Below are 266,165 nucleotides of genomic sequence, written 5' to 3'. Positions count from 1 at the left end.
TGCCAGCTACTTCTTTACATGCTTCTAGTACATGTGGCCATGAACTAGAAGGAGAGGAAAAAAAATAGTGGGAGGAGACAGATCAAAATAAAATAAAATAAGATCATTTCAGATTCTATAAGTGCGATGGAAAAAAAATGAAGCATGTCACTGGAATAGGAGACCAGGAGTAGGAGAGAAATATTGGGCTATTTTATATGGGTTAGCCAAGTAAGGGTATTTAACTGAGATATGATGGATGACAAAATATCAGATATGTGACAACTCAAGGAAAGAGCATTCCAGGCAAAGAGAATAGCTAGTGCAAGAGCCCTGAGGCAGGAGCATGCTGGGTATGTTTTTTAAACAGGAAAAAGGCCAGGAGGGCTGGGCCAGAACAGAGGTGGGGGTGGGGAGCCAAGAGGTAGGTCAGATCACTCCAGCTATGACTGGGCCTGGTAAGGAATTAAAATTTATACAGAGGGCAGTACAAGGTCATTTGATGAGTATGAAAAGTTCCCAATAAGATGCAAATATACAAAAAATAGTGTGGCGTGGGGGCTGGGGTTGTGGCTCAGTGGTAGAGCACTTGCCTAGCACATGTGAGGCACAAGGTTTCATCCTCGGTATCAACTAAAAATAAATAAATAAAAGTAAAGGTACAGTGTCCATTTACAACTAAACATTTCAGAAAAATAATGTGAAGTGAAGAGTAAATCTAGGGTCACCTTTTTCCTGTCTAGGGATTTGTTTTTGTTTTGTTTTATTTTACGGATGAAGACTCATTGCATTCGGATATTTCTAAAAATAAAGAGTCAAAAGAAGATCATGAATGCGTGCCCCACTTCCTGATGGGTCGATGTCAGCTTCCCTCTGTGACGGTGAAACCACACTACCTTGCTGTCCTGATCTGGTGTGAAGGAAGAGACAGGAGGCGCATGATTGAGATGGATCTGATGGGAAAGACAAGGCGAGAGCAGGAGAACAGGGAGCCAAGTAAGCCCACGTGTTCCTTCCCGTAGAGGGCTCCCCACAAAATGTTTGGCAAAAACCTGGTTTTATTTTTATTTTTCCCTGTAGACATGCGACAAGATGGCTACAATACTCTGCATCTAAAAAGGGGGCTTTTCTCCACTCTGTGCCTTTGAAAGCCAGGAGGGACCCAAGTACACTCCCCCCGGCTTTCCATTGGCCAGGATGATCCCCATGACATACAGTCAGAAGGTCAATAGCAACCTAAGTGTGTCTCAGTGTCTGTGTCATGCACTTCCCTCCCCTGTGGTCAGGACTTGTCTCACTCCATCACCAGAACAAGGATGAGTACAAGACAGTATTGTCGGAGAGAGAGCAGGAGAGCCCATGTTGGCATAACTTTTATTACAGGTATTATCATGTTGTCCTACTTTGTTATTACTTATTGTTGTTGATCTCCTACTGTGCCTAAGTTATAAATGAAAGCTCCATCACAGGTATGTATGTACAGGAAAAAAAAAAAAACAGCATAAAAAAGGGCTTGTGGTCTCAGGCATCCACTGGAGGTCTCAGAATGTACACCTGCAGATAAAGGGAGACGGCTGTCGTTGATTTTGAGTTTCAATCACATATTTGTCCTTTATTTTGTACATATCCGGCAGGAGACTTGGGTACAAACAACAAACACTGACTGGCTTACATCAGCAGGAGGAGAACTCACCGTGAGGCTGTCGGGCCATCCACAGACCTGACACAAGGCCGGGAGGCCAGGCACGGGACGCAGTCCAGGAGCAAAAGAGGCTGGAGGAGAGGAACAATGCCACCAGCCACTCGGTGCCTGTCCCTAGTGCCTTTGCTGTCACCCATCACAGCTGCTGGCCCAGACCCAACCCCATCTCCACTTAACCTTGTGCCACTCTCTCATGGGCTTCTCAAAATCCCAGGAGGGAAAGTACAAGGTCAAGTGCTCTGTGGGGTCAGGAAGAAGGAGAAGCTTTCCTCCTTTAATGGAGATGGGCCCAGGGTGGGGGACGCTCTGCCTGCCATCGTGACTTAAATAGCAGGCAAGTCCCCAGAACTTGAAAGAGTATTTTCTGAGTGGCTGAGACAGCAGTGGACAGTACAATACGGACAGCACCAATGACTCCAATGCTGTCATTTGAGAAAAAGCAAAGAGGCCAACAGGCCTGCAGAGGTCTGGTCACAGACCGGGAGTTAGCCCAGGGCTTTTCATTGCTTGACCACCCAGACTGCGTGGACCGAGAGCCAGGAAAGGGAGAGCAGACCTTGGGGGCTCCAAGGCAGTCAGCCCTCCCTTTCCCATTCCAGGCACTCTGTAGTAGCTTTTCAGCATGTAAATTTGATCAAAATACTTCCTCCCATTTTCCTTAGAATCTTCTATGGCTTCCCATTGCTCTTAAGATAAAGATAGTCCTTAATGGCACCTATGAGGTTTTGCCTGGTCCAACCTCTATCCACCTCTCCTACCTCCATCCTCCTTCCTGTTCCTTTTTTGGCTCCTTGAAAGCTTTGTGCCCTCCAACACTGGGCCTTTTCCCAAGCTGTTCCCCTTCCCCAAATGCCCTTCCCTCTCCTCTGTGCCTGGTTTTGCTCAGGGTTGTTTCTCTAGCACCTCACTCAATGTTTGCACCAAAGCACAGTCTCTGGAATATTTGGGAGCCTCTATCCATGCCACTAGGTAGTTCATCTTCTAGAGAAGGAGACAGGAAAAATAATAATAACAAATACAAATAGATGCCCAAAAAATCACATGGTAGGGTATGTGCAATAAAGATGTTTAGCCATATATCAGGCTAAAATTAAAGACACAAACAGATTGGCTTATTTCACTTAACACAATAGTCTCCAGATTCATCCATTTACTGGCAAAGGTTATAAAGTCTTTCTTTTTATGGCTGAGTAATATTCCATTGTGTATATATACCGCATTTTCTTTATCTGTTCATGTGTCAAAAAGCCAATCCCTACAAACCAAAAGCTGAATGTTCTCTCTGATATGTGGATGCTAGCACACAATAAGAGAGGTGTTGGGAGAATAGAAGTTCATTGGATTAGACAAAAGAGAATGAAGGGAATGGACACCACATCATGTACAACCACAAGAATGGGAATAAGTTATACTCCATTCATCTTCTAGAGAAGGAGATAGGCATGTATGTATAATATGTCCAAATATACTCTACTGTCATGTATATCTAAAAAGAACAAATAAAAAAATTTAAGAAAAAAAAAAACACAAGTAGAGATACACTTGCATAGGAATGGTGACATTTAGACTGAGATCTGAGGATGGAAGGAACCAGACCGATGGTTCTTAAAATGTCCTGGCTTTGTGTCGCAGTCAGACACGGGCACCTCAGGTTGCCAGGTCTCAAGGCTCAAAAGCAAGGCCCAGGTAGAACCTTGAGAGCACAGAGATGTGCTGAGCCAGTTTCCTGGGATTTGAGAGTAGAGGGCCGATCAGGAATTGTGGGCTGGTGTCCCACCGACAGGCATCTGCAGGGATCCCATTTTTACTCCACACAACCAACGTATCGACTGTGTTTTCTGCAGGCCGATCGATGCCTGGTTTTTATGATGTTGGCCAATTTCAACTGGAGGGAGTGGGATGGAGACTCTGAACTGGCCGTCGACTGCTCTGCAAATCATCCTTTTTCCTCACCCCTCAACATGGCCAGCCCTCACGATCTGATGTTATCACGTTTTTTAAGTTGAAATGAATCCTTCCAGAGTGACAACCCAGTGGCATTTGTCATGTTCTCAATGTTGTGCAGCCGTCACCCTCTGTTCAGTTACTTCAAAAACACTTCCTTACCCAGGAGGAGACCTGGCCACTGTCCAGCAGTCCGGCCTCTTGCGTCGCCCAGCAGCCACCAACCTGCTTTCCGTCTCTATGGGATTATCGATTCTGGCTGTTTGTATAAACGGAGGCGTTGTTGCATTTTAAATTGGGAGGGGAGGGTGTTCTGTAACGTTTTGATGTGATCAGGGCTTGCATGTTGCCTTGTCCTATGAACTTCCTGGCTTATTAGGTCCAACTGGCATCTGGAATAAGAGGGCTTGTTTACCATCTCCGGCTATTGACAATGTGATTGTGATGGGGAGGAACTAGGGAAAGATTTGCCACAGGCAAGTTGATATCCTTGTTGCCAGGCACCTCGAAAGCAGCACAGAGAAGGTTTACTGCACCTGCAAAATAAATAACATCGTGTCCTCTTCTTGGAAGAAAACTGTGTAGAGAAGATCCTTCCTTCAGGGAACTGAGAGCATTTTGCTTGGGTGTCTGATGTTCAGGCTGTGATAGACTTGGATTAGCCTGTGCCAAGTGGATGAGTCGGCCCTCGTGACTCCGGGGAGATCAAGCTAGAACCCAAACCATGAGCAAGAAGTGATGTGTATTATTTTGTTGTTTGTTTGTTTGCTAACTGGAGATGAAACCCAGGGTTGCTTTCTTCTGAGCTACATCCCCAGCCCTTCTTGTTTTTCATTTTGAGACAGGGTCGTGCTAAATTGCTGAGGCTAATCTTGAACTTTCAATTCTCTTGCCTCAACCTGCCAAGTAACTGAGGTTACAAGGAGTACACTACCACACCCAACTGCCCCCAAATATTTTTGCTTATATTTTAAAATTTAGACTCATCTTTAATTGATACATAAAACATAAAAATTGAACATATGCATGTAAGGAGAAACCATGTGATGTTTTAATACATGTATACATTGTGTAATGTTTAAATCGGGGTAAGTAAACCTATCTCTTCAGACATTTGCCATTTCTTTATGGTGAAAACATTCATAATTCTTTCCTCTAGCTTTCATTTACATGTTTTTTTTTACACATTATTCTTGAAGATTTAAAACATGGTTGAATGATCTTTAATGATTTAAAAACATGCAGAAAGACTCTTCAATGTTATATATCCACTTACAAATTTAGCATTCAGACACACATAGTCCTTTTGCTTAAATTTAATTTTAGATCTAATATTTTAAATAATGAAATCCTATCCAATCTTAGGGAAAACCAGAGCAAGGATTTCACTGCATGTGTAGGAAACCTTTATTACAATAGACTGTCATTTTATAAGTTCAATTTTTAAAAGTGGGATTTTAGCAACTACATATTTGTGGGGAAATAAACAGAAACTTGATGTTGAAATTCTAAAGTGCACATTTCTCCTGAAAAAAAAAATCCCCTGAAAAAAAAAATCCTTTTTTTCTTTCAAAGAAATTTCTCTCTCCCAGATTATTTTTCATGGACTACTTTAAATGAAACCAAATGAGCTGTATTCTCATATTTCACGATTGCTTTACAAACATATTTGAAAACCAAATCAACATATTCTACCATGCTAAGGAGATTTTTTTTTTTCTCTAACAACTAACTACAAGACCCTTAGCATCCAAGTTTTGGGCAATACATGAAAATCAGTCAAACCTTTATGCTAGAATCTCAAAGCGTTGGCTGACACAGCCAGAATGTCAATATTGCGTCTAAGCTGCTAATCAGCCTATCAAACGACTTCGTTGCCATGACTAACCAAACAATACCCTCTAATGGTTAAGATTAAATTGCTTGGAAAAGAGGGAGGGAACCGGAAGATGAGACAGAGACACTTCATCATTAGCTAAAGCAAATGGAATTGGGACTTTATTTGTGTTTGGAACCCAAAATCAAAAGGATTTCTAGAGGAACTGATTTCCAAATTCAGGCAGACCCTGTGAGGAGCGGGAATCTGCCAAGGTGCAGAGAGATAATGAAGACATCATTGTCTAACGTTAACTGCTTCAACAGACGTCAAAAAAAAAAATCTTATTAAATTACTACAGTGTTTCCTATCTTAAAGATCTTAGAATATGATTTCAGACACAGTGTCTTGGGCTGGAACCTTCCTAGACTGAAGCTGCCTTCAGAATCCCCATTTCTTAGAGACTCAATGCCCACCCTCTCCAGCCTCACCTCACTCCAGTTTCTGAGCAGCAGTTAGAACCAACTGGCTGCTTCTGATCCCACTATGAGTCAGACTTCTCCCCTCCATCGAAATTCCATTTCCTAAATGTGAACCCTGGTGAAGACTCACATGATGCCTAAAATAGAGCAGGGCAGAAACAGAAGATGGAAGACCTCAGAGCCAGACAGACCTGGGGTCAATCCCCAGCCCTGCCATTTGTAGCAGAATAATCTAAAGCCCCTAAATTCTTTAAATCTCTGGTATGGACATAACCCATGCCACAGACAGAACACAGTTGCAAGAATCCACCACTTATTAGCAAGTTACCCAGTCACTATGTGGCTGGTTCCTTATTTGTATAAAAGAGAAAATAACGGCACCTGTATCCTAAGGTTACTATAAGAATAAAATGGTGGGGTAGCCCACGCCTGTAATTCCAGGAGCTCAGGAGGCTGAGATGGGAGGATCACGAATTCAAAGCCAGCCTCAGCAAAAGTGAGATGCTAAGCAACTGAGTGAGACCCTGTGACTAAATAAAATACAAAATAGGGCTGGGGATGTGGCTCAGTGGTCAAGTGCCCCTGAGTTCAATCCCCAGTACCCACCTCCCCTAAAAAAAAAAAAAAAAAAAAAAAAATGGGTTAGTTTATGCAAATCACTTAGCACACGGTAAGCACTAAGTGAGAGTTGGATTTCAGTAGTAGACCTAGGGCAGTTATATCATTGCCATTATTACTTAATAGCTTTGTATGGGAATTATGTGCCTGACCAACCCTGAGCACCCGGTCATTGGTAATTATGGTTTATGTATGACTTCAAAAAATACAAAACACAAAAAGATTGCTTATGACTTCAAACAATACTTCCTCTCATTCATTTAACAATAATGTTCCCAGTAAGTCCTTATAAAATGCTGGATACTGGGCCAGGTGCTGACCATGGGAGTTGCAGACAGGAGACCAACCCCCAACAAACCCTCTGGCTGGCAGGGAAACAAGCATGCAATAAAGTGTTCTAGGTGCCGTCACACTCATAGCATAGGATTCAGCAGAGACCCATGGGAGGGGTTGGCAGCAATGCTGGGGAGAAGATCGTGGGTGGCTTCCTAAAGGAGGTGACCCTAGCGAGATCTTTAAATATGAACGGTGCCAGTCAGATGGAAAAAACAGGGTGGCATTCCAGGAGCAGAGGCGGCCATGCCCTGCGCTCATGCCAAGTCCTCATTCTATCTCAACATATCTGATCAGATCACTCAACTTTACGCCTGACCCTGGCTCCCCACTGTCAAGAAGATAAAGGCCGATCTCTCCAGCTGGTTTCAAAGTCCTTTCACAATTTGCCCCTACCTCCTTTTGCAGCCCCAGCTCCAGACACTCCTCCACGTGGGCACGTGTTTTAAGCCAAGGGTTTCCATCACATCTTTGCTCATATGCCTTCCTCCGCCTCCTCCACCCAGGACCTCCATACCCAACCTTGGATCAATGCCCATCAAAGGTCCCTTTCTTGGCAAGTCTCCTATGTTCCCAGGAAGAATTATTGCCTCCTCCCTCCCTACCTCAGGCTCATTCCTTCCCACTTTGTGTCATTATGTCTTGTTCCTCTCCTGTCTCCCCATCCTTGCAACTAAAATACCAACTCACCAAGAACAGGGTTTTATTTGACATTGCATATCCAGAACCCCAAACGCATGGGAAGCTCTCCATAAAGGTGAGCTATTATTTTTCTGATAGATGCCCAGAAAATGTTCATTTGAGTCATGGAGTAGGACTTGTTTGAAGAAAGAATCAATAAACTAGATCAGAGATTGTGCAAAGCAATTTTGTGCAGGGTAAAAGCAATTTTGTTCAGCATTTCCTAACTTCCTCTCTCCTTAGTCTCCAAAGCACTTGCTTTTGAAATGTATAGCCAATAAGGAAAAAAAATAATTGGAACAAATTATACCTTCGGAGTCCCACATGCCTGTGAAATGCACTGTCCTGGCATTGGGGCAGTCTTGCCATCCAGTGAGTACTCATAGGTCATGAGACACCATGACCCAGATCTCTCTGCACAATAAATTAGAAGTAATTCCTATCTATTGGCACAGAATGAAATTCTTACCATCCATAGCCTGCCAGAGAGGTGCAGAAGATCAACTTCAGCTCTTCCATTAAAAGTAGAGACTTGGCCCTCAGCTCCTCATGGTAAATTGTGCTGAGTGCTTCATTGCATTAATGTCACTGGAAATAAACAGCATGTGCCAGGAGAAGGCCTATGGCAGCAAAGGTAGAGTAAACTCAGGCAGGGTCTCCACATTACACAGCTCCAGGGGACACGATTCATATTGCAATGCATACAAACAGCACCCCTGGAGCATCTGGAGGGTGATGGGAAGGCATCCCTTGGAGCCATCCAATACAGCATCACTATATTGTACCTAGGACCTTTTAATAAGTATCAGAATTAAGTGAGGTCCTTATTAAAAGTACAGAATTCTGGGATTTATCCTCAGAAATTCAGATTCAGTAAGTCTGCCTTGGGCCCAGAAATTTGCCTCTTAAATTAGCACACACACATCCATCCTTCACCCTGTGATGCAGATACTGACCTCTTTGGAAGCACATCGCTGTGGGAACTGTGTGACAGTTCCTGATAGTTTCTCCTCCTCCACCTTCCCAGTCTAACATTGTTACGCATTTAAAATCAGCAAGCATTTTCCCTCTCTCACGGTCGCATCACTAACCCTGGGCTGCTGGAGTGATTTCATAATGTGGTTATGCTCATAAAAAAATCAGCTGGGCATTATCAACCCCATGCCATGTGTAAAAGCATCCATATATGACTTTTTCTGCAAGTAGGTAACCCTCCTCCTAAACCTTAGACTCTATCTCCTGCTACGAAAAAGGACATTTGCCACTTTCCTTTCCCATAGGGAATTTCAGTTTTTACTTCATCTCTGGCTGTAAGAATGGGAATATCCTCTCAGTTATAGACATAAATTCCTTTTGATTCCTATCCTCACTGCTCTTTGTAGCAGTGAGTTCTCATTTCCCCAGGTTTTGGGCCACCTACTGTCTTTCCCCGGTCCACCTACTACTATCATGAGTATTCACTGGGTAACCCTCTGGGACCAACAACCTCTGGGTTTCTTAAGATGGTGGGACAAGCAAAGCCACCACTGTTTGTAATACTATTGGGAATTGTTACTCCCTGCTGAAATCATTCTAATGGATATTCTAAGTAATGATGTGGACTGTTCTAGATCTGCCTGCCTGGTATTTTTTCATATTTTCCCTTCTTCTTGTCACGAGAACCCAGCTTTCCTTTGGCTAACTGTTCACCTCCCACTTTTCAATGTGGTTCTGATGGGATTTTGAGCCAAGATGGTGCACCAAGCTGAAGGATTTTCTCGGATCCCAAGAAGCCAATCCACTTCTCTACCAAGCATGTGAATCTTGAGCAGAGTAACACAAAGATGGGAAATCCTTGGAGCCAAGTTATCCTGATGTCAATGCCCCAGAGGGCTTGTTCCTGGTCTTTCCAGAGCTTTCCTTGTTAGTTCTTTCCTGTGCGATTTCCTTTCCAATATATCCCACTTTTCCTAAACTGATCTATGACTGAGAAAATGTGACCGATACAGTAACTAATGAATATATTAATTAGTGAATCCTTTAGAAACCAACCTAGAAATACAAACTAAAACATCCAGTTCTTTAATGGTGGTCATGATTACAAAGCGCCTTTTCATGCAGTTTGACTTTTTAAAGTGGTAGTCCCCAAAATGGAATAATCCCTGGCTAATGAAAACCAAATTGGAATCTCTGGAAAAGTTCTTTTAAAGTAGTCAGCTTCTATTTTAGCTGTTCCCATAGATCAAGGAAAAAAACATAGGCTGAAAGGAAATCTTTTGAGTTTTGTTCCATTTTTTTTTTTCATTTAGGAAAACAAAATGTGGTTAAAATAAACTCGATCTTCACACCTTAGGGTGTGCATTATTTCTGCCACTTGTCACACATCAGAGATCTTCAGGTTGGAGGGACGGATCCTTTCCACTAACCTAAGGAACTTGTGGATCCAGTATTCTTAGGCTTCCTCCCCAACACCATTCATAGCCCTTCCCAAGGGAGAAAATGGGTTCTAACCCATATGACTTGAATGAGTGCCTTTGGCCAGTCTTAATTTAATCTGCTGAGATTTATCCTGTAGAAAAAGTCACTTCACTGCTAGTGGATGACAAGCTACTAATATAGGAAGTCCCAGAAATGCTCCCTGGCAGGCTTCTTGACCTGCAATTGTATCCTGGAAGACTGTCCCAAACCTCGACCCACAGCTCTAGGTAGGTCTTTTCTAAAACAACTTCTTTATTCCTTGACAGGAGAAAATAGTGATGGCAATTCACCAGGATCCACGTCCAAAGTACAGATGATTTGTGAGAGAAGAACACTCTGTTAGCTTGAAAATAAATCTATTTAACTTTAACTACTTTGTCATTATGTATCTAAGAACATCAGGAATTCCTTCTGGGCTTCCCATGCAAACCTATAAACACCAGTGTTTAAATGGTTTCATTCTGACATTCTTATTGCCTTATTCTTCTGATAAATTATATTATTTTCCATATTTGCCAATAGTTGCCAAGGAAACTTTTCTTCCATGTGGAATGTGTGTGTGTGCATGTGGTGCACACGTGCACATGACAGAATTTTATTGTATCTTTTTTTCTTTTTAAATCTCCGTGGGGAAAATTATACATTGAATTTGTCATTTTTTATTAGACAAGAGAAAGGAAAATATAGCATCCAATTCTTGATGAAGAAAAGTTGTGTCTAAACAGAAAAATCATACATCTTAAAACATGTTTTGCCATAGGAACTGAAATAGTGATTCCAAAAGCTAGTTCACAGATTAACTTACAGAACTGTTACAGTTTGGATCTTAAATGTCCAAAGGTCTATATGCTAAAGACTCAGTCACCAATCTGTGGTTGAGGAGGTATTAGAACCTTTAAGAGGTGGGGCCTAGTGGAAGGAAGTTAGATCATTGGGGGCGTGTCCTTGAAGGGGATATTGAGACCATGCCCATTCCTGTCTCTCTCTTTTGGTTTCCCAGCTGCCATGTGGTAAGTAGTTTCCTTTGCCACGAGTTTCCACCATTATGTACTGTTTTGCTGGGTGCTCAAAAGCAATAGGGCTATGCAACCGTGGTGGGAAAACTCTGAAACCATGAGCCAAAATAAACATTTCCTCCTGTCAGTTGATTTCTCCGGTTTCTTGTTGCTGGGACAGAAATTTGACTAACACAATCACAAACAATGCAGGGGTGGGGGTGGGGGATCTTTAAAAAGCACAAATTCCTGAACTTTACCTAATCCACTAAATTAGAATCCCCTGAATGAAAAACATGCATCCTTTTGAAAGAATAAAGAGGAGCTATGTGTGCTATGTGAAAAGGGGCCTGGTTTAGAAAAGCAAGTTCTATATACAGAATAATCATACTTGCATATTCGAATATGATGTGTTACGTAACAAAGGTTTTGGAAGGCAACACACATAATATATTAACAATGGGGTTATTTTAGAAAGTGCACAGAGAAGAAGGGATTCACTTTGTATCTTTCATCCCTTTGCACTATTAAAATTATTTTAACCAAAAGCATGTGCTACTTTTATAATTGAAACTAATTAATCAACAGTGAAAAACATGTTAAATGCTTCCCAAGGGATTCTGATCATCAGCCAGTTTCAGGGACCATTGCACCAGGCAAATGAGATAAAAGCCCATTAGTTTAATTTCTCAGTTAAAGGAAGTGAGCCTTCTCTCAAAATGCAAGTTCTTGCAATTATTCTGTAAGTATGAGGCCTCAGGCAATGTTGACACCTGCTAGCACTCATCTACACAACAAGTAATAAAGGTAATAAGAGATAATGGGGGGAAAAACTCATATTACGCTTTGGAGGTAGAAACATTATAGTCCAGTGTGGGGAAAAGAAAGCGTTAGAATCATTTTTATAGGGACAGCAGACTGGAAAGAGACATTCCTACCCACATCTATGTTTCCAGTACACAAAGTACTTTCACTTCCTTGCATTAAAAGATCCATAAGCCAAGCTAAAATTTTACAGTTTTGTTCCCTACCAGAAAGTTTAAATTTTGATTGTCAAGTGGCCAATATATTAAGTATTATTATTGAGAAGTGTATCATTTATCGTTTTGATGTTACTCTTCATGGAATAGGCCAGATCAAACCCCAAAAGGAAGATTCCTCAATATTCCTCAGCAGCAAAATTTTGCTGACACTATCCAAAGAAACAAGAATTTTCTACTCTTTAGATTATGCTTTGAGATACCAGCTTTTTCACATTTTGGCTTCTTATCTTGCTCCATGCTGGACTCTTTGCCCAAAATCCTTCTAGAGGTCAAAGAAACTCTACCATATAGAGAAATCTCAGGTTAGAAATTCCTTCAGAAATTGTGGTTGGGACCAGGCCATAAAAGATATACAAACCTGTAATAATGCAAAGATATCAGGTGATCAATAAGCAAAAGAGAATATTTTTGCCAAAAATACATTATTATTCAAAAGAGGATGGAAATTACGCTGGTTGTAAAAGTTTGCTAGGCATCTTATTTTTCTAAAGAAAAGTTTTATTTTAGCAAATTGAGCTTTCAGGACAAATTTTTTCAAGGGCAAATAGTAAGTCTATTTTGGAACAAGGAGAGTTATTTATAGAAAGAAAGAGTGAGAAAGTATTTGTAAAAGAAAGGAAATGTTTTCATGCTCAGCACTCTGTTCCGAATGTCTCGTTATTTTTCCCCAATCTTAAATCTTAAGTTAATACAAAGCTAGATTCCAAATCATTCTTGCAAGCTAGAACTCAAAAATGGTGCAAATTATTTCTTTATCATACCCTGTTTTTGTATGTACCATATACCCCTGGGACGGTAATCACATTGAATGCAAAGGTGCTCTTAGCTTTAAGTCCCCACCGTGCTAAACACATTGCCTCCTCACACTTGGAGGGGTTGGAAAACTTTAGAATTAAATTACACATGGATCAGTTTATGTGAAAACACATTAAAAGCAGAGAAATTGGTACAGAAATAAAACTACGTAATTGCCATCAGAAAAATGTAGAAATAGAACCTAATGAAATGTTTTTACCATACGCTCATGTATTCCCTTTAACATGTTGTGCAAATCAAACCTAGAAGCTACAGGTGTCCACTAGCAGAAATGTGAATCAAAGAACTCTACTGTGCAAAAGATCACTCTCCCTGAGCAGCAAAAAGCATATTGTCTTTTGTCAAAATAAAGGAACAAACATATTTTTAAAAACCCACTAGCTTTATTAAATGCACATCATTTACCAGCCATACTTTTCCTATCATAAAATAGTTGATCTGTTCTGTCCCCGAATTGATTAATTAATTAATTAATTTTAAAAAACATTATTTTAGGGTTATAATTGACAATTTCTATACTGTCTCAGATGCCAATATAAAACACACTTGGATGTAGAAAGATGTCATACAAATTTGCTTAAGGTATCCCCTGGATTTGCCACAACAATCCCAATATCAAATACTCTATACATTGTGTGTGTACCTTTCCTTGGACCAGTCAAACCAAACATCTATGTAATAGGGATTTTTTTTTTCTACTCAACATCTCTTACTTTTCAAGAACTAATCCCACCCCAACTCTGGATGGCTTTATTGGTGGCTTCCAATTAGATTTCCAGGGGTAGGCCCAGGACCCTTAAAAACACCCATGAATCAGGGAGCAATAGCACATGCCTATAATCCCAGAGACTCAGAAGGCTAAACCAAGAGAATTGTAAGTTTGAGGCCAGCCTCAGCAATTTAGCGAGACCCTAACCAACTTAGATAGACCCCGTCTCAAAATAAGAACTAAAAAAGGACTGCGGATGTAGATCAGCAGTAAAGCATCCTGAGTTCAATCCCCAGTACCAAAAAAATTTTTTAAATCCTTGATTGCTACTTTCCTCTTGATTATTTGGCCTCTTTAGTATTGTGAAATAAACTTTGAATTCTTTGTGTATTTTTTTAGTTGTAGGTGAACACAATATCTTTATTTTATTTTTATGTGGTGCTGAGGATCAAACCCAGTGCCTCACGCTTAACAGGTGAGCACTCTACCACTGAGCCACAGCCTCAGCCTGTAACTTTGACCCCTTTTATCCCTGAATAATATTCTTTGCCCAGAAATCTATCTGGAAGATTAATCATAACAATAAATTTATTGCACATCAGATCTTACCTGAATTAATTATTCCAGGATTTTGATGGAGAATAATTACAAATAACAAATTTTAGATTTTTTTCTTTCATGTCCTAAAACTGGGGTCAATATCAAAAGGCATTTTCATAAGAAATGGCCATGAATATTTTCACTGGCTCTCTTTTCATCCATTGAGCTGTGAAAGGTTTAAATTTTTCAGATGATCAGGAATTTTCAGGGCCTGACCATATATGGGCAGTTAAGTATTTTAAAGACTTTTCTGGATCTAGGCTACATTTTAATGATGAATTGGATTCTGCCTCTCAAAATCTTTAAGAATCCCTTTACCTTTTTTAAAGTTATGGCAAAATACACATGCAACATAAAATTTATCATCTTAGTTTCTTAGCGTTCTGTAGTGTTAAGTCATGCATCCAAACTCCAGAAATTTTTCATCTTGCAGAACTCCACACCCACTACAAAACAATTTCCCTTTCCCCTTCCTACAGCTCCTGGCTACCACCATCCTACTTTCTGCCTCTGTGGATCTGCATTCTCTATACTTTAGCTCTCATATTATCTTATTAATATCAAAGCATAGTATTACTTTTTTGCCTATAGTTCAGACAACTTGGAAATGTACAAGATAGAACATAAACTTCTTCCCATTTCCAGTCCCACAACCCACACACGTAAGAAGTATTAAGTTTTGTGTATATGCATTATGCATTTTTTCTACACATTTGGGTGGGTGCAAAGTATGAATGGCATCCTTTCTAATAGGTTCTCTGGATCTCTATGCCTCTAAATTTAATGGACTTCACACTCTCAGTCACTCACTGTGGTTCCATGTTCATTTTGAGTTTTCACAGACCATAATTCAAGAACTCTACTATCCATGACCCCACCATGGGTAATTGCCACATGCTATGGTTTGGGTGTCCACCAAAGGCTTGGTGCCCAGCTTGGGCTCCTGGGAAGTGGTGTAACTTTTGGGAGGTGGAGCCTAATGGAAGGAAGTTAGGTTATTAGGGCGTGCCCTTGAAGGGGATAATGAGAGGCTGGCTCTTCCTGTCTCTCTTTGCTTCCTACCTGGCTGCCATGGCGAAAGTCCTCCTCCACCACACATTCCCACCATGATATAATGTGCTGCATCAGACTCAAAGCAACCGGGTCAACAACCATGGACTGAAAGTCCCAAAATTATGAGCCAAAATAAAGATTTCTTCCTTATAAGTTGATTATCTCATGTATTTTGTCACAGTAAGAGAAAACTAATACCCCTTACAGGGATCAGGAAGTTCATGTTAATGAGAAGTTTCAGTATGGGACCTCATCATTTACTTCCCCTCTTAACACGAACTCAGAAAAATACAGTAGGCTTTACTAAGAAAAGTATAAAATATTTAAAATAGCTGATAATAAATAAGATAGTTTATATAAAATAAATTGGCTACTAAATACTATTTTTCCCACAAACCAAAGAAAAAGCAAGCCATGTCAGTCCTTCGCAGGGGCTCCCCTAGGGACTCTTCTGTCCCCAGTCTTGCTCCTTTGGCCTTGAGTTCCCTATTATTTCGTTTTTATTTTTTTATTTATTTCAGTTAAAAATAATTTTTTTTTAATTTATTTCAGTTCCCCTGCATTTTCTAGATGCCATTGAGAGCTGATCTCCCACCTCTGGAAATCACGCCCCACATTGGAAGGATTGTTCTCACCCATCTTCCCTCACTCAACAGCCCATGCTCTGAGCTAAGTTATTCAGTCTAAATAACACTCCAGGGACTCCAGCAGGTTCATTTCCTGGGACTTTCCATTCCATGTTTCCCTGCCTCTAAGGGACACAAATATATTTCAGTATCCTTCCTGGTCCCCAGCTGGGTCAGATCAACCCAAATGAGCACGTGTTCATCTCCCATGCTTCCAATCTGAGCAGCTTTATGGATGAAGTTTAATGAAGATGGTCTTGGTTGGTCATTCAAGGGCCAGATCCCTTCCATTTGTGACCCTGCCTTCCTTCTCGGTCCTCAAAATCCCCTACAGACAAATCGCAGGCATTTCCTACCTTCAACAGATGCAGACAAAAAAGTATGAAGGATCATGCAGGAGTTTTGATGGGCCAGATCAGGAAGGAGCGTCCGTCTCTCTTGCCCATGTTCCAGGGGCCAGAACTCAGTCACAAAGCCCAACAATCATCAAGGAAGAGCAGAAAATTTAGTATCACTGGGTCCCAGGACATAAACTAAGTGGATTTTGTGTAGTCTCTCCTACAACCACCATGTTTCAGTATGAAGCACTTTGCCCTCTCTCTGATGACCACCTCCTACGTTTCCAACTCATCCTTTTTATTTATTTATTTATTTTTTATACTGGGGATTGAAACCAAAGATGCTTAACCACTGAGCCTCATCCCCAGCCCTTATTTATATTTTATTTATAGACAGGGTCTTGCTGAGTTGCTTAGGGCCTCACTAAGCTGTTGAGGCAGGCCTTGAACTCCTGATCCTCCTGCCTTAGCCTCCCACGCTGCTGGGATTACAGGCCTTTGCCACTGTGCCCAGCTCTAGTTTAGCAATGTTTTGTCTCCCTCAGCAGCTCCAGTGCACTGACTCATCATCCCTCCTCTTCTCCTGACCCACTTCCCACGTCATCAAGTATCTCTCTACCTGGCCTGAAGGCCAAGGTCCACCTTTATAATCACCCACTCTTAACTCTTCTGTTTCTCTCTGTCCTAAAAGTCTGTTGGTTGCTGAAGATCATCTCAGTGAAGGGGCTGAGGTATATAATATTTGTAAATCCCCTTCCATAGCATGCACAAGATGCTAGGTTTAATTCCCAGCAACACACACACACACACACACACACAAGCACACAGCTTCATTTAATTGAAGCTTGAGCCCATGTAACTAGAGATTTCTACACATACCAGAAGCAACTAGCTTAGAACTGAAAGGCCAAGGTTCGTCGTCAGAGATTAAAATGCACACACACAGACAGCAGTGACAAAGATGAAGCACTTTACTGCAAGCTGGTTCTAGCTTATATAGAAAGTGAGAGTCAGTTATCTTAAACCAGGAAGCTCCCTGGGCCAATCATAGTAAAGGTCAGGTCATCACCCACGGTGCACGCACGTCCGCCCTGCATAAGATTCATGGGGGGCACGAACTGTCCACGTGTAGGGAAGATGGGAGGGCCAATTAGAAGGTTTTCAAAACAACTTATTATCCACCCACTGGCAACTTGCCCGTTGCCATGTTGCATTAGGGGCTCCTTATCTGAAAGGCCTGGGGAGTTCTAGCTGCCCAATGGCAATTTGCCCACCGCCGTGTTTGAAAGGCCCAAGGAGTTCTCAGGGAGACTCCCAACAAGAACCTTCTACCTCAATACTTAGTTCAAGTTCTCATGCTCTGCTTGCTGGTATCATGACCCGAAGAATCCACATGTGTGGATATATGACCTTTCTTTCCTGATTCTCAGACTTGCCAACTTGTAACTGTGAACTTTTGGTTTGGCACCAGTTGGTGTTGTTTGCTTGCTCCTCTAAACCTAGCATATCTCTGAATTCCTCGTCATCAATGACACCTAAAATCTCCTTCACCAAAATTTTTTCACTTTGACCAACCTGTCCCCATATGGACCTTTACAGCTCCTAGCTACAGAGCTCTACCTAAGTTATGGCCACCATCCAAGATCACAATGGAATTTACACAAGAAAAAAGTAGAGAGAGGCTTTCAAACATGAGAACAGACTCAAAAGCCAGGCGATGGATAATCAAGTGAGTGGGTGAGGCCCTGTGGTGGGGACAAGTGCCCAAGATTACAGAGGTAGGTCACTGGAAACAATTTCTGGGAAATATTACAACACATTAAAGCTACCATAATTTTTATGAGGTAGGATATGAGAATATGGAAGTATGAGATTATATGACTAGTGACAGAGTAATCATAAGAAGTTGGCTGTTAGTAGGAGAAACAAGAGATAGGCAACCCATGCAAGATTCCCTGTTACCTCAGCAACAGAATAACCATTAGCTCCCCTAGTGGAAAAACCTTTGGTGTAGCCAGGCCCACAGGGACCTTAGTGACATCTTACCAGGTCATTATTATTCTTGATAGAAGTGCTATCCCAGTTATATGGCAGCCACGAGCCTATATGTACCCTGAGGTTGGGCTGTGGAGCCACGCTTTGATGAATAAGAAACCCCAGGTGGCTGTCCCTGCAGGTGTGGGGTGGCTCTCCTCAGGAACTCCAGGCCGCAGTGGCACAGGGCGGTGAGGTAGGCGAGCTCTCCTTCTGAAACCCAATTTTTGCAAATTTTTGTGATTCACAAACAATTTGAAAATGTAAGGTTATTTTTAAAAAAGGAATTGAGATATGTATTTAGGTGCATTTGTGTAGGTATTTGCATTCGAATGCATAAAATATCAGGAGGGAGGAATATATGATCAACCAAAAGCATTGACAGACTCTGGGAAGGGGAACTGGGTGGCTAGAGAAATAACAGAGGGTATTTCTTATGTACCCTTTGGTTCTCTATAAATTTAAAATATTGTTTTAAGAAGACAATTTTCAAAGACGGCTCTGATCAGTGAAGGTGCATGATGAAATTGAAGGCAAAGAAGCAGAAATCATAATGAACATTAGGTTTTAACCTGGATTTCTCAGAACGTGATCACAGCAGTGAGAACCCTCAGACTTCAGAAAGAAAATGCCTGCTTTCTCCGCTAGTAGCTTTGATTTCCTCTATAACAATTTAATAAAATGGAGTACCTCCAACAAGAACAAATGTTTGTTTTGTTTGCAGTGCTGGAGACGAAAACCAGGGCCTTGTGCATGCTAGGCAAGCACGCTACCAGTGAACTACATCCCCAGCCCAGGAAATGATGAGAAAGAAATTTGCAATCATCAACAAGATCAAAATTAAATATTCCTCCTTTCCAGGGATACTGATCATTTTAATTTTTTTTTCTTTAGATTTTATCACACTAGTCCAGGAAAAGCATTATGATGATTTTGAAATTGTTTTCCAGTGTTTTTTAAATGTAAGTGATTCTGATTCGACCTCTTAGTTTGTTTCAAAAGCAATAAACCCACAGTGTTGAAAGACAGCAAACACTTGTGAAATTGGCTGAGTAATCCCAAGAATGGGGGTAAGGAGAAGATATTTTTTTTAATTAAAAATTATCATGAGGGCAAATTTTTCCATTTTTTCTGGATGAACTTAGAGCATTAGATTTTATTGTATGCTTTAAAAGTGTTTCATAACTTATTTAGAGTAAGTGATTCTGGAATAATTCCCAGTAGTAAGTCTATAAATTGAGGCTAATTCATTTGAACCATGGAAAGCAGCATACACTAATGGCTGTTTTCTAAAGAAAATCCAAAGAAAACTGCTGGCTCTAGAGAACATTTCATTTAACAATAAGTAACAATTTCTCAATCCTAGAAATGCTACAGCAGAGTAGATTTTTATTTATTTATTTTGTAGTGTAGATAGATGCCTTTATTTTATTTGTTTATTTTTATTTTATTTTATTATTATTTTTTTAGTTGTAGTTGGACACAATACCTTTATTTATTTTTATGTGGTGCTGAGGATTGAACCTAGCTCCTCACACATGCTAGGTGAGCATACTACTGCTGAGCCACAACCCCAGTCCTTATTTGTTTATTTTTATGTGGTGCTGAGGATCTAACCCAGTGCCTCATGCATGCAAGGCAAGTGCTCTATCGCTGAGCCACAACCCCAGCCCCAAATTAATCTTTGTTAACTAATGATCAAGCCAAGTGTCCAAGCCCACCAACAAGGAAGGATTCATTTGATTTACACCAATTTCAAAGAGCTTTGGGTAGTTTTGTGAAATGCTGCACTCATCCTTTTCAATCTCCAGTCTTCCAACATCCAGAACCACCCACCTTCTATGACTGACACCAGTTGCATAGAACATGATCATGGAAGTAATTTTAGCATCTCTTATCTCCACCCTCCCTGGCCAATCAACCACAATTCCCTTCAGCGGAACTTTGGTATCTCTATTTGATATTCTTACTTCCTCCTGCCTCCTTCTTTATTCAGCTCAGTTGATTCAGCTATTATCTCCACTAGGTCTTCATTATCAAGGTCATTATGGAGATGTAGATTCTCTACATCTAGCCAAAGCCAGTGGTCCTTCTGCCATTTCTCTCAACCTCTCAGCAACATTTGCAGCAGTTGACTGTTGCCCTTTCTTTCTTTCGTTTTTTTTTTTTTTATTGAGAGAGAATTTTTAATATTTATTTTTTAGTTTTCAGCGGACACAACATCTTTATTTGTATGTGGTGCTGAGGATCGAACCCAGCACCGCGAGCATGACAGGCGAGCGCGCTATCACTTGAACCACATCCCCAGCCCCCGTTCCCCTTTCTTGAGTCTTCTCTGAGCCTCTGTAAGTTCAGAGTTACCTGGATTTTCTTCTAACTCAGAGGTCATTTGAGTCTCTTTATTTTACTTCTCCTCCCTATCAGACCTCTGACTTTTAGATCACCCAAACTTCTGTCTCTAGCCCTCTCTCTACATTCTCTCCAATCCCTTGACTTCAAATACCATCTCAATGCTTATGATTCTCAATTCCACTCCTCCCAATTCCAGAATCCAATATCATTTTAGAAGCCCAGTAGGCATTCCAATTTTATAGATCCAAAACAAAACTATTGACTCTTCCTTCCCCTGACCATCCCATACCTGCTTCCTCGTTCTGTCTTCTCCCTTTCAGTAAATTGCACCATCTCACCCTCAATTGCTCAGACCCAAAACCTAGAGTTTGCTCTGATTTCTCCCTCCCGGGAGTGGATGTTACCAACTCCCCTCCAAATACAACCACAACCTTTGTTCCATCTGCACCTGTACCACCAACGTCAAAGCCAGGTCTCCCGACCAGCCTCCCAACTTGTTTCCCTGCCTCCAACCTCACCCCCCACACAGCTGTCCTCCCACAGCAGCCAGATGAAAGGTCAGACTTCTTCCCAGAAACTCCCAATGGTTCACCGTCACCTTTAGTTCAAAAACTGCATCCTGACCATGACGTACAGGGCTGCAAGCTCTGAGCACTTTCCCCTCGGTCCTCGCTCTCTGATCTCACAACCGCTATTCCACTGTCTCTATAATTTGCATATTCTAGGTACCTTATGTAACATTTGTCCTTTCGTGTTTGGCTTCTTCCACTCTTAGCATAATGTTTTCAAGATTCATTCTTGTCATAGCATATATTAGAATTTCATTTCTTTTTAAGGTTGAATAAAGTTCCATCATGTGTACATATCACATCTTGCTTACCCATTCATCCATTAATATATTTGGGTTGTTTCCACCTTTGGGATATTATAAATAATTCTGCTATGAACACGAATACACAAATACCTGTTTTAACTCCTTGTTTTTAACTATTTTTCAAGTAGAACTGCTGATACATATAGTAATTTAATTTACTTTTTTGAAGAGCTTCCATACTGTCTTCCCACAGTGGCTACAGAAATATTACATTCCCACCAGCAATGCACAACGGTTCTAATTTCTCTATATCCTTGCCAACACCTGTTCTTTTCTGGGTTTTTAAAACAATATCCACCCTAGCAGGTGTGATGTGCTATTTTACTGTGGTTTTGATTTGCATTTTCCTAATGATTAATAATGTTGAATTTTTCCTTATGTGCTTACTGACTACAGGGTTTCTTCGTTGGAGAAATGTCTATTCAAGTCCTTCAATTAAGTTAATTAATAATATCCATTGGATTTATTCAAATACATTTTTTAAATTGAGTTGTTGGTTTTTGTTGTTGAGTTGTAGGATTCATTATACATTCTGGGTATTAATCCATCACAGATATGTGATTGGCAAATACTATATTTTTTCCCATTCAATGAGTTCTGTTGACTCTAGAGATTATATAAGTTTTTAGTTTTGATGAATACAATTTACCTATTTCTTCTTTTGCTGCCCAGGTTTTGGTGTCATACACACACACACACACACACACACACACAAATCATTACTCAATTCAATATCGTGAAGATTCCCCCCCTATGTTTTCTTCTAGGAATATTTTACTTTGGGATCCTTTAATATATTTTGAGTTAATTTTTGAATATGATATAAGGTAAGGGTCTATCTTCATTCTTTTGCACATGGATATCCGGTTTTCTTAGCACTGTTGTTTGTCTGTCCCTTCACCATGAAACAGTCTTGGTACCTTTTCATCCATCAGCATTTGACCAAATATACAAGAGGTTTTGCCTGGGCTTCCTGTTCTACGTCACTCTCCATATGCTAGTATATTACTGGTGATTGGTGTCACTTTACACTAAGTTTTGAAATTAAGAAATATGAGCCCTCGGATTTGTTTTTTCTTAAGATTGTTTTGTTTATTTGAGGTCCCTTGAGATTCCATATGAATCTTAGGTTGGGTTCTGAAAAAAATATATAACTGGGATTTTGATAGGAATGATATTATGTCTACAGATGTCTCTGGGTGGTAACAGCATCTTAACAATATCTGGAGTCTTCCAATCCCTAAACACAGAGTTTCTATTTATTTAAGAGTTCTTTTTTAATTTCTTTCAGCAATGTTTTATAGTTGCATAGAGATCTTTCTCCTTTTTGATTATGTTTATTGTTAAATATTTTATTCCTTTCAATGCTACTGTAAATAGGACTTTTTCTTAATTTTATTTTAATGTAAAAAACACAACTCATTTTGTATTTTGACTTTGTATCCTGTAACTTGCTGAATTTGCTTATTAGCTCAAACGGTTTGGGTTTCGTTATGTAACCTTTAGGGTTTTCTGCATGTAAGATCATGTCATCCGTGAACAGAGATAATTTTACTCCCCACTCTCTGATTAGTACTATTTTTATCCTCTCCTTGTAAATTAGAAAGTAAGCCTATCAGATAATCATGCATTCCACTGTAAATAACAAAATTGACTGGGACTTGACAAATGAATTGTTTGTTTTTTCTCACTGAACCTGGTCCAAAGTCCAGAGCTGGTACAGACGCTGCCCAATATAATTAAACAATTACCAGGCTCTTCCTGTTTTTCCACTCCTCCCTTCTTGGCATGTAGACTTTCCTTTCCAAGCCAAAGGATGGTTGCTGTACCTCCTGGATCCTGTCAGCATCCAGACGGGAAGATTGAGGAGGGGTTTCCAGCCACCAAGCATCTGCCTGAGACTTGGGATGGATTCTGCTCCTATCTCACCTCAGCCTGTTGTCAATCCACCTCTAGCTAACCCCTGACCAAAAAGAATGAAATTTCTGTGACTATTTTTAACCAATCATGAGTCATAGCCTAGGGCTGGAATAGGATGAAAGGCCACTTGAGGTCAAGGGATGTCACACCAATATCAAAACTGATCCATGCTCTGTTAACAGGAAGGAGAGATGGCTTCTGGCAGACAATGTTTATCAGTGGCAGGGAGGGAGACACAGAACGGTAAAGTGACAGCTGCGACTACAATCCAGGCAGTTTAACTCTAAAGCCTGCTCCCCTACCCTAAGTAGAGATAAACAGAGGAATGGGCGTCGGGCACCCAGGGAGCCAGAGTTCATGCTGATACAGACCTTGTTATCTCAGGGTACAAAGGAGAATGGGAATACAGAGAGGTGGAGATGTCAGGGTCCCCTCCCGGATGTTTTCTGAACCATGTCCTGTCTCCCAAAGTCCTATCATGATGCCCAGGTCCACACCAAGCCCATGGACAGTCCTGCTGCGATCACATGTGTTTACAGCCACTATTACTAATGGCTTTGTTGAGGAAGGACTCTTTACCATAGAACCACCATGATAAAGAATATGAAAACCCTCCAAGAATTCAACTTTAGGTCTTTGGGTTGATTTCAAAAGACTGCTTCTGTTTTTTCACTTTATATTCCAATAAAATTTCTTTTAAAATTATGAGTTCCTGTTGAATTGAGTGGGAAAGAAATTCTTCTTTCCTGAGCCTTGGGCCTTAGGAAGATCTTTGGGCCACCACCTCAAAGCCCTTTTTTGGGAACAAGACTAAGAACACAAAATACATATCAATGTAGATGTTTCTGTATTTGAGGTTGATAAGTTGAGATCTATTTCATGTAATTCAGTTCAATAAACATTTACTAAGTGCCACATATAAAATATTATACCAGGAACAAAGGAGTAGTTCTACAAGAAAACTTTAGGGAAGCCTATAAATCTCTAAATCTGCTTGAAAAATTGTAGGATATTTACTTAAGTTATATATATATATATATATATATATCTGTAAAGAGGTTCTCTTAACTTTCACCAGATCCTCAAGTGTGTCCACGTGTTTCTATGACATACAGAAGGTTGCTTACCAATCAGAGTGGACCACCGGCACAGGTGAGGTGTGGCCACAGTGGTCCACCATCACAAGGTGGGCAGTGGTATTTTCTTTCCAGGACAAACTTCACCAGGGATGAAGGGAAACGTCAGTCTGGGGACAGAGATGAAAACATGGTTCAGCCCCCGGAGAGAGAAGGTTGAGTTCCAGCCACACAAATAGTGACTTTTTGTTCTGCTGGCCAGGCCAGACACACTGTGGGTGGGAGTGGGAGGCTGGAGTGGTGGCTCCACTGGTATCCAGGGAGTCACTCAGGCTCAATAAATACCCATCTTGGGGACCAACCCGAAGTCCAGTCCCTACTTGCCGTACAAATCTGGTAGTTTGTGCTCTCAGGCAGAGTGAATACCAACCTGGGAGCTGAGCCTGGGTTAGAAAGCAGGTGGAGTGGACCCTTGGCGTTTGTGGATTTTTTTTTTTCTTTTCTTTTCTTTTTTAATGGTGGTTGGCTTGGAGGAAGGGGAGATGCACAGAAAATCCAGTGACTCACTAGCAGATAAGGACCCCCTCTTCTCGACAAGAGTAGAGACAGGGTACGTGTGCCAAGAAGTTCCGGGTGGAAGGGTAGGAACTGATTAACTTAGCTCTGTGAGTGAAGTGAGACTTCCTGCAAGCTCTGAGTCACGCTAGTTTATAAAATGACTCAATTATCAGACAGCAATGAAGGAAAGAGAGGGGAGAGCAAGCACAACAGGGACCCAGCGCCGCAGGGCCTCGGGAGCAAGACTGCAGGCCTTCAAATCCTCACCCTGCCCCCTACTGGCCGTTGGGCCTTAGGCAATTTATTTAAGGACTGCCCCACTTTCTGGTAGTCCCGGGGCTTTTCCTACACACAGCATCCTCTCCCCTTGGCCCCATCTCTAAGACACCTGAGGATCAGGCATGTGGTAGGTGGTTTGAGTGTTGGCCTGCCATCCACTCACCGCTGACATTCATTTTTTTCAAGTCAGCTTTATCACTTGTAAAGTGGGACTCGTAGCCTGGGCCTGGTAGGGTTTTCAGGATTGAATCAGATAAAGTGTGAAGCGCTTGCTGCCTGCAGTGTCAGGGATGGGAAGGCCTTTTCACCCTGGAGCCGGGCTGATACTCACAGCCGGGCTGCTTTTCTCCTCTGGGACACCGTCTGTGCCCATTTTCTGCAACACAAGCAAGGTAATTGTAAACAACAGAGGTTTATGTGGCTCCTGCTTCCAGAGGCTGGGAAGTCCAAGGGCAAGGGCCCATATCTGGTGAGGGCCTGCATCCTAGGACCACAGAGGGTGAGCAAACACAGGAAAGGAAGTGGAGTGAACTCTTCCCTTTTATCAAGACCCCCTCCTGAAAATTAACCCACTCCCGAGATAATGGCTTGAATCCATTCATAAGGGCAGACTCCCGGGACCTGGTCATTTCTTGAACATCCCACTTCTTAATACTGTTGCATTAACGATGAAATTTCAACAGGAGCTTTAGAGGTGACATTCAAAGTACAGCAGACAAAAGCAATCACTGAGGCCATTAGGCAAGGTCATTCTGAGAGCATGATAAGGTGACAAAACAAGGTCTCTGGGCAGCCTATGAAACACCAAGGCTAACATGAATGGCTGCTACTTCTTTCCCACTTATTATTTTATCCCCCTCTCATCTGCCCTCCGCAGAGGTAAGATTTAGTGGGTCACTCCATTGAAGAATGGCCCTATGCCTCTGAGAGCACTCGGTCTAGGCTGGGCTCCTGTTCCATTGGACCCTCCCCAAATTATTTCAGCCAACACTCCCATACTCTAGCAGGTTCTCTCAGACACAAGATGCCCCATGGTTCTCTCTGGGGCCTGTGCTCTCCTGCTGAAGTAAGCAATCAGTTCAGCTTGCTCAACCACAGGGTGCTCCCGGTGGTCTTTGGCTGAAGAGCATGGCTGGACTCCATTCACAATAGTTATTTATCTTGGGAGTTAGTTTCCCATCCTCTTTGGAGGCTGGCATGTGTTCAGAAGTGTAAACATATTTACCATTGGCATGAAATCAGACGATCCAAGACAAAACTAGCTGTATGTTTCTGAAAGTCTGCGATTCTAATTGTGCTACTCCCACAGGTGAGCGAATTGCGTCTGTTTATGCTATATGATTTCATTACAAGTCCATAGGGAGCGAACACTTCACTGCCCAGGTATAGGTCTTAGATTTTGCAGCAGTAAAATAAATTCCAGAAGAACAGCCAAAGCCATATGTTCTGACTTAAACAGATGACATTGACATTCATGGAGGGGAAAAAAAATAACAAGGTGGTATTTTTAATCTCTTCTGGGATCACTGAGTCCTGGCTAAAAAGGTATCTCAAGGTATTACAGAATACTTTTTTCCTTATCTAGAATTCCCTGTACAGCAAGTGCTAGGTTATTACTTGGTTTATAATCACTTGGCCCTTGTTAGTTCAGCATGTCCCAGATTTAAAATGGTACAATGTTTTAGCCTTGTTTTTGTAAAGGCCCGTTCCTGATCCAAGAACAATGAAAACCACACAGGCCTGCAGGAACATGTTGGTCCTGAGAAGGGACAAGGGAGGTAATGACCTTGGCATTATGAAAGGGCATCTGAAACTACCGTTCATGGTCCAGTACAACCCCACCACCTTTCATTTTTTTCTCTCCTGGTATCCACTAAAAGGCTGTTAAGGTTCCTTCCTATTCTAAAATTCCAGGGGCCTATAACTGTATTTTAAGACCCTTACTCTAATAGGCTGCTTCTGTTTGTTTGGTTTGGTTTGGTTTGGTTTCATTTTTTGCCCACCAGTCCAGTGGTAAAAAAAAACAAAGACAATGGCACAGAGGCCCCATGGAATCTGAGAAGTCAGAGACATGCTCCAGATAATACCTTGTTTTTCAATGAAGATACCCAGTAACCCTCTGTTTTGTTTTAAAGTCTTAGACAATTTTTCCATGCAAACCTCTTTGGGACACTAAGATTACCCTAATCAAATCCTACCAAAAAAGAAAGGCAATGAGGAAGCTCCCAGGGAGGAACTCTCTCTCTATAGGGAAGAGGGCTGGACCTGGGACGCCCCCACAGCAGTCCCTCTGTTCCTAAGCCCTTGGCCTGGGGGACTGTTGCAGGGACAGTGACAGATGTGAGCATGACCCAGGACATGGAATGTTGAGGCCAAACAAAGACCTGAGCTGGTGTCTTGGGTGACTGGCCCCTTGAATAACAACCCCATGACTGCACCACATGGGTTTTGGCTGTGGGATTTACCATAGTAGCTGAAAATTGGATTCTTAGAAGGCTGATTGGATTTCCGGTTCTTCAGATTTGGAAGTGGTCCCCTGGTGTTATACTTTTGGTATGAGGTACCCCCCCAAAAGCTCACATGGAAGACAATGCAAGAAGATTCAGAGAAGAAATGATTGGGTTGTGAGAGTCTTAGCCCAACTGGTGAATTAATCCCCTGATAGGGATTAACTGAGTGTTAACCAGAGGCTGGTAGGGTGTGGCTGGAGGAGGTGGGAATTGGGGGATGGCTGTGGGGTATATATTTGTATCTGGAGACCCCTCTCTCTGCTTCCTAATCATCACGTGAGCTGCTTCCCTCCACTACACTCTTCCACCATGATGTTGAATGTTCTGCCTCATCTCAAGCCCCAAGGAACAGAGCCTGCTATCTGTGGATTGAGACCACTGAAACTGTGAGTCCCCAAATAAGCTTTCCTCCCCTTCAATTGTTCTGGTCAGTCCTTTTAGTTGCAGCAGTGAAAAAATCTGACTAAAACATAAATTGATGGGAAGTGGGGTTATTGCTATGACTAACCTGACCATGTGGTTCAAAAGCTCTGTGAGCTTTTTAGAATTGGTGGGAGGAATTTTGAGGTGCTTAGCAGTGCAAGCTGGAAATGCTTTAGATTGTTTAAGTGGAATTTAGTGGCTGATTCTGGTGGGAGCTCAGAAGACCAAAATGCCAAGGACTGTGGACAGTGAAGACAGGGCTCAAGAGGGTTCAGAGGAAAAGGAGGACACTATTGGTATTTGGACTAGTGGCTTTTCTATTATGTCCTGGCTGATAAGTTGCCCATGTCCTGAAACTTTCTGTGAAGCTGATTTTAAAAGCAGCAGACTTCTTAATCTGGCAAAAGAAATTTCTAGACAGCATAGCATACAGATGGTGGCATGGATGATGCTGAAGGCTTTTAGCCAAGTTTATTGTGATATTCAGGCAGAAAGATTTGAAAAACTTGAACTTCAGAATAAAACTGAGACTAATGATGTTTTGGTTGCTAAATAATTATTGACACTAAAGAAATGCTAAAGACTTTGTCCAGAGACAATAGGAAAAGTGACTTGAGAGCATCTCAGGAATTGGCAAGATCATATCCATCTCAGACTCAAGGAAGTAAAAGTAAAAATTCTCTTGAGAAGAGACCAGTGGGGCATCCTTCTTGCACAAGGCAAGCCTGGGAAGTTTTTTCAATGTGCTTAGCCATCCAGACACTCAGAGGTTGCTGCAGCCAGGGTCCCTGGAGGCTTGGCTACTGCTCAAGATGGCAGCAGTCCTTGGCGTCAACCACGTGGTGCTGGTTCTGCAGGAATGCAGGATGCTGGAGTTAGGGGATTATAGAGGCTTCCACAAGATCTCCAAGGAAGGCCTGGGAGGCCAGGCAAAGTGCTAAAGGGTCAGAGTCCCTGTGAGGACCTCCTGAGAGGGCAAAGCATGGAGATGTGCGAAGGAAGCCAACACTGCAGTAGAGACCCCGGAGATTAAGAAACGCCAGTAGTGTGGGACATCATCCTAGGAAAACTGCAGAAATTGAGCAGAGACAAGCCCACAGAGAGGCCACTTGGGCTGCAACCAACAAGGCCACAGGGGCAGAGCTACACAAGCCCTCTGGAGAGGACATCGTGCCATGCGCTCCAGATGCCAAACACAGAACTAGGGGACCTGTTTGCCCGGCTGGATTTTGGTCTTGCTTTGGTCCCATCCCTTCTTTCCATGTCCCTATTTTTTGTAAATGGAAATGTTTACTCAGAACCTTTGTGTATTGGATACTTGTAAATTGCTTATGGTTTTATAGGAGATCACAATAAGAGGTTCCCTGGAGGCTCAGAGAAGACTTTGGACTTGAACTTTGAGCAATCTCAGAATAGTGGAGAATAGGGGAACTCTTGGAAATGGACTAGATGTATTTTGCATTGTCAGAAGAGTGTGAGCTTTGGGGGGCAGGGCAGACTGTTATGATTTGATGTGAGGTGTCCCCCCAAAGCTCACATATGAGACAACGCAAGAAGGTCCAGAGAAGAAATGATTGGGTTGTGAGAGACTTAACCCAAGCAGTGAATTAATCCCCCGATAGGGATTAACTAATTGACAACTGGAGGTGGTAGGGTGTGGCTGGAGGAGGTTGACATGGGGGGCATGGCTTTGGGGTATATATTTTGTATCTGGAGAGTGGAGACCCCCCCATGCTTCCTAATCCCCGTGTGAGCTGCTTCCCTCCACTATACTTTTCCGCCATAATGCTCTGCCTCACCTGAAGCACTGAGGAGTGGAGCCTGCTGTCTGTTCTTAGAACTCTACAACCCTGAGCCCTCAGGAAGCTTCTCCTCCCCTACAATTGTTCTGGTCAGTCCTTTTAGTCATAGCTGGGAAAGGGCTGACTAAAACACCTAGAGTCTGAGAAACATCAACATTTAAAGAGCAGGCGATTTCTAAAACTCAAAGGCTGGCAATTTCTTAAACCAAAGTTTCCAGAGAGAGGTGGTTGTGGAAGGCAGACTGTAAATGGTCAAGGAAGGAGGGGGAGGTTAAAAATGATGAGCATGAGTGGGCATAATAATGACATCCACAACAATAGAGCCTGTGTCATTTTCCATCTACTTAAAGCCATTAGGACTGGTTATTGTTTGGTTCCTTGAAAATAAGGAGCTAGAGCATAAAATCATAAAAATTTTATAAATAGCCTTAGGCATTATTTAAATTTAAAACATAACTGCACGTACAGTCACCAGTCACTTGATATTCTACAAATAGTCTTGTGTGAGTATAGGTTTGTGATTAGATTTTTGTATCATATTTCTTGAATAAACAAACTATACTCATAAACCATTTTGTGGACAGAATCCTTCTAGAACTTTCACCATTTCCCTTCATCTTTTGCCCTAGTTTTGTTACTATCTCATTTCATAGCAATTCGCTTTAGCAAATCACTTTTATCCGGTCTTTACAAAACATTCGCAGATGTCCCCCAATCTATAGGTTCTACCGAAAAAAGAAAAAAAAAATCCCTTTTTCACAAATCCCTTTTTCCCTTATAGGTCATTGGTTTAGTACCATCTAATTATGTGATTACAATAACATGCAGGGGAGGAATACAAAAGTCAGGAGCCAGGTGCAGCTCTAGAGTAGGAGCAGAAGTGCCCAGCTACTCAGCATGTCTTAGGTGTCTATATTCTGTCATATTCTGTTCCTATAACGAAGTACCTGAGATTGGGTACCTATAAAGAAATGAATTTTATTTAGTTCAAGATTTTGGAGGCTGACAGTCATCTCTCTGGTGAAGGAGCCCCTGACTGCATGACGTTATGGTGGACAGCTTCACAAAAATGGAACAAGACAGAGAGAGAGAGAGAGAGAGAGAGAGAGAGAGAGAGAGAGAGAGGAAAGGAGGGAAGGAGGGAGGGAGGAAGAACGTTACAAGACAGGAAGCCAAAGAGAGGCTAGAGCACTGCCAGGCTTATTCTTTTATAACAACCCTCTGGTGAGAACTGACCAAGGGGTCCCGTGTGTTGATCCCTTCCGAGGGCACACCTCCATAGCCCAAGGACCTCTCACTCAGCCCCACTTGTTAAAGGCCCCACGGCTTTCCAACACAACTACACCGAGGACAAACTTCTGATGCATGAACCCCTGGGGACACACTCAAACCAGATCCAACGATAGAAGTATCTGTGTGTTTTAAGAGGGTCTCATTGGAGGGATTGGTTAGGTCAAAAGTAGTTAAGAGAGTTATTACGCCACCGAGAATGAGAATCATGTTCTTACCAGGTCTAAGCACCAAGCCGTGCTTCAGCCTGACCTCATTTACTCTCCTCAGCAGCCACGGAAGTGAGTGCTATGATCATCTGCATTTCAAAAAATAAGAAAATTAAAGGGGAAAGAGGTCATTCTTTCAGGCACCCACCAAATGAATACGTAGTAGTGATGGAATTCAAACACAGAATGTTTTGTTCCGAAGCTCGTGTTTCAAACTCCTGTACAGAATGCCTTTGAGAACCTTTTTTTTTTTTTTTTTAAGGAGAAAAAATTTATTTGGGGGCTCATGGCTTCAGAGGTCTCAGTCTATAGATGGCTGAGCCACTCCATTCCTCGGGGCCTGGGGGAGGCAGAAGATCATGGTGGAAGGAAGCAGAGGGAGCTCCTTCTGAGAGGAAACAGGAAGAGGTATGAGAGGGGGGCCTGCAGGGTGTGAGATACAGCAGTTATTTGGCCTCTTGGGGAATAGCCCTGATGGTTCTTTGGGATGATGACTCCCCCCTGCTCTCAGTTATATATGTCAAAAAGCCTCCACCAGCTCAGCCCAGCTCTAGGAGGGAGCATATGGCCCAGAAGTGCTCCCTCCCTATAATGACAGTGACTGGCTGAGAGATGGGCACACAACTCAAGCCAGGCCAAGAAGGATAAGCCCTGGGACTGTTTCTGGAAAGAAGAGTATTTTGGGGTTTTGTTTGTTTGTTTGTTTGTTTTGCTTTTGATTTTGTCTTTATCCCTTCTTCCTCTACTCTTGGCATCATTGGCCTAGAAGCAAGAAATCCTACCTGAACACAAAATCAACAAAGGAAAGAAGAACCTAGAGGTAGAAGGAAGACCACTAATTAATCAGTTTGTTAGCTTCTGGATCCATCCATGCCTGAACTCTGACCAGACCCCTTCTTAATGGTGCACAAAACTGAACTCAAAACCCAGTTTCTATCCTCAAGGAGTTGGTGGCTAGACTCAGATCTCTTGAATATATTAAACTCAATCAACCAAAAAAAAAAAAAAAAGGTTTAAATGTATTTTCTACTCAAATGTATCTTGTCTGCATCTGTCTTTAGTTGTGCTATTTTTCCCCCTTGTGACTCACTACTGATAGCTAATTAAAAATTTTCCCCAAGAAAATACATTTCCTGTCTAAACCTACAGGAATACATGTAGGCACAAAAGCAAATGCTCTTTAGCCATGGAATCTCTTTTCAAATAAAATCTTGTCTGGAATTCCAGGACATAAAATTGTAGCTATTGGGGTTGAAGGTGGTGTGGGGCCTGAGGAGCAGAGACTGACAGCTCTTGCTAGGACAGCTGTTTTATCTGGAATGTTCTCAGGTTTATAGCATAGGATAGTGGGTCTTGACAAAGTACAGCATAGAATTTTGACAAGCCCAGAGATTTTTTTTTTTTTTAAATCCTTGGTCAAATCTTGTCATCCATTAGGAGGAGCATCCAATGACAATTAGCCCACTCGGCCAACATGATTAATTCTTAAAACCATCACAAAATCCATTACTTTGAGTGAAAGGGTATGTAGGAAAGTAAGTCTGGCATGCTCTCACCCAACAAATTATATAGCTAATAAAGAGAGAACTCAGGTTTGAACCAACACTGTAATTTAACTGGGGCAACAGTTTCAAAATGACCTTACAGAAAATAGAAAGGGGAGCATATTTGGAGAGCTCAGGTCTGTATTTCAAGTACCAATAGCAGCAGCAGCAACAACAAAAAAAAAAAAAAGAAAAAAAAAGAAAAAGAAAAAGAAAACTGAACAGCTGGGATGTTCAAGACTAGACAGTTTTAAGCAGTAAGTCAAAATCCTCACCGTCACCATCATCCAATCTGTTTTGCTTGCTGGGTCCAGGTTGGGCCCTGGGCTAAGCCTGTTGGTGTATCCTCCTGTTTTACCCTGGATGCAACCTGTGCAGAAGAGACTGACAGGGTCTCTGAAAGGTCGACTTGCCCAAGGTCACACGACTGGTAAGCAGTACAGCTGGGCCCAGACCTCAGATGGATCTGTCCCCAGAATTCCTCATGCAACTGCAGCTTGTGAGTAGACTTTGGGGGCCTCAGGCATCCCAGCTCAAGAGGGTCCCAACTATCTCAGCACAGATCCTGTGGCTTCTGCACTCCCTGGATTTGGTCTCTGACCTTGATCATGAGTGTGAATTTGGGAGTCTGAGATTCATGACATCTTATGGAATTGTTTAGTTCAAAGACCCTAGAGGAGAGATTCTCACCTTTATTTTCTCCATGGTTCTGTAATGAAGCACCCTGTTTGTACTTCTTCCCAACTTTGTTCCTAGGAATGGGAAACCTTAAAAACAGAATCAAAATCGCTTATGATAACGCTGATCATATCCTTCCTAGATCAAAGCACCAAGTGTTGCTTCAACCTTATCTCAAGTAATTTTCTCAGCAGCCAGTCAAATAAATGCTGTTACCTTTTTGATAGTATGTTATTAATATAATTATCTTTATTGATCTTTTACTATGTTGATCTTTTTGTATATATTACATCATTCCTACCCCACAGAAACTCCGCAGTAGTTACTTCTGTTTTCCCCCATGTTAAAAAAGAAGAAACAGAAGTTCAGAGTGGGTAAAAAACTTGCTGAAGATAGCAAAGCTAGCTGAAAGCAGAGCCAGGACTTGAATGGTCAGTCCTGCTTCTAATTCATGCTCTTCACCTGGCACAAATCAGCCGCATCCAAGGTACAAAAATATTGTGTTCCGATTCGTTTGATTAGAACTGGGGCATGTTTTCTCGTAGAAACAATTTTTAAATGGTAGGACTCCCAGATCAACACCCAGAGGCCTATTTATGTCTTGATGTTGCTCAAATTGCACCCGATTTCAGGAACAAGATGTTTCAGTGTTGGTAGTGAAAGTAAATTTAGAAGTAAATACCAGGAACAAGGAACATTCTACAAAGCTTCCACACCTACCTGCGTTGAAGAATTCCAAAATCCCTAGAAGAGATAAAGAAGGTAATGATTCTAAAAATTTCTCCTGACAAATTTCCAGCACTTTAGAGATTATCATGGCTGGCTGTTGGCTATGAATTTCCTCTTCCTAGACCCGACGACCGTGCTAATCATAGGCTCTTTATTTACTCTTGCACTCAATAAGAGAGACGTGTGATATAAAAGAAAATGTATTGAACTTTGGAATCTGACAGACAGGAATTAATAATCAAAGGCTCTGATAAATACAGAGGCAATTAGGAAATCTCAGTCTACATCAGCAGGGATTAAATGAGTGTCACTGGAGAGTTTATAATTTGGGAGTTTGGGGTCATTTCTCTCAACAAGACAGGGTGTAAGTCCCTGAGGTGATAGTTTGTGGAATTGCGAGTGACTAAGCAAGAAGGCTAATATAAAGGTTAACGCATGAGAAACAAAAATAAATAAATCCAAGTTGGGAGAAATTGGCAGGTGAAAAAGGCTGAATTCTAGCTCTAGGCTTCTAAGGAATCACCCGGTGGACAAAACTGTAAGAAGACTAATGAGTGCCCAGAGATCCTCTCAGTGCCTTCCGTAGATGGCCCTCGCTGCCACCAAGCCACAGGAGGTCAGGGCAGGAGGACACTAAAAAGTGAACCTGTTACATTTGCGGGCTCTGAGACTGCTCTTGCATCAAACCCGACAGTAAAATCTTCTTGGCCCTTCATTTGAAGATACCCAGAAGCTACTGCAGACCCTGTGTCAAGAACAATTGGTAGCAAAGGACATTCTTTTGAAAACTCAGCCGTCATCCATTTTTATGGACTATTTTGCCTTCCTTTCGTCTGTATTCCTGCCAAGTGGGTCTTCAGTGATGTCAGGTGGAAGGGGGGTGGGCTTTGAGATCCAAAGCAAGTTCTCCGTCATGACATTCAGGAATCGCCCAATGCATCTATTTTTCGGTCCCCTTTAAAAATACAAAACAAAATGGTTTTAAATGCAACAGGCTTTTTACTCAGCATGACGACAATATCTTTTAGTAAAATCTAAAAGCCTGTAAAATGTTAATGTCTTTTGTATGAAAGGCAATTTTTATAGGATAGATTTTGTTTTCCATTTGAACAAGAAGCACACAGGTAAATCGACAGCTTAGACTTGATTCCTTTGAGAAGTTTTGCAAAAAAATGAAGATTTTTCTCTCTGAATAACATTTTTCTTTCCATAAAACAGCTATCTTCCCAGAAGAGGTTTCATTATTTTAGCAACACCCTGATCCGTGCCCACAGGCCGAGAGAAGTCCTGCAGGCTTCTAGGGATAAAGGATTCCTTGGAAACTTGCCACCCTCCCCATTCCTCCTCTCCACTGTCAGGGGAGGAGAATTACGCTCCTACCCTTTGACAGGCTCAAATTGGACCTGGCTTATAGGATTGAACCACAGGCTAAGGGCAGAGCCAGGAAGCCCTCTACCAGGAGACTAAAGTTCTCCAGGGTTATTTTTTCAAAAGTTGCTTAAAACTCTGGTAATATAATCCGGATCCTGTTTATAGTGTGTGTGCTCAATATTGGGATGTATCCTGACATATAAATGGGCCATTCCTCTCCCAGTGTGGCTGGTTAGCAAGAGCACTCCCAGATCCAAGTGAGCCTTATTAAAGCCACATTCAATAAGACCTTAGTTTACCTGGTCTTGCTACCCCAAGAACTGTGTGTGTGTGTGTGTGTGTGTGTGTGTGTGTGTGTGTGTGTGTGTGTGCATGCGTGCCATGGGCAGGACTTTCAGGGACAATCACTTAAGCTTCCAGGAAAAAACTGCAGTCCCTTGGGCTGGGGTTGTGGCTCAGTGGTAGAGCGCTTGCCTAGCATGTGTGAGGCACTGGGTTCCATCCTCAGCATCACATAAAAATAAATTTCAAAAAAGTTATTGTGTTCATCTACAATAAAAAAAAAAGTTTAAAAAAAACTGTAGCCCCTTGAATGACTGTCAAACTGCCTCTAAAGTTGGTTTTTATTCAAATAAAATCCCCAGTGTAACTTAAAGGGAGCAGCAAAAACTGCCCCACCAGGCTGCCCCACCCCTTTAAGGTGGCCCAGGGTAAACTTTGCTCATTAGAATACTAAGCCCTCCACCTCCCGTCTGCAGGCTGGAGGGTGTGCCTCTCTCCGTGGGCTGGATGCTTTGCTGGGGAGTCGCTTCCGGAGCGAGTCCTGGTGCTCCCCATTGGCTGCACGTGATGAACCCCGCTTCCCTGTCTCATCTCCTGCTGGGCTGCTTGTCCTTGTGCCTGCATAAGGATGAAGCCACCACGCTCCCTTACACCTGCTGTGTGCCATGGTCCTTTAGCAAGCCTTCCCAGAGTGGATGCCCAGGGCAGTCTCATAAGACTGGCATTAATTCTCCAGCTTAAATACCCAGGCTGACTAAGGTCAATATTTTGTCAAAGAGCACCTGTGTAGGGACCCACCAATCAGGGTGCCCCAGCTAATGGAGCTCCCAGTGGGAGCATCTGGGGCTCAGAGGCTCTTTCTGGAAACATATCAGGCTACTTCTATGGTCTGGATGTTGTCTGCCCACCAAGGGCTCCAGTATTGGAAGACGGATTCCCAGGGTGGCCATGTTGGGAGGCCCTGGACTTTTCAGAGGAGGGGCCTAGTGGGAGTCACTTAGGTGACTGAATGTGCTGTCCTCGCAGGGGATGAAGTCGTCCTCATGTGCTCCCACAATTGTGGTACCATTCATCTGGAGGGCCTGACCAGAGCCATGATGTTTCCAGCATCATATCTTTGAGCTTCCAGAACAGTGAGCTGAATAAACCTCTTTTCTTTATACACTACTTAGTCTCAGGTATTTTGTTCTAACGCTGGAAAAACGACTAATGTGGCTACCTTAACTGGCATGTTCTCACCCAGGCCAGGAGCCCTAGGAAATTGCCACAACCTCTCAGCACTCCAATCACCACCCACCCCACCTACCTCAAGCCTCTTGCTACTTGGATGGGAGTATTCTGAGATGCATATTTTATACCATTTCCCAAAATTTCCCAATGGGATTAAATTTTAATTGCCCACTCAGTGGCTGGCTTAATAATGAACTTTGACTGCCTTCCTCCTCTGTATCAGTCCCCTGCATTCCCAAACAAACAATTTACACTCAAATCCTTGTTTCAGGATCTGGTTTGGGAAGAACCCAAACAAAGATAGTCGTATGACCCAGTTCAGATATTTAGACATTAACTGCGGCTTTCTGGGGACATCCTTTCAGGTTTTTCAAAGGCCAAAAAATAAAGAGTGTGACTGAACACAACAGGAAGCAGAACACCATACATTTAGTTTTTCTTTCTAGAGTGCAGCTCCGTCACAGTCTGGCAGGTGGTGGGGTGTGACTATGGCTTCCCATCTCCACCTCATGGAGGAAGTGCAGACCTAAGGAAAGACCCCTGGGACGAAGGTGGCCAGGGCCACCCTTTCTCTTCTGGTCTGTGGGCTGGAATCGTCTTCCTGCTGACACTGGGGCCGGCCTTCTGGCGTGGAGGGTGGACTTCTGCCTGGAGCGTCTTGTCCTGATCTCTTATGGCCTTTTCCAGCATTAACAAGTTCAGTTTTCTCATCACACTTTGTTTATTAGAGTAGTTTTAGGTTCACAATGAAACTAGTGGGAAGTTCAAGGAGCTCCCACCCCCTCTGCCTCCATGGGCATCCAGCCTCCCACAGGATGGACATCAACCCCACCCACAATGGCTCATTTGCTACAATTGTAGTCACCCAAAGTCCAGAGTCTACATTACAGTTCTTCCTCCGTGTGGGTTTTATGGGTTTTGATCAATGTTTACATTAGGACCCTAGGAACAGCAGAGAGGTGACCATGGGTTGGGCCAGGAGGGAGGGGCCTGGAAGTGGAGGCCAGAAGTCTCACCAAACAAGTGTTCAATGCAATGAAGGGCCCGCGACCCTCTGAGAGCTCACACGGATGATGGCTTCGACTCTCAAGACAGCCACGGGCACTTTTATTATCACCCCCACCTTACAGAGAGTTCAAAGAACTTGCCGGAAGTCACAGAGGAGCCTGGGCAGCAGCTGAGCTGGGAACTGAACCCAGCAGGTCTACTCCAGCCCCAGTGCTCCTCCACACCACGTCCCCTGGCTGCTGAGACTCACCCGAGTCTGTCAATGTGGCCCCCTCATTCCCAAAAACACCCTGTGTGCACTAGCGACCTCGTGGTGGGGATGAGGGAGCTCCCTATGGCTGTGCTCACTCGCTTTAGTTATTTGTTGGTTAATTGGCTCCCCCCCCCCCTTTGGTACCAGGGATTGAACCCAGGGGCGCTTAACCACTGAGCCACATCTCATTCCCTTTTTATATTTTATTTAGAGACAGGGTCTCGATGAGTTGCTTAGCACCTTGCTGTTGCTGAGGCTGCCTGAGGCTCGCTAAATCTCCATCCTCCTGCCTCAACCTCCCCAGTCACTGGGATTACAGGAGTCACTACTGTGGCTAGCTTCACTGGCTTTTTATTGATGCCAACTGTATGCTCAGCTCTGAGCGTACAGTCTTTCCCCTTGCGGTGCTGGGGATGGAACCCTGGACCTTGCTCATGACAGGCAAGTGCTCTGTCCCTGAGCCGTACCCCCATCTGTGTTCCGCCCTGAATGGGGACAGGTTGGCAAGATCCCTCGACTCTCACGGGAAGCCCATCTGTTGGGTTCAGAATTGGCAATAAACATAGACATGCAGACTGACAGTTATGGCACCAGGAGTATAATAAGCCAGAGCCTGAGGTGCGGTGACAGTGACAGCTGGGCTGAGGCCTAGGAGCCAGGAACAGCCTCCCGGAGAAGGTCTGGGTAAGACAGCCCCAAGCGGAAGAAGTAGGGGCCAGCTGGCTGAGTTTGGAAAGGGACCAAAGGGTGGTATTTTTGCCACCCAGGCCAGGCACAGGGCTTGGGATTTACAGTGACCGCCATGGGGGGCGTTGGGGGGCGTTAGAGGGCGTCGGCAGGGAAATAGGATGATCTAGATCACATTTTGAAAGGTTCCCATTCTCCAATTCCAGGGGTCACTAACTGGCTGACACAGACCTCCCCAGGGTCAGTGTTCGCCCAGCAGGTCTTCCAGTGGGTACCTACGGCCCACCGTGCTCCTCTCCCAGCGGGGGAGAGGCCCCAACCTGTTACCTGCTCTGGGGCCCCAGAGAGCCTGTGAATGGGCTGCAAAATCGTCGGCCAGCCGTAGGCCGCGCCCACATTCTGTCTGGCCTGTGCGGACATCAGTGTTTGGAGAGGGTCCTCGGGGTCCACCAGGCTCCCGGACCACCCTAAGCCATGGGAACCAGGCAGCCAGGCAAATCCATTCCCAAGATACAACCACAGTTCCAGATTAACACCCAGGCAGCGTTGCGTCTGTATGAGCAGAGACTTGGGAAAGGAGGGTTAGGTGCTCAACAAGTACTTGCCAAACAGAGGAGGGAGAAGTCACCTGCTTCCTCACCCCCCACCTTCCATGGTTGAGCACAGCAAGTCATAAGAGGGTTGCATGTTTTGCCCAAAGTCACACATTCAGAATGTGCCATCCTGAGCTTCCAAGATCCTTCAGCTCCAGTAACTGGACTCTCCACTTCAGTGCACATTATATTAACGAATATTTTAAAAGAAGCAGTTCAGCATGAATGTCTCGTTGGGGCGTCGGAATGCAATGATAACGGCCACAATTTACTCTGAAGTCATTATGTGCTAGGCGATCATTCATTCCGCTCAACCACCTCACCAGACAGTTCCTCTCATTCATTTTCTTTTTCTTTTTTTTTTTTAATATTTATTTTTTAGTTTTCAGTGGACACAACATCTTTATTTTTATGTGGTACTGAGGATCGAACCCAGTGCCTCGGCGAGCGCGCTACCACTTGAGCCACATCCCGAGCCCCCTCTCACTCATTTTCAATGAGATCCCAGAGGCAAAAGAATGGTTAAGTAACAGACCCAAAGTCACACGGCTAGAAAGCAGCAGGGGCAGCATTTAAGCCCTGGATCTGCATGTTTGATGCTACACAGGCCCTCATTCTAGCTGAGTTTGTCACCTCTCAGCATCTTGTACCAGAAATCTACACCTGGCTCAGGTAACCAAAGAGCCTACCCAGGAGGCCGACAGGTTCTTTGGAAGTCAAAACCAGAAGCTTCCAGGACATGAACATCCAAAAAAAAATGAAAGCAAATCTCTGCCTTATGAAATGAGAGCCCTTCCTACAAACATACAATCACAGAAGGAAAATTAAAAGTAAAAAGACAGAGGAAAAAAAAAAACATTCAGCCATTCCAAAACTACTGAGCAACAAGAATTTTTACAAGTTAACGATGACATTTATTGCCTGTGAAACTCTTAAGGCATTTCCTTGCAATTACAAGTGAAATTATTTCAAAATGAGCCACTCAGGTTTATTAGCATAAAAAAAATCCTCTCTAAGGCGGAAAACTGGGACCCCATGACTTTTGCATAATTTAATTTCGCTCTTATTTCCCTGCGGAGAGTAGCACGTTTTGTACAGGGTCTTTGTCTCTTTGTCTTGGATGAGCTCTGGGTTTCTCAAGGGCTGGGGTGTATCTCCAGAAAGGGGAACCCACGGACCCCAGGTGCTTCGATTGGCTAGCCAGGTTTCTCTCTTCTTCCCTCGATACAAATGAACTGGAGTTACTGTGTGTTCCTTTAGAAAGCAGCGTCTTCCAATTATTTTTAATCCGTTTGATGGCTTCTACATTCATAGTTATGGTCTTGCAACTTTGCTATCTGTGCTACTTAAATTGCTGGCTAACTGCAGGAGGAGAGCCCAATTGAGTCATTAGCCACAGTCAAAAGAAGATGCTATTTTTATTTGGAGAGAAATTGTTTCATATTTATCTTGATTTCCCAGTGCCTAGATTGATTGCGTGGGTATCAATGCCAAGTATGATACTAGGTCTTGTTATCCTTGATCAAAAGGGATAAAGTGAGGTTTTTAGGACCCAAACTTAATGTTCTCTGAGTGCAATAATGTCATGGAGGGTTTATGTGGCAGAAACTGTTGTCACTATTCATTTCTCCTTTCCTCCTTTGCAATGAACGCTGGTTTCGGGCTGGAGATGTGGCAATGTAGAATAAAGATCAATTTCCCCTCCCTCCTGTTCAGTTCGGCATAGCCATGTGACTCAGTTTAAGCCACTGAGATATAAATAAAAGTGTCACGTGGCAGCTTCAGAAATCCTCCATAAAGGAGCTGGAAAACACCATTTACTATTTCTTCTTCACCCCTTTTACTTTTGACTCCCTGGAATATAGATTCAATGGCTGGAACTCTGCAGTCCTCTTGGGCCAGTCCTCTTAGGTTCAGCCTAGATATGGTTGAACCTAGATCCCTAAGGACGTCATGGAGAAAAGCTATCATGTAAATCCTAGACTTCCAATTCTGGACTTTTACGTGAGCAGGGAACCGTATGTCATTTAAGCCACAGTTACAAGTCTGTTATAGCTGAACCACATCCTGGTACTGTATTGAATTTTTCTGCTTCCCAGTGACAGTGTTTTGTAATATACAGAAAAAAAAAAAAAAAAAAAAAAAAACCTTCCTTCAAAGGCTTAGATGAGTCATACCTGGAAACTGTAAACTACAAAATTAACTGTATTACGATCTGTATTACTATAGATCTCCCTCCCTTCTCCCACTTCTGCAAGGAGACACTCAGACTTCTATCCTGTTGGCATAAACTAGTGGCTTTTGTTATTAAAAGCTTACTGTATACTATACTTCCTGTGCATTTTATTTAATCCTTATTTTCTTTAGCACTATTACCTGCACATTACTATGCCCAGTACATAGCTCATAAGTGATCAAAGCCATCCCAAGGTGGGGCTGACTCCCTCCAGGCCCTGCCTAACCACAGCTGGACTCTCGACAACCAGAGGGGCTGAGGAGAGACCCTTCCTCTGCCCCCCACAGACCCTTCCTTGCAAATCCGTTAAGCACCAGGGCGGCAAGTGCCAGGCCCGCAGGGAGTGGAATTCTGCCGACAGCAAGGTGACATGGGAACCCCCAGGGAGGGAAGGGACAGGAGAAGGAATCGTCTGCTGATCTCTCCATATGGAGAGAGCCAGAGGCTAGGGAAACCTGTGTTCGTGGGTTACTCTGGGGCAGGCTGGTGTGGAGGGAAAGGGGCCCAGGGCAGCAGAGTCGGGGAGCTCTGCCCACCACCAGAAATGGCTTCCGCCTTGGAACTGGACTCGGAGATAATGACACAGCAACCTAGAAACCACAGGGCTGGTTTCAGATTGGAGGGTCGAACACCCAGAATTCATCTTTAATAAGACGGGCCTTTGAGGGGAAATGGCTCATGTGTTCTACGCTGGCCTTAAGGACAACCCCCCGATAGTACTGAAAAAGTAATTAGTTTTCATTAACTGTCTATGGTATACACACTCGCTCAAGAACTGAGAGCCTACTGTGTGCGTGGGCTGTGGTAGGAAGGGACTGGAGCACACGGTGGATGAGGGGCGACCTTCCTGCACAGAGATCCTCACAGTTCAAGGTGCCAGGAGCCACATGGAGAGGGCCTGGTGGAGCTTCGGTGAGAAGCATCCCACTCTGGGGTCAGGGAAGAACTGCAAGATGACGGGCCCAGGATTTGAGGGATACTTTTGACATCCCTGAGAACACAGAGAGAGAGAGAAAACAAAGTAACTCATGCCAGTCCTTGTAAAAGGCAGAAGAAGCTCCTACAGACAGCCCTCCGGAGCTCCTGGGCAACACTCATGTCAGAGAGTCACAACACCTGCTTAGAGAAAGGGCCCTGCACATCAAGCGTAGAACCAGTTATGTCTGTCACTCTTTAATAAGACGAAGAAGAACAAGGCACTTCTCCTCCAAGATTTTCTGACCATCCTCAAAAACAGCCTGAGTAACAAATCGGCAACTCAATGATAGGGCGAAACACCCTGTTCCTAAAAAATGCTACAGCAGAGGAGCCTTCCCACAGAAACGTCCTCCTTCACCACGCATTTGTATTGTTCCCTAGCCCAGGAGGATTGAATGTGTCTTTTAATATCAAACATTAATTCAATTATGTAGTAGCCTAGGAAGCAGGATCCAGGCAGAGAGCCACATGCTTGGCACACTGTGGCAATGCAGGGTCAGGGACGCATGCCCGAGAGTCAGAAAAATCTAGACCCAAGGTCCACAGACTAGCTGTGTGCATCTCTGGTTCCCGATACACACAACCAACAGTGACGAGGTATCTTGTGCAGTTGTTGATCTCAATTACATAAAATAGAAAGCATCCAACACAACGTCTCAAATATACCAGTTCTTCATCTACAGTTGCTATCTCACCATCAATAGTGTGGTTATCATCCTATCCCAGGTCAAGTGTTCCAAAATGCAGAGTTTCCCAGGCAAAGTTGCTATAACACAATTTTCAAGCAGAGATAGAGAATCCCATCAGCCTCACTTGTAACTACTAGTGTTGCAACGAAGAGCTGAGTCCTCCATCCTGGGTCAAAATCATGACCTACCTGTACTTTATGCAGGAACAAGAGTTTCTGAAAACCCAGTTGTGGGTTGGGAATGAGATCCAGTGCCCCAATCCCATTTCCAACCTGTCAGAGTTCATTGCAATCATTTTAATAAACGAAGTTCAGCGAGTGCTGAGGCGGTGGGTATGGTCAGCTCTGTTCCTAACATGCCCTGCAGGACCCCAATTTTCAACAGTGGGATCTTGGGGGATCCCCATCATTAAGCTGTGCCTAGCACTTATCAGAAGTGGATAAAAATTAATTATGATGTTTCCACGAGTTCTTTACCTAAAAATTTCCACAGCTTCATTCTCTAGATCATCAGTTGCTTCTGAAGTGACTTGAACCAGACTTTGCATGAGTATTTCTTATTTTTGCCATGTGTAAGCTTGAAAAATGGTGTCCCAGCTGGGAGAAGAGGAGCAAAAGCCATCTGTGTGAGTGAGGCCCTTGTAGTCTATTAAGGAGGCCCCTGCACCCTGCTTCCCTAGCGAGGATCACCTTGGACTTATAAGAGGGCAGGGCGATGGGGTGAGAGATGAGGCCAAGGAAGGTGGGGATGGAAACTGGGCCTCTGTCACCAAGAGTCCGAGCATGCAGGGATTCTGGTCTTCTCTCTAGTGAGCCTGAGCCGAGCTCTGGAGCCAACTGCACCTCCACTGAGACACGTCGCCTTGATGACCAGATAGGTGGAAAGAGTCACCAATCTGTCAGAGAATCAGTTAAGTGAGGGGAGGGGACTGGAAACAGCAGTCCACAGTGAGTGACCTTCTTGATCCTAGGGAGGAGGAACTCTGGGAGCGTGTGGTGGGAAGTTCCCTGCAGGCCTGGAGGCTAACAGGCTGATTTCACGTTCTTTGTTCATCTCTGGGGTAGTTGGGGATGGGGAAGCAACTCTGGCAAAATTAAGCACCATCTCTTGGTACCTGAGAATGGAGCAGAGAAAGAGAATCCTGAGCAGAAGGTGGAAGCAGAGAAAGTCTTGAAATATGTATGGCAGGATTTGGGTTTCCTCATGGGAGCACGGTGACAAGGACAGGAAGTGAGATGGGATTTTCTGGGAGGAAGTCATGGAAGGAAGGACCCTGGCTGTCTCACTCACCAGTGTGTTCCCAGCTCCTAATACAGGTCATGGCATGCAGTAGGCACTCAATAAATATCTGCTGAAGGAGGGAAGGACTGGCACGGCAGGATCCACCTCTATGGTGGACACTCAGTAAGGATTTGTAAAGACTCCGTGGATAAGTGCCCACTGTATACTAGCCATTGCTTTGCTGTGCCATGCTACTTATGAGTGTTGTATTGTGCAAGCCCCTGTCACTCACTGGACACAAAGAACTCAAAAGAGAAAAGAGACAGTTCCTGGCCCCGAAGACATCATGGTCCTGGGGAGACAGACACAGAGCCAACTGCCGTACAGGACTTAATGACCACAGGCTTTGTCACAGCACAGGGAGTCACGGGGGGACAGCATCACAGTCTTTCTGGGAGAGCCAAGGTGACCTTCAAACAGCAGGACTATGTGAGGGGAATGGAGGGAGCTTATCCTCACGGGAGCAAAAACTTCTGTGGACAAAGAAGAGGGCGAATGAGTGGAGGCTTAGGCCTGATGGTCAGAGACCTGGAATCTCATCGGAAGCAGCTTCATGGAACTGGTTCTATAGGAAAGAGGAAGTGGGACCAGCTTTGTCTTTGAACCTGTGCTTTATAAAGGAAGTCCAGTGAGAGAGTGGAACGTGGCCATGAGCCCAGGAGGGGGTCCATGCATGCAGGTCCACATGCAGCAACAGCTTCGTTGGCATTTAGGTTTCATGATTCCCATGAGCACAGAATTCCAGTGGACTTAATATGTGTGGGAGTTTAGCAAGACCCAAAGCAAACACAAGTAAGTGTGACATAAAAGCTGCCACCTCCTGTTGGGTCTCCGTAGAACGTGCAGGTATCAAGAAGAAGACAAAACAGTGGGGTTGGCTCTGTGCAGCCTTTCTAGCATCCTGGTAAGAAATACAATGGCTACAAAATGCAAATTTCTTGACTTCACTGCATGCACCAGTTCGACGCTCGTCTATTTTCATTTACAACTGGCATCTTGATAGAAAGATGAATGGCGAAGTCCATGCAAATAATTTACAATTTGAATCTTTTTAGTTTTAACTTAGAACAACATCAAATAGTAAATTCAAACACCATGGCAAGTTGAGAGACTATAAAAAGAAAAAAAAAAAAACAACATAGGAAAACTTTATAGTTTAGAACACTGAATGCACCCTTGCTTCCTGAACGTTTGGCTCTGGGTCCCACAAATTATGTAGCCGGAGTTAATGGGGAGCCATTAAAAAATGCTGAGCAAAGAAGAAACATGACAGGTCTATTGTTCTTGAAACAATAACTCTCATGTGGAAGTTAGAGGCAGTTGCCCCAAGGAGCAAGAGAACCAGTCACTGTGGGCAGCACAGGCACAGGTGGAGAGGTGGCTCCTGGAGCAGGGACAGAGGAGATGGACAGAGAGGGATAGATGTACCAGAAGCCAGTGGGCAGAGGACTAGGGCTTGCTGATTCACTGCAAGTGGGAGATAGGCAAGAGGGGGCACAGAGCTTGACTCCTAGATTCTGACCTCCACCCTGGGCATTGCCTTCCATGGAGGAAAGGTGTGGGGTACGCGAGGGAGGACAGACGTGTTCACTAGGACTGAGACGTGGGATTGACCCATCTTGCGTTGGTTTAGGTGGTTCCTGTCCTCATCCTCCCTCTTCTGGTAACAGAGACCACCTCCTCTGGCCTCACAGTGCAGCTCTGACATGGGCAGGGCCCTTACTGGTACCTGGCGCTGTGCACATCCATGCACACAGCCACAGCTAGTGATCCAAGGAGTGTCTAAAGACAGGACAATCAGAGCCCTTTTCTAGGACTTTTAATATTTTCTATCAACACCTCCAGCCCCACCCCCAGATGAGGTCTCAAAATGGAGGCTCAAGCGATCCTCCTGCCTCAGCCTCTGGAACTCCCGCCTCAGCCTCTGGAGCATCTGGTACTATAGGCACAGGATGCGCACCCAGTACGTATTTTTCAATTTTTCTCTCTTGTCTCGGAAGTGAGTCAGCAGCCCCTGGGTGACGTGGTTCTAGCCACTCTAAGATTTGCATCTGGGAGAATGAGGCCAACCTTCAGGGAAATGTTTGGATGAGAGGTAGAAAAGGAGCCCTAGGGCTTCGGGTCTCTAGTTCCAGGCCATTCCCAGCTTCCTTTGTGCTCTGCCTCCTCATGCAATCCAAGAAATCCAACTCCCTCCTTCTAGATCTTTTGTATTTTCCTTAATCCAGTAGGAGCTGGGTTTAGCAGAACCAGGGATTGAACCCAGGAGTGCTTTACCCCTGAACTACATCCTTAACCCATTTCAGGTTTTGAGACAGAGTCTCACCAAGGTGTCCGGGCTGGCCTCGAACTTATGAATTTAGGATTCTCCTGCTCCAGCCTCTCTTTTCTCTTTGGCAACTGAAAAAGCCTGATTAATACCGACACACAGCTGCCTATGGAAATAGGATATGGTAGGAATTGGCATATTCATACCTCAGAGAAGTGAACTGAGGTTCAGAAAAGATACATAACTTGCCCAAAATCTTATGGCTAGCAACCTGCAATGCCGGGGCTCAAATCAGGTCTGTCGGGCTCCAGAGTCAATGGCCTTCCTACAATGCTGCACTTTCCTCTTCGCCGTTTATCATTATCAGCACTCTATTCCGCACACTCAGGCTTTCAAATTTAGGGATATTTGTGCTGCAACTCTAAGGTTCTTGCTTGATAACCAAAACTTATTGGGACCAGCCCGTGGAGTGCTTCCCAGGCTTCGACTCTTCCCACTTTAAAAGGCACTGGTAGCAGAGGGCTGAGTTGCTAATTTTGCAGAAGTTCAAATCCAGTGACCTTTGACTGAAACATTATTTTCCTAAACTTTGTCATGTTTTATGAGTTCAAATGGAAAATCAAGTTTTAATTCCCAGCATGAGTCCCAGGGAGGTGATAAAAAACAGAGCCCAAGCTTCTAGAACTTGAGAACAACTCTCGCTGACCTTTACTCAGGCCTGCCTGCTTCTTTATTTATCATTTGACTATTATTTTTATCATTTATCCTCTTCCTTTTCCCCCTTCTATTCCATTAACACAAAAGTATTCTGAAAAGATTCTTTTCTGATTAATTCATTCTAGGGGTCTTTAACAGAGACCATTATCCCCAAATTGTTTTTTTTTCTCCTCTTTTTTTTTTTTTTTCCAATAGTAGAGCCCCAATCTTTTCCACTAATTTATTATTGTTTTCTTGAACTGTAATTCACATGCCATAACATTCATCACTTTATTTTATCTTATTTGCAGTGCTGGGGAAGTCACCATTTTAAAGTGTTCAAGTCCATGGTTTTTAGCAGATTCAGGGATTGTACAACCGTCACTGATATTTGATTTTGGAACATTTTATCACTGCACCCCCCAAAAAGAAATCACTCCCCATTCCATCCCCCCTCCAGCTAGCTCCTGACAAAGGTTAATTTACTTTCTGTCTTTATGTACTTGCCCACCCTGGACATTTCAAAGAGTTGGAGTCTTATGTGGACTTTCTTGACTGGATTCTTTGATTTATCATGTTCAAATTCACATGTTCAATTTCATCCACTGGAGCCTGCGTAAGTACTTCATTCCTATTAATGTCAAAAGTATTCCACCGTCTGGAAATGCCATATCTCATCTTGCTTATCTATCGGTTGATGGGCATTCAGGGTACTATGAATAATGCTGCTATAAGCATTCACATTCAAGTTTTTGTGTGGACAGATGTTTTTAGTTCTGTTGGGTCTATACTGGAATGGATTTGTGGAGTCATATAATAACTTTATGTTTGACTTTTTGAGGCATTTCCAAGCTATTTTCCACAGTAGCTATACCATATTACATCCCCTTCAGCAAGGTATGAGAACCCTTGAATCTTAGCTGGGCATCCTGAGTCTGGAAAAAGGCCAACTTTCCAGCTTCCCTGGTATCTGTGTGTGGGCATATGACTAAGTTCTAGCGTATGGGATGGGATGTAAGTAGGAGTGGAGTGTGCCGTTTCTGGTGGAAACATGTCAATCTCTTGCTTTCTTCAAACTGCTGGTTGGAATGCTGACTTAATGACTAGAAGGGGAGGGAGAGGGAAAATACCAGGGAATGATACTGGTCAAATTGTATTGTCATATTGTGTGCATGTATGAATACATAACAACAAATCCCACCATTATGTACAAATATAAGGCACTGCTAAGAAATACAAAAAGTTAAAAAAAAAAAAATGACTGGAAGACCAGCCGTCATCTTGGCATGGAGCAACTTTGATAAGGGAAGCCAGAGCTCAGTATAGAAGGATTCTTGACTGACACTGTGGAGGGAGGGCTATCTAGCCCTGGACTGATGTGGGTTTTTGTTGTTGTTTGGTTTCGGTACTGTGGATTGAACCCAGGGGCGATTCACCACTGAGCCACATCCCCAGCCCCTTTTTTATTTTTTATTTTGAGACAGGGTCTCGCTAAGTTGTTTAGGGCCTTGCTAAATTGCTGAGGCTGACTTTGAACTCTTGATCCTCCTGCCTCAGCCTCCCAAGCTGCTGGGATTATAGGCATAAACTACCACACCCAGCACCTCTGAGTTTCTTGAAAATAAAAGAAAAACAAACTTCTAACATGTTTTAGACATATGTTTTTCTTATTAGTGGTATATCCAAATCAAATCCTAACTAATACCTTAATATAACACCTCTACTCACTGAGAAATCTTTTTTTTCTGAATGACAATTAAAAGCCAGGTTCAAAGGTGTGGCACTAAGAAAATGAAGGTACATGACATAAAGACCTAATTATAATTTATGGGCTCCCACATGGGTCAAGAGAGATAGACCCATAAATAAATAAGACAGGGCATAAGTGCCAATAAAAAACATGTAAGTCCTATAGGTGGATAGAGGAAAGACAGATGAAGTTGACCTAAAGCAACTTAGAGAAGCTCTTATTTATCCTACCCGTCCCCACTAATCTTTGGGATTTGAGAACAAGAAATCAGAATTTCTGAAAAGTCTTAGGAATTCAGCTATTCTTAATATATCTCCAATATCATATTTTTATTTGTTATCAATATGTAAAAATTGCTTAATAAATAATAAGTAGAAAGTTTAGCAGTTTTTATGAAGAACTGCTTCCTGCAGGGAGCAGCTGAACCTGGGAAATGTCAGTGAATGTCACTGAGACCCCGTTGCCTTGGCATAAATAAAGGCGCGCACTACACAGAGTCTGGTTGAAATCGCCACTGTCGGATGCATTTTTCTAGGAACACTTGTAACTTCTTGGAACATTGCTCAAAAGATTTATATAGAGTATGCTAAATATATAACACTACTGAGATGAGTATTTTATTTCTTTTTGCAATGACTCATCATTAGCAGCAGACAGGGCCACAAATGCACGTGGCGACAGCTCAGAGCAAGGCTGCCCATTCGGTGGTGGTGGCTGCCTTCCTTCCCGCTCTTTTGTCCCCGTCAGCCTGCAAGTCCTCCAGTGTGCGCTCCCGGCATGCGCATCCCCTCGACTTGCTGCCCTTGCTGGGTTGGAAGCTCCTTGGAAGAGAGGGAGCCCCAGTCTCTGTCACATTATGGAACCTGTAGTGGCTGGCTCAGTGCTTGCGACCAAGTGCATGCTTCATTATGTGCATTGGGTTGGATTCCATTGACCACAGAAGTGCCACTTGAGCAGTTTTAGAAGATGTGCTGTTAAGGGGCTCCCGGGGAGTGAGGATTTGAGTCTGAGGGAAAGGATCTCTACAAAAACACAGGCTAGGGGACAGCATATTTTCAAGAACTACAGGGAACAAATAGAGATTTTGTTACTGACATGAATTGGTATATTTACACATGCCTATCTGTGTCCATTTTCATATGGCAACCTAGGTATTGTAATGATAATTTAGCAAACATTTATTGAACACTCTTTACATCAGTCATCACTCTGTGGGCTGTTGATGGCACACAGTTCTTGACTCAAAGCAGGAGTACAGCGGGGCATAGCAGGAGACAGCAAAGCATGGTAGCCAGGCGCTAGATCGCGCAGGGGCTTGCGTGCCCTGTGGAAGAGCACAGATGTCATACTATGAGCAACAGGGGCCTCCAGGGGGAATCCTCTGAAGGGGTGGGGGTGGGTAAGAACACACACCCCAGGACAGACCTCCTGGTGGGAACCCATCTCTGAAGTGGCTAACTGCGGACAAGTTCTCTAAGCTTCCTTGGGTCTCAGTTGCCTTGTTTCTGAAACAATCATTACCACAGCAAATAACTCCTGAGGTTTGGGATATGATTGCAGGAAGTCTTAGTCTGTTCCAGCTTCTATAACAAAATGGGAGATTTATAGATAAAAGACATTTATTTCTCACAGTTCTTGTGGCTGCAAAGTTCAAGACCAAGGCACCAGCAGATTTTGTGTCTCTGCTTCAAGGATGGTTCCTTCTCTGTGTCCCCACATAGCAGACAGGAAAAGGGGACAAACAGACTCCCTCCTTTCCAAGCCCCTTCATGAGGGTTCTGCCCTCACTTCCTTGAGGAGTGGTCCTAATGACCCTCCTAAAGGACTCACGTCTGAACACTACTGCCTCCGGGACTAAGTTTCAACGTGTGAATTTCAGAGCAATGCACACTTTCAAATCATAGCATTAACACAGGTAAAATAAGAATGCACAAAGTAACAGCTCAATAAATATCTGTTTGTAATTATTGCTAATGTTATCACCAAAGGGTGTTAAGTAGCAGAGTGACAATCCCCATCATAAGATGAACACTCAGGAACTGAGAAGGTCTCTCCCCCCTTGTCCCCGCCTTCACTGATTGCCATGGTGGCCTCTCAGAGCTCAAGGATGCCGCTCATCCCTGGAGGGCTTCCATTTCCCCTCTCAGTTTCCACAACTGGCTGCAGAGTTGCACATGGAAAGAAAGTTGGCAAACACACAGCCTAAGTCGCAGGAGTCCTGGGTAGGGGAAGAGGCCCAATCATTCAACCATTTTAGAAGCATCTGTTGTGGATCAGATACTACGGAGACAGCTGGGAGGTAAGGGGAGAGGGGCTCTAGGTCTAGGGCCTCGGGCTTCTAATGGGGGAGCCTTCCCTCTTCTCTGGGGTGCTCGGACAGTCCTGGCCTTGGGGTTCTTGGCTCTATCATAGCATTTATTTGAGCCTCAGCTGCAGCGTCTGTACCATGGGGACACCAGTTCTGCTGCCTACCTGCCTGTGCCCCATGACTACTGCACGCCCTCTCCTCGCCTCTCAGACCTCCAACACATCTGACCATCATTCTTTTGAGTGGTGGCCTTGCTTCCTATCTTACTGAGAAAAAGAGCCCCAGCAAAGAACTTCTTCATCCTCCCTCATTTAATCTACCCACTCTGTCACTTGTATCACACAGAATGCACTGTCCCTGCTTCTGCCTGAGGCCATCCCCCTCACTTGCCATTTGGGTTTCATTCCTTTTTGTGACTCAGGGACTTTGGCCTTGCAGTTGCCACTTTCTTGTCTTTATTGCCTAATCTCCCCCACTCTAGGGGCTTGTTCTCATCAATATTCAAATAATCTAAGAAATAGTCTATCCACCCTCAGGGTCTCCCTGCCTTTTCTTTTCCTTAAAAACCTAAGAGGTGGTGAAAAAGTCCTGATTGACAGGGGACAGCTAGCTAAGTGCCAATGGAAACAGCGTGTAACTGGTGTCTTTATTCCCATCTCAGAGAGAGTAGAGCAAGACTCGGAAAGGCCAGGCATGGTGAGGCACATCTGGAATCCTAGGTACTCAGGAGGTGGAGACAGGAGGCAGGAGGACTGAAAGTTTGAGGCCATCCTGGGAAATTTAGGGAGACCTTGTCTCAAGGAAAAAAATAAAAATGATTGTGAATGTAGATCAGTGATGGAGTGCCCCGTGCTTAATCCCCCAAACAAAACAACTTGTCCAAAGTCTGCAGCATCCCTTTGCTGAAAACAAGCAAACAAAGGAAAAACTTCCCCTTTGCTCATCGTCCCTGCAGTTAATTCCCCTCCAATCACCCCCTTATTGAAAAATCTCTTGAAGTAAGTTTTGTCTTCCCTTGATTGCTCCTGAACACATACCATCTGGCTTTCAAATGAAACTGTTCTTGTCAAAGTTTCTTACTAGGTTCACCAACCACCAAAGACCAACAGCAAATCCCAAGGTCCATCCTCAATCCTCCTCTTGAGCTGACGTTTTTTGCTGCCCTTGACATTGTGGGTCAATTCTTTTTTGAACACTTCCTTGACTGTCTTTAGGATGGTGTTTCCTTTGTATACAGCTTCTAGGATGGGATATGAGTTTCCTAATCCTCCTCCTACCTCATTAGCTGCTGGGTCTTATACGTATTCAGTCTTCTGATCTCTGCTCTTTCCTATCTGCATTCAATTCTTAAGAAATTCCATCCACTCTGGTGGATTAAATGTCATCCACATGTTGCCTCGGTCTCCCCCTGGACTCCACAGTGGTGCACCCAAGTACCACAGACACCTGTACTTGGAGGTTTAAAAGGCATCTCGAGTGCTCTGGCCCAAACAGAATGGTTGATGCCACCACCAACCTGCTCCTCCCCAACATTTCCTATCTCAGTAAATCCCAGGGCCTTTCACCCAATTGCTCTATTTCCCCCACTCCTAGGCCAGTGTAGCTTGTCAGGTGTGCTTTTAAGACACATCTAGTTTTCACCGCCTCTCACCATTTCTACCACTAACCCAGACCTTGACTCAGACCTCATAATCTCTTGCTTGAATCATTGCAATAGCCCCCTTAGAACCCAGAGAAATTCTTTAAAAGTGTAAATCAGACCTCGCCACTCAGCAGCTTATATTTAATAAGCAGTTTTCTACAATACCCAGAACACCATCCAAAGTCCTTCCGGTGGACACAGGGTCCTCTGTGACCTGGAGACTGGCATCTCTTCCCCCTGTACCCTCCCACTCTTCCCTGCTCACTCTACTCCAGGGCTGCTGGCCTTCCTGCTCATCCTCACGCTGAGACGCCTCTGGGTCTTTGCACTTGCTCTTCCCTCTGGGCTTGGTTTATTCACTTGCTTTATTCAATTCTCAGCCCAAATGTCGGTCTCCTCAAAGAATTCTTCCTGCTTACCCCATTTCCCACAATCCTTTATCCTGTTACTAAACATTATCATATACTTATCAATTTGTTTTTGTTTTTTATTCTCTCCCCTATTTAAATATAAGCTTCATTAGGGCAGGGACTTCTATGAGCTTCCGGCTACATTCAGAGCTTCCGGAGGAGAGCCCAGTGCATAGGAGGTGCTAAACAGCAAGTTTGTGACAGGAAAACTCCCAGCATCGTGGTATCAAATGGAAAGAAATTCACGAAAACACTTTTCAAACTGCGTGCGGAGTACTAACCATGTGTTAGTTATAATGACATCTGTGGTACATTAATAAGCATTTCTCAAGCAACTGCTTATGTGTTGGAGAAGGCACAAGGCACTGTGAGTATAGAAATAAACACTCTAGCTGGAAAGTTGGGGTGGGAACAAATAGAGGAGTTATTCTAGAATTATGTAGTCAAGTGTGACTAAAGCATAGAAAGAATGAATGAAAGTATATGTCTCTCTCTGTCTCTCTTACACTTACACACACACACGGTCATCCTAAGCTGGGATTTGCAGGCTGTAATTGGGCTTGTCTGAAATGAAGCAAGAGAATGGTCACTGCAGGCAGAAGAAAGAAGATCTGAGCACATGGCCTACTGACTGAGCTATCTGCTCAAAACAGGTGTCTTTGCTCTCACTCATTCTTGAAGCACCTCTCTGACTTGGGCCTCCTGGATACCTCTTTGCGCCTTACTATTCCATTTTCCTGATGGTCCACAGCGTTCATCCTCTCTTCCCACAGGTCACGGTGGCTCCAGACAGTACTTTCATCTTTGTACTTCCTGTATCCAACCTTCCATCTGTCCAGGGATTTCAGATTCAGTTGGGGGTGGGGGACAGACACCTTTTGTAAAACCTTTAAAATTATAGGGACAGATACTTTTTATGAAACATTTAAAATTTTTCATGTTTACTTAAAGATTCCTCTTACATAATTCGTAATAAAGACAGCAAAGTGAGTGCAAGTGGTGGCACTGAACATTTTCATCTATTATACAAATGACTGGATGAAATAATTAATGAAAAGAATTTATAAATGTGTTATAGTCCCAGAATTTGTTTTATAATTTAGTCACTTTGAATTTGGGATACATTTTCCCAGAGAAGCAATGTTATAATGGGTACTTAAGTACCAAGAAATCCCACAAAGGCTGTTTAGCTCATAATGTAGCAATAAAACGTAGAAAAGTAAAAAGGATTGGAATTTTGTAAGAATACAATCTAAGTAACTTTGAATATTGATGTTCAAGGAAAGATGATTTTAATTAGAAGATGAGATGGTTCATGAAAACTATGGCAACCCCCAAGGGAACATCTGAGCCCTTTCAAAGCTTCTCAACAGCACTGTCTCCTTTTAATGTCTATTTTCCAATGAAAAGGATATAATATAATTGGCATAATCATATCCTCACACTGTTCTTACAATCAGAAGGGAGGAAGAACTTGAATCTGGCCTTGAGGATGAGGATTTTGGTCATGAGAGAATCTGGAAGATTATATGAGGTAAAATTAATTGAATGGTACTCTGTAGAAACAGAGGAAAAGGAAGAAACTGTGCGGTCGTGATTCCACCCACAGGGAAGAAAGAATATGATGGGGGAAAAGATGGTCAACGGAGGCCATAAAGTAGCGCAGGACAGGCTTGGCCATTACCAAGGGAGTGACAGCAGCAAGCCACTGACCTTCAGAGGTGTTGGCAATGCAGATTCTCTCAACATACCAAGGTGGCTTCTGCAGAATACAGAATTTGTATGGCATCATAATCTTCCTGTTGATTTTGGTGATGTTTTCTACTGGATAAGTCTTACTGATTCCTAAAGAAGGAACTTCAGACACCCTTGCCTTTGACAAAAAGAGAGGGTAAGATCCCTTTGCCAACCTTCCCCACCCCATCTGGCTTCCTTATCTTCTTTGGCAAGCTTCACTCTAATGATCCTAACCGAATCATTTAATTCTCTGGAATCTGTTTCCTCATCTCTAAATGACAACTCTGAACTAGATTATTCCTTCCAATTCTAAAAATTCGTTGATAAAATTCTCCAAAAAGACATAACAAACCAGCAGAAAAAAAGCTGTTTTCCAAGACTAGTTATCTCTATCACAGATGAGTCATAGTGATCCAGCTTTTCCTAAACTTAGCTGACCTCTCTGCTCTCAGAACTGTTTCAGGGCAATGAGATTTATCTAGCAAAATTGGTGTGAGAACTGTAGGGTTGTCCTTCGGTTTAAAAAAAGGGATGAGGCCGGGAGTACTAGCGCATGCCTGTAATCCCAGCCTCCTGGGAGGCTGAGGGAGGAGGATAACAAGTTCAAAGACTAGTCTCAGCAATTTAGAGAGACCCTGTCTCAAAATAAAAAATAAAAGAGGAGGTGGATGAGGCTCGGTGGTTTAAAAAAAAAAAAAAAAAAAAAACGCTCTTGGATTCAATCCCCAGTACCAAAAAAAAAAAAAAAAGGTGGTGGGGAATTGGTGGTGGGGAGAGTAATTGCAGCAAAATCTGTTAGCTACTATCTCCTTCGACGCAAGAGGGTTTCTGAGTAGCCACAAGTAGATAAAACCTCCTCTCCCCACACTCGGGTTCCTTTTCTGGGTTTTGTAGCATCAACTGGCACGCGCACGGGGCACAGGCGGCCATGACTGCGGAACACTAACCCATTAAGCGCTGGACGAGCCGCAGGGTCCCGAGGGTCGCGGCTCCCCGCGGTCGGAAGCGCGGCAGCCACACTTCCGGCGGCCGGCCGGACGCTCGCCACACTTCCTGTTGATCGGCTCCACTGGGGGCCGTGCCGGGCCGGGCCGGGCTGGGCTGGGAGGTGGGCGGGCTGGCAGGCGGCGGCAGTCACTGGCCAGGCGTGGGCGCGCGCGGGGCTGCCGCGGGCACTGAGAGTCGGCTGAGTAGCCTGAGCCCGGAGCACCTCGGCTGCCTGCCCTGCGTCCTTCCATCCGCCCTCGCCCAACCATGCCCGCGGTGGACAAGCTCCTGCTGGAGGAGGCGTTGCAGGACAGCCCCCAGGTACCTCCTCCGATGGGTCCCGTGCGCCCGCAGGGGCGAGGCCGCGGAGGGGCGCCTCCTGAGGAGGGGGCGGGCCGGGGACCCCGGGAGCCTCGGTGTCGTGACCTCTCCCGGGACTAACTCTGGCTCCTTGGCTTCTTAGCACGGTGCCCGGGGCAGACGGTTCGCCTTTTGATGCCTTCCTTCTGCCCTCTGTCAAATAGAGAATGAGTGTACCTGTCTCCTGGGTAGTTAGGAAAATTAAATGAGAAGGTGCCTGAAAAGTTTTTGTTTTTTAAACCAGACAGTTCGCGGTTCAGAGTAAAGAAATTCATCTTGTCATTCGGAGTACTCCTGCTGATGTGACCAGAACCGGGGGGTTTAGGGTCCTGAAGGGGAAGCAGGGAGGCTGGATCCCTCTCCCAGCCTCTCTGGCACTGTTTTCCATTGTGAAGAGAAAAAGAAGAACACCTGCCCCATTTGTCGGGCGAGGGAACCTCATTAGCACGCTTGAGATGCGAGTCCTTTGAGCTTGGGGGTGAAAACTGGTGTGTAAATATAGTAAATGAGTGCAAATGACACTAGTTCATTAGCTCCTAATTCATAGTCTTTCTCTGGGGAGCTTTTGTTCTTCATTTGACACCCTCCCACCTGGCCTACCCTTGCTTCCTATCTCCTTTCCTGGCTCTGCATCCCTGGGTTATTTAAGTTTCTTTATTTTCTAGTGCCAAGATTAAGCTGTTCTTCTCCCTGTTTCCCCTCTTTGGGGGTTCCTTCCTTTCTCTCCTGAATGAATTGTACCACCCAGGATGACTCTTTGAGAGACTTATCTAGTGCTCTCTGCATCTCCACCCCTGAGAATAAGTAAACAGGGCTGTGTGCACCTGTGTTTTGTGCACATTTCTTTGTGATCCTTCCTATGCAGGCAAGTCGGGCACTGTAAGCAAGCTGTGGTTTTTCTTTTATTTTTTGCAAGTTGGCATCCACTGACTGATTTTTCAAAGATCTCTTTTATACAACTCTACACTTCTGGTGTTTTTAATTGAATTGGACCCCATGATAGGAGGCATTTCGGCCAACTTCACACCAATTGAATGGGAATGGAACCTAATGTGAAATTTACAGTGATCATTGCAAGCCGAGTTCTCCACTTTGTAGTTGGGGACGCTGAGATGCAAAGATACATTGCTTTCCTAACCAGACATGGCTGTGGGCAGGCCAGTCTAAAGAAGCTGTACTCATTCCCTGTGCTTTCCTCACTGACAAATCACATTCTGAATTTTTGGCTGTCACGTAAATGAATACACACTGAGTGGCTTGAAGAACTTGCAGCACTATGAGGGAATAGTAGGAAGACTGGCAAATGAGTCAGGAGACCTGCGTTGCAGTTCTGGCTCCAACACTGAGCTTACCATGTGATTTGGGCAGTCACTTAATCCCCTTCCTGTGGCTGGCTAGTTTTTCTCATCTGCAGAGCCTCTACAGAGTGAGGGACACGGAGGAGATGATCTTCAAGGCACTCTAGAGGCTTTAAACTCTGTCTTATCTAAGGGTTTATAATTTTGAGCTTATGTGTGGAAAAAATAAGTTTAGAGGCATTATGATTCCTATTTACTGTTCCTTTTAATATAGGGAGTTTATTATTAAGGGTTTTTGATGTGGTTGCTGTACAGAATGGAAGCTACCTTAAAGTAGGTCTTTAATAATCATCAGAGCATATTTTGTGTATTTTATATGCAGCTTGTGCCTGGTACAGCTGTACTCCCAAGGAGGTTCATAGACTTGGAAGTGGAAGGAGTAATCCAGCTCTTTCATTTTATGTGGAAAGAATAAAAAGAATAGCAAAAGCTTAGATCATGTGTGTTATGTGTGGACACTGTTCTAAATGCCTTACCCCTCTTAACTCAGTCCTCCCAACAGTCTTTTAATCTAGGTTTCTCTTAAAATGATTGAGGAGCAGAGAAGTTATATAACTTTCCCAAGATTGTACTCTCTAAAGTGACAGAGCCAGGATTGGAACCTAGGCAGCATGCATATTAAAGGGATATTGCTGAAGTTAGTCCAATTACCTAGCACCTGGCTTTTCTGTTATTGGTGACCTGACGTTTGTTTCACTAAAAGGAAAAAAATCCTAAGAAACCATGTACTGTTTGTTGCCTCTGGTTATGTAGGAGAGCTGTGAGGTTGCTTAAGTAACCTGGTTGCACAAAAGCTTTTGTGTTTGAACTGAGTGACCCAAGAAATGCTGAATAGAAGTCGTCTGACCTTAGACACATGTATTAATTTCCTCCTTTTTAGTTGGCAGTGCTGCCTGATGTATTTAGAACTATTCTGTGTGTGTAGTATATTATCCCTGCTATATGAGAGGCAGCGTATCTCCAGGATGAGAGATTGGACTCCATGGTCATTTGTCCAACCACCACTTGCTGCTAGGAATGTGATGTAAATGAAATTCGTGTGACTGCCCTCGACCAGCTCACAGTATGTTCCAGGGCCAGATAAGTGTACAGCAGTTCCAGGACAGTGTGAATGTAGCTGTGAAAGATAGGGACATGGATGCTTGTACTTTGTCAAGGGGCCATTTCCTTATCCTATAAGTCATACATTTCCAAGACAGAAGAACTATTGCCTGCTTTTTTGGGGGGGAGGGGGTTTGTGCTTTTTTTAAAAAATATATATTTTTTAGTTGTAGTTGGACACAATACCTTTATTTATTTATTTTTATGTGGTGCTGAGGATCGAACCCAGAGCCTCCCATGGGCTAGACAAGCACTCTATGGCTGAGCCACCATCCCAACCCACTGTTTGCTGTATTATTTTGCAATTGGAATCACTGAAACAGAAATTAAAGACTTAGTTCTGAGATTTTGCTGTGAGTGGCCCAGCTGGGAACAGCCCTCTCCAACCAAATCAGGTCTTTCTTTTTATGCCAATGAGATGCTTCCAAACATAACCTGGGTGGCCTTGTATGGCTTCATTGTGGAGGGGTTTTTTCCTGGGGCTCTTTTTATTTTTATTTATTTATTTTTTACATTTTTTAGTTGTCAATGGGCCTTTATTTTATTTATTGCTATATGGTGCTGAGGATCGAACCTTGTGCCTCACCCATGGTAGGCAAGTGCTCTACCACTGAGCCCCAGCCCCAGACCCTGAGGCTCTTTTTATTTATAACACCATTTTACTTAGACTTATGATTCTATTATTTAATATCTTTCTTTCCACCAAAAGATGGGAATAGAACTTTGTTTTTAACCTTAAAAATTTTTTTAAAAATATTCTGACATTAAAATTGAACCATTCCACAATAACATGCTATTGAGAAGGTCTAGGATGGCTGAATTAGGTCACAAGCTATTTCTTTACTAAGGTAAGGAAATAACACAGAGCTGAGGCTATATCCTTAGGGTGCTTGCTTTTTTCCCCTCCTCTGGCTGTGGATGCTCCTGAGAGCATAGGGGTAGTACAGAAAGGATGGAATTCAAATCCTGAGTTTTCCACTGTTCCCTCTGGCAAGTTATTTACCCTGTCTGAGCTTGTGTTTGCACATGTACAACGGGAGAATAGAAATAAGCTACTTTTCAGGTTGTTAGGGATTTATGTGCCTGCATGCCATAGTACCTTCATGAGTGCTGCTGCTGTTGTCTTTGTGACACGCCAGTGCCTGACAGTTTTTTGAAAGTTCATCATCTTCATAATCAACATCCTCTGCCATCACTGTGTATTCGTTTGGCCCTGATGAACACTTCACATACATTAGTTATCTTGTTAACTCTGCAAATTAGTGCCAGAGCCTGGATGTGGACCCAGGAGTGATGGACCCCAAGTGAGTCACAGCTCCTCTGAGGGGCCCCAGCTGACTCGGAGCCCCCGTAGAGTGGGGGGTCATTGCTCCTCAACCTTGAATCTCAGTTCCCAGCACAGATGCTGGCTGAAGGCAGGAGGCAGGCACAGGCCACTGAATAGTGACAGACTCCCAGTGTGTGTTCTGAAAATGTCCTTTGACAATATTTGTTTTTCAAATAAAAATTATAACCTAAAGAAATGTAATACGGAATTCCAAATCCATGTTTTTTCCTACAGGTTGTCAGGAAGTCCAGTGGGTCACAACCATGATTTTTGTTCACAAATGAAATAGGAAAAAAAGAGTGTATGCATTCTGTGGATAAATATTGTGTGGCGAAACCTTTGCTCAGGCCTTAGTGTGAAATGTATTTCGTATCACGGAGATTGATTTTTAAGTTTGAAGAATTCTTCTGAGCTAGGCCGAATGAGTTCCCTGGTGAAGTTTGCTCTCCACCAGAGCTCTTTACACACTCCTTTACAGTCTCTGCGTGACGGCACTGTGATGCTTCCATTGATAAGCATCGGTACCAAAGAGAGTATGTAGGTCACAGAGCAGGGAATTTTTTAAAAATTTTTTTATCCTGGAAGACCTCAGTGAATTGCTGTGAGATGCCCCAGAGTCTGTAGAGCAAAAGGAGGTTCCACTTTTGTTTATGGAGGGACCTTTGGGCCCAGGGATGTCTGGGCCCAGCTGCCTTCAGGCTAGAGGGTGGCAGGCAGCCCACAGCCCCAGGCCCCTGGGGTAGTGCAGCACTGTGGTGGCTCAGGCCCTAGTAGATGGGTGCATGGCAGCGGGGAGGTCCTAGGATTGATAGGACATAGTGGCAACCCAGGCCACTTTTCTAACCTCTCAACTGATAGGTTAGAAAAAGAAGGAATTGAAATTTATTTGCAGGGAAGTAATGAATCTTAATAAATTGTTTCTTGTAAAGCACTTTGGTATCACCTGTAAAGATATTTCTGTAACTTACATTTTATTCTTTGCCTAATGAGTTATTTTCTGAAGTGGAAATCCCATTATTGCTTAGTGTAGTATTTCAGATCCTCCTGAGCTGGGCACATTCACAAGAGTCCCATGAGTAGATATATCTCTTAAGTGATGCCTTAACACCTGTTCATGCACCATTTTATATGTAAATATTTCATAAACAATATTGCAGTGCTTAGTGTGTGCCAGGCACTACCATGAAAATGCTCAGAAACACCCTCCAGCGAGTGGCATAGCTCAGTGTTTCTCAGAGCTCCTGGGAGCGAGACTTCTGGAAGCAGTGAGCTGGCCTTCTTGTTGCTGTTTGAGTTTTGTGCCCAGAGCTACTGCCAATGGGCCCAGGCAGCATGAAATTCCTAACCACGAATTTGAGAGTTGGCTGAATAAACTATGATGAAAAACAGGGACCTTGCAGCAGTATCTTAGGAGGGACGGACGACATACTCTGCAAGGCTGCCAGAACCCAGACCCAAGCAGCTGGCTGTGGGGGGGTCAGGCTCCAGTGGTGCCTGCAGCCACATCTGGCACACAGAGGGGCGCTAGCCTTATGGACTTGAAAGGAGAGTGTGTCCGTCCTAACCCCTCTTTGTTGGACGGACTTGACTGGCATGTCGCAGGGGTTGAAGTCACGACAGATAATAGCCCTTGGTTCTGAATTCTTGGCCATGCTGCGGTGGACCCCAGGGCCTCGAGCTCGCCAGGCGAGGACTCTAGCCCCGAGCCAGGCCCCCGGCCCCAGTCACAGTCTTTCTAAAAACAGGTTTTCCTTCTGTGACCCTGACAGGAGGCACTGTTGCCCTGCCCTGCGGTGGGAAGGGTAGAGAGCCGGCTCCTGCTGGCTCTACTGATGAAGGTGAAGCCGGGCCCAGGCCCTGCCCACCCATTTCCACTTGTGCATGCGCTGCCTCCTGGTGACTATGACACTGAGAAATCAACTCGGCCCCCTCTCTTGCAGACTCGCTCTTTACTAAGTGTGTTTGAAGAAGATGCCGGCACCCTCACCGACTACACCAACCAGCTGCTGCAGGCCATGCAGCGCGTCTTCGGAGCCCAGGTAGGCTGCCCCTTTCCCTTGGGTCAGGAGAAATTTGAGTTGGAAAAGCTTCATTTAAAAATTTGAAATAAGATCAGAATTGCTTTTCTCACTTCTGTTCACCTCCCAAAACTAAGGCATTCTCTTTTCATTATTTGAGAAAGAGTAGTTTTCCGGTAACAAGAGCCCGTAGACAGAGACCACGGAACTGCTTTTCATTTTTAAAAATTCAACCCCAAAGGGAAACATTGGAGTCTCCTCTTCCCACTGGTGAATAAGCGGGTTCAGTGTTTTGAGATGTGCTCTTTGTCTCTCTCATAAATGGACAGTCTTGGATGTCAGTGTGGGAGGGAGCCATGTTTTTTCAGAGCTTCCTCTGAAAAGACTTGAGTCACAGTTCTGGAACTATGGGGTGGCTTCTTTGTTTTGAGGAACAAATATCTCTGGCTTGCAGACCCATGGAAAATAAATTGCTGAGTAGCCAAAGTGAAGCTTTTTAAGATCAAGAAGTGCCATGTGAATCACTTTCTAAGGGAAGATTTATGAGTCACTTAAAAATAAAATTGTTACACATCAAAATATGGCAATAGATAATTTTCATTATTAATTCCTTGCCAACTTAAATCTGAATTGTTAATGTTTCTTTTTCTCATGGATGATTTCTAAAGACTTAAATACCACATTCAGTATTGTATAACTCTTAATAACCATATGGAATCATTATTACATAGCTCTTAAAACTCATGACTCATTGTCTTATTAGTCATTTATACATGGAAAAAGCCTCAGTCCTTGACTTTAGGGAGCTTACAGTTGGGTTGAGAGACAGATACATACGTCACCAGCAAGTGCTATGAGTACTAGGGAGGAAGGTTGCCTCATCCAGAGGAGTTGTGTTAGTCTGCATTCCGTACCTGTGACAAGATACCTGAGAATATCAACTTAAAAGGAGGAAAGGTTTATTTTGGCTCACAGCTTCAGAGGATTTAGTCCACAGTTGCTTGACCTTGTTCCTTTGAGCCTGTGGCCAGTTCATGTAACAAAGGGACCCCATGGTGAGGAAGTTGAGGAAGCTGTCGGCTCATGGCAGTCAGGAAGCAAAGAGAGGGAGAGGAAGGAGCCAGGGTCCCAATATCCCCTCCAAGGGCACTCCCAAGTCACTTAGCTTCCTTCACTAGGCCCTACCTCTTCAGAGTTCCACCGCCTCCCAGGAATATCACAGGCTGGTGACCCAGCCTTTAGCATTCAGCCTTTGGGGGCCAAACTAGGCACCCAAAAGGAGGTGATTGTATTGTTGAGATTTATTGAGTACTTAACAGCTGGAAGGCAGTTTCAGGAGCTTTTACATTGATGATCTCATCTACATTCCCCAGCAGCCCTGCAAGGCTGGTGTTGTGATTATCCTCCTTTTGTAGGTCAGGGGACTGAGGATTTTGATGACAAGTAACTCGCCCAGTCCACCCAGTTAAGTCTAGCAGAGTCTTTAGTCTCAAACTTCACTACTACATGGGACGGGAGGGTGGAGGCCTGGGCTGGGGAAGTGCAGTAGAAACAGAAGGAGGTGGCTGGACTTCAGAAGTGTCAGGAGGTGAGAGGTGACTGGGTGAGAAGGGGTCTGATGGTGAAAGAGGAGCCAGGAACGTGGGAGAGGATGGTTAACAGCACAGGGTACAGTCAGGTAGGAGAAAGCACTTCTGATGTTCTGTAGCACAGCAGAGTGACTTGTTAACAATTAATGGAATATTTTAAAATAGCTAATAGAGAAGATTTTGAATATTCCCAGCAAAAAGAAATGATAACCGTCTAAGGTGTAGACATGCCAGTTACCCTGATCTTATCAGTACACATTGTGTACATGTGCTGCAGTGCCACATTGTTCCCCATAAATATGCAAATTACTGTGTGTTGATTAATATATATATATATATATATATTTTTTTTTAAAGGTGGGTAGGGAAAGCAGGGCACATGTATGTGTACCCAGGTATACACATGCAGGGGGGTAGAGCTGGGACGGGGAATGGCCAGGGGGCTACACAGTTCTCTCTTAAGACATCACAGTGAGGAAAGAGGTCTTGTTGGAAGTTCAGATCCAGAGTCAGAGCTGGAGACACACATATGACAGGTAAACTTTGCAGTATTTTATGAGTGTCACTTTTTATCTACAACAAAGAATCAAGTCCTCATTTGTGACTTTGCTTGCCTACTTGTTTTGGTAAAGACATTCAGAATTTGGGAGCTTTGTTGATTTTTAGTTGAATTTGAAGTCCTGGCTATTTATGTTGGCATTTTAAAATATTTTCCCTAAATACTAGAAATATAAGAAAAGAGACTTTTTTTTTTTAACTGGACTTACACTGAACTTGCTTGCATTCAATAATTGAATATTGTTATTAATGATTTCCCTCCTGTTTGAGGCTGAAAGCCACTCCCAGGAGTCTGTGTAGCTTTTCCACGTCTGTCCGAATCATTTGCCTGGAGAAGTGAAACAATCTCTTATGCATCTTTTCTTTTGAGCCAGAAAATCTGTTTTGCCAAAATTAAGTAGGTCTTGCATTCCAAGAGGCTGGAATCCAGCTTTTAATTCACAGCACATGATCATCACGTGGGTCCTCTGGCCAGAAACCCTTCCTCCCTCCTGGTTCTGCAGCAGAGGCTGGTGTCAGTGTCGGGTCAGTGCTGCAGGATGAGCAAGTGGCGCTGATCAGATGTGCTCAGGTCAGCTGGGGCATGGATAGTTGGTTTGTCAGGCTTATGTGAAAGCTTAGGTGTTGTATTGCCTTTTAAATTTGAGAAACAAAACTTTTCTGAATCTTCTTTGGTCACTTTGCTTTGATATATGTCTATGTATGTGTGTCTTTATAGGTATTTAAATGTTATAAATATTTCATATCTACATCTTATTAGGGGGCACTGTGTACTGAACTTGGGGGTACTTCACCACTGAGCTACATTTCAACCTTTTTTATTTTTTGAGATAGGGTCCCACTAAGTTTCTGAGGCTGGTCTCCAACTTGTAGTCCTCTGGCTCAGCCTCCTAAGTCAGAGGAATTACAAGCTTGCACCACCACACATAGCTGATAGATGTGTATTTCTAAGACAGTAATATTTCTCATTGTCTTCATTTATGTTTGTTTTCCCTGAGTTATATTTTCTTGGTTTTATATTATTCCTTAAATATTTTTTACTAAGACATATTGAATTAGGTTAATAGAGTTTTATAATTTTATTCTTAAAAACAAGTACTTAGACATAATTTTTCATTATTATATTTTATTTTTTTTTCTTTCTTATTTATTTATTTTTTCAGCACTAAGTATTGCACCCTGGGGTGCTGTACCACTGAGCTTCATCCCCAATTCTTTTTTAATTTCCTGTTTTGAGTCAGGATCTCGCTAAGTTGCTGAGACTGAGACTCAAACTTGAGATCCTCCTGCCTCAGCTTCCTGAGTCACTGGTATTACAGGTGTGCACCATGATGCTCATTTAATTAGTATATTAGTAAGTTCAGTATAAGTCCATTTTTTAAAAAAAAAGTCACTGGTATTACAGGTGTGCACCATGATGCTCATCTCATTAATATATTTTAAAAACTGTATATAAATGCTGCTGATGGATGATGAATGTCCTTCAGCCCTTAATTTTAGAAAGAGTAAGAGAAAAAGTATAGAAAGTTCTGTGAGCAGTTTTACTCATTGTGACTAGTTGAGGGACTTTTTATATTTCATTTGGCATAAGCTCTGAAATGCAGCTGTAGGCCAGAAGTGGTTCTCAGCCTCGTACAGCAGCAGTCCCTTGAGCCACATCCGGTCTCTCTGCTGTCATGTGCCTTTGCATGTGGTGGGGCTGAGTCCTGCCTGTGGGTCACTGGAATGAACGAAGCCGCGGGCATTTCAGGGCACTGACAGATCAGAACTGGTTACGTGGAACACGACTGTTTTGAAAACACTGAGTTTAAAAGCTTTAGTAGTATCTGAACAGATGCATAACTACAACTATACTTAAACTTTGCATTAAACCCACATAAATTTTGCATTCAGTATATTTGTTATGATACTCGTTCTGATTCTGGTAACCTGCCATAATTTTGTTCCTAAAGGGTTTAACATTTTTTAATTTTTCAAAATGGACTTCTTAGGGCTTTACAGTGATATTTACACAGATCATCTCCTTGCAGCTGTTGTCCTGAGGAATCGGGGCCAGGCGCAGTGGCAGTTCTAGCTGTGGGCACTAAGGCTGTTCTTGCCGTTCTCATGACCCGTCTTCCTCCCCCGACAGACGTTGAGCCTCTGTGGGGAGTGCTTTCAGGTTGTTCTGTTGTTGTTTTTGTTTTTTTGCTTTTTAAAAAATAAATCTTGGATGGAATTTTTTTGAGAACTATGGTTAAAGCGCTCACTTTCCTTCCTACAGGCAGGACAATCCACCCAGCTCCATCTCTCCACCCCTTCTTTTTTTAAAAAAATTTTTTTAGTGTTAATGGGCCTTTATTTTATTCATTTATGTATATTCAATGCTGAGAATTGAACCTAGTGCCTCACACATGTGAGGCAAGCGCTCTACCACTGAGCCACAACCCCGTCTCCACCCTTTCTTAACTAAAGCTTTTAGAGTATAGAACTACTGAACCTAAAACAGACCCTAAAAGCTCAGATCTAAGGTGGAAACAGTGTCCTCTCAAATTGGGGTGAGGACAGTGGGAGAGAACAGAAGTAAAATAATTGGAAGGGGAGATATGCATAAAGTTGGTGTAGTAACGAACACAGGCTTCTTCTTTCGGTGGTGCTACATACAGATGTGAGCTAAGCAAGTTCCTGTACCTGCTGGTAAACAGCATGAGGGCAGGGGGCAGCCAGGGCATGAGCCTGTGATAGGAGAGGGAGGGGCCGACGGGTCACAGTTAAAACAGGAGCTCCATTTATTAGACACCCCGACGTGCCACACACTGGGTTCGGCATCTGCTGTGCAGTAGCTCATTTAGCTTTCATAACAAGGGTGTGGGGTTATTATGGTATGCATTTACAGAGGAGGAAACTCAGGTTATGTAGCTTGCCTAAGGTCACGCAGCTGACGAATGGCTCCAAGCCTGTACGCATGCTTCAGCACAATACTTTGCTTCTCTGACACATTGGTCTCCTCAAATGGCAGCAGAGGTTAGGGAAATTTGAGGTTTCAAAGGTGGTACTTGTCATTATAGAAGAACAAGCCCTGTTTGACAGCTGTATGGTATGTTAGAGGTGGGATCCAGTTTCTCTTTGTATCCCAGAACAGTGTACTTTGTTTAGTAGTGTTTTTTGTTTGTTTGTGTACTGGGCATTGAACCCAGGGGCACTTGACCACTGAACCACATCCCCAGCCCTATTTTGTATTTTATTTAGAGATAGGGTCTCACTCAGTTGCTTAGCACCTTGATTTTGCTGAGGCTGGCTTTGAACTCGCAATCCTCCCACCTCAGCCTCCTGAGCTGCTGGTATTAATTATTGTTTATTAGTTTTTGTCAAGATAGTTTTTGTAAGTGCATTTTAGCAGCCCTGAAAAACCCGTCAAATTGAAGCTTATATGCCAGAGACTGAGAAGAAATATATAGTTTTAAGATCTGAGGGCATAGGGGGCCCAAGTGGTTTCTGAGACAACTTCATAGATCTGGGTCCCCACGCTTGGCTTGCATGTGAAATCTGTCCTCACGCTGGCAGGGAAGGCCTTCATAATGGCATGAAAGAGTGTTCTGGGCTCGGCTTCCTCTCTTAGGTATGGAGGCTCAGTATGACCTTAGGTTCAACAGATCTGAATTCTGGTCTTGATTTGGCCACTTGGGCATGACCCGTATGGCAAGCCACTCCATTGGCAGGCGTCCTTGTCAGCTTGACATAGGCCACACACTCCCCACCTCACAGGGTTGATGTGAGGGTTAATTCTATAATCAATATCTGCAAAGTGCTAAGATCAGTCCCTGGCACGAAGCGTGCCCTTGGTGTGAATAGCACCTCCTTCTAAGTCGAGTGGCAGTGGCAGCTGGTCCCCGCCCCACCTGCCTAATGCCTGGTGCTCAGTACTCCCAGCCCTATTTTGTATTTTATTTAGGGCCAGGGTCTCACTGAGTTGCTTAGTGCCTCGCCTTTCCTGAGACTGGCTTTGAACTCGCGATCCTCCTGCCTCAGCCTCCCGAGCCCCTGGGATCACAGGTGTGCATCACCAGCACTGAACTCTGACTCTTTATTCCAAACAACTGTTACCTGTTGTCACTGTGTAGACGTCTAGGTTCCCTGGGATGTTGCAGTGCTTGCCCTCAAGAAAGCGCCTTCCCCCTTCAGCTCCCCGTACCCTGCAGCTCGGTGCATCCCATCGGAACTCCTTGCTTCCGCCCAGCTTGGCTGCCTCTGTGGCCGAGGCACAAAAGTGAACCCTAGGAAGGCCCACTAGCTCTCGGGACCTGGGGTCTGCCTGCTCTGCTAGTCTTGTCTCTGGCTATGTCAGAGTGGGCCAGGCCTCCATGCCCCTTCCACCGTCTACGCCAGGAGGCCCCAGCCACCCCTGCCCTGGCACGTGTCCTTCCTGGCCTTGGAGACTGACCTCAGGCCTGAGAAAGCATCGACACCCTCCTTGCCCCTACACTTCCTGGCCAAAGTGCCCTTCACTTGTGTGCCCATTTGCCCTGTGCCCTTGATAGCCGGACCACTGATGGTGCACTGAGTGGGCCTCCTGGGCCCTTGTGGACTCAGCTCCCAGGGAGCAGGTTGCCATGTCCCCGTGCCCAGCTCTTCTGTGTTTGAGGACTGGCTGTGGGGCCTCTCCTCCTGGCGGTCTGCACATCCTGATGGACACGGAAGTGTCCTTCCCAGCCCCGTGCCCTCTCAGTTCCTTGGCTGGGCTCTGTCATTGTGTGGACCCTTCCTGGAAACCCAGCTGCGCTTGACTCCTGCGTCCTGTTTGAGTGCCTGGGTTCCTCTCCGGGGCTTCCTGACGCGGCCTCTTTGTATTTATGTCCCACTCAGCTTCTCAGAATGGTCTCCTGATGGGTCACCCTTGTCTGTGCCCTCCCCCTCCAGTGCTTCTTCCCGCTACAGCCACTCGGCAGTTTTCTTCCACCAGTATCCGATCTGGTCACCCTGCAGCCCGCGGTCCTCAGGGCTTCCCATTCTCCACCAGGGCAGAATCGAGGTCCTCAGCAGGTACCCCTCAGCCTTTGCTCTTGCCACACTGCCCTCTGCTCCCCATGCAGCGCACCTGGAGGGGCACCCGTGTGTCCCAGCCTGTGGCAAACATAGAATGAATGTGGCTCTCAGCCCCTGGACATGTGTTAGGTTCAGACCTGAGTATGTGTCTGTGTCCACCCCACACCCAGCCTCTCCATGGCTGCCAAGGACGATGGTGCCCACAGAGGCCTCTGGATGGTTTTAGGTGACAGTTGCGGAAGATAAACATTCCCTTGCCAGGAGCTTAGGTTTCCTGTCGGGCTTGTTAGCCACTTGTCTTTCTGCCTCGGCCACAGCTGCGGGGGTGCTCGCCAACACGGGAGGCACTGTCCACAGCCCTGTGCCAGCTTGCCTTGTGTGTGTGTGTGTGTGGTGCTGGGGGTGGAACCCAGGGCTCTGTGTGTGCTGAGTGGGTTCTGAGCCCCAGACCCAGCTTGTCTTTTTGGATTCTTATGTAGCAGTAAAGAGTGTCAAGGGTGGCCAGGGAGCTGCTCCAGGGCAGAGAACGTGGCTCAGTGGAAGAGCCCTTGCCTAGCATGGGGGAGGCCCTGTGTTCAACCCCAATGCTGCCAAACAAAACCGAGCATATTATTCATGGGACTCTTATGTAGAATGTGTTTGGCCACCTCTTCTGCTGGGCTTCAGTTAGAAGAACGTGAGCGCTGTGTTCCTGTCTGCAGACCCTCCAGACCTCCCACCCACATGCTCACTAGATAGAGGTTGAGCTCCGGAGGGGAACAGCACTGTGTGAAGCACCTGGACTTGAGGTTCAGAGGCCCACAGACCTGGGCTGAGTATTTTACCTTGCCAGTTATTAATCATGTGGTGTTTTTTTTTTTTTTTAACTAACTTGCAGATTTACCCTCTTTAAGCCCTAGCATCCTCCTTTGTAAAATGGAAATAAGAAAGACACATACTCGTGGGTGCACTTGAGGAGTAAATGTGCTCATGTGTGAAAAACTCTTAGCGGCAATGTCGGGTGCTCAGAAAACACCCCGAGTGCCAGCAGCCATCCCTGGCGCCGTCGTGCACATCCCCACTCCGCCTGCGCCCCAGTTTTGCGAGCAGAGTTGGATGCCTGTGCCGGGAGGGGCCGTCCTCCTGGGGCGTGGGCTCGTGGGCTGGTGTTGGTGGAGCGTCTCCTAAAGCCTCATGCACCTTGGGTCAGGTACTGGTGAGGCTCAAGAGGACCCAGGTCAGGAGACTTCACGTGCTGAGTCTTGCTCTGAGCAGGTGACGGGCCACTGTAGGTGTGCTTGGTTCCAGTGAAGTCACTCAAGCCAAGCCCAGCCTCTCCATGGCCTGAAATAGCAGCCCTGTGGGAGCACAGCGTCTTCCCAGGGTGTTAGGAGGGACGTGGCAGAGACCAGTCGCCACAGCCACCACGTGTGTTGTGTGTGTTGTGCCCCTTCTTCCCCCAGCCATGGCAAGTTGTGTCAGTGACACATGCATGCCCTCCCCTCTGGCCCTTCACAGACCAAGGCTGGGTAGAGCTCGGGCTTTCTCCTTTCTTAATCTTGGTCGGGCTCAGAATCTTAGAGAGTCGTGTCCGGGAGTGGGGAGTTTAGAATCAGACTGGGTTCACATCCTAGCCCGGCCACTGCTAGCTGTGTGACCTTGTGCAGGTGGCATGACCTTTCTGTGCCTTGGTTTCTTCATCTGTAAGATTAGGTTAATAGTTAGATCCTGCTCTACAGGATTGTCAGAATTAACTGAGGAAACACCTGGTGTAAATCAAGCGCTCTGCGGTGTCAGCTGCTGTTGGGAGGACTCTGGCTGAGCACATCGAATCCCACAGGGTGCTGTCCTCCACCACGTGCCAGGGTAGCTAGAGCAATTCCCCTTAGCAGTCCTCCTCGCTGTTCTCTAGTGAGGAGGCAGAGGAAGGGGCTTCTGCTGGACGAGCATGAGCCCAGTGAGTCGCATTGTCCCCTGTCCATGTGCTCTGCTGGCGAGGCCTCATTGTGCCGTCCCCCGGCTTGGGTTTCCTTGCCCCGTTGACAGCTTAGGTTAGACACCAGGAGTCCAGGTAGTGCTTTAAACTTGGAATTTAGATGAGTTTTCTGTTGTCAAACATCTGTCTGCACCCGCTGTGCGCTAAGGAGTGTTGTGTGTTCCTGTCTAAGTGAAGGAGGGGGCACCCGGGCTCGTTCACTTGCTGCCAGTTCCGGTCAGTTTTGAGGGGCAGCGTGCCAGTAGGGTGCCAAAGCTGGGGCTCCATTCGACCTCGTTCTGGGGGACGGGGAGAGCCACTTTTCCTGGCATGTCCATGCCTCCCCTTAGGGCAGCGGAGCACCGCAGAGCGGAGTTGGGCCAGTTGTCTGCAGCGAGGGCACCCCCAAAAGTGGGATTGGCTCTGATGGGCCCACAGAAAATAAAACAGGCTCCTACAGACTCAGGACTTGACCCTTAGAAGAACAGCAACCCTGGAGAAAGAGAGTAACGAGGCCAAGGCCAGGAAGGCCGGCCACTGCCTCCCTTCTCCACGCCAGGTCAGACCCAGGGCTCTGGCCTGCAGGAGTGAGCCCCGAGTTAGGAGCAGCATTAGTGGGAGCTCGCAGGTGGTAGGAAACCGCTTTGTGGCCGAGAGGGAGGAAGGAACCTGAGCAGAGGGAAATGGATGGTATGGGCGGGGCAGGGGCCACCACGGCCTCCCAGGGCGTCACAACTCGTAAAGAGCAGCGCCTTCCCCAGGTTTTTTGAGACTCTTGGGTTTAGCAGTGTTTTTGTCACATCCGTGGTGACTGCCCCAGTGCTGCTTCGTTCCCGTCACAGTTCCAGGAAGGCCCACTTGGCCCAGGCCCTGCAGGCCCACTCGGCCGTGTTGCAGCTCGCCCGCCCTGTCCCAGCCCTGCTCTGCTGGGCGTCTCCATGTCCATTTCTTCTGGAAGCTCACTCTTGGGCAAGGCTCTGCTTAGGACATGTCTTCCTAGAGACCATCTGGGTCCTCCTGTCCCTGCCTCCCATGCGCCAGCCTCTTTCCTTTGCTCTTCTCATTATGCAAGGGGCCATATTTTTGGAGTCTGCTTCCCCAGTCAGTCCACAGGACAGGGACCACATCTTTGCTGAATGCTTGGCAGATTGTACATTTATTTTGGTACCAGGGATTGAACTCATGGGCGCTTAACCACTGAGCCACATCCCCATCCCCAGCCCTCTTTTGTATTTCATTTAGAGACAGGGTCTCAATGATTTGCTTAGCACCTCTCTAAGTTGCTGAGGCTGGCTTTGAACTCACGATCCTCCTGCCTCAGCCTCCCGAATCACAGGCGTGCACTACTGTGCCTGGCTGGATTGTAATTTTTTGCTTCAGTTGTTTACTGATGGAAAAACCAGAAGGAACAGCAATTTGCAAAGGATGCAGTGGGGGAAAAGGTAAGCATTAACCTTTGGATTTGTCTTGGTTTTGTTTTCTAAATAATGCCTGAAAAAAGTATTTATCATTCCACAGGCGCACACACAGCGCTTTTTAAAGGATGCTCTGAGAGGCCTTTTTTATGGACCCTAAAGCGTGGGCAGATTTCACTACCTTCTCTTTTCTCCACAGAATGAAATGTGCTTGGCCACCCAACAGCTTTCCAAGCAGCTGCTGGCGTATGAAAAGCAGGTAACCCAGGCTCCGCGCCGCCTGGCGCTGTGGCAGGCCTCTGCTCAGCGCTGCTTTAGAGCAATTCTCCAGAGGCGTCCTTAAAGATCTGTGCTGCTTTTCCTTCCTCTCCTCTCCTTTTCTTCCCTCTGTCTTTCCTTTTCTCTCTTCCTTCTCCCTTCCTTATTTTCCCCCAGCGTTTCTTTTGGGGGGGCCTTTCTTTTTTTTCCCACTGATAAATACTAACTAGTGATCATCCCAAAGTCCTTCTGAGGTGCTCTGAGGGGCCTTCAGAAGAAGTCAGCTGGCTGCCCTTGAGAGCCCACAGCTTCTGGGGCTATAGGGAACTCACGCTAACAACCCCAGGAAGTAAGCTCCCTGAGACATGTTTACGTTCAGAAGGAGGTGACCGAAGAGGGGATGGCCAGAGAGGGCTGTTGGGCGAACCCAGGGGCCGCGAGGAGCAGGGAGCTCCAGCTGTGTTCATTTGGACACTTCTGCAGGGTGCTCTCAGGAGGAGGGGCGTGGGGTGGCGTTTGGAGGGTGATGCTCATTTAGCTGACACCTGGCGCTCTCATTCTTTGGTCTTAGAATTTCGCTCTTGGCAAAGGTGATGAAGAAGTAATTTCTACGCTCCACTATTTTTCTGAAGTGGTGGATAAGGTAAGATAGCAACATGGGATGTTTTTATGTGATTCTTCTTGAATTTTCTTTTTCCTTATTTTGTCCTGGTCTCCATTTTTAAATATCTATTAAATATCTGAGAAGGTAATTCAACTTGCTGATCTTCCAAGCTTCATTCCATGACAGAGGTTGTGCACTATTATGTCTGTTCATAGTTTGAGGGGAAAGAAGGCTTTCTGAGTTCCGTTTCCTCGGGAGGGTATATCAGTTCACAGCAACACGTTTTCTCCCGCAGCCCTGAAGGCCAGACAGCTAGACCACGGCATCTGCAGGCCACACTCCCCCACAGTCCCTGGGCTTCCCCCCTGCCTCTTCAGCTTTTATAGCTCTTGGTGGGCCTTGGCTGTGGCTCTCTGACTCTGACTCTGCATGGCCTCACTGCCCCTGTGTTTGCCCCTGGATTTGGGGCCACCTAGAAAATTAGGGATGATCACTTCCATACCCTCCATTATCTCTGCAAAGACACTGTTTCCCAGTATTCCCAGGCACTGCCTTATTAGAATAAAAGGCAGTCCTGTCACCCAGCGGTCCTAAGGTATGATGCCGGGGATAGTCATAAGACCAATATGTGTCCCCACTGCTCAGGAAGTTATAAGGGTTTTAGGAATTCTGTGCTAGGAGCTAGGAACAGAGACTAAATTTGTACTTTTCATTATATCACAATGTCAAGGCTCTTTAAAATGTGTATTGAGATGGGTGAAAGGTAAGTAGAAAGTGTGGTTACAGAGAAGTAAAATGTGATTTGGGGAGGTGGGGAGGAGACTTTTTCTTCATTAACAGGGAACAGGTATCTGGGGGGAAGCCGTAGACTGAACCCTGAAGTCGCCTGTGTTCTGCCCAGAGGCGCGTTCCTGGTGGCTGGTGGCCTGAACCCCGACTAAGGTTTCCAGCTTAAAATGCTCGCTCGTGGCCATCTTCCCTGGGCAGTGCCGATTCTGTTGGTGGACTAGAACCTCCCAGGGTGGTGGATTCTCTGGGCGGTAGCACGGCAGCCGGAGGTTGGTACCGTCGGAGGCTCCACACAAGCTGCGTTTTCTCCCGAGACCCAGAAGGAGGCTTGGGTACCAGCGGGCCCAGACCTGGGAAGAGGAGGGTGGGTTTGGGGTGTTTCTTCAGCCTGGGTCTCAACCAGGTGGAAAAATCTTCAAGACAAGTAATTTGACCATGAAATCAAAAAAACAAGCCAGTGACGTGGAAGGTCTGCGTGATTGATAGAGTCCATCAAATGTGTAGGATGTGCTCTTCCCTGTTAGTCCCGTGGGGATCCCGGGCTTGGTGGTCTCCCCTAAAGCAAGGCTTCTGATCACTTCCTGGGGTGGCGCCCAAGACAGGAGGTCATTGTCATCACAGCTTCCAGTGGTCAAGCAAGTGCCAGGATGTGCGTGTCGGGCTCCGGGCGGTCCCTCTGTGTACTGTCCCGTCCTCACAGCACCCACACACAGAAGCAGGTCTTCTTGCCATTTTCATTTTCTGTGACAATCCTTAAGCACCAAGATGAGATGTGGGCCATCTCTTCCACTCTTCCCAGCAAACGCACAGTGGCTAGAGGCGACAACCCCTTACATCTCAAAAGCCACACAGCAGAAGTTTGATGGCTCAAAACTCTGGGTCCTTAGAAATGACCATGGATGATGTGCCCTTAGCCACCCAGCAGGAGTCCCGGAACATCCCTCAGCATGCCCACAAGTCTGCACCTGAGGGATAGTCGCCCATTGTTTGTTGCTCCAGGCCTCACCAGACCCCCCCAGACCCGCCCAGACCTCCCCAGACCCTTGAAGCTTTGGCAGCACTGTGAGTGTAAAGGACCAAGCTCCACGTCCCAGGCTGTGTAGTGGGACGAGCATGTGTTCTAGATCCCAGCAGCCTGTGGTTACAGCCCTGGCGGTGCCATTTATTTGCTTTCCGAACTTACAGGGTTGTCTGCCTGCCTGTAAAATAGGAATAATAAATTCCTAATGCACAGAGTGGGCAAGGACTGAACCGCCTAGAGTCTGTAAAGCGGGCACACAAAAAGTGCCCCCAGTGCTGGCCCTGCGGAGAGCGATTTTATTTCTCCTAGGCTGTTTACGAAGACAGGATTTTAATAAGCCCTCAAGGCAGAGGGGAGAGGATACCTAGAGCTGTTGAAAGTGTCTGGTGAGGAGGGTCACCCTGGAACATAGCTGGCTTGCTCCGAGCTGAGGCCTGCAGCCTGTTGCCGGCTTCAGCAGGGACCAGGGACCGAGCTTTCTCCCGCTCAATCTGTGGGGCTCACAGCTGCTGGCCCTGGGCTGGGGGCTGGTTGTTTCCAGCCAGACTGTTTTTCTGGTTTAACTGGAGCTTTCTCTGAGAGTGAGAACTGTGGCCTTGGGAGGTGGCTAACTGTGCTGACCTCTGGCTGCAAGCCACGCTACTGCAAGCAAATACAGCATTCCCATTCTCCAGGGGGTGTGACCCAGGAACACGGAACCGGAGGGAGTTTGCACAGTGAACCAAGAATAACTGGGCCCACCTTTAGCAAGCTTCACTGATGGCCCAGTTAGTTGGAACCCTGTGTTACCTTTTTAGTGCCTCTAGGCCTCTCCTTTACAGCTTTATGGGGGTATTTATTTGCTAAAGAAGTCCAGCCGAGCTGTTTAACCACATGGAAGTGTTCAACAGAGTCCCCTGGTGAGTTGAGACCCAGTAATAATGGATATAGTTTTCTGAGGAATTCCTTTTCTTTCAGCTTAATGTCCTCCATACAGAGCTGGCCAAACAGCTGGCAGATGCCATGGTCCTACCTATTGTACAATTTCGAGAAAAGGATCTCACAGGTATTGTAACTCAGTTCACTGCATTTACCTTCAAAATACTATTTAACTCAAAACAGTAATTCTTACTGCATTAGTGTCGTTAAAAATGTGTGGATCATTGAGAAATGCCTTTCTTTTTGAGTAGGTCAGTTTAGCAAACCTTCATCAACCACCCTATCCCCCCCCCCCCCCCCCCCCCCCGCACACCCCCACACCCCATGTTCCTGGCTCACCTTAAAGAGGCCACAGGCAAATAAGACAAGGGTGGAGAAACAGATTGCTGTAAGGTCAGGAGGTGAGGAGGCAGAGCCCTATGGGAAAGGAGCGCAGGGGCAGGATGGCTTCCGGAATGGGTGCTAGGGAAAGGCTCCTGGAGGAGGCCATCTCTGACCTGGGTGTCGAATGGTGTATAATATTTAGCAAGCACACAGTGTGACTGAGGTGAGTGTCACAGGTTAGGGACTCTGCAAAGGCATGTTCCTGGGGAACCTGAATGCTCTAGAGTGTGACATGGGAGCCTGTGGAGGGGAGGACGGGTGGGAACTCATGCTTTCTCTCTGCAGGACTCCAGGGCAAAGCTGTGGCTGGGCAGGCGGGTCCCTGCTCTCTCGTGGAGTGCCTAGTTGTGAGGGAGGACATCTGTGACTGGTTCAGAGAGCCTATGTGGCTTTTTGGACTTAAGAATAATTTTATTGGGCTGGGGTTGTAGCTCAGTGGTAGAGCACTTGCCTTGCATGCGTGAGGCCCTGGGTTCGGACCCCAGCACCACATAAAAAAAAAAAAAACAAAAATAAAGATATTGTGTCCATCTACAACTAAAAAATATATAGAAAAAAAAATAATTTTATCTCTCTTAGAAATTAAAGCAGTCAAAAATGAATAAAAATGAATAGTCTTAGCTAGGCGCAGTAGCACACACCTATAATCCCAGTGGCTTGGGAGCCTGAGGTAGGAAGATCGAGAGTTCAAAGCCAGCCTCAGCAGCTTAGTGAGGCACTTAGCAACTGAGGGAGACCCTGTCTGTAATAAAATATAGAAAAGGCCTGGGGATGTGGCCCAGTGGTTAAGCACCACTGGATTCAATCCTTGGTACCAAAAAAGAAAGAAAAGAATAGTACTGAAAAACCCAGGTGATGTTTAAAAAAAAGGAATGCAAATCTTCTAGTCCCATTGTTCCTTCTTATTTCATTGTGTTTGAAGAACATTCCTATAAAAGAAAATTTCTGATCGAAGAAGCCCAAACCTGATGCTGGCAGGTCTCAGTATCCTGCTCCTCGGAAATACAGAGTCTTTGTTTGTTTGTTTGTTTGTTTGTTTGTTTGTTTACCGAGCATAAAAGATGCAGGGAATCTGAGGGCAGATACTGAAGATGAAAGTTTCCCCTCACTTTGAGATTGGTCCCCTGTTGTCGTATCACCTGGGGCTGGGGATGATGGTACATGAACTGGCACACACTCTCTCAAGGCCAGTTTGGCAGGCCTTGAAATTTTGTAGGTAAAAAATAGTAATACACCACGTGTCAAGAGGAACCCTCGCTGAGCAGGATCTCGGGCTTTTCATTGGCTCATCTCTAGTCGAACATGAAGCCAGACGGCTAAATCCAGTGGTGCTGGTTTCTAGTCCCAACTGAAAGCCTCGTTGAATGCTTTTAAAACAGATTTACCCTAAATAAAACCACCAGGCAATGTCATTTTAAAAGCAGACCCCAAGTTGTTAGAAAATAATGACCCCTCACCCTGAGTTGTCAGATTGCTCTTTTTCAGGTTTGCTTGTGGGAGGAACCTTGGCTTGAGGGGAACGGTGGCCCTGCTTGATTGAGTGTGACCCAGCATGTGGACTTGGTAGCTTCTGCACAGAATGGTGTTTCTTTTGAAAAGTAGATTTTCACTGGTCGGTAGTAGTCAGAAGAGAAGTTTCTTAATTCTCTGAAGAGAGTTCAATTCTCCTTTTTTTGGTGACACAAAAATAGAATTGAAGCGTTTGGCCCAGTTTTCCTGAGTCCACACTGGACCCACATGGGCATCTGGCACCCTGTGCGTGAGACGCGGTGCTGTGTTTTATTGCCTTTGCTTCCTGTGTCCCCCACACAAGTATGTGATCAGAATGAAGAGAACACAGGAGGGTTAATGAAGCTATTTAAAATTGATAAGTTAAGAAAAATATCTACACGAAAACTCTGCTCCATCAGGAAGTAAAGGTGGGAGAGAAAGAAGAGAAAAATGCAAGTGGGAGAGGACGGTGGCAGCCCTGCGCTGTGGAGTGAGAACAGTGTCCAGAGAAGGAAGCGCTGGGGAGACGAGAAAGAGCACAGCCAGGGAAAGCCCAGCCGCGTTTGACAAAGTCAGATGCAGTTGTTAGAATTGTAGAAAGGTTTGCTTCCTTTAGGGACCTGATTTTGTTTAACCCTGGACCTTCACTGCTCAGAGTCCTCTGTGGCTTTGTCTTGGACCTGTTCAGCTGTCCCAGGAGTGGCAGGTAGCCCAGTGGGTGGTGCGGATTGGTGCTGGCTTGCTGCAGGTACCAGATGGCATCGTAGTTTTCATTAACACAGGCACTGCAGTATTTCTTTGTTCAGTGGTGACACTAATAAGTCAGAAGTTAAAATGGCAACAAGAAGGAACTTCTGGGTGTCATCCTGCAACATTCTGAGAAAAGATGCATTGGACACTTCACTTAGGGGCTGAGAATCAGAACTTAAGTGTATACTCCAGGTCTGTGTGACAGGTCCTGGCCATCCACTGTCTCTGTGTTTCCCGAGAGCTGCGTTCTTCCCGAGGCAGGCAAGACCCCCAGATGTGGAGTGTAGGCTGCACGCACAGGCTCCAGGGAGACCAGGATGCAGCCATTGGCCTAAGCCAGGGGAGCAGAGGACCTGAGGGCAGGCCGGGCACACACTCTGCCTTCTCAGGAAAGCAGAGCCCTGGGTTGGCATGCTTTATTTTTCTTGCTCTAAGACTTTTTTTTCCTCTTGTACAGAAGTAAGCACTTTAAAGGAACTTTTCGGACTCGCCAGCAGTGGTAGGCATCTTCCATTCCTGGTTGGTGGGTTTGGTAGCGTGTGTGGGTTTAGTGTGTGTGTGGGAGAAGATGCTGAATGAATGCTTTTGCCTTTGGACCTTTCTGGATGCTCAGATGTCTTTTTATTTTTAGAGCATGACCTCTCAATGGCAAAATACAGCAGGCTCCCTAAAAAAAAGGAGAATGAAAAGGTAAGTTTACCTTACCTGTTATTTTTCCCTTCATTTACTTAAGCTGCTTCTGTACCTCATATTCTGAGTTTGTGGCAGTCGGGTGTCTTGAGACGTTACTTTCTTTTTCCTGTACATGGACTTTTGAAATTATTCTGAATCTCATAAGTGGGCTTCCACTTCTCTAGACTGACTTTTCAGTCTGATATTAAACACCAGCTTAGAACCACTGTAGATTACAATCACACAGTAGCTTTATCTCCCACCTGGACCTTCGTGGGACTGGCTGACTCCTGTGCTAGGCGAGTGGGTTGAGCTCCCTGCCTGCTGTTGACTCTGGCCCCTGCTTTTGAGGTGTTTTGCTTTTTACTTCTGCTAGATGATTTCCTTGGGCTAAATTATTTCTTTGGAACAGGATCTTATGAGTGAACCAAAACGTCTGTGGCTTCTGATGCCTATCGTCAGTGGCTTTCCTGCAGGGTTGCAGTGTGGGTGCTGCTACCTGCAGGGTGCCAGCTTTGCCTCCTGCAGCCCCACGAGCACTGAGATGCTCTTACCTGTGTATTTTTTTTTCTTTTTTATTGTAGATGGACACAGTATCTTTGTTTGTTTATATGTTTATTTATTTATTTTTATGTGGTGCTGAGGATCGAACCCAGTGCCTTACCCAAGCAAGGCAAGCGCTTTGCCACTGAGCCCCCGCCGCAGCCCTTACCTGGGTATTTTTAATTGGGATATTTTAAATTGAGGTGAAATTTACCTAAGTGTTACTGTATTTGGCACAAAAATGGATAAGCAAACGTTCTTAAGTTGCATGCTCTTACAGAACGGTCACATCTGGAAGTTTTCCCTTCACCTTTCAACCAGGTAAAGACTGAAGTTGTGAAGGAGGTGGCAGCTGCACGGCGGAAGCAGCACCTGGCGTCCCTCCAGTACTACTCCGCCCTCAATGCGCTGCAGTACCGGAAGCGGATGGCCATGATGGAGCCCATGATAGGCTTCGCCCATGGACAGGTAGGGGAGCCCTCTCACCTGGGGGAGAAAACAAGAGTTGCCAGGGCTTTATGGAGTATTCTGTAGGGAATATATTTGGCTTCTTCCCTCTTATTGACTGATCTACTGAATATTATTTGTCTTAAGGGAGGCTCCACTTAAGGAGGGAGCCCTAATTGTTATGGCATAAAACAGGAGTGGCAGGGACCAGCAGGAGTGTGTCAGACTGGTGTCCTCCCCACCCTATTTAACCCCATAGTGTTGACTCTGAAATTTCCCTTTGGCACGTGAGACATGCACCCAGGAATCTTCTCTCATCAGACAATCTAAGGAGCAGGAAGGGTGTGAGGAAGCCAGGAATTGCTTCAAATAAAGTCACTGACTTGAAGAAAAAGTGAACACACGAGCATCTTTTACTGTTATGTAGCACATTTGAAAAATTCACGCATTTGAAAAGAAACAGAATTAGCTTCATTCAGGGAAAAGGGAAAGAGGGGAGAACCTAAGCTTCGGAGCCCGGCTGCCAGGCTCACTGTGCTGGTTATGAGTCGGGAGTGCCCTGAGGTCAGCTTCTGTCATCAGAGGTGATGTTTAAGTAGATCAGTGTAACCTCTCTGTGTCATCTGCATAAAGCTGAATAAAACCCCAAATAAGCACTGTCCAGCGGGGGGCTCCAGCCCCTGGCAACCCCTTGGGAGCTTGGCAGCTTCCATGGCATTTGAGATGGGCACTCTGCTGCCCTCCTTCCTCCTTTGATTAGGTGTTGCACCCCATGAGTGGACTCGGCTGGCAGGGGCTGCACCATTCTCCAAGCTGGGCCTTTTAAGCAAGTGCTGCTGCTCACAGGGAGAGGGGACCAGGGCACCTTCACACAGATGCAGCCCGAGGCCCAGGAGGACAGAGCAGCCAGAGCTCTCCATCACTGCTGGGTGGCAGGGGCATCATTTTGAGGACTGAGGATAGTGCGTCTAGTTTTTCATGTGAGGAGTATCTAGATTTCAAGACACTAGACCAAGTCAGTCCCTTCCGCTATTGACTTTTAAAATCCTAATGCAAACTCTAGTCCCTCCCTTTGTTTGTCGCCCAGCACACGAGTCTTTCTGATGATTCAGAAGCACTTCTCCTTCTGCGCTATCAGCCTTCAGAAGCCTGTTGATGGAGCCCCACCCTTGTTGGTCATGGCTGGTGGCTGTGACCATTGCCGGCCCATCCGGGGGAGATCCAAATCAGCCTTCTTGGCACCACTTACTTTTGTGTAGGTGCCTTGACTCCATTTCTGCCTTCTCTGGTCCTTGTTAAACAGGTTTGTTTAATATTCATGATTCAGCCCTGGTGCAAACTGAGGCTTTGTAGTGTGTGAACAGGTTTTTGAGCACATAAAGATGCATGCTAGTGTAGAATCGCCAGGGAAAATGCTGGGTAATGCCGCTGGAGAAGGCAGTGTCTTTCCTTCCATTCGTCTGATTTTTGTAGGGCTTATGTGAGCCCCTGCCCTGGGGCGCCTACAGAGCAGAAGAGCTGAGCCTTGGACTCAGTAAAAACTCCAGAGGGAGGTCAGGCAGGGGAGGGAGGAGGAGCTCCCAAGATGTTGTGCCCTTTAAGGATGCCGAATGCTCATTTGCCAGATATATGATATTAACTGACGAGTATCGTTTCGGTATTTGACATTACAGTGATTGAAGCAGCATTACAATGTTGATCTCTGTTTGATTCAAAGATCACGGTGCCAGAACATCCCCTGTAGGTATCATTTGGCATTAGGGTAATTGTGGTCATCATCTGATTTTACCCTGTGGTAACTAAGAAATGGGTATGAGCTTTCCCAGAACAGGAGAGAATATCAAAACCCTGCTGATAGCCCATCACCCAGGGCAAGGTGGGATTCCAGATCAGATAGATAAGCAGGGAGACACACGAGAGTGTGTCCAGGCTGCATGTTTCTTTTTTTCTTTTTTTTTTTTTTTTTGTTGTCACACAGGCTTGCAGCAGTTACATCCCAGCACGTAGAGTGGAGCAGCTTATCCATAAAGTCCTGAGTTTTTAAAGCCATGGTCATAAGAATGGAAAGTTGAGCCTTTCAGGATGGGGGGTTGCAGATGTCAGTAACACCCAGGGGTGTTCTTCTCCCTCTCTTCCTGTATCCTGCCCTGGAGGCATCTCAGGGCACCCAGACCTCCTGGGAAGGCAGTATTTTACAAGAGTCGCAGGAATCTTTTTAGGAAGGAAGAACTCCTCCATTGGTTCCAAAAGCCAACAACTGCAGTTTCACATCCTGCACTGACTACAGGTCTCCTAGAGGCCACTGTCCCCTGGGCAGGGAAAGCGTCCACTACAGAGCCCAAGGGACCTCTGCTGAGCAGCTGCACTATGCCAGGACCCCCAACATCCTTTATGTGTATAATCCCCTCTAAGTTCCTGTCACGGTTGGAAGAGGCTTTTAAAGCCTTCCACCCAGTTTTCCCTCTGCAGTGTCTCAACCAAGCTGTCATCCATCTGCCCCTCTGTCTGGCCTGTGTTCACAGCTGCACAGGGCTCAGTGACCAGGCTCTGTCACACTGTGGCCTTCAAGGCCAGGCGAACATCTCATGCTGTGCAAGAGCAAGAAGTGCTTTTCAGGTTCTTGCTGGGCTGATAGCATCTGTCACATGTCATACACCCATTTGGGGCTAGAGATGGTGAATGAGACCTCAGGAAACTCACTGCTTAGGATTCATATTTAAAAACCACTGGTGGTGATTTCAAACTTATCAGTCATGATTATTGAGATACGTGGTACATACCAGGCATTATCTTACGTCATTCCTGATGTTTAACAGCCTTTCAGCAAAGATGACTAGGTTCCACTTTTCCCCCATTTTACAAAGCCCTTGGGACTTTGGGAGTCACATCAGGCTGAGGCTCCGTTGAGACGCTGTAAGAACTGCAGTGAGGGAGGGCGCGGCCCAGGTCTTCTGTCCCCATGCCGCTGGTCATTACATTAAGGGCACTCACCCATCCCCTTCGCTAGGTGATTCTCAACATGTCATAATTGTATCTTTCAGATTAACTTTTTTAAGAAGGGAGCAGAGATGTTTTCCAAAAGCATGGACAGCTTTCTATCCTCTGTTGCAGACATGGTTCAGAGGTAATGCCGCTCACTGGTTTGGATCTTGGTGTGTTTCACTGTCCCCGCTGAATAGGAGTCTGGGGGTGAGCTCTGACCGTGAGCGCCTGTGCAGGCGACACGCGTGGCAGAATAGGACGGAGTTGGTTTCTGCCCTTGTGTCCTTGTGTGACCTTCCTCACAGACCCTGCTGCCTCCTGTTGGGGTCCCTGTGTTAATACCAAGTTTCATCTGTTATAAACCCAAATCTAGTTTAAAGTGTTTTTTTTTTCCCCCTCTGAGCTAATGGGATTAGCAGCCAGAAGTGCTGGAATTTTGGGGGAATCTCTGACCATTACATTAATTTATGATAGGCAAGCTGTTAAGCTTCTTTTGAGTTACTTTAAAGAAAAGGTAGCTCAGCCATGCAAACACTTATTATTTTTTTCTAATTACTCTATTCAGGAGGTCAGCCCACACTTCCTGATGGCCCAGCTGCTATCCCTCCTGCCCCTCCCTCAGCCTCTTGACATCCTGGAGCTCTGGGGCAGCCCACGGGCCCTGGCACATCAGGCTTGTTTCACCCTGAGCAGCAAGGACCTGTCATGACTTCTGAGGTCTAGAAATACACCTGTGGGCTCACACGTGCGCGTGTGTGTGTGGTTGAAAAATACATAAAATAGAAATAATATGGAATTTTATTTTATGTGGAAAAGGATAAAGTTGCTCATTTTCGGAAGATATTACATTTCAAAATAGCTCGTGAGGGCCAAGCAGTGGAACGTTTTTAGGCAGAAGTCTACTTCAAAGGCTCTAAGAATAAAGCATGCACCAGAAGGGCCAGGCCCAAGCCCTGGAGCTAGGGGAGGTGGTGTGCCTCTGCTGCTCCTCAGTTCCTGTGCTGGGTGCCCCAGAGCTGGTCACAGTGAGCAAAGAGGCTGTATTTATAATTATGTGAGAAAGCAATCTGAGCTCTGATTTCAGTCTCTCACCCTTGAATTTGATGGTTAGCCTGGGAACATGAGGGGAGAGAGGGAGCCTGCTGAACGTCGCGTCCCCACAGACTGCCCCCTTAGCCTCGGTCTCTCCCCCGGCCTTAACTCTCATAGCCCTGTGGCTTTCTATGTCTCTGGAGAACCACCCACATTTCAAACACTGCTTAGGCCCTGAGTCATTTTTGCTGACGGATGGAAGGCTGTTCATGCCCGTTCATCAAGACGCCGTGGTGTCTGTCCTCTCTGCAGATCCCAGAGCCTGTCTTCCCCTCTTGTCTGCCTTTCCATGAACCGTTATGAGAGCACTGATGTGTGGGCCTCCTTCCCAGTTGGACTGTGAACTGGGCATTAGCACAGAGCACCACTGACTACATGGCCTGGTCCCTGCATGCCATCCCTCTGCTGCCTGATAAGGTGTGCTTCACTACAGGCTAAAGGCAGCCCACACATTGGATCCTCCTGGTTCAACTAGCTAAAGCCTTTGGTCCAGAGAATTCTAATTGTCCTCTCAGTTAAGTTTAGAGACAATGCATCCACTTCTCTCCAGATCACAAGGAAGCAGTGGCCTTGCCATCGTGTCACCATGATGAGCAGCCAGCCCAGCTGAGGGGCCTCAGGGCGGTGTCTAGTGGTGCCACTAACAATTTACAGTCTTCAGGAGAGATAGCTTCCCCTGTGTTCTCCTGTTCTTAGAGCCCAACTGGAACCCAGAGAGGGCAGCATCGTTTCCAGCCACCCAACAGTCCGGGGGCTTTTTGAAGCCCTGAATCCCACAGTGATATTTTATTACCTTTTTTCTTGGATCCTTTATGTGTGTGTAGAAACATACTTTTCTAAAAAAAAAAAAAATCTTTGAAGAGGACAAAAGCAGTTATTTTTCCACTCTGTTCCTTTGGATCATTTGGGCTTGGATTTGATCAGCGTTTTTGAGCCTAAGTCTGTCTGAGTAGAGGAAGATAGGGAAGGACAGTTACTAAGAATTTCCTATACCTGTGTGCAAGATATCACATTAGGAGGCTGGGGTTGTGGCTCAGTGGTAGAGAGCTTGCCTAGCACACATGAGGCACTGGGTTCAATCCTCAGCACCACATAAAAATAAATAAACAAAAAGGTATTGTGTCCAACTACAACTAAAAATATTTTTTTAAAAAAGATCACATTAGTGCACATTAGTGAGTATATTTCTGGGGAGATGAACCTTATCTTTCATCAGATCCCTCAAGAGGTTTCTCACCTACTAAAGCTGAAGAACAAGCCAGGTGCTGTGGCGCACACCTATAGGCCCAGGTACTTGGAGGCTGAGGCAGGAGGAGTGCAAGTTTGAGGCCAACCTTGGGAACTTTGCAAGAGCCTATTTCAAAAATTTAAGTGTTGGAGATGTGGCTCAGTGGTAGAATGCTTGCCTAGCGTGTGTGGGCTGTGGGTTCAATCCCCAGGAAAACAAAATAACAATAATAAAGCTGAAGACCGTCAGCAGGTCTGTCTACTCTTGGATGCCTCCTTCTGTGTCCTGTCCTGCTCTATTTTTCTGTATCATTCCATTTTTCTCAGCCTTGGCAGTGACTGGCAATTTAAGCCAGCAAGGTTTGTTCTCCAGTGACCTAAGGTCTCCACTGGTGAAGTTCCTAGTCATCCCATTCAAATGTCAAATGGATTGTTTGCATCAAGCTGTGTTAAACAGAAGATGGAGTGTACAAGCCTAGAGTTACCTATGGAAGAGAGAAAATCTTGAGGTGCTCATTTTGAGAAACACTGGATTCCCTAGGTCCCTTGTTCCTTCTGATTTTAACATTTATAATTCTGTCCTTTCTTCACCCTGGTGGAATGGTGGAACACCCTCTTTGGCATTTGCTTTCTCAAATAATACCATGTTGGGCAGATGGTGTCCAGTCATCCTTTGTGGGTGGAAGGGCAGCTGCTGTTTCAAGCCAAAGCTTCTAGGTTTTCCACACCAGCCCCTCCCATATACGGAAGCTGGGGCTGTTACATCAGAGCCCAGGCATGGTCCTGCTTATTGCTCTCTGGGCAGCCCTTGGCTAGCTCACCGTGCAATCTCAGGGCAGTTGGTGGATGTCATAAAAGGAAAAGTGTTGTTCTGGGCTTTGTTGTCCCTGGGACACTCCCTGGTCATTTTCTTGTGACCTATCTTCACCACCCCTGCCTCACACCAAGCCCAGGGGAGGGTGACTGCTCCCATTCTTTGCTCCGTGGGACTTTCACAGGCTGCCTGCATGTGCAGCCCAGGAGGATAGGCTTGCCAAAGCTCCCCCAGAATCTGACCACCAGTTCTGAGAATGGTGCTCTTCGCCAGCAATAAAACTGTTGATCTGGGTTCAAGCATAGTTTGGTGGTGTTCCTTGTGGTGGAGTGGTGTTTTGGTAAAGGGTGTTGTGTGTTTGGGGGGATTTTTTTTTTCCTATGGTGCTGGGGATAGAACCAGGGCCTCTCTCATGCCAGGCAGGTGCTCTACCACTGAAACCTCCCCGTCCCTTCTCGTGCGGTTCTGAGATGGTGTCTGAACACTCTGATCTGTAGCTCAGGGGCCTAAGTTGGAGGGTGGAGTGCTGTGGCTTCAAGGCAGGCTGGTGACTTCATGTGTAGATAGGAAGCTTTTGGGTGGGTGAGGGCCCTGCTACCTGCTTCTTATACTGCTGAGTTGGCGAGCAGCTTCTGACCGACCTTCCACCTTCTGTCTTAAGCATTCAGGTGGAACTGGAAGCTGAAGCAGAAAAGATGCGGATATCTCAGCAAGAATTGCTTTCTGTTGATGAATCTGTCTACACGCCAGACTTCGATGTGGCTGCACCCCAGGTCAACAGGAACCTCCTCCAGAAGGCCGGTTACCTTAACCTTAGAAAGTAAGAACGCCAGTTGCTGCCTCTTTCTGAACTCTTCTCCCTAGGAAGTGGCTGTAAAGCAGTCTGTGGTGCCCACTGAGGCCTGAGGGTGGGGTGGGTGCACGGGAAGAGCTCGCACACAGCCCTGCTCCTACTGGAGCGCAGGACACTCTGGGGCCCAGGTCCCAAACTGCATGCAGAAATGGGGCTGGAAGCAGCCTGTATGAGTGAGAACTCAGTGCCATGGACGCAGAAAGAGGCAGGCCACCCTCGTCTCTGGGCACTGTGGCCATTTGTAACTGCTCTATACTCATCATTCTGGATCATTGAGAGTTAGTGTCTCTCCCCTCCCCCCCCCACCCCAGCCCTCCGCCACCCAGCAGGTGAGCATTGTGTTAGAGACCCATGTGGAGGTGAAGCTTTGGATAAATCACACTCATTCAGATTAGGTCATACATTTGCCACTTAGGTCCTTAAATTTACCATTCTGAATGAAAGGGATGATCAAGGTTAGCTGCTTCCAAGAGCAGAGAGAGGATGATGTCAGGGTATGTGAGGATCGGACACTGGCATCGGACACCCCAGCCAGAAGGAGCCATGATCCCTCCCTGACGATGGCACCTACTTTACACAGTTGTTGCAAGGATTGCGCAAGGTCATTCCTAGCAGGTAGGAGCCCTCAGTTATTAGCTGTGTCTTGCACATAGTGGCAGCTCAGTAAATCTAGCAAATTACTCAGCATTCTGCAAGTGGGGGTGTCTACAGAGGAAATGCCACCTCTTCAGGTACAGCCCCTCTATGAAGATCACAAGCTATGTCCCCATTCAGTCTGTAGGGATGAAAGTCGTGATGTTATTTGCCAAGAAAGCATTTTCCTGTTGTAAGCATCTCACAAAATAATCTCTAGTTAGAGCAAAACCCAAGCTGGGAAGAGCCCCACCCCCATCGTGGGCTGTGGGCTGAGACCCTAGTGATTCTAACTAGGTTCAGAGCTGCATGTCCTAGAGGAAAGATCCCCCAGATTTCAGGTTCTTAATTAGGAGACTGCTTCTAGTTGTAGGCAGCAGCTTTGGAAGCTGTGGCCGTGCTGGGGGAGCGGGGTGCACATCCTGCCGAGGATCTGGAGTTGGCACTGGAGTTGGCTTGGGCTTCCCAGTGCTAATGGCTTTTCAATACCACCCATACAGCAAGACAGGGCTGGTCACCACCACCTGGGAGAGACTTTACTTCTTCACCCAAGGCGGGAATCTCATGTGTCAGCCCAGGGGAGCTGTGGCTGGAGGTCTGATCCAGGACCTGGACAACTGCTCGGTGATGGCGGTGGATTGCGAAGACCGACGATACTGCTTCCAGATCACCACTCCCAGCGGAAAACCGTAGGCCAGCGGGTGCTATCTGGGAGGACAAGTGTAGTGACTCCGCCCCTGCTGAAGGCTGCTGAGCTCAGTCCTGTGGGCCATGCTCCTTGCGAGTCCCCATCTAGGTCATGCTGACCTTTTGGGAGAATGGTTTATGTTCTCTTTAAATAAGCACACGTGACCTATATATATGGGATCCAAACTGCTTCTTTTAGGGAGACCAGAGAGGACCTATGTGTGTCTTCATAGAGATGACCTACTTGTGTAAGAGCAACAGAGGTAATTCTTGTCAGCATAGGTTCTGAGAGAAGGCGGTGGCCACTCCTGGCCTATCCCTGATCAGGCATCTGTGCCTCTGCAGTGATGGTGCAGGTGCAGGCAGAAGGGAGGTGGGAAGGCTGCCTAGGAGTGCATGTTCCCAGCCGAAATGGGAGATGTGAGCAGTGTGTTCAGCCATAGCAGGATCATTTGTTAGCATGCTGTCCCCACATACCCTGGGGACCTTGCGCCCAGCAGAGGTCATGCTTTAAACATCGGCAGCCTGGGCTGGGGTTGTGGCTCAGTGGTAGAGCGCTCACCTAGTGCGTGCGAGGCCCTGGGTTCCATCCTCAGCACCACATAAAAATAAATAAAGCAAAGGTATTGTGTCAACTACAACTAAAAAAAATCAAAACAAAACAAAAAAATCATCGGCAGCCTGTGGTCACTCACAGTAGAGCCCATTCCAGCAGATCCTCTCTCACTTCTACAGTGGTTTTCACTGTGCTGAGGCGCTTACAGCCACATGTGTGCTCCCGCGGGCATGGAAGCAGAAGGGGGGTGGCGTGGATGGCTCTCCTCCCAGATCAGCAGAGCAGTTTTAGACATGATCCTTCTTTCTGGCAGTGAGCTAGATGATCCTGCATTCTAGTCATAGTGCCCTGTGTCACTTGCCTGCTCTGGGCCTCTGTCCTCTCAAGTGTGAAGTAAGGATAAGACCCATTCCCCCATCTGCCACAGACATGAGGAGCAAAGAAACGAGCAGAGGCAGAGGCCTTTTAAAGAGTTGAGGCCCCTGTGAAGGTAGGGCAGTACTGTCATCACACTCCCTGGCCTTTCAGTTCTCAGTGCCAGGTCCTTTGGGCATAGGTGGAGGAGTGGCCAGGCATCTAGAGAAGGGTCAACAGAGATGGTCCTTGCTGTGGGAGCCCAGACTTAGGTGGAAAGATCCGAGTCCCCCTCACTTTATAGAAGTGAGGAAGCCTAGGCCCAGGAAAAGCAGGTGTTTATCCAAGACCAGGTGAATTGTCACCAGAGCAGACCCAGCACCCCCTCCTTCCACCTGGTGATGCTCCCCCCTGGTGCGGAGTTCAGTTGGCTTAGCATCCTCCTTAGGTAGCCTGAGATAGGGAAGCACTGATGTAGATGCATTTTCTTTCAGGGGAATAATCCTCCAGGCAGAGAGCAGAAAAGAAAATGAAGAGGTAAAGCTTTGACCGTTGGCCTTTTTCTTAGTGTGGTGGGTGGCTTTTGGATTGACATTCTTTTTACTGTCTTCTGCAGTGGATATGTGCAATAAACAACATCTCCAGACAGATCTACCTGACCGACAATCCAGAGGTAATTAGCATCTGCCTGCAGCTCAGCCTGAAAGGTAGGCGCCCCCTCCCGGACTGAGCATGTCTCCTGTGGCTTTTAGGCAGTCGCCATCAAGTTGAATCAGACGGCTCTCCAGGCTGTGACTCCATTTACAAGTTTTGGGAAAAAACAAGAAAGCTCCTGCCTCAGGTAACTAAAGAACAAAAGAAAACTAGCTGTTGTGGAGCCAAACCATATACAAGGAATTTGACACGAGATGTTAACTAATCCTCAGCCCCCTCCAACCCCCACCACCACCCCAGGGGTGCAGTAAGCCCTGTTCAGTGGAACCAGTGACTGGCTGGGAAAGGTTAGGTATCCTGCCCATGTTCACAGGTGGAGCCAGGATTCAAACCTATCTGATTTCAACATCCCTGTCCATTTCCACTGGACCACACTGCTGCAGTTTGAGTAAATATTTGTCAAGGTCCTGTCAGTTTGCCCACATTTTCTATTAGCATCAACAGTACCATAACCAGAACTAGTTTTCTTTTTTAAATAAGAAAATCATCTTGTTGTGTCTGGGTTACTACCCAGACGTTTTCTTTATGTGTAGTGATATTTCACATGTACATTTTTACACATTTCTAGATTTTTCGTGATGATTTAATACCATTACATCATTTATTATTGCCATTAGCCATTGAATATTTAGGTTCTCTTCTTCAATTGTTTGCTGCTGTTATCAAGGTGAACATTTTCTTACATAACAACTTTTCTCTTGAATACCATTTTAGGATTGACTTTAGGAAATACAACCTTTTGTCTTCATGAGAATCTCTATATGGCAAACTAGGTAGTAGAGGGCTGGATTATTTAGCATGCTGGTGAAAGCGTGGTATCAAAGGGCAATTAAAATCCTGACTGCACAGTGTCTTTTAGACACTCTCTAAAGCAGCAGAAGCCCAGTGGTTACGTACCTTCCTAAGTTCACACTCCTGGCATTGGGTATGTGAAGAGTGGTACCAGGTAAGGCCAGAAAATAGGTTTGAGCTTGACAGTGAAAGATATGTCCTGCTAAGAAGTGACAGGCAGTGGAGCAAAACTGAATGTTTTAAGAAAAGGGGTGACAATCAGAACCAGGTTTAGAAAGACCGTTCTGCAGCATTACGTAGGATAAACTGGGCAGGAAGTGGTGAGGAAAGTGAGACTCAGCAGGTGCTGGTGGTAGAACTGGCATCAAGCAAAACGTGGACCCTTCACAGCAGTGACAGGAATGATAAAGAGGCGACAAGTCTAAGGAAGATTTGGGTGCTTTAAGGCAGGCCTTAGCGGATTCCAGCAGCAGTGTAGTGCGCTCACGGGGTGCAGCTCTAGGGAAAGCGCCATGTGGAAGTGAGTGAGAAAAGATCTAGGAGGTGCAGGTGAGCCCTTCGGCCTTCTGTTCCTAAAGCCACGACATCAGTGGCCGAAGAAGAGAGGCGCCTGCACAGCCTGATGTCCCTGAGTGAGCCAGTCAGCTGCTGGACCTTCTCTACTTCATTTGGTGACCTGAGAAACCACATGACCTCCACAGCCCCTCCAGCTCTAAGGTGCCATCTTCCTAGAGTGCTGATGGGTAATTTAGTGTCAGTATTAGAAGGTGTGATTTTTTTTCTGCAAAGAAACTTGCAGCTCATTTTAATTATTCAGTAACTGATTTTTCTCCTGTTCTAGAATAAGTAAGTCACATTCTTAGAAAGGATTCTATAGAAGGGACACAGAAGAGTCCCTTGGAGGAAAGTGGATGACTTGGGGAGTCATGGAGGGCTGGGAGGGCAAAGATGGAGAGGCAGAACCAGGCAGTCCTTGGGAATGGTGGCTTAGACCAGGACCATGGCAGAGATGAAAAGGACATGAATTTGGATTTATTTTGTAGATAAGCCAGCCAGTTGACTTAACCCAGAGATTAAAGGGGTGACAGATGTGGCTACCGGATGGCTCCAGAGCTGTGAGGGGAGGGAGCCTCTCTTAGAATAGCTCATTAAAAATAAAGAAATGTTTTGATGACAATAGAGGAAAGCAGCAAAGAAAATGTTTTCTTGGGAATAAACTGCCATTTACTTCTAAACAAATCTGCATGAAATTCCCTCACTCTGCAGTTATTACATACCTGCTTCAACAAATATTGTGTGCCCAGGCCTGAACTAGGTAAACTTACAGAATACTGGGAAAAGACAGACAAAAGGTAAACCTACACTGTTAAAATGGGGGAAAGAACTGTGATATTAATGACCAAGGTGCTGTCATGGACAGTGTAGAGATGGCCTGTGCAGGGCCTGTCTGTAGAGGTGTTCAAATTGACAAAATACAAGATGAGAAGTCACTGTTCTTGCAGCCAGCCAGAGGTGATGCATTCCTGATAACAGGTGTGATGAAGCAGGAAAGAGCTTAGCACATCTGAGAAACTGTTAGGCAAAGGAGATCACAGAGCAAGATGAGGCTGACCAGAAGGAAGCCACGCTCAGGATCTTGGGGCCTCGTGGAGGGAGGAGGGCAGACAAAGATGGAGAGGCAGAACCAGGCAGTCCTTGGGAGTGGTGGCTAGACCAGGACCATGGCAGACATGAAAAGGACATGGATTTGATTTATATTGTAGGTAAGTCATGTGGGACATGTGATGGATGAGATATGGAGTAGAAGGAAAAGGACAAAGGACAACCTTTGTGTCTGGTGGCAGCAAACACAAAGAGGAGTTCTGTTTGGGTCACTTTAGGTTGAAGAGGCTTTCAAGTCTTCCCAGTCAAGCATTTGACCAAGGATTCTGGCTAGAATGCAAGTCTGAGCAGGGTATGAGCCAAAGCAAGAGACGGTAGTGGAAGAGATTGTGTGAGGCAAGCCGGTAGAGGGAGGAGTGGAGGCTCTGAGAGAATCCTGAAGAACTCCATCATCTGGCGTAGAGAAGTACCTCCAGAAAACCCATAAGTGTGGCACAGCAGAACCTGGAAGAGAGGGGCTTCAGGGAAGAGAAGCCATGTCCATTAGAGGTCAGTTAGGATGATGATTACAAAGTGTCCATCAGAACTGGAGATCCCAGGTGAAACTTGACGTGTTACTCTGTTCAGAGTCCTCAGTGGCTTCCTGTACTGGAGAGTCAAGTTCTGATCCAGCCCCCAAAAACGTTAGCATTAAGGTCTTCAGTAACCTGGTCCCACCCTCACTTGATTGGGCTACCGCCCACTTAACCCTCTGGGGAGCCAAAATCTTGGACTTTCTCCCTTTAAACTTCTACTCACACCACTCTCTTGTGCTTACTACTTATTAAATCATAGGTCTTTCATAACAACAGGATCAAACAGCAGCTTTGATTCTACCACTGAGATTACTGAGGTAGCAAGGGGAGCTCCACCACTCTTAACCTAACTCACAGGTTGTCTAGGAACCTCAATTTCTTTTTCTGTTACCAGTGGAGTTTAAAAAGTCTCCAAGCCTATGTAGTCCAACACATTCCATTCATTGACCATCTGTCAAATGACTCTTGTAGTTTCACAGTCATTTCTGTTCATTTGATGTTTTTATAACAAAAAGTTGTTATAAAAACATCAAGTGAACAGAAAGATAATTGAAGGCTTTGTATGATCCTGACAATTAAATAGAAATATTGATATTCTGTGCCCCTCAAAGGAGTTTACACTCTAGCTAAGGAGAAAAGATTTTTCAATGGCGAAGTTAAATTGTAGTATTCTGACACTGGAAGAGAAGAAATATGTTGGTACACGATTAATCACTATGCAAATGTCACGCTGTTTTTATAGGGTCCCCTCAGAAACAGTGGTGGGGTTTGTGGCAGCGGGGCGGGAATATCACAGTGTTAAGCTCAGGGGTACCAGACTGGCTCTGTGATTTTGAAGACTCAGGAGCTAAAGACTTACAGGCTGGTGTGTGGGGGAGAGCTGGCTAATTGGTTGTTCTCTGAACACTTAGTAGGACACATGCAGTGAGGGCAGGCCTTGGGACAAAAATAGGGGGAGCACAGGGTTTTCAACATCAGGCACCCCACACCCCAGCTGGAGGCAGCTGCAAGGTACAGCACGTGGAGGTGTGGCTCTAGAGGAAGTCATCACGGGAAGGGGAGAGGGTTCCAGGTAATCAGAACCAGACTGATCAAATGCAGACACTGGTTCTTGTAGCTAACACTTTTTGAGTTCCTACTAACAGTCCCTACTTGTAAATAATAATATGACTTTGCTACAGCCCCACCCTCAAAAACCTGTCCAAAGGAAGAGATATGTGATATAACAGGTTGTAGGGGACACAGCTCAGAATGTTGTGGGGCAATCTGAAGGTTTTTAGCCAGATGTGATTGGAGTGAGGGACTGACTGAAATCTCCCTTGTATTTTTATTTTTAAAAGTCATTTGATTCCCTGTCCCCCATTTTATACTTCAGCCAGAACTTGAAAAATTCAGAAACAGAAAATTACAAGATTGTTCCCAAAGCAACAGTCAGTATTCCTGAAGCAGAAGAACTGATCGCACCTGGGACGCCTATTCAGTTTGATATAGTACTTCCTGCCACAGAATTCCTCGATCAGAACAGAGGGAGCAGGTATGGGTTAAGGGAAGATATCTCTGGGAGAAAGTAGATTCGATATCTCGTGTTCCTTCCACTATCACCACCAAAGGTCACTGCCCATTCTGACTTAGAATTCAGTGTATTCAGTGTCCTTTCAGCAGCAGCTGTCATGATTGTTGACCTTGGCTATTCCCTTAGGCGGATCAACCCTTTTGGTGAAACTGAAGATGAGTCATTTCCGGAAGCAGAAGGTAAGTGGCAAGTTTGGTGTGCTTATTCTTGCCCCTGCAGAAAATGATCAGGGTCATTGAAATAAGATGTGAAATGTCCTAAGAGAACTCTGATTTAGAATATGAACTGAAAATATGTGCCACCCCATACTGTCTTTGGAGCTCCTCCAGAGAAATAGGTTGTGCCTAAAGTCTGGTGCTACTTGTATCTGGCTGTCTTTGTACACTGTGTGTCAACAATCCAAGGAAAAAAATCTTTCAATGGTGGAATGAGATGGACATTATTACCCTAGGTACATGTATGACTGCACATGTGGTACGACACTACATCATTACACCTAGAGAAATGAAAAATTGTGCTGCAACTGTCTACAATGAATCAAAGTGCATATAAACCTAATTAAAATAAATAATTTAAAAAATCTTTCAAATTTGTCTATACAAAAAAAGAAATTAGGAGCCAGGAATGGTTGCACACACCTGTAATCCCAGTGGCTCGGGAGGCTGAGGCAGGAGAAGCATGAGTTTAAAGTCAACCTTAGCAAATTAGCAAAGACCTAAGCAACTTAGTGAGAACCTGTCTCTAAATAAAATATAAAGAAGAGCTGGGGATGTGGCTCAGTGATTAAGTGCCCCTGGTACCCCCACAAAAGTTACTATTAGAGTAACCATTTATAGTTTCCTAGTAATTTTTAAACCTTTGTTATTTTTATGGACAGAGGAAGAAAAAAAGAGGCCCTTCAGTTTAAAATAATGGGTGCATGAATTATTGTTCCTACAGAAAAAGTGAACTTTAAAAAAACATTCATTATCTTTCAGTTGTGGTTGCCATTATACAGTTTTGTCAGATTATATGCCAATATCTAGAAGCTAATGTTGGAAATTCTTTAGGAACAATAAGTTATTTTGGTTTATTATCATTGTCTCGGTTATAAATATGATGTATGAGTTGAGTGAGACCCAACATCAGGTCTCTCTTACCACAAATAAAGCTGCCTCTATAAGAAGCCCAAATAATTAATGAGTTTTCCAGGATCTAGTGGAAATGCTCTTGAGATTTAGTTCTAGAAGGACATTCACCTGGCACTTCCATCTCATAAATGGAGAAAAAGAAGAGCTTTTCTAGTCTGTTTAAAGTAGTTTCAAACTGATAGATGTAGAGAAAAGATTCAGAACATTTAGCAATACCAGGCTTTGAAAAGTCTTATTGAGAAATTTGAGTAGAAAGTGCTTCATAGAAAGCAAGCCTGAGATCTTTGGCCTGTTCAGAGAGGGGTATCTGGCATTGGTAAGCAGATTAACAGCAGGCAAAAAAATGTGTTTCTGAGCAGAATATGCTCTCTTGCAGATTCTCTTTTGCAACAGATGTTTATAGTTCGTTTTTTGGGGTCAATGGCAGTTAAAACAGACAGCACTACTGAAGTGATCTATGAAGCAATGAGACAAGTGTTAGCAGCTCGGGCTATTCATAACATCTTCCGTATGACAGAGTCTCATCTGATGGTCACCAGTCAAACTCTGAGGTACATTTGGTTTCATTTTTAGACTCTCATGGCTGCATTTGATTCCTCTGTTAGGGCACATCAACCATCTGAAAAGTTAGTGCCGGAGTATGTTCAATTGAATTAGATGAAGATGCTACTCTTGTTTCGCCCCTTCCCTTTTTACATTTCCATTTTATAAGACATAATATAAAAGATGCTCCCTTAAGGATAAGAATTCAGTGATGACTAGAATTCCCTTATCTGAAATGCTTGGGACCAGAACTGTGTTGGATTTTTTTCAGATTTGGAATATTTGAGGTGTTAGGGGATGGAACCCAAGTCTAAATATGAAATTCTTTTGTTTCATATACACAAAGGTAATGTTATATTTTTAATAATATTTTTAATAATTTTGTTCATGAAATAATTTCATGGTGTGGAATTTTCCACTTGAGGCATCATGTCAGCACATTTCAGATTTTGGGCATTCTGGATTTCGAATGTTCAGATTAGGTATGCTCAGCCTGTACTATGTTTCTAAACATGCTCTTATGCTATTCTCTATGTCATATCTCAGCTTGAAAATGAAACTCATTTGAGAGTACGGTTTATAAAAATTAACAATGAAAAAAAAACATGAATCTGCCTAAACTAGACCACTTAACTAGTTGGAATTGAGATAGTTTTATCATCCCTCCCCCAAAAGAGAATGTAAAACATCTAATAATTTTTAGATTTGGTACATGTCTGACAGTATTTTAGATTAATTTCATTTGTTTCTTTTCATGTTTCTTACTGTGGCTGTTGGGAAGACTTAAATGATGTGTAAGACTTCATACTGTACTTCTATGAGACAGCACTCTGTCAGAGCCAAAAATGTCAATAACATTTGTTATTGGTTAGAGATTTTGATTGGAGATAGTAAACCAGGAATAATAATTCATTCCGAGAATTTCACAATGTCAAGTCTCCTTACTATGGCCACTTATCAAGCCTTGGCCTACTTGTCTTGGTCTTGTTTTGAATAAGTCTCGTGGGGGGCCTTTGGGAATGAAATACAAGCTTTTATCATGTGATCTGTACAAAGTACAGCAGCCCTATATCTTCCCTTGACTCAGACAAAAAATTAAGTCAACTTCATCTATCTTGATCACTCAACTAAAAGCATCCTAAATACCTTTCTCTCCAAATTCCTAATCTAGTTAATCACTGAGACGGATCAACTCTACTTAAATACTTTTCCTTTCTTTCCCACTCCATTCCTCCTCCGACCTCAGCTTAATTCCTATGATCAATCAATACTGCTCATTTGGACTAACATTAATGTATTTACTTCTAGTCTGTCTTGTTGAATAGAATTTGCAATGGTTTACAGAAATATAGTACGACAGACTCGGGCTGAGGCAAAATAATTGAAAGTTTCAGGCCAGCCTGAGCCTCTCAGTAAGATCCCTTTCTGAGAGCTGGAGATGTACCTCAGCGTGAAAAGACCCCTGAGTTCAATCCCCACTACTGGAAAAAGAGAAATACTATAAGAATAATTGTTTCAAGTATACAAGAAAACAAAAATTTTTAAAAAGTGAGAAGGTTAAATAAACTTAAACTGATACACTGAAAAACCACCTTCTGGCATTTTAAACAACTAAACGTGGACCTCTATGGATTTTCCAATAAGAGAGCAACCAAATCTCTGGCTAAGGAAGTCAGTTCCTAAGCCAACCTGGTGGAGATTGAGTCCTGCTTTTTCTTCTATTAGGTGCAGGGTCTCTGTTCCAGTGCCTAAGTCTTTGAGTTGATTTTTGTGCAGGGTAAGAGATAAAGAGGTCTAATTTCATTTTCCTACATATGGATTTCCAGTTTTCCCAACACTGTTTGGTGAACAGGTTATCTTTTCTCCAATATATGTTTTTGGTGCCTTTGTCTAGTATGAGTTAATTGTATTTATATGGGTTGATCTCTGTGTCTTCTGTACCATTGGTCTACATGTCTATTTTGGTGCCAATACCATGCAGTTTTTGTTAGTATTGCTCTGTAGTATAGTTTAAGGTCTGGTATTGTGATGTCTTCTGCTTCACTCTTCTTGCTAAGGATTGCTTGCTGTTCTGGGTCTCTTATTTTTCCAATAAATTTCATGATTGCTTTTTATATTTCTATGAAGAATGTCATTGGGATTTTAATAGGAATTGCATTAAATCTGTATAACAGTTTTGGTAGAATGGCCATTTTGACACTATTAATTCTGCCTACCCAAGAACATGGGAGATCTCAATCACAAGATCGAATTTCCATTACATACACACGGCTCTACAAATCTGTTTTTCAGATATACCTGGAGTTGTTACACAGAGATTGATTCACTCTAACCAAACTTAAGAGACCTAAAGGTGGAATGGATGCCAGTGTATGTATATGCCAGTGTATATATACAGTGGTATACATTACTGTTACAAAGTCTGGAATGCTTCTTACCAGCTGGACAGCCCATCTGCCTGTGATTTCTATGGGAGGCCAGACTATAAGAGGGTTTTATACCTGGCTATGGCATTTCTTAGCTGCACAACTTCAGGCAAACTTCCTTAACCTCTGTATCTCAATTCCTTTAACTGTAAAATGAAAACCGTATCCACACCTCATAGTGTTGAATAAGAAATAATTAATATATTTAAAGCACTTACAACTGACTGGGACATGGAAAATGCTCAATGTTAGCTTCAAGAAAGGTAACTAAAACTTTGGCAAAAATGAGGATTTAGTTTCTGCCGTTCATTAAATCTGCCCTTTTCATTTATTTTAAACATTTTCAAATATTTCTGATGAACCTTACCCTGAGAATTAGATTATTATGAATAAAATCTTGTTAAAAGCTTTTCTCAAGATCCAGGACATATCTTGCCTACTCTAGACATATCTTGCCTACTCTAGACGTATCTTGCCTACTCTTGACATTTCAAATATATGGAAATTATAACCATTGTTTTAAAAACAGATTTTTGCTTTCACCTAAAAAAACTATACCAATTCCATAATAATTTATACACCATGTTAATTACACCAACACAATATAAGTATATAGGGAAAATTTACCTCTTTGTATTTAAGACAACATTAAATTCTCTAATGCAGGTCCAAGAAACATCAGCCTCATTATTAAATGAAGCTTAAAATGTTGAAAGAATACAGTCTGAAATGCCTTCTTAAAATTAAACATAATCCCTCTTACATCCATCCTGAAAAGTATAGTTTTGTCAAAATCCCTTCATTCTCTTTTCACACCTACCCCCCCCCTTTTTTAAAGTTAAATTTAGAATAAATTGATTTAGAACTTCAGGGGAACTAAAGTAGCCAATGAATGTTGGGAAGGAAGCTTGTACAGAATATGATCCATTCTATTATACACTAGAACTCTCAAAAATTATGCGGCTGCTTTTTGTGGGGTTAAGCACCAAAACACTGAAAATCAGTTCTTCTACTTGCTTATAATCTTCCACTATAGACAGCCTGAGTATTACCTACAGAGGTTCAAAAAAGGCAGAAACCACAGCACATGGTCTCATGAAACTGTTTTGCCCTGCCCTCAGCCAGACCTTATTTTTCATCTCTGAGATTATTTGATGACTTCATTCTGAACTTTTGCCTATTTTATAACCCCTCCCTCACCAGTTCTTATAAGTTTTTTTTTTGTTTTTTTTGCAAAACACCAAATCTATATTTACATCCACATATAATAACATAACTTTAAGCTGAAATATATCATAAATAAAACAAGTAATGTCTACTGTTTGACAACTTAAGTATCAACAATTAAAATAAATCAAATGGAATGAAATAAATACATAAACAAAAAATCCAGCAAATTGTACCTCTATTATATGTACTGTTGTCTCAAAGGAAAAACACATACAAAACCAGTAGTATCCCAATAGTTAATACTGATGGACAAAAAACATATCTTGAAGTACAAAGGGCTGTGAAAAAAATTGATATTTTTATGCATTCAGAAATGTAGTTGGAAAAGAGAGATTTGAAAGCCCCCAAAATTTCAGCATAACAAACTGACTTGTTTGCAAATAGATTTGGTGATTTTTTTTTTTTTTAAATACAGGTTTAAATTTCAGCCCGCTATTATCACATCCCCCCTTTTAAGATTTACATTTACAGTCACAGCAAGCTTTCTGTAACACTTACTGGATTAGGCAAAGACGGAATCAATCATCTTGCAAATGTGTTAATCTTCAAAAATAGGCTATAAAAAGTGCAAAACTATGAAAACAAAATCTAGATTATGTACATATGGCTCAGCTTGTGAACAGGAAAACAGGTAATAGTGTCCACTTTCCTGATACGAAGCACTTTGCTGCAATGCCAGCAGACTGGTCTCAGACTGGGTCTCCCCTGAACAACCCGGGAGTTAAGACTTCTACAATGATGCCCCGCGTTGCATAATGAGAAAAAAAAAAGAAAAAAAAAAATCAGGATTATTTGAGTACTTTACCCTTGTCCTACAGAGAGCAGCAGGGCAAGAAAAATTAGCAGTGCAAAATAGTTTTTTCAACATTTGTGATATTATAAATCTCTTAAAATTGCAGGTTGATAGATCCTCAGACTCAGGTGTCAAGGGCCAACGTAAGTACCTCATCCATGTTAATGTTAGTGATTCAATGTCTTTTACCTCACCTTCTACTTTAAACACACCTAGGCACTTAATAATTTGTTAAATTAAATGACTGTAACTACTAGTACACTCTTTTTCATGACTTTTCCATAGAGAATAACCTTGTTTTTAAAATTCCAGTTGTTGGGGCTGGGGATGTGGCGCAAGTGGTAGTGCGCTCGCCTGGCATGTGTGCGGCCCGGGTTCGATCCTCAGCACCACATGCAAACAAAGATGTTGTGTTTGCCGAAAACTAAAAAAATAAATATTAAAAAATTCTCTCTCTCTTTCTCATCTCTCTCTCTCTCTCTTTAAAAAAAAAAATCAGTCCTAATATGGGCTGAGAAAAAAACTAAAATTCCAGTTGTTGTGATTACACATCTAACCCTTTCCCATCCCTCCAGTTTGAACTTACCAGTGTCACACAGTTTGCTGCTCATCAAGAAAACAAAAGACTGGTTGGCTTTGTCATCCGAATTCCAGAGTCCACAGGAGAAGAGTCTCTCAGCACGTACATTTTTGAAAGCAACTCAGAAGGCGAAAAGGTCTTGTTTTTTGTTTGTTTTTTAATATTAAGATTCTGTGAAATCTCAATCCAGACAAGTCCATTTTTAATGATTTTCTTTCTGCACTAGCCCCCAGTATGTAGTTGGTCACTCCTGTGCTGCCATCCAGGAGTTCAGACAGTGATAGTTCCTAGGAAGGCCCTACTAAATTAAGAAAACTGACTTGATTAAAGTTTTCCCATGGAACAAATTGTATGTCAGCTAAAATAGGGTGAATGGGGAAGACTATATTAGCAAGTTAGTTTATTATTGTAAGGATATCATGAAATGTAGTTCCCCCAAAATTTGTTCCTTAAAAGAAATAATAAAGCAGAAAGTTACAGTAGAGAATAGTCTCAGAGGGCAAATCAAGGAAGACATCAGGAAAACACATCTAAGCTGTTCTTTTGTTTAGTATGAAAAATACTGACTACATCTGGTACTTAGAATTATCAAAGTTAATCTTCCTTTTTATTAAGTATCTATTTACCATTATGTATCTGAACACGTAATAGCTAAATATACTTACTTCAGAGAAAAAAAATAGCTATCAGGAATTTTAAATGCTGGAATAACTTAACTTTCCTGTAATGTTTTTTGTATGGTATAAATCAGCAATAGGAGGTCAGGACATTTGTATGCTGGGACAAATCTCCAACAGCCAATCCTGTCTTTCCATGTGGACATAAACAGTGCCCTCACTATACTTCTATATCACATTTTTTCCTAAAATTTTTATCCTTTTCTACCTTTACCAAACACTACTTTTCTTGTCTTTTGCAGATATGTTATGCTATTAATTTGGGAAAAGAAATTATTGAGGTTCAAAAGGTAAGGTGGATTTTAGTGCTGGTTTAACAACTATTCTATAGACATTTGTACATTTTTCTCAGGAGAGAAAAGTGATACTCATTAGACAGTGAGACCAAATTTGGGATTTTCTTTAAGCATTCTAACCACCAGACATCTTTGATCATCTGTTTCCATGTTCACTGGTAGCATATCTATACTTTTTAATTAATAAGTATCATTGCTGCAGCTCCTGCTTTATTAATTTTCTTGCTTGCGTACTAGTTGGCTAGGTTTCCCATGAGGTGGGTACCCACCATGCTCTACAGCCTAGCTCCTTAGAGGACGATCATAGGCCCAGCAGCATTGATAGTTATCACCTGGGAACTTAGTAGAAATGAACACTCTCTCTCTCATTAAGCAGCTTACAGTCTCATCCAACAAATTTTTGAGAACCTATTTTATATAAAAAATCCTGGAATTATAGTAGTGAAAGGAAATATGGTCCTTCATCCAGGGGTATATCATTAAGTCCAGCAGTGTCTAGAAGAATTATATTACATAATAGAAATGTTCTAGATCTGCATTATTTAATATGCATACTGAATGTGGCCAGTGAAGAACTGGGTTTTTAAACTTAAAATATTTTACTTTAAAGAGTAAAATGAAGATACCTTTTTAGTGTAGTCAGTGCTTGAGGAGGGTGGAAGACCTATAAACTTGAAATAATGTCACACACTACAAAGTTAGTATTTAATGGTATAGGTGAGAAGTTGGCACACTTTTTCTATAAAAGGTCTTTATCTTTTAGGCTTATTATCTTCACAGCCTCTTTACTCTGCTATTGTAACAAAACCAGCCATAAGCAGTATGTAAATGCACAGCTGTGCTCCCATAAAACTTAGTAAACTAAATAAATAGTGAGCTAAATAAATGGCCATGCTTTGTCAACTCCTGATGTAGACTAAAGACAGAAAAGAATGGGGTTTAAAGACAAAGAAAACAAAGATTTTATGAGGGAAGTTCCTGTATGGACTCTCTTTGGAAAGCTAATTATGGGTACATAAGTGATATTATGACCAAGAGGAAAATTAGCCTGGACTCTAGAATAAGTAATGCCTTGAGTTTTTTTTTCAGCAAAGTGAGGAGACCCAGTTGAAAGCCCACATTGACAAGAGTCAGGAGGAATGAGGTTAGGTAACAGAACACATTGAAAGCCAAACTGAAGGGGTTTAAGTGCATCTTAAGCATTTTCTTTTTTCCTTCTTTTAAACTCTCCTAACTTCAGGATCCAGAAGCACTGGCTCAATTAATGCTGTCTATACCACTAACCAATGATGGAAAATATGTACTGTTAAATGATCAATCAGATGACAATGATGGAAATCCAAGTGAAAATAGAAGCGCAGAATCTGAAGCGTGACTCACTGGGGCCTGTGGGGGAAGCGCACACAGGAAGGAAAGCTACCTCCTTAAGGGTTTTCAACTTCTCTGATGTATAGGCACACTGACCTGGCTTCAGAATGCTGACAATCGTTTGTGGAATGTGCCCCTTGAAGCCTTGATACTGAGACTTGGGAGGGAAACAGTTAAGAAAAGGGTGACAGCCTTCCTATCCATCTACAAATGTTATTTTAGGTGCCTTGTGGTAAGTCTTTTTTCCTTAGATTGCATTGCAGTGCTCACAATGAAAGCTATGAAAAATGCATTGTTCACTTTATTTGAATGTCATCTCTTGAGTTTCTAGTGTCTATTTTAAAGGTGGAAAAAAAGTAGCTTTACAAGTTGATAAATACTAAGTATTTCCAATTAATATAATCTATTTTTATATTTTACTTAAAGCTTATCAAGTGCCTGTCATCATGAAGGTTGTATATTTATAATTCAGCTTATCTTATAATTGGACCTAGCAGCATTACTGTGTGCAGTGAGGTGACAAGCACTGCTTTGAAGCCCAAGCACCAGTAGAGATGCAGGTGTAGTACTGGCAACTATGTTAGACATCATGCAATAAAAGGACTAGTAGATGAATACTACAAAGAAAGTTTTATAACACAACCTCACTGAACCAGCATTCAGAAGTTTAAGGTCCTCTTAGATATGACCTTTTAATGGCTATTCAGGATGCAGCTCTATCAGTTCCTGTTTCTTCTGAGCCAGACCCTCCTCAAGGAAGGGGTCAATTAATTTTTAAAACTCACTTGAAGCACAGCTGGTCGTGGGGCTTGGTCTTAAGTTCCTATTTCTACCCCAATATTTCTGGTTCCTAGACTCCCAGATCCCTCCTAGCTATGAAATAAATATAAGATCATGAATTGGTACAGTGTGTTTAATTGTAACCAAGTTCAACAGACTATCATTTTTGTAATTAACCAGCAATAAAAATTACCATTCTGTTTCTTTCTCTTGCTTGCTATTATTTTGTAGAATATTTCCTGGAAGGAAACTAGAGTCAGTTCTCTGGATATAACAATTTAACAAAAACAAAAAACAAACAAACAAAAAAAAACACCACTAAGGTTTAATGAAATCACTGCAGAGGGGACAGCTCATCAAAAAGTAACTATTCAACATGAGTATTTTTTTAAATGGGGAATTAATAAAACAACCTTTGCAGCCCAAAACTAAGTTAACTTCATAGGGTCTGTTAGAAGAATCACTCCTATAATGTGTACACCATCAAAGATATGGATAGCTGATCTAAGCCAATATGAGACCATTAAGTGAGTTCTAGATTCATTCTAACTCTAGAAGATCAGTAAATTCTCAGCTGCAAAAGCCACAGTCCCCCTACCCCCATAGACTTTTTCAATGAAGGGAGGTATGAAGTAGAGAATCTCAAGTCTTGAACAGTTAGTTACTAGGTTGGAAACTAAAGCATTGTTAATACTGTGGCTTAAATAAGATACAGACCATGCAGAAAATAAGGAAAAGATAAAAAGTCTGAAATTCAGCACCTTAAAAAAAACTTCATCACAAAATACGAGGGCTGGGGAAGAAATTCAGTGACAGCACTTGCCTAGCCTGTGTGAGGCTCTGGATTTAATTGATACCCATCATCATCAAAAAAAAAAAAAAAAAAAAAAACAGAATGAAAATATTAACTAAGCAAAGATACAAGACCAAATATTCAGAATATATAAAAACATACAAAGTCATGAAAGCATTTCATAGATTAAAAACTACGAAGGACTCAAACAGAATTGTGCTCATTCTCTCATAATAGAAAGTGTAAATTAAAACCAGACATTTTATATTGAACAGACTGCAAATATTCAGCTGTTGGAAGGGAAAGGAGCAATGGGGAGTCTAACCCACTGCTGAAATGAGAGAACAGTGTGACAGTCTATAGTAAATTTGAAAGTGTGCCTGTCCCACCACTTACCAGTTTCAACACATGCTCTAAGACATGTACAACAGTGATTACAGCAAGAATGTTCAATAGTATACCAAAGGTGAAAACCCCAATGTCATCAATGGTACAGTAGGTTAAACATCTACAATCACTAACAATATTAGAGAAGTAAAAATAAGATATAGCTGTGCACCAACATGCATTTCAAAAATCATACTAGAGTCATAAAAACATACAGAGTAAGAAGCTATTTATGGTAAGGATAAACATGCAAAACACTGCATTATTTAGGAAAATACAGAAAGGTGATAAAACTAAACAAAAGCAACAGACCTATTTCCACCAAACCCTGAACAGTAGTTGGGGGGAATGCTGGGAGGGAGCCTCTGAGGAAGTGGGAACAAGTTTCAACCAACACCGTCACTTCCCAAGTAGTATTCTTTAAATAGGACATACATATTTTTAAATAAAAATTTTAATTTAGAAACCAGGTGATCTGCCCTTTTTCTCAACTTATTGAATTGTGTATTAATGCATATAGAACCCTGTGAAAAATTAATGAGTGCCAAATGAATGGTGGAAGTATAGGAAATGGAACCTTTTTAGAAAACCAGCTATCCTCACCAGTTTCGATTTCCATGTGGATTTCTCCATCACATACCCATAAGTCGGCCCTCTTATGACTGCTTTTAGAGAAGAGCAAGGCCTTCTTCACATTTACAACTAGCCTAGTCACTGAGCTAAGAACCTAGACTTGCCACAGTCAAATACAGACTGCTTTTCAAACTCCACCTAAAAGAGTGATAATAGCAGCTAACACTTATATACCAAATACATTTCTACCTAAGAGTACAAATCAATAAGCCATATAAAATAGCTAAAATGTAAAATATAAAGTGTTTTATATAAATTAATCCTCAAAATCCCATGAACTCCTTATTTTCACTATCCCATCTTGTGCCTATATAACCTCACAGGCAGCAAATCAAGATTCACATCAGTCTGTCCTTAGAGTGTATGCTTCTAACCACTATGTGTTATGTATATGACCTCAGAGATAAGCAATTACCAAATATTTCTTAGTACTAAGCTGTGAAGATTATTCTGATATTCAGAAACTATATCAAAGTATCTTTATTTCTACAAAAATTGTTTAAATACTTTAAGATTGATTTTATATCAACAGATACTTCCAGGTATAAAAGTTTCCCCCCTCCTTAATGAGGGCACTACTACAGAATGCTTCAGTTTACATATATCTTACATACATTATACAATGTTTTAGTTCTTAAAGATGATCCCAGAATTATGACATCAGACATGAATCAATGGAAAGATAAATTTCATCTATATTCCTGCGAAATTTATCTCCACTAATGGGAACTCGAGAGATCACTTAGTTTTAAGTGGTAATGAAGAGGTAAGCTATCAAAATAGGGAAACTACTTACTGGTCAAACTTTTTATATACTGTACTATATGTAAAAATTTACTTTTATATAAACTATAACTTTGCCATCACCATCTCAAGAGTTCCTTGTACAATCTAATTTCTATAGATTTCCATTTATTCTAGATTCCTCTTTTTTATCTGAAATCTTAAAAACCTATGTAATTGTTCCTAACACCTAAAAGCTTTGTTTAAAAATTATTTTTATACAGACAGATACTTTTATGTACCTGTCAGCTCTCCCTAAGCCAGAGAAGAGCTGATAACTGGATGGGAAAACTGCAATGAGCAACCCTGAAGGATGAAGTATCTTCCTCCAGTACACAGAGCAGGCTTTTTTTTACTATTTGCTATATAAGTCATGGATTTCCTAAACTCAGTGGTCTTCAGGAATAACAAAGCCCCTAGGCATTAAAGCATCTGTCAGGATCCACGAAACATTTCCCTGTGGAATTTAAGGGAAAGGGGGACTGATGAAAATACGCTGGTGCTCATATTGCCTGCATTATTATCCCTTTGATCAGCATCCATGACATCATGGCAATCAAATGTAGTAGCCTGCAAGTAGGGTAAAATCACATCCAAGATCCTTATACCAAGAGCATATGTAAATTGTGGTTTGCATTGACTTTAGTGGCAAACCAAATAAATAATGTTAATCTCCACTGACAGGAAAATAGTTCAATAAAATGGTGCATCAATACCAAAGAGTAGCGGGGTGAAAGACATCTGAAACTTCTGCAACCTGAAGCTGGAAAAGAGAATAGTGCCAAGATTTTTAAAGTCGCTAGGCATGGTGGCACATACCTATAATCCCAGTGGCTCAGGAGGCTGAGGCAGGAGGATCACAAGTTCAAAGCCAGCCTCAGCAAAAGCGAGGCACTACGCAATGCTGTGAAACCCTGTGTCTAAGTAAAGATACAAAATAGGGCTGGGGATATGGCTCAGTGTTCGAGAGCCCCAGAGTTCAATCCCCAGTACCCATCCCCCAAAATTATGAAAGTCTACCATTCATACATTCAGCAAAACCAGCATCAAAAAGTAACATGATGTACGTGGTAGTATTATCTTTCCCACAATTTTACAAATTTAATACCTCAGAATAAAAAAGGTGGTAATCAGACATTTCTCCAGCATAATGTTTAACAGGATTGTTATCTCTTGCCCTCCAATGTAGTATTTAAAAGGCTCTTGTTTATTACTGTTTCACTTCAATCCATGTTTGTAAATAGGATTATAGTTATTTCTAACATATTAAGCGCATCATACTTAGGATCCCTTTCCAGGATTAGGATTTAAAATAAATTCATGTTGTTCTTTTTATTTGAAAATATCAAGCTATTGGAAAGATCAAGAATGGATAAAGGAAAGAAAACAAAGGTTCTTTTCCTGGGATAGACAAAATCCAATCCCATTATATACTTGAAATTTTTTGCCTCTGGACAGCTTGCAAGCATTTTTTCTTTGAGAGATTCCGTATATTTTATTTGATTTAAGGGGACCCAAAAAGGTAAATGTTAAGAACTACTGGTTCAAGACATTCAATTTTGAACATAAACATCCAGGGGAAGGAAAAATTTAAAATTATATTTATTAATGTTTTATTATACATATTGTATTTTCTTAGAATTGGGAGAGGGAACCCCCACTCAAGTGAGGTAACAAACTTGCCATCCTTTACAAAATTTAATTTTAACTGACAATGTATGGTTAGTCCTTAATTCCTGAGAATTTGAACATCATTAAGTTTTCTGTGAACTTATAACAAATGTTCACATTAATTTTTAAATTACAGTATGTCTGAAAAAATATTAACATTAATAATGTTAGTAAGAAAAAACATCCAAGAGTATATATTAACTCAGGTGGGAATATACTGAAGCCCTGTTGCTCTTCAGTTTGATACCATTTAAATACTTTTCAGAGATTTTATTTCAAGTATGTGAAATTATAATTTCTCCAGACTGCAGTGATGTTATTTTGAACTAAAGGTGAAATAATAATCTGTCACTTTCTTCTCAATTGTAGGTATCCAGGGAGTCAGCATGTGGCCTCTAGTATTGATAAAATGATTAATTTACATATGGGGATAATCAAGAGATGTGATTCTTTTAATCACAATTTCTATCCCCATTGAAGGACATAATTTTAGAAAGTTAGAGAAGAAAAGCAGAAAACAATACTGTTGCTATGAAATGGTGACTAATTTGATACAATTAAATGCAATATCATTAATATAAACATTTATAATTATAATAATGAAAATATAAATTATCAATTATGCAGCATGCTTTAGGGCCATTTCTACAGTTAGTATGAATTAAAAATATCAAAAGCCTTTAATCTATCCATTGTCCATAATTTTTAAGCCATGTTTACATAATAAACATAAAACAGGTTCTACAAATTCTGTTTCTTCTGACTTAATAGGAAAGGTATTTATCTTGGGCTGGGAAAGTTTTCCTGACCCTAAACCAATGAGCACAGACAGAGCACTGAATACCCATTCCAAAAATGTTAGAATTCCTTCCTTGCAGGATTTATCCAGAGAAATGTTTAGCAGGCAAATGCAACAGAAAAATCAAGCATTTTCCCAAAGGATATCTGTATTACATTTAAAGTTTTAAATTTTCCTTTTCATCATAAAGGTATTATTTTATTATATTTAAAAAGGCCAAGATTAAACCATATAATTATTAACTAACATCTTTACAAAAATAAAGCCAGTAGCTTGCCAGGAACTAAAATTTACTCAAAATCTTTCTATATTTTTAAAATCAGGAAGTGATTTATTAGAGTTTTATTCTCACAGTGGTAATTTTTTAAAAGCCTGCACAGTGCAATTATTTAATCTTGTATTTTAGATTATACTTGATATGAAGAAAAAGCCTGCCCAAACCATCAGGATTTCAATTTAACCTAACATAGAAGAAACCTGAGTTTAGATGTAGAAACAATTCATTCAACTTTTTCTGATATCAACCAGAAGTGAACAAGCAGGATTCTATGGCTTTATCTGACTTTTGAGTATTAAGTAAATCTTAAAGCAGTTGTTGGAGGTTAAATGTTCCCAAAGCAATGTAAACTAATTACAATGTCTCATCAAAAGACATCAGCAGCAGCTCTTGAGAGTCACATGAAATTAACAACGAAGGATCATCAGTTATACTGTACACAAAGGGTACATAACACATTTGTACCTCACCTCCAGTATCAAAGTCATCTTCACATACTCTTTTTGTAAGAATATTGATATGTATGCTTCATAAATTTCAGGTTCAATTCCTTTTTTTTTTAAGACATGTATTTACTGGCTATATAGTATATGCATTGAATTTCCAATGACTTGAGATAAAGACCTATGCAAATATAAATTACAAACACTTGTAGACTGCAAGAGATCTGAGGTGACATTTTAGGAATCTGGATTTGCCAACAAATAATTTTTCCTAGAAATATCTTCTAGCCTAAAGTCTAGGCAAAAGTCAAATTTTAAAATCTTATTCTCAACCTAAAGCAGAGCCTTTGTAAACAGAATGGCTGAACTTCAGAGTACTGCCTTAAGAGTTGTCACAACTAAAATATTTTCCAGAGATGTGACCCAGGAAACAATATGATGATAGCTTACAACATCCAATTTCACTGGCAAAAATATTAACACAATTCTGATGATTTCATACCATCAATATCACTTCACAACAGGATCAGTAGACACAGTGCAGTCAGACAGGTCTCCATTGCTTGTTTTAGTTTCTTCTAGAAGTATGAGTGAAAACAACAATGGTCATATTTATGTTCAATTTTTAAAAGTGAATTAAAACATAAATAAAATTTGAAAAGAGCAATATTGTTACATATCAAATTAAAAGGTTGTATCCATCAAACTTTTCTTTAACATAACAAATTATAACTAGTTTTTGTTTTGTTTTACATAGACCAAATACTAAGCAAGTTCTGACTGGTTATTAATGGAAATGCAGAGTTGAGAGAGAAGAATCACAATAGGGGAGGGACTTCAAATTGAGCATCTTTTTCCTGTGGAATCTTGGTATCTCTCATCTAAATAGGTTATGCTCCCCCCACACACCACTTCCTCCAGTTGAACCAAGAAATCACCACTATGGTGCACTGCCAATACTGACAGAGATGTGGCAGCAAACTCACATAATAAAATTGTCCAGAATGAATAACTTTCCATTTGTACTTGTAACTTACTTTTTATAAACAGCTTTTTATTGTCTGGGATCAGAACAAAATCCTGGCATTTTGTGCAACTGTCACGTGCATATACTATTTAACAAATGAAAATTATTTGACAAATGTACTTATTCAGCAACTGACATCTCTGAGCAATCTTTAGCTAAAATACAGTTAAGAAGTGCAACTTGAGCATGTAAGTGATATACATCAAACCAGAACCCTAGAGAGTTCTTCAAGAAAAAATCAAAGCAAAGAATCCCACTGCCTTAAGACTACAGGGTTTGGTGGTTTTGTTTTAATGATTCAGGATTTAAAGCAAATGGTCTAATCCATCTGCAGTTTTTTCCAGTCTCCTGCACTGAAAACAAGGTTCCGGCATCACAAAATGCCTAAGCAGAACCTAAGCACTCAAGTTTCTGCACAGTTTAGATTATATTAACTCAAATTCTTCCAAATCTTTTGCCTTAAAAATGAACCTAAATGGAATTAATTTAATAAATACTAAATATCTTCCAGATAATAGTCTAAAATAATTTTAAGCATGTTTAATTCTAATTCATGAATTAAGTAAATTTCTTTTCAACTTAAATATAGGCATTAGTTGTTTTTTTTTAAGACTTATTTCTAGGTCTATATTATTTTCCAAAAGAAAAAAGGAAGCTAGAAATCTGACCCAAAAATGGTGCATTCATGTCTACAGTTAAAAAGAGATTTATTGTTTTTTTCCAAATTCAAGTCACTCACTGACCTTCCTTTTCTTTCTTTTCTTGGTTCTCTTCAGCTGCAGTCTTGTCTGCTCTGAAGAAAATTCTTGCACTGCTCAGTGAGAAATACAGCAATTCAAATTCCTAAATAAACAAATTTGAAATAAAAAGGAAAAATGCTTATTATCACAAAATAGCAAGAATAAAAGAAACAAAACTGAAAAGAAAATATTTGTACTTTAATGTGTCTTATTATATTAAAACCCTCTGGCATAAATCATAAATAAACTTAACTAAGTAGCCCATCCATTATTAAGATCTGAATCAAACAACTTTCAAATATCATTAATCCTAAAATATACCCTATATTCCTCTCACTTGTTTAAAATGGGGTTTTCCATATGGATTATGGTTTTCAGATATCAAAAAGCAAGTCAAAGCAGATTTGACTTTTACATTCCTCTACCTGTAGATAGACATCCAGTCGCTTCTGAGTGAGGTTCATGGTTTGCAATAGTTTTTCATCTTGACTAGCTGATTGTATGTTCTGTTGCTTAGCAACTGCTCTTATCTCCTTCAGGTATTTCTCTCTAACAGACTGGAACCAGTGAAGTGAATCAAACTCCTGGTACTGATCCAAAAGCTTTAGGATGTAAGCCACACCTACAGTCATAAGCAAAATTACAGTGAGTGTAGAGGTTGTATTCTATGCCTTCACCAATAACTCTTAGCAATAAGCTAACCATTTTGAATCAATACTTTTTCAAATCACATTTTTGAAATGCATAAATGAGTGAAGTTACCAAGATGGCTTAATTTTCCTAAGAAAATATGTAAGAATGTAAAAAACTAAAGAAAAATCAATTAAGAAGAAAATAAATAATATGGCCTGCAAAAATATTGGGCTATTGAGGGTAGCGAATAAAAAGTTCCACTGATAGGGCTGGGGCTGGGTCTCAGTGGTAGAGCACTTGCTTCACACAGAACGTGTGACACACTGGGTTCAATTCTCAGCACCACATAAAAATAATAATAATAGTATTGTGTTCATCTACAACTAAAAAAAATATTTGAAAAAAAAAAGTTCCACTGATAAAGAGCAAGGGAAGAGGAAGTTACAGGCAAACCAGGGAAACTAAATACAAGATGCTTAAAACTATGAAAACCACAACAAAAACAAAGCCTAAGTGTTCAGTCAAGTTAGAAAAGTGATTAACAATACTAACAGACTATTGAAATACAGTTAAAGATGATGAGGGAAAAAAAAGTATTGTCAGATGACCCCACTAAAATGAAACAAACAGTAAGCATTATCCCATGAAAAATCAATCTGTAAAGAGCACAAAAACCTATTTTTAAGTCAATATAAAAACATATTTTAAGGTGAATATAAAATCAGTGGGAAAATAGTTCCATTTAAGCTTACCCATGGCAAAACCATCATCAGTAAAGGCTGCTCCAATTTTATTTTTTTTATTCAATTTTTCCTTGCAACTAATGGAATGCTCTACAAAGTTGAGAGTCTAAAAAGAGATATTAAAGAAACAACTGTTAAGAAAGTCTTTAGAATCTTCAGAACAGACATTTCAAAAACGGCAAAATGAACCTCTAGGTTCCTGTCTTTCATTCTGAAACATTTGCCTAAAACAATCTCTTAGTGAGGACACAAATCTCTTCAAATGTCTCTTAATGGCTTTCTTTCCAAGCCCTTTAAAACATGGGTCCTCCTTCAATCACTACTTAACCCAAGCACAGTGTATATGGTTCATTATAAAGTATGATACACATTTTAGAGATGAAAACACTGAGCACTGGGAGATTTAGCATCTTACCCAAAATGATACAAGAAGAATGTAGGAGTCAGAAATGGTCCTGCTTTATAACAAAATACTCTTAAGCCTATGCAGGAAGCTTTTACTTCTGCCTGCTTGATTCATTCTAAAATACTACTTATCAAGTTTTTGGTTAAAAGGGATAAAAAGTCCTTTGGCTAAAAGGGTGAATTCCTCAAAAGTGGTACTTCTCTTGAAAATTCAGCTTTTCCAAAATACCTTATCTAATCAATTTGTTCAACAAAGATTTACTGAAGCTACTATGTAACATGCATAAAAGAACATTTGATTAGAAAAAAAAAAACTGATTACCATCTAGAGTTTACACCAAGCAGCACTACTGGCACAGTAGATTTTTTTTTTTCCCAATCAACATACTAAGCCATTAGTCATATGTGGCCACTGAGGCTAGTATAACTGAGAAAATGAATTTTTAATTTCATAAAATTAAAAAAAAAAAACTTTTAGTGCCCACATGTGATAATACAAGGACAGCAGAGCTATGGAGGGGTACCGAAAACATTGTTTAAAAAATAATTATGATACAGTGATGAATACAGTTAATAGCCAACATTGAAAACAAAACATCAAGTTTCACTTTTATTGCCTGTGAAATTCATTTCACAATCACATATTTGCAAAATATTTATCAACTGTTATTTAAATCTTTTTTAAGATAGCTTATTTACATTTTAAAACTGTAAACTTGAGCACAAAAGTAGTGTTCTATACTTCTTGGTAGGGCTCTTAGTCCATTTGGAACTGAATTCTGTAAATCTCCAGGTTTTCATTACTGCTCATCAATGGTTTTCATTACTGCTACTAGGGCCTAAACATTTGTCCTCCATCTTAAAGAAATACCTTGAGAACTCACCCTAAGTTAACTACAGTGTTGCCACATACTAGTTTGGACCTAGCCTAAATGGAAAAATGCTTATTATATGAATGTGGACATCTTTGCTCTATCATAGCTACTAAATTGTAATGATAACTAACAATAAGTATATAAAACAAAATTTATGAAAAACAAAAGCTATCAATAAGTCAATAGCTATTTCTGATAGGTAATAATGGTTATGTAAAATGTATGAAGATGGGTGTCAACAATTCAGGCAAAAATATGAAAAGTTGTTATTCTTGGTCAAAGGTAGATATAATAAAAAGCTAAAACTGCAAAGTGATACTTAGATTTTAGAGCTATCTATTTACAAATTGAAAACTATTATAGAAAGCTTCAGGGAAGATTAACCTCTCTAAACTTTTGACTCCATTTCCCCCACTGGAAAAATTGTCTTTGTAATGTCATTTTTGTTAATAAGCTACTTTTTGATAGTGACTACAGAAATACAGAACATATTACATATTTTAATAAGGAGAAAGCACTAAATATTTAGGTATTGGTATTTACTACTGAATAGACAGAAGTTATCCTCAACAGGCTTTTAAGAGAGATGTTAGAAAAACCTTTATATTAAAACAGCTGAAGTCAGTCTATGCTAAGCAATTAAAATGATTACATGGTATTATTCTGGCCAAAGATTCTATGGAATATGTAATGGCATATACTCAAGTAATTTAAAACACTATGATTTCTCTGGCAGTATATAACAAATAATAATCTCTTAACTATTAAATAAGTTCAACATAGCTAATGAATAAAAAAAAAGTTGGTCACATTCACTGAGCTCACAGTTTTACCTACAACCAGAAAGTCAGTAATACAGTCTGTGTGCATTTCATGCTTACAAGAAAACCAGATTTATTAATACTCTTTTTTCAAATTCATTTTAGGTTCTGAATATACTCACTAGAGGAGGAACAATGATATAGAAATTTCGGAGATGTATATTCTTTGGCCTTCGAAATTCTGGAGCAAAAACATCTACAAGCATTTTGAAATATTCTGTGCCTTCAGCAGAATTTCGTGTATGATCACTGAGGACTGAGTCCAAATGCCTAAAAACCAAACAAACAAAAATGTGTTTCCTCTTTTAAACAAGGTGTGGCCTTTAAAAAACAGTGTGTGCTTTTAGATAAAAGCACTCATAAGCAGGAAACATACAATTTCTATATAAGTTTCCTTGGAGTTCACAATGAAATAATTTTCTTATGGAGGACAGAAACTGATTAGAATCATCTAGTTAACTTAATTATTAAAACAGAATAGAGCATCTGGGAACTTAAAATGATAAGGTTCTGTATTTCTTTTCCCCATAATGAGCCCTGTACAACATCTCATTGTAAGTAAAATCTTCATTTTAAATCTCCTCACTAGTCCTTCCTCTACATCTCCTTACCTCAACTTAAACCTGGCCTTCTTTCAAGAAGCTTTTCTTTCAATCTTCAGAAATATTAGCTGTTTTTCCTCCTGAAATCCTCACATATACTACTTCTACATGTTATTCCTCCACCAGAGGAAGGCAGAAATCTCTCCTTTAATCCAACTACATGATCCAACTACAGATGCTCCTCAACCTACAATGGGTTTGCATCCTGATAAATCCACAGTAAATTGAAAATAAAGTTAAAAAAAAAAAATGTGTGTATACACATAGCCAACTGAACATGATAGCCTAGCAATGCAGTATACTGGAGTATATCAGTTGTTTCGCTTTCTGACTGTGAGGCTGACAGGGAGCTACAACTCACTGTTCTGCTCTGTATCGCACAAGAGGTTCATAATGCAAATTGCTAGCCCAAAAAGAGATCCAAATCCAAGACATACAGGAGCTAGGGATGCAGTTTAGTGGTAAAGTACTTGCCTCGCAAGCACCAGGTACTAGCAAGCACCAGGCCCTAAGCTTGATCTCAGCACCAAAAAAACATAAATCAAAATAATCAAAGTATAATTTCTACTGAATGCTTTATCATTTTCACACCATCCTAAAATTGAAAAAAGAGTAAAGTTGAAAGTAAAATAAAATGGTAAGTTGAGCCATTATAAATCAGTGGTCATCTGTATATTCATCTACTCTTTTGGAAAGCAAGCATCTACCAATTTTTAGCCACTACCGTAACTTAGTATCTAGGACTAGGATGCCTTCCCCAGTTCCCTACTGTTTATGTGGATAATTTACTCATTACCATGACCCCACAACTTTTGGATTTCATCTGCCATGACATTTCTTCACTTACTATTAACCATCCTCTCCCTTGTACAAATGTGGATCTTTCAGTTAGCAATCAGCTCTACCCTAGATATCTTAAAAACCAATATCCTACTGTAACTTCCTTTGGCTTCTTCAAAGTATTTTTTAAACAGTCCCCAATTTTGAAGAAAATGATGACATTTAACAGGAGATAAAGGGTCCAATTTTCTTTCTTTGGTATGCAAGCCACAACCATTTTAATCATTTTCATGACTTCAAATGACTTTAATACCTCTCTTCTATAATCTAGTAAAGCACTATGCTATCCAGTAGGATACTGCAGAACAAAGCTTCTGTGTTTGGGTCATGTTTTCATTAAAATGTACACATATATTTTCTGGTATATTTTAATATTTTTATTTTTTAAAATATCAAGCCTATAAAAAATTAAAATATAGTATAATGAACCCTGAATGCCCTTAATTAGATTCACACTTCTTCACAATTTGCTAGTTTTCTCTATTTTTCAGAAACATTTCAAAATTGCAGACCTCATGTCACTTAGCACATAAATACTTCGCATTACTTTATTAGAATAAAGACATTTCGCTAAAAAGCCACATCAGTACACCCAAGAATAAAATACAACATTATCTAATACACAACCCATTTTTCAAATCTCCCCAATCATTCCCCAAATGTCCTTTATAGATAAATGTTTTCTTTACCTGGATTATGATTAAGGACAACCCCATTACATTTGGTTATCAGGTCTCTTTATTCTCCTAATCTAGACAGCCTCTTTGCATTTTTGGTCTTTCATGACATCTGACATTTTTTAAGAGTCTAGGCCAGGTATTTCACAGAACGCCTCACATTCTGGATTTCTCACATTGCTTCTTCCTAATAAATTCAGAGAAACACTCCTAGGAAGAATATAAACTAGGTGCTTGTCATTACATTACATCAGGAGGCCATATAATATCAGTCTGTCCCATTACCAATGTGCTGTTTTATCACTTGATTAACGTGGTAGATATCTCTTCTACAATGCAGATAGCTTTTCCCTGTGTGATTAATAAGCAATTTTGTGGGATGATTTTTGAAAATGAATTCTCTGGTTTCCAAAAACTTTTCACCCAACATTTAAGTGTTATAATTGCAAAATGAAATGTGATATTTTTCCCCTTAATATTCTCATCTGCTTTATGTTAGCTGCCATTCTTTTGTTAAAAGAAAAAAAACAACTGTTTTAACCTTTCTTGTTATCACTATAACTCATAGATTTTTTTATTCAATGTTTTATGACCTATTTCTATCATTACTCTTTTTTTTTTAAAGTTGTAAATGGAAACAATACCTTTATTTTGTTTATTTTTATGTGGTGCCAGAAATGGAGCCCAGTGTCTTACGCATGGCGAGGTAAGCGCTCTACCAATGAGCTGCAACCCCAGCTCCCCATTACTCTTTTTGACATTCAAACTGTCTCCACTTTGTTCAGAGTGCCCCTTCATATCTGATTCAATAAAATGCTATAAATATTAAAAATAAAATCTACAATTTTCTAAACAATTTCTTAATTTTTCTCTCAAGTTTTACGTTACAAAATCACTAATGACTCAAGCCTGTAGATCTGCACTACCTAATAAGATCCCTATCAGTAGTAAAATGAAAAAAAATCAGTTCCCCAGTCTGCTATATTTCAAGTGCTCAACAGCAATGTATGGTAGTGGCTGCTCTCCTAGAGGACTCTACTATGCTGCTTTAGTGGACATGAAAGGAAGGACTGGCATTCAAGAACAGTGCTAATGAATAGAAATATTTTTAAAGTAAGAAAAAATAGGTAAAATGAATTTTATGAATGAGATCTGACAATCCTTTTCTTATACTAAATCTTTGAGATAAGTTGTTTGACCCAAACACATTTCAGTGCCTAGAGTCATATGTGGCTTGTGAGTTCCATACTGGACAGCATGTTCCAGATGATCCCTTTTTAGTAAAGTTGGAAAGATCCTGGAATGCTATAAGTCTCTAAAAAACAATGTTATTTCATAAACTGAGACCATACATAATTTGCATAATAAAGACCCTGGCATATAAATTACATATTACCCTCTAGTCTTCTCATTAATGTTTTATATAAACACACTATTTTAAACTTCCAAATTTAGTTATTCCAAAATTAGACTACCTTGCTGCTTTTAATGTTTCTTCTGAAAGACCTTCTTCTTTCACTAGTTCCTCAAAGTTTACAATATCTTCAAGATCAGGCACAAATCTATATAAGAATTTGGGAAGGAATTTATTAGAGCAACTGACACAGACATAAAAGTGGTACCATAGGACTCAAAATTTTTCAATTATGCATTTAGGAAGAACTCTACATTTCAGTAACATTGTTAATATCACCACTTAAGTTCCAAATCAAATTTTAGACATGATCACATTTTAATCCTTAAAATCACATACTCTTTAGATCCTCTTGTTTTCCATACTGACAAATAAACATAACTACAACCTTAAGAGAAATAAAGATTTCAAAAGTATAAAGCAAAGAAATCTAGTAGAAGTAATGGTTTTCTTTCACATTAGAATTAATGGATTTTGTCTACATTTTATCTCAAAATATATTAACACAAATAAACACCTTCTCTATAATCAATAACAGATTTAAATAACAATTTTCAAATAGCATAAACAAGGCAAAAATGATATTTGCATCCATACCTAATGGCATTGCTGCTACAATGAAGACCACCAGATCTTATCATTCGTACATAGCCCATAGCATTACCTTAAAAACCACATAAAAAAATCAGATATTTATATAAATAACTCTAAATTCTATAATTAGGAATATAATTACATACAGTAGTCAATTACAAGGTTTCCACTCCAAAGTACCAAAATAATCTGCTATATTTTACTTCTGTTCAGTGTCCCAATAACAGCAAAACTGTTAACATATTTCTGTACTTAAAAATTATATACATCTACATTAAATATTTAAAATAAACCTAACTTTCAACAAACTAAATTCATTAAATGCTATGTTAAAATGAACTAACAGTTTTAAATTATAATATCAATAGTTTCTTTGCTTTCACACTGAAATCCAGTTTCCTCTTTTTCTCCCTCCCTCTTCAACAACATTTGCAGTTATCATCCTATTCCTAATTGCCACATCTTGCCTAGAACACTACAATATGCAATGGTTTCCTGATTTCCCTACCTTCACCATTAGTACCCTGCCGTATCCTTCAATCTTTCATTTAACTAGCAGCTAGTTACTGTTGGGGGCAGGGCCAGTACTGGGGATTGAACTCAAAAGTGCTTAACCACTGAGCCACATTCCCAGCCCTTTTCTTTTTTATTCTGAGACAGGGCCTCACTAATTGTTTAGGGCCTTGCTAAGCTGCTAAAGCTGACCATGAACTTGGAATCCTCCTGCATCAACCTTCTGTGTTGCTGGGATTACAGGTGCGCACTAATACACCCAGCTACAGCTAGTTACTTTATAAAAACTCAGTTGGAGCACATCATGCCTTTTCTGAAAACTCTACAATGGTTTTCCATCTCAATAAAACCCAAACTCTGTATGTTCAACTTCAGTATAGCCCTGAATTTTCCTGCCCCTGGCTGCTGTTCTGCTATCACACCTTGCCGATCAGGTCTTCACTAACTCCATTCCAGCCCCCAGCCAAGTCCTCACAATGCCAAGCAGACTCTGGAGTTTTGCAATTGACTGTCAACTGTCAGGTATACTTTTTCCCTAGATATGAACAAGGTTTATGCCCTCATTTTATTAAGTCCCTGTTCATATGTCACCTTCAAAAGCTTTCCCTGAATATCACTGCATAATGCCCAATCCCATTACATAACCTCACCCAGCACTTATCAGTGACATATTATCTTTTTGTTTATATCTCCCCCGACTACAATGCAAGATCCATGAGTACAGCCTTTGACTTTTTCACTGCTTCATCCCTAGAGTCAGCAAGTCCTAGCACAGGGTAGGAATTCAATACAAAATTGAATTGAATTGAAATTATTTAGGAGAGAATAGATAAAAAGGTAAGAAGCAGTTAACATTTTTTAACCATTATGGTAACATATGTTTTGACATTAACAACCATACAAGGCAGGTATCACTGAATCTATCTTAAGGCCTGTCCCAGTGGGGTTTTTGAGGTTTTTTTTTTAAAGCACATATTAGAAAAATCAATTATCTAGTTTTACTATTTTCCTCCAAACTGTCAAACATATGCCTGGCTAATTGAAATGTGAGAGGTAGATACAGAGCAATGGTTAAGAGCAAAGCTCTGAAACCAGACTACTTGGGTTCACATTCAGACTCTGCCACTCATTAGCTGGAAGATCTAGGTCAAATTATGGAACTTCTTTTTATGTCAGTCTCATCTGTTAAACTCTAGAAGGGCAGAGATCTTTTTTACTGTCAAAATTCTGATACTAGTATGTGAAAAATGAAATTTAAGCAATACTGCTCCAAGGACAGCTCTTAATCTGAGGTCCCCAGACCCACACTTAAAGCACCTGGACTCTTGTACCTTATATACAAAAGTATAAGTACATACAGGCATTAGTTCTAGGAGAAATCAATCCAGAATTTTCACCAGATTCTCAAAAACTAAGAATTACTACTCCAGAAGTGGCCACCTAATATGATATCAAATGTCTCCCTGAAGAAAACAATACTCAACACCTTATATTAAATGGTTTAAGATAAAAAATTTACAAAGCTAATATTTTTGTACTATCATAGAAACATCTAATATCCAAACCAAGCAATCTATAAAACTTAAGCTACAATTCAGTGACATTACTCTAGCACTAAATACTTCTAACGTATTTCCTACTAGTAAATTTAAAGCCCCTTGGGAGCAAAGATTGTCTGCATCCCCAGCACCTGAAAGAACATTCATCACAACTGATGCTTAGTAAATGTTTGATAAATGAATCTCAGAAGGCAAAAATTTCCCAAAATATAGCTAAGAAGATATTATTAAGTGATTGGTGTCATTTAACATAAAATGTGAAGAATTTAAAAACACCTCTGGACTTATACCTGAACAACCTTGATTTAAGCCTCAGCAACACCATTTTTTTTTCTTTAAGTCTCTGTCTTTTTTTTCCACTCCCTCCTTCTCTCTCCTTTTCTATTTATTTATTTTTAGTTCTAGAGATTTAACACAGGGATGCTTAACCACTAAGCTATATCCCCAGCCCCCTTTTTTTTATTTTGAGACACAGTCTCACTAAGTTGCTTAGGGTCTCTCTAAGTTGCTGAGGCTGGCTTTAAATTTGCAATCCCCCTGCCTCTGCCTCCCAAGTAGCTGGGATTACAGGTGTACATCACCATGCCTGGCCTCTTTCTGCATTTTAAAAACAGTGATTACAGTCTCTCTTTCAGAATTATTGTAAGGACATTAACAAAGATAATATGTGAAAAGCCTAAATAAGTATAAGATTTTATTAAGCTATGATTATTTTTAACTGCTTTTAAATGTCATATACTATATTTCAGAAGACAAATTTCACTTGTTAGTCCAAATCATATGCACATGTATAAAAGGGTGCAGCATCAAAAATTATAGTATTCAGTATTTTATCTTTAAATTTTTATACAGCTTATTAAATTACTAACTTTTCACATAAATTTGTTATACTCTCACATTTAATGTGAGAAAATCTCTTAGAAGCCCAAAACAGTGCTTTGTGCAGAGTAGGTACCCAGTAATTACTAACCAGTAGACTATCAATTATGAATATAATCTTTGTGAAATTTATTAAGTATATTTTAAATCTGTGATCAGTCTATCAATTTCTTCTGTAGCAACAGTAATTGTGTTAAGAAAATTACCCCAGTGAAATAAAACTAAGTTGAGACATTCACATAATAAGCTGTTTATTAGCATGACCTATTTAATATATGAGATTATTGGGCTTTGTACTTTGTTTCCCAACACTTTTATAGTAACTTACCAATTTGGCTGATGAGTTGCCTGAACTGATCAAGATAGCTCTGTCCCTCTGGTGTTATTCCAAGTTTTCTGATGCCTCGATTGAATTTTTCTGCTCTATCAAAAGGATACTAGAGAGATAATTTTAAGACTACCTTTAGACCCCTAAACCATAAAATGCCTACTAAATCAATCACGGCAATAAACTTTACTGTCTAATTTTATATCTCATCATGCCTTCAAAAAGATATCACTCAAGTCTAATGACATAAAAGTTGTATGAAAAGAAAAAAAAAACAAAACAAAACTACTAACATTCAGTTTTGTTTTTTTTTTTCTTTTTGGTATTAAAGGTATGCCACTAAATAAGTTTTACATCACAAATTACTAGTGTCCTAATACCCCAAAACTCTTATCAGATTGAAAAAGAACCTTATTCATCCTAGAAACATTTGTTTCTAGATGCGTCAAGTTTCTGTGGGCTAAATAGGTATCTGATATTTATGAACATTCTTTTCCAATGAAAACACATCAGGTGGCTTAAAATTTCTAGGTGCCATCAATAATAAAACAACTTTTTAAAGTTAGAGACATATGTGTTAGGATGCTACCCTTAGCACCATTTATAAAAATGAAAAATGGGGGAAAGATTCATCAATATAAAATTAAGTAAGTTATTATCTCTATACTACCAACTATTAAAAATAATTAGATCTATAGGTACTGATATTTTATGAGTATACTACAGAAGAATGTGTATAACATCACTCCATTTTTGCTATAAAAAAGAAAGATTTATAAATGTGTGTAATTATATGTGTCTACTGTGAAGATATTGTGAAGGGTATAACATAGAACTGCTAACAGCCACTGTCTCCAGAAAATGGAATTGAGAAGAAAAAAACGAAGGAGGATAGTATATACACTTTACATGGCTTAAATGTTTCGAAATTATGTTTTTATATTATTTTAAAATTTTACAAAAGTAAACCTGGCTACATTGATTATTTTATTTTTCCTTATGCTTAAGCACACAGAGAATGCAAAGATTAGGAAATTATAAGGGAAAAGACAAAGGAACTTGGAGGTAGATGTAGATATCATGTGAAAAATTAATAAAGAAAGAAAAACCCCACAGAGATCTAAATAATGTATTGTAGCATAAACATTAGCCATATAAGGCACACAGCTGAATCAAAGTACCTAATAGCAAATAGTAGCATACCTTATGATCATTTTGGTCCTTGATTTCCCTGAAAAACCGAATATCTTTAATCAATCTGGACTTGATATGTTCATCATACATAAACTGGCTAAATATATAGAACTTCTTTTTCAAAAATTGGTAAGTGAAATTAACCTATAAAATTAAAATTAAAAAAAAGTTAAATTAAAAAATTAATTTCAGGTCAATATTATCAAATAACAATGATCTAAAAAGTACTATTTTTAAATTTCAACTTATTTTGGATCTGAAATATTTAAATAATGAAGCTTTTTATTGCCTAAGTTTATAGAACTTTCTACAGGCTTCTCATATTTTTACTAAAAAAAGGAGAAAAAAGTGTACAATATTCTCATGACAGGATTAAAAGCAGTAATGGGAAACACAAAACCAGATTGAAGCCCCTAGCTTTTAAGTCATACACCAGTAAGAAGTTCCTATGTTGACCAATCATTAAGATTACTTATTACTAATATGCACAGCTAGAATGAAACTGAAGTAAGAAACATGATACTCCTTGAACATTCCTCAAGGACGATATTAAACATTTAATTATCTGTAACCATTTTTTAATGCCTTTTATACACAAAGCAATATGCTATTCTCATGCTAGATGCAGTCCTTGTCCTCATGAGGTTATATTCTAGCAGGAGTGACAGATGTTTTAAACAAGTACTGTTCAATAATTTGTTATATTTCAACTGCAATAATTTCTAAAAATGAGAAGTATGAGTGCTTTGAGAATGAATAACAAAAGGCCTGAAGTAGATTCAGAATCTTCTGACAAAGTGAAAGTTGAGCTGGGATTGAACTAAAATAACATTAATTCTAACCTACAAATGGAAGCCCCATACTCATTTCCATTCCCATGTCTCTCAGATACAACAAATGGTTTGGACAAATTTAAGCCCTTTTTACTGAATCTTCATTTACCCAGTTATAGAAATGGGTCCTTCCTCTAAACTTACATTGTGTACTCTCCCTGCTCTGTGTCTGTTTCTTTGCTTTTTATCTCCTTTGTGGTCTTTTCTTTGTCCTTCTACTCTTCATAGTAACTCTGCCACTCTGATTCTCACTTTCCTCTGCTCACTTTATCATCACACATCAGTAACCTACATTCATTAGTAAGATTAACTGATTTTCAATATTTCTCTACTAGGAAATGTCTGTTTTTCTCACCCTAGTGCCAGAGGCACATAAAATACACTGGTAATACTTGTTACATGAATGAGTCTGTGGTAGATGATAGAAGGTAAGGAAGAGTTTATCCTCAAAAGTTCATTTATCGTGAAAGGTTTCAGACATGATTTCTACATGGATGATTCCTTATTTTAAATTTAAAACTCTGACTATACAGATCTCATTTCTATACTGGTAACCATTAAAATAGAGCCTCAATCACACTCATCGGCTCTAAAACTTCAAAGCATTCCCTACTATATACTAAAATGATCCCAACTTAACTTTCCAATCTTCTTCCTATTCCCTCACTCCAAAGATATTTAATATTTTACTACTTAAGCATTCATAATTTTTTCCTCTTCAGGAGAAATTATGCTAAAAGTGAGGTAAATTCAAAGATCTCTTTCTTCAGAAAGGGAAAAACAGCACGCACATTTTAAAGATTTCCTCAAGTGAATGAATGTCCATTTCTAAGAGTAAAATATTTTTAGTAAATTCACAATTATATGGATATTAAATAATTAGTAGCCCCTCCCCCTAAAGGATATAAATGACCTTAAACTACTAAGGTCAGTGATTAATTTTTTAATTAACTTCCAGAGAATATCATAATCAACATACATATGGACGTCCTCAAAACTACAATGCTATTTATAATGATGATGCTGTGATGTCTGTTAAGGAGCCTTTTATAAGCAAAACTCCCATCACATCGAATATAATTTTAGTGCCAAATATTTTTAATTATAGTATCAGAAAAAAAAATGGAAATTCAGCTATAATATCAACAAGGAGTAATGCATATTTGCCAGAATATTCTATAAGAAAATTATCTTCCAACCTATTAAATTAAGCAGGGGTCTAAGTACCTACCCACCCACCCCTGTCCCCCACCAAAAGTACACTTACTGTGGTATTCATGATTCCTGTGCCATGTGTTCGAATTGAATTAGCAATATGCCGTATATTAATAGTATTCAAATGTTTGTTATTGCTTGTTCGTTCAATAAAAATCTACAATGAAACAAATTTAATCAGTTATCCAAAGAAAATTTTAGAATTGGTTTCGTTAATTTAACTGGGAAGCCATTCAAGAAGATAGTACAACCAAATAGCATCAAAGCAAGAAACAAGATCTCTAAACATTCATTTTGTTTTGAATATTTTACTAATTTTTGGCCTTGAGAATCAATTCCTTGCGCCTTGTCTTCCACTTAAATAACCACTCACGTTTAAAAAAAAAATTCTTAAACCTACTTACCTGATTGTTGAGATTATAGAGGTATCGAGACACAAATATATGAATGTTTCTCATGATTTCCAAAACATCAAGGCCCTACAATATAATCCACATAAGTTCTATAATTATAAATTTAAATAATCAAAATTATATCAATACAGTGACACTGATTATATTAAGCTTCCCAATATTTTGAAACTATTTTAAGAAACTACATAAAAAGTATGACCAAAGGTACAGGAGGCTTCTGACATATATAATCAGAACTACCTCTTTGAGAAAGCCTTGTTGATTATGATTTTACCTCTTCTATGAGAACAGAAGTTCAAATAATCAAAGATGATGACCCACCATCATTTCCCCACCATCCTTGAAAATACCTATTTGTCTTTCCAAGGATATTACTCACATTTTTTTTTTATATAAACTAATGAACAGATTCTAAATGGTATTCACAGAATATACTATGTTTGTAAAATGCATACTATGTTTCAGCTACTATGCAAGGTTCTTTTACAAAGGATTATTCTAAATTCCACAGGTGAAGAAAATGAAGCTAAGGAAGTTCTCTAGGGTCACAAGTCATGAAGAGCCAGAACCCTGGGATTTAAGAAAGCCTAACTCCAAATTTTTATGTACAATAGACACCTTTTAATGCACAAGTTCTCTACTGAGATTCCTTCATTCTTCAGACACAGTATTACTCTATACACCCAATGGTATACCATCTACATTTTTCTATGCTTTTCTAATTGTGGCTTAAAGTAGCATTACAATACCTCTAGTTTCAGTTATAGTTTTTTTATTGTGTTCTAATCTAAAAATTTGTTCACACCTTTTTACACCAAATGCTGCTTTGCACTCATTTTAAGAGCAAATACATTTGTAATTCTATAAAATTAACCACTTTCCTAAGATACTAATGCCTAAGTTTAAAATCCTTAAATATGACCCTGAGTAAACTATTTGCAATTCTGCTGAAGTCACCTACTATGTTTGTGAAATCTATATACATCACCAACACTCAACAGAAATCTGGGTGCACCCAGGAAGCCACTAGTAAATTCTTTCATAAAGTCAATTAGTGGCATCTAATTTCTCACTCTTCTCACATATGAGGTTTTATATAGAAAATATTTTCTTTAAAAACACACACACACACACACACACACACACACGTAGTAAAAAGTAAAAAGAAAAGACTTCCTAAAGAAATATTGTTATATTACAGTCAGATTATGTTAGGAGTACATTATACACACCTGTTCCAAAGTCTGACTAGGAAGATGTGCCTCTGTCATAACCAATCCATAACGTTGAGTAGCTAAATTTCTCATTTCACTGTACGTGGCCCAATCATGAAGGGCTACTGTTGTGAGATTGTAGAAAGTCTTGTCTAGATAGTGAGTTACATAAGCTACCAGAAAAAACAAATTCCAAACAATTTTTGAATCATAAAAACAGCAGAAAAGGAACTAGAAAGGAAAAAAAACAATACTTGTCTTTGAATATTATATTTCTCCCTTTAAGATAAGATACTAGGAAATAAACACAAAGGAGTTACAGAATAAATTAGCACATACCAAAAATAATACCCTCAAGGTTTTATTTCTTCTTTCATACTTTATTAAAGAGATATAGGATATGAATTAAGAAGGGAAAAAAACTCACCTCGAATGTCAATGAAGCGATTGAAAAACCTAATTGGATTTAGAGAGAAAAAAAGAGCCAGGTCTTTCATGCCAACTTTGAAAGGGTTCCGGTCATCCAGCTTTAAATGAGTATGCACAGAAAGTCTCAGATCCTTCTCTATTTCTTTGCACAACTTGTCCAACAAATGCTGTTCAGAGATGAATTGACAGTTTAATTTTTCAAAATGATATCCCAATTGTATTGTTTCTCTAAATGACTATGCTTTGAGAGTTTATAATCAGTGCATTGAAGAAAAAAATTATCAAACTAGTTTTGTTTAGGATTCTAAATACATCATGATAATTTTTTTAAATTGGAAAATGGAAAATTATTTTGCTCATTTTATACCAATAATTTTAGAGGGAGAGGGCCAGGGAGAAATTATCTAATTGTCAAACCTTTATTTTCATTAATATTTTAAATTTAGCTACAAAGAAAACCAAAAAAGCAATAGCTTCACAATAAGGAACATGAATATGTAATATAAGCATAAAATCTATGGGAACAGCAACAAAGAAGGAAAAACCCCACAAATATGCAAGTGAGGAAAGAAAAGAAATCTTTCTGATCTACCACAGAGTTCTAAATACTGGACACGTATTTCATTTTCTAAATAAAAATATTTATGGGTTGGGGGTATAGATCAGTAGGAGACACCTGCCTGCCTAGTATATGCAAGGCCCTGGGTTTGAAGGAAGAAAAAAAGAAAGGAAAGAAGGAAAGGAGGGAGGGAGGGAGAAAAAGATGAGGAAGGAAGACATGGAGAGGAAGGAAGGGAAAAAAAGGGAGGGAGGGAAAAAGAAAGAATATTTTTTAATACAAAAAATTAACATAAAATTTTCCTAATTTCATCAAACCCACATAGGTTTACACTGTAAAGTTGACTCAGTTTTAGTTCTTCCCTCCAAATAAACATCACTAGATGGAAATTTGATTTTAAAGGTATCAGTGTTTATTATAAACACTAAAACAGGAAACACTATATATTGCAGTCAAATTGTTATGCAAGTCTTTTAAATAATTCTCTCCTCTAAGATACTCTTCATATGAAATTCAATAAAATATTAATAGTAAAATTGCCTTAACTGTACTATCAGCAGCATTCAACATTCAAACACATTTTATGTATACATTCTTCTAATTAATACAAATTTAAATTCGAACACATTGTTTGCTAAATTAAAAATTTCCAAATTCCTAGTTTGATTTCTAAAATGATTATGAATTACAGACTATTTAGCATAATAGTGATATTATAACTAAAAATAGTTCCTTTGCTCTACATAATGATTTATAAAAAGTAATTTTTGACTCAATGGAAGTCTGCTTCAATTCAAAACTTTTTTTCAAACACCGCATTCCAAAACATTATTTAACCCTTTTCAATCTCAAATATGGTCTTACCTCATTTAAAATTTCCATAATTTCCTTGTCATAGCAATCCAGGAGAATCTCATGGGACTCTAAATGCCTTGCATGCATCATAGCCGGCACACAGTCCCATAAAGCACTGAACATATACTAATGGAAACAAATTTTAAAGTATGAATTTAGAAAAAAACATGAGCTATAAACAATATTACAAAGGCTGTTTATCTGACATCAAGAAAGATAAACCTTGATCTGAAGAAAATATGATTTTTCTACAACTATCCTACTTTCCTAAATAAAATATGTAATTTAACTAAATACATAAAATTTTATATTGTCATCCTTTCCTATCTTGTACTCTGAAACTGCTTTATTTCCATAAACAAAAATGATGAATAGCATGTGGTTTGCTGATGAGTAATGTCAGACTACTAATACCAATTAAAATCAAGTGAAATGAGAATGATCAGGAATAAGTGAGGAGAAGTTAAATATATTAAAATTAACTTCATTCATATTAACATAATAAACCACAGAAACATTTATTGGATATTCATAATATTGTTCAAAACAGTATTAGAGGTCAATTTTAAAATAGTTTATTAAATCAGATAACCTATTTTAAAACTTAAAGTGAATAATATATGATGAGTTAATTCTTTATTATTCTTTACTTACATGTAATCTAGCTGCATCAACGGCATTTTCATACACATCATCTAAATAAATTGGGAAGACTGCTCGATGCCAGTATAAAAAACAACAGTCACACTGTATTTGAACTCTACAATATAAGTATTACAGTAATTAGTGGTATCAAAACTAAAGTTTCCCAAAACAACATAAAAGAATGACTTTATATGCTATTAGGGCAAGAGACTTGTCATTCATTTTACATTCCCTACATCACTTCACCCAACCTTAGTTCAGAAAAATCACAAAAAAATTATTTTTTAAATTGAGCTTTTAATAAAATTCTCCAATACCTGACACTGACAGAATTTTGCATATATGCAGAATTAGATTCTCAAAAAAATAGAAGAAAAAAATTATCAAACTATAATAGGTGACTTTTAAAGAAGAGTTTAAAATAAATTTATTTTCAATATTATTTAATATGACTATTGCATAACATGTACCATTTTACCTGTTTCCAAGTTGGAAAGTAAAACTTAAAAAACTGTAAAGCAAAAAGTCCAGTCACACATAACCTATCCATAGTCTCTGTCACCAAATGACTATTTCACACCTTATAAAGTAACAAAATGATCATTAAATATCTTATAATGAAGGTTTAATATTTCTTCCAAAGATGGAAAACTAAATGCAACTACAAATATATGTTCAGCTCAGAATTAAAAAAAATATATATTATGAGCATTAAAGATATTATTATGCTGTAACATAATTCAGCTGGAAGTCAAAATCTGTAAGACTCATTTTTCCTTCAGGAAGCTTACTGTTTACTCAACAAAAAGTAAACAATAAAGTCACAAGTAGCTGCAAAAATGTAACTGGCTACTGACATTGTAATTAAAATTTCTACCTCAAAATAAAATCATAGGACACTATGAGTCAAAGGATCTCTAAGTTTCTCACAAATTGATGAAGCCTTACAATAAAGCAGCAATTTTGAAAGCCCAGTAAGTGATAATCAGCATAATAATCACAACATGCACAAGAATCTGCCTAAGGCTCTGAGTGCACTGCTTTTCTAGAAGCCGCATGCTTCATGGAGAAGAAAAGCTAAATGAATATGATCCCTAGTCACAGTCTCACTTTGGTCATGCCAAAGAAATTAAAGAGAACTAATGCTCAATCTGAATTTTACTCCTCTTTATGCTAAAAAAGAAAACTGATGCTCCAAATAGCCCTATTTTTTGAGTATTATTATATTCACCAGCCTACTTACCGTTCTCTAAGTTCACTGATAAGATCCAATTTTTTCATGACTACTTGAAGTGGAAAGAGTTCTTCATCTTTGAATGTTTTCTATCAGGAAGTAGGGAAAAGACAGAGAAGTTACAGTCAAAGTAAAGGCAGGTTTCTTGGATCAATAACAAAGAAACTGTGAAATTTCAGACCTTATATTTATTCCATAAATAATAGCAATACATTTACCATTTGTGTGCCAACACTTAGTGCCAAAGAAATGATAAGTCGCCGTTGCTTTGTGCTTGGTCCATTTAGAGTATTTTCAGCCAAAACTAGAGCAGAGAGCACATCAAGACGCTGTTCGCTGTATTTTTTGTCAGAAATTACTCTTTTCTTTAAGACAAAACAGAAAACTATTAATTTTTCTCCTGGGATAATGACCAAAGCTTCAGAAGAAAAACTTCTCTTTATCTCTTCCACAATTCAGTTTAAGAAAACATAAATAACACCTTTCCCCCTGAGCTTGTCATATAATGTTTTGTACTTCTGTAACTTTGTCTTAGCACTGATGGGAATAGCAAATGTATTGGGCATACTTTAAATTTTCCATGTAAATTTAACAAGAAATCACTTCTAAAAACCCTTGAATTTCCATACTAATAAGAAATCACTTCTTTAAAAAAATGATACATCAATTTCAAAAGTACATACAATATCAGTTTTAGTAGAAGTATATTATAGTAGTATTACATGCTGCAATTTCAGAGTAGATAACAATAATCCTAAATAAAAATCATAAAACACCATGGATATAAATAACCAAGATGTTATGTTCAAAGGAATGGAATAAATAGGCTAAGCTAGAAAACATAAAACAGCAGGACAAAAAAAAGTAACACAATTATGCTGAATATATAATAATTTGCATACCTTGGCTACAGAAATAGAATTAAGAGCCTGGTGTTGAAGGTGCTGTGTTATATGTGCAACTGAATCAGCCACAACCATGCTTCTTCTGTAGAACATATGCTCTATTGCCTTAAAAATCAAAAGTAATTTTGTTAAGATCAACTTAAAACTTTCAAGCAAAATTAAAGAATATCTTTATGACCTCAGGTAAGAGAAGGAATTTGTAAATGAGATACAAAAATAACACCATGAAAGACTGGAAAATTCTTCTGTATTAAAATTAAGAACTCTCTTTGTCAAAAGCCATCATTATCAAGCAGCTCGGGAGATTAAGGTAGGATGATCACAGTTCAAAACCAGCAACAGCAAAATGCTAAGCAACTCGGTGAGTCCCTCTAAATAAAATACAAAATAGGGCTAGGGAAGTGGCTCAGTGGTTGAGTGCCCCTGAGTTCAATCTCGGAACTCCCCATCACCAAAAAAAAAAAAAAAAAAAAAAGCTATTATTAAAAAAATAAAAAAATAAATAAGCCAAAGTATGAAAAGAGAATCTGCCAAGTACAAGAAATTAGTATTCAGTATATGTACAGACTCCAAAAGAATAATTTTTTTTTAAAGGCACACAATCCAATTGAAAACTGAACAAAACACAAGAACACATCTTTCTCAAAAGAAACACAGTTAATAAATCATTGAATAAATATTCAGCATCACTAACAAATAGGGGTTGAACATAAAAAAGTCATGACCAAAACCAATTATACCCACTAATTTATAAAAGAAACAAAAATACCTGAAGCCTGATAATACAGGTTAAGTATCCCTAAATTAAAAATCAGAAATTTGAAATGATCCAATATCAAAACTTTTGGGGCACTAACATAACACGGCAAATGGAAAATTCCACACCTGATCTCATGTGAAAGAGTCATGGTCAAAGCATGGACATGCAAAAAAAAAAAAAAAAAACATTGTTATGAAGTTATCTCCTGGATATTTGTATGAGGTATATATGAAACTCTTAGTGAATTTTATGTTTAGATTTGGATCTCATTCCTAAGATACCTCACTGCACATATGCAAATATTCTAAAAACAAAACAAAAAACAAAAAAACTGAGATCCTAAACATGTCTGGTCCCAAACATTTCAGATGCTATTCAACCTACACAAGGGCTGGCCAGCTAGAGAACAAGAGGAAGTCTAATATATATGGGAGGTATATAAAATGACATAATTATTTGGGAAAACAATTTGTCTTCATCCTAAAACCTGAATACACACATAGCTTACAATCCATCAACGCATCCACGGATACACCAAGAAACACAAGAATGGCAGCACTGTTTATAATAGCAATAACTGGAAACCACTCTCAATTCCATCCTCAAGCAAGCCACCAGCAATGGAAAGCAACATAATACAACTACTAATCCCAACATATTCCAATACAAAATGATGAGTAAAAAAGACAAAAGGAATATATATAAAGTATTACTCCATCAACATAAACTCTACAGCCAAATGTAACTATGAGTGGTTCATGAATTCAGCTAAAAAGATAAACAAGGGAATAAGTGTAAAATTTCAGAACACTGATTTCCTCTGAGAGGCCTGGTTGAGATCCAATCCAGAAGGGATACACAGGAGGCTTTGAAATCACTGGTAACACTCTATTTCTTCAGTGGGATACTATTTGTTCTTTTAAAACTATACTGAAATATTATATATACTCACGTCCATATTTATATTTCATTAAAAGAAAAACAATATTTCTTAAAAAAAAACCCTGAAAATCCAAAGGCACAATTATCAAAAAAAAGAAAATATTTCCTAAACAAATCTAATGTCCATTGTTAGCAGATATTTACCAGTAAATCTTAATTTAAATTTTTATATAAGATAAATTGGGCTCTCCTGCTTGAAAGTTTTATTTTTTATTTACACTATATGCTAAGAAACATTTTATATTTCCACAAGTACTATAATTTTGAATTCATATGACCACCTCTGTAAGTAGCCTACTGATCAAATCACAAGATTATAAGCACTTTTTCTAAATATCAAAAAATCTTCCTATTAACTAATCTCATATGCATGTGAACATTATAAAATAATGGATATAAAAATAAAAAATAACATAATGGATGTTGTGTTTTTTAACCTCATTTAACATGCTTTTAAATTTTTAAAAACCACTTTTAAAATTTCCATAAATAAAACTGAACTAATAATACTAAAACCTTACTATTTCCTTTCTCACTACCTTAACCTTCAATAAAGTTTAACTATATAAGCAGTCCTCAACCTTCAATTTTTCTACTTTATAATGGTATAAAAGCCTATGTTCTGTTTTTCCCTTTCAGTATACTATTCAATAAATCACATGAGATGAATTCAGCACTTTATTATAAAATAGGCTTTGAATTAGATGATTCTGCCCATCTGCAGGCTAATGTAAGCATCCTGGGTATATTAAGGCGGACTACACTAAGTTATGAGGTTAACAGTACATAACTCCATCATAAGTCAAGAAGCATCTGTAATAAACATTCGCAATATTTAGAAATTTCGTTTGAGAGGCAAGTACACTTTTTCACAAGTTTTTGTTCTCATGTAAACAAAAAGTCAAATGTTACAAGATCATTCTAATTTAAGACTGAGTCATTTGAGAAACATGATGGCAAGGTAACATAACCCAAGACCTACCTTTAGAAGTTCAACAAGCCTGCATAATGCCTTAACTGAGGTTTTGGTCATTGGCTTTTGCATGGACATGTAGAGATTCATCGTGGTTTTAATAATAGTACTAATACTATATGCATATAAGAAGCCCTGTAAAAGAAAACAAAACACTGAGTATAATCATAAGAAAAGATTTCCTTTCTTCAAGACTTAATTCTCTATGTTAATAGTAGTTAGTCCCCAACTTGCCAATAATTAGTGTTTTCAAGTTCCTTTTAAAGCCAGTCTTAAAATTTTGAAATAATCTTGCTTTCAGGGACAATTTAAGCTTAAAGCAGCCCTTAAAGTTTAGACTACCACAAAAACCAGAAGATTAGTACCATTGAAATTATAGTATATAATCAGTTTTTAAATATTTCCATTAAAAAAAAAACTTCAGAGAAATGGTTTGGATGTCAGGGAGGTTTCTACTTCCTCATCTTACCTGCCAGGGAAGAGAACAGACTCCTATCTGTTGCCACTTAGGGCAAGAACTGAGGACTCTAAAGAGCTAGGAATTGAAAAAGAAGAGAGCTGCTTTCTGATCAAAGCAGACACACAAGGAAATCTTTGAGTTCCAAGCCACTTCCACCTTTCCTCTTTTCCTAGACCAGTCCACACAGTCCATCTGCTATCCTGTCTCTGCTAATCAGGCCTTTTCTCCTTTTAGCTCACTGAGAACAGATTGCCTCCTCCCCTTCAATTCATGAAGGAAGCACAGGTTTAAAAACACTTTTAACACTATTAAATTCAGGGAAAGAATGAATAAGAAAACAGGAAAAAGGGACGTTAACTCTCAATTTTTTTTTTCTTTGTACCAGAGATTGAGCCCAGGGTACTTAGTCTATAAGCCACATCCCCAGCCCTTTTTATTTTTTACTTTGAGACAGGGTCTCACTAAATTGCTGAGGCTGACCTTAAACTTGCAATCCTCCTGCCTCAGCCTCCCAAGTAGCTGGGATTATAGTATGCACTTCCACACCCAGCTCAAATATATTTTCCTTTAAACCCAAAAGAGACACACAGAAATGCAAAGATAATGATAGCAATTCTCTGGGCTTCTACAGGTCCCCAAAATATACATTTATATTTCAAAGATGAACCAACTATGTAATTGTGGATACAGGAAAGAAGGTGAGACAAGATCTACACCAGTGTTTGTCAACCTTTTTCTCCTGCCCCACCACACATGAGAAAGTTCTCTCACAGAAGTAACCATGGCTCTGCTAAAGGAATGATACTCAACACAGAGTAGAAGCGGGAGTTTCTCTGAACCACTACTCACCTGTGGTGAAGAAACATGCTTAAGTAAGAGAATGAGGAAATGAAAGAGAAAGGAAAGTGGCAGTAAGACCAAAGCATGGGATACACTTCAAGAAGGAGCTACAAATCTTACCTTGTCAGCTACAGACCATCACATCAACCCTACCCTAGTGCCATGCCGGAAAAAGTTACAAAGCAGAAACAGAAGAACAGGGAAGTAGGTATCTACTCATCATTATCTTACCTGCCAGGGAAGAGACAGACTCCATTCTGCTGCCACATTACGGCAGGCAGAAAAAAGGATTCCTTTTTTTTTTCCCCCCCAATTGGGGGCTTGAAGTACAGAACACCTGGGCCCATTCCACCCACTTCATCACTAATCTGTGAACTGGCTACACATGAAGGATGTACTTTAAAATCTAAATGGGGACAGGGGAGTCTGGGACCTTACTGTTAATGACAGAATGAATAATATGAACCACCTTTCCCATTGAGAACTAGAAAAAGTGAGCAAAACAGTTCTGAAATCTCTCGGAAGGCATGAAAGAGCTAGAAAAAAAGTAAGAAAACAGGAGGCCAAGATCTAAGAGAAGACAGAAACCCACAGAAGGGAGCCAGTATTTGGGGTTGCCTTCTCTTAGAATATCTACCTTAGAGGATTCTGTTAAAGACAAAAGCCAAGTACATCTTTCAACAATGTCTCCAGGAAAGAGGATAAAAAACAGGAGTTCACAGCCCATCAAGGAGGGGAGAAAGTTCTGAGAAACCATCCAGACTCTGTTTGGGGACCCTGAAAAGATGGATTACCTGCTCCCTCGCCCAATTAAGGGTGAACTGGAACAAAACTAGCCATCAGAAGTTTGCAGTCCTTCAAATCATCTCAATCCATGACTGGATTGATGTGATCCAGGCTGCCAACTGTCCTGGACTGATTGTGGTAGACTGGGTTCCCAATCTATCCTAAACAGCAGATTAGATATAGAGAATAAGAATAGAAAAATAAAAGAACAGAAGCAGTACTGAGGCATGACTGAGAATTCCCCAAATTCAAGAAACTACAAATTCCAAACAGCACGTACACAAACACTTAGGAGCATCACAGTAATATTGCCAAAATCCCAAACCTAAACCTTACAGGTAATTATACAAAGATGTCTTAAAAAAAAAAAAAAAAAAAAAAGATTTAAAATCAGCAGCTAACTTTAACAAAAACAAAGCAAGCCAGAAAACAATGACATCTTTAAACCTAGATGAAAAAACCTAGCCAACCCAGAATTCTAACACAGCAAAACTACTGAAATGAAGACATACGTAGACCCAAAACTATGCCAATTCATCAAAAAAATGAATATTAAATGAATTACTAGCAGGTATTCCACACAAGGATGAAAAGTATAGGGCAGTGTGAATCCAGATGAACACTGACTATAAAAATAACAAAATATAAGCAAAAATAATGCTTATATTTAAAATATACAAAGAATCAAAGTTACCAATAGCAACACAAAAGGTGGGAGGGAAATAAACAGAATTAAAGAATTAAAGTGGTAAAACTACTAAGTTATATGAGAGCTGAGTGAGAAAACAATGCATCTTTAAATCTCCAGAGTAATCTCAAAAAGAACAGTAAAACACAGAATAACAAGCTATTAGAGAAATGAGAAATAAAATGATAAAAATAATCCACAAGGAAGCAAAAGGGATATAGAACAAAAGTAGACAAATAGAAAGCAACTAGTTAAGTGATAGTTTTAAAAAAATATACATCAAGGGCTGGGGCTGTAGCTCAGTGGTAGAGCACTTGCATGGCACGTGTAAAGCACTGGATTCAATCCTCAGCACCACATAAAAATAAATAAATAAAAATAAAGGTATTCTCTTCCATCTACAACTAAAAAATATTTTTTAAAAATGTATATACATCAATAGTTACATACATTTTTAAAAAAAAGTTCAATGAAAAACAAAGATTATCAGATTGGGGAAAAAATGTTACTTACAGGAGACACACATAGGGAGCCAAGAGGCTCTAAGTATAAATATCATCCCACTTGAATCAAAGTGTGAAATATAATATATCAAGAACTATGTAATGTTTTGAACAACCTACAATAAAAATTAATTAAAAAAATATATCAAGAAAGATATACCATGCAGATATTAACTAACAGAAAACTGGTACAGCTATGTTAATATCACACAAAAAAAGCATTACTAAAGATAAACAAGTATTTTTTTCAAGGGGCAGGGGTGCTAGGGATCTAACCCAGAGCCTCACACATGCTAAGCACATGTCCTACCATTGAGCTACATCCCCAGCCCACAAACACACATTCCGTAATGATAAAAAGTCCAGTTCTACAAGATATAACAATTCTAAACTTAATACATAATCTACATAATCTCAAATCATATGAAACAAAAATTGACAGAACTACAAAACTAAATAGACAAATGCACAATAGTAGGAGATTCTGACCCAACTCTCTCAATAACAAATAGAATACACAGAAAAAATCATTTATAAAAGTAAGCCTCTTGTCATATACACAACACTGCAACTGACAAATGTGAATTTTACATTCTTTCCAAGTACACATAAAATGTTTAAGAATGCTGAGCCAAGACTAGGACTTTATAAATTTCAAAACAAATAATTTGAATATTGCTTCAAATCAGTAATAAAAAGATAACTAAGAAATTAACTTGTAAATTAAGAAACATCATTTAAAAAACCCACAGATTTAAGTCACAATTAAAATTTTAAAATATTTTAAACTGATAATGAAAATACAACATTAAAATTTATGAGATGCAGTTAAAAAAGTCATGCTTTAAAGGGAATGCTAGCTTTGGGTTAGGAAATCCAAATTAATAAGGCACATTTATCCAAAAATAATCAAAAGAATTTTTAACACAAAAACATACCTTTATCCTTTCCCAGTTTTTTCCAATTGTAACTTCTATAAATTAAATTAACAAAGAAATTACCCCAAAAAATATTCCAAAAAAGAAGACGTAACTACCTGTATAAAAATATTACATCTATTGGTGAGGTCTTCGGCAAATTTATCCATTCTCTGCTCTTTAGATAAAATAGATTCCATTTTCATCATCCATGAGCTCACAAAGACGTAGTAAGACTGTACATCTCTAACAAAGGAAAATATTGGGATTACTAAGCACAGGAAAGAAATTGAGTTTGATTTTTATCATGTTGGTCGGAATAAAATTTTTCCTTACAGCAGCCATTCAAAAGACAGATATCATAGATATAATTTACTTACTCAACAAATATTTCCTGAATGCCTATACAGGTGAGGCATTCTATATAGTACTGAGAACAAAACAGATGTAAATCCCTTCCTCTGTGAAGCTTATATTCTAGAGTTACATAATCAAGAAATCAATAATTAAAATCTTAAAATAACTCAAAGATGTTAGAGAATACATCCTGTGAGAAAAAAATAAAGTAGAGAAAGGGGCAGGGCCTGGATCAGGGGTACAATTTTAAATAGAGTGATCAAAGTAGGCTAATTAAGTAGGTGACTTCATGCCAAGATTGAAAAAAATGAATGAGTAATCAAGGCAAAATATATAAGAACAGAATTTAAGGAAAGTAAGTAATAAGCATAAATGTCCTAAGACATTTGGAAATGTGTCTGGCATGTTTAGTTAATAACGAAAATTTAGTCAGTATGACTAGAGCAGACTAAGCAGGAATGAGAGCAGAAAAGGAAAACAGAGAAGTACAGGGGTGGGGGCTCAAGACGTGGGGAAGAAACTGGAAGTCCTTGTGGAAAGAACGGACTTCAACTAAGTAACATGGGAAGCCACTAGATGATCTGATCAGAGTGACTTGATCTAACTTTATGATGATCAGTATCACTTTTCTGACAAACTATAGAGGGGACAATGGTTTTCTTAGGAAAAGCACCAAGCAAGCTACTGTAATAATGCAAGATAAAGAGAATGACAGCTTGAACCAGAAAGAACAATGGAAGTGGCCAGAATCTCAACTGAAAAGATCACAGTTATTGAATGCTGTCTGCCAGCCACTTTTTTAAGCACTTTACAAAAATTTGCTCATTCAGTCTTCACATTGGCCTTATGAGGTAGATGCTAAATTTCCACCTTACAGAAGAGGAAACTATCACACAGAAGTAATATGCCAAGATCATACAACTAGTAAGCTTCCACACTAATATTCAAGCCCAAATCCAGGAAGCTGTCCCATCCTGAAAACAAACAATAAGGGTAATTCTACTATTCAGAATGATTACAAACAAATCACTCTGCCAATATGTCTAAGACAATCTCATTCAGACGGGAAATTTTAACTCCTACAAGTTATTTAAATTTTCCTCTCTAAAAAAAAAAATGTGCAAAAAATGAATAATTCCTTTATATGTGATCCAACAATACTAATTCTTTTTTTAAATCTTCTTCAGATAGCATAAAGAAATATCTGACTATTGCCAGCTCTTTGGAGCAGGAGACTAAAGATACTCACTTGACTAAGGGTAGAATCCCACAGTGAGGTTGGTGGGTAGCCACATTGCCAGGCAAACTGTCAATCTCAAAAACTAAGTCTGAAAAGGGATTACATCAAAATCTGTAATGTGTTTAGAGGTATAAAGCAACCCCTAGCATAAAACTCTGAGAAAAACAATTTCTGCGGAGCCATGATTCCATTAAACAAAAGATACCAATAGTTACAGTTTTGGCTTTGCTTCCAAAGGTGCTGAAATATATTATTAAACATCAATTTAAAAGTATGGAACAGTGAAAAAATAAGGTCTTAGAGCAGCACTTTCAGTTTTCAGGAGGCACCTAGATGGGTCATGAGCAACAACTCAGGGGGATCTTGAAGGAAATGATGAAAGAACTCCCAGTGGGAAGAGCTATGGGGATGCATCTGATGGTCCAGGGAGTGTGATAAATGAAGTGTCCCAGGTGAGAATAAATGTGGACTTGTAGGCTGGGTACATGCTTTGTCTGGTAGCGCAAGGATCGGAAGGAGATGCATTGGAATACTATAAACAGGAGTTCTAGAAAAGAGTCATGTTTAGAAAAGACAAATGTTTAGGGTGAATATAAAGTGTAAGATAATTCCAGTGAAATTCATAAGAGCTGTGCGTTGAAAGTGAGTGAGGAATATAAGGAGTTTCATTAAATTATGTTGAGTATGTAAAAAACTACTAATTTTACTGGTCAAAAATGGCAGGATATTGGCAATTTCATATGGAAAAAAAAAGTCATAAGCAAGGATCAGAAAAAGAGACTAGACTATGTAGCGTTCCTTGATAGCAAGTAGATCAATTATGCATAAGGCATTACAAAAGCAAAAAAGCATTCTCAGCCTCAGATCAGACTGTCAACAAAGTAGAGGTTTACATCAGTTTTGCCCATCACTCTCACATTCAGAGCCAGATCTTGAAACTGCTTCAAGTTAATACAAAGTATAAAAATGCCCCAGAGTCTCATCAGATTATCAGCTTCCTTTCAAAGTACAAACAGGAAAAACACTAACAACAACAACAACAACAAAAATTTCCTGTCCCAATAAAAAGCACTAAGCAATGTCAACAACAGTATGTCAACCTGAGAGTGACACAAGGGTTTAGACCTCTATCACCTAAAGGCAGTTATTTTTGAGGGTCAAAATGGTTGTGAATGAAAAGAAAAATGTAGCAACCACAGACTTTGAATCCCAGTGAAGGCAGTGGCTGGGACACTGATGACTTCAAATCTAACATTTAGTATAGGGGCAGGGAAACTCCGCAGTCCTCCCTCTTCTCTTACATAAACTCTGCAGCCCACCCTTCAGACAGCTCTATCACCCCCCAACTTGCTTTAAAATGTCAGGACAAAGCTCACACTGACTGCACTTCCCTTCTCCAGAGTTTCACTTTAGCGAGGTGAACTTTAGGTTTCTGGCATAATTGCAAAAAGAATGAAAAACATAACCACCACCTTTAGCTCTCTGAAACTCCAAAATTTTATTTATACACACACACACACAAACATACATACACACACATATATGCATACACACACACACACACACACACACACACACACACACACACATATATATCATGTACACTGTCTCATGTAAACTCTGTAATAATCTTAGGTGAGAAATAATAAAGATATATCTATCTCTCTATATATATAGAGAGATAGAAAGATCGATCGATTGATCGATCGATCTTTAAATTCAAATGAATTTAGAAACAAAATTTGTATGTGAACTTCTATCTCTACCTACTAAGACTCACTTCCTACTGTCTGGTGGGCTGATGTTCATCTACACTGCATACAGCTCCAGTGAAGCACAGTATATTCAGAGCAACCTGCACAACTCTACCCACTGGAGATGCCCTACAATAGGACTGATACCAGTTTGAATTCCTTTTCTAATGTGTACTGAAGTGTGTGGCCTGGCAAACTTCATTTCTCTAAACCGAATTTTCCTCCTAAAAAATAGGATTAAAAAGTTTAGAGTAGCAGTTAATAGTTTGGGCTCCAACAGCTGAACTTCCTGGTTCTGCCACCTAATAGTTATTTAAACTTGGGAAAATTTAATCTCTCTCTACTTAACTTTTCTAATCTATATAATGGCAATAACATGAGTTATCTATTTACTTCATGGGCTTTTCTGGTAAATAGAGGAAATAATACGTGAGAAGTTCCTGAAATTTTATTCATATATATATATATATACACACTCGTACACACACACATAAAATACACATACATACATACATATATATATATATATGTATTCACACATATACATACATACATACACACTCGATACAGTGAGCACTCCATAGTCTCCATCTGTTATTTTTATCATTTGTCACCTAAGATTATTACAGAATTTACGTGAGACAATGTGCATAACCCTTCAGCACAATGTCTGCTACATAGTGAATTGCTCTAAAATGTTATCATTACTATCTGTTATCTCCACCTTTCATTTTCAATTTAATCTTCTGGAGCCACAGAGATCAAATCTGCTCTCTCTTCACTTTGAATGACCCTCAGAAAGAAACTCACCACATCATTCTTCAGATTTCTCTTTTAAAGGACAAACTACAGAAAGACTCTCCATGGCCTTTAAAAAAAGAAGGCATGGTTCCCAGATCCTCTGCCATCCTGATCAGCTTTATTTAGCTGGAATTCTGGCCCTTGTAAAAAGCAGTACTTCCAAACACTAACTATGATCTAACCAATAAGAATTTAATGAAACTAACAATTCCCTTGGCCCAGATAGGTCCATGACCTGGGTACTATGTTTTTTCATGTGATCCGAGGATTCTCACCACAAAAGAATACTGAGCTTCTAAGAACTTAATTACCCACACATTTTTCTTAACTTACAGATAACACAACTATTTTTAACCTAATTCCTGTTAACCTAACTCTCCATCTGATATTAAATTCACCTCTTTATACCCAAACCTTTGTCCCTCTTCCACTGTTTTAGGATGTACAATAGAGCTCTGGTATCTCTGCTGTGAGCAGACCTACCTGAAGTGTTATCATTTTCCACTGACTAATCACAATATATGCGGCTCCTAAAAGATACTTTAAGGATTTCCTGTATTTCAGTAATGTTTCTCCTTCCCTCGTTGTAAAGCAGAGACCCAATTTCACCTTGATCATCAGGATCAACAGAAAGTAGTTAAGAATTCCTGTTATATTTTTCATCATAACACAGACAATATATGTATACAGAACAAAGTCAATGGTATAGACTCATGCCATTTCACTTAAAATCTTCATCCAATTTAACAAGTGTTAGCAGTATACTCATGTAACAATGTGCTATACATTGATTTCTGAAGCTGAGTGATGAAAACATGTTTCTTTACATTATTTTTATTATGTGCATGTTTGAAAATTAACCCAATAAGAGATAAACAAAACATAAAGATGTAAATGTCTGAAGAAACAAAGAGTTAAGTGTTCTTTTAGGAAATAGGACTGAGGTACAGGGAAGAACAGGACAATTGGGCTCAGGACAATTCTTTTTCTCTTTAAGCTTTATTACTTTTTGACTTTTTAAATATGCATACATTACTTTCATAAAAATAAAAGTAAGATGGGCATAGTGACGAATGTCTACAATCCCTACAACTAATAGAGTTGAGGCAGAAGGATCCAAAGTTCCAAAGTTCAAAGCCAACCTCATCAATTTACTGAGATCCAGTCTCAAAACAAAACACGTTGGGGATATAGTTGAGTGGTAGAACACTTGTCTAGCTTGTGCAAAGCCCTGGGCTTAATCCCTAGTACTGCAAAATAAAGAAACAGAAATTCAGATAAGTAAGTAAAAAGGGGAATAAAAAGAAGAGCAGCAAGTTAAAGTCAATTCCTCCAAATATCATGAACACCCAAGGTTCCTGATTTCATCAAAAGACATACATTGTTGGGTGAGGTAGCACATGATTAGAATCACAGTTACTCAGGAGGCTGAGGCAGGAGGGTTACAAGTTTGAGGCTGGCCTCAGCAACTTAGCAAGACCCTAAGCAACTTAGACCCCATTTCAAAATAAAAAATAAAAATGACTGTGGATGTGGCTCAGTGTTAAGCACCTCTGGGTTTGATGCCCGGTACAAAAAAAAAAAAAAAAAAAAAAAGACATACTGCAAATAAATCAGACTTCATTTTAGGGAAAAAAAAATATGGCTAATAAAAAGTGTATCTATAAACAATAAGCCTACACTTTAAACTGACTTTAAGCCTACACAATTTTTTTAAAAAAGTTTCTAGAAAATAAATCTAGAAATTGCCCAAATTTCTCTGGTAATGAAAAAGTACCCTTGATCTTATAATTCAAATGCTTTCAATATAAAACATATATTTTCACTAGAATTGCTTATGAAACCTACTTGGTAAGTGATTGAGCTTTCTGCTGTAAGAAAGTATCCCTGTGTATTTTAATGGCTTGAAGACTTTTTCTGTCTAGAAGTTTGGCAGCTGCTGGTATTTTCTGGATCAGAAAATTATCAGGAAACCAAATAATATTAGCAGTTAATGTGATGGCTGGTACCTGAAACAGTGAAGACAAGGGAGAAAAAAAATATTAAATGCAAGCTTAACTGTTTAGTAGTTCTACAATGTATATGGAAAACAATTCATGAAAAAGTAACCACACAAAAAAATTCATTAATAGAGCCAGGTGCTAAGGCGCATGCCTGCAATCCCAGTGACTTGGGAAGATGAGGCAGCAGGATCTCATGTTTGAGAACAGCTTTCACAATTTAGAGAGGTCCCCTACAACTTAGTGAGACCCTGTCTCAAAAATTAAAATAAAAAGGAGCATAGTGGAGCACACCTGTAATACCTGCAGCTCGAGAGGCTGAGACAGGAGGATCACAAGTTCAAAGCCAGCTTCATCAATTAGCAAGGCCCTGAGTAACTCAGAAAGACCCTATCTCTAAATAAATTTTTTAAAAAATAAAAAGGCTGGGGCTGGGGCTGGGGTTGTGGCTCAGTAGTAGAGCACATCCCTTGCATGTGTGAGGCCCTGGGTTTGATCCTCAGCACCACATAAAAATAAATACATACATACATACATACATAAAAGTATTTAAAAAAAAAAAAAGGCTGGGGATGTGGCTCAGTGGTTAAGTGCTTATGGGTACAAAAACATAAATCCCCAGTACACAAAAATACATAAATAAAACTTAAAAATAAAAAGGCATGGAGATACAGCTCAGTGGTAAACATTCCTGGGTTCAATCCCCAGTACCAAAAATCAAAACAGAACCAAAAAAAACTCATTAATATATTATAAAACAAATATTTTATTATGGCATAAAGTGAAAGCATTTCTATTTCTGGTGCTGAACACGTCAATTTTATTCTTCCTAAATATTAACACATACACAGGCACATACACACACCCAATTCCCCAATCTTTTACAGATTTTACAATGAAAGTACAAATAAAAACTTGAATCCTCATGTCCTTACTTTCACTCTATTATTAGTGAAAAGAATTTTTTTTTTCAAATGGGGGGGGGGGGACTGATGGCTGGTTCTCCTGTGGTCCTGTATAATTTGATGACATTACAAACAAACTAAATTTTCAATTCAGAAGTTCCAGGGAAATATCAAAGAAGCAGAAAAAAATTAATTTTTTTATACATTAGCAGAAAAAAAACTTTCAATTTTTTCTACGTTAACAGTAAGACTGAGTGACAAAAAGAGGAGGAAAAAACAGAAGAAAAATGCAGTATTAGCAGTAAAATATATAAGAAAAAAAATCTAAACATCCACCTGTCTATATATAGTCTTATGAAGTGGAATTGCAGAATATTTTCATTTACTATGTTACTTATTTCTGGAACGCTTGGATTTTAAAACTGAATACTATCAAGATACTGGCCAAATTTTATTGTTACACTGTGTGCATGTACAAATATGTAACAACATATCCCATAATTACATACATCTATAATGCACCAATAAGAAAATGTGGAAGAAAAAAACTCTGAATACTATCGAATTATTTTTGTAAATAAGAATAAAATGTATTTTAAATATCTAGTTATATCCAAAATCTTTTCAATCTACTCAAAAAATAAGTTCCAAATTCATACCTTCTTACAAATATCCAACAAAGACTTATAAAACTTTTTATCAACAGTTCGAAAAATTTGAAAGTGCAGTACAAAGAGTCCACAAATTCCAACATACTTGTCTCTCTGGTCAATTTCAGAAGGTTCTCCTTATAAAATAATAACACAAGAGAAAAATACACTTAAATTATGCTTATAAGGCAATGCAAACTTTGCAAACAAAAACCCCAAAATGTGATCTATATTACCAAGTTTGGCTTCTACATTTGCAAAAATTGAGCGAATACTATGTGCAAATTCTTCAGCAAAAGTGCTATTCTTTGACACAGATACTCCACCGTTGAGAGAATCAAACTGTTGTTCTATACAGGCCTATACAGGAGATATTTAAAGAGAAATTGAGACTCTTAATCATAAAGAATAAAACATTTAAAATATATGATAAACACCTATAGTTATCATTTTAATATTATTAAAACTGAAACACAGATTCTTACTTTAGTACCTAAGTCCTCTTGACTGAAAAATGTGTATGTACTTATACATCTGACTACAGTTATGTGAAAGTAATAAAACTAAACCTCAAATATCTAATTCTGGATAAACAGATATCCAAAATGATGCTTAAGAGGTGTACAGAAGATATTTCTGATGACACACTGGGAAGCATGTTTTTATTTTACTTTGCACTCTCAAGGGTAGAACCTGTATTTTTTTCTGTTTACATTTGCTTTCCTAGCACTTTATTATAGTATGTGTGGAAATATTCCCTGGCAAAAGAATAAATATCAAAAATAGTTACCTTCTGAATCTAATGAACAGTTAAATTATAAAAACAAAAACTGGGATTACTCTATTTCAATTGTGATCATGAGCAATATAAATTAAAAGTTACCCTGAAGCACATGTAAAACAGAATATAATCCAATCTCTTGGGAACACTACCTAAGTCAGACCTCTCCAATAGAACTTCCTGTGATGATGGAAACGTTCAGATTATGTGCTATCTGATTAACAGTTTGCCATGAATTACATGTGACTATTAGGTAATGGTAATACCTAAATGTAGATATTATGACTAAGAAAGTGATTTTTAGGGCTAATGATATAGCTCATAGTAGAGTGATTCCTACCATATATGAAGTACTTGGTTTGATCCCCAGCACCAGAAAAAAAAAAAATAGGGAGTAATTAATGTATGTTACTTAAGTTAATCAGAATTTAAACATCCATAGAAGGTACTAAATGAACTGTGCAGACTCAACATTATATTCCTTGAGCCTAGGATGAATTCATCAGACTTTTTTTTTTTAATGGTTTTTTAGTTATACATGAATACAATATCTTTATTTTGTTTGTTTATTTTTATGTGGTGCTGAGGATCGAACCAGGGTCTCTCATGTGCGAGGCGAACACTCTACCACTGAGCCACAACCCCAGCCCCTCATCACTTTTTTAAGGTAGTTTTACAAACCTAAATCTAGAGGTGTTTAACAACAAACAATATGTATTTAACAATAAAAAAATATTTAACACAAACACTTAAATCTTAGACCTTAATTTTCTCCTTTTATATAATTTAAAAGAAAACCCTCACCCCTAGTACAATCAATACACTTTTTTGTTTACTACTAGATACCAAAATAGTTATCAATTAATACACTAACAATGATTTTAAGTCAAAGCACTTTTTAAAGAAAAACAAACTCAACAGTATTCAAAAAATTCTTAGCTGGGTTAACTAATACAAGCTCATTGGTTATAGCCTGATACAGCTCTACTCACCTGAAATATCAGGCCATCAAGTAACTGCCCTTCTAGTTTTAACAAGAACTTTTCAAATGGCTTTAGTTTTTCTTCCTGAATTCCAAATTTGGAAGGGTTGTGATGTACAGACTTCAGTAACCTTGTAGAAAAGCAGGAAAAAGATCTACTTATTAAAAACTCAAACTTTTTCCTCATTCTTATACTTTTGAAAATTTGAGCAGAATAATCCTCATACATGAATTTTTTTTTTTTTTTTTTTTTGCTTCTTTATATCATCTTAAATTCAGATGCCTGGAGCTCTGTATATACCAGATATTTAGTGAATATTTATACACTGAATAAAACATAAAATAAAGTTTTAGAGCGTGTAATAAAATGAAGCCAATTCAGAGAAAAAAAAAACATCACTTGAACAGAGTCCAAGGAAAAAAATAAATCAGAGTCCTAAGGCAGGTAAATTAACATTTGACTCTTAAGAATGAGGATGCTTGCTAGGCACAACGGTGCACACCTTAAATCCCACTGGCTCAGGAGGCTAAGGCAGGAGAATTGCAAGTTCGAAGCCAGCCTCAGCAACTTAGTGAGGACTTGAGCAACTGAGAAGACCATGTCTCAAAATAAAAAATTTAAAAAAGGGCTGGGGATGTGACTCAGTGCTAAGGGCCCCTGGGTTCAATCCCTGATACAAAAACAAAATGAATGAATATGCTTTATATAGGTTTATCATTATTTATTATAGGATTTGCCCTCAGACAAATCCATCTGAAATTAAGCAACAGTACTATCTTCATAAATGAGAGAGAATAAAGTTATTTTAATTGATGTACCTTTTGTACATAGTCCAGTGGTCTTTCAGTGTGATATGATTATCAATAATTTCATCCAGAGTGAGCAAAATTGTCAGCAGTTCTCCCAAGTGCTCATACATAGTCTGTCAAAAAACCTTTAATGATTATCATTTAGTCACTAGGTAGAAATCAAGCCTCATATAGATTTTTAAAGTAAAATATTTGGGCTAATTACTGAATTAATTAAAGCAGGGGGGTAACATCAGTTTATTAAACTACAGGTTTGATCCTCAAATGAGACTATCAGTCTTAAATAGAGAACACTTTGCCCAATATTTCTTCCTTAATTATGACATTTTGCAGATTTATTTCACTGATCAAAGAGACTATGAAGAATCTGTACTGGGCCACAACCAGGAAAACTAAAAATAACATTGATAGTCAGTAATGTCTCATCAACTACACAAGTGAAAAGAGAATATGAAAAAAAATCCTATAAGAATCTTGGTATGATTGTTACACTTCCTAATCACACATACTCCAAAGTAAAACATAGTAAAAATGAGCTTTACTGGTCAAGTTAAATTACCTGAAAATGAACTCCAGTTGTCTCTATAATTTTGGGGGCAATCCTATAATAAAATAACACCCAAGTTAAAAAAAAAATTGCTTTTTTAAAAGAAACAGTTCATTCTTATTTTAAAGAATATACACGTTATCAGAAGCTCTTAGAATTTTAATATGCACTCATCTTAAGGCTTCAGTCATTAAAATTTAAGAGATCTAAGAAATTACTACCATGTTCCTCTCTCCTAAGAAGGGAACTGACCTATGCATTCAGACTGCTATCCCTGTGTACTCACAGGAAGGGACATGACAACATGTGGCCCATGAATAATCCTAGCGATGTAAACCTAATGACAGAAATAACAAAACTAAAACTTATATCTTTCTAACTTTTAGAATTCTTCAATTATCAGCTAGGCTCTTTGTATCCTACCCGAAGTGGTATTTTGGAACTAGGCCTCTCTTTGGTCAGATTGACTTCTTGTTCTTATTCCTACTGAAAAACATACTTCTAAGATTATACTAAAGTCAGAAGCCACAGAAACATTCATTTCACTTCCTTCCTAAACATCCAATTTACTCAACAATAAATAATTTACAATAGTATTTATATGTTAAAATACGTATAGATATTTCAAAGAACACATTTTTTAAAATAGAGAAAATTCATATCAATTTCATCCTTCAGGGTCCAAGTGGGGCCAGGAGAGACAGGGAGCTATACTCTCACTCTCTCCTGACACAGGGATAACTTCACTGATAAGCCAGAACAAAAAAGTACCTGATAAGAAATGCATGAGAATGAGAGTAAAAACATTCTACCCATTTATGAAGAGTTAAGGTACATTTAGAACAATGAATTAATAAATTAGAGTTAAGGTATATTTAGAACACATTTAGAACAATGAATCAACTGATGACCAAAGTAACAGTGCCAAAGTTGCCGTGGAATCTTAATAAATAACTTCTATGGGCCTCATATATCTCTTCTTACCATTAAGAGTGCTAGTCAAGGGGCTGGGGTTGTGGCTCAGCTTGCCTAGCACGTGTGAGGCACTAGGTTTGATCCTCAGCACCATATAAAAATAGATAAATAAAAGTATTGTGTCCATCTACAACTAAAAATAAAAAAATTTAAAAAGAGCCCTAGTCAAACATCTAAACAAAATTACTGTAAGGATATAATTAAATAGTAAATGTGAGAAAATGTTTAAGTATAAAGAATTAATCAAATGGTAGATATTATTGTGTGGTAGTAAGAATAGCAAACGCTCTTAGAAAACTTGATCACGTTTCTTAATTTAGGATAGTGGTCCCTAAATTTGGAAGATTATAGGACTACAAAATTTTTTCAGTATAGATTCCTTAGCTCCACTCCTCAGGATCCCTGATTTTAAGAAAAAAAGTCTCATGAATCAGGAAACTACTAATGTAGATAAGAAAGGAGCGAAGAGAGAGTATAGTGCAAGAATAAATTCCACATTAGTTTTTTTCTATATGGTCAAATTTCTTCTAAGTTTTTTTTTTCCTGGTTGACATTCTCATTCAGACAAATAATGGGGTCATGCACTATGGTAGAAATTGTGCTTATTAATTTATGTAATGTACCCATCAAGAAGCACTTAAAACATTGTAAGCATTCAAAGAATGCTGAATAAATAAGTAAACAAAAAACTATTTCAGATGTTTAGTTTTTAAAAGACATTTCCTGTATCTCTAATATAAAAGCAAAAACATATCTAAAATCCATTACTTGTTACTGATATAGAGGGCGGCCAACTGATGGACTACATTCATCACCACTTCATAGCATCTCGTAACAAAACAAGACAGTTCCTGAAATGATAAGTTGAGTATGTGTTACAAAATTGCCTTTTAAATGTCATCTTTTTAAACTAATTTTTATGGTAAAGAATCTTTGAAAAATAATCACTTTCTAATAAAATATCCAATTACCCACAAGTCAAAAAACTTAAGCATTTCTCAAGCAATCAATTAACTCACTTCCTGCATCCCAGGCCATTCCTAGTTCTGTTCCCACTGCACTTCATTCAACTTCTATTTTAAGTCTAATTGTTCTAGCTATTCATATAGCATCTAAGTGGGATTCATTCCGTCTTTGAATATCTATTGCCTAGCATAGTAGCTAACACTGAATCATTGCTCAACATGAATGAAGGAGCTCAAAGGCTGCCAGTTTTGGAAAATAGGAAGATGAGAGAAGGGGTCTAGAAATCACTTCAAATATTAAGTACCTTTATAATCTATAAGTGGGCTTGGCACACAATAAATGAAGTAACAATTACTCCAGGGTTGTGCTTGTCATTAAATAATAAATTCACATCTGTTGTATCTCAGACCTCGACTTTTAAACCCATAGAAACAGTGTGTATCTAAAATATTTTAAATCTGATTAAATTTAAAACTATTTTAAATTTCAAGCTCTATGAGGGCAGCAATTTTTGTTGGCTTTATGTACTGTTGTATCCTCAGCACTAAGAGTAGGTGTACAGACATCATAAAGTGTATTTACACAAATCAATACAGCTATAACACCACTAAGCAATATAATCTTATGGGAATACTGTTGTAAATTCAGTCCACTGTTGACGGAAACAGTTACATGGCACGTGACTGTATGTGCAATTATTTTAAAATGCATTTTTTTCTTAAAAAATGCATGATGACACAAAATATTTGAAAGAATTATAAAATGATAAATCAAGAAAATGCCAACTAGAACAGAGTTGAGGCAGCCATATTACTATCAAATAAAACAGATTTTATGAGCATTACTATAGCTAATTATTACACAGGTTGAACATCCTTTATCTGAAATGCTTGGAACCAGATTTGTGCTTTTGCTGGAATACCTGAGAATATTTGCGTATACATAATGAGATATCCAGGGGATGGGAACCAAGTCTAAATATGAAATTCATTTGTTTCATATACCCCTCATATACATAGCCTGCAGGCAATTGGATACAGTATTTTTATTAATCTAGGTTATAATATTTTCTACTTGTGATTGTCACATCAGTGCTCAAATGGTTTCAGATTTTGGAGCTGAATGTTTTAGTATTTTTGGATAGGAGATTCTCAACCTGTATATGTAACGTATATTTACACAAATATATATATAATGTTTTTTAGTTGTCAATGAATCTTTATTTTATTTATTCATATGTGGTGCTGAGAATTGAACCCAGTGCCTCCCACATGCTAGGTAAGCGCTCTACCACTGAGTCACAACCCCAGCCCCCACAATTATATATTATATAATTATTATCATAGCTTAAGAGTCACCTCATAGCAATAAAAGATTAAATTTATTAAGAATCATTAAAAATTCTAAACTTGTATACACAGGATAAAATATCTGCAAATTAAGAAATGCAAATTTGATAAAACTAAGGGGAGAAACTGACACATTTACTGAAACCCTATAAACTATATTTTTTAGACACTTTCCTATCCAGAAGACCTCCTGCTAGATTCTGCCAATAAGAGATTAGGAGGCAGGAAGAGGACATGCTTTCAATTTTTTGCTGTTTTTAATCAAGATACCTATGTAAGAGTACCTCACCCCAACAATGGAAGTTTGCACCAGTATCCAGTTTCTTTCAGCACTTCAAATATAACCTCAAACCACCCTCTCAAGGTACCAGCACAGGCAGGGCCACATCTTCAGGGATATGAACACCAATTCCACATGGTTATTTCAAGCTCCTAGATTCTGGAAAACCCAACTTTTTCCTTCTGTTCCCTTGATGTTGAGGTCATATCTACTTCCTTTGGGTTACCTATTTTGTTCTTTCAGTCCTCTAATTCCTGTGTAACCAATTCTTTATATTAAATACCCTCTTTTTAAAATATTATTGTGTATATCTAAGGTATGCAACATAATTAGTTTTTTTTGTCAAATGCAGCTAAAATCTACTCATTTAAAACAATTCCATATAAAATTTTATTGCTTATTGCCCCCATGTGGTAAATTAAGATTTCTAGACTTCTTGCTACACTATTTGCCATTTTGTAACCTCTGATCTAGATCTTTTGAAGGACCTTCTGTGATTTCTTTTCTAGATAAGACCTTGAATAACACATACCATCATCAACAAAATGCTCTCAATTAGGTCAAGTAGACACCCCACAAAGAAATTATAAGGATTCGAACTGCCGCAGTCTCTGGCTGGGCACAAATCACGAGTCACCACACAGCTTTGTAGATTCAAACAGCAATTCTTTATTCCCGAACTCACACCGTCCGTCTACAAACACGTTCTGGGGAAATCCACGTTTTCTGCCCAAATCCACACTCTCTGCCCAAATCCACACTCTGCCCAAATCCACTACTCCTGGGCTTCTGTCTCCCAAAATATACTGTCTGACCCTAAGAACTCAAGAGGAACTCAGCAGCAGGATACGCCCTATTCTAAAGGGAGAACACCCTAATCTCCTATTATGCTAAACCGCCCTATTCTAAAGGGGGAACACCCTAATCTCCTATTATGCTAAACCAGGAACACCCTAAACCAGGAACGCCCTGGTCCTTGAGCAAGGTCACCTTACATGCAATGTCCTGCAAAATGTCCTATTTCCATGAGTCCTTCCACTAAAGAAACATGGGGGTACGCTGGCAAGGAAATTGTCATACCTACTTGGCTGATGGCTCCCAGCATCTGCCCCCTTCTGATTAATTAAACAACAAGTAATGTGGCTTAAGGACCGTGCCTGGTAGGTTGTCCAGTTCAACATATGGTTCTTACCCGTCATTGGAAAACTGACCTTTAGGCGTCAGCCTCCTGTCTTAGGTTGATACCACTGCAACTGGATCATACCTGTCACTGACTACCGGTCCAGCATACAGCCATACTTTTGGATAGGTCTATGTACCAGTGGGGGGGTGAGGTTCTTTGCCTCACCTCTGTTGGCCCCCAAATTTGGCCTTGGTGCCAGTGGGGGAGTGAGGTTAATGTGGCTTACGGATTGTTTTTTAAGGAGGTTAACAGATCTGTTTGTTTACTTTCACCTTTCCTTTTCATTATATTTAATAATTCTTTTCAGGATAATGTCTTTTTAACATCATTGCCAGAATTCCTATCTTCATCCCAATGAATATAACTCAACAAGTATGCTCAATCAAGGAGTCAACTTACTTTGGGAGGCAACGGACTTTGGGAGGAGACGGACATATTGATAGATTCCTCCACTTTGAACCACTTGCAGAACTTGCCTGGACTATGTAACTACGTTTAGTGCAGCAAATTGTGGTAATGCTGGCATATCTTTGCTGATGGTGTCACCAGTGATGCAATTTTTATTTCCTTGCCAGTGCACCACATGTTAATTGTGGTAATGCTGGCATATCTTTGCTGAAGGTGTCACCAATGATGCAATTTTTCCAAAGGAACTGTCAATTGGCTTGGTGTCGTGGCATTTCTGTATCCTCCTCCCTTCTGCTAGCGATGGTCTAAATTTGGGGGCCAATGGCTATATGCTGGACCGGTAGTCAGTGACGGGTTTGATCCAATTGCAGTGGTATCAACCTAAGACAGGAGGCTGACGCCTAAAGGTCAGTTGCCCAAAGGTCAGTTTTCCGATGATGGGTAAGTACCATATGTTGAATTGGACAACCTACCAGGCACGGTCCTTAAGTCCTGATTTTTGTTTTTGTCACTTTGTGCATTATTGTATGCTCTCCCACTGGGGAAACAAGGGAACAGAGATTATTTCATGCTTTTGATTAAATCAAGCCAAATGATATGGAATCACTAAAACTCTTCAGAGATACAAAGCATATCTAAAGTGAAATATTCTATTAGAAGCATCAAGCACCGCTGCTTTTAACAATCTCATCAATGCTCATCCAACAGCTTAAGCTTCACTATTTACAACTTTCCCACATGTAATTTATCTTCTTCCACAAGGTACAAAGTTGAAGTGACTTTAAAAAGCATGATAAATCATCCTTTAAAAAATTATGCAGAGAAACTGATTTTGATACCTTATTCCTCTAAGAGTGCTTGGAAATTTTTCAGAAGTCTCTCTCTTAAACTATAATCCAATGCTTATTAAGTGTCTCACAGAGCACACATATCCTTAGCATGTAAAGTTTTCAGAACTTTCTAAATTGGGATTTATTCAAACTTTTAAAAGAAAAAGCTCATTAAAAAGCAAAAATCACTTACCTGTAAGAATGAAATAAATCTCCCCATTTGAATTTGGCAATCACCTTCCACCATGCTGGAATCTGTAGCTTTAAAGGGCAACATGAATAATTACATTTCAATTTTTTCGTCTGAATTCAACACCAAAACACACTTATTTTTTTAATTAGGACATCTTCTAATCCACATAGTATTTGTTATATTTTTTCTTGTCTTTTTCTTTATTTTTTTAATCTGCATAACATTAAAGAATTTTTACTGAAGAGAAAAATGCGACATTAGTCATACAATTTAAAGTAACCATCTGCTTGACTATTAAATGAATTCAAGAAAAATCCTCGTCTAATTATGGTACTTTTGGGGGGTTGGTTTGGTATCTGGGATTAAACCAAAGGGTGCTACACCACAAGCTATCCCCATTGCCTTTTCAATTTTGAGGCAGGATCTTGCTAAGTGGCTGAGGCTGGCCCCAAACTTATGATCCTCCTGTCTCAGCCTCTGGTAGAGTAACAGGCATGCATTACCATGCTTTGTAACTTAGAAAATACCACAAATCAGTTTTAGAGAATTCTTTTGTTTAACCAATCAAATAAACCAACAAAAAACTGGAATTTTTTTTTCTCACTTAATACATGACATAATCATGTTCTGTCAACTTTCTGTTCATTTCAATCTCATTACCACAATACCATTTTGAAACTTTAAAACATACCTCCTTCTCCATAAAACAAGAGCCCATTGTAAAACTTAGTTTCAGCCTGTTTAAAAAATAATAAAATAATTTTAAACATTGTTTTGTTTTCAAATTTCTAGGCTCTCTTATTTACACTTAACAACAGAGGACTACAACATCATTTAAAACTTTTTTTAATTTCAAAAGCTGCTTACAAGTAAATTCAATTTTTCTTAAGATTATATGTTAAATATGTTACTGATACTCAAAGCTATGTCCTGATTTCTTTAGCCTTGTCTCATCTGACCACCCTCATTGTCCCACACTGTTCCACTAGTTAATAGATAGCAACCACAGTGTCAAAGAGTGAGAGGGAAAAAAAGATGACACTTAAACCAACTTTTATCAGAGTGTAAATGGCTCCTGGGTAAGAAAACACAAAACCAAATAGGTACTAAGGATTCAAAGGTGTTTTTAAGAAATCAGTTATTCTAGCTAGCCACTACATATGGCAGGTAACACCAACTTGGGAGGTATCCAGACCTGGATTCAAACTGTTAAGATGCAAGATATTAGACAAGTGACATCCTCTTTAAGCCTCAATTTCTTCTCTTCCTCACCTATCTCCCTGAGTTAGGGAGGATTAACCATATTAGCATGGTGTTTGGCACACAAGAAGTACACAATGGTGTTATAACTATTAGTATCTTACTATTAGTATTATTAGCATTACTGTTATTTCAAATAATTCATTTAATATTCAATATTCATAGAACACCACACATATACAAGCACTTTTTTGCTCTAAATGATCTGGTTTTAAAGTTTTAGATATAAAAATAATTACCTCATATTTTAATTTCTTGATTTCACAACAAAGTGCAGCATAAACAGTGATGACTTTGTTTAAGACCTAGTTTCATGAGAGAAAAGAAAATAGAAAAAGTAAATTTTAACAAATAACAAAAGCATTTTTTTAACATACATTTTTAGGTTTAGGACTTTTTACCTTGTTTTCAGTCTTTATGAGTTCCAAAAGGGAAGACTGTTCAAAAGGCAAAAGCTATAGAAACAAAGAAAAAGAACATTTCTTTTTAATCTGGAAAAAAAAATCACTAAAATTTTAAATACATGAATTGAGACTATCTATACTCTGTTTAAACTTGTGTTAGACCCTGTACTCAGCACTAAAACCCAACCAACTTGTTTTTTTTAAAAAATCTCAACAGAGGAAGTAAGGAAAAATAATAAGCTCAAGAAGGAAAATAAACAAGCTCAAGAAGAAATGACCCAACATAATACCACTATGCTGAAAGACTGTAATTATGCTCTGGGACATAAGGTGGTTGATTATAAATGCAGTGCAATAAAATGCTAAGTAACGAGATAATACTAATCAATAAATTCTATTAATTATGAACATGGGAAAGGACAACTATCATTTTGGAACTCATTATGCAGGCATACATTTAGTAAAATATAGTCTGAGATGTAGCTTAGTGGTAGAGCACTTGCCTATCATATGTGAGGCCCTGCATTCAATCTCCAGTACCAAAGAGGGGAAAAAACAATTTACAATTTAGTAAGATGTTAATATGATAGCTAAAAGGGAGAAGTAAGTTATCATTAAAAACAGAACAAAGAAGAAAAGAGAAAATATCATCTTTTCTTGTATAAATCAAAGACCCAAAAACACTTAAAAATGCAGTCTTGGGTTCACTTATTTTCTAAGACCAGCTCACAATCTACCTCTTTCACAAAGCCTTCCTATAATCATCATCTACAAGTGATGACTTTTAAGTTTCAAATCTTTCTTTTGGTAATAATAATAACAATTAAATATTTATGTAGGTAAATAATCTTATTATTATGTTGGAATTTGTTTTCAGAGATTTTGCCTGATTTTGTGATTCCCCGAAAGTACTACTACTCTTGTGGAGTTAGAAACATGAAACAATTGCCCAATAATGGAATTAAGAAGATTCCAAAGAAAGCAACAGGGAGCAGGAAGATTTTGTATAATGATAAAATTTAAGAGATTAGAATGCTTCTGTGGGGGAACATAAAAGCTAAGAGATTATTTCACCCTTTTATAAAATCTGAAAGTTGAGAGAAATACCAATGTTTATGATCACAACTATGAGGCTCTTAAAGCTCAAGAATAAGTCTTTAAAAAACAAGAAGTTTTACTGAAAAAAATACAGAAACTCATTACCTTCAGAGATAATACAGGTTGACAATGGCAATTTCCTAGTGAAATTCCTATAATTTTTATACAATGATTCTGCTAGATGTGTCAAAGAAAAAAAATAGACAGCAACAAATTTAGCTTAAAGATTTTTTAAAGGAAAACTATGCTTATCCAATCAGCAAGACAGAAAAGTTTAGAGTAATTTCATTTTACAAATACATAAAGCATTAGTAAGGCAATTTAGAGTAGCACATAAGGAATGTGCTCTGGAACTAAACTGCCTTTTTTTGTCACTTAAATTGACTTTTTGAGTGTGTTGCTTAACTTTTCCATTCCTTTATTTTTCATTTGCAAACAGAGATGATACAGCATTGTTGTGAGATTTTAAAAGTCAATACCTGTCCTACAACACAAGAATAAAAAGTCCAATTTTAAAATGGGCTAGGGCCAGGTACAGAGGCGAGCACCTGAAGTCCCAGCTACTTGGATGGGAGGCAGAGATAGGAGAATCCCCTGAGCCCAAGAGTTTGAGGCCAGCATGGGCAACAATGCAAGACCCTGCCACCTCCTCCCACCCCTGAAAAAAAAAAAAAAAGGAAGAGCAGAGGATCTGCACAGACATTTCTCTAAAGAGAATTTCTCCATTTGTATAAATGGCCAAGAGCACAGGAAAAGATGCTCAACATCATTAGCCATAGGAGAAATAGCCATATGAAATTCAAATCAAAACCACAATAAGATATCATTTCATACCCACTAGTATGGCTATAATAATTTTTTTTAGAACATAATATCAAGTGTTGACAATGATATGGAGAGAAACTGGAACCCTCATACATTGATGGTAGGAATGTAAAATAGTGTGGCCACATTGGGGAAAAGTCTTACAGATCCTTAGAAAATTAAACAGCATATGACCCAGCAATTCCACTGAGGCTTACACATTCAAGAGATATGAAAACATGTCTACAAAAAACTTGTACACAAATGCTCACATCAGCATTATTTTAGAACTCTGTTCCAAAAAGGAAAACCCCAACTATTTAGCAATCGATGAATGCATAAATACACTGTATTTTCATTTCATACAAAGGAATATTATTCAGCAATAAAAAGAAAGTATGACATGCTCATGAGCCTTATCTGGATGAGCCTTAAAAACATTACGGTAAGTAAAAGAAGTTGGACACAAAGGACTACATATTGTATGTCTCCAATTATGAAATGTTCAAAAGGGACAAATCCATAGAGAGATAAAGTAAACTGATTGGTGGTAGCCTAGAGTCAGTGGATATTGGTGTAGTACAATATGGGAGCAGGGGTAACTAAAAGGTGCAAGATTTTAGGGGTGATAAAAATGTTCTAAAACTGACAATGGTGATGACTGCACAATTCTGTAAATAAACAAAAAAAGATCACTGAATTGTACAATTTAAGGGGGGTTAATTTTATGATATGCAAATTACATCTCAAGAAAGCTGTCATTAACAAAAAGGCAGTGTGTGACTTAGGACAGACACAGTATATAAGTGCTCAACAAATATTAATTATTATTTAAGTGGAAACAGACCAGTTTCAAAGACAGAACAAGAGAGTAATCTCAAAATGTAACAGAGTAAGAGTAACACATTAAACAATCACTCCCACCTCAATATCTCCAATATAACACAAAGAAACTTTTTGAAAATGATGAAAATATTCTATATCTTGATTGGGATACAAGTTATGGGCATACATGTTGGCAAAATTCACTGAACAGTATCCTTAAAAATCAGTACTTTTCAGGGTATGAAAATAACCTCCACAAGAACAAACAAGCCAAGCTTAAATAGTCTATCCAGCACTCTTTTTATTTTTTTAGTGATGAAAAACAATGACCAAGTCAAAAAGCTGGAGCTGTATCACTCTTTGACACTAACATCTTCAAGAATCATTCTTTCAAAAAACAAATTTTAAAAACATCTACCTAGCTTAGAGAAAAGAAAGTTAACAATTTTCTGTAATTTCTTTTTACTCTTAAAGATTGAAAATAAAATATATTTTCTACTTTAAAATTGAAGTTTAATATATACTAGGTCCTGAAAATATATACATAAGTAAAATAATCAAACCAAATCAAACCTTTAACGCTATAGGATCAAGATTGAAATCCCAAACATCTCCAATTGAATCATCCAGTGCGTCCTCGATTCTTCTCAATTGAGATGTATATTCCTCAAGAAATTTTCCATAATTCTTAAGTTGGACTTCAGCATGAATTTCTAAATTTAAATTTTAAAACAGTATGTTAGAGCCACAAGTAATGAATTACAGAACACATACTTCAAATAACCTCAGAAATCACAGCAAAGCATTGTTAATTATTACTTTGGAATGCCTGGACTTCTTGAAAATAAAAGTTCCAAAGTTAAACAGTAATTCAGCCTTCAACTTTTTCCAAATGCATAAAACAATTTTAAAAGCAGTGACCCATTTACCCAGCACTTCTAACCAATCTGAATAATGCCTCTGACAACTCAATGTCTTGATTCTATGTTTTAGTGAGAAATAACTCTACTGAAAAATATAAATATTCACAACCTGGCCTGAAGCAGGTGCAAAAATCTACATTGAGCTAGGGATATGGCTCACTGGTAGAGGGCTTGCCTAGAATGTGCAAGGACCTGGGCTCAATCCCCAGCACTACAAAAATAAACAAGCTACTGGCTGGGCTGGTAACTTACGCCAGGCACAGCACACCTGCAAATCCAGCAACTCAGGAGGCTGAGGCAGAAGGATCACAAGTTCAAAGCCAATCTCAACAACTTAGCAAGACCTTGGTTTCAAAATAAAACATAGAAAGGACTGAATATGTGCCTCAAGGGTTAAGTACCCCTGGATTCAATCCCCAGTGCCCAAAAAAAAAAAAAAAAAATCTGTATTGTTAAAGAAGCAACATTTTTAGATGATAATTTAAGAATATTTTTCTCATAATGCCTAAAAATTTACCATGTTTTATAATTTATTAAATTATTTAACTATAAAAACAGGTTGGAAAAGTAAAGTCAGAACAAAATATTGTGCTGATATTTACAGAATTAACACAATTCATGACTTTAAGTTTAAAGTCACTGGACACTGGAATAAACTATATTTTAAAAATGCCAGTTCATCAAAATTAATGAAAGTAATTACTTCATCCTATACATAAGAATTATTTATTCACAAAGGCAGCAAATTCAAGTTTCTTTTATTGATGTGTATAACTATTCAATCTTTGTCTCATAAAAAAAGAAAAATTTTCTTTTCAAATTAGCAATATGGGGCTGGGGTTGTAGCTCAGTGATACAGTGCTTACTTAGCACATGTGAGGCACTGAGTTTGATCCTCAGCACTACATAAAAATAAATAAATAAAATAAAGGTATTATGTTAACCTACAACTAAAATTTTTTTTAAAACTTTTAACTTAGCAATCTGAAGCAACTCTAAGATAAAGTATATTCTGACTCATGCTGTATTAAAGATCTACCTTCCTATTTTTCCTTAGTGTTTGCAATTCATGATCTGAATCAGAAGAACCAATTTAGCTCAATAAAGTTTCTATCTCATTACAGCATTAATCTAGGTAGTTTTGGAAAACATTTAGTCTAGATATGATTCATAGTCCAAAAATCAATAAAAACCAGTCTTCTCTTTCCTACAGCTAACATAAAAACTACCTAAGTGTTCAGGACCCGAAATCGACATTTTATTCTGTTACATGGGAAAGGATCAAGCTTCATTTGACCAGCAAATGAATTCCCAAAGACAATACTAGAAAAACACACCAATAAATTGCTCCCTTAGTTTGAGAATTCCCAAGGTAGAAGGGAACAGAAAACCCTAATAACATTGAGGTTCCTTGCCAATAATGAATAGTTGAAAAATTAGTAAAAGTTAAAGTACATGACTTGACATAAGAATCACATAATGATTATTCAGAATTCTAAACACCTGTATAACAGTCATCTTTTCCAATAGTTACCCTTCCTTGCCTTATCTTTGTACCCCTAACAGCAACTGGAGTGTAGAAAATGTCTGTTGAATGAATCAGATTATTCTACTTCAAAGTTGGAATCATTTCAAAACCAAATAACATATCTCCATTCATTATTTTTTAATAACCTTTATTTTATTTTTATGTGGTGCTGAGGATAAAACCCAGTGCTTCACGTGTGCCAGGCGAGCACTCTATCACTGAGCCACAACCCCATCCCTTTATTTATTTATTTATTTTTTAGTTGTAATTGGACACAATATCTTTATTTTATTTTTATGTGGTGCTGAGGATCGAACCCAGGGCCTTACATGTGCTAGGCGAATGCTCTACTGCTGAGCCACAACCCCCAGCCTCATTATTGTTTTGAAGATACTAACATAGGAAACCTTTGCCCACAAAACACCATTCATGACAACCCGATTCTCACAATAAGCACAAAGACCTGCTACAAAAAAATCATTCAAGATTTCTGTCAATAGCTCCAAGATTATTTTTATGTTGCATAAGCGTTAATATCTTAAAGAATGTTTTGTGGAAAACTTCAAACAATGCTGGATATAGTTTACCCATCTTTGAGAAATGAATAATCTTAAATTCATAGATGTTAAGTTTCTCTTTATAAAATCAGACAAAGTTCACCTAGAATTTTTAAAAACTGACTTTCCGATTTGGGGAAAACAGCATGCCCCAATATCTCTTATACAGATTAACATCAACAAAGATAAACAGACTGACGACTCGCCGTAATCTCAAGTAGTTTGATTAAGATTGGACTCTATATTTTGCCAAAAGAAACTGTTAGGTTTTCCTTTTTTTTGTTTGTTGAATTCAAAGTTTAAAAAAATCAGTCCATTCTATTTTATGAAGCAAAATTTGAAGCTCTGTTGTAATTTTTGAAAGCTTTTATAGCTGCGATGCAAGACTGGCCATCCCAGGAAACACAAGAGTTAACATAATGGGCCTGGAAGAGGGTAAAATGATATTCGGGTTATTTTCTACCGCGTGAACAGCTGTTTCCTCGCTATCTTCTACGGTTCTAAGTACGGGAACCCAAACTTCCAAAAGTTGGTTTGAGAAAAAGAAGAAAAACAGGAAACCGAAACAGGAACCCAGGCAGGAGCCTCTGCTTGAAGTGCACGCTCTGCGAACTCGACGAGGTCCCCGCGAGGCAGGCCGGGGGGCCTCCTGGGCGCGCCCGCCCGCAGCCCCGGCCGCAGAGAGCCCACCGCGGTCGGCCCGCGCACGCAGAGCCCCGGCCGGCCGACCCGCCGTCTGCGGGCCCCGACCCGGGAAGACACACCCGAGGGCGCGTCCCACTCACACCCCCGGGGTGGACAGGGTCCGGGACCCGACGGCTGCGCGGCGCCCCGACGCAGAGCCCTCCCGCAGGAGCGCCGCCAGGGCTGCGGCCTGCCCGGGAGGGTCCGCCCGCGGCCCGCGCCCTGACACTCCCTTACTCTGTGAGCCGTCGTCAACGCGGTCAAACTCCCAGTCAGGGGACAGAGTCTCCACCGCCATCACCCCAGCGCCTCCCACAGACACAGCCCCAACCAGCCCGGGCGGCGACACCGGCCTCGCCCCAGCGGCTGTCAAGGCACGTGACTTCCGGCCTCGGCCCCGCCCCCGCGCGCGAGGGCCGGCCGGGCTCGCGGCCCCTGCGGCCGCGGGGACCGCTGGGAAAGTGAGTCCTCCGCCGGGGACGGACGCGATCGCCATGGCGGCGGCGGCGGCTGTTTCCGCGGGTTTCCTGGGTCCTTGCGTGGGCCTTGCCACCGCTCACTACTTTCCCATGCCACACAGGCTCCCGCAATTTCACCTTGCGGTCTCACGACTATTTTTATTGCCGGGGGGAGTTGCTCCTCATTCCGGCCTTGAAAGGGCCGCACCGACGTTGTGGGGGCTCCACAGGAAGTCGTGGTCTTGGGGAGGACGCTGCCCAGGCGCCTTTCCAAGAAGCGCAGATGTCCATCGTCTTTCCTGTCAACGGCAGCGGAGGCCTTGCGCTCCCAACTCGTCCAAGACCTCAGTGCGAGAGGAAGAATTAACGATTGCCCTGAAGGGCATCTTCCTGCTTACCCTGCACTCAAAGGCTCTCCTCCCGGCGCTTTTAGGAACGCGGAGGGGGCTTCTCCACGAATAAGGGATTGGTGTTACCCGCACATTCTACGTTTATCCAGATATTTGCCTATGAGTGTACATTGCAGCGTGGTTTTTAATAGGAAACGATCTAAATGTCCCTCAGAATGGGATAGTAATAGAAAACAATATAGCCTTTATGAATTACTAAAGAGTTATTAAAAGAAGTAGATCTGTAATGGTAAGAAACACCAACAGCAGGCAGGTGCAAAATAATGCATATTTATGGTTGCATTTGTATTTTAAGTTATATAAACATGCATATGTTTTTGCAAATTCATGGGAAGAGAAATCACACTAAAGAGGACAGCAATTCCGAAAAAGTATGTGTTGGTGAGTAGAAAGTTTTAAAGTTTTGTGGGTATACTTAAGTTTCTACGAATCTTTAGCAAGGAGAATTTATTACGGTTTTTTGGTAGGTTTTTTGTTTTGTTTTGTTGTGTTGTGTGTTTGTGTGTGTATGTGTAATGTCAAGTACCAAAATAAGTAATCAATGTCCAGTGCTCTCCTCCCCACCCTCACCTTACTGGCCATTGAACTCAGGGGCACTCTATCACTGAGCTACATCCCCAGTCCTTTTTATTTTTTATTTTAAGACAGGGTCTTACCCAGGAGTTATCCAGGCTGGCCTCAGACTTACTATCTTCTGCCTCAGCTTCCCAAGTAGCTGGTGTTGCAGGCATGCACCACAGTACCCAGGTAGAATTTCTCTTGAAAAGCTTTGTTCTAGATATTATTGTTTGGATATGGTTTGAATGCCATCCTCCAAGTTTTCATGTGTTGAAGTTTGATCCCCATTGTGAGGTATTAAGAAGGTGGAAATGGGGCTGGGGTTGTAGCTCAGTGGTTGAACGCTTGCCTCCCATGCATGAGGAACTGGGTTTGATCCTCAGCACTACATAAAAAATAAATAAATGAATAAATAAAACAAAGATATTTTAAAAACTTTAAAAAAAGAAGGTGGAAATGTGTGTGGCTGGGATTATAGCTCAGTGGTAGAGCCAGCAGGAGGTCTCCAACACCATGGAAATGTCAAGGTGGAAATTTATACAACAATAGTATTGAGAGGTAGAGCCTTTGTGAGCTGATTTAGATATAAGGTTATTAGATATTATTGTTTGGATATGGTTTGAATGCTATCCTCCAAGATTTCATGTGTTGAAGTTTGATCCCCATTGTGAGGTATTAAGAAGGTGGAAATGGGGCTGGGGTTGTAGCTCAGAGGGAGAGAATTCAGGAGAAATGAACATACCTGTCCCTTAATTTCTTTCTATGTGATAACCCTGAACCACCTTGGGATTCTGTTAGCAAGCAGACCATTACCACATGCAGCCCCTCACACTTAGGCCAGAATTCTGACCCAAAATAAACCTCTTTATTAAAAAATACAGCCCCAGGTATTTTGTTGCAGTAATGAAAAACAAATACAGAAACCACAGATTTGCAGTGGATCAAATATTTATCGAGTGCCAACTCTACTTAAACGTAAAAATAATAAAACAGACAAAAAAGATTGACCCATGCTCCTTTGGTTCTTGCTTGTGGTATTAGTGCTTAGTGGGCATTTTATTTATTTTTGACCTTCACTTTGTTTTTTTTTTTTTTTTTTTTTTTTTTTTGGATACAGGGATCTCACTCAGTGTGTTGCCAAAGCTCATCTTGAACTAGTGGACTCAACTGATGTCCCATCTCAGCCCCCTCAGTAGCTGAAATTACAGGCATGCATCACCATGCCTAGCTTCTGGCAAACCTTTTTCACATTACTCTCTTAGCGATCTTGAAATCTGCTTTGTTGTGTTCTTCACATTTACTTTAACCACACATAATTAATCTCCCAATAGTTCATTATGATAAACTGAAGTTACAAGTAAGAGCAATTTGAATCTGCAAATACACTAATTTATTAATAAGTTAGCGTTGAAAGGGAGTATCAAGTAATGATTGTGGAGAGAAGGCAAAGCCCTGCTCTGAGTTGCTCCATTTGTATGGAACTGCAGTGCCTAGCCCTGACTTATTCCATTTTATAAAGCAGTTTGACCCGAGCTACTCCATTTTGAATTAAAGTGCTAAAGCAGAATGACTCGAAAACTTGTCTGAGCAAACAGATGGTAGACATACAGAATTCATCAAGAAGAATAACCTCCAGCAATACAGCATGATCATAAGGCACAAACTGAAAATTGAATAATGAATAATGACCACTTGTGAACTTACCAAATTAAATCAGAAACTCATGGATGCATGGACATCAAACCCATATCAGAGAAACAAGGCGCCTGAGTTTATCAATCTCACCAGAAATAATCCTCTCACCTGAAATACATAAAAGGAGGAGCACCCCAAAATGGTAATGAGTGGTATTGCAACCCATCCAGTGAACTGCTCAGGAGGTCCACAGGTAACAACTCCCAACTCTGTTCCTAGGACTTCAGCTCAGCAGGTCCTCACCCTCCCCCACTTCACAACTGCCTGCCCTCTGTACCTTGGCTTAGAATAAGTTCAGCACCCTGATAGCCTTGACCCCTGAGCAAGTTCTTCAGCTGGTTCCTGATCTGACCACTTGCAGTAAGTCTTCTGTAGTTATATCGCTCCCTGCCATAGGGCCTCTTGAAACCCTGTGTCCACCCTTAACCTTCCTTAGCCTTCTGTAACCTATATAGCATTGTGTTAAGTATGATGTGTGATTTGAGTGTTATAAACATTAGTAATTAAGACTGAAATGGAATGGAAGAAATTATGGTTGCCTGGATCATAACACCAAGTGAACCATGAGTAATTTCAGGAATTTGAAGCTGATGAAATTGATGTAGCTTGTAAATTTATTATTACTCAATAAATCCTGACAATGTGGAAAGACACAAATGTGTCCAGTCTATGTTAATGGCATAGCTTGTTCAGGACAATAGTTAAAAGCACAATTTTTTATATTTTTTATTTGTTCTAATTAGTTATACATGGCAGTAGGATGTACTTTGACACATGATATATAAATGGAGTATAATTTCTCATTCTTCTGGTTGTACGTGATGTGGAATCACACTGGTCATGTAGTCATATGTGTACTTAGGGTAATTACGTCTGATTAATTCTACTATCCTTCCTACCCTCATACCCCTTCCCCTCCCTTCACTCCCCTCTACCTAATCTAAAGTAACTCTATTCTTCCTTGCCCATCCCTCTTATTTTGAAGTAGCATCCATATATCAGAGAAAACATTTGGCCTTTAGTTTTGGGGGGGATTGGCTTATTTCACTTAGCATGATATTCTAGTAACCATATTGCTTAGGTCTAAATCTAAACACAGCCTCTTGGTAGCCATGTGATATCAGACCAAGCAACTTAACCTCTGCCTCAATTTTCTCATCTTTAAAATGAGAAAAAAAAAATAGAAAGTACCTCATAGGATTGTTATAAGAAAGAAATTAATTTTTACATACAAGGCACATAGAACAATACCAACCACAAATTGTAGAGTATTTGCTATTATGAACCAATATGGCCTTATTTCTTAAAAACTTAAGGATCGCCTGTCTTGAAATTAAATATCTTTAAACTGCCGGGTTTCTGTTCTAGCGACTAAAAGGCTCAGGGCTCACTCTAGTCAAACTGGGCTAACTGGGCTGCACGAAATAACCACACAAGAGACACAAATACCTTTTTCTTTGGGGTTGCTGTGATGGCTCCTCTGACCTTAAGGGTCCGCAGAAAGAGAGAGAGCAAGAGCACACGCTGACCCCTTTTATTGAGGAGAAGCTATTCAAATGAGGCAAGGGGTCAGGTTTCAGGGGGCTGAGTCTATCTTCATGATGTCCACTGTCAGCAGGTTGACTGACACCTGGGTAGGCCACACCCAAGGGCACAGTAAGAGGAGGGGACACACACAAGGCACTTCCATGGAAGATTCTATCCTAAACAGGGCAAGGGGTTATATTACAAAGGAACAGGTGAGCATAGCTTCACCCACGGGGCTGTAGCAAGACACACCCATTTCTGTGACTGAGCGCCTCAGCACCCAGCTGGGGAGTGTAACTCAGTCACCTGTAAGGTTGGCCTCCCACATTAAACCAAATTCCAGAGCCTAGAATCTCAAATTTGTTAGAAAAGTGCAAGTTAGATATTAAATAAAAAAGTACATTCACTAACTGAAAAATGCTATCTGAAAGTTTTGATTAACTATTTCTTACACCTAGTCTACAGAAGATGAAAAATCATTTTGAGAAATTAAATATCTTTCTTTATACTACTCTTCATTCACACAGTATTTTCTGCAAGGCGAATTTGCAGATAGAAGGGGAAACATTTTACATGGACAGTATTGTGCTGATTTGAGAGCTTCTGAGAACTTTAGAACAGCTGCCCACAGAAGGTGCCTACTGCCAGCTCCCAGGAATTCTGCCTTTAACTCACAGGTGTTTATACCCACACATTAAATACCAGCTCACTCCATACCAAATTATTTTTACATATTATATAAATAAGGTCTTGGTGAACTTGTTTTTAATATACATTATTTTTCTTACAATGTAAAATCTGTGGTTATAACTTGCAGAAGACATCTCACATAGTGATTTGTCACAGAGTCCTGTGTATACCTGTCAATTTTGATTCCTAATATGTTCATGTATTTTTTTAGCAAATAATCTTTCACTTGGACAGTAACGTAACCTATGATGGACCTTCTCTCTGTATTGCCCATAGAAAAAGGGCTGAGGATGTGGCTCAATTTATTGAGCCCCTGGGGTTCAATTAAAAAAAAAAAAAAACCTACCAGATCTAGTCACATCCCACTTTGGCTCTTTTCCTGGATTCCCACTGCCTCTGCATGGAGTTTTCACTTCACAGCATGCAGTCCAAGGTTTCTTCCAGTCTGGCCTTTGATTTAAGGGACCCAAGGATCCCTGTACTGGTTGTGTCATCAATGATTGTGAGATCTTATAGATTACCATTATATGTGATTCTCTGAATTCCAGATTGGACTGGGAGTTCCAGTCCTGTGCTTCCACAGTATATACCACTTGGAAATTATCTGTTGATGCAGTTGTCCACCCTAATAGGATATTATTAGTTTCCCTTTGCTGCTTAACAAATTGTCACAAACTTAGTGACTTAAAACACATCTATTATATTTCAACTTCAGTTCTGGAGGTTAGAAATCCAAAATCAGTCTCAACAGGTTAAAGTCAAGGTGTCTTCCTGGACAATCTGCTGGTACAATTTGTATCTTTGTCCTTTTAGCTGCCATGCATGACTCAAACCTTTTCCTTCTGTCACCACATCTGCTATTCACTGACTCTGCCTTCCCTTTATAAGGACCTTTGTGATTACATTGAGTTTGCCTAGATAATCCAATTTAATCACCATATCTCAAAAATAATTACTTCTGCAAGTTCCCTTCAAACACATAAGCTAACACATTCTGAGGTTCGGGGGTGAAAGTCTCTGTGGCTCCTCAGCCTCACGTTGGCCATAAATTCTTTGATATCAGGGACCATGATTTATTCCCATATTGCACAGTCCCTGGTATACATTAAACACTCAAAGTATTTGAGATATTAAAAACTGTAGTTATCGATCATTCTAGATATAAGGACTTCTTCAAATTTCTGAGTTTATTTTAAAAATGTATTTTTCAGGGCTAGGGATATAGCTCTGGTAGAACATATACATAACATGTTAGGCCCTGGTTTTAATCCCCAATACCATGAATAAATAAAAATAGATGGAGAATGTGTTTTTCAAAATTAGCTGCCCTAATGACTCAATAAACCCCCATTTTAAAATAACAACTATAAATGTAAGAAATTAAGAAGTCTGAAATCCTTTCTGACAATTCCAATATCTAGACTTCCTGTGGGTCTCTTTTCTGCTGGCTGGTGATATTTCTTTTTCTCTTGGTTTTCCATCATTTGCTCTTATTTCCTGGTATATCTGATAATTTTTTTCAGTGAACTCTTGCCATTGTGTGTGAAGAGTTGGCAAAGATAATTTAAGGCTATGAATGATGTTATCTTTCTCCATTTTCTCTGGAAGGCCATTAGAGTAGGGACAGATTACTTTAACCCAAACTAAGACTGTTCTGATTGAAAGCTGGGTTTGTCTTTATGACCTTCATCCTGGAGTATAACTTTGCAGGACTGCTTGGCAGTCAAACCTCCACTCATCTTTTCAAACTGTTAGTTACTACTCTTGGCTATTCAATCTCTTAGATTCTCAGCTGCCACTTAGAAATCAGCAAATGTGAGCCATGTGCAATGTAATCCCAATGACTCAGGAGATTGAGGCAGGAGGATCACAAGTTCCAGGTCAGCCTCAGTAACTTAGTGAGATCCAGTCTCAAAAAGAAAAAAATTAAGGGCTGGGGTTGTGGCTCAGTGGTAGAGCATTTGCCTGGCATGTGTAAGGTACTGGATTCAGTTCCCAGCACCACATATAAAGAAAGAAAGAAAATAAAAGTCCATCAACAAGTAAAAAATATAAATAAAAACAAAAAGGCCTAGAAATGAGGCTCAGTGGTTAAGCACCCCTGGGTTCAATGCCCGGCACAAAAAAAGAAAAAAGAAATCAGCAAATACCTAAATCCCTTCAGGTGAAATGTGGTGTCAAATCACAGGTTCACCTCTCTAGACTTTGTCTCCTGAATTTTGGGTCAAGTCCTCTCTATCCTGGGTCTTCCATGCCCTCAAAATTATTTTTAGCAAGAAAAGCAAAATGGATAAATGGGATATGGGTGGGGGTGGGTGGGAAGAGATTTCAGAAACTCTAAGTAAGCCCAAATTTAGCAGCAAATTCAAAGTAATAGGGGTTATAGATGTGGCTCAGTGACAAGAGTGTTTGTTCTAGTATTCACAAGGCCCTGGGTTCAATTCCCAGAACTGCCCCCCAGAAATCGTAAAAGTAAGAATTAGAGTTATATTCAAAGAGTTAAGGGATTATATTCAAGGAATTAAAGGTTTTAGTAAATAGATAAGGGCTATCAAAATAATCAAATGCAAACTACAGAGCTGGAAAGAACAATAATTGGAAATAAAAATAACTTCCTAGAGAGTCAACATAAGGCGGGAAAAGGTAGATCAATAAAAACCATATAATCCAAATAACTTAGAGAAAAAAAACATGCATTAGTACATTACAGCAAAATGACTGAATACCAAGATAATGAGAAAATCTTGAAAGCACCAAGACATAAACGACATCCCAGGTAAGCAAAAGTGTGATTAATAGTTACTTCTCATTTAAAAAATAGAGGCTAGAAGATATTTATAATGACATATTCCAAGTGTTTGAAAAGAGAATGAAAACAGTCAACTAAAAATTTATATCCAGCAAAGACTGTTCCTCAAAAATGAAAGTGAAATAAAGATATTTTCAGAAAATGATAAACCAAAAAATTTTATTTCCAGCAGCTTTGCACTACAAGAAATGCCAAAAGGTGTTCATTAGGCTAAAGATAGATGACATGAGATGGTAACCTTGAACTTCAGAAAGGAGGGAAGAAGATGGAAAATACAAAATAGTTATGTAAATCCAAAAATTCTTTACTAATTATATGTTCTTTAAAAGTATACATTTTTATTAAAAGCAAAAGCAAAAATTATTGAGTTTACAATGTATATAAGAATATGATACTTTCTAAAATATACATTTTTATTAAAAGCAAAAGCAAAAATAAGAGTTTATAATGTATATAGGAATATGATACTTTCTATAATAATACAAAGAATGAAGCTTTGGAAGAAACATACATTTTTAAGTTTTTTATATTTCATCTAAGTCAGTCACTATTAACAATAAGTAAATATTACTAAGTTAAAGATGCAACCCAGGTCAACCAATAAAAAAGCAAAAGAAGTGTCACTAAAATGGTCAATGGAAGAATTTAAATGGAATGCTAAACAAAAGAACATAGGAAAAAAGAAGAACAAAAATAAATGAGACAAAATCCAAATAACAAAATGGCACACCTAAATTCTACTATGTAAAAATTATGTAAATATACTAAATATGCCAATTAAAAAGGAAAGTTTGGATTTTTTCTTCCAGCCATGATGAAGTAACCAGGAATGAACTTAATCTTCTGTCATAAACAACTAGAAAGTTGGAAAATACATAGCACCTGTGAAAAATATATGAAACTAGACATGCTATTTCAGAAATTTGGAAACAGACAGTACTTCTGTTCTCTAATAAATGTAACAAATGAGGTAACCTCTATAATATCCCCATATTTCTGCCTGGAAGCAATTTGGGGACCATGAACATCAAAGGAATCCAAAGAGTGTAAAACCTTGCTGAGTTAAGGTCAAAGGCCTAGTGAGCTGGAATTGCTGGGAAATTCACAGAAACCAGGCTCAGAAATCTGCTTAGAGGAGCTGGGGATGTGGCTCAAGCGGTAATGCGCTAACCTGGCATGCATAGGGCGCTGGGTTCGATCCTCAGCACCACATTAAAAAAAAATAAAAATTAAAAACAGATGTTGTATCCACCGATATTAAAAAATTCTCTCTCTCTCTCTCTCTCTCTCTCTATCTATCTATCTATCTATCTATCTATAAAAAAAAGAAATATGCTTAGACCACAGTCTCTGTGAACTACCAGGTTACCAGGGTACAGAAGGAGATTCCACAGAGACAGGAAAAATAACCACAGAGACTTAGAAACTGTATAATTCCCATGACTTGAGAAGAATGAGGAAAGTTCTCCATGACCATCAGTGCATCCTTTGGCCCCTCCCCATGGGGTCACCCTTAGTAGTAGGACAGACCTGTCAGTGGAATGAAAACTACTCTAGATTTGTCCTAGTAAAGCTCTAAAAATGGGGCTCTGGAGACGAGACTGACCTGTAAGTAGCTTAATTGCCTGCCCAAAAAAAAAAAAACACCAAGAATCTTTATAAGAAGAAAACCAAATCCAGGCACACAGCAGTATCAGACTCAAATATCTAACATTCAGTTAAAAATTATGAGACATACTAAGAAGCGGTGACCAATAACTAGGAAGAAAATCAGGTAATAGAGATAGAAATTATAAGGATGATGGAATTTACAAGCAAGGATGTTAAAGTTCAATTACAGGGCTGGGGCTGTAGCTCAGTGGCAGACTGCTCGCCTACCTTGCCTGAGACACAGTGTTCGATCCTCAGCACCACATCAAAATAAAATAAAGGCATTCTATTTACAACTGCAAAAAAAAATTTTAAGTGCAATTACAATCATGTTTCAATTTTTTAAAACATAAACATGGTAAGGAAAGAAATGTAAGATATAAAAAGAGTCTAACAGAATTTTTAGAAATGAAAATGAAAGTTTTACTGAGTGAGATTTGCAGCAGATTGGACCCAAAAGAAAATCCCAGTAAATTTGTGGTAGAGGGAGGGGCATCAAAAAATCAGTGATCTTTAGAACAGTATCAAGTGCTACTGCACATCTGATTGGGCACTCAGAAGAGGGAGGACAGGAAAATATCCGAAGAAACAGTGACTAAAACTTTTGCAAATATGAAGCTAACAAAATCACATGCTAAGAATGGCAGTGAGCCCCAAATCAGATACACACACACACAAAATCATATATCATGATACATTGACCAAAAACCAGTTATGAAAGAAAAACAATAAAGGAAGCAAGAAAAAAAAAAAACAATAAAGGAAGCAAGAAAAAAAAAAAGATACTTTGGGGTGCGTTGGCACATGCCTGTAATTCCAGTGACTGGGGAGGCTGAGGCAGAAGGATGCAAGTTTGAGGCCAGCCTAAACAACTAAGGGAGACTCTGTCTCAAAAAGTTAAAAGGACTGTGGGTGTGACTCCATGGTTAAAGTGTCCCTGGGTTGAATCCCTAGTGGGGGCAGGGATGGAATTATAGACTTTTCATCAGGAATTATTCAAGCTAGATGACAGTAGACCAAAAATCTTAAAGTGCTCAAAGACACATGGCACATGCCCATAATTCCAGCTACTGGGGGTAGAATTAGGGGTGGGGCTGAGGCAGGAGGATGGCAAGTTCATGGCCAGTTTGTATCTTAGTGAGACCCTGTCTCAAAATAAAAAATAAAAAGGGCTGTGCAAATGAAAAGTAGCTTAGTGGTAGAGCATTTGCCTAGCAAGTGTGAGGTCCTGGTTTGAGCCCCCAGTGTGGGGAGACAAGGCAAAAGCCCTCATCATTCTGTATCCAGCTGAAATATACTTTAAAAGTGAAGATGAGCCAGGCACGGTGGCACATGCCTGTAATCCCAGCAGCTTGGGAGGCTGAGGCAGGAGGATCTCGAGTTCAGAGCCAGCTTCAGCAAAAGCGAGGCGCTAAGCAACTCAGTGAGACCCTGTGTCTAAATAAAACACAAAATAGGGCTGGGGATGTGGCTTAGTGACTGAGTACCCCTGAGTTCAATCCCCGGTACCCACCACCAAAAAAAAAAAAGACGAGCCCAGCACAGTGGCCCACACCTGTAATCCCTGGCTCCTGAGACTGAGACAGGAGGATGTCAAATTCAAAGCCAGTCTCAGCATCTTAGTGAGGACCTAAGCAGTTTAGCAAGATCTTGTCTCAAAAGGGCTGTGGGTGCTGGGGATGTGGCTCAAGTGGTAGCGTGTTTGCCTGGCATGCGTGCGGCGCTGGGTTCGATCCTCAGTACCACATACAAATAAAATAAAGATGTTGTGTCTGCCAAAAACTAAACAATAAATATTTTTTAAAAATTTCTCTCTCTCTCTCTCTCTCTCTCTCTCTCTTAAAAAAATTTAAAAATAAGTAATTGTTAAAAAAAGGGCTGGGGGGCTGGGATTGTGGCTCAGTAGCAGAGCACTTGCCTAGCAGGTGTAAGGCACTAGGTTTGAGCCTAAGCACCACTATAAGTGAATAAAAAATAAAGGTACATCAAAAACTAAAAAATATTTTTTAAAAGGGGAGGTGGGGCTGGGGATGTGGCTCAATAGTTAAGCGTCCTGGGTTCAATCCCCAATACCAAAAAATATACATATATAGGTATGGGCTAGGGATATGGCTCAGTGGTTAATATTTAAAACCAAACCACACTAATATTTGCATTGAAATCAAAATTTTCTAAACATTTTAACTAGAAGGCAAAGACAGACTGGGTTTAAAAAGAAGAAGGATATGAAATAAACCCAGCAATGTTTTAAATATAAAGATGCAAATGTTTTAAAAACAAAAATACAGCAAGTCATGTGCAATGTAGTAGTACTGAGGGCTGGGGATGCGGCTCAAGTGTAGCGCACTCACCTGGCATGTGTGCTGCCCAGGTTCCATCCTCAGCACCGCATACAAACAAAGATGTTGTGTTCGCTGAAAACTAAAAATAAATATTAAAAATTTTTTAAAAAAAGAAAAGAAAGTAGTACTGACTGCTGGGAGCCATCAGCCAAGTAGGTATGACAAATTCCTTGCCAGCTTACTCCCATGCTGTCTAGTGGAAGGACTTCTGAAAGGTGACCTTGCTCAAGGACCAGGGCAGGATCCGTGTTTAGGGTGTTCCCCCTTTAGAATAGGGCAGTTTAGCATAATAGGAGAGTAGGGTGTTTCCCCTTTAGAATAGGGCGGTTTAGTAATAGGAGATTAGGGTGTTCCTCTTTTGGAATAGGGCGTATCCTGCTGCTGAGTTCCTCTTGAGTGCTTAGGGTCAGACAGTATTTTTTGAGAGACAGAAGCCCATGCGGTGTGGATTTAGGCAGGAGTGGATTTGGGCGGAGTGGATTTGAGCAGAGAACGTGGATTCCCCCAGAACGTGTTTGTAGACGGCCGGTGTGAGTTCGGGAATAAAGAATTGCTGTTTGAATCTACAAGCTGTGTGGAGACTCGTGATTTGTGCCCAGCCAGAGACTGCGGCAACTGACTACACTAATATCATACAAAGCAGAGTACAAAGCAAAGAATATTACCTCAGTAAAGAGAGACTTGTTGCAAAGACAAAGGGATTAATTCATGAAAAAGATATGATAATCCTAAATATATATATTTCCCAATAATATAACTTTAAAATATATAAAATATGATGAAATAGAATAAAATAGATATATTTACAATTATATTTGGAGATTTCAACACTCCTCTCTCACTGCTTTTACAGATTATAGAAGAATATCAAAGAAATAAAGATTACTCTCAATCATCGTAATTGATATTTGTAAAATACTCTCCTCAACAACAGCAAAATAAACATCTCTTTGATGTACAAGGACTATTCAGCAAGATGGGTCATTTGGTAAGCAAATTTCTGGAAATTTCAATAGATAAAAAGTTACATTCTCTAGCCAATTGTATTATATTATTATATAGAATTATGTTAGAAATCAGTAAGAGAAGCATCCTCAAATTCATGGAAAACCTGTAAATATCTACACAAATCTCACGGGCATCATACTGAATTTTAAAAAGGCAAATCTCAAAAACTTATATACTGTATAATTTTATTTATTTGACATTCTCAAAAAGATAAAACTAACAGTGATAGAGAACAAGTCTCAAAAACTTATATACTATATGATTTCTTTGATTTGATATTCCCCCCAAAATAAAACTATAGCTGTAGAGAGATGAATGGTTTTCAGGATTAAGCATGGCTAGCAGATACAGCTATAAAGAAATAGGGCAAGGAACTTGTTCAGAGGGAAGGAAATGGACCTGTTCTGTATCCCGATCATGGTGTTCCTTATACAAATTTCTGCATATGATTTGACTATATGTCAATTTTAAAACATCTAGCTATAGTTTGGCACAATTGGGAGGTAGGTGGGGCCTGGTGGTGAGTCTTGAGGTCACTGGAGTGTCCTTGAAGGGGATTATGGAACCCCATCCCCTTCCTTTTCCAGTCTCTTTTCGTCTCAGCCATGGAGTGAGAGGCTTTGCTCTACCATGTGCTCCTGCCATAAGGTACTGCCCTGCCCAGGCCCAAAAGCAACAGACCATCCAACTATGGACCAAAACCTCCCAAACTGTAAGACAAAGTAAACCTTGTCTCTTTTGAGTGTTTATTATGGTGACAGAAAACTAACTCAGCCTTCGTGTGCATCTGGCTTCAGGATTCAAATGACACTCACTGTTTGGATTTTCACTGTCTCTTTTCTATATCTTCCACATTTTTGGCTACATTCTTTAGGCTCCATATGGTAGTCCTTTGGCAGCTTCAGGCTCACATCATCACAATACTAAATCTAGCCTAACGGAGAAAAAGAGCACACTTAACTGATAAGTCCCAAAATTAAGTCTTGCCAGTATTGATTAGCCTTTCAGGGAACTTGTGCACACTTTGCAACCAATCAATGTAATTGAAAAGATGGAAGGAATGTGCCAATTGGCTTAGTGTGGGTCAAGTGCTCCACCTTGCATGGAGTGGTGAAAGGGAGAGGTAACTTCATAGGAACCACCTGGCCTGAGAGTGAAGGAGAAGCAGATCCTTAGATGAAAACCAGGAAACTGTTGTCACAAGAAGTGGGTTGAGATGGCAAGTGGTAAAAGCAATACATGGTAATCACATTACCCAGTCATTTGGTAATCTGCAGTCAAGCAGATCAGTTCCTGTTTGCCAGATATTGAAATAAAAATTTACTTATTAAAATAGGATGATTTTTTTAAAAAAAAAATCATTATCTTAAAATTCCTTTTAGGGACTGAGGATGTGATTTGGTAGTTGAGCACTTGCCTAGCATGTATAAGGCCCTTAAATTGATCTCTAGCACCCCAGGACTCCCTATGATGAAGATCTGTCAGTAGGCATACTTGAGATTGCCACCTTCTCCTGTGTGTGTGTATGTGTGCATGCGTGTGCACATAGCAGTTCTAGGGGTAGAGCCCAGGAACTCACATGCTAGGCAGGCACTCTACCACATAGTTACATCTCCATCTTGCAGTCTTCTCTAATTTGGTCACAGAATAACTGGTATACCAATGGAAACAAGGTCCAAAAGGAATACCTGGTCCAAAAGCCTCTCCTCATTCACGTGTTCCTGTGCAAATAACAACAAAGAGCAAAAACCGGAAAAAGTTTATTTTAGGATCCTGATAGTCAATTGTTATGATGCATCATTATGAATTTATCCCAAGAAAACTATTAAAATTCATATGCTTGAGGCTGGGGTTGTGGCTCAGTGGTAGAGCACTTGCCTCACATGTGTAAGGCACTGGGTTCGATTCTCGATTCTCAGAACCACATATAAATAAATGAATAAAATATCTATAAACAATTGAAAAATATTTTTAAAATTTTTAGACATTGATGAGCCTTTATTTTGTTCATTTATCATATGCAGTGCTGAGAATCAAACCCAGTGCCTCACACATGCTAGGCAAGCGCTCTACCACTGACTTACAGCTCCAGCTCCTGTCCTAAAAAATATTTTTTTAAAAATTCATATGCTTAATGAGATCAATCACAAGAAAAACTGAAATGACTATTAACCTCAAAGTATGTCTTTGTTTTGTGTTGCTCTAACAGAATACTTGACTCTGAGTAATATATAAAGAAAAGAGGTTTATTTTAGCTCACAATTCTGGTGGCTAGAAAGTCCAGAAAGCATGGCACCAGCATCTAGTAAGGGCCCTCTCTAACTGTGTCACAACATGGTAGAGAAACAGAAAGGAAACCAACCACATAATATCCTGTTCTCTGCAGAACTAATCCATTCGCAAGAGACCCAATCCACTCCTGAGAGGTGGCACCCCCGTGATGTAATCATTTCCCACTAGGCCCCTCCTCTTAAAGATTCTACCCGCTTTAGGGGGAGACTAAGCTTCCAGCACATGAACTTTTGGGGGTCAAGCTTCCATATCCAAACCATGGCAAAATAACACTTACAGAAGACCTAATTATTTATCAGTGACAAATTCCATACAGTCTATATGTTAGATAATCTAATTTAAAGCATAATTTTCTTATCTCATTAAAATTATTTACTAATATTCAGTTCTCCCTGTTTTATAGGTTTTCCTGGGCTGGCATTCTCAAGTGTTTGTTTTTATCCTAAAATTATTTTTGTTTGAACAATAATTAGCATTGATAATATAGTTTCAAGGGTGGTTAATAAAAATTAGATATACAAATATAGCATCAATCCTATATACTATAAAATGGAGTACTCAGAAGAGCCAATTTTAAAAATAGAGAGACAGCAATGTTTCCAAATAGTCAAAAAGTCCATACATTGATTTGAGTCAAATAACCAAAAAAGGTGAGGGCGGGAGTTGTGTCTCAGTGATAGAGCACTTGCCTGGCATATGTAAGGCACTGGGTCCCATCCTCAGCACTGCATATAAATAAATAAATAAAAGATCCATTTACAACTAAGAAATATATTTTAAAAGGGGGTCATGGAAACCCACAGAATGTTGTTCTAAAAACTCCAAAAGTTACTGTAGAAGTAAATATTTTCCACATTTAAAAAAAGCATATAAATTGTAGGCCTTGAAATTTTTTTTTTTTTTTTTTTTTTTTTTTTTTGGTACTGAGGATTGAAACCAGGGGTGCTTAACACTAAGCCATATCCCCAGCGTTTTTATTAGAGACAGGATCTTGCTGAATTGCTAAGTGCCTCATTAAGTTGCTGAGGCCGGCTTTGAACTCTCCATCCTCCTGCCTCAGCCTCCCGAGCAGCTGGGATTACAGGCTAAATTGTATGCTTTGCAATTTCATAAAATTCTGAATATTATGTCGAGGACAAAATAGATCCTTGAACAACTTATCAGATTTGCGCAAAGCCCTGAATGGTACTGATACTAGTTGCAAAACAATTGTCTATGCAAAACTGAATAAAAATTCCTAGTTGATATTTTAAAACTTTTTTTTTTCTTTTTCTACTGGGGATTGAACCCAGGTTACTCTACCTCCGAGCTACATTCCCACCCTTTTTATTTTTTATTTTAAGATAGGGCCTGGCTAAATTGCCCAGGGTTGCCTTGTACTTGCTATCCTTCTGCCTTAGCCTCTGAGATTATAGGCATGCACCTCTGCATCTGGCCCTAGTTGGTATTTCGTAAACCTCAAGCTAAAAAAACTACTCTTACTATACAAAGCTCTTTCTTGTATAATTTTATGTGGGAATTCTTGTGTTTCACCATGACATGTCATCTACAGGTGTGAAATTAATGCAGACTTTTGCAAAAGACTGTACAAACAATTTTATTTACAAAAATGGCACCAAAGTGAATTGAACAGTCTATGCGCATGCACACATCATTTACGTCTTCAGCACAAATAACAAAAGCTATTCTAACACTAGGTACAAAGAGCAGTTCTTAAGAAAGTACTAGAGTCACACAAAGTTATGCTACACTGAGCAAGTAGCTTAAGAATACATAGCCAGTGAAATTCCACGTTATGTACAACCACAAGAATGGGATCCTAAGTAGAATAAGTTATACTCCATGCATGTAAAATATATCAAAATACACTCTACTGTCATGAATATCTAAAATGAACAAATTAAAAAATTGAAACATGTCTAAAGCTAATCAAGTTCAACTATAGAGATAAAGATCTTTCAGAGCCCCACTAATTTTTCTGTTTGAAATATCTAATCTACCAGTCTGTGACCTTAAACTTGTTTTCTAAAAATCCAAAAAGGAAAAGACAGAAGAAAGTAACACAACAGAGGTTATATAAAATAAAAAATATTAAATGCTTATAATTAAGAGAAGAAAGCCAAAATATTAAAATCATAACTTGTTTATTACTTTCTAGAATTAGGACTACACTGGAAGATAGGAAATACATACATTTATTTATTTTCAGTAAATTCCTTTCTATTGTTCTAATTCATCTTTTCCATCAGTGCATTATTTAACTAATAAAAAATTAGACACATTAGAGTTTGAAGAATAGCGCATCTGTTGGCTGCCTTCGAAGCAGTCAGTCTCAGTGACAGTGTATGGAGATAAACAAACGGCAGAGACAATAATAAAATCCAAGAAGAAGAAATAATAAAAAGCAGAAGGTTCACAGTTGACTGCCTTGACTCAGCTGGTCAGTTTGCTGGCTACAGGGATGGTCTCCATCCCTGTAGGGAATGTGGGAATGTGGTCACTTGTCACCTCGGCCTCTTCCAAGGCAGCAGTGGGAATCACTTGATCTTCACTTTCTCACTTGGTTTGTTATAATGCCCAGAATGTGTCAAATGCCCTTTAACAAGTATTTTCTCAAGAAATCTGAACACCCAAAGTTCAGGCCAGATAGGAATCTCTTGTTTTCCATTTTGCTTCTGTAAGTTTCTCTAAACTATTTTTTCTCTAATTTTTTTTTTCCTTCTCAGCAACAATGTCTTGGAAATGTGGACAGACACAGGCTCCCTCCTACGCCCTAAATGCTGGGAAAAGCAAAAACCTTGCTATCTTTTCCAGAACTTCCTCTGTTCTTATTTAAAAGTTTTCTTCATTGCCAGGCGCAATGCTGCTTGCCTATAATCCCAGAGACTGGGGAGGCTGAGGCAGGAGGATCAAAAGCTGGAGGCAAGTCTTAGTAATTTAGTGAGATTCTGACTCAAAAATTTAAAAAGGATGAGGATGTAGCTAAGTGATAAAGCTCCCCTGGGTTCAATCCCCAGTACTGGTTGTGGTGGGGGCGGCGGGGGTGGGGGTGGGGGTAGGTTCTTCATCAATGCCAAAAAAGTGAGAATTACACCAGTTATTTTTGTGGTATGGATTTCTAGTTTAATTCCACTGCAGTCAGAGGCCATACCCTGCAATTTTAATTGTTTATAGCCTTGCATTTGGTGAATCTTAAAAATATGTTTTATATATTTAAAAAGAATGTGGGGCAGGTTGTGTCTTAGTGGTAAAGCATTTTCCTAGCATGCATGAGACCCTAGGTTCAATTCCCAGACTGGAATAAAATTTTAAATAAAAATAAATTTTGAAATATATAAATTTATGTGGTATTTGGATGCTTCTATGTTTGCTAATTAAGTCAAATACATTAATTATTTAAATATTCTGAATCATTGCTGATTTTTTCTGCTTCTATACTTTAATGAAAATGTATGTTAAAATCTTTATGATTTCAATTTTTTATATCCTTTTTAGAGTCATAAAGTTTTAATTTATAAAATTTGAAGTTATTTTAATAACTATATAAAAATTTAATCTTTAGCTGTTTTATTTGTAAGCAATCTAACAATCTTTGTCTTTTAATTAAACCTTCATTCCATTTTTATGTAATGAAATTACTGGTATATTTAAACTTAAATGTACATCTTGCTGTTTCACTCTTTTTTCTCACCTGTTCTGTGTTCCTTTTTCTCCTTTTGTTTCTTTTGGACTGTTTTTAAATCATTCTATTATCTTGATAGCCACGCATTATGTTAAGTTGGTGGTTATGCCTTCTATTAATATTCTTCTCATAGTTGTATTAGAAATTATTATGTAATATACATCCTTAACTTACCATAAATTAACATTTAACTTGTTTGCAAGGCAATATTGCAACTTTAAAATGCTTTAGCTCCATTTTCTTTCTCTGAGAAAATCATATGCCATTGTTTTCAGGTATTTTGAGTCTATATGTTTTTGAACTACATAGAACATCATCATTATTGGGGTATACAATTAATATTGATGTACATTTGCCCCCATACTTATGCTTTCCATTGCTCTCAATTCATTCCTTCATTTCTGAGCTTTTATGTGGGATTGTTTTCTTTCTGCCTAATGGACATTCCCTTTCTCCAAAATTATCCAACAATTTTCTATAGTTGTTTTTGTACTTATTTGATATTTCATATATACACAAATATAATCCACAATATTTTATTGTTCCTTCCTCCTCCTCCTCCTTCTTTTTTTTTTTTTTTTTTTGTCTTCCTACATTTCTAGGCTTCCATGTGGATAATTTTTCTCCTGCTAGGAGGATGCTCTATAATAGTCCCATTATCCTGTGCCCGATGATGGCAAATTCTCTTAAGCTTTTGTTTTCTAAAATCTTATTTCATCTTCATTTTTGAAGTAGTGTTTTGTTTGCCAAACTCTCTAATAGCTGACTTCCAGTTATCAAGGGAACTACACTTTGGATTCTTCCAAAAAAAAAAAAAGACATATGAGTATTTGCCGGGTTTCTGTTCTCGAGACTAAAAGGCTCAGGGTTTACTCCAGTTGAACTGGGCTGACTGGGCTACACAAAATAACCACACAAGAGACACAAATGCTTTTTTCTTTGGGGTCGCTGTGACAGCTCCTCTGACCTTAAGGGTCCACAGGAAGAGAGAGCATGGGCACTGGCTTACCCCTTTTATTGAGGAGAAGCTGTTCAAATGAGGCAAGGGGTCAGGTTTCAGGGGGCTGAGTCTATATTCATGATGTCCACTGTCAGCAGGTTGACTGACACCTGGGTAGGCCATACCCAAGGTCACAGTAAGAGAAGGGGACACACACAAGGCACTTCCATGGAAGATACTATCCTAAACAGGGCAAGGGGTTATATTACAAAGGAACAGGTGAGCATAGCTTCACCCATGGAGCTCTAGCAAGACATACCCATGCACGAGACACCCCTTGAACCCAAGAAGGGTGGGGAGCACCCAGCAGGGGAATGTGATCAGTCACTGCAAGGTTGGTCTCCCACAAGTATTACATCATATTAATGTAAACATAAACTCTACATTTCCTGAAGTTGAGAAAGGCAGTATATACTGTGGTGCATCACTCAGAGAAAGACCACACTCCTTAAGATACACAGATCTGAACAAATACAATGAACAAATAAAATGAACATCAATATTTGGAAGCTTGAAAGAAACAAGAAGTCACAAAACATAGAAAAGTGGGTTGAAATGGCAAAGGTTAGTACCCAAAGCTAAACCCTGAATGTTTTCTACAATTCTCCAAGTTTTTAAAGTGGTTCTTTCTCCTTACTTCTTAATCACCTTTATTCATTCATTAGCTTTTTCTCTTTTACAAAGTTCTTTTTAAAGCTCTGCTTAGTGCCAGATATTGTAAATCCAGATAAATCTGACATGGACCCAGTCTAAAAAGAGCTTGCAGCAGAGAAGATAACAGGTGGCACAAATATCAATAACAGGTTGAGAGGTTCATAAGATGGCATAGTCAAAAATTCTTCCCAACTTAGAGGAGTGAAAGATTGCTTAGGGGAATAAGGAGGTTAAGAGAGGAAGGAATTGTGGGTGGGGTGGGAGGTGGAGTGCAATCTTTGAGCTGTACCTTTAGAAAGGAAGGAATTTGGTTGTGCCAAGATGATGACAAATGCCAAACTTTTCTGGGATGCCTTGTCCAGGAAGGAATGTCAAGTCCGCTGTCAGGCTTCGAGTTACGCGTGCAAAAGAGCAGTGAAAAATCAGTAAATGCCAAACTGTAAGTTCCGGTTGAGATAAGTACTTGGCTAAAGCCTGTCTCAGCACTGCTTCCAGAGAGGTGGGGGAGAAGGGCATGTGTCTGCTTTCCACTGGGTACCAGCTCTGCACCAGGCCCAATGGACAGAATCTCACTGATCCTTTCATCATCCTACGAGATCGATATCAGGATCCCTATATATAGCAAAAGTGCACCTACCCCTTATATTTCATAGCTCGACGCATACAGGTCTTTTCAGGACGGTCATGGGTATGAATAGGGGGTGTCAGTTTGATCATCATCATTGAGGCAGATCTCTATATACATCACAGGTCTTAGTAACTGGTAGAGGACTCCGCATCCATCAGTATTCTTCACTCCACGTTCCTGCCGTGGCTGGAACCAAGGGAAGGAGCACGTAGCTGCCTTGCGTGGCTCCAAAGCCCAGGCCTTAAGGCCCAGGAGACCGTCAGTGAGCTCCGCGGGGTTGCACTGGATCTGCCCTCAGAGCCTCGAGGGGGCGGGGTCCTGCCATCTGAGGGTGGGGCCTGTCAGCCAAGGGGGGCGGGGCCGTGAGTCGGGGCCGCGAGTCTAGTCCCCGACCCGCGGAGGCCCACGCAGCGAGCAGGGCGGTCTAGGCACCCAGGCTGCAGGCAGCGCCCATGGGGAACCCCTCGCCTGCCTCCCGCGCCGCTGCGCGCTCCTTTCCAGCATGCTGCGGCGGGGCAGCCAGACACTCCGGCGCTTCTCCACTGGCCGGGTGAGTCCCGCCCCGGCAAGCGGCCCACCCTCACCTCGTCCAGCTTTGCAGACCCCAGGGTGGAAGGGCCCGGGCGGTGGGGCTGCGGGTGGGCGGCGATGCTTAGACTTTGCTAAAAGGAAAGGCAGCGTTTTGCTACTGGGAGACTTCGGAGAAAGGTCCGGGAAGGGTCCTGGATGAGAATTGTCAAACGAGCTATTGTCTTCGATGGGGAAGCAGCTGCAGATAGTTTTTGAACACGTCAGATCTGGCTGAGATAACAAGGTGGGGACAGTCGCTTGGTTAGGGAGAAAGAAAGATGGATGGAGCAGTACACAAGTGAGATGGTAGTATCAAGTCAGTTGGATCTGTTTTAGCCTCCTGAGTGGTGGAAGCGCTCTGGACTGGCATGCGGGGGCCCTTTCGGATAATACCACTTAGAAGCGATGGCTGCATGCTCAGTACTGCAGACCCGGGCTGCAGGCGACAAGATTTCAAGGATTTCCAGGCGCTGCAGAGGCAGCCACGCTGGAACATATTAAATTGTAGCTCAAGAAATGAGCCCTGGCCCAGCCCTGAGGCTTGAAATTGCATCAGCTTGGACACGTTGCATGTGGCACTGCCCTCAGCACTTCGGGGGGCCTCAAGAGAGATACCTTTCCGAGTTTAGACAGACTCCAGGCTGTTCAGGGAAGAAAAAGAACTCCATCCCGGGCATATTCTCTCTTTTACAAGAAATCCATGCGCGCTGTGTTATGAAAGATGCGGGGTTTTCATTGTTCTCTCTGCCAAAGCCATATGTACATATGTATATATCATGATGTAAAAAAGTTGGAGGGAGAGAGTGATGAGTAGCACTAAGAAAAGTCCCAAATTCGCATAAATGGTAAAATTTCTGTCCTCCTCCCATAAGCCCCAATAGTGGTAATTCATTTTACTCCTTATGATCAGTTCTAGTTACTTTGGGGAATATTCGCGTGTTATAAAATGCAAAGGAAAAGACCTGCTCTAGGACTTTAGCAGGGCTTTTGCATACTCTACTAAGCAATGCTTTGGACAACTCCTTAGCTGCTTCCTCCACGTGGCACCTGGGATTTAGGCTGGATGGCAGAGAGCAAGGGGCTTGTGCCAACACAGTTTCATTGGCCTTTTCTGTCAACACTTTTCCACGAACTGTCTTTTTTTGGAAAGCAGGAGGGAGTCTTGAAGAATGAAAATGTTTCCACAGTGGAGTCTGTATAAGATCTCAGTTAAACAGGGTGAACATCTCAGGTGGCAAATGATACAAGCAAGAAGCTGGATGCAAGAAGCACTGGCTTCCCAGGGTTTGACTCCTCAGGAGTACTCCAGAAAAAGTAGTGACAGATATGGCGGGGAAGAAGATAGGTTTCTCAATGGCCAAAAAGAGGAAATCTAATAAGAAAAACAATTGAGGGCTGGGGATGTGGCTCAAGCGGTAGCCCGTTTGCCTGGCATGCTGCGGTGCTCAATCGCCACGCGCATGCCAGGCAAACGCGCACCGCATACAAATAAAATAAAGATGTTGTGTCCGCCGAAAACTAAACAATAAATATTTAAAAAAAAATTGGAGTTATTTTACTCTGTTGACAATGATTTGGGTGTGTTCTATAAGAACTAAAGTCACACATATACCTGGCTATGAATGTAAGAGCGTACAGACACTTTAGAAAACGGTTCCACTGTTTCTTACATAGCAATCACACTCCTATGGGTTTACCCAAGAGAAAAGAAACTTTACATTCACCCAAAACCTATTACAAATGTTTATAGGGGCTTTATTCATAATCGCCCCAAACTAGAAAGAACTTAAGTGTCTTCAACTAGTGACAAGATAAACTTGGTATATACCTGCATAAAATGGGATTTCACTCAGTGGGTTAAGGGGGGAATGCATTACTGTTATAATGTGAATAAACTCAAATATGTATATGAAGTCTAAGAAACCACATTCAAATGATTTCATTTATCTGACATTTTGGAAAGGGTGAAACTATAGGGACAGAAAAAGGATTAGTGGTAATCAGGAGCTGAGAACAGGAGGGAGTGACTATCAGTGGGCATGAGGAACTCCTGGGAGGGGCTGGAACTCTTCTAGATCTTAACGTTTCAGTAACCATGTCTTCAACTTGTTTTCGCATTGCCTGACCTGCTTTGATGTCTAGTCTGTTCTTAGAACGTCGAAATCCAACTTCAAACCATATTTAATTGTCTGCTATGAGCAGTTTGTCTAAATCCTGAGGCTATGATATTAATAGAACTGGTATTGCACTTTAATATTTCCAGGCAGTCTTCTAAATGTTTTACATAGATACTCCTTTAATCACATCTCACTGAAGTATTGATGATCATTACACCCATTTTGTATATCAGGAAACTGAGACCCAGAAGCTAACTAACTTTTTGAGTCTCACAGCCCAAAAAGGATAAAATAATAAACAGGAAATAATCCCTGCTCTCAAAGAATTCATAAGTGTTTTTTCAGCATTGGATAATATTATGTAATACACAAAATAAGCCAGTACACCAACTAGGAAAGGTAAATGGACAATAAAATAATAAAAGACACCCAACCAAACTAGTAATCATGGAAATACAAGCAAGATATCATTTTTCACTCATCAACTTGGCAAAAAGAGTGTGATAATTTTCTATGTTAACAAGTGAGAAAATAGTTCCTCAAAAACTCGAGAAGCAAATTTGATATTCTCCATTAATATTTAAGCTTAAAAATGATTCTGGTGTTTGAGAAAAATGCTACCATATGGGCTCAGGAAGGATGTACAGTATATTCTATGCTGTGACATTTGTAACAATGACATATTAAATGCTAAAGTGTCCCTGTAAAGAAACGAACAAATAAATTCAGACATAGCTACGCTATGGAATATTGTACAGCAATTTTAAAGAATGAGCATATGTACTGACGGAAAGCTCATTATTTCATTTATATTATTTAAAAAAAACTAAATAATACTTTGCATGTACATTTTCATGTATATAAAAGCTAGAGGTCTATAGAATGCTCACCAAAGTGTACAGTAGTAATTTTTTTCTCTGAGTTGGGAGTCATGGTCAAAGGGGACCCAGTCTGTGATCTTTTCCTCTTCTTTTTTAAAAAGGAGATTATGTGTATATGTTATATGTATACTTAAAATTAACTTTTAAAATTGCTATGTCATTAAAATATTATAGATAAATGTTATGCACTGCAGTCCTGCCTCTCTGGTGGGGACTGGAGTCTGTCTCTGGGCTCCAGCCCTTTGGACTTCTCCAGTTTCCTCAGTCTTTAAAATGTTCCCTGGTCACCAGCCTCATCCGGGAGTTCTCTCTAGTCCCCAGGTGCTCAGCAGCCCCCTTCTTGCCTCACCTGCTAATAAGCCCTTGTATTAATGTCCCTCTATCAGAAAATCTTTTATCCTCCTCTGATAAAAAAGATATTGGGGGCTCAGGCGTAGCTCAGCGGAACAGTGCTTGCCTAACACGCACAGAGCCCAGATGTCATCCCCAGCACTGCAAAAAAAGGAGGAAAAAAGTTGGCCAGCTATCAAGGAAGTTGTCACCAATACCTCCTTTCCCTAATGATGCAATAGGAAAATAAAGTTGTATAAGTTTGTCATTTATGGTGGCATCCTGAGCCTGGGTTGAATCTTGCACAGATTTATTTCCATGAGAAGTGTAATTTGTTGCTTCTGACTATTAGGATGAGAGTTTGTTACACTAGGTAGCATCCTGTGAATACTGAAGGCCGGTTATTGAACTTTTCTTTTTTTTCACTTTCTCTGCTTAATTCCCAAACATAAGAGGTGTGCCTGCCCCAAGCTGGTTCACACCTCCACAGGGATGTCTGAGGGGTTTGGTAACATGGAAGTGCAACGTTGTCTTCATTCAGTGACTCCTGTGGTCTTCACAGTAAGATCCAAAGTATTTGACATAGATGAAGCCCTCCATGATGCCTTTCTGTAGCTTATCATCTGTGGCCACTCCCTGACTCCCAGGACTGGTCACGTTGTACCCCCTCATTCCCTCTGTACCTGAAACTTCCCAAGGATGTTCCTGTTAAGTCCTGTTATCCACCCCTCCCCCACCTCTCTCTCTCTCTCTCTTTTTTTTTCCTTTTTTGGTACCAGGAATTGAACCCAGGGGTGCTTAACCACTGAGCCATGTCCCCGGCTCCATTTTTAATTTTTTTTTTTAAGAGAATCTCTAAGTTGCTTAGGGCCTCACTAAGTTGCTGAAGCTGGCTTTGAATTTGTGATCCTACTGTCCCCACCTCCCTAGATCCCCTCTCTTTTCTTGGCCAACTCCAAGATGAATCCTCTGAGGCTCTGCTAAGGAATGCCCTTCTTGGGAAATCCTTTCCCTCCCAACCCACACTGGTCTCCCACCCTAGTCCTCCTGTGTTACCAGTACATTTTTTACTTGGGCATCTTCCCTGCTAATTGAAGAATCCCTGAGGACAGAGACCATTTTTTCCTTGTGTACTTAGCATAGGGATCCCCAAAAGAAATACTCATAGAGGCCAAGCAGGTAAGACAAATGAGGCTGGGTGAAGGGAAAGACCAGGTCGAAGATCAAGGAGGCCACCATTGCTCATATCTACCATGGGAATGTGAACCAGGATTAATAAATCTGAGTTTTCAAGAACTTCAACCTGCTGATATGAAACCTCCTAAAAACCCTAGAGCTCTTTTAAAAATGATTTGAGGGCCAACGAGAACACTCCTCCTTCTACCCACCCCAGGCCACTGATGTGCAGTCTCTACCATGCCCCATGCCCAGAGCATGGCAAATTCTCCAAACATGCTAGTTGGACTAATCTTACATAGTCAGGCCCAGTATGGGGCCTGTACATCAAATGCTCCACTAAGTGTTAGGCATCTTATTGTCTCAGAAAAATACACTTTGCGGTATTCTTTCGTGTAAAGGTCTTTCGTGTAAAAACTGCCAATTCTCACAATTCCTAATGTGTATACATTTGGCCTTATTTGACACTCTGCTTAAATGGTTCTGGCATGGACACATCTTCACAAAAGGGCTTCTGATCAGGGCAGACTCTTAGCACTGCACATTTGAGTTTTATACAAAAGACTAGGTACTGTCAGATATTTTAATCTTTGGAACATGGCCAGAGCCCACATTCCCCTGATTTCTAAGATATTCCATCAGAGAGCAGATTGTCTGGGAAGGCACTATTTGGGAGTATCAAAAGCAAAATCTATGTTCCCTGCAAAAGGTTCCTATTGCAGATGTCATCTCTAGAAAACCCCAAGACACTAGGACCTGTCACCCAGATTTGGAAATGCTATGTCATTTTGTGCCCCTTCCTCATTCTCGCCAACAGAAGGCACCTACTATGAGAGCCCCTTGAACAGCAGTGCTGTGTCCCACGTCAGGGCCACCACAGTGTTCTCTTAGAAGGGCTATAGAACTGTTTCCGACCACTGACCGGTCAAACTGTTGCCATATTTTCTTTTTTGCAAAATAAAAAGGGGTGGGAGGGCAAGTTGGACATGGTGGGATGTGTCTGTAGTCCCAGGTACTCTGGAGGCCGAGGCAGGAGGATCACTTGAGGTCAGGAGCAGGAGGCCAGACTGGGCAACATAGAGAGGACCTGCCTCTTGAAAAAGATGGGTGGACTTTCAACACAGGAGAGTCCCAGAAGCACATCCACTGAAGCAAGATGGATCTGAGCTTCAATGTTGTCTCATTCCTGATCAGCTCTGTTCTTAGGCAGTTTAAGAAACTTCTCTGGGTCCTATGCTTTTTCATTTGTAAAAAGGATCACTCTGGGCATTAAAGTCCTGTAATAAGCAGTCGATTGTTTTTGTGGTGGTGCTGTGGACTTAGCACACAATAGGCAAGCACTCTACTACTGAGCTACACCCCCAGCCCAATAAAAAGTTTTTGACTTAGTGAAAACAGTTCAATATAGTGCCTGGCTCATGGAACATTCCCAATGGAACTACCCCTATCATCCTTCTTTATTTTTTTTTTTAAACTGGTCTGTCCTACACACATTTATTCATTTTTAATTGGGGCTTTCCATACATAAAGGTGGAATTCACTGTGGTATATTTATACAACACATAGTGTAATTTTTGTCAAATTCATCCGACATTTCCTCCCCTCTCCCGTCCCTCCTTCTTCCCCCTCAGTTTCCTATTCCACTAAATTTCCCTCTATCTTTTTTTTATTTTATTTTACTGGTTCTTTTTAATTACACATGACAGTAGAATCCATTTGGATAAAATTATATAAGCATGGGATATATCTTACTCTAATTAGGACCCTATTCTTGTGGGTGGGCACAATGATAGGGTTCCCTTAGGTATTTTCATATGTAGACATAGGAAAAGTATCTTAGATTTATTCTACTGTCTTTCCTAGTCCTCTCCCCTCCCTTCCTTTCCTTCCCCTTTATCTAATCTACTGAATTTCTCTTCTTCTCCTTCCCCCCTTTATTGTGGTTTAGCTTCCAGATATCAGTGAAAACATTTGACCTTTGGCCTTTGGGGACTGGCTTACTTCCCTTAGCATGGTAATCTCCAGATCCACCCATTTACTGAAAAGTGTCAGAAAGTCTCATCATTCTTCTTTACCTAAGTATCATTTGTGGCATTATGACAAAAACAATGATTAACATTTATTGAGTCTTTCCTAGTGCCACACGATGCACTAATGCAATACAGATTTTATCCCGTGGAATTCTCAGAACAACCTGAAGAGATAGGTACGATTGTTATTCCGATTTTAACTGATGAGGAAAAAGGGGACCCCACTCAAGGTTGCACAGCTGGAGTTAGGGGAAAACTAACCCACGCTGGGATAATAACTAGAGTTAAGACTCTCAGACCTGCCCCTTGGTAGCTATTTGACTCCTGGCTGTCTTTTTTTTTTTTTTTTTTTTTTTTTCCAGTTGTATATGGGCTCAATGCCTTTATTTTTTGTGTGTGTGCTAAGATTGAACCCAGTGCCTCACACTTGCAAGGCAAGTGCTCTACCACTGTGCTACAACTCCAGCCCTCTGGCTGTGTGTTAACACCTCTGTGCTTTAATTTCTTCATCTAGTCTCCCACAGTCCTTGGGCAATCAAATGCAGTGATATGTGTTAAATACCTGGCACATAGAGGGTCTCATTAGAGAGCTTGCTATCATTTCCTCTGCTTCTTCCTCCTCCAAATTCTCCAGGGTGGAATCTGTTGTTTGGTAAACACACTCTATGGAGAGTCCCAGTTTTTATCAACGGAGAGTTCACTAAAATGCAGCTTCCCTGGCCTGTTAATCTGGGGTGGGGGCCTAAAGTTCACATTTTAAATATATCTTTCCCGTTGAGTGTACCTAGTCAAAGCTCAGATCACACTTGGAGAAATTAGACTGAAAAACGTCCCTATCCAGTCTTTAGAATCCTGCAAGTTTCCTATAAACATAATTGACAGTCATAAAATCTGAAAATTTTCCCATGTTACAAACTCACATTGGGGCCGAGCATAAAAAAATAGTGGGTAGAATTTATGCTGCATGTATAAGCCTTGGGTTCCCTCCCCAGCAGCCCCCATCCTCCCCAAAGAAAGAAAAAGAAACATTTTTATAGCTTCAGCTTTGATGTTAAGTTCAGAAAGTGTTTCAATGAGTACAATATTTTCAAAGACACTGACATGATTTCTTTAAACATTCTTTCTTAGGGAGTATCAAATTTGGAATTGAACTTCAAATAGCCAGGTGACAGCTGAGCAGCACATTACATAGACCTCAGCTCTATTCCTGAGGATAGACAGGAAACACAGGAACACACAGAAATTCTTGTGTTTTCCATGTTCTTGATTCCTGTGTGTTTTTAAAGTTGTATGTTACATGTCTTTACATACCCGGCAATGGTAATGGTATAAAGTATAGCCAAAAATTTTGTAATATGGCCAACATGTAGGTCCTATTTCAAGTAGCAGCATTAATTATAGGATATGAAAGTAGGATATTTATAGAATATTTTGATTTGGGAGGGGATCCTGGGGATTGAACCCAGAGGCACTTTCCCACTGAGCACTTTCCCAGCTCTTTTTATTTTTTTTTAATTTGAGACAGGGTCTTGCTGAGTTGCTAAGGCTGGCCCCAAACTTGTCATCCTCCTGCCTCAGCCTCCTAAGTTGCTGGGATTACAGGCATGCACCACTGTGAAGCCCATTTTAACTTTTTGAGAAGAGGAAATGCAATGCTCAGCTATGCATTATATGTAGGTGAATTTGCTGTTGCTACACAGTTAATCTGTTTGCGAGTATTTGTTAGACCCTAAAGCTTGATTCAACTTACTTAGGATATAAACTTTGGTTGACCCTGGAAAAGGACTTTTTTTTTTAAAAAACTAAAACCATAATTGTTTAATTATCAGTTCAATTACAAAGAAGATGTGTCAGGCATCATTTTAAGTTCACAACTAAAAAGAGTTGTTATCCACACCCTTTAAAAAGTGGGAAATAAGGGACAATTAAGTTTCTTCATAATTGGATTGTCACAGTGAAGCATTACCCATTTTGGATGACTTTCCATATCATTAAAGAATCCCATTTAGATTGAAAGGGCAAAAAAAAAAAAAAAAAAAAAAACATTCAAAAAATAATCCAAGTAGTGCAGGATCCTATTTTAAAATGGAAGAAGGTAAGGTAGAGCCTGGGGAGCTTGGCCCTGTGTCAAGAAGGGAAGCGCTCAGAAGGTCATGGTGCTCTGATCACCCTCTCCACGCCCAGGACCCTGCACCCAGCCTCCCTCACCTGAAGGTGCTCATTGGGGCCATAGAATGGCACAAAATGAGGAATAATGAAACAGCATAGTCCTCATGTCAATGTGTGGCCTTAAGCATAGCAGAAAGCCTCCACTTTGAGAGGCGTCTCGGAAGGTGTAATTGCTCAGAGAGATTCCTCCAAAGTCCCCCCTCTGGCGTCACTCTTATCTATGGTGGACATACTTCCTGATAACCACTGCATTTGTGCGTGTCAGTTTTGTCACAAAGAGCATGGAAGAGATGGGTAGTAATAGTTCATTGTAATGGTTTTATTTTTTTAAGAGATTTTCTCATTTTTATTTTATTTATTTTATGTGGTGCTGAGGCTCGAACCCAGGGCCTCACATATGTGAGGCGAGCACTCTACGGCTGAGCCACAACCCCAGCCCCTAATGGTTTTATTTTTAAGTGCATGTGTGTGACCATGGGATGCACTTGACATTTCTTTCTTTCTTTCTTTTCTTTTTTTTTTTTGGTACCAGGAATTGAACCCCCGAGTGCTTTACCACTAAGCCACATCCCCAGCCTTTTTTTTGTTTTAATTTTTTAAAAATGTGGATGGACCTTTCTTTCTTTCTTTCTTTCTTTCTTGGTGCTGGGGATTGAACCCAGGGCCTTGTGAATGTGAGACAAGCACTCTACCAACTGAGCTATATCCCCAGTCTTTATTCATTTATTTATATGTGGTGGTGAGAATCTAACCCAGTGCTTCATACAGCTAGGCAAGTACTATACCACTGAGCCACAACCCCAGTCACCCCCAGCCCCCCTTTTTAATATTTTATTTAGAATTGCTTAGGGTCTTGCTAAGTTGCTGAGGCTGGCTTTGAACTCAGGATCCTCCTGACTCGGCCTCCCCTACCACTGGGATTACAGGCATGTGCCACCTCACTTGGCCTGCACTTGACATTTCTAAGCCTCAGTTTCTTCATTCATGAAATGGTACAAAATGAGGAATAATGAAACAGCATAGATGTAAAGATTAAATGAAACGATATGGAGGCCTCTGTCCCTTTTCTGAAAACTTTGGGGCCAACTGTGATTAGAGTTCAGGATCATTCATATTTGGAAAGTTACTATAATATATAGATCATACCTTACATAAAATTCCCAGCAGGCTCTGGGGTGTTACCTGCAACATCAGTTTTTTTCTTGTGGCAAACATATGACTATTCCTATAGTCTTTATAAATGTTATTAATGACTATAAATGGTGTATGTCAATCCAGGTCTGATTTGAAGTCAAATGAGTTTGTACCAAACTTAGAAGAAACCTGTAAGGACTATAAAGAGAATTGCATTAGATCAAACCAGGTTGTAAGGCCAAATGAGTTTAGGGCACTTACCAAGAAAAAATATAGAACACATTTTATGAACATCATAGTTTGTGGATATTTTATTGTATCTCTCATCTCCCCAAATGCATTGAATTCTAGACTATTTGAAAAAAATATAGAACACAGTCTGAAATAGAACAAGAGCTTTAAAAAGTTAGAAATCTTTGATTTAAACATTAGGAAATCTGTGCCACACGGTGCAATAGGTTTATTGCATTACATCCTTTACTTCAATCAAGGGCTATGCTTTTGACCCCTATGTTCTTCTAGAGGTCAGAGGTGAGTCCAGTTCATATTCCTACATTTTAGGGACACCTTTCCCAGAGTTAAATTCCTTTTAACTATGAAAAACTTATTTGTTTACACCTGGTTCATTCCACTAAGAAGCTGAGGTTGCTTATAAGAATACCTGCAATCCCAGTGATTAAACTGAATAATCATGGGAATTGGAACAAGAGAAAATGGGTGAGACTTAGGTGTGGAAGTATTTTTACTCTCATGTTCATGTATGGTAGTCTGGGTTAGTGTTATACATCAATAAACATTTTACTTTATAGACCTTGGAGCCTTTCACAGTTCCCAGGTCATCTTGCAAGACTGCAGATATCCAATATCCCCTATCCACGTTGACATCTGCCATCACCGAATTTGCTTCACAGGTTTTTTTCAAAAACAAGCTGAAGTTGGCACTTATTGGCCAGAGCCTTTTTGGACAGGAAGTCTACAGTCACCTCCGCAAAGAGGGCCATCGAGTAGTGGGGGTGTTCACAGTTCCAGACAAGGATGGCAAAGCTGATCCACTGGGTGAGTGCTCTTGGGGTGCATGGATCAAGAACTCTCCAATCCGGGCTTGCTCACAATATGCATGCCCTCTACTTGTTATTTAGCCATGACCTTGGCAGGGCTCCCATCTCATGGGCCAAGGAAGCTGCCTCAGCCCCAAGTAAGTTTGCATTCCAGCAAGCAAGAAGGACAAGAGGGGAAGTTGAGGTTAAACTTTTTATGGGCATAATTCAGAGGTTGCATTTGAATGTATTTGCAGAGGAGACAGAGAAACAGAGATTTTATTGGGGGGGGGTGTATATATATTCAAGACAGCTAAGGGAATCCATTGCTAAAGGATGAATGGGGGACTAGCACTCCCTGTCGTGTACATGGGGTTCAGAATGGCAAGCATGTGACTTTCAGACCTCATTTTAGAAGGGGTCCTGGGAAATGAACTCTCCTTGGTGACTGGACCCAGGGTGACTAGCCCATTTTCTGTTGGCCATGACTGTTTGAACTCAGCACATAACTCAGAAGAAGGAAAAATAGCAATCTGGTTTTTATAGGGTACCCTGGGAGATGGTACAGCCTGTGTTTTATCAGCATATGTTCTAGAGTCAGGGGATTAATACAAACTCTGCCACTTACTATATGACCTCAGGCGAGTTGTTTAGTCTTCTTTCAGTTCAATGGTATAAACCTCAGGTGGCTGCTGTGGGGGTTAAAAGAGATAATGTACATCAGGTGCTCAGCAATACATCACGATCCTAATAAGCAATCAATAATGACAGTAGCTAATCATTCTTGTCAGGTTAGTTGATTGGGGAAGCCCAAAACAGATCTGGGACAGCCAGAAACTAAAATAGGAGATGGGCACCTTGGTGCCTCAATCCGGTCTCTGGAGTACGTTATTTACAATGAACATTCACAATGAAGATCCCTCTCCTCTACCCCATTTCTCTTTCTCATATAATCTTTCACATTTTTCTTCAATCATCACACTTCTAACCACCATCTATCCATTTTCCTGTCATCTGACATGTGAATTATGTTTCTTGAACATTTTATGAGCATCACAGTTTGTGGATAATTTATTGTATCTCTCAACTCCCCAAATGCATTGAGGAAGGCCTCACCTTAGTGGCCAGAGTCCTTCAGGACCTCCTTAGGTTTTAGAACTTGAGTTTTGTGCTAGAGTCATCATCTTCCCCCATCAATCTATCCTAGTCAATGAATTTAAATGATTGGATAGGGAAAAAGGGAAAAGGCACACAAAAATGCAGACAAAAAGATTTAGTTAAGGTTTCTGGAAAGATCTAGAACATATATACACACATATGTATATACACACATATACTCTATTATAGAATATGTAATAGTATACATAAAATATGTATTTTATCTGTTTATATATATTATCAACTGTGGATTATAAAAATATACAGTTGTGTATTAATATACCATAATATACTAACACATTAATATATTAGTAGGTAGTATATTTTATGTCAAAGTATTTATTAATAGATAATAGTATTACTATAAAATATTTATATGTGATATTTAGGTGAATATACATACTTAAATCAATATGTACACTTAAGATATACGATACTTGGTAAAAATGACATTTTATTGTGAAAAAAAATAGGCTTGCCTTGTCTGTCCTTTGGAGGGCAAATTCATTTTCATAGGATGAGTCATTGTCTGGGAAGGGACAATGCTTGGATGGAGACTTTGATCTGTTCAGTCTTGGCTAGATCCTTACCAAGTGCTGAGTGGGTCCCCTCCATTTTTAGCCCCCCTCCTTTTTGCAATGGGCAAAGGTGAGACATATGCAGCCAAGGAGAGAAATGACGGATGTCCACGTGCTTCTACTCTTTTCAATGTTTTATTGACTCAAATCACTCCATACAATTTCACTTGATTGGTTATTAATCAAGAAATTGACAATCCTTAATGCTGGGCACTGCAATAGACATAATCAATTAAAGCAAAGAATTCTAAGTTAACCCTAAGCACTGCAAACTCATTAATCATGACAGACCTATTACAGACATCCCCTCTGCATGCTAAGCTCAAGTGCCAGATCTAAAGTCTTAAGGCTTAGGTCTTAAGTCCAGCAGATGCACACTCACTCAGACCGCAGCGATCACATCAGCAACCGGTAGAGGCTTCTCCGGGTGTGGAGTTGACGGCTGGCTGAGGAGGTGGTCATGAGGAGATGTCGCCCATCTCACTAGGGTCAAGAGGCTGCTGTAGAATTTGAGAGCAGTCAGGACGATGCAGAGGATCAGACAGGTGATGAGAAGAGTTGGGATGTCAGTCCAGGTCCTCATCAGGCTCTCCAGCAAGTGGGCATCAGTGTCGGCTGGCTGAATATCTGTCCATTTGCTCTATCATTTATACTAAATTTTGGAGGTTCTGCTCACCCTTTGGGTCCCTATCAGCTGTTACCAGGTTTCTTAGAGATGTTTTACATTTCAGAGCCAAGCCATTTGGTTTGGTGGCTTCCACCCTGATTTTACACTCTGATCCTTATCAGGGTTAAAGCAAGTGATGTGTTTATACTAAGTGACTTCACTCACTCTGACTCTTGTCAGGGTTGTGGAAAGTGACTTGTTTATACCAAGAGGTTGGTTTATGATGTGTGTACCAGGGTATGCCTGATGATGTATTGGAGGGCTCTATAGACTTGTGCCTGGGGAGGATGCAGGTTTTTAAAATGGAGTTGCTTAGGCTAAGGCCTAAGGCCATCCCTACACTCCTCCACTCACTTGTCCATTTGGTGAACCCGAGAGAAGGAACTAGACTAGTGTAGCTCACCATCTGTAACCCTTCATTTTTTGGTATCTACCTGTTCAGCAGAGAGAATATGTTGGACTCTACAGTTTGTCCTGTATGGGGAGGGGGAGACCCAGGTTTTCCAATGTTCCAAAATTCGAGCAGGTTTAATTTGGGAGTGACATACTGGCACCTGGCTCCAAATCTAACACTATTACATTTGTTCTGGAGTCAGGGGATTAATGCAGACTCTTCTACTTAGTGTGTATGACTTCTGGTCTAAAAAGAAAAAACTTCCATTAAAATTTCAAAATATTATCTAGTCACAAGCTCTTTTTTTGAACTATGTTTTTTACTATATTATAATATTATTTTATTTATTATGTGATGCTGACGATCGAACCCAGTGCCTCACAAGTTCTAGGCAAATGCTCTACCACTGAGCCACAACCCCTAGTCACAAGCTTTTGGGTTCAAACATATTATGCCTTCAATAGATAAATGTCACTCTAGAAAAACAAATGATGCAATGATAGTATGTCAAATTCTGATCACCGTTGTTCACCATGGTTTATTTGTACATGTTTCATGAAATGTAAAATTGCAATGTATGAGTTGAGAGCAATATAAAACTTGGCTAACTTTTTAAAAATGAAAATATTTTCTTTTTCATGCTCAGCTTTGGCTGCAGAGAAAGACGGGACCCCTGTGTTCAAGTTTCCTAGATGGAGGGTCAAGGGCAAGACCATCAAGGAGGTGGCGGAGGCCTACAGATCTGTGGGTGCCGAGCTGAACGTGCTTCCCTTTTGCACGCAGTTCATCCCCATGGATGTCATTGATCACCCCAAGCACGGTTCCATCATTTACCACCCGTCCATCCTGCCCAGGCACAGAGGAGCTTCTGCCATCAACTGGTGAGGTTTTTAAAAATAACAGACGCTGGGCCTATTTCCATTTATTTTTTTTAACCTAGGTGATCAATAAAGCAGGTATGCTTGACAATTGTGAGGTCCTGAGCAGTTGCTTCTAGTACATGAACTCCCCTGAGATCTTGACATACTGCATGAACCAGGACAGCATGTCCTACAAGAATAGTCCGTGGGAACTATTCCAGTGACTGTAACTAGGCAAACAGAAGTTCTGTGGTCAGATCAGGTTGGTTTATGCTGGACTGTTTTTTGTTTGGTTTTGTTTTTTTGTGATACTGGGAATTGAACCCAGGGCCTCACATATGTTAGGCGAGTGCTTTCCCACTGAGCTACATTCCTGGCCCTTATGCTAGAATGCTTTATTAAAGGGCTTCCTTGAGTTTTCACTGTGAACTTTAATGTGAGCTTTATACTCTCAGAGAGGGAATCTGAGTATAATGTTCCACCAAAAAAACTTGACCACAAAATATTTTTTTTTTTTTGCATAGAATGTTAAACACATTCCAGAAAATGCTGTATTGCCTAAAATTATCTTCTTCATTGTCCATCTTCACCCATTTGACTCTAAGCTTCTTGAGGGAAGGACTTTGTGTAATATTTTTATGGCTGTTTTAAGAACAGTGCCTGATACACTATAAGTACTCAATACCATAGTTCCATGGTGTTGTGGGTTGATGGGCTTTTCCCACATTTTTTGGCCTTCTTTCCTTTGCCTGCACATCTTCTTGATATCTCTCAGTGTCAAAATTATTGAATAGGTAGAAAATCTACACTTGGTTTAACTGTGATGAAAAAATTTCATTGTATTTAAAGTTTAATTATGTGAATTGATTTATTTTTTGCTGTTAAATAATCCTGTTATTGCATTTAAGTTTGAATTTTTTTAATATCACATTGTTTTCACATGCAGAATCATTGAGTCAAAGCATATAAGTATTTTCAAAGCTCTTAAAAACATAATACCAATTAATTCCTCAATATTTCTGAAAAAGAATGATTTATTGGTGTAAGTCTTGATTGAACAGTAATCAGGGAAGTAAAAACAACTTAGACTGTAGGCTTTGCTTACTTACTACTTCATTCTCTCTCTGTGTTAATCTATTCTCTGATGTGTTAATTATAGGTGTTTGTCCACATATCCAGCCTATTGTTTATGTTCTAAGCTCCTCTAAGACCAAGCAAAGCTTTTCTCTTAGGGTAAATTTTACTGAGCACAAAATACCAATAGTTGTATTAATCAACTGACCTTTACTATAATTTATGTAGACAATCAAGAGCTAATTCTAATCCTAAGTGAAGTTTATACCTCAATTATAGAACCCAAATTAATAGCTCTCCTCTTCACATTGCACGGAGTATTTTCCCCCCTTCCATTTCTTTTCTAGAACAAGGTCAAGTGCAATGTAGGAATTGGACTTCAGTGTACAAGTGACTTAGTCCTAAAGTAGAAAACTGACACTTGGGAGTCAATGAATGGTAGTAATGATGGACTCGAAAGCCTTTTGAATTTATTACAGGTCATTACCGTATATTGACAAGAAAGATCACAGATATGAGGATGCGTAAAGTGGCAGTACCATCAGTGTCACTTTTTATGAGCTCTGACATCTCCCAGTTCTACTGTTAATTTCTTAAGGTCACTTCATTCACTGTCTGCTTTTCCATTGTAACTACCTTGTCCTTTAATATCGCTAAATATTTAAAGTTATAGTCAAGCAACATTTTAAGTTGAAACTCTTCTTTTCACAGGACTCTGATTATGGGAGATAAGAAAGCTGGGTTTTCTGTTTTCTGGGCTGATGATGGTTTAGATACAGGACCCATCCTCCTTCAGAGATCGTGTGATGTTGAACCCAATGACACAGTAGATGCACTTTACAATCGATTCCTCTTTCCTGAAGGCATCAAGGCCATGGTCAGTATGTCTGTGCTATCAAGAAGAATTTAGGAAACCTTTAAGCTTTGGAGAACTTTTTTTCTTGTATTAAGAATTTGCCAGGTGATTTTCACTAAAAATATGAAATCTAAAAACAAAATTATATTTCATATTTATAGTGGAAATTTGAATTTAATTTTTTTTGTCTCTGATGCTGACTTGTTCCTGAGAGCAGTGATTTCATGGATGAAACAGCAATTAAACTGCTTCACTATTTTTTGCCAAATACTTGAACTTCCAATCCTGATTATAATGACTAATTGTAAAGAAGCATACAGAATCTTAAAAGTTTTGCTGTATAATTTGGATTTCTGTGTTAGTCAGTTTTCCATTTCTGTGACAAAATACCTGAGATAAACAACTTAAAAGAAGAAAATATTTATTTTCAATCACAGTTTTGGAGGTTTCAATTCATGGTGGTTTGGCACAACATCATGGTGGGGAGCTTGGAGGAACAAAGCAGCTGCTTCGTGCAGCCAGGAAGCAGAAAGAGGAAGGAATCAGTGTCCCAATATATCCTACAAGGACACACCCCCAATCGTCCATTTCCTCCCACTAAACCCTGCCTCCTAAAATGTCCATCACCTCCCAACAGTGCCATCAGCAGGGGACTGAGCCTTCAACACAGGAGCCTTTGGAGGATATTTAAGATCCAAGGCATAACAACCTCCTTTAAATGTATTTTGAGTTAGTCTGTATAAAAGGGGGAATTTAGGGTTACTTTATTTATTCAGATGTTCTCTGGGTAAAAACCCAATGCCTGTATATCATGAAATAAAAATACGAGCTGGCAAAACCATTGAGAGAATGAGCAAATAAGTTTCATTTCATTTAATTTTCCCAGAGTTTCGTAGTAGAAGTAGCAAGATTATATAAAGTAGTAGCCACTGATTTAGGAGGAAGGGGAGCAATGCTTCATTTGTATCACCTAATGATTTAGAGTAGGGCTTTGGCATCAGAAAGATCAGTTTTCAAATTCACATTCTACCACTTGTAGAATGACACTGTTGTGTGACAATAAGCAAGTCACTATAACCTCTTTAGTCTTGATCCCCTCATTTATAAAATGTGGATAACACTGCCTGACTCATAAGATTGATGTGAAAATTAAATAGCATTATCTGTGTAAAGTACCTGGCACATAGCAGGTGTTCAGAGGTGGTAATTACCATCAAATAGTATTATGTGTGTTCAGGTGACATTTGCACAAGCCCAGATACTATATCTGAGGTGCCATAAACTTGGCTCTGTTCCCAGATGGCTACCTCCATGTGTTCTTGGGCAGGTTGTTCAGCAGCTGTGAATCCTTAGAGAGAGAGAGAGATCTGAGAACATGGGTATATATAGGTCTCGAGTGAAGGGGCGCACTCTCAACTCAAGGCAAACATAAAAATGCCAAGGGGAGAATGCAAGACACATTCCAAAGGCAATCAAACTCATGGACAGATTTAACTTTTTAAATTCTGGGTATAGTAAGCTAGAAAGCAAGTTGAATTCATGGATTACATGAATTCATTTATTACATTTTCTAGAATCATCCTGATGAGTACAATAACCCACTATGGCTTACTCTATAATTATATTCCTGAAATACATTGAATCACCAAGGAGGGAATTGAAGTTTGTTTAAACAAGGAGACTTTGTGTGTGTGTGTGTGTGTGTGTGTGTGTGTGTGTGTGTGAAAGTTGGGACTTGAACCCAGGACTTTCCATGTGCTAGCACATGATGGACCACTGGCTATACCTTCAGCCCCAGACAGGAGTAATTGTTTTTAATTAATTTTTTTAGTTGTCAATGGACCTTTATTTTCATTTATTGAAATGTGGTGCTGAGAATCAAAACCAATGCCTCACACATACTAGGCAAGCTCTCTACCACTGAGCCACAACCCAGCCCCGGGAGTCATTTTTGAGTGCAGGCTTGGTAATTGGCAATGGACACACCTGAATGCAAATCCCACTTCTGACACCTAGAAGCCAACTCTGTGCTGTTAAGCTATTCAGCTCTGCCTTGAACCACAATTTCCTCGCCCATAAAACAGGAATAACAATATCCATTTTGTGGAATTTGCGTGATGTTTGCAAGGGATATTTTACATGCAATCATGCCCATTTGATGTGCTTGGCACAATAGATGAATCTGAAGAAATAGCAGTTATCATCACAGCCTGACTCTCTGAACAGATACATATGTAGTGATTCTGTTCTGCACAGACTTCAGTTAAACAGACCACGCTGTTGTGGATCACTGGACGGTAACACAGCTGATGTTTCTGGCTTTAGGTAGAAGCTGTCCAACTCATAGCAGACGGAAAAGCTCCGCGAGTTCCTCAGCCAAAGGAGGGGGCAACATATGAAGGCATCCAAAAAAAGGAAAATGCTGAGGTATTTAGATCAGCTTGAGAATCCATCTCAAAGTTCCTGGCCCTCTCCCTTTGGAAGTTCCCAGGGTACTATTTCCTGGCAAAAAGGTAGACCTTGGAGCCAGCCCATCCCAATCCTACCAGCGATGGGGAGAAATGTTTCCGTTGCCTGTGAGACTCAGGCTGTGTTTGTGCTTTCTCAGATTTCTTGGGATCAGTCTGCTGAAGTTTTACATAACTGGATTCGAGGTCATGATAAAGTCCCTGGAGCCTGGTCAGAGATAAATGGACAGGTATGTTCTGGACTCTATTGTCCCTCATGACCTTCATCAGAGGTACTACAAAGAAGTCCAGGCTTCCCCTGGTTCTTCCCTTGGGCATGAGCCGATCTGTGCTTTCTCTTCTCCTCTTTATTCAGCGTGTAGTTGGCCTTTATTATAGGCACACTCTGCTCCTCGGGAGGCTGCGGTTTTGTGGAGAAAGCAGAGAAGTGAATAAACACTGATGCTGCTGTCAGATAAATGCTGTAGCTGAGACTCAGACTCCGGTGTGTTGGGAAGCGCTTCCTTGAAAAGCTGGTAGCTTTGCTAGAACTTGGAGATGAGTTAACCAGGGAGAGAGCAAGACAAAGAGGTGAGGTCCCAGAGGCCAAGGAGTCCACCTCCTGTAACAGGAAGATCTGTACAATGGGATTAATAAAACTGCCTCCCTGCAGGTTATGAGGTTTTGTGAAGATTACATGAGTCAATACATGTTAGTTCATGTAAGCTCTCAGTCCCTGGTACAGAGTAGTCAGTCAATGTTATTTTAGCTCAAGAAATGCCAGCCAATAGTCACAGACTCATATTAACCAATCAGTTAGTGTCAGTTGATCTTGGCTGCAGCCTGGATCCGGCCTTATTTCCATGAACTGACCCCAAAGCACCCTGTACTTCCCATCACTTCCTGCCCTGCATTGTGGGAGTCTGTCTGTCCCCTCCCTGACACCCTCCCCCAGCACTTCCATCTGCAACCCCTACCTTCAGGCTACAGAGGCTCATCTTTGTATCAATTTCAATACATGGTGAATGCTTACTGTGTCACCTGGATGTGGGGCAAGTTTTAAACTGTTCAACTGTGGTGTGTGTGTGTGTGTGTGTGTGTGTGTGTGTGTTAGTTACCCTGGAATAGAATCCAGAGGTGCTCTACCACTGGGCTATATCCCCCAGCCCTTTTTATTTTATTTTGAGACAGGCCCTGGCTAAGTTGCTGAGGCTGGCCTCGAACTTGCAATCTTCCTGCCTCAGCCTCCCATGTCTCTGGAATTATAGGCCTGTGCCCCCACACCTAGTTTATGCAGAATGTTTTCTTGCTTGGTGCCCATTTATACTGATGCCTGATACAGTCTCTCACATATTATTACAGATACAAAATGTATAATGTAATTATGTCTCACTTTTATTATAGATAATTCAAACTCCAGCATTTCTGCAAAGAGCAATGCTTGCACACACCCCTTATGAACGCCTTTTACTTCCTGATTTTACAGTCTGCTTTTGATCTCTTTCTTAGATGGTCACTTTCTATGGCTCATCATTACTGAGTAGCTCTGTGCCTCCCGGAGAACCGCTGGAAATTAAAGGTGCCAAGAAGCCTGGCCTTGTTACCAAAAATGGACTTGTTCTTTTTGGTAACGATGGAAAAGCTGTGAGTGTTCAGCATGGTCACCTGTGAAATATCAATTCCTTCTCTAACCCCAGCTGTAAAGGGAATAGCTTTTACAAGGTCGTCTGGCTTTGCACTGGGTGTGGGAAGCTCAGGATATCTGAACCATTCTCCTCCGGTGAGGAGCTTCCTCTCTGTGCCCCCTTGAAGACAGGCTCTTCAGGATGAACCTGCCCCAGAACTTGCGGTCTGTTGGGTGATACAGGAGACCACCCTGGACCCTAAGAGTCAGGGGTTTGAACTCCTGTTCTACCACTCTCCGGTCTTGGGTGAGATGGGTCTCCCCTCCACAACTCATGTTCTTTTTCTAGAAAGCAGAGGGGAATCACCTGTTTGCCTCCCACTACCCACTCTGGGAAGATCCATCAAGATGCATGTGGCCCTCTCCTGATGTGCACTGCCATCGCTTACTAGCCAGGCACCACCCACCCTGCCGTGCTCAGAAGTGTGGCTCTGGGCCTCAGTGTGCTCTTGGGCCTTCCCAATGAACAGTGTGAAAGGGAATTTGTAGTGTAAAGATGTGTCCCAGTTACTGGGGACAGATCATTTGTTAAGATGGTAGACTTCAGGGCTGGGATTGTGGCTCAGTGGTAGAGTGCTTGCATAGCACATGCGAGGCCCTGGGTTGGATCCTCAGCACACATAAAAATAAAATAAAGATATTGTGTCCAACTACAACTAAAAAAAATTTTTTTAAAAAGATGGTAGACTTTAGCATCTAGCTAGTTCCAGGTCCCAATATCAGCTCTGTTACTTACTATCTGGGTGGCACTGGGCAAATGAATCAACCATATTGAGCCTCCATTTCTGCATCCATAAAATGAGCCTCCATTTCTACATCCATAAAATGAGTCTCCATTTCTGCATCATAATAAAGGCATCTGCCTCCATTAGGATTTCTGAGATTAAATAAGATATTTCAGCTCATATACACTGTGCAAGAAACAGAGCGAGGGTTCACACGAGGATAGCAGCAGACTTGTAGTTAGTGGCAGTGTCCCTTGTTGCTATAGTAGATTCAGTCCAATACCTACAGTTAAATGTCCATTTTTCCTGGTCTTCCTATCCACTTTGAGATGTATCTGCTCTAGACTTGAGTTTATCCTTCCTGATGCAACCATTAAAGTGCCTTATCAATTCTTTTGCACGTGTGGAGAGTATTTTTTTCATCTACATTTTTGTATTTTCCAAACAGGCTGGTCTTTATGACCGTATAATAAATTAGATTCCACCACGCTCACTTTTGGACCATCTCAATCCTCAATTTTTATGCTTGCTTTGCTGCTATTTTAGCTGATGGTGAAAAGCTTGCAGTTTGAAGATGGAAAAATGATTCCTGCCTCCCAGTACTTTTCAAGGGGTGAGACATCAGTGGTAGAACTTACGGCTGAAGAGATGAAGGTGGCAGAGACCATCAAGGTGAGCACGTGATGTCCTTCCGATTACTCTTACCTTGGAAAGGATGTAGCATATTCATAACTGGTATCATTGTCCTCCAAGTTGTGGGGTTGAAAGTTTATTTCCTATTTTGATATAAGTTGCAATAGGAAATCGACTCCAAAATGAATATGCTTGAACGTAGTGTATGCAAATTTTCAAGGCAGTTTTAGGTTGGCTTGGAGGGCAGGGGTGAAGCTGGGGCAAAGGCCGGGAGTGGAGCCCCAGCCCCCAGGGTTGTTTTCAAGGTCATTTCTATTCCCTGCAGCCAGAAGGGTGATAAAGCACAGTCCTGCATGGAGCAGGTTTTCCATGGCCAAGACCAGGGCGTGTGGGTCACTTCCACTCACACTCCATGGCTGCATCTCACTGAGGGGATGCTGGGAAATGTCGTCAAGCTGTAATGCAAGATGAAGAGGAGACAGGCTATGAGAGCTGGCCTGTCTCTGCTACGTGGTTCTACATGTGTCCCACTGGCAAAGGTTTCCCTTTCTGTGCAGGTCATCTGGGCTGGAATTTTAAGCAACATCCCTGTTATTGAAAACTCCACGGACTTCTTTAAATCTGGAGCAAGATCAATGGACGTTGTGAGGTAGAACCACCCCTGCTAACGCACAGGCCTCCACGAGGGATTCTGACTTTGACTTTGAAAATCGAGTCCCAGTCCTTAGTTCTGGATGCCATCACCCTTTTCAGATCTGTCAATTGCATATCTCTTCATTTTCTTGTCGTGGTTTCCAGGACAGACACATATATCTATATCTTTACTTCTCTTTGTGGCTAACCAGAGTTGTTTTCTTTTTTTTAATATTTATTTTTTAGTTTTAGGTGGACACCATATCTTTATTTTCATGTGGTGCTGAGGATCGAACCCAGTGCCTCATGCATGCTAGGCAAGCACGCTACCACTGAGCCCCAGCCCCTGCCCCCAGAGTTGTTTTCATCCCTCCTTTGTGCCTAGACAACCAATCCTTCTAATTGTTACTTCTAAAAGTCATCTCTGCACTCCTCAGCTGATTTTCCTCTAGCATGACATTGCAGTTGAGCTCTGGGTGAGAACGCTAAGCGGGGTTTTTTCTGTGCAGCCTGATCCAGAAGGACACCCGACATTGATTACACTTGCCCCCAAATTATTTTCTCACATCCCCCAAATTACCCAAGTAGAAAGATCTAGAATGAGGGTTATCGGGCTGCCATGAGTCAGAGTGTCTCTACAGGTTTACAGTGAGCTGAAAGGGCTGGAGTCACAGCCTCGCTGTGGTAATGCAAGTGCCAGGATCCTCGTGGTCTTAGCAGAGGCTTTTTTCCCTGAGTAACCGGGATAATGAGACGGCTGGTAACTAACCAGGGCCGGGCCGTCCGTTGATGGTGGGAGCAGAGAACAGAAGCTAAGGGTGTTTTGATCCCAGGCACACTGTGGTCATTCACTAACTAAACAAGGTAAAGAGCTATCCTCCTCATGATATGGTCCTTCGTATCTACAAAGCGTTATTCTACCGTCCCATCCCCCAGCTCTGGTACCGGATACTGAACTCAGGACGCTTAACCGCTGAGCCATATCCCCAGTGTCCCCACTTTTGTGTGTGTGTGTGTGTGTGAGTGTGTGTATGACAGGGTTTCTCTAAATTGCTGAGGCTGGCTTTGAACTTGTGATCCTCCTGCCTCAGCCTCCCAGTTGCGGGGATTATAGGTGTGCACCACTGTGCCCAGCTCCAAAGCATTTATTCTTGAATATTCTATTTATTAGTTTATCCCCTTATTAATTTAACAAAACTGACTGAATACTTACTACATATCAGGACAGTTGGGGATAAAGGTGCAAACTAGACCAAGTCCCTTCATTCATAGAACGTTGATTCCTGCAACCAAAAATAATCATTTCAAGAGCATAAAGCATTATCAAAAGTCAAGAGTTTTGGTTCCTCAAATTATAGATTTCTCAGCAATGATTTATAAATTTCTAGAAACTTCTAACTAGCTTAATAAAGATTTCAATAAAGTATTCCTTTTTTTGAGAGCAAATACATTTTATAACCCTTATGACAAAATAAGATCAATTCTACAAAATACTTAGAATGTTAAGAATGCAATTTACACAGTAAAAATGATTTGATTTGTTTTCAGTAAGAAAGTACTTTTAATTTCTTTACTGCAGGTACAATGGCATCCAAGTCATCAATTTCTAGGATTTCAAGTAGATCATTAGTAAATGCCTGAAATGCTGGGAAAAATGCCTCACGTTCTTCCAATTTGTTGATAATGCTAATTCTAAGAGTTCCTGGAGGTTTCTCATAGCGTTGTTCATTTCTCCAAGCCTACTATAAACTTCATTCATTCGGGGATAAACTCCATTTAAAGAAGGCACATCAAATAATTTTTGGAAGTGAGCAACGATAGCTTGCAAAGTTTGCAAGTTTGGCATATTGCTGTCCTTTTCCTTATTTTCCACTTCTTCCAACATTGTATCCACCATAAACAACAGATCTTCAACTTTAATACTTTCATTTTCATCCTGTTTCTTTAAATTATGCCAAGGTATCAATTCTGTAGATAGTGTTTTCAAGGGCTTATACAAATCCTGAAAGTATCTCTGGTCAATTAGGGCCTGTTGATGGTTTTCTTTGATGGGTTCATCTTTTTTCTCTGTGTCCTCAGAGTTTTTAGGACTGATAACCTCCTGTAATTTGATGCTTTTCTTAAGGGCTTTTTTTCCAGTTAAGGGCTTTTTGCTGTTTTTGAAGTTTTAATTCCTCTTGTGTGGGCCTGCTTTCCAAATCTTTTTGGAGGTTCAGCTTTTCACTTGTAAGTGCATCAATCTTAGATTTTGCATCCTGGAGTTGATTCTGTAATGACACTAGAAGACATTTATAAGTCGGTGATGCACCCGTATTTTGATAATCATTTTCTTCACTTGATTGACTTTCATCTTCTTTATAGTGCCTTTGTGTATAGATTTTTCTTATTTTAGATTCATAGTAGTCAATTAGGCAAAGCAACTGTCTATCCAGGACGGTATGAGGAACTCTTTTGCAGAGATAGGCAAACACTCTGTTTTGAGTGATGATGAAATGTTATGTATCCTTTGTTATTCCTCCTTTGTTAATCTACAGATATCCTTTTGCAGAGAAGCAATAATCTCTTGTTGTTCCATTCGTTTTTTCTTGTAATGTTGGCATCTGATCTGTAAAGTTTTCTGCTCCTTTTGAAGATCTTTTATTTTAGTTTGTTGCTGGCAAACCCTATTTAGGGATTCATCCTCCAATTCACCAATTTTGGCTTTCACACTCTCCATAATTTGTTCCAACTCATTAGCTCGCTGTTCCTGATGGGCTGCTCGGTTTTGTTCTAGCTGAAGTTCATTTTTAAGTTTCTGGTTGTTTTCTATAAGCTCCTGTATCATGTTCTGTTGACGAACTGTTTCTTCCATCAATGTTTTTAAATTCTGTCTCATCCTTTGTGATGACTGTTTGTCAAAAAGGATGAGATCTTTAATATCTGGTCTTTTGACCAAGCACAAAGATTGTAAGCCATGATTCATCAACAGCACATTTATACTTTCCCATTCTGCTTCTTCCTGCTGTTTTTCAAGCATGAGTTTGTTTGATAATTGAATGGACTCCTGAGTTTTAGGGGCTGCTGGAGACATAGTTTCTTTCGTGGAGTCCAAAGTCAAGCCTGGTAATAAGAAAATTTGAGTTGCCTTCAGCTTCCACCTCCCACCAGCAGCCCAGCCCCGCCCGGCCGGCCCAGCCTGGCCGACTCGGGCCCGCCTCCCAGACCGTCATCGCAGCAGAGGGGAGGCCAATCGAGAATAGTGTATTCTTAATACTAATTTTTTTTGCTATCTAGATGCCTGTAGGAATTATTCATTTCCTGTTTGAGTGCCTGACTTACCATAATGATCTGATATTATCATCTTGATAATGCCATCTGATATCATTACATTGAAAGCCCAGGCACCTCATTTCTTAGAGAATCAATAATTGAACAAGAACTCTGCTGGCTTTCTACACTTAACCAGTACACCATTACCATCCAAGAGCTGTTAGGGAACAGCTGTGATTCAACAAATTAGCCGGAAATCAAAGGATCGAAGAGGGGCTTCAACAAAATTATATTGACCTACCATGTGGTTCTAAGCTAGTCCCTATGTTAAACATGTAATACGAATAAATGACTGTTTTGCTCTTGTGCATAAACTAGATAAAATATCCTATAATATTGATTTTCATTTCTCATGATCTTTATAGTTGGAGAACTGCCTTTTTTTTCTTACTGAATCTTTGAATTCATTTGAAAGGGAAGTTAACGGACTTTAAGTGAGTAAAATATTTCTGCCTTCATTTATTTTCAGTCATGGGTAAAGTTAAAAAAAAAATGTCACTGTCCTTTAAGACAAATTTTTAATTTTCTTGCCCCTAGTCTTAGCAACCTCTGTGCTTATTATCACAAAAGATCTCCTGGGACAGGAGTAGGCATGTGACAGAAGTGTCACTTCAAAACAATTGACAGGCCAGGTGTGGTAAAGAATTCTCAGGAGGCTGAGACAGGAGGAGTGCAAGTTCAAGGCCAGCTCAGCCACTTAGTGAGCCCCTAAGCAACTTAGCAGGACCCTGTCTCAAAAAATAAAATATGAAAAGGGCTGGGGATGTAGCTCAGTGGTGAATCACCCCTGGGTTCAATCTCCAATACCCAAAATAATAATAATAAAATAAAAATAAAGAAAAAAAAAATCAACTTGACAGATGTGAGGGACACATTTCCCCAAAACTCTTTTGAAAATGTGAGTAACATGAGCTGGTTCTTAACCTTCAGGCTGGTTGAGGAAATCAGACAGAAATGCGGTGGCCTTCAGCTACAGAACGAAGACGTCTACATGGCCACCAGGTTCGAAGACTTCATCCAGAAGGTTGTGAGGAAGTTACGAGGAGAAGACCACGAGGAGGAGCTTGTGGTGGATTATGTAAGCTTCCCCTCCATGTTTCCACTCTACCTCATTTAGATGCATCTGCTATAAAAGAATGCCGGAGCCAGGTGCAGTGGCCCATGCCTGTGATTTCAGAGGCTTGGGAGGCTGAAGCAGGAGGATCGTGAGTTCAAAGCCAGCCTCAGCAACAGTGAGGCACTAAGCAACTCAGTGAGACGCTGTCTCTAAATAAAATATAAAATAGGGCTGGAGATGTGGTTCTGTGGTTGAGTGCCCCTGAGTTCAATCCCTGGTACAAAAAAAAAAAAAATACTACTGGGCTTTTTATCCATTTGCTTTATATTTATAACCTTTAAAAATGGCTTGAGATATGCAGATACCATAACATTTCATCATTTTGAAATATACATTTCAGTGTTCTCTAGAGCATTCTCATCAGACTTGTTCAATTCTCATCACCATCTAATTTTGGAGTATTTTCATCACCCCCGAAAGAAAGACCATACCCATTAGCAGTAGTCTACTCCATTCCCCTCACCTCCTTCCTCCAGCCCAGGAAACCACTAATTTACTGTCTCTGGATTTGCCTGTTTAAAGCATTTTATATAAATAGAATCAGGACATTTGTGGCCTTTGTGTCTGGCTTCTGTCACTGAGCATAATGTATTCAGAGTCCATCCACATCATTACTTCTGTCCTCTTTCTGACCAAATAATATTCCACTGCATGAATAGACTACAATTTGTTTATCCATTCACCAGTTGAAGTACATTTGGGTCCCTTCCCTTTTTTGTTATGATGAATAATACTGCTACAAAATAATTCATGTATAAGTTGTTGTGTTCATGTTTTCAAATCTTCTGGTTATATACCTAAGAGTAGAATCAATGAGTCATATGGTTATCCTATGTTTAACTATTTGAGAAACTGCTCAACTGTCTTCCTAAGCAACTACACCACTTCGTGATCTCACCAGCAAAGGACGAGAATTCCAACTCTCCATATCCTCACATTTGCTGTTACTGTCTTCTCTTGTAGCTGTCATAGTGGGGGGGCAGAGTGGTGAGGATCTCATTGCATTTGGATTTGCCTTTCCTGTGACTAATGATCCTGAGCATCTTTTTGTGTAGTTACTGGGCATTTGTGTATTTTCTTGGATAAATATTTATTTAAATCCTTTGTGCATTTTTTAGATTGGATTATATTTTATTGTTAAGTTGTGAGAGTGCTCTGTGTATTTTTGATCCTAGATCTTCATCAGATATGGATTTGCAAATATTTTTTCTTGTTCTGTGGATTTTCTTTTTTTACTTTCTTGACAGCACACACAGCAGGTTTCCATTTTGACAAAGTCTGATATATCTGTTTGTTTGTTGCCACTTCTGGTACCGTCTTTTATTCCTTTATTCGTCCTTTACTGCCGCCTTTTGTGTTAAGCAGATTTTGCCTTCCATGCCATTTTAATCCCTATTGTCTCTTTCACTGTGTCTTTTAGTTATTTCCTTAGTGGTTGTCCTGAGGATTACAATTAGAGTTTTTGCTAAAAGCAATCCCATTCAGATTCACACCAGTGTAATACCAATAGTGCAGGAAAACTCAGCCACAGTATGGCTAGTCCCCCTGCCTAATCTGCAATGACATTTGCATACAAATTCCATCTTTAGGCGTTGTAAGATCACCAACACAGTTTTATAATTATCGCTTCCTACAGTAGTCTTTCAAATCAGCAAGAAGAGTAAAAACAAAAATATATGTAAGCCGACTTCTGTATTTACTCATGTAGCTGCATTTACTGATGATCTTTGTTTCTTCATGTGGATCCCAGTTACTGCCCAGAGTTTTTTCATTTCCACCTGGAGGACACCTTGGGACAGCAATGAATTTTCTGTTTTTCTTCATTTGGAAACATTGTAATTCTTTTCCATTTTTGAAAGACAGTTTAGCCAGATGACTCGGCTATCATTATGCCCATTTTATTTTGAAAAAACTGAGCTTCATACAAGTTCACTGAGTAACCCCAATTCACTTGCCAGCCAGTGGCAGGGAGTAGAGTTTAGGGAGTACAGGGAGGAATTTAGAAAACAGAATTTATAATGCACCACGCAGAGGGAAAACCTTAACACAAGGCGCGAGCAATGACCTGGGAAAGCAGTGGCTGCGCGTCACGGATGTTCCACTAGATGGCGCTGTTGCTGCAGGCGGGACCACTCCCGAGTTCTTCCCTCCTTAGGAGACTGGTTAAGCTCTTCCTGACTCAGAGGCCACACCGAGCATCTTGAGGCCCAGATCTTACCTATTCTTGTCTTTTATCGAGAGTAGACAATAGAAACTGGAATCCCACTGATCACTTCTCCCGCAGCATTAGTGAATTATCTTCTTTACTGACATTCAATATCAAATGGTAAGCACAAAAACTCACCGGATCTATTAATATGATTCTCTTAGGTTGCAAAGGAGGTCAATGAAATGACAGTAAAAATGCCATATCAGTGTTTCATAAATGGACAGTTCACCGATGCAGACGATGGAAAGACTTACGACACCATCAACCCAACAGATGGGTCGGTGAGTAATCATGTGGTGTGTGCAGGGACAGGCAGCCACCGGTTCAGCTCCCACAGAGCTGCAGAAAGGCAGTCTGAGACATCCCTTCATCTGCCACATTGCCTCCAGGCACCACAGGCAATACACTTCTGCGTTTCTTTCAATGAGTCAACTCTGATAGCGGCTGCTGTGAACCAGAGAACCCTTTTTAATAGGGCGGATATTTGTTATGAATTTAGACAAAGGGCATGTCAGAGGCACCTCTCTGCATAAAGCTATATATGGGAAAAATTTTTTCAGACTTTGAAAACTTGTGGTAAGAAATCCAGCTTCCCTAAGGCACGAGGAGAAATATATAGTATTTCTAAATGTGTTCTTCCATAATGAGGTGTGACACGAGAAGTGCCGCGTTTCAGGCTCACAGTTCTCACGTCCAAATGATCCTTTTTTCTTTACCATATTTGTAGAGGTATTCATTTTCCATCAATTTGAATTTTATAAGTGATACTCTGCTTTTTCTTAGTAACAGAATGTCAATTCCAAGAATCCATATATACAAATATCTGTATCTATCTATCTATATCTATATCTATATATCTATATAAAATACCTTGTTTTTGCTTTCCTTGAAACAGACAATATGCAAAGTATCCTATGCCTCTTTGGTGGATGTTGACAAAGCAGTGGCCGCGGCAAAAGATGCCTTTGAAAACGGCGAATGGGGAAGAATGAATGCCAGAGAAAGAGGAAGGTTGATGTACAGGTGTGTTTTTTAGAAAAGTGAGTCTGTCACCTTTGGATATTGGTTAGCATTGCCAAAAATTTGTGAATTTCTGCAAAACGTTCTGGTAGGCACCTGCTATATACTGTCTTCTGTTACTCAAATCCTATCAGTCCTGAATCTGGAAGCTCCTGAAGTTTGAGTCATTGCTTGCGTCATTGCTTGCGTCATTGCTTGCATCAGCCTGGGTCCTGGTGGGAAAAGAAGTTGAATGAAGGACTTTTTACAAAGATGTGGGCAAGGTCAAGGGACTCCCACAGAGGGTAATGGCGCACCCAGGCAGAGGTGGAAGCAGGGGAAGCTGCTACTCCTCCAAGGTCAGAAGGGACAGAGGAAGGAGCTGTTTCTAGACTCTGGCAAGATCTGTCTCTTCGGGAGGCCACACTGCAGTGGTCTTAGGTGGGGGGACAGAGCAGCTGCTGAACCACAGCCAGTCAAGAGAGGGAGCTGAAAATGTAATCCCCAACCACATTCTCCTCCAACGTGCCAGCCTCCACAGGTGTCTCCAGGAGCCAGGTGATGGAGTCGATAAAGGTCACCCTCCAAGGTCATGGAGCAGGGTGGAGAATGGACAGAGAGCAGCAGATGGAGATACCCAGCACCCCGTTGTCTCCAAGGATGCAATTTCAATCTCTTTGATATGTAGGGATTAGGAGCACCGAGGGATACCAGGGCCCGGAGAGAACATTATAGATGAGTAAGTGAGCAGGCCGGCAGGAATCAGGCTATCATCAACTGTGTTTTCCGCTCACCTAAAGCTAAATATTTGATCTTAATCAAGTGATCTCTTAGGAGCCAGTCATGGGAGAAACGTTAGGGAGGGAGCACTCAGGCCTGACTCTAGGGTGGCCCCAAAGGAGCAGCTCGGAGAACCACTCCAGGAAGGAGAGGAAACACGCAGGGGAGGCGAACACAGCAGATGGCCTTGGACTCTGTTGTGGTGATTGTAGTCCCTCCATGTCTCTCCAGTTAGTTTAGAAAACATCTCTGTAGCAGCCGGCGCTGGGCAGGTGGGGGGTTCTCCGGGCGCGTGGGCTCGCTCTGAGGTCTGCCTCCCCATCCCCCCGTCTCCTGTCCTCGAGCTCCTTCCCCGGCTGCAGTGCTCGGTCACTCAGGCCAGTTGTGCGCACTAGCCCCTGTGTCTCCTTTGTCACTCTTGCACAAATCACGAATGAGATCCTCTAAGATCTGCCTTCCCTACTGGGCCCTGATCCCCTAAGGGCAGAGACCTGGTCCATTTGGTTCATCTCAGAAATCTCAGTCCTAGGATTGTAATATTACCTTAATAAGTTTTTAGCATCTTCTGGGGTATTTTGATAGCTCCCTTTCCATCGATATTAATTTTTGTGATCTTGCTTTTGTCTTGGATACACTTGTTTGGTTTTTATCAACTTTTAGCTGTATTATTTCTTCTCTATTTACTTTTCTGGTGCTCTCTTCCTTGATCTCTGAGATATCTGTAAGTGTGCCATTTAATTTTGAAGTAGTTGACATGTGGGGTGGGGTTCTACATATCTTAAGGCGATTGATTTCTAATGTAATAAAAAATGCAGGAAACATAGTCTGCATGATTTCAAATTTTAAAAAAAAGTAATAGAAATGTCTTTTATATTGATTGTATCAGTTACATACATGTCAAAGCTGATCAAATCGCATACTTCAAATATGTACATTTTATTGTACTTTGATTTTACTTCAATAAAGCTATGGGAGGAAAAAGAAATCTCAGTCTTAGGATATCATATTTATAATAAGGATGCAATCAATAATCATCGATTGACTGTTTTTCACTGGCCATGCAGACTTGCAGACCTACTGGAAGAAAACCAAGAAGAGCTAGCAACTATCGAAGCCCTTGACTCTGGGGCTGTCTACACCTTGGCTCTGAAGACTCACATTGGAATGTCTGTGCAAACGTTCAGATACTTTGCCGGCTGGTGTGACAAAATTCAGGTAGCGTGAACGGTCTTTGTTCTGGAAGGAAGAGGGACTAACATCCATGAGTTACCACCAGGTACTGGGTCAGACCTGTTTTTTCCATAGGTTTTCTCACCTATGTGGCATGGCTGTCTTAGTCAGTTTTGTGCTGCTATACCAGCTTACCTGGGAGTGAGCCATTTATAAAGCACAGAGATTTATTCTGTCATAGTTCTAGGAACTGGGAAGTCTGAGTTCAGGTTCCCAGCAGGTCTGGTCGCTGGTTCCAAGATGGCACCTGGTAGCTGCATCCTCTGGAGAGGCGGAACAGTGTCCTCACATGGCCGAAGAGCAGAAGAGAGAGACTCCCCTCCCATCAGCCCTTTTTACAGCAGCATTAATCCGTGAATGAGGACGGAGCTCTGGTGATATACGCACCTCACATGAGACCCCACCTCACAACACTTGCTTTTGGGATTAAGTTGCTAATACAGGAATTATGGGGGGCACAGTCAGACCACAGCAGTGGTTATAACAGCTGTGAGGTCAATGGACAGCTGTTGTCCCCTTACTGTGGACAAGGAAACGGGCTGGAGGGATGAGTGCCTTCCTGTGACCCACAGCGAGTGGACTGCAGGGCCAGGTTCCACCGCAGGCTTTTCCGAATCTGCAGCCCCCACTCTTCCTTGGGCTTTGCCATAATGCATCGAGTTGTCATCTAGCTGTCTAGAGAGAACCCTGGGGTCAGGCAGGGGTTGCCAACGCAGACGTCTACAGAGGCCAAAGGCGAACGTAGGTGGTGGAGGCCGACTGAGCGCAAGAAGATTTGGGTAAAAACAAGGGTATAATGAATAATTTAATTTTCCTTTTATTCTATGGTAAGAAATAGGGCATGCTTGGTGGTGTCAACTACACTTGGCCTCAGCACTGGGGACAGACACAAAGGAAAAAGGGGGGCCACCGCCGAGAGAAGCCCGCGACCACCCTCGGCAGGGACTCACCGAACCTCGAACCTCCGCAGGAGCTTCTCCTGCAGCGGCATCCTAGCAGCAGGGAGGAAGGGGGAGGAGGAAGGGAAAGGGGCTTTAGAAAGCATTCCCACCCCCCGACCCCCCGTGCCTTGTGCTTATGTCACCCATGGGCCATCTCTGTCTCTAAGGAGACTGAGAAACACATTATCTGTGAGCATCGCCGCCACCAACATTAGCATAGAGTCAGAGAGGCTCGGGTCCAGTCTCAACTCTGCCATTTGCCAAGTGTAAAAGCTATGTTAGCACCAGGTACAGTGTGCACACCTGTATCCCAGCTCTCTGGAGGCTGAGGCAGGAGGACCCCAAGGTCGAGGCCAGCTTGGGCAACTCAGCAAGACCCTGTCTCAAAATAAAAAATAAAAGGGGCTGGGGATGTGGCTCACTGGTAGAGCATCCCTGAGTTCAATCCCAGTTCTTTAATAATAATTTTAAAAAGTTATTTTACCTCCCAGCACCTTACTTTCCTCGTCTGTAAGACGGCTGCAGTGATACATCCATTGCAAGTTATAAGGATAGGAAATAAGTGCTTCTGCAGGACAAGATAAGCTGAAGCATGGGAAGTTTAACACCTAAGGGCCGTGCACCTGCAGACATTCAGTGCTTCAGGCCACCTCTTCTCCTCAAACGTGAAATCCAAATAGCTCTGGAACCTGAAAATTGATTGGACTGGTTCAGACCCAAGGGCTGCCAGACACTGACCTGAATGAGGATCAGTCTATTTATAATCTTTACTTGTATCACTTTGAGTCAAGATTCCTATGCTTCACTGAGTAAATATGAACGTGTTTGATTATGGAGGGTTTTGTAGATCTTACGATGGGTAGTAGATAGGATATGTGCACTCTGTTGTTTCTAGAGGCCAAAAAATTCTGAATTCCGAAGTAGACCTGGCTGCAAGGGGCTCAGGTAAGAGATGGTGCCCTGGCATCCATGTGAGCAATGATCTTACCTGACAAAGCAAGTGAATAGCTCTGGTTAAAGACTGAGGTTGTGAACTCCTTCGGATTAAGTTTGGCTGTGTATAACAGAAAACCCCAAAAAGAAGGTTATTTTTCTCTCATTTTTGAGAAGTCCAAAGGCAGGCAGGCAGGCAGGCAGGCAGGTAGAACTAGTACGTGAGATGCAGGCTCCTTCCATCTCTGCCAGGCCGTCCTTACTGCCATGTGTCTTCTACCCTCAAGGTTGTCTCATGGTCTCAGGATAACCACTGCAGTTCCAGCCATTTCAGCAACATTCTAAAGTAGGAAGAAAGAGGAAGTGGGAGTAAAGGGTAGGGTAAAAGAGTATTTGTTGTAACTGAGTCAGTCTATATTAAAGCTTTGGGCTTATATTTTCCACTGACCAGGAGACACAGTATTTTTTTCTGGGCATAGTGCTGTCCCCATTGTTAACTGGGGGTCCCTCTAGGAAGAAGAGAGAGGAGAGTGGATATTGGGTGGGCAGTTAACATTCTCTGCTATGCTTTGAAGTTGGAAATGGAGGGTGACTTAATCAGAATCCTTTATTCTCTTGTGTCTCCTAGTTCTTTGGAGAAATGAAGAGCCGACCCTCTTGGGTGGGTGGGGATGTATTTCTTATGTGTTTGACGATGGCTTTTCACATCACCTCAGAAAAATGAGAGAGGAGGGCAGAAGATGGATTCTTTGAGATGAAATTCACTACTTGACCTTGGTAAAGGACGCGTCCACTTGTTCTGTTCTTCAGGGCTCCACGATCCCCATCAACCAGGCCCGTCCAAGTCGCAACCTGTCCTTCACCAAGAAGGAGCCGCTGGGGTAAGACTCAGGGCGCCTCTGAGTGACTCTCCCGCGAGTTAGTCTGAGGCAGCTGAGGATGTCGCATCTCCCCGCTGCAGGGTCTGCGCCATCATCATCCCCTGGAACTACCCGCTCATGATGCTGGCCTGGAAGAGCGCCGCCTGCCTGGCCGCCGGCAACACCTTGGTGCTCAAGCCCTCGCAGGTGAGCGGGCCAGCGGACAGTCCCCCTCTGCGTGCTCAGCCACACACGTTTGTGCACGGTGCCTCGCTAAACAAAAACGAGATCCAATACCAAGACGCCTTTTCCTGTGTCATGGGTGACTTCATTTAAAATGTTCATTTTTAACAGCCACCTAATCATCCTAGGGAGATTCTATAATTTAGAACTTCCAAGGTGGTGTCGCTCAGTGAAACTCATTGCCCTGTTGCAAACCAGTTCAAAACTTGCAAAATGCCAAGTGCCCAAACAGTGGAGAATTCTGTCAAGTAACTATGAGACATCAAAATAAAAATATGCAGGCATGCAAACATGATTATCCAAAATATTGTAAAGATGTGGAAAATGAGGGAAGAACATGTTAAAAAAAAACCCTATAATCGTGGCAATTTTATAAGAATATTTATATGTGGATAGCAAGGAGATACTTTAAAAATAGATCAGGTAAACCAGGCACATTCTTGTAATCCCAGGAGCGCAGGAGGCTGAGGCAGGAGGATCACAAATTTGAGACCAGCCTGGGCAACTTTGCAAAATTGCAAATTTGCAGCTTTCTCAAAATTAAAAATAAAGGAGCTGGGGATGTGGCTCAGTGACAGAGTACCACAGGGTTCAATCCTTGATACAAAAACAAACAAAATCAGGTAATTCTCAAATACATCCATTACTGCCACATACAGTAGCGCTTCAAGAAAAATGTAGTAGCCAATTTAACAGAGAGCATGCACTAAGTACAGTACTTACGGACAGTGCTACAGTTCCAAGGTGCATAAGTCAGGGAGAAAACTTGGAGTCTGTTCTGGAAGAGTTTACAATTAGTTACTTATCAACTAATTTCTTCTTCTAGAACTTAAAAAAATATAATCTCATTTGGCATAGCTACATGGTAATTCAAACACAGCCATCTTGTTTTACTGATTTAAATTTTTTTTCACTAAAAAATTAGATACATGTTTAAACTTTTCAAAATTCCTAAGTTACAGAAGTAAATAATGAATTCTCCCTCCTATCACTCTTCCCCAGTGAACCAGTTTCCCTCCTTAGTGGCAATCAAATGTTATCAATGGCTATTTATTTGTTTCTTATGTATTCCAGAGATAGTTTCTGTACATAAAAACACAGATTTTTTAAACAAAATACATATATATGCATATATGTATTTGTGTATATTTATATATGTATTTATAAAATACACAAATATACACATGTGTATGTGTATATGTGTGTGTGTGTGTATATATATATATATATATATATTATATATATTTGTGTATTTTACACATTTGTTTAATCCTTGATGTGTTGCTATAACAAAATACCTGGGATTGGGTAACTTATAAAGTATAGCGTTTTATTTGGTTCATGATTCTGGTAGGTGAAGAGTCCAAAGAACATAATGCCAGCATCCAGCATCCTGGAGAGGGACACACACACACACACACACACACACACTGATGGCTGCATCACAAATTGGTGGAGAAGTGGAAAGGGAACTGGCCACATGCAGAAGGGACCAAGCACTTGAGGTAGACTTACTTTATACAGCCTCCTCTCAGCCAGGTGCAGTGGCACATGCCTATAATCCCACCTACTCAGGAGACTAACGTAGAAGGGTAGGGACTCATAGTGGAAGGACTACTAGTACACGTAGAGAGAATGGGCAGTACCACTCCAGTGCATAACTTGAACCTAATTGTGAGAAATTCAGGCCAAGGGGACAGTGCATGAAATAACTGGCCTGTGTTCTTCAAAAATATTAGTTCAATGAAATATAAAGGAAAACTCAAACTCTCCCAGATGAACTGAGACAACGTGCATAACTAAATGCAAAACAAAACAAAACAAAAAGGTAAACAGAAACAACCCATGCTCTTGGGTTTTCTTTTGCAATAAAAGTCATTGTTGAAACAACTGGCTAAATCTAAAAGATCTGTGAGTTAGGTGTTCTATCAGTTGTGATCCCCCAATTTTGAAAATTGTACTGTGAGTATGTAAAAGAATTTCTTGCTTTTAGTAAATGTGTAAAGAAACTTTGAGAGGCAAACAGTGCATACTATACATCTTGCCTCTAAAGCAGTGTGGGGAGGAAATATATGTATATATAAAGAGGGTAAAGCAAATGTAGAAACAGGTTAACATTTGAGGGATGAGGGTGAAGAATATGGAATTCTTTGCACTATTACTTTGGTAACTTTGCTGTAAGTCTGAAATTACATCAAAATATAAAAAAATAATAGAGCAATGTAAAATGAAATGAGCTCTCTCACAACCATCAAGGGGAAAACCAGGTACAGGTGCAAAGGAGAGGAAGAGAGTGAGAAGCTAACTGCTGTCTGCCTTCAGGTCACGCCCTTGACCGCCCTGAAGTTTGCAGAGCTCTCGGTGAAGGCAGGCTTTCCCAGGGGGGTCATCAACATCATCCCAGGCTCAGGTAAGCCCGCAGGGACCCACTTGGCTATGACCGGGGCGTGGCATGGGGTAGCACAGTGGCTGTTTTCCCACTGGAGTCTTAACCCTGAGTTGTATTAAAACTAAATACAGTTTGCCAAGTGTAAATGTACCTCACCATGTGCTGGAATCTTAAAGTAGAAATGCAGTGTCCAGTGAGCAGAGGAAGGTAGTGGGGGGCGGTGTACAACATCATCAAACTGACCCCGAGGTGGTCAGGTTTTTTGAAAACTGCTAATAATGTAAATGTTCAAAATAAGGCAGTAAAGTGCGTTAACATAATAGAATTCAGTAGTCATGGTTATGGAGAATTTTAATAACATCAAAAATCATTGTTAAAATGACAGTCAGGAGCCAGGCACCATAGTGCAGCCTGTAATCCCAGCTACTGGGGAGGCTGAGTGGGAGGATCTCGAGTTCAAGGTCAGTCTGGGAAACTCAGTAAAATCCATTCTGATTTTTCAGTAACTACTTTGGAGGATAACAAGCAAGGATTACCCACCAGTTTTTTCTGGGTGGGGGTTGACAGTCGCTTAGAGGATATTACTTTAGATTTTTGTCTGTTAGTAATTAATACAGAAAATATAAAACTATCATGTAATAAAAGCTTAGAAATTCTAATTCCATGAATTGAAACCTCTCTCATGCAAGACCTGAGTAATGTTTTAACGACTGTTTTATCTCCTAATTCTACAGGTGGGGTAGCAGGACAACGTCTTTCTGAGCACCCTGATATCCGCAAACTTGGGTTCACTGGCTCCACCTCTATTGGCAAACAGATCATGAAGAGGTATAGACTTCACTGTGTCAACGCTAGAGACACGTTAATCCAGGGTTCTGTTTTTGTTTACACAGAGCACTTCTGGGGTTAGAAAAACACATCAGATGTAGAAGAGAAATCTACTTATCACTGCTGCACACTGAAATATTTGAATAAAAGACTTTCCAAAGCTTTGAAGTCCACAGCAAATAAAGCCAGAGCTATGTTGAAATCTACCCTGTTGGTAACTTTCAACAACTCAGCACAAAAAGTTTCTGCACTAACACTGTGGTCCAGATTGTTTGAGGAGCATAAGTAAGAAACTGAAAAGATGTTTGTGATAGATTTATATATTCTATATGACATAGATTCTCAAAATATAGTAATATTGGTTTTTTTAAAACTGCTAATGATGTAAAAATGTTCAAAATAAGGCAGTAAAGTGTGATAACGTAATAGAATACAGTAGTCACGGTTATGGAGAATTTTAATAACATCAAAAATTATTGTTAAAATGGTAATCAGGAGCCAGGGACCATGGTGCAGCCTGTAATCCCAGCTTCTGGGGAGGCTGAGGTAGCAGGATCTCAAGTTCAAGGCCAGTCTGGGAAACTCAGTAAGACCCTGTCTCAAACTCAAAAATAGAAAGGGCTGGGGATGGAACTCCAAGATAGAGTGCTTGCTTAGCATGAGGCCCAGAGTTCAATCCCCAGCACCGCAAAAAAACACCACCACTAAAAGAGATAATAGGGTGCCTCACATGCATAAGGCCCTGGGTTTAATCCCCAGCACCCCTGCCACACACACACACACACAGATAATTAGGGAGAAAAACAGGATATAAAATTGTATCTATCCAGTGACTGTAACCATTTTAAAAAACGTAACAGCTCCGATAGGACACAGATCAGAAATAAATACACGGAAATGGTAAAAACAAAGGTCATGGAGCTATAGAATGGATTTTTTTCCCCAATCTGTCTACATTTCTGTCTGCATGTCTTAAATAAGAACACTTATATAAGACAGGAATGAAACAGACGGCTTCTAAAATTGATACTCCCTGCCCCAGTGTTCCACTAGTCTAGTTAAAGATTGGATTTTCTTGGCAAGTGTTTATATAACCCAAATTCCTAGAGAATGGGAATTTACCTGCAAGGATCTCTGATCATTTGACCACACAAAAAATTTAAGACTTTTTATCATGAAAAATTCCTAATGCTATGCCAAACACATGGAAACATACAATGACTGACGCCCATGTGCCCAGCACCCAGCTTCCCCGCCAGCCAATGCTCTGCACCCACATTTTGTCTTTGGATGGGTTTCTTACTGTTTCTGAGCTTCAGCTATGCTTTCCAGGCCAACTGTAAGTAGCCTATGATTAGAAAAGCAAAGGCAGCGGGAGGCTGAGGCAGGAGGATCGTGAGTTCAAAGCCAGCCTCAGCAAAAATTTGACGCTAAGCAACTCCGTGAGGCCCTGTCTCTAAATAAAATACAAAATAGGGCTGGGGTGTGTGGCTCAGTGGTCAAGCGTCCCTGAGTTCAATCCTAAATACCAAATAAATAAATAAAGCCACGGTGGAGGTATAGGGGGGACACTGACAAAATGCTCATTTCCCATCTATCTTCCTCTAGCTGTGCCGTAAGCAACCTGAAGAAAGTGTCCCTTGAGCTCGGTGGCAAGTCCCCACTTATAATCTTCAATGACTGTGAACTTGACAAGGCCGTGCGAATGGTGAGAGTGGTTCAAAGGCGGGTGAACAGCCCGCTTCTGAAACACATTCCCCTGCTTCTTTATTGGAGGTCTTAAATGAGACTTAGTTTTATCTAGTTATAAACAAACAGGTTCCATCTTTTTCATACTAAGAGCACTTAACAGTTTTAAAAAGCAGTATTCATATAATTTCTCCCATTAAAATGTTTTCAAAAATGGAACCTAAGTCACAGTAGTCACGTCGAAAAAGTTCCAAAGACGTTCTGATGTTGCTCCTGGCTTCTCCCTCCTTTCCCCTAACACCTCGCCCCTTCCGAGGTCACTACTTTTATTTGTTTTACAAATCAAGACACAGTAAAGGGTCCTCTATTAAAAAATCATTGGCAGCCAGACACAGTGGCACGTCTATAGTCCCGGAGGCTGAGGCAGGAAGATCTTGAGCCCAGGAGTTCAGGGACAGCCTGGGCAACATAACCAGACCCTGCCTCTTAAAAAAAAAAAAAAAAAAGTAATTGGTGGTGTCACTCTCCTGGTTTTAGCAATGTGGCTTTATAAGGTATTACTAGGGAGGAAGCTGGGTGGGGGTACATAGAGCTTCCTACTATTTTTGCAATATCACCGAGTCTTAAGCTATATCAAAGTATAAAAACTTACTTTAAGTATAACTTGAAGGTTAAAAAAAAGAGTTGGGACTGGGCATAGTGGTGCACGCCTATAATCCCAGCATCTCAGGAGGCTGAGACAGGAAGATCACAAGTTCAAAGCCAGCCTCAGCAAAAAGAGAGCAGCTAAACAACTCAGTGAGACCCTGTCTCTAAATAAAATACCAAATAGGGCTGGGGTGTGACTCGGTGGCCGCGTGCCCCTGAGTTCAAACCCCAGTGCAAAAAAAAAAAAAGTTGGGCTAGTCCTCATTCTTCACTTCTGAGATACAGGCCTGCAGAGAGCTACCACTGGCACGGTTGTGCTGAGCCTCCTGGAAATTCTGGGGGAAGTCAGGGTTTCCTGTTCTGTGCTGTCTCCCAGCCTGTGCACTGAGAAGCCTTTCACATCCCCCTCTCTGTGATCTTAATGCACACTCACAGCCAAGCTTCATTGTGCAAGGGCCCATAGGAGAAAGCGTGGGTCTGGCAGTAAAGGAGACCCAACTCCTGCGTGCATTTGAGGTGGCCCTTCTTGAGGTTTCACTGGCAGGCAGTGGCTAGGGATACACAGGTCAACATCAGGGTCAGGACTCCCCTGGACGTCTAGATTTCTGCAAAAGACTGAGGAGTAGAAAAAGGGAGGAGGACTTTTTCCTATACCATACTGTTAATTTTTTTTTAAAGTATCAATTCACTAGGTTTCTCATGCTCTTGTTCATATAACATGAATTAACAGGAACAACCAAAGAGTGCTGAGGGTGAAATGACTACATGTGAGAAAATCACGTATAATGGTTAGAGAGGGCCATTCCTTCCTTTTTCCTATCATCAGATATTCACAAATAGTTTGCTATTGGCCACCATTAGCCTCTACAGCATAGGAATGTCTGCCTTTACATAGAGTTCTGGTTCCCACCACGTAAGAACTTGTGAGTACGGGAAATACTAGGCTATTTCATATATATATATATATTATTTTTTATTTTACCCAGTTTAGGGAGGTTCCAAGAGGTGAATTATCCCCTAAATTTAGAAAAAAAAAGATGCAACAAAACCCTGCGAATTAGGGCTCAGTGGGAGAGTGCTTGCCTAGCACGCACAAGACCCTGGGTTTGATCCCTAGCAACACACACACACACACACACACACACACACACACACACAATGAATCTTCTTAAGCACTAGTTTTTTGAGCGCCTTCATTTAAAATATTTTGCAAACTTCTTGAAAAATGGATCTTCTTTTCCATGGGGGGCATGGTAAGGAAGGCTTTCTAAAGCTGTGATTTATATGACCAATATACAGATTTTAAAAGCAAAACTTATTATACAAGTATTATATTTAAATGTATACAGAATAATCGAGATTTTTCTTGCGGTATACAATTTGTTCTTAGTGGTATAGACTTACTGTTATAAACATTTTGGAAAGTGCTCATGGACCAAAAACAGCTAAGTCAAGACTAAACATCTCCCAGCAGTTCTCACCACTGAGACTTCCGGGAGTCTCAGTGACTCTGTGTGTTGCCTGCTGTCTTCCAGTAACACCTGGTTCTCTCTGTAAAATTGTACGTCAGTGTTGACTTTTTGGCGGTGCAGTCACTGTTTTGCCTTCTGTGTTGAAGGGCATGGGTGCCGTGTTCTTCAACAAAGGAGAGAACTGTATTGCCGCTGGGCGACTGTTTGTGGAAGAATCCATCCATGATGAATTTGTGACCAGAGTGGTAAGGCATCTTCAGATTTGCTTTCAGTTGCATAGAAATTGCTTTTGTTTGAGTTGAGTGTGGTGGTGCATATGGCTCCAGAGGCTGAGGCAGGAGAATCCCAAGTTCAAGGCCAACCTGGGCAACTTGATGAGACCCCATCTCAAAATTTTTGAAAAGCGCTGGGGTGTAGCTTAGTGGTAGAGCACTTACCTGGCATGCCCAAAGCCCTGGGTTCAATCTCTAGTCACACACACACACACACACACAGAAATTGCTTTTGCTTGGAAAGTACTTCTGGGATTTTTCATGAATCAAACAATATTGTTGATAACAATATTTTTTTTTTTTTTAAATCAGCCTTGGCTGGGGGTGTGGCTCAGTGGCAGAGCTGTGCTTACAATGCAGGAGGTCCTGGATTCAATCCGTGTTTTCTTTGTGTGCTTTTAGGTTTGGGTTTTTTTTTTTTTTCCTTCATTATTGGGGATGAAACCCAGGTCCTTGCATATACTGGGCAAGCACTCTACCACTGAGCTACAGCCCCAGGCCCCCAGTCCATTATGTTTTTATAAAATAAAAAAATGACCAACAGTCCTTTATTTTGTCTAGCAGTATACTGACATATTTACAGATACAATATATGACATCTAGAATTTGCTTCAAAATAAACCAGGAAAAGAGAGGTGAGGAGGGGAATCAATGGGCCAGAGTTGGTAGTTTCTGACGCTGTGTGAGGAGTACTTGTGGATTCATTTTATGATCTCTCTGCTTTTATATGTGTTTCTAATTTTTCATAGTCACAAGTTACAGGTCTGTGTGAAAACCTTAAATCTACTTGAGAGCTGTCAGTACCTATACCTTGCCCTGCATTTGTGGCCCATCAGATCCTTGACACTTCAGAGAAAATACACCTGGATTTTTATGAATTCCTGAATTATCCATGAGAGGTGCATCACTAGATCCTTACAAGACTCTATTTTGCACTTAACATGACAGGATATCATTTCTTCCACTAGCATAACTAACTCCACAAATAGCCCCTGTAGGCTGGTCATGAATCCACAGACATGGAACTAAAAGTCATTAGTAGGACTGTTAAGGGGAACTCTGTGGCTAAAATAAACTCTAAATGATGCCATGTTGTATCATTATGAAGGTAATATTAATTATGAACTACTTATATTTGCAAAACCACCACCTAGCTTTTTTATTGCTCCCCAGAACCAATTTCCTGCATCCCATCCTGCTCCCAAAGCAAAGGAATCCTCTGCATGAGAGCAGATTCCAAGAAGTCAGAGAGTGGCAGGCGGGGCAGTGGGCAGGGGCTGCCTCCTGAACTCTGCAATTTAGTTTGTGTCTCAGTAAAATGCAGCGTGCAGAACTAAAGGCCACAGGCTTTCAGGGTCAGCAATAACTGGATGAAATTTCAATGCTGAGACCAGAAGGTTCAAGGATGTGCTCTCTCTGCCCATCAGCAAGCACGTTTTGCACACGAGCTTTGTGTGTTCGTTCAACACGTGTCTCTTGAGCACCTGCTTAATACCACTTAATACCACACACTGTGCTGGGTGCTGGAAACATCAAGGTGAACAAGGCAGACGCCTGCCCGCTCAGAGCGTCTCCCCGAGCCGGGACTCCATTCAAGCCCCTGAGAGAGGATTGCCACACCTAGAGTCAAACTCATGGCCCTGTGTGGTCACGGTGACTGCCATGGTTTCTTCTTATTAGAATTAGACTTAGCATCAGAAAATGCAGGAAAAGATCAAAACAAGCAAGCAGCTTGCGCCATGGGTTTTCCTCAGAATATTCTAGCAATTCCTCTGGCTACACCATGAGAATTTCACGAAGACAGTCTGCCATGTTTGAGCAAGGGGGAAAAACAACAAGGTGGTCATTCGGAAATTCCTCTGCCATGAAGAGCGTGTATTTATGAAAATTCCAGAACATCAGTTGGCTATTTTAGTGGACTAACCTTCTGGATAATTTAAAGCCTAGGTATCTTACATCCTGTTAGTTGTTTGAGAACTTGGGCTTTCGACTCATAGTACGTAGTGGTTTGTGCACCTGGGCAAGTCACTTAACCTGTCTAGGCCCTGGGCTCTTCTTCTATAAGACAGAAATCATAAATGCCTGCTTGCTCTGGAGCCATCTATAGACAGCTTCAAACAATACCCACCGCATGGTTGGAACCCAGTCAAGGATATCCATTCTTAACAGTGAATTCATTGTCTTTTGTGGCCTGGGTGCTATTCAGGTGGAAGAAATTAAAAAGATGAAAATTGGCGATCCACTTGACAGATCTACTGATCATGGGCCCCAAAATCATAAGGCCCACCTAGAAAAGCTGCTGCAATACTGTGAAGCTGGAGTGAAGGAGGGGGCCACCTTGGTGTACGGGGGAAGACAAGTCCAAAGGCCAGGTAAGGTCCCCTCTGTAGAGGGCTTCAGGGTGCAGTGCCTGAATTCTTAAATTGGAGTAGATGGTGACAGTTTTCACCTCAGCATCACCTTACTGCAAAATAAACACTTGCATGTGTAATATGGGTCTGAATTAATTTCTACACCCTGCTTGAGCAATTAGCTGGGATATCCTCACAACACTATTTCTTTTATTCTTTCTTCTTCTTTTTTTTCTTAACTGGTATTAGGGATGGAACCCAGGGACACTTTATCACTGAGTCACATCTCCAGCCCTTTTTATTTTTAATTTTGAGACAGGGTCTTGCTAAGTTGCCTAGGACCTCCCTAAATTGCTGAGAGGCTGGCCTTGAACTTGCCTCAGCCTCCTGAGCCACTGGGATTATAGCACCCAGCTCCACAACACAATTTTCCTGAGTCTCATTTTTCTCCTATGAAAATAAGATGAAATGTGCACACCCACAATACAAAGTTATGAAAATGACAGGCCCTTTGTTATAAACAAGTGTAATGAATAGCTGTTATCAGAAACCAGTGGTCTGGATTCCTGGCACTGAGATTTGATCTCAGCCAGCGTAGCCTGGGAGGGATTTGATCCTCTGCCTAAAGCAGGACCTGGTACTGAAGTATGAGAACGGCTCAATGTTATGACTCTTGAAAGAAGGAACTAACAACCAACCACAAAAACTGCCTTTTCACAGGGCACAGTGGCCCATGTCAGGATTGGAAACTCTGAAGGCTGAGGCAGGAGGAGACCACAGGTTCAAGGCCAGCGCAGACAATTTAGCAACACCCTGTCTCAGAACAAAATTAATAATAGGGAAGGGGAGATAGCTCAGAAGTGCCATACTCAAGGATTCAGCTTCCAGTACCCCCCCCACACACACAGACACACAGAGAGCAAATAACAAAACCTTCTGTTCCACTGTTACAGATAGATTGTACACCAATACCTTACTCTGAACACTAGTAATTACAAGAAAAAAATTGAATATGTATCTTATGCTTCCTATATGAACTGAATTTCTAGGTAACTGAGTAGCTGATAAAAGAGACTCTTTTTTTTTTTTTTCCTAATGATGGCATCCCGGCTAATTCATGTAAAAAAAAAAAAAATTAAAGAGTAGGAAAAAAATCATCAGTTTGCATTTCTCTGATAGATGACACCATTGATTCAGGAAATGAGTCAGGGTAGGCTGAAGTTGTTAGGGAAAAGGTTGGTGGGAAAAAACACAGCTGTACAATGGAGGGATCCCAGGGTCACCATCTGGAGCCCCTGGTCCACTTGAGCACTTAAAGAAGGACAACTGGATATTATGCATCTTCTCACGAAATACAATGTGTGATGCCCAGGGTCACCTATGACATGTTCTAAAAACCTGAACACAGTGGTGCCATTAGGTCCAACTTTCAATTTGTAAGGGCTGGGGGGTGAGGTGGGAAGTTATTGTTTAATGGATTCAGACAGATGGTGATGAAGGTTACCTAACACTATGAATGCATTTAATAACACTGAAATATGTGCTTAAAAATGGTTAAGATGGTAAATTTTGGGTTGCATGTATTTTATCACAATTAAAAAAAAAAAAAACATGAACTAGAGAAACAAATTTCACTCCAAGGAAGCAATGACAAGTTTAAAATATAAGATCTTCTACAGAACAACCGACCCAGTATCTCCAACAAGTCAACTGCCTGAAAACACAAGGAGAGGGCAAAAGCATCCAAATATTGAGATAAAAAGACCTTTGAGAAATCTAACAAGCAAATGCTATATGTAGAACTTATTTGAATCCTAAATTGAACAAATTGATTGGAAAATTAATTTAACTAAATTTAAAATTAATTAAATTAACTGGAAAAAGTCACTTTCTGAACAATGAGAGAAAGTGAAATATAAATTATAAATAAAGAATGAGCATTAATTTTGTTAGGTGTGATGCTGTGTTTTGGTTATATTTTTTAAAAAAAGGTCCTTATTTTTTACTGATTTGCCACGAAGTACTTGGGAGTTAAAATTATATCCTTGCTTTAAGATATTTCAGCAAAGGAAAAAAAAACAGCAAAAAAAAAAAAAAAGAATATTTTACTGTCCATTGTATTATTGTCTCTACTTTTAATATATATTTGAAATTTTCAAATAAAAACATTAAAAAACAAGAACCTAGGAATACCAACACTGAGTAGTGACATCCTCTTGGTTTTCCAGAGGCAGAGAGGGGAAATTGTAATGTAATTGAGATAACTATTAACTGAAGTATGGCCTCACCTAGAATTGACATTCTTTTCTTCTTTTTTTCCAAACAGGTTTTTTTATGGAACCAACTGTGTTCACAGACGTGGAAGACCACATGTACCTTGCCAAAGAGGAATCCTTTGGGCCTATAATGGTCATTTCTAAATTCCAAAATGGGTATGTTCTTCGGGCACAATTAGGTTTCAATTTGGTAATTTTTCCCCGCTGCAGTTCTACTATTTACAGAGCATGACATCAACAAACAAGCAGTTCTACCCTAAGAGTAATTAACTCACTAATTAATTAGAAGGATATGCTTTTGCTAACCATTGTGGATGGTAATTTATGTTTGCTTCTCAGCTTACTTTAAGGGCGGGCGTGATGGGATTATAACTGGTTAAATTTGTTTTTGTACAGTTGGCATGTGAAATCTCTGTGGTATAGGTTGATACCTGAGAAATAACAACCAGTTTTCACATTTACATTCTCAGGGAAGGCAACATTTGGGAAATCTGATTTTGCCAAAGAAAGGGGGCTGCAATTATTTGATTTCTGCATGGCCCATAAGCCAAATACTATTTTTTTTTCTTTTTAATATTTTTTTAGTTGTATATGGACACCATAGCTTTATTTCATTTATTTTTATGTGGTGCCAGGATGGAACCCAGTGTCTCACGCATGCTTGGCAAGCACTCTACCACTGAGCCACAACCCTGGCCCCAAACATTCAGCTTTTTTTTTTTTTTTTTAATACTTATTTTTTAGTTTTAGGTGGAAAGAATTTCTTTATTTTATTTTTATGTGGTGTTGAGAATCAAACCCATCGCCCCGCGCACGCCAGGAGAGTGCGCCACCACTTGAGCCACATTCCCAGCCCCAATACTCAGCTTTTTTATAGCCATGCCCCCAGTCGCCATATAGTCAACTGCAAATGGCATGCTGCTTGTCATCCTATATGAAACTTCCAAGATGTTCCACATACCAAGGAGGACCACGTGGTAACTGGGTTTGTAAAACCATACTGCATTTGATTCTTCAGAGTGGCTTTAGGTTTACCTCAACCAATGGGAAATTGGGAAAGCAAATGTCTACTTTGGGAAGACTTCTTGGTCGTCAGAGGACATTGTGAGAGTTCTTTGAGCACACAGGCGTGGTGAGGGGTCATTTGCATGTGGATCCGAGGATGCTCGTTCCCCTTTTCTCTCTCAGTTCCCCCACAGGAGAGTACAGGAGTTGTAGGAGAGTCTCAGCTCCCTTCAAGTTAGCTTAAAACCAGTGCAAGTTTGAAATTAGAGAGAGTCAAGATGATCTTTGAAAATCCCTCTGGAAGGCACCATGTTGAAACCTGTGCTGTCTCTCAATAAATGCAGCACGACTTATTTTTCCTGTGGTTCTGGAACAAATTCTGTTTCTTTGATGGAGCATCAGATGAAACACTTGCTTCATCTACTGGCTGTGTTGTAGAAAATGCATGCATTTTTAACCATTAGGACCACACTGAATAAGGGGAGATACACCATGGAAGGCACGATAGAACTGGGCTCTTAGAGCAGATTCATGTCTCCTCTTATTGGCGGTGTACACAGAGTTGGCCCTCCATATGCAACGATTCTATATCTGCAATTCAGACAACCTCAGATGGAAAATAAATTGTATTTATTTATTTACTGGATATCGGGTATTGAACTCGGGGGCACTCAGCCACTGAGCCACATCCTGAGCCCTTTTTTTGTATTTTATCTGCAGACAGGATCTCACTGAGTTTCTTAGGACCTCACTTGCTAAGACTGGCTTTGAACTTGCGATCCTCCTGCCTCAGCCTCGAAAGCCGCTGGGATTACAGGCATATGCTACTGTGCCCGGCTGAAATTTCTTTTTAAACTGCTTCTGGCCAAGTGTTGTGGTAGAAACCTCTACTTCCAACTACTTTGGAGGCTGAGGCAAGAAAATCACAAGTTCAAGGCCAGGCAGGGCAACTTAGCCAGACCCTGCCTCAAAATAAGAATTTTTAAAAGTGCTGAGGAAGTAACTCAGTGGTAGAGCACCTACCCAGCATGAACTAGGGCCTGGGTTCAATCCCTAGCATCACAGAGAGAAAAATCTGCATCTGTAATGAACATGTACAGACTTTCATCATTATTCCACAAAGAATAACAGATATTTACACAGCATTTATGTTCTATAAGATATTGTAAGTAATTTAGAGATGATTCAAAGTATACGGGAGGAGGTTCGAGGTGTAGGTCAGTGGTAGAGCACTTGTCTGGCATGCATGAGGCCCTAGGTTCAATTCCTAGCATCGCAAAACAAACAAACAAAAAAACTCCACAAACTTCTATATAGTGTATGGGATGAACGGAATAATGTGCATGGGTCAGGTGCAAATACTGCATTATTTTGTAAAGGACTTGAGCTTCCACAGATTTTGGTACCTGCAGGAGTCCTGAAACTAATGCCCCTCAGACACCAAAGATCAGCTGTATTCAGAGTGGAAAGACAGGAAAATAACCAGACTTCTTAACACTCTCCTTGGACACCCTAGAAGTTTTCCTCTCTATGTAGAAATGGGAACACGTCACTGCCACCTGCCTACATTTTATAGATGAAATATTCCATGTTTTTCGGTGTTTTGCTTTTCAGTGTTTTGCTTCTTGTCTTCCTATTTTACTAAATAAGCATATGACATGGAGTTCATCTGTTCAGTTTTTTGGTTTTTGCTACTGGGGATTAAACCCTGGGGTGCTTAAACTCCGAGCTACATCCAAAGTTCTTTTTTTATTTTGAGACAGGGCCTCACTATATTGCTGAGGCTGGTTTTGAACTTGAAATCCTCCTGCCTCAGCCTCCAGAGGTGCTGAGATTCCAGGCGCGTGCCTGGAACCAAGGCAGAGTTCACTCTCACATGAAGTGACATCACAGTATAAAGAAATACAAAGCATAGTTATCCTTGCCTTGGGGAGCTTCTGTCTTCCAGTTTTCAAATGGCAAACCAGGGGTTAAACCAGCCCTGCGGTTTGTGCTTCCATAGCGCTGGGCTGGGAGGAGTCGGCTCCCTGGTCATAGCTGACTTCCGCTGGCCACGTAGTGTGCTCTGGGCACTCTTAGCTCACGTCATCCCATGACACTGAGACCACTGCTTTTGCCATTTCATCACATTGCCCCAGGCGGGTTGTCACAGAGCCAGCCCACGGAGCCACCACCCTGCTGCCTGTGTGGGATTCGGAAAGGCCTCGGGAGGCGTGACGGGGACTTCAGCTGTGTGTGCAGATTCTGAAGAGATGGAAGGAAAGGGGGGTTACTCAGAAAATCTGGACACGGGGCTCAAGGAGAGGGGAGGCCGAGGGGGTCAGGGATGACACCATTGTCACAAAGTCACAGAGATGACTTCAGGTCAGATTTCAGATATGGATGCAAAGCCCAGTTAAACTAGAGTTGTCACATTGAGGCCCAGTTTCCACGTGAGCTTAGATATCTCACCTGTAATGTAAGCAGGTGGCAGTGACGGATCCCCATTTCTCCTCAGAGAGGAAAACTTCTAGGGTGTCCAAGGAGAGTGTTTTGCTTCTCATGTAATGAAGCTTCCTGTCTTCCTGACCACCCTCGCAGGGACATCGACGGTGTCCTGCAGAGAGCCAACAACACAGAGTACGGCTTGGCCTCCGGGGTTTTCACAAGAGACATCAACAAAGCCATGTACGTGAGTGACAAACTCGAGGCGGGGACCGTGTTCATCAACACGTACAACAAGACAGACGTGGCGGCCCCGTTTGGTGGAGTGAAACAGTCTGGCTTCGGAAAAGACTTAGGTGTGTCTGGCTCTGCTTTTTTATTTTCTTTTAATATTTTTTAGAATTGTAGATGGACACGGTTATCTTCATTTTATTTACTTACTTTTATGTGATGCTGGGGATCAGACCGAGTGCCTCTCCTGTGCGAGGCTAGCGCCACGTCTGAGCCCCAGCCGCAGCCCCGTGGCTTTACTTTTATCCTACACAGCCCTGTGTTGCTACATCACAGAAAACCCTGCCCTGTGTTTTATGCAACTCTTGAGTGTTGTTTGAAGGGCGTCTCCCTCGTGGCAGTTAGATCTGGGTTTATAAAGGTACTGATTTATTTATTTTTTTTAACGTTCAGCATGCTTTATGAACATAACACACTTATAGAAAAAAAAAGACACAAACTGTGAGGGAAGGTAATCTTTTTTTTCTAAAAAAACATTTTTTAGCTAAAATATGTTAATTTTAAAAAATCTAACATTCACCATGAACTTGGTTGGGCTTTTGTGGGGCTCAACAGAACCAAGAAAGGAAAATGGGTGGAGGGTGATAATAGCTAGCTAGCTCCAAAAATAAAGCCTGTCTCGGAGCTGGCTGGCAGTCTTTCAGAGTCAACACTGTAACTGGCAGGTTTGCTGGAAGTCCAAGAGCTCAGATTTAGAGTTTGTAAAAAGCCTAAAATGTAATTCACCTTTCAAACAGTAGACTGGGAGCTAAGTTTGTGACAGGTCCTATTCTAAGTACTTTACCTCTTGAGTATAAGCAATTGTCACAGCAGCTCAAGGAGATAGGTACTATTATGATAACATTGCACAGTTTAGGGAAATGGGGTTCAGAGAAGATAGGTGAGTTGTCAAAAGTCACACTGCCAGGCAACAGCAGAGAGAATTAAAAGGCAGGTAGTTTGGCTGTGGATTCCACCTCTCAAATCTCCAGTCAGACATGTTTCAGAATAGAAAACATTTGTGATTTAGTAAAATCACCATCTTAAATTTAAGTTTGGTTCATTTGGGGTATTTTTTACATTTTCTCTTTCCTGATGATTTTCAGCAATGTTATTTGTAGCCATAAAAGTGGGTGAAGGCAAAGGCTTCCCTGCCCCACGTCTTCTCTCTGGCTTTTATCCCTGGATCCAAAGCACGGTGGAACACTTGGGAAATTTTTATTGTGAAATGAGGCAACTCTTCTCACTTGTCTTTTGACAGGATAATTGACAGCTTTTACTATAAAGCATTCCAGTTTGCCTAACAGTTTCTTCCTCTCCACAATTAAAAACCCCTTAGCTCATTGCTTCTCAACCTTAGCTGCACATTGGATCAGATGCATCTGAAAGCCTTAAAAAAAAAAAGAGAGAGAGATACTGATCCAGTTACTGTGGTATGTGACCTGAGATAAGAGTTTTCCAAGGCCCTCAGGGATTCTAATGTGGGGATGAGGTTGACAGCCTTCATTTTAGCTCAGCTTCCAGAATCACATGCTCATTAGTTTTACCATGGTATCCACTGCCCTTAGCCACTGTAGGTACCAGTGATGATATAGCTCAAAAACTGAAACAGGTGAAGAAAGGTAGGAGGATCTGTTTTCTTCTTCTTCTTCTTCTTCTTCTTCTTCTTCTTCTTCTTCTTTTTTGCTTAAAATTGCATTTTCCTTACCCTTAAAATCAGGTTAAACAAATGATTCCCAACTCTTTCCTGTGCTCCAGACTGCTTCATTTAATGTAATCTAGAACACAGTATCCTGGTCACTTCTGTGTATCTCATATGAACAAAGGAAAAAGATGTAACTCATCACTATGCAGGGAAATGAAGCAGGAAAGTTGACCAACCAACACTGATTCTGAGCAGGCCTGGCAGCTGACCTAAGCCCTCACTACTCAGAGTGTGGTCTGCGGACCACCAGCAGCATCAATGGAGAACAGTTAGGATGTCTAACCTTCTCCCAAAGTAGCTGAATCAGAACCTACAGTTTACGAAAGTCCTCAGCTGATTCACATGAACCGGAAAGTTTGAGAAGCGCTGGTCTGGGGACATTCCTTTTACTTTGTGACCTATGCCCATGTCTGGAAGGCCAGTAGTACCACATCCAACTTTGAACTTGGTCCATCAACTGCTTTTCTCTTCCGTAGGTGAGGAAGCTCTAAACGAATACCTCAAAACCAAAACGGTGACTCTGGAGTATTAGAACAACGCCATCATCATCAGAAAACCCGGGACAGGCAGCCCCACTTCTCAATCCCGTACACTGGAGAAGCCTGGTGTGCTAAAGAAGGCAGACCAGCCGGCAGCCCAAACCTGTGCACATGGACCATGAGAGGGTCAGGCCACTTGTCTGGGCATTTACACACATGCCTGGGTATTTTCTAATACACCTTTTATACCTTAAAATGGCTGACAAGTGTTGGGTTTTGACAATGTTATGTATCATACGTATTTCTAAAATATCAAGGTCATTTTCTCTTCTAAAACTAATCTATCCGAGGCTATCCATCTTGAAAACATCAGTATCAAGCAGCTATAAGATATAAGGTGCATTTATTAGAATCTGTGTGTACAGGTTTTAACTCCTGAAGCAAACCTATGGGTTACTGAAAAGATTTTCTATAATTTTGCTTTCAAGGAACAGTAGATCCTATAAAGAATGTGAAGGGAATTTCTTTTCTTTTCATATTTGGAGTGAGATCCTTCTTTGTGTCTTTGATGTTCTCTTTTTCAATCCACTGGGAGGGTGATCAGCCCAAAACATTTCCTGGGGATCCACCTAGTAGATACGACATGGGATTACAACTCTATTATGTTCTGAGGCATACACAAAATTTAATAATGTGGTCTTTGACCTCACGTGGCTTAAATTTTACTAAATAGCCTACAAAGTGACTTTTATAATAAGACAGAGTGGAAAGTAAACAGGCTTTGAAGGCCGATCTTGATTCATATCACACCATCTTACTATCTTTGGGAAACCGACACAACTTCTCTGAGCCTCAATTTCCTTATGTGTAAAACAGGGATAGCAATGCCTTCCGCAGGGCCCCTATTATGAGGATTTGATGCAACAATATAAGAAAAGCACAGCTGGGCATGGTGGACACACCTGTCATCCCAACTGCCCGGGAGGCTGAGGCAGGAGCATCACAAATTCCGGACCAGACTCAGCAACGTAGTGAAACCCTGTCTCAAAACGTCAGGTTTGTGGAGGCTGCTGGGTGGGAGAAGACCAGTCCAGTGTGTGAGGCCCTGCTCAATCCCTGCACTCGGGAGAGGAGAGGTGCACCTTGTGTTGTGTGCTGCTCAGAGTAAATACTACGGTCAGCTGTTGCCCTCTATCACTGTTTTAGGAAGACACTGAGGGAGGTTAATTAACCAGAGGTTAACTAATTGGTTCCCCACAACCTTTTCCAGTAGTCATCAATTCTTTGACTACTTTTCTCATCTATTATCCTAACAAGTGCCTGATACAGCAGAATGCTGACAAGGCCACACAAAGAACAGTGGCAGTGCTACCAGGGAAAGTCACTTTCCTTCCAGTGGCTTCCTTGTCCATCACAGGACACCTTCCTTTCCACTTTTCTACTGACTAGTTCTGCTGCTCGCTGGCTGTGTGCCCCTGAGAAAGTCAGCTAGCAACATGCCCCAGTCTAGGTCTGGTATCTAGAAGAGGAGATCAATCCCCATCTCCCGGGGTACGGCAAGGATTCAGTTACGTATACAACACGCTGAACAAGTAGTGTACCACAAGAAACGGCGGCCACCGTGGCCCACAACGTACTCACATAATTTCCCATTTCAGTCAGAAGTAGTCAGGTGGTAAGTTATGACCTAACGTGACAAGAGGGGACCTCCTGAATCACAGAAGTCTCCAGAAGATGACCGAGCAATTAACTTCTATTAATCCTCCTTCTGAATTACAATTTCAGTGAACATGCCTATCTCTTAGGCTTCAAAGAAGCCATTACTTATTACTAGAGGAAGGAAATGTAAGGCATCCATAAACAGCAACAAAAACAGAGGCAGAAACACTTTCAAAGGGAAGGATACCAGTTTGATGCTGCCATGATCAACAGAGCAACTGTGGCCTGTAGGTATTTTAAATTATACTAGAGTCCATTTGCCATCAGAAGTTCTGTCAGAATGAACACTGGGCCCAAAGTGACAGTGCAAATTTGAATAAAACGACAAAGGCATTATGATGAGCAACCACTTTTATTGTCTGGGTTTCCTTTGCTGAGACAGGGACTCCGGAAGTTGTCCAGACTGGCCTTGAACTCCAGATCCTCTTGCCTCTGCCTCCTGAGTAGCCAGGATTACAAGCATGCACCACCACACCTGGAAGGTGACCACTTCTATATGAAGTGTTTTAACCGATTTCATGTGATTTAGAGTATCATTTTTTCAAATTATTTTAATAATAGAATGGTAGACAAAAATGTCTTCTGAACAGATTTTATTCTCTAATTAGCATTAATCTCAGTAGCAGTGTTATTAATCCCAAATTCCTATGAGAATCTGATAAAGCTAGATCCCTCTGTCCCACTTCTACCCTCAAATTCATATGTGCACACATCGTTCTGCAAGTATCTTTAAGGGATTCACAGATCTCCCAGAGGCTACAAGTGGGTCCCAGATTAAGAGCTTCTGTCTTCGTACAAGTTGTATAAAGTTCTTATGAGCTTGAGTTTCTATATCTGAGTGTTTATCATAGTCATTTAGTCATTCATTTACTAAAATTAGTAAATGAATTTAAATTAAACACAATGATCTACAGTGAGTTAGGGGCTTAATTAACACATTGGGTAATTAAATCATCATTGTTCCTTCAAATCACCAGTTATCTGGCTAAGCCAGAGGATAAAGCTATGATCTGATTAACTCCTGAACTGCGGAGGGTGGATACCACGCCCTTCTATTTTCCTCTGACCCCCGTCCTCAGGTCTTTGTGAAGGTGGTTCCCTTGGCTAACTCCCTGCTAGGCCTTTCCGCCCCGCTGCCCCGCTCACTAGGCTCCCACTTAAACTCAGCATTCATCACCTGGTACCGGAGGTGTGTGCCTGCCCACTGTCACCTGCCAAGGGCCTGCTGTGTGTCCGACGGCACGCCAAGCATCCTGGAGACCTCTCTTAACCATGGCACTATCTGAAGAAGTAAACTGAGGTGCTCTTCTCACGACCTCCACCATCACCAACTGCCACCCTCTCACACCAAGACCATTATCAAAGTCTCCCAGCGGCTCTTCCTAAAGCTTAAGTCGGATGGTGTTGCCCCTCTGCCCGCGTTTTGCTTACAATAACTTAGTCCACCATATTCATCATGGCCTGTCCACCTGGCTTCTGGCCAGCTCCCACCCATCGCTGTCCGTTTCCCTCTTGTTCTGATCTGCCCTGATGTTCCTCAAACTCAATAAACATGCTTCCATCTTGGGGCCTTTGGACTTCCTGTTCCCTTCTCCCATCTAACAGAAGTCTTTCTGGGCTGGGGCAGGAACCCTGATTTGTAGCATTTGCAGGTATCTTTAGGGCGGATTTCAAGCTACCAATCGGACTTCTCTGAACATGGAGTTGGGAAGAGATCCACTTGGTCAACAACTGAGCGTGGGCACCAGCACAGCATCACCTCTTCCTCCAACCCTCCCACACAGCCTCAAGGCCCCCTGACTTCTTTCAGGTCTCTCCTCAAATATCATCCTATTCCGGACACACTCCCAGACTACTCTTCCTTAAATAGCACATGACCCTACACTCATACCTTCTTTATTCTGACGCTGTGTTTTCATAGTACTTATCGCTGTCTGACATGTATTTACCACTAATATGTTCCCATTAGAGTATAAACTTTGTGTTTTGTTCAATACTGTTTCTCCTAATATGTAGGAGACGCTCAATAAATATTTGCTTTCAAATGGAGAAGTTTAATAATCTGCCCAGATCACACAGCTATTGAGTGTTCCAGCAACAAGCTGGTAGTCTTAATGAAGCTGAGATAATTTTTATTCCCGATGCCTAAATCAGGACCTGGGTAGGGAATAGTTGGTACACACTAAGTATTTCTCAATTAAAAAAATAAAAATTTAAAAAAAGCACAATGGCTATTGTCTGCCCCAGCCCAGGGTAAGGAACCAAACTTGGTTTTCCTCACTTGCTCTCCAAGAAAACAAAGCAGAGGGAAACCTGGGCTAGAAGGAAGCTATGAAAGGTGGTGGACAGACATCAGACATGATGGGTGGGTTATTTTACAACTTCTGTATGAATAATGCTTAAGTGGATTTTTTTAAGTGGTTAAATAACATAAAAAATATGTAAAACGGGAAGGTAAGAACCATCTCTTCATACAGCAATAAACAACAGGTGATATTTGACACTGTCCCAAACTTTTGCAATGAACAAGTTTTTTGTTTGTTTGTTTGTTTTTGTAGTTGTAGCTGGACAGAATGCTTTTATTTTATTTTTATGTGGTGCTAAGGATTGAACCCAGTGCCTTACACATGCAAAGCAAGTGCTCTGCCACTGAGCTACAGCCCCAGCCCATGAACAGGTTTTTAAAACTGTATTTAGTATAAATTGAACATAATTTTGTTACTTGCTTTTAAAATTAACAATATATCATAAGCATCTATGCCAATAAATACACTTCTGTCTATTTTGATGGCTTTAACAGCTTATTTTCCATTCTTGAACATTTAGATTCGCTTTTTTTGCTATTTTAAATGTCACACTAAATCTTCCATAAAAATCTGTGACCAAAGTCACACTTATTTAATTGCTATAAATTCCAAAAGTGGAATTCCTGAGTCAAAGAATGCAGTGATCTATCTATAATCTGTTTCCCCAAATCTCTGTCCACTGGGGAGTTTTCTTATAGCATCCTAACACCTCACACTTACTGAGCACTGTTCTAGGCATGCAGTGTGTATCAACTTATTAATCTCTTCCAATATCATATTAAGGAGATCCCATTATCTTTACTTTACAAAAGATGGAGAACTGAAATAAGTGGCTGGGCTGGGACTTGATTCAGACAGCTTCAGAGTGTGTGTGGGGCCTGATGCCTAGAGCACCCGTGGTGGCCAGGCCGCTGACTCCTCACGGTGTTGTGAGGCCTTAGCAATGTGCTTAGCATCTCTAGGCCAGTTTTCTCATCTGTCAAGTGGATAGAAACATGATCTTTCATAAAGAGATAGTCATTTTCTTTTTTAACAATAAAGAAATTTACTCCAGCACAAAAGAAGTCTGAGTAGTACACAGGGTTGCTGGTTGCAGAAGCTTAGTGATGGCCTCTGCTTCTCTGCTGTCCCTGCTGGTTCTACCCTCCAGAGCTGGCTCCATGCATGGCCGTGAGACCAGAGCTCCAGGAAACAGATCCCTCATAACACAACTTTTAGAAGAAAGATTGTCTAAGTGCTTCCTTTTCAGGATTGAGACATACCTTCTTCCCAAAACTCTGACAGCCTTTCCTCACTCCTCGCCAGGAAGATTCACATCATATACTGACCCCAAACCAGTAACGGGCCAGCGTGCTCCATGACTGCACGATGGGGAATCCAAAGAGCACAACATTAAACTTATGGGAAAAGAATTACATACATATACGTATATTGTCTTTTTTCTTTGAGATTATGAATCAGGACTGTGAACACATGTTTAAGCCGAATTACTTTATTTACGTAAAGAGAAGGAAAAAAATCTTTTAATGTACACTTACTGTAAATTCCAAACAAGTGAAAGGCACTTGCTAGGCAGAGGGAAATACATGAATTCTTACCACACTAGTGGACACAATAACACACAATACTTTGCAACATAGCTGCTGCTTCTTCTTCTTTTTTTTTTTTTAATTAAGTACCATATTTTATACACAATTAAAATATCACTGCTTGGGATATTCATTTAGAATGAAAATGTCACATCCAAGACCATTCAGCCTAATTTCCTGACTTATGGTTGTCAGGGAACCTCTGAAAGGCAGTAGGTGCTTCACAAGTGGGAAGAGAAAGTTTCATTCACCTTTGTAGGAAGAGAACTATTGGAATGGCTGCCATCGTCTCCTATCAGAGCAAGCTGCAGGCTGGACAAACCAAAGTACAAGAGACTGACTTTCCACAGACTGAGGGAAACGGCCCACAAAAACAACATTTTAATAAAGGTGTGTCTTCCACAGAATGAAGTCAACAAACATGAAACACATGCTTCAAAGAATTTTTACTTCTGTGTGAGTAGTGTTGACTCTTAAAATGGAAACACGAGCAACAGTGCCAAGTACAGAATGGGCTCAGAAATGCCAGCTCCACAGTCTGCCAGTCTGACAGGTAAAGAACGTCTTGGGGCTGAGATGGAGACTACTGGCAGAGCACTTTCCTAGCCTACACAAGGCCCCTGGGTTCAATCCCCATGCTAGAACAAAAACAAAACAAAACAAAAAATACTTGATTTTATTTGCACATCTTGTGTTTAACAAGTTGAACTCTTTTTCTGTGAATTACTTGTTTATGTCCTATCATCTTCTCACTACAGAAATATTATTTTATCCCCCTAATCTGTAATAGCCCATTACACATTTAAAACACTCATTCTTTGTCACATGTACAAATACTTTCCTCAGAGACTGGGGTTGTGGCTCAGGGGTATAGCACTTGCCTGGCATGAGTGAGGCACTAGGCTAGATCCTCAGCACCATAAATAAATAAATAAATAAATAAATATCCATCAGCAACTAATCAAATATTTTTAAAAAAATACTTTCCCTGGTTTATCCTTGCCTTTGAAATTTCTTTGGAATTCACTAGGTTTTAATATTTATTTGTATGAATTTTCTGTTCTCATTTGTAATATCCCGCTTTGAGGTTATGCTAAAAACAAAAAAACCTTTCCAATTATATTATTAAATATGACCATGCTGTGGTATTCACCCTTATAGATTTTCTTACATTTAAATATTTAATCCATATATAATTGATCTTGGCACATGAAGCTAGAATCAGACCTCTTTTTAAACAGCTTATCCTGACAATCTAAGAATAATTCATCCATTTTATACTTAACTGAAATAACATCCTTACCGTGTACTAAATTTTTGTGTTTTCTTTTTTTCTCCAGCATCTCATAAGAATGTTTAGAGGACGTATTTAGTTGCCACCCTTCACTGCACAGGAAGCACAGTTGAGTCACCCGACAGCCAGAGCAGGAGAGGAGTGTGAGGATTTTACACTGACCAGTCTCTTCCCTGGCCACTTAGTCTACTTCTCTTAGGATATTTCAGTGTGAAGTTACACCTTCATACTGCCCTACCCAGAACAGTCTACCAGCGCTCACAATGTCCTGCACACCGTCCGCTGACTCACTTGTTGACAGTGCCTATTGTGTACCACCTACTATGCTAAGTAGTAAAGCTGACGGATACTCTTCACACCGTGACAGAACTTCCAAGGGGGATGCACTGGAGGTCCTTAATAATTCTTCAGTTTTTTGTCTGGTATTGTTTGCTACTAAGTACGAACTTTTAGGGGCAACCATCTGCACTTGTAGGGAAAGAAGATACTTGAAGGGACTGCTGAGTCCCTTCAAGTTGTTATTTAATTTCAGATAAGACCCCCAGGGATCAAAACACAAGGAACTGGTTTAAACTAGCCAAAGCCACTCAGTCCCTCCACTACGTGCCAGAGTAAACTCTGCTCATTATAATGTCCCTACAATGCTGGGTGTTTTCCTCCTGAGTGGCATTCAGGCCACCATCTTTGATAATAAAAGCATGATCTCGAACTGAGGATGCTCAGGAAGGTGCTGCCTCTACAGGTGAGTACAATATTTCTAGTGTGAGTTTCTATAAGTCTCCCTGACAAAATCCTCTTGCCACTGGAGTTCAGGGAGACACGACTTTAGGATTCATTCCTGCTGTTCTCTTTTCTTAACTAAAGTAAACCTCTTCCCACTTTTTATCCCCTGGTTGTGTTACTGGCTTTGCACTCGCCAAGGGGCAAACCGCTGTGTTCAGTTACAGAACCACAAAGTACTGTATGACCTTTCCAGCAGACACTTGTTTCCAGACCTTCATACATGTAGTGAGGCACAGCTGGTTCCAAATTCGAACAGGAAAGACAAGAAGTAATCTTGAGGATTATCTACTGAGTATTTATAAGACACATTGGGCCCTTGAGAATAGGACAGAAAAGGAATCAAAGAGAACCTGAAAACTCTAATGAAAAAGTCCCATTACCTCTACAGACTCAGAGACCAACCATAAATTCTCAGGTCTCTTTCCTGAGAAAAGTTGGGTCCACCCCAGATGAGATCCCCAAAAGTTTAATAAGATCAAGAACGAATTTCTAAACCCAGCTACTGAGGCTGAGGCAGGAGTGGCAAATTCAAGGCCAGCCTCAGAGTTAGTACAGACATTACCAAGGCCACAGGAAGAGGGAGGGAAAAAGGGATGGACCCAGAGGAGGGCTCTCCACCCTCCCTGCCTCGAGGCGCAAGACAGAAAAGGAGGGGTCACACAACAAATAGGCCTCCGAGGACCAGAGGAAATGGGTAAAGGGACAGAAACTGAGGAGCTGGAGTGTGATTCAATCCATTTTCTATAGGCATTTAAGGTAAGCCTGACAACTGCCTGGCACTGGCTCTACAGAGAAGAGGGTGGCACCACCCAAGCAGGGTTATGGAAAATGGCAATCTAAGTGGCCACACACGGGCTCTCCAATGCACGCTTTCTCCAGCAGGGGGCTCCTCTGTGTGAGCTTGGAAATCGCTGCCCTCCACCAGGCCCAGCTCCAGGGGAGCACACGGGAGGGGCAGGAGCCTGCTCTGGGATCCATTCCTGACAGGGAGAGGTAGAATGTCCTTCATGTCCCCTCTGGGGTCATTTACATGTTATGGTTTGGATGTGAGGTGTCTCACCTGTGAGACAGTTCAAGAAGATTCAGAGAAATGATGGGCTGTGAGTCTCCACCCAATCAGTGAATCACCCCCCTGGATTACCTGAGGGGTCTGAAGCGGCGGCGTGGCCCCGGGGTGTGTCTGTATCTGGCCAGTGGAGGCTCCGCTGACTGATGGCCGTGTGAGCTGCTCTCCTCGGCCACACTCCTCGGCCAGGGTGTCCTGCCTCACCTCGGCACCAGGAATGGAGCTGGCCTGCCGTGGACTAACACCTCTGAAACCCTGAGCCCCAGATACACCTTTGCTCCTCTACAGCTGCCCTGGTTGGGTCCTTTCATCACGTGGCAAAAATACTGACTAAATGACAGGCTACTCACCCACCCGCCACTCCCAGGTCCCAGGTCCCAGGTCCTGTAAAGGTAAAATTTCTAAGCTGATTCTAAGCCGCAGAGCCAGAGTTAAAGTGTAAAGGACCAGACATTGTGAAGTTTCTAACTGCAGGGCTTGGGTTAAAGAGTAAAAGATTAAGTATTGTTAAATTCCTCTGCTACCCCCGGAACCTGTAATCTCGGTAGCTGTTAGGACAATACCTGAGCTGCCCAGTAAATATTCTGACTCCTCTGGTTGTCTAATCACTTGGGGTTCTGTGAAGCTGGCACGTAGGCACCTCGGGCCCCAGAACCAATCAGTTTAAATGTTCATCCTGCTTAAAAGTAACCAATCACCCCCGTCCAATCTGTTCCCGCCAGTAAATGTACTAACCAGGTCTCAGAGTTGTTGTTCAATTTTCCCGCGCCTCATGATGATTTGTTCTGATGTATGCAAAGCCCCCCCCCCCTCTCCAAAAAGTGTACTTAAGCTCTGCCTGACCTCTGCTCGGGGCTCTGGGCTGCTCTATCTTCCTGAGTGAGCCTGGAGCCTCAGCATGCTGAATCAATAAAACCCCTTCTGCCAATTGCATGGAGCCGGTCTCTTGTGGTCTCTCCCTCCGACGTTTCGCTGGACCCTTACAGTCCCAGGTCCCGCCCCACTCAGCGGGCACAGCTGGGGAGCCCTGGAGCGGGAGCGCCATGGAGCGTGAGGGAGCAAAGGGGGAGCCCTGATCAGGTCCACCACCTCAGAGGGGCAGCCTCACGGGAAGGTGGAGAGAGGCAGGACGGAGGGCAGAGCCCTCGAAGGAAGCCACCAGCCTGTAGGGGCAGGCCAGCAGGATGGCGATCACACAGGGCGGGAGAGCAGGCAAAGCATGTGTGGGGGAACGGGCCGGCGGGCCAGGCGCTCTGCTCCAGAGCAGTCACACGGGAGTGTGCAGGAGAGCAACGGGCCAGCGGGAAGGGGAGGAGCCTTTGACAGAAAGTAAAGAACAAAAGAGGACTTCACCCTGAAGCGGAAGGACTGACTGTCTAAAGTGGGAAAAGGATAGGGGAACAATCAGGCTGAGGCAGTCTGAGTTCACGGGTTTTAGCACACAGGGACAGGGCAGGCTTCACCTCCTGTGGCACAATGACCATCAACGCCACGAACCCGCGGGACAGGGGCCTCTGCAATTTATTCAAAGGGCACATGGAGAGGCAGAGAGGAGGTGGGCCCTTGTCCTCCCTGGGACTCACTCCTGTGGCTCCCGGCTGTGGGAAAATGAACCCCTGCCCTACAGGAGCTTCGCACGTCTCACTGTTATCTGCCGGCCTGGACCCTGGTAATGGGAACGGATCTGGGCCGCCTCCCTTTGAGGTCAGGGTACTCAGACACCATGTGTCCAGGGGTGACCGCCTGATCTTAGCCACCATTTGTTTTTACCACGACCCCACCTGGAGACACTATTCCCTGAGCCAGGCAATCCCTGACTGGCACTGTGTGGGAGCAAGCAAAGGCCACGCTCCCTCCCTTTGCCCACTATCAACGAGGTCTTCCGGGACAGTATTAGGTAAAATACTGAAAAATCTGAGATAAAGACTGGGGATGGGCACTGCAGAGCCGAGATTCCTGAGCAAGGCACAGAGGCGGCAGTCAGTGGCCACTAGTCAGGACCTACCTTGGGAGACCTTGAGGGGGATGCCCAGCTTGGTCACCAACCCAAGGGACACTTGGAGAGAGACATCTGCTCATGTGAAGACACTGTACTCGCTCCCTTCTTTCTACAGGTAGCAAACTTGATGTCAACTCCCTCTGACCCTCGAGTGGGCAGTACCTTCAACAACTAGAAGATATGACCCAAGTCACTTGAGGAAAAAGAGGCTTGTCTTTTTGTGTCCCACGGCCTCAATGTGAGTTGGGAGAGGGACAATGATGGCCACTCAGCAGCAGCATCAACTGTAACACCAGGGTGACCTACAGAAAACCTGGGTTGTTTTATCCATGAGGTAATTTAAAATAGAAACAAACTGACAATTTGTATTTTTACTTTAAAATAAATCTGTTATTTCTAGAAACCCATACTGAAGAAAGATGTCAATCATCATCATACACAAAGTTAAGCTTTCCAAACACCAAATCTCTTTAGTACAAGATAAAATCTCAGTGTAGCATTGGAAAATGCAGAAATGTTATATATCACAAATCTTCAAGGGCTAGCTTTGGTCTCTCTGAGAAACAAAACACACCGGATGTCACATATGCTAAATTAAATAAGCAAGAGGCCACTATCCTGAGGTTGTCTCCAGTACTCTGAGATCTTATGTAATGAGCACATTACCTCCGTCCAGAAATAAACTGAAACCTAATTTGGGAGGAGGGCTTTCTACAAATAACAGTTTCAGCCAAACAAACAGCTGAGCTTTAGAACTTGTCCAAATAATGCAAAAGCCTCACTGTAGCCAATCAAGTTATTTCTGCGTTCTATTTCCACATCTGCCCTCACTACAGAGCAGAGCTTTTTGAATCCCTTTCCATTTTCAGTACTTCTCAACTCATGCATTGTTCTTTGCTCAAATAAACCATTAAATTTATCTAAAAATTTTCCTTTTATTTTATTTGGGGAGGGTATTGGGGATTGAACTCAGGGGCTTTACCACTGAACTACATCCTCAGCCCTTTTTATTTATTTATTTATTTATTGAAACAGGGTCTCACATTTCTCAGGGCCTCGATCAGTTGCTGAGGCTGGCCTTGAACTTGTGATCCTCCTGCCTCAGACTCTCGTCAGTGGGATTACTGGTGTGTACCATCAAGCCCAGCAAAAGTTTTCCTTTTAAACATGTCCAAATGAGAAAAATGCCTCACTGTCACCAATCAAGTCATTTCTGTTATTTCGTGTCAGCCATCACTAGACTGGAGTTCTCTGAACCTCCTCCTTTCCATTTTGAAAGCTACCCCATTCATGAACTCTTCTTTGCACAAATAAACCATTAACTTCGTCTAAAGTTTTTCTTTCAACACATAAGAACACTATCAGCTTCAGAAATGTAAAACAGCCAGTGAACCACATTCTTTTTCACAGAATTAGCAGATATACACCACCTGTTTCTTTTCAGATCAATTTCTTCACTGTTTCTTTTTTTTACTTGCTGGACTGTCCAACACTTCAATCTTGCCTTTTCCACCTTCTGAATTAGGAAGCTTAATGTTATCTACGGTAACTTCAGACGAGATGCTGTCATCTTCATCCTCAGATTCTGAACTGTCCTCTGAACTCTCTTGTGAACTCTCCTCTGAACTGTCCATTTCTTTTGAATCTGAGTGATCCATCTCAAATAAGGCCACATCCTGCAAAATATATCAGGTGAGAAAATTATTTCATAAAAAATTTATAAAGCTTTGCTAAAAAAAAAAAAAACATGCACAAAGGGTAAGAAATGTTTTTAATAGAACATGGCACTATCATATTTTCAGTTGCTAAGATCCACCAGAATGATGACTGATATTAAGGTCTAAAAGGTCTCCTACTCTACATATCCTGGACACATTTAACATCCCTTCATTTAAATATTAACATGAGCCAGGTATCCCACTAGATTCTAGAGATTCAACAACACAAAATCAAAACAAAACCCATGCCTTCATTTTTCAGCAGAGACCAGCAAATTATAACCTGAAGGCCAAACCCTACCTGCTACCCACTTTTGCTCAGCTTATGAACTAAGAATAAGAATGGCCCATAGAGCCCAAAGTATTTACCCATCTGGCCTCTTATAGAAAATGTTTACTGACCCCCGTTCTAGAAGGGAAAGAAAGGAAACAAACAAATACATATAAAGCAGAGTGCAGGGTAGTGAAAACAGAGAAAGATAAAATAGGGCAAGATCCAGGGAAGTTCTCCTGATGAGGTGACAATTGAGAAGAGATGAGTCAAGATGCAGAAATGTAGACACACACATTATAGAAAGTCACGCAGGAGAAGCCCTGGAGCAATGACACTGGAGCCAGAGCGCAGCAGACAAGGGGCTGTGAAGAAGGTAAGGTCAGAGAGAGTGAGCTGGAGGGCTGGATCACCGAGCCCTGGGAAGGATTTCCAAGTTATTAGGAACACTACGGGGAAGGCCTCAGGGGCTAAACTGTGTGCCACACACTGTGAGAAGAACAGACCCCAGGGAGAAAAGAGCAGAAGCAGGAAGCCCTGTTAGGAAATTACTGCAGTGGTTCAGGAGAAACCCTATTACCTGGACGAAGAGAGGTAGCTGTGGAGGCTACACAGAGTGCTTGGAGGGATCTATTCTGAAGCAGTCCTGAACCTGAACCGGATTTGCTGATGAATGGATGCTATTAACCGTGCTGCCAGCTCTGTTCAGACACTAGTGTTACAAAGGGAATTCCAGGTGGCCACGGAATGAGTACAAATGGGGCAATTTCACTGGAAGCTTATGGGATCGATCATTTCTTATAAGCACATCATTTATTTCCACACACTCATTGAATCAGATTATAATTGCCTCTTTTGGGAAAAAATCAAATCAGCTAGGACAAATTAATGCTTCAAGTTAACAAATGTAATATTTGACTTGAAAAAGCCCACCAGTGACTCCACATGACTAAATCCCTAAGCTCCACCCACAGAAGCTCAGACTGGTGAATGCACCATAAGATGTCTAAGTTCCTACGCAGTATTGGGAACGAGTGTGCTTGCTCTCTGGTGGCTTGGAAGCAGAGACAGGAGGATGGTGAGTTCAGAGCCAGCCTCAGCAAAAGCAAGACGCTAAACAACTCGGTGAGACCCTGTCTCTAAATAAAATACAAAATAGGGCTGTGGATGTGGCTCAGTGGCCAAGTGCCCCTGAGTTCAATCTCTGGTTCCTGCTCCCCCAAAAAAGATTCAGTGGGCAAGTTCTCACTCTGACTTTTAGGTGACAAGGCACATGCTGATTTCACTGTATGAAATGAAGGCAAAGCACACTTACCATCTGTATCACTTTCCCGAGAGTCCCATCAAGACTCTCGATATTGAACCGACCAGGTGGAGCAGCAGCCATTTCTTTCCGTAGTTTTTCATTTGCCTGGGCCATCTGGGGGAGAAAGTTCTGAACTTGGTCTAACACTATGGAGAGAGAAAATGGCATAGCAACATTCATGTTAGTAAATTCAAAATCCAGGATTCTCTGTAAATTCATCTGCATTGAATAGTAATAATTAATCATTCAATGTTTCCATGTCAAAAACCTCTATTCACTTCTGAATTATTTTTCCCCCAGTACTAGGATTCGAACCCAGAGACTCACATATGCTAGGCAAGCACTTTACCACTGAGTTATTACATCCCCAGCTGTTTTTTCTTTCTTTTTTTTTTTTTTAAGAGAGAGTGGGGGGGGGAGAGAGAGAGAGAGAGAGAGAGAGAGAGAGAGAGAGAATTTTAATATTTATTTTTTGGTTATCTGCGGACACAACATCTTTGTTTGTATGTGGTGCTGAGGATCGAACCCGGGCCACACGCATGCCAGGCGAGCGCGCCACCACTTGAGCCACATCCCCATCCCCCCAGCTGTTTTTTCAATTTTATTTTTTTAAATATTTTTTAATTGTAGATGGACACAATATCTTTATTTTGTTTATTTAGTTTGTTTTATGTGGTGCTGGGGATAAAACCCAGTGCCTCACGCTTACAAGGAAGCAAGCGCTCTACCACTGAGCCACAACTCCAGCCCTAAATTTTATTTTGAGACAAAGTCTAAGTTGCCCCAGCTGGTAATGATCTTATGATCTTCACACCAAGCCACTGAAAGCAGCAGGACTACACAATTCAGCAACTAATTATTTCTTTAAAAAGAAAAATTGTTTTGCAGTACTGGGATTGAAAAGGGCATTCCACATGCTAGATAAGCACTCTACCATTGAGCTCTAACCCCAGCCCTTATATTATTATTTTGAGACAGGGTCGTGCTAACTTGCTGGTCTCAAACTTGCAACCCTCCTACCTCAGTCTCCTGAGTAGCTGGGATTACAGGTGTGCACCACTATGCCTGGCTCAAATATTTTATTTCTATTCCTCACACAACCCCAGCATTACTAACTCCTGAAAGGATGGCATTCTAAAGTACTTGAGTAAGGAGACAATGCCATAACAGTTAAGTATGCCAGGTTCTGAGGCTTACGATGAGACTGTCGCTGTTACTGACTTATTCCAGCTCTGCCTCCTAACTTACCTTAAGCAAGTTAAGTAAGCAATGACTGTCACTGCCTGCCAATATCCACTCCCCTTTTACTGATCTTCCCTTTAAGCCTGTGTTACTGTCAGTCACTCATCTCTCCTCCTACACATGCCTACAATTCCACACCTGGGCCACTGTTTGGTGGCACACAGAGATGCACCACTCTAGTTGGGCTAAAACCTCATCAGACTGTGGTGTCTGAACTGTCAAGAAACATTCTGAGTGACTGACTCGGGGAGCAGCTGAACAAGAGGCTCAACTTTCCAACAGAGCAGACAACTTGCCACAGAGAGGGTTGAGCCTGCTCTAGATCCAGGCCAACACCTACAAAAGCAGAGCTTAAAGATACAGAGCCACAGGCCCCTCAGGACACGGAGTCCCAGGATCCAGATATGCTTGAAATTGCTGCCCCTGGGTTCTTTTACCCCAGTAATATAAGCCAACATAATTTCTTTCTTTATTTAGACAATGTGAGCCGTGTTTCCCTCACCTGCAATCAAGAGTGCTAACTGGGGGCTGGGGCTAGGGCTAGGGCTGAGCGGTAGAGCACTTGCCTAGCATGCATGGGGCACTGGGTTAGATCCCCGGCACTACATTAAAAAAAACAAAAAAAAAAAACTAGGGGCTGGGGATGTGACTCAGTGGTAGAGTGCTTGCCTAGCATCCACATGGCACTGGGTTCAATCCTTGGCACCACATAAAAATGAATAAATAAAATAAAGGTATAAAAAATGTTATATCTGTTTAAAAAAGAGTGCTAACTGATAAATATGGTTTTACCACTCAACACCTGAGCGTGCTCCTCTGATAGAGGTGTGATAACTGCCAGGCACTCGGATAAATATAGAGGAGTCAACAAACAAGGGGTATTTAATGTCTTTGTATCTCAAAAGAGGCCTAGCAAAACTATTCCCATAACAGACTCTCAAAACTCATTAAGCCACTACTAGGGCTATATGACAGATGACTAAAATATCCAGTAGACAGAAGAAGAGACCATGCACACACACACAGCCTGGCACATCCTGAATATGGAATAACTGTTTTTTTCCTCCCCTTTCAGATACAGAGAGAAACTACAGATAAAAATCAAGGTATTTCCGTGTCTAAACATTCAAATGTATTATCACAGGCAGGATCTTCTTCTATTTTTGGTTGTTTGGTACTGGAGATTGAACCCAGAGGCACTTTAGCACTGAGCTATAACACCAGCCCTTTTTATTTTCTGAGACAGGGTCTAAGTTGCTTAGGACCTCACTAAGTAGCTAAGACTGGCCTCAAACTTGCAATCCTCCTGCCTCAGCCTCCAGAGTTGCTGGGACTGCTTGTGTATGCTCTCACACCCAGCTCTGCTTTTTAACTAACAAATCAAGTGGAGCAAAATAAGTACCAACATATTCAGCCTGAATCATTCTCAGAAGACAAATATTTCTGCCATATGCATGCCTGTAATCTCACCTACTGGAGAAGTGGAGGCACGAGGATGCAAGTTCTAGGCAAGACAATTCAGTGAGACCCAGTCTCCCCCCGCCCCCCCCCAAAAAAAAAAAGAAAAGAAAAGAAAGAAAAAAGGGCAGAGGTTATAATTCAGTAGTAGAGTGGTTGCCCACCACATGGGAGACTCAGGGTTCAATACCCAGGACTTAAAAAAAAAAAAAAAAACATAAACAAATGAACAAATAAATAAAATACATAAAAATTTTAAATGGGCTAGGGACATAGCTCATAGGTAGAGCACCCCCATAGCATGTGTGAGGCCCTGGGTTCAATCATCAATTACACACACACACACACAATTTCCAAACATGCAAATAACCAGCAATGACACTGACGACAACAAGAATGTTAAAATAGCTACCATAAATATACTGTATACACTCAACAAAGCAAACAAAACACAATGAGGAAAGAATAAAAGATAAAAGGACCCAAACTGAACGTGTGGAGAAGGAAACTATAATATCCGATTCAGGATTAACAGATTAGACAATAATGAAGATTAGTGAACTTGAATGTACAGCAACAGAAATTATCCAAAATAAAACAAAGAGTAAGACTAAAAAAAATTAAAAGGTATTAAAGATTCATGGGGCAACTTCAATTGGCAAAATGTGTATTTCTCGAGGAAAGGCAAGAGAGGAAGAGGGGCAGAGAAAAATATTGGAAGAAAAAAGTGAAAATTTCCCCAAATAGGATAAGAACCCTAACCCCACAGATCCAATAAGGTCAATGAATCTCCACACTCCAGAATCACAAGAAAAACCATGGAGCACATCATCAAGTGGACGAAAACCAATGGTGAGGAAAATCTTAAAAGCAGCCAGAGAAGTCAGGCACAGTGGCACATGCTGGTAATCCCAGCAACTTGGGAGGCTGAGGCAGGACAATTTTAAGTTCAAGGCCAACCTCAGCAATTTAGGGAGACCCTAAGCAACTCAGGGAGACCTTGTCTCAAAATAAAACATAAAAAGGGCTAGGATGTGACTCAGTGGTAGAGCACACCTGGGTTCAATCCCCAGTATTGCCAAAAAAAATTTTAAAAATTCTTTTTTAAAGCATAAAAACAATAAAACAAAGGCTAGCAAAGTCATCACCAACAGACCTCCACTATAAAAAATGGTGTTTTATCAATAAGGTAGTATATTTTAAATGGACTGAAGATTTTAACCAATAGTTCACCAAAAACATTTAAACAGTAACACATGAAAAGATGCTTGCTGAGTATGGTGGTACACATCTGTAATCCCAGATATTCAAAAGGCTGAGGCAGGAAGACTGCAATTCAAGGCCAGTCTCAGTAACTTGGCAAGATCCTGTCTCAAAATTAAAAAAACAAAACAAAAACCCACAAACCAATACCATTACACACACAATAGAATAGACTACACTCAATGTTGGTGAGGATATGCAGCAACTAACTAAACCCTCTTACCCTGCTTTCAGGAATGCAAAATGAAAGATGAATTTAAGCAAACAATTGGACAATTTCACTTCTAAGTACGCACCTTCCCAAAATGAAAACCTACGTCTACACAAAATTTGAACAAAAAGCTACCATGCAGTCATTTTAGCTACTATAAATTCAGTGCATGGAATGGTTCAGTTTTTGGAGTATTCATGATTTCTTAATTTATAGATGCAATAACCTCCTGCATCATTTACATTCTTTTCATTAAATATTTGACATCTGAATTAACAGACATTGACTATTATGTAGGAGCCATTTGAAAAGTGAATGCTGAACAAACTTATAAATGTGCACTATAATAATATAGAATAATTAATAAACAGAACTGGCTTGGTTATGTCATACTATAAGCAACATTTACCATTTAAGTACCTGTGTCCAATTGAGGGATGTCATGGGGCTTTCTTAAAAAAATAATATGCAGATTAACCATAATTTAAAAAAATTTTTTTTTGCAGCACCAGCAATTTCTCCCATGGTAGACAAGCATCCTACCATTAAGCTAACCACTGTTGTTGTTTTTTAAAAAAATTTAAACAGGGTTTTGCTAATATATCCAAGGTGGGCTCTAACTTGAAATCCTCCTGCCTTGGCCTCCCAGGTATCTGGGATTAGAGGCATGTGACATGGTACCAGTAACAATTAGTTTTTGTTGGTTTCTTTTTTGAGTGTAGGTCTTCCTATGCTGCCCAGGTTGGTCTCCTGGACTCAAGTGATCCCTGGGCCTCAGCCTCCAAGTGCCAGGATTGTGGGGGCAGATCAGCACACCCCACTATCAACAATAATTGGTTTTGGCTTCCAAAAATTCATACCTCAAGTAGCTTTATAGGAAAGTCAGCTTAAGGCAGGGGAATGATACAAGAAATTTTATCCTTGTATATTGATTTTACAATAGGACTTATTCTACTGGACTTTGTGGCTTGTTGTCTGACTTATGAAGAGACAGCCCCATCAAATAACATCTTAATTAGACAAACTTTGGCATTCTTAGCCCAAGACAGGGAATGAGGTACTTACACGGACTCCTCTCTATCCGAACTGTCTGAAGAGTGGAGGCCTTTCTGGAGTTAGGCTTGGAGTTGATGAGTAACCTGTCCCATATACCTGAAAAACATAGAAACTGATTAACTATAGTATAATAAAAATAACAGGGACTGAGGTTTAGGGGTGTAGCTCAGTGAAAGAGTGCTTGCCTAGCATATTCAAGGCCCTGGGTTCAATCTCTTGCAATGTAAAAAAAGGCACTCTGAGTTTCAGTACATTTTGACTGTGTGTGTATTTCCTTTCTTAAGCCTGTCTCCTTCATCCCTATTATTATACCTATGAGTAATAAATGCACATTGAACTCCATTTTTCTAGGTCAGAAATGCATCAGTGCACAAATGCGAGCCTGCAATGATAGAGGAAACAGCACCAAGTATAATATTAGTTGAGTAAAGCCAGAAATAGTTTCTAAGTCTGTAAAATCAGCCAACTTGGAGCATTTGTTTCTTCATTTGTAAAATATGCTTACCTGGTTACTTCTTCAGAGATGCCCAAGCTAGGCAAAGCAGCTCTTCAGGGAAATTTTGTTTCCTGTTCCACCTTTTGAGCTTTCTCACTCACTATTCCTCCAGTCAACCTAACTTTCTAGCCCATGAGAGCTCCGAGAACAGAACTTTTAAAACTCAAGGCTTTGCACACTATTTCTTTTTCTCTATATATATATTATTTTTGTTCTTTCCTTTTTTTTTTTTTTTTTTTGGTGATACTGGGGATTGAACCCAGGGGTGCTCTACCACTGAGCTACATCCCCAATCCTTTTTATTTTGAGACAGGATCTTGCTAATTTGCTCAGGCTGACCCTGAACTTGCAATCTTCCTGCCTCAGCTTCCCCAGCTACTGGATTTACACACCATTTCTAATACCTGGAAAATCTATTCACTCTCTGGTACAAAAATCCTGTTCATCCTCAAAGCAGAGTTAAAGAAATACCCACTGAATATTTACTACTTAAGGACTAGTCATTGGATTAGAGTTAGAAGCAGAGCTGCACCCAGACTACTTGAAATCACATCACAGGTTTGCTACCTTCCAGCCACAATCCCTTCAGATGTATTCTTTAATGATCTGGTTTTTTATCTGTATGCACACCATGCCTCAACTTGCTCACCTATAAAATGGAGAAAACAAGAGAACCTTCTGCTCAGTTTCGTGCAGTATTAAATTTGTTCAGTATTAAACTCTGAGGTATAGCAAGCACTACACGAGCTTTGGCTATCACTGTCACTATAGCTCCTTCTCATGCTCTGGATTCTCATCTTTTCTCCAAGCTAGAAGAAAATCTTTTCTTCTACCTACTAAGAACAATCGCAGGCCCTTTTATGCATTCTCCTCCTGCTCACAGAAATTCTACTGGTACTACCACCTCCATTCTCGAAAAGTGAACGCCGAGGTTTGGAGAAGGTAAATAAGTCTCCTAGAAGTCCCACTGTGGAACCAGGATTCGAAGCCATCCTTTAATTCTATGTTAGTGTCTGAAATTCTGTGCACGTCTCCCTCCAAGAGCGCGGCGCTGGGACAGCTCTGTGCGTGGAGGAGGAGGAGCGCAGTGTCTGAACACCAGCTTCCCCGACCAGCAAGTGCTCGGACCCAGACAGCCATACCCGTCGCCCTCGCTCCGCTTTGCGCCCCAGCTTGGAGGCACCCGAGGAGCCCCGCCGCTGCGCTCTGCAGCGTGGACGCCCACTGTCTAGCGGAACAGAACCGCCCGCGCCAGCCCCAGCCCCGCCGCGGCCTCGCACGGTCCCCGGGGGTCCTCCGCCGCACGTGCGCGCCCCACGCCGCCGCCACCGGCCCCTCACCTCCTCGGCCATCGCTCCCCGCTGTCAGCAACTCGCTGGACACTGAGGCCCCCGAGCAGTTCCGGGCGGACGACGAACAGCTTGAGCTGGGGCTGGCGCTAAGCTCACCTTGGACCTCCATGCTTTCCCAGCCGGCCTGCAAGAAAGAGCCCGGATGCAGGAAAGAGGCACAGTCGAGGGGGCGGAGCCGCGGCTGTGATTGGATTAAACCAAGCTGTGGGCGGGGTTAGGGCGGGGCGAGGGGCGGCCGGGCGAGCGTGACACCTAGCGCAAGGAGGAGGTTCCCTCTTTGGGAAAAGCAAGGTTGATGCTGATTGAGGTACTGTCATCGTCGTTAGAGCTGGCGACGCTCTATTTATTTAAACGAATTCGAACATGAAGAGCATAGCATGAAGCTGCCCTCCTCTGCACTTTTTTTCTTAAATTTATTTTTTAAATTGTGGAAAACACGTAGCAAAATTTACCATTGTAAGTGTATTGTTCAGTGCACTACTGTTCAGTAGTGTGCACAGTATTGACGTTGCTGTACAAGGGATCTCTAGTACATTTTCTTTTTTTTTTTTCCTAGGTTGTATACAAAGTATATTCACATCAATTTGTGTCTTCATACATGTACTTTGGATAATAATGTCCATCACATTCCACCATCATTTCTAACCCCATATCGCATCCCTTCTCCTCCCACCCCTCTGCCCTATCTAGTTCATATATTCCTCCCATACTCCCTCTCCCTCCCCCACTATGAATCAGCCTCCTTATATCAAACAGTCAGTATTTGGGTATTTGGGATTGGCTAACTTCACTTAGCATTATCTTCTCTAACTCCATCCATTTACCTGCAAATGCCATGATTTTATTCTCTTTTATTGCTGAGTAATAGTCCAGTGTGTATATGCCACATTTTTTTTTATCCATTCATCTATTGAAGGGCATCAAATTGGTTCCACAGTTTAGCTATTGTGAATTGTGCTGCTATAAACATTGATGTGGCTGTGTCCCTGTAGTATGTTGTTTTTAAATCCTTTGGGTATAGACCAAGGAGGGGGATAGCTGGGTCAAATGGTTGTTCCATTCCCAATTTTCCAAGAAATTTCCATAATGCTTATTAAACCCCTATCTCTCACCATGCACAAAACTCAATTCAAAATGGACCAGAGACCCTGCATATAATGGAAGAAAAAGTAGGCCCTAATCTCCATCATGTGGGATTAGGCCCCAACTTCCTTAATGAGACTCCTTTGGCATAAGAATTAACATCAGGAATCAATAAATGGGATGGACTCAAACTAAAAAGTTTCTTCTCAGCAAAAGAAACAATCTGTGAGGTGAATAGACAGCCTACATTTGGGGAGCAAATCTTTACTCCTCACACATTATATAGAGCACTAATCTCTAAGGTTTATAAAGAACTCAAAAGCTGGGCTGGGGTTGTGGCTCAGCGGTAGAGCACTTGCCTACCACGTGCGAAGCTCTGGGTTCGATCCTCAGCACCACATTAAAATAAATAAATAAAATAAAGGTATTGTGCGTGCCCAACTACAACTAAAAAAAAAATATATATATATATCTCAAAAGCTAAACACCAAAAAAAAACCAAAAAAAACCCACAAATAACCCAATCAATAAATGGGCCAAGGACCTGAACAGACACTTCTCAGAAGATGATATACAGTCAATCAACAAATATATGAAAAAATGTTCATCATTGCTAGCAATTAGAGAAATGCAAATCAAAACTACTCTAAGATTTCATCTCACTCCAATCAGAATGGCAGCTATTATGAAGATAAACAACAATAAATGTTGGCGAAGATGTGGGGGAAAAGGTACACTCATACACTGCTGGTGGGGCTGCAAATTGGTGCAGCCAATGTGGAAAGCAGTATGGAGATTTCTAGCACATTTTCAATTTGCAAAATCAGAACTGTGGCCAGGTTCGGTGGCACACATCTATAATCAGAGTTATTCGGGAGGCTAAGCCAAAAGGATCTCAAAGTTCCACGCCAGCCTTAGCAACTTAGAAAGATCCTGTCTCAAAATAAAAAGTAAAAATATCTGGGGCCGGAGTGTAGCTCAGTGATAGAGCACCCCTGAGTTCCATCTCTAGTAGCAGAAAACACCCTACAGCTCTGGATGGTAGAATGCCAGCTTAGTATCCAGGAGGCCCTGGATTCCATCCTCAGCACCAAAAAGTAAATAAAAAATATCTCTATACCTATTGAAAGGTATATCTCTATACCTATAGGTATATCTCTATATCTATTGTCTCCTCTCCCAGTCGCTAGGAAACAACATTCTGCTGTTTTTGTGAGTTTGATTACTTCATATAAGCAGATTCATATAGTACTTGTTCAGTTTTTGGTTTGGTTTTTATGTATGTGGGTGTGTCTAGTTTATTTCACTTAAAATAATGTCGTGAAGGGTTTTCCATGTTGTGGAAAAGGATAGAATTCCTTCTTTTTGAAAGCTGAGTTATATGCCATTTCTTTGCCCATTCCTCCCTCAATAAATATTTGAGTTCCTCCAGCCTCTTGGATATTATGAACAATCCTGAAATGGACAAGGTTGTGCAAATATACCTTCAAGATCCTACTTTTCAGTTCTTCTGGATATCTACCCAGAGGTGAGACTAGTGGATAATATGGTAATCCTACTTTTAGCTTTCTGAGAAACTTCCACACTGTGTTCTTGACACCATCCTACATTCCCACCAATGGTGTGCAAGGTATGAACCATGCCCTGCTCTGAGTCACTCCATGATGTATAGAACAGCCGTTTTCAGACTGTGCCTAAACTTGGGTCACTCGATTTTTTAAAGCAGTGGTGGGCTGGGAGTCACTCCATTTTAAGTCCTGAGGTGGAATGATTCTGCACCTTGTTTGTACTAGTAAACAAGCACCATCTGCCTTGCATAACTCCAAGGGCCAAACTGGTGAATAAATTAACCATGCTAACAAAAATGGCCACCTGTGAACTTATAGAATTAATCAGAAGGTCAGGATTATTTAGCTTTTTATGTTGCAGCATAGGAGTTCTTTATATATTCTAAATATTAGCCCTTTATAAGATATAGTCATTGCAAATATTTTCTACCATTCTGTAGGTTGCTCTTTTGCTCTGCTGATTATTATTTTGTTGTTGCTGTTGCTTGTGGGGGTTGGAATTGGGGATTGAACCCAGAGGAGCTTAACCACTGAACCACATCCCTAGCCATTTTTATTTTTTATTTTGAGACAGGGTCTCCCTAAGTTGCTCATGTTAGTTGCAGAGCAGACTGAACCAATGTTAGCTGCAGGACACTTGACCTGGACACTCGACCCCCATCTGTCTGATTCCTTATTGGTTGTTTGCCTCAAGTCTGAACACTCAACCCCACTCAAGTCTAAACACTCAGCCCCCACCTGTCTGATGCAAGGGAAACCCACATCCGACCCCCTGTCTGGTCTGCCTGAGGGCAGAAGATGACACCCTTAGCAACTACTGGGTGACCCAATCTCTGTATGCCAACAAGGCAGCTTGCAGACCCAGAGACCCCATTAGATTTGGGCTATAAAAACTCTCCCCTCTCTCTCTATCTCTCTTTCCTCTCTCATGCTTCCACCCTCTTGCACTCTCCCCCTGCCGCCTCTTTCTTCTCTCTCTCTCCCTCCCTCTCTCTCTCTTTCTCTCTCTCTCTCTCTCTCTCTCTCTCTCTCTCTCTCTCTCTCTCTCTCTCTCTCTTCTCCTCTTTCTCACCAATGCAATAAAGATCTCTTGGTCTCTCGGAGTGTTGTGGTCACTTTCCTTTCAGCTCAGGACCTCACTAAGTTGCTGAGGCTGCCTTTGAACTTGTGATCCTCCTGCCTCAGGCTCTCAAGTATCTGGTATTTCAGGTGTGCACCACCACCATGCCTTGCTCTGTTGATTGCTTTTTGAGGTTTTTTTTATTAGCCACTTGTATTAGCCACCTCTATTATGAGGTTCAGAGCAGAAGAAGAAATCTCGGTCCAACCTTTCTGCATATTTCTGACAGAACATGAGCTCTTCAATAAGTCAGAGGTGGGTTAAATCCTGTCTCAGATCACTCATGTAATAGCTGTGACTTTGGGCACATCATTCTTTTAGACTTCATTTCCTCCTCTGCAAAAGCAGGATAATAATACTTCATATAATTTTCCTAAGGATTCAAAAAGTAGAGGAGTAAAATATATGTAACAACACTACTATCTGCATTATTGTTATTATGGCAATTTAATTTAGCACACATATAGTAACCAAGTTATAAAACACAGGGAACAAAGAATTATGGGAGAAATGACAGTAGGCACTGAGGAGGAAACACTAAATAATGCATTTTAAATTTTTATTTTATTCTCTTCCTACTTCCTAGTTAAAGCTTACTGTCTAGAGATCCTTCTGAGAAAGTATAGTATTTTTTTTTTCTTTGTATTCTCAT

The 266,165-nt window shown here is 40.9% G+C and overlaps 4 protein-coding genes, 1 long non-coding RNA gene and 1 pseudogene across 14 annotated transcripts; 3 read left to right on the top strand and 3 right to left on the bottom strand.

Annotated features, from left to right (window-relative positions):
• The first annotated feature begins 56,987 nt into the window (after positions 1–56,987).
• Positions 56,988–119,575, top strand: Appl2 (adaptor protein, phosphotyrosine interacting with PH domain and leucine zipper 2). Of its 4 annotated transcripts, none has more exons than XR_013091243.2 (22): positions 56,988–57,198; positions 62,964–63,062; positions 73,779–73,838; positions 74,409–74,480; positions 77,209–77,296; positions 80,252–80,293; positions 80,426–80,484; positions 81,331–81,477; positions 84,498–84,580; positions 88,233–88,391; positions 89,558–89,746; positions 91,149–91,191; positions 91,271–91,327; positions 91,407–91,495; positions 95,713–95,871; positions 96,037–96,089; positions 97,417–97,591; positions 102,139–102,175; positions 102,608–102,748; positions 103,532–103,579; positions 104,826–105,185; positions 119,558–119,575. XR_013091243.2 is itself a non-coding variant. In XM_076855055.2 (21 exons), the coding sequence occupies exons 1-21, from the start codon at positions 57,145–57,147 to the stop codon at positions 105,046–105,048; spliced, it is 1,863 nt and encodes a 620-aa protein (XP_076711170.2). In that variant the 5' UTR covers positions 56,988–57,144; the 3' UTR covers positions 105,049–105,939. The 4 variants fall into 4 exon arrangements, 2 of the variants coding, with proteins under 2 accessions (XP_076711170.2, XP_076711169.2); XR_013091242.2 differs by lacking the exon at positions 119,558–119,575 and adding an exon at positions 116,869–117,868; XM_076855055.2 differs by lacking the exon at positions 119,558–119,575 and having other exon boundaries at positions 105,040–105,939.
• Positions 102,589–165,972, bottom strand: Washc4 (WASH complex subunit 4). 4 transcript variants are annotated; one of them, XM_076855051.2, is made up of 34 exons: positions 165,866–165,972; positions 162,510–162,649; positions 159,207–159,260; positions 159,045–159,110; positions 158,237–158,282; positions 157,546–157,613; positions 153,105–153,187; positions 151,374–151,416; positions 150,824–150,927; positions 150,015–150,135; positions 148,478–148,601; positions 148,251–148,378; positions 146,535–146,695; positions 140,654–140,780; positions 136,350–136,475; positions 133,663–133,770; positions 132,979–133,125; positions 132,770–132,849; positions 131,536–131,641; positions 130,891–131,007; positions 129,466–129,634; positions 129,057–129,211; positions 127,816–127,890; positions 127,464–127,568; positions 125,373–125,507; positions 124,170–124,278; positions 120,894–120,960; positions 120,358–120,444; positions 116,886–117,033; positions 114,672–114,768; positions 113,712–113,908; positions 113,290–113,389; positions 112,022–112,097; positions 102,589–102,913 (listed from the first exon to the last, which is right to left on the bottom strand). In XM_076855051.2, exons 1-33 carry the CDS (start codon positions 165,924–165,926, stop codon positions 112,030–112,032), a joined length of 3,522 nt encoding a protein of 1,173 aa, XP_076711166.2. In that variant the 5' UTR covers positions 165,927–165,972; the 3' UTR covers positions 102,589–102,913; positions 112,022–112,029. The 4 variants fall into 4 exon arrangements, with proteins under 4 accessions (XP_076711166.2, XP_076711165.2, XP_076711167.2 ...); XM_076855050.2 differs by lacking the exon at positions 102,589–102,913 and having other exon boundaries at positions 109,915–112,097; XM_076855052.2 differs by lacking the exon at positions 102,589–102,913 and having other exon boundaries at positions 109,915–112,097; positions 148,251–148,375.
• Positions 165,973–166,108: 136 nt separating this feature from the next.
• Positions 166,109–169,406, top strand: LOC143397189 (uncharacterized). The gene is made up of 2 exons (XR_013091139.2): positions 166,109–167,243; positions 168,172–169,406. It is a non-coding gene; the product is annotated as an uncharacterized LOC143397189 (long non-coding RNA).
• Positions 169,407–187,533: 18,127 nt separating this feature from the next.
• Aldh1l2 (aldehyde dehydrogenase 1 family member L2) lies at positions 187,534–241,048 on the top strand. Its single transcript, XM_077109274.1, has 23 exons — positions 187,534–187,581; positions 198,248–198,494; positions 201,919–202,153; positions 203,918–204,083; positions 206,388–206,489; positions 206,671–206,760; positions 208,019–208,153; positions 209,465–209,590; positions 210,109–210,200; positions 214,424–214,571; positions 216,981–217,100; positions 217,715–217,842; positions 219,663–219,813; positions 222,513–222,583; positions 222,664–222,769; positions 225,128–225,215; positions 225,929–226,022; positions 227,631–227,730; positions 229,978–230,076; positions 232,310–232,475; positions 234,781–234,886; positions 238,316–238,515; positions 240,611–241,048. The coding sequence occupies exons 1-23, from the start codon at positions 187,534–187,536 to the stop codon at positions 240,664–240,666; spliced, it is 2,874 nt and encodes a 957-aa protein (XP_076965389.1). The 3' UTR covers positions 240,667–241,048.
• Positions 211,631–213,299, bottom strand: LOC143397188 (centrosomal protein of 70 kDa pseudogene; annotated as a pseudogene).
• Positions 240,708–261,860, bottom strand: Nopchap1 (NOP protein chaperone 1). Of its 4 annotated transcripts, none has more exons than XM_076855048.2 (5): positions 261,731–261,860; positions 259,904–259,990; positions 254,674–254,810; positions 252,800–253,045; positions 240,708–240,776 (listed from the first exon to the last, which is right to left on the bottom strand). In XM_076855048.2, the coding sequence occupies exons 1-4, from the start codon at positions 261,849–261,851 to the stop codon at positions 252,824–252,826; spliced, it is 567 nt and encodes a 188-aa protein (XP_076711163.1). In that variant the 5' UTR covers positions 261,852–261,860; the 3' UTR covers positions 240,708–240,776; positions 252,800–252,823. The 4 variants fall into 4 exon arrangements, with proteins under 4 accessions (XP_076711163.1, XP_076711164.1, XP_076711162.1 ...); XM_076855049.2 differs by lacking the exon at positions 240,708–240,776 and adding an exon at positions 241,182–241,242; XM_076855047.2 differs by lacking the exon at positions 240,708–240,776 and adding an exon at positions 250,208–251,540.
• Between the last annotated feature and the right edge of the window lie 4,305 nt (positions 261,861–266,165).

This window comes from Callospermophilus lateralis, chromosome 4, assembly GCF_048772815.1.
Source record: "Callospermophilus lateralis isolate mCalLat2 chromosome 4, mCalLat2.hap1, whole genome shotgun sequence".
Taxonomy (NCBI): Eukaryota; Metazoa; Chordata; class Mammalia; order Rodentia; family Sciuridae; genus Callospermophilus; species Callospermophilus lateralis.
Note: the sequence above shows the minus strand (reverse complement) of the source record. Positions and strands in the feature narration are given on the sequence as shown.

What these genes read in the sequence shown, in the direction of transcription:
- Appl2 (XM_076855054.2), top strand. Translation starts at nt 57,145, where the DNA reads ATGCCCGCGGTGGACAAGCTCCTGCTGGAGGAGGCGTTGCAGGACAGC. An exon ending in AGCGCGTCTTCGGAGCCCAG is followed by an intron (nt 63,063 to 73,778) that starts GTAGGCTGCCCC and finishes TTTTCTCCACAG; the next exon opens with AATGAAATGTGCTTGGCCAC. An exon ending in GCAACTCAGAAGGCGAAAAG is followed by an intron (nt 102,749 to 103,531) that starts GTCTTGTTTTTT and finishes TGTCTTTTGCAG; the next exon opens with ATATGTTATGCTATTAATTT.
- Washc4 (XM_076855051.2), bottom strand. Translation starts at nt 165,926, where the DNA reads ATGGCGGTGGAGACTCTGTCCCCTGACTGGGAGTTTGACCGCGTTGAC. An exon ending in TTATGGAAATTTTAAATGAG is followed by an intron (nt 129,635 to 130,890) that starts GTAAGACCATAT and finishes ATCTCTGAACAG; the next exon opens with CATTTGTTGGACAAGTTGTG. An exon ending in GACTGGATGTCTATCTACAG is followed by an intron (nt 113,390 to 113,711) that starts GTAGAGGAATGT and finishes TTGTTTATTTAG; the next exon opens with GAATTTGAATTGCTGTATTT.
- Aldh1l2 (XM_077109274.1), top strand. Translation starts at nt 187,534, where the DNA reads ATGCTGCGGCGGGGCAGCCAGACACTCCGGCGCTTCTCCACTGGCCGG. An exon ending in TTGACAAGGCCGTGCGAATG is followed by an intron (nt 227,731 to 229,977) that starts GTGAGAGTGGTT and finishes TCTGTGTTGAAG; the next exon opens with GGCATGGGTGCCGTGTTCTT. An exon ending in ATGAATTTGTGACCAGAGTG is followed by an intron (nt 230,077 to 232,309) that starts GTAAGGCATCTT and finishes GGTGCTATTCAG; the next exon opens with GTGGAAGAAATTAAAAAGAT.
- Nopchap1 (XM_076855048.2), bottom strand. Translation starts at nt 261,851, where the DNA reads ATGGAGGTCCAAGGTGAGCTTAGCGCCAGCCCCAGCTCAAGCTGTTCG. An exon ending in GGGGAGCGATGGCCGAGGAG is followed by an intron (nt 259,991 to 261,730) that starts GTGAGGGGCCGG and finishes TATGTTTTTCAG; the next exon opens with GTATATGGGACAGGTTACTC. An exon ending in TCGGGAAAGTGATACAGATG is followed by an intron (nt 253,046 to 254,673) that starts GTAAGTGTGCTT and finishes TATATTTTGCAG; the next exon opens with GATGTGGCCTTATTTGAGAT.